Source organism: Stegodyphus dumicola, chromosome 3 (genome assembly GCF_044657685.1).
Source record: "Stegodyphus dumicola isolate Sdum_Otavi_A_Nest chromosome 3, ASM4465768v1".
In the NCBI taxonomy this organism is placed as follows: Eukaryota; Metazoa; Arthropoda; class Arachnida; order Araneae; family Eresidae; genus Stegodyphus; species Stegodyphus dumicola.
This window is the reverse complement of record NC_140770.1, coordinates 9,753,933-10,026,839: the sequence shown is the minus strand read 5'-3', so window position 1 is coordinate 10,026,839 and position 272,907 is coordinate 9,753,933. Positions and strand designations below refer to the sequence as shown.

Genomic DNA, 272,907 nt, shown 5'->3' with positions numbered 1-272,907 from the left:
AATAAATTTCAAGAACTTACCCCTTTGATGATTTTCTTGAGGTTGTATTATATTCCGGATGGCTACTAGAAAAAAACTAACGTCTTTAATAAATCATTCATCACATGACTTAGCTTTTCTTAGTTTTGTACTGACATATTATTTACATTTTTAGTTAAAAAGGATTATCATTTAAAAAAACAATATTCTATTACAGCCGATTCAAAAGTTCCCAAAAAATCGAGTTTAATAATGCTAGTTCTACAGTTATCGTCTGTTTTTTTTTTTTTTTTTTGTTGTTGTTGTTGTTGTTGCCAAGACAGTTCGAATCAAAAGCGGTTTTCTTTTTCTCCTTTTTCTTTTACCGGAGTAGTTGCCAACATGTTACTAATTTTATGTTTCTCTTCTGCTTTTAATATATTTGTTATTAAATTGTGAAGTCTGTCCGTCTACAAACTTAATGGCTTAGAATTTTGTTTAGCTTAAAAGTTGTGTGTATAACGAATTGATACATGCCATATTTAGCATATTATAAAAAATGCAGAGGCCTTCTATACCTTTTTCTTCCTCAATTCATATGGTGACACACTTGATCGAAAGCATCAATTGTTCCCTTTGATTTGTCATAGTTACATATAGTGACATACAACTTGAGGTGTCAAAGTTTTATCATCAATGTATGGTTGGTTCTTGATGTGCTGATGATAAAAGCAGTAGGAGTTTATCTATTTTTCATTTATATGATAGTGCGATTAAATCCTTATGGATTGAAAAAAAGTGAAGTTCCTATTGCTCTTTATTGAAATTTTACATCAACAAAATCTTTGGATATTTTCTTTTGCTCTTTTTATAGCACCTGCTACAGTCAACTGATCTTCATTTAGAAGTGACTGATAATGGTATATTTGTAAACGAGTTATCCATAGTTATATTTTGGTGTTAATTTCTTATGGTTTTATTTTTTACAAAATAATCAGCAGCTGGTTGCTTATTTAGAACAGTTCCTTTACTCAAATAAGGAATTGCATCAATCATATTTTGTGGTATTATCACACATCATCACTAATTCCATATTTATCTGGTTTGGAAGGGATATATATCCTAAATGGACGAGTCGTTCATCTATTGTTACATATGCTGAAGGTTTGTAATTTTTTTTTGGCAATTCATCAAAAATTTTTCCTGAACTTCAGAAATAAGAGCAAATTTACATCAAGCCCGGCGTTCTTACAATCAAATCAAATTTAATTTAAAATATCTTGACCAGGTACTTTTGAGACATTCATTGTAATTAATGCAGATATTTTGTGTATAGCTAAAAATTTAAGTCATCATATGAAAATCAAATGCCTATTTTTTTTGCTGTCCTTCTTAGTTTCACTTTCTTTTATATTTCTGGTTGCTTCTTGAATCATACCATCTTTTAAAGATTGTGTTTCTTCTTTTTTTGGAGGCAAATAAAGTGGATCATCAAAAATGTCATCACATTCCCACTCCATTATATCTTGTTCAGCTGAAGATAATTATCCTTCATCCTCAAAAATCATTTTTAATGCTTCATCTATATCTAATCCTTGCTTTCACGATATCTTTTACTAAAAATAGGGAAAAAAATACCACGAAAAGTACATAGATATTTATGACTTATTATTTAGAATTAAATGACGTTAATTATAATAAATTTTAATTAAAAAGTTCCTTTCTCTGTTTGTTAAATTAAAACAAATATCGTATACAAAATTAGTCTTAATACTAACTATGAGTAAATATTACTTAAAACATTCTATTAAAACTAACTATGAGTAAATTTGATTTACCATACAAAAGTAGAATTGAATTTCCTGAAACACAGAAAATATCCCACATTCAGTTACAAATGCATCTTAAAGACAACTTAGATAGCATATCTGAGTGATAATGGCACATGTGCACGATTTAGAAGTTACGCGTGCATTTCTTTGTTGTGCAAGTAACATTTATACAGGTTAGTATTCTACGAAGGGAAAGAATGCCCTCATGCAGGACATTCTAACGGAAATTGGCATTCCACATTACACATGGGCTAAACCATAAACATCTATGTGTCTGGAATTGAAGATAGGTAGTGTACCAGTGTTCAGTAACTTAATTGCTGTGCCACAATCACATAAAGTAAAAAAGCTGCAATCATCAAAACACTTAGTCTCCACAAGCAACCTAATCTGGCCATAATTTCCTACAGATTAGCATCACGGTACTATGATTCACTTGCTGTCAGGCCTTTCTTAATAATAAAAGCAATGCAAAATATTGAGATAATGCTCTTAGAAATCTCTGAAAGTCATTTGAGGCATTTTGTTCAGATTTGTTTGCAAAGTTGAGTCATTTTATTCTGAGGCATTTTGTTCAGATTTGTTTGTCTGATGAGGTTTGTCATCTGAGTTTCCAGTGTATATTTTTTTAAATATTTTCTCCTCTCACTTGTAAACATTTTTTAACAGCATGTAATTTTTGGCACAAAATGAAAATCCATACAGTGTAAAGTTAATTTCCAGCCACATCGGAGAAACCTCTAGCTGAAAGACAACCAAGGTATGCAGGTGAAATATATTCAAGATTTTAAAAAGATATCTTAAAATACAAAGTTCTTTAGCAGTCACACAAAGTAAACAGTCCTTTAAAAAAAAATCGGCCAGTACATTCAAGTGGGCACTATGAATTACGGTGTTACCAGTGAAAAAGAAAGGTCTTGCGATTGTATCACATGCAACACTAAAAAGGAATTAAAAAAATTAAATAAAAACAATTTGCACTTCTTTCCTATTTTAGAATTTTCCACTTGTCGTCCTGAAAGTGGTAACAGAAATCATGCCATTTCAGACTTTTCCGTTACCTTTGCAGGTATTTAAGGAGAAAACATCAAACCTCGTGCCTTTTCTTTCTATAGCCCGTATATATTTTATGATTGGCGGAGGGACCTTTTTCTGTGCGGGAGAGTGGCTTTCAACAAAGGACGGGACAGAACGATAACATATATACTCTACCACCTGTAATTATTACATGAAAAGTTTTCATAATATTAGATCATTCATGATCCCAGGTTCCACTGTATTTGGAATGACAGATTCTTTTCTAGTTACAATAGACACTGCTCAGGGCTGTAGCTAGAGTTTTCAGCGCCCAGGGACAGCTGAAGATTTTGTGCCGCCTTCTGTGTGCCAAGAATGGAAAACATTTCATTATAAAATTTCGCGATGCCCCCTGGATGCTGCGCCCGGATAGAGATGTCCCACCCTAGTTATGCCACTGATACTGCTGAATGTTATCATTCAGATATTTTTATCAAATTAATGATGCCTGGACCATTTTCACCCAAAAATGTGGAAAATATATCACTTATTGTGATCAACAAGTCGGTTAATGTAATCAAAATATTACACAGTGAATTTTTTAAATTAGAGTAATGACGTCAAATAAAGTTGCCAAATGGCAGAGTTATGCCATCAAGCAATTTAATTTTGATTTAAAGCAACATTAAACTGACATTGGAATCCTGTCTAAGAAAAAATGATACATAAACAAAGAACTGTTTTAAGCATGCCAGCCTTTTAATAAATGATAAAGAATTAAAAAATAAATAAAAGATGAAGAATTAAAAAAGCCTCCAACTAATATGAATTGTGAGGAATTTAATGCTTAGATGGATATTTATGAGAGCTGCAGATTCAATGACAGAAGGAGATAATTAAATAATAATAAATTAATTCTCAGAACCATTACATGCACAGTTCAGAAAATGAACTTTTATGTAAGAATTACAGACAATCAATAGTTAATAATTATTTCTCTGTAAAATGCTGTGAAAATAAATATTTAGTTATATTTATATTAAATTCCATTGATATTTCAACAAAAAACTTTTCTTATCCGATAATATCAAAGTAGTAATGGACAAGAGTGATCACATTTAGTGGTGCCTACTGTAAATTTTCTGATTTATATGAGAAAAAAAGACACCAGCGTAAAATATAAAATTAGGCAAGAACAACTTCATTTTAGCAAGGTAAAACCAGTTATTATTATTGTTATGTGTTACTGATAAATTTATGAAAATTGAATAAAGAGTTAAGTCAAAGTGATCATACCAAAATAAATAAATTTCTTTTTTTCAGTTGATGGATGCTATAATAAATAATTAATTAAACAAATTTTGTCTCAAAAAGACCACAAGGTCAGCAAAAGATTATTTCTTAGATTTATTATTAATCTCTTTCAATTATACAATATTCCACTATGGAATTACAGTTACGTAATTACTCATTACTTGGACAAATGAGAACATGTGGGATAATCTACCTGTTATCATTATTTTTTAGTCCTTTGAAAATATATTATCCCAGAGAATATGGTAGACAAGCAATCAAGACCACACAGTTGTAACACTGTCATAAAACTGCTTCAAAGTTTCCTTGCCCATGCTCCGTGATCTCTTGCATGAAGACTAGCTTTTCGTACCACTTCCCTGTCCATCGTTTAAACTTGGAATTACTGAACCATTATTATTTTACTTCAAATTCTTTCACATACCATAAGAATGCTCTCGTGAAGCAAAATAAAATATAGCACTTAATTTCACTATCAGTGCTATATTTAATTTCATTTGTAAGAATCACCAGAAAATTCAAATTTTTTACGACCTACCACCAGTAGTTTAACAATATATCTACAACAGCAGTGAGAGTAGTTGCAAGTGAGCTAGTCCTTCCTACCATAGAGCTAATACAATTCAAGCTCCTCCTTTTCACACAAAAATGCCACCACACTGGAATGGCAAACTGTTTCAAAAAGTAAAATGATTGCCTTGCCTTTTAATGTTTTTGATTATTAGGCAAAATATATTTTATATGTATTAATGCATAAAACATAAAATGTTAATGGACTAGGCTAATCCCTCTAGTTCAGTGGCACTATGCTCCAAAACAAAGTTCTCCTCCCCTGAGTGGCTAATTTTACAAGTTTCCTAACTTGAAAAACTATATTAAATTTATTATGGTAAATGTCTCTGTTCAGTCTTTAAGTCAATTGCTTTAAAATTAAATTCCATTATTTATACTAAATCATTCAAATTCCAATCACTGGCCATTATTGACATACTTTTGACACCCAAATAGAATCAATTTAAAAAAAAAAAAAAGAAAAGAAAATGTTTCAAGACAAAAGCAGTAATTAAAGCACGACTTGTGAAAATAATTAAAAAACTTTTAAGTGTCAGTTCTAGTAATATTTATTATTATATTTATTATTGCACTATTTTACTCAATATTTAATCATTATGGAATTATGTAGGTGCAATACTATTCAGACTGATTTTTTTTTTTTTTTTTAAATTTCAGTTTACAGTAGGCACTATTTTAAAACAAATGAAATTTGTAATGTATGTTTATTTTATAAAGTAAATATACTCTATTTTTAACTGTGAGTGATGAGTTCACAAGATTTTTAAGGGAAAAAATGCCCCCCCAGCATAAGCTTTGCTTGCGTGCTTTCATTGCTTCAGTATAAAATATATTTAAAATTGACTATGCTTCCTGGAAAATGACTGCTTAAACCAATGGTCTCAAACTCAAATTGCATATGAGCCAAATGCATGATCTAAAAGCAGCTAATGCTGCAATCCCCTTCCCCAAATGAGAAATTGTAAAAAAAACTAATTTTTTAAGTAAATTTCAAATTTTACTTATTAAATATTTATCAAAACATACATGAACAATAAAAATAATAACATAAAGGGAAAAGTTCCAATTTATTCTTTATTTCATCTGAAATCTAAGCCTGGTATTTGCAAGAAATTTCTGCTAGTTATAGCATGTAATTCAATTAAATTTATTGTTATTATTTAATAATTAATTTACTATTTAACACATTTAAAAATCTTTCCAAGTTGGACAAAATTTCAGAACACATAATGGGAATCTATTTTTCTTTTATTTACTAAATTTTTCTTCAACACATACAGAAAAACTACATGTATCTGTATGTGTATAAACTTCTTTATTTCTTACAACAGCTGATGACATTTTGATTTCCATGCAGTTTGTAACCTTGGAAAAAAATTACTTGAAATTATCTTTATCACGAACTGTAGATGCTCATTGGTCAGTCTGGTTAGACTTATCAGTCTTCACCTGCACAAAAAAATTGCTACACATACAAATGAATTTCTTAATACAGCAAACATTTCTTAATGCAAAAATTCATAACTGAGAGTATTTATCTTCTGAGTGTGAAAAAAGGTTAAACAAATCAGTATCTTCAAATCTTTGAATAAGATTTATATCACAGTGTAAATTAATTAGTTACAACTGTAGACTTTTTAGGGTATTGCTCACAATGTTTTAATGACATTAAAAATACTGTAACATTGGATTCGAAATTATTAAAATAATAAAAAATATTAATTTCCTTAAATTCTTGCCATAGTAATGAATATCATAACAATGCTAATTAAATTATGGGAAATGTATTCACAGGCCAAATAAAATTGCTTCAAAGGCCACATCTGGACTGCAAGCTATCACTTTGAGACCACTGGCTTAAACAATTACAAGCAGAGAATTTAACAACAAAATTCATTTTCACATAACTGCATTTTAAACATGAAAACATAGTGATCTGAATCACGAAAAGTATATATTTTTGCTTGTTTTTGCTTTCTTAATCAATTTTAAATCTTTCAGAATCTGGAATGCCTTAAAATTTGTTCACTTTGTTCCTTATATCTTGTTGAACAACATCATTAATTTATGGATTCTCAGTATGTTTATTTCAATATGGCAATTAATATAGGGCACTATTTTAATGCAAAACAAATTATATTCTTATAACTGCTAAAAAATGGTTTTGGACTGAACTATACTATTTAAATCTCCACTAATACAGTGGTTTTGAAATAACTTTTCTGTGTGTGATGATTAACAGTTAAAAACAACACAAAGCCAGAAATAAAACCTTTAATATATCAGAAAGTGCTTTGCAGTTGGCAAAGCATTCAGTGAATGATTTTTTTTTAATTCTATTCTGACTTAAAAAATAATGCAGATCCTAAAGCAGACAAATGACTTTCATTACCTAAATATTACATACAACACACATTATTTACATATTATGCATGAGCCTGTAATTATACAGCAAAAGAGTCTTTGAAAAGGCATCTTTAAACCAGTGCAAAGCTCTGACGAAAAAGTGCATAGTCAAAGTTCAAAATATACAAATTCATGCTAATATTTACAAAGTAATGAGTTATGTAAATGTGAGAAACACTTTAAGTACATATATAGAGGCAGTACCTCATTCATCAAAATATCATCACAGATGATATGGTTAATAACACTTTAAATATTAAATTACAAGATTTGATTGAGTTAAAAAAATCACAAAAATATGGAATGTTAGTATTTATACAAAATAATTCACACATAAAATACATGAATGGGGGAAAAAATCTGTATCCTGTTATAAAGAGGAATGTTTTTTTTAGCTCATGTTTTAAAAGAACAGGAATTCAAAACAATCATACAATAAAAACATACTGATCCTTTAAATTTAACAAATAAAAAATATCAACAAACCAATTTACGGAATCTGTATGATATCTTCGAATAAATGGGGGGGGGGGAAGATGAGCAAATAATCTATATAAGCAAATAAAAGAAAATATATTATTCATTATTAATGTGAATTTGTTAATTTTCTTTTTAATTATTTACTTATTTTCTGGCTTTTGCTTAATATATTTGCCATGTAGTTGGTGACTGCATAATATTAAAGGCTTTTTAATATGAAAGAAACATTTAAAAAATTAGTTTTGCTTTGAATAACTGATATGTTATGTCAATAAATAAATTTTTAAAAATTCAGCACTAATATTAACCAAATAAAATTTGACTGAATACGGATTTATACAAATTGAATTTTAAATTATGTTTAGTAATACTAAGATAATTTTAAATTCATTTTGAACTACTATTTTTAAATAAATGTTAATTACTCATAATTAAAAAAAAATTTGATGAACAACTAACACAATTATTTGCTATGCATTTCAATTTTCTACACTCAATAATTTTGGCTTTTTGCAAAAATTCATTAACACACACATAGTTTAAACTTCAGATGAGCTAAAATAATGCACAACACAATGTTAAAATTGGAAGTTCTTCTATGAAAATATATTATAATTGCACAACTATTTAATTTTATATATGTATCCAGAATACAATAAAACCCCAAAAATTATTTAAAACATTTAAAGGTTTTAGTTTCTAAAACCTATTACAGTACAAAGTCTCTAATCCGGACGTCCATTATCCGGAATGATCTATAACCAGACCTCAAAGCCACAAACTTTTTTTTTTTTTTTTGGTGTGCTTTATGCATGTGTGCTTAATGTGTGCATCGGATAGTGAAGAAACTGACAGAGAGGTTACTGAAAACAAAAAAATTTCGATTGACAAGTTACTCAGTATTCTCGACACAGCAGTTACAGGACCTGAACAGTGGAACTTTGTAACTGAACAAGAAATTATGTATGTTTATAGAATTAAACAGAAAGTATTAGCACAAAAAACAAAGCAACTTAAACAACTTACATTGAAAGAAATGTTTAATAAAGTAAACAAATAAATATTAAGCTTTTTTTTTTCTTTTATTTTGATACCCTTTAGATCATAATTGCTCTTTATTTCATAAATTACGGTTTCATATTTTTAATTGTATAATTTCTGCATACCATCTTACCAGATTTAAATTGATGATCTATAATCCGGAATTGACGAAGTCCCAACGAGTCCGGATTACGGACTTTATACTGTATTTGCAGATATTTCAGATATTTTACTAACTTTATAATACAGAAACATACACTTCCAATTTTTTTTTCTTCTCAATTTCACAAGAGAATTAAAAATCTAAATAGTAGTTACATACCCTATTCAATATTTATAGTAATTTATTTTAATCCACATAAATAAAATTTATTGCAATTAAAAATAAAGGTCTCCCATTTTCCTTACACAATACAGTTACTGGAAAAATTCTATAATACATACCCTTCTTATGAAAAATTTTTTGCATACTAAATTGTATGATTTTAAAAATGTAAAACATTTATCAAAATCATGAAAATGGATAACATTAGATTAAATGAAAAGTGTTTTTAAAAATAGAAAATACCAGATTCATGAACAACAGAATATAATTCACAAGAAATCAATTCTCACCATTACATTTATTTAATACAGAATTTCATTCAATATTTACTTATTTCCAAATGATTCCTTAAATCTATTTATATTCTTCTTTTATGTATTAAATGAAAAACGAAGACCTTTAGAATAAAAGAAGTTAATAACAATTTTATATTTATGCCAGAAAGTCTAAGATATAAAGCAATAATTTGTTTTGTTTTTTCAAATTCTTCATTTAAGCCAATGGCAATTTATAATAACTTCTCAGTAACATAGATTCGGCTAAACAAACCTACTTTATGACAAGTTTTACTAAGTGTGGCTAAAACTGTTTTTCTGACGAAAGTAGAATTTTCAGCAACTTATTAATATTTTTAACAAAGTTAAAAATTTAAAAGATAAACACTGATCTTGCATCATAATAAAATTATTGGTATATTATAAAAATTGTTAAACTGTACGTAATAAGATGTGGTTTCAACTCTTAAGAAATTAGGTAGCAGATTTAATAAAACAATCACAATTTTGAACTAAAACATACTAAATTTTGTATATCAGTAAGCATAAAATGGAATTCAAGACTTTGTACATATTTATGTAAAATTATTGAAACATATTACAGCAAAAAATTACATTTTCTTTTCAATAATAAAAAAGTTAAATTCTTAAAAAACTTTTAAAAAAATGCAAATGTAAATTACAAATTTTTTTTAATATCAAAATTCAATATAACACATTACAGTAAAATTTTTACATTTACATTTAGTTTCTGATGTAAAAATAGGTGAGACCAGTTCAATTTTAAATTACACTTCTGTAAAGACAATAGAATTTTATACATAAAAGCAGTAATTTTTAAAGAGATTCAAGGAAAAAAATTATGAAATACCTAACTTGCACAAAATGCATTTATGCAATAGGCAAATTTGCTAATTTTTCAAAAAAGAAAAAATATATATTTAATGGGGAATAAAAAATACATTACAGCAGGAATAAAAAACAAACTAACCATCAGATCATTTTTCAATTAGTTCAGTCAGTGTTTATAATATTTACGTCCAACTCAGTTATTTTCAGAACTCATATTTATCTCACACTATAAAATGGCTAATCACTAACTAAATACCCCCTCAAAGGAAGAAACAAATGTTGCAATGGGGGTGATTCTTAAACAATACATAAAAAGAAAATATCACATACTTTATAAATACCCTTACAATAAAAATACTACAAAAACAATTGATTTTAAGGAGGAAAACAAATACTGAACTGTTTATGAAAACTGGAATTATTAATAAAAGAAATTCTTTAATATCAAGAATGAAGACTGACATCAATCATTTGAGCTGTAAAGATACTGACCATGAAACATCACTTCAAATAAAAAATTTTTACTATATATATATATATATATATAGTAATAGTGTGTATTTATTGTGTATATATAATAGGCACTGAATTACATTAGGCTATAGAACTAGCAGCATTCTTTCCTTAAAAGAAGCCATACACTTATCTTTAGAAAAAGCAAGCCAAAACTACATGCAGCACATATTTGTACTTTATAATAAAAAAGCTCAGGAAAACTTTGTGAATGAGTATTACACTTGAAACATCATTTCAAGCTTTACAAAAAAAATTCAGGTAATTTCTATTTAAAAAATTAAACCGGTATCAGTTGATTGTTTTGGATGTGTCTCTCAAATAAAAAATAAAACTAGACTTCTTAAGTGTAGAAGGCCACTTCACAAAGTAATAAATAAAATGCACATCACAGGTTACTTACCTGGAATTCAGGAAAGGTTTTTATCAAATAGTTAAAACTCATGAAAATAATTTAATTACAAATGAAATAAGAAAACAAATAAATAAAAACTCGAACCAACTGTTCATAAATACAACACGAAAATAGTAAAATAACTTAAGGTAAATAGTATGGAAAATTCTGTATTTTCCCAAATTTAGTTCATGAAGGAATGTAGTTAGGATGCTCAATTCTATCAAATTAAGCACACATATGAACAACTTAAAAACTTTTCAAAGAGTAGACTATTTCAAACTTTTTCAAATACTTCCATAATTAATTACAATTCTGCAATTAAAAAATACTTCAAAAAGTTATTTTGTTTCTTAGCAACATTTTTGAATAATGGATTCAAATTAATTTTTTCATTCAAAAACTTCAAATATATATTAAATTACCAAAATTTTAAAAATAATTCAGTAACTGATTATATTGCATTTTAAAAATCTTAAATCTTCAAAAACAATTTACAATAAGTATTATGAATTTTTTAGTCTAAAATTTAAAATATCTTGAAAACACACAAAGCTACTAATTTTTTTTTATCAAAATTAATAATTCAGACTTGAAATAATAAAACAGTTATCCAACAAAAATGGTCTTCAAATAAAATAAAACTGAATATTATGCTTATGAAACACTTAAAAACTCGGTGCATGAACTAGTAAGGTAAAGAAGACTAAAATATTGCATTAAGACTGACCCAAATGTAAATTGCTTTTTTCTTAGCATGCCTTTCCGAAAAATGGGTGCTTTTGAATATCAAACTCACATCCCCTCTCCTTAGCCAAGAAATAAAACATATAAAGTAAGCACCAAAGCTGAAAATAAATAACAAAGTAGTTACAATTTTTTTAATTATAATTAAATGCACGGAGCAAAATTTTTCTGTATAGGTATAGAAGAAGAAAACAAGGATGATGACAAAAACTAAAAATAATTTATCATCTACACTCTAAATTGCATATTCAAAGAAAATACATTTGGCTATTAAACAAAGCACCTGGACATTTAAAAAAAAAAAAAAAAAAAAAAAAAAGATAATGATGAAAGAAAGGAAATACATTTACGTTCAGGTTATTTAAAAATGCCCTTAACATACCTAGGTCATGCAAGATACAGCCTTACTTACACAGATTTTTTTTTTCCATACACAATTAAGTTAAAAAATTTAAGATCAAATTTTAAACAAGGCCACTTTACATTTGGGTCAATACAGTGACCTACTCTTACAGAAAAACTCTCAAGTTGTTCACAATGGAAGTACATATTCCCCTCCCCCCCCCTCCAATACATGGACTGAAACCAGCATCTCACTGGCAAAACAGTCTTTACCTGTGAACTATCCTTTTTACTTCAATGGTTCATTTATTTATATATTTATGTATATGTATATATATATATTTTTACAAAAACTATCTTATTTTCTTAGGAAAAGTTATAATTCTACTGAAAATTGTACATTTACTTGCATTAAGGTTGCCAAAAATTTTTCACTACCTCACAGACGACTGCCGATGGTCATCGATATTGATCGTATCTGAAAGTGGAACCGTGCTGTCTTGAGATTGTCCGTCGGCTGGAATGTCTAGGAGGCTCTTGAGATCGTCTGTTCCAGAAGCTTTATTTACAGTTTTTATAATAGGCTCTTCAGTTTCATCTATACTGAAGCGAACTCGAGACGCACTTCCATTTTCTTCATTAGATGAACTTCTAGAGCTATTGAAAGGTGTTCCATTCGTAGGCGTACCATCGTTATTCGACGAGGTACTGAGGCACCCTTTTGTGGGAGAAGAAATATTGTCTAGACCAGATTTTATTTTGGCGTAGGCCAAAGAGCGATAGCTGCCAGAAGAATCCATCATTGCACTATCCTGACTATTCTTCCTTCGAGGTGTGTTGGGCAAAGAGGTAATCACTGTAACATAAGGAGCATGATAAGCCCCTACTGTTAAAGGCGGTAAAGAATGAGAGAGAACTTCTGATTCCTGTTCATTATTTTCCATTCGGAACATGGGATTGATATTAGAGGAAGCATTCGAAGTATCAGAAACATTAGAAGAAGTTCGTCTATGAGTGTATATTATTCGCTGTGGCGTACGAGGTTGTACTAGACCAACAGTCGATGAAGGAGTAGGAGAACTAGGATTTTCATATGAATGAAGACTTTCTTGATGACATACCTCGGGATACAAACGTTCAACATGATAAACGTCTGGCCTTGCCTGATCGGCATAAACTTTCTCTACGTAGCAAACGGATTCCACACCAGCACCTCTGTATTCTTGATAATAGTGATAAGAAATTTCAGGATGACGGGAATGATCTGGAAAATGCGGAGGGGGTGTGTGGTATCCTTCTTGGCGGTTGAAGTCATATGACATGCGTTCCAATACTGATGATATACCTGAAAGAAGAAGTAAGTGAATGCAAAAGAATAGGCATATTCTTTTTATCCAATAAAAACATTTAGACTTTTAGTATTGTATGTTTAAGCAGTTAAGTAGTATTGTATGTTTTAAAATGAATGGAAGGATTAAGATTTAAAATCAATTTTGTAGTTAAAAAATGAAGATTTATTTAAAGAGATGGGATGAAACTAAGTCTATATTAAACAACAATATACAAGCAAAATATATAAAGATTCAGTTTCTCATTAATAATATTTTGTGGGTGTGATCATAAAAACAGGTTTTATGTAATGGAATAAAATGTTAACATACAAACAGGGAGGCGGGAAATTGTATGTGTTTCAAAAAATTAACTACAACACTTTTAAGATTAATCAAATTATTTATAATAGCTGCTTGTATCATTATAAAAACATTTATTGCTGTTTAATTCATTCTGATTAAAAGTATCATTCTTTAAAACATATATGATTTCCAACTGTTTACAGAGATACTTAACTAGTTGAAGACATGCATTCATACAATAAAGAAATTAATAAATAATTTTAAACAAAATGTTTTAACCAGCTGATATTCATTTAAGAAAAGTAACAATTAATTACCGTATTTGACGGCATATAAGACGCATTTTTTCCCTAAATTTGATCTCAAAAAAGTTACCTGCATCTTATACATAAAGGACACAGGTTAACTTTCAATACTGAATGCTATTTTTAGCCCGGATAAAGGTCTAGACACACATAACTTTTACTACATCTACATGTGTGTGGCCTTCTAAATAAAGGGTGCGTCTTATATGCCGCCAACTACGGTAATAACTTTAGAAAAACTGAATTGATTATTAAGAATGTTTTTCTGAAAACGTTCTATACAAAATTTTTATTTTTATTTTTAATAATATGAATACTCTTTTTTTTGGGGGGGATGGGATAGAAACTCTCTTAATTAGCGGAAACTGATAATAAATTTTGAGGCAACTGAAAAAAATTAAAACTAAAAATATTATTTGGTTTTTATGTGATTCACCAATACTGCCTAAGTTCTAAACACTGTTTCAAAATCTGATGAATGATAATACTTTTCTAATCCTTAAATACTGTTTTAAAATAGTGTTCTTAAAAACTTTGAAACACTGAAATTAAAAAGCTATCAGTTTTAGACTATCTTGCAGCTTTCTTTTTCCAAGTTACATACAAGTGCAAATCTTGACCTACATTAGACATTAATAATAATTTTAAATTTACAGTAAGAGATCATTACAAACTGTTATAAAGTAGTATTGAGAATATTCAATGGCAGTTCCATCTAAAGAATATTTCCCTCAAAATAAACAAATTTTCTCTTTTTTGTTTCAGACATTACACAAATTATTAATAATATGAGTAGAATAATTTCCATTTATTTAATTCTTTTAGCTCCGTCACCTGATAAATATCCTTTTATTCTTTATTAAGAGATACGGAGATAATTCTGCAGCAAAAATCTACAAATAAAAGCATTTTTCTGACATTTCTACAGAATATTCATTCGGATTACATCAAATTCTGCAAAGAAAATATTTCTTAAGAATTACATCCTTTTAATAAAGATTCAAAATAAAAATAATCATTAATATTAAAATACTGAAGTGTGTAAAAGATTGGTACTGACTATTTTGTAAACTATGAAATTATGTACAACATACAAAAGTTACTATGTATGTATTATACAGTTTACTTCATTAATAACCACAAGCTGTGAAACCAAAATGGCCTTTTTTTTAATTACTCATATTCTTGTGATGAAACATTAAAAAGAAAACTCTTTTATGCATCACATTTAACCAATTTTGGCATCATAAAAATCTAACAGGTATATCAGAACATAGGATACTTATATTTTAAAAGTTAAACGTACTAAAGGATTATATTAATTTTATTTATATTCTATACCTGTTAACTTACCATACTCAAAAACCAGAATTTGTTCAGTGAAAGAAATAACATTCTAATGAAAAAAAAAAAAATATATATATATATATATATATATATATATATTTTTAATAATGAATTTAACACATTTACTGCCATAGGAGGTATACAAAAATTCACCAGACGGTGATTACCCTGAAATATACCTCAGTCTATGTTGGTATGTGTTGGCTATTAGACGATAACACAAATCACATGCCTGTGCACAATCAGCAGCAAAAGCATTACCATTTGATAATTTTCTAAAAGTACAAATGGTAATTTTTGAATACAAGTTGTATAAAAATAATCATATACAACCTTTGCTAGAAAATCTCCCCCCCCCAATAAATTTACATTGTGTTTCTATGCACAAATGTTTGCAAACATAAGTTCCTTCCCCCATGAAGAATCAAAAAAAGTCCGATGATAAACGGCATACACTCCAAAACACAATATACTTCTTTGATGAATACATGAATACAATACAAGAAACAATAATGCAATTTAATACAAGAAATGTCTGCATATGATTTTTGAAAAGTAAACGAAAGTTTTACTTTTTCATAGACATAACTAAGATAACAGATCTCAAAGCCTTAAAAACTTCTTAAAGCATGAAAAATCCATGCCATTTAGCAACAAACAGTAATACAAAGAATAGTGTCAATGTTGCTTTGTGCTCATTGGTAAATATTACTGTACAAGATAACTCATAGGTGTGCTTGATGCTCACTGGAGAACTGAAACACATTTTTCATCTATAATCTCATATACATTTTTTAAAAAAAATCTGAAAGGTTACAAATTTTAAATTACATCCAAAAGGGCTTTTTTTTTAACATTTTGTCTGTCACCTATATTTATTAAATATCACATTCGCCGCACTTAAACCATAAAATTCAGTTCAAAAGCAATATCACAAAACAGTTTTAAATTGAGCATATCCCCCTTTCGAATTTCCTATACAGAGTCTCATGCACTGAACGTTGCCATCACTTGGTTTGAAATCCTCAAGTTTGTTAAAAAAATTCGTTAAAGTTTTACAAAATGTAAAATCGATAATAAAACAAATTCCAAATTTGGGCTTCCAGATGCCCATATTCGCAGCAGGATTACGTCATTCAAAATTTGATGGCATTATGTACCGTTGTTTTATCACAATGCGAAAAATATACATACATTTATGCAGATTTTTCATTACTTAATTTCTCCAAATAAAATAGAGTACTCTAACGTTTGGTGGCAACAATTTGAAAAGTGAAACTGACATTTATAGTGAACTAACGCAAAATACCAAAATGAAAACAATAGTTCTTCAGGGACAAAAACCCTTTGAACTAAAGAAAAGAGGTGATTTCAAATGCTTAGTTAGTTACCTTAAATTTCTGTTTAATTTAAAATTTGAATTTGTAAAATTTTTAAATTCTTCAAATCTCAGTCACATTTTGGGGTATATAGATAAAAATTGTAAGAAATTTTAGGAACAGAGAAAGTACACTGAAATATGTGAATCAGTTGGTGAGAATACAGTGGAAAATCAGGAATCTCCCATCTGAATTGTGAGAGCTGGCATGTCAGCTTGTATAATCATAGGAAACAAATAATTACAATACAGTACAAAGTCTGTAATCCAGATTCGTCGGGACTTCGGCGATTCCGGATTAGGGGTTTTTTCCGGTGTAACATATTTTGCAGTAATTGACAAAACAGATAAACTTCTTAATAAAACATAAATTTTATTTTTAGTTTACGAAGATAGATAATTTGTATACAATTCTTAAGTGGCAAAATTTTCATACATCTGCTAGCTGGTCAAACTTCAGAATTCTAATCTTAAAACAATATCTTATGTTGCTGAGCAACAGTTACATAATACAAATATGGCGTTGCCTCTTCAACAATAAATATAGTTATTTGATAAATAACAATATATTACACTGGATTATAGATCATCGATTGAAATCTCGTAAGATGGCATGCAGAAATAATACAATTAAAAATATGAAACCATAATTTATAAAATAAAGAGCAATCATGATCTAAAGGGTATCTATCAAATGTACAAAAAAAAAAAAAAAAAAAAAAAAAAAAAAAGGCTTAATATTTATTTGTTTACTTTAGTAAACATTTCTATCAATGTAACTTGTTTAAGTTGCTTCTTTTTTGTGCTAATACTTTCTCTTTAATTCTATAAACAGACATAATTTCTTGTTCAGTTACAAAGTTCTACTGTTCAAGTCCTGTAATTGCTGTGTCAAGAATACCGACTAACTTGTCAATCGAAATTTTTTCATTTTCATAGCATAAGCTCCTAGCATAAGCTCTATAATATAATAACGTTCTCTGTTACTTTCTTCACTATCGGGAAGCGCGCATGAGTAAACGCTTTACTGGGTTTACGCGCATCAAACACGCATGCGTCAGTTTGTGGCTTTGAGGTCCGGATTATAGATCATTCTGGATAATGGACGTCCGGATTAGAGACTTTGTACTGTAATAACAAAATGATGTGTTTGCTATAAAATATGCAATGAAAAATTTTTTAATGAAAATGTAACATCCTTACCTAATGGAGAAGGTCCGAATCCAGAACTTGAACTCGTTGCAGCATGTTCACTTTCATTGCTAGCATTGGATGATTTGCGACAAGGACTCTGTGCATGTGGTGTGTAAGAACCACCAGAGCTTATGCTAGGATTATGTTGGGGAGAATCAGTGAAATGCAAGGGGATCCCAAAATCAAAATTTAGACCTGGTCTATAATGCCTTGTTGGACCATGGTATGTATTATGCGGGTACCCTGAAGCAGATGAGAATTCATATTCAGATCCAAGACATAATGGAGAACCTAAGGATGGAAAAATTATAAACATGATAAATACTACTGAAGTAATTATAAACACATAAATACTACTGAAGTGATTTTCAAATTCAAATAAAAGCTCACAACTGTGAATAAAAATCTGAAACTGTCATTTTTTAAAAGTATGTATACATTCTAGTTTTATAAACATTTGAATTTTAAACCATTTTTATGATGTATTGATATATAAAAAATTTTGGCACTCACGGATCTTTACATAACAAAGGCCAAAAGGATCTTGCCAAAGAGTGCCAATCTAAATGCAAGAATGGCCTTAATTTCGTTTAGTTGTAGGAAAACTTTTAATAAATGAGTACTTATACTTTTACCAAATAAATTTGGCAAGTTAGAACAAGTTTTTGCAAAAGTGGGAACATGTTGGGTTTTCCAACTAAGTCTTGCAGCGGCAGCGCCAAACAGGCGATACGGACTTAAAAACTGTACAGAAAAGCGCCAATTGGCGAAACAGTAAACCCGTTTGGCAAACCTACAGGCTGACGGAGAGAGAAGATTTTTCCCCGGCAGTCAAGTGGAACTACTTCAACAAATGTGTGCGTCTCTGTTTTCGCCGAGATATGTAATCTTGTGTACTCGCATCTGTACTGTGCTCTGAATTTCTTAAGCCGTTATAATGTACCCGGCAACTGATACTTTTCCTTATTAAATTTGATTATTAATTGTAACATGTCTATCTTAACTAAGATTTCAGCTTTCCTAGTTAATGTTAGGGATATTTTCGTATGCACGTGTTACTCACACGTACATCATTGGTGACCCTGTCCCTCGCTCCTTCTGTTTCGATCTCTAATGACTATCTGTCTCAATCTTTGTTTAAAAACTAAAAATATGCCTTATTTTGATGCCAATGCTCTTCCTTATGACTGATAAAGGCTCAACCCTATTTATTTCCTCCTCATTTTATCGTACGGATTACACGTGGTTTATCACACTTAAGGAGGATTTACAGTATGTGGTCAAATTTTTTTAATTATCTGTGATTGGTCTTAATTATGTTTTTGTGATATGTTTTGCTCTAAAATTATAGTTTTAATTTAATTATTGATTGTTTAAAATTGATCTTTGGGTAATATTCGTGCTCACACTTTTATTGAGATATTGAATGTCTTCATTATTTTATTCTAAATTGATACTGTTTTGATAAGGTATAGTGCAAAACATTAAGTTTACGATTTACGATATAATTATAATTGGCAACCATGCCAGGATCGGAAGGCCAAACCAACGAGGAATCGAATATGGCGGTTCAGGAGCCACAAATCTCACACGTGGCAGTTAAAATTCCCCCTTTATGGAAAAAAAATGTTAAACTTTGGTTTATTCAAGTTGAAAGTAACTTTGCTTTAGCGAAGATTAGTAGCGATAGTATAAAATACAACCACGTGGTTTCTTCGATAGACCCTGAAACTCTTTCCGCAGTATCAGATATTTTATTTAATCCCCCAGCGACGGCTAAATATGATGCCCTTAAAGCTAGGTTAATAGTAGAATTCTCAGATTCGGAAAGCGAGCAAATACGCAGACTTATTTCTGAATTGCATTTAGGGGACGACAAACCATCTCACTTATTGAGAAAAATGAGAGAATTAGGTGGAAACTGTATAACTGACGAATTTTTAAAATCATTATGGCTGCAAAGGTTACCTTCCGAGGTGCATGCCATTTTATCAATAAGTTCGGAATCCTTAGACAATTTAGCAAAAATGGCTGATAAGACAGCTGAAGTGCGCATGCCAACGAACAACAGCGTGTTCGTGGTCCAGGCAGCTTTGGCGAGTTCCCCCAGAAACCCTAACGATTCTGGTGCCCCCCTCGAGGAGCTTAAGGCCTTAAGGAGCGAAATCTCTGCCCTAAGTAAACAAGTCGAGCGACTCTCCCGCGGAAAAACGAGGAATAATTTCCCCCGGGATCAACATAACACAGCACGTAGTTTTTCGCGTGGGCATTCCCGAGAGCGTGTGAACAATTATTGTTATTTTCATTCGCGATTCGGTAATAATGCACGAAAATGTCGAGCACCTTGTTCCTTTTCTCAGAACACTACGGCCCAGGAAAACTAGTAGTAGCGGCTGTCGATCGAAATTCATCGGCAGTCGCGCATTCATGTCGTTTACATGTTTACGATAACAGATTAAATTTAAACTTTTTGATTGATTCGGGCTCGGATGTTTCATGTGTGACACCGACTTCTAAGTTTAAGAAAATGCATCCTGATTCTCTTAAATTATTTGCCGCGAATAATTCCAGAATTTCTACGTATGGAACAAAATTGTTAACTGTGAATTTAGGACTTAGACGAAACTTTTCTTGGAAGTTTTTAATCGCCGATGTACCAGTGCCTATAATAGGAGCCGACTTTTTAAGGCATTTTGATCTTTTAATCGATTTAAAACGAGGTAGGCTTATCGATAATACTACGAAATTAACTCGTATTGGTTCTCTTTCCGATTCTAAAAATTATTTTTCGGTAAAGTTAATATCTGGTGATTCACCATATCACAGAATCTTGAAAGACTTTCCGGAAGTACTGAAGTTAAAATCCGATTCGGGTAGAGTAAAGCATAGTAGGGTTCATTACATCAAAACAAACGGTCCTCCTGTGCACAGTAAACCGCGTAGGTTAAGCCCTAAGTTATACGAAGCAGTAAAAAAAGAATTTCAATTTATGATAGATCAAGGTATTTGTAGACCATCAAAATCAGCATGGTCATCACCTCTTCATGTAGTTTCTAAAAGTTCGGGCGACATACGGCCAGTAGGAGACTACCGAAAACTAAACGCGTGCACCGAACCCGACAGATACCCTATCCCGCATTTACAAGACTTTAATAATACGCTTAGCGGAAAGACAATTTTTTCAAAAATTGATATCGTTCGGGCATATCATCATATACCAGTCCATCCAGATCATATACCGAAAACTGCAGTTTGCACCCCATTTGGTCTTTTCGAATTTCCGTTTTTAAATTTCAGACTGTGCGGAGCAGCTCAAACCTTTCAAAGGTTTATGAACGAAATTCTTGGAGATCTAAAATTCGCCTACGTCTACTTAGATGATATTTTGATATTTAGTGATACGGAAGATGAGCATAAATCTCACCTACGTACTGTTTTTGAAAGATTAACTTCATATGGATTGACAATTAACACTTCGAAATGTGTTTTCGGCGTTCCGGAAACATCTTTTTTAGGCCATATAATCAATAAAAATGGTACCAAGCCTCTGACGAACAAAGTGGAACCGATACTTAACTACCCACTTCCTAAAACGGTAAAAGATTTGCAGAGATTTTTAGGATTTTTAAATTTTTACCATCGATTTTTACCCAACGTAGCCCAGAAACAAATACATTTAACTTCGTATTTAAAAGGGGCTAAGAAAAATGACAAGACAATCCTGAATTTGTCTGAGGAAGCGCGGAGTGAATTTCAAAAGTGCAAACAGCTAATCGCTAATGCTGTTCTTTTGGCACACCCGAAGAAAGATGCCCAGTTGGTTTTACAGGTTGATGCGTCAGACTTCGCGATCGGTGGAACGCTATCACAAATAGTTGATAGAAATTTACAGCCTCTCGCATTTTTCTCATAAAAGCTTTCGCAGGCGGAAAGGAACTATAGTGCGTATGATCGAGAGCTATTGGCAGCTTATGCTGCTATTAGGCATTTTAAGCATATGTTGGAAGCACGGAACTTTTCTTTAATCACCGATCACAAACCGCTCACGTATGCATTCCGACAGCGTTTGGATAAGTGTTCACCTCGTCAGGCTAGGCAGTTAGACTTTATCTCACAATTCACCACTGAAATTCGCCATATAAAAGGTTCGGAGAATATCGCTGCCGACGTACTTTCGCGTATAGAAGCAATAAGCATGCCTAACCCTATCGACTATGAGGAAATCGCTAAAATGCAAGAAATCGACCCAGAATTACAAACATTGCTCAAAGAGTCAAAAGTTCTACATCTCAAAAAAGTTACCTTACCGAATTGTAGCTTACCGATATATTGCGATGTGTCAACAGGTAACGCCCATCCTTACATTCCTCCGGCATTCCGTGAGAAAGTCTTTGCCACCTTGCACAATTTGTCTCAACCCGGCATTCGCGCATCAACAAAGTTAGTATGTTCACAGTTTGTTTGGTCTTCCATCCGCAAAGATTGCGCGAAATGGGCACGGCAGTGCATTCCGTGCCAGAAAGCAAAAGTAAGCAGGCATACTAGAACCCCGTTAATGAAGTTTCCAGACCAATCACAGAGGTTTGATCACGTCCACCTTGACCTTGTTGGTCCCCTACCTCCCTCTCAAAATAATTATTACTGTCTAACTATGATAGATAGATTTACTAGATGGCCCGAAGCAGTACCCATACCAGACATAACAGCACGCACAGTAGCACAGGCTTTCTATGACCACTGGATTACTCGATTTGGTTGTCCGGCTGTTATTACTACCGACCAAGGGCGACAGTTTGAAAGCGGCTTATTTCGAGCCCTTTCCCAATTATTGGGAATCAAGAGGATCAGGACGTCTCCGTACCACCCACAGGCGAATGGACTAATCGAGGAATTCCACCGTCCTTTGAAAGCTGCCTTAAAAGCGCACGATACCAGTGACTGGGTGGCTGCCCTTCCAACGCTGCTGATGGGTTTCCGCGCCGCTCTCAAAGAGGACATAGGAGCAACCACTTCTGAACTGGTGTATGGAAAGACTATCCATCTCCCAGGAGAATTTTTCAATCCGACACCTCCGGATGCGTCCCCCAAACAGTTTGTGGAGGATTTAAAATCTCACTTTGCCAGTGTCCGCCCGACCACGACTTCTAGCCACGGCCAGCGAACATGTTTCATTCGTCCACGCCTTCACAAGTCCACATATGTGTTTGTTCGACATGATGGAGTTAGAAAACCACTTCAAACTCCTTATGATGGACCATTTAAGGTGCTAGAAAGACGAGATAAAACGTTTGATCTCGAAATAAAAGGGACTAAGCAAACGATCTCCATAGATAGACTGAAACCCGCTTTTGTAACCATGGACTCTTCTCAAGTTGCTTCCAAGAGTGTGAAAAAAACTTCGGACAATTGTATCACTTGTTCTGGACGATTAATACGACCCCCGCATCGGTATGTCACATTTCGTTGACACTGCGGAGGGAGTATGCAGCGGCAGCGCCAAACAGGCGATACGGACTTAAAAACTGTACAGAAAAGCGCCAATTGGCGAAACAGTAAACCCGTTTGGCAAACCTACAGGCTGACGGAGAGAGAAGAATTTCCCCGGCAGTCAAGTGGAACTACTTCAACAAATGTGTGCGTCTCTGTTTTCGCCGAGATATGTAGACTGGTGTACTCGCATCTGTACTGTGCTCTGAATTTCTTAAGCCGTTATAATGTACCCGGCAACTGATACTTTTCCTTATTAAATTTGATTATTAATTGTAACATGTCTATCTTAACTAAGATTTCGGCTTTCCTAGTTAATGTTAGGGATATTTTCGTATGCACGTGTTACTCACACGTACATCAGTCTCAAGGAAAAATTGCAAAGCTTAGGTGCTGTTATATACACGCTTATGCACATAAATACATATGCATACATAAAAAATATTCTTACAAAAGAAAAAGGATTTCATAACTCCTATTATTTGCTTTAGGGATAGCTGTCAGTAAAAACAACAAGTATCTAAAACTGTCTAGCATGTCTTAATAACTTAACTGTAACTTGTACTCAGTTTCCTTATAACACACACTTCAAGGCTGTAATGATTCCTGCTGCTAGCAAGATGCTCACATAATGAGGAAAATAACTATACTTATCTTGGAAACTATCTATATAATTGCTCCTATGAATTCAAATATTGATTATCAATTTGTTAATGATATTGTTAGTAGCTGTTACGATGTTCAGCTTCTAAAATATTTATAAAAAATATTGTTATTAGTTTTGTATATATGTACATAAAATTTTAGTGAAATTATATTGTAGTATCACTTGTATAATACAACATGAAGAATCTCAAGAGTGTAAAACTCTGCAGGAAAAATAAGGTTACGGAAGGCAAGTCCATTTAATATTGAGGTAAATGGCAAAAAGGCAAGATAGCACCAAGATGGCGATGGTTTTGGTAACTACGTTTTGTTGCCAAATTTGGCAGGAAATCATCAAAAGTTACAAAACTTGGCAACCATTTGGCGACATTTTGGTTCAATCCCTGTTTAACTGTATTGGTCTGATACCTATATAATTGTAGTTGGTCTGATACCTCTGTAATTGTATTCAGACCTACATAACTGCACCTACATATGCCATTCAGCAATTTCAAAAATCAAAGGTACTGGAAATTACTCAAGACCAGAGAGAGAACCACTTTAGTTCAGTTCAGATTTAACTCAAAGCATTGAGGATATTGAGAGATCATCGTGCAAGCTTATGCATTTGTGGCTTTCTATATGGCATATTGTCTTCATCTGAAAAGACTGGCTCATGCTTGGAAGTATCGCCTGCGATCACATGGCATATATTATAGACCCTTGCATATTCAGATTAGAATTTCTATTGAAATATTGTTTTTTTAAAGAATTTAAAAATAATGAATTTCTTCATCCAAGAACATAACCCTCGGAATCAGAGAAAAAGAGAGTCAAATATGTCCAGCACCAGCAGGCTCAGAATTTTTACAACATAGATCCATACTTGAAACCAAAAATTTCCAGTATAGAATAACAGAATATCCTAAGAGCTGTAATAGTCCGAAATGAGTACTAGTAGCCTCAACACTCATCCTACAATGGCACATAATGAGGATCATCATTCCTGTGAGAGTGATTAAGGTGAAAGTCATTAGAAAAAGGTGAAATGACTGAAGCATGCACTCCAGTGATCTGCATTAAACGATCCAACAGTCTGGCAATCCCTATGTCTTTGGAGAGCCTAATATCAGAGTCAGTGCAGATATGCACAACTAAGTGCTGCAGAACATGTCATTTAAGTTTCAAGATGTCTTCTACCACACATCTTCTGATGTAGGTCGAACCAGTTTGGCAGAACATAGAATTGATAAGAGGGATCATCCAACAATCAAGCAACATTTAAGATATCTACTGATTGATCAATAGCAAGAGGTAGAAAACTTCTAAAGGATATGCAAGAAAACAACATTCTCAAGTCTCTAGGAACTCCTTGGACCTTTCCCATCACCCTGGTCAGAAAGTAAGATGGTTCAACTAGATTTTCCGTTAACTATTGTTAGTTGAACGACATCATAAAGAAAGACAGCTACCCTCTTCCTACAACTGAAAACATTCTTCTTGAAAGCAAGTGGTTCTCGATGCTTTATTTTAAAAATGGATATTGGCAGTTTGAGATACATCCTGACGACCAAGAAAAACAGCATTTACTACCAAACAAGGACTTTGGCAGTTCAAGTGATGCCATTCACATTATGCAGTGTGCTGACAACATTTGAAAGCCTCATAGAGACATACTGAGAGGTGTTCCCTTCAAAATCCACCTGATATATCTGGAAAACATCATCATTGGGAAAAGTTTTGAAGAGTATTCAGAAAATATAAGGAAGGTGCTTTAGAAATTGAAGGAAGCCACTCTAAAATTAAGTCCTGTCAAATGTAAGCTGGAAGGAAGACATGAAATGACATCTTGGACATGTCACCTCTGGTTCTGCCAAATATACATTGTTCAGACATGAAGCGAGTTACCTTGAACATATCATCTCTGCTGAAGGTGTGTTCATGGATCCAAGAAAACCCCATGACTGGGTGAAGGAAAATCTTAAGAATCATAAAGATCATACACAGTCGAAAGGAAGGATCTATGAGTCATTAGTCTTTCACTTGCTGTTCTATAGCAATTTAAAAAGTTTTCTTTTCTACTTAAGATTTTTTCAATAAAATTAACAGCACTCCTTTGGCACTTTTCACTTAAAGGCTCGAAATCTGTCTGTAATTCCACAGCAAGAGAAGGAATTGATTTCATGCTACCAGTTATCATTTGCAACATGCCGTTTTGGCAAATATCCAGCTTGTTTCTAACACAATCTGAGGCAGTAATAAAAATTTTCCTTACGTTATTCAACAACAGGATGCATTTAACTTTTATAGGCGGTACACAAGAAACCCAGGAAATACCAGCCAGATATCTCATTAGTTTAGATCTCAAATGTCCTCGATCAATGGCTGCATTTATTTGTTTTTCCCAGGATAACTTTGGGTCTAAATGAATTCTTAAGTAAACAGTATCATTATGTTCTATTTAGATCTTCACTATCATAATGAAGGTTAATGTCATGGTGTTTAGTAGTAAGGTAGAACAAGTGAAAGGTAGTTTCTTTAGTATTTACTTGAGTCCAGGTGTTAAGAACATTTAAGGCCTGTTGTAAGACATTCTCAAGGAAAAAAACAATCGGATCCAGTAGCACTTACCGCCATATCATCAGAATGAAAATCAGATCAAAATGATCAAGCTATTATTGGTTCTGTGTGCATTCAATCCATCATGAGCCCGTAGACACATAGCAATATTGTTACGTTATTTTTTCTTCCGACACCAGTTGTTATGTTATTTTCTTCCTTCACGTTCGTACGGGGCTCGTAGATTTGGAGTGAATAATGACGACTCTTGATGAAGTATCAAAACACACTTTATTTAGACAATTTTAATCAGGACAGATACAAAACATTTTTACAGTTGTCGAAGATCGAAAATAAACACACTGGAACAATCAGCGACACAGCTTTCAGGTTATCAGGCTATAACGGTGGAGACAGCTTCACTGAAAAAGCACCAGAGTACAGCTCCCAACTCTGCTCGGTTGTTCTCGGAACTCCACGTACTCTCAAGACTCTCCACGCTACAACTCACGATGCACTCGACGACTCACAGAGCACAGCTCCTGACTCTTCAGTTCAGTCGTTCCCGGAGCCCAACAATGCACTAGCCGCGATACACTAAGAGACTCTTCGATGCACTCGACGACCAACTCGGCACTAGACTTTGAGACGCTCGCTCTATGACTGACTATCAGCTCGCTAGATGAGGCACACTCTCGATACTAACTCTCAGCGTACCAGCAGGATTTATATAGCTTTTGGCTGGTTTCGAGAACATTCCGAGCTCCTTGTCATATAACCAACTTTGTCGCCAAATAGACGATTTCTCGTCAAATGTGGCAACCCTGCCTCGTCTGCCATTTTATGGCAACCCTAAAACTTCTTTGCGGGGAAGCTATCTCACTGCGCCTGGACATTTCGCAACTGTATGTTTGAGTTCAATGCTGCAGTTGCACACGTATTTGAATCACAATGAACCAAATTACCTCAACAGAGTTTCGCAAGGCTATTTAAAAAATTGCAACATTTTTTTTTTTCAGTGAAACATATCTTACCTTGCTCTCTATACCACCATCTTTTCTCTTCATCATCATCCTCCGACCAAACAGGTGTTAACTTTGGATGGACTGTGGTCTGTGTGGCAAGCCTTATATCAAAACCAGCAGCTACACTAGCAGCTATGGCAGCAATATTGTATAAGACCAGATTAATAATATGGCTTGTTCTTTTAAGGCTATCGCCACTTCCACTGGCACCATTATAAAGAGTATGATGTCTTGGCAAAGGCAAGCTTTCTAACTGCCATTCTTCTGTACCTTAAAAAAAGAGTGAGAATGAAAATTTAATGAATATACAAAGAAATTCGTAACCATAATTATATTTCAGATATTCATCATACAATAACATACATGGTCGTATGATCCTAAAATGATAGAAAAAGTAAAAATTCAGTAAATCAAAAACTATGGACAATATAATGATGTGGCTTTCATAGAAACAGACAGGAAAGACTCTTTTATTACTATTAAGAATGATAGATTTTTATTGCCAGAAGAAGTACACTTTTAACTAACAGGTTTTGCTTTAGTTGCATCAGAAGTTCATAGAATGGCAAAGAACATAACAAATGTTCAATATAACATTAAATTCTGCATGGCATTGAAGACAGTTTACTGTTATTATGTTAAATGACAAAAAAATAACTATTTTCAATACGACCAATAATACTGGCTAACCTCTCTATACTTCAAGTAAAAATATACCTATTCAGGCAATAAATTCTTTCATTATTAAAAACAATCCTGTGCATTTCTCTGAACAGCTAACTGTGCTAATGTCTATATAAATAGTTCTCAACCTATTTTATCCTATTCATCCCCACTGCTAGGCAATAATCATCCCTCCTTCCAAAAACTCAAAAAATACATACACATTTATTTAAATTTAGATTATTTCTTAATGTGTTTTATAAATTAAACAAGTACTGAAAATGTTGATAAATACCAAAACTTGAATAAAATTGATTTTTATGTCCGTAAACTAAATACTTAAGAAAGTAAATGAAAGGCTGACTGCATTCCCTCCCTCTGAAACAACGAAATACCCTTCTCGTTGAGAACCCCTGATGTCGTACTTTAGAACCTACATGTCCATAAAAACTTTCATGTGGCATTCTTTTTTTAAGTAACCTTGGTTATAGACATGAACTTCCAGTTAAAATAATATTTTAAATTGTACAAAACAGTCATGTTTTGGCATTTTTTTATATTGCTAAAATTCAATTTTGCAAAAGTTATGAAGATAAATTTTTAATAAATAATTTTAAATAATTAATAAAATTTTTTAAAATTATTTTAAAATAACCATTACATTTTACATCACAAACATGCAAATCAAATATGCTTGCCAACACCTATTCTTAAACATGCACATACACATAAAAATAGACATACACATGCTTACACATATAAATACTAATAATTAACATGCTAACAAACTCCTCAATAGATAACATGAAAAGTCAACATACATGAAACTCTACCCAAAATACAGAAAAAAAAAAGAAAAAAAAAAAAAATTTCTCACAAGAAACCTCACCTAAATGTAGCAACAGGAATTTAAAATATTACTCTCATGTTTCTCCAGCTCATATTAGTAAACAAGTGAATGCACTCCTAAACTAAGATTATGTTCTTTATGAGATAGGAAGAACAGTCTAAATCAACAGCAGTAAAGAAAATGTTTTAATGAAAGGTATCTTGAAAAATGATGTGGTTTTAATATAGAAGAAATGGAATGAAGAAAATTAAGAAATACTTTTCATCTAATATGTTTATGCAAACAAATAGAGGACAGATTTTAATGAGCATCTTTGCTGATGCCTGTAGTTCAAATCTTCAAAATTTTCTCTGAAAAATTCAAATGGGAAATTTTATTATTGATATTTTTAAGTGAAGGGATTGCATACAATCAAAATCTGAATACATCTCAATAAAAACTTTTAAATATTTTGACTATATAATATTATAATATGTATGTTATGTTAAATTATACAGTTTAAAGTTGTTTCTACCTTTACTTTTTGTAGTCACAAACAATATTTTAACTTTGGAATTTCTGAAGGCCTGCAAGAAACACATTAAAAGCAAGAAAGCGGTAACAATCGATTATAAAAACAAAAAAGTTTCAGTTCAGACACATTTCAGTTCGAGCAGGTTGTGACACTAAGTACTAACCACATTCAGGCAAGGCTCCAAAATTAGACAGTACACTAGAATAAGCACCTCTCTGTGATTTTTCCAAGTTTGGAGCACTTTTAGACCAGCGCTTATTTCCATCTATCAATAAGCGACGAGAATGGCAGCGTTCTTTCTGATGAACAGTACTAGGTCCCCAAGTTTTACCCTTCACTCCATCAACTGGTACTAAAAAATAATATAATATTCATAAAAATTTTAATGAAAAGCATAAAAATCATATTTCAATGAACATGTAAGAAATGTTAAAAAAATCATTAATTCACCCGATTACTTTGTTACCATGCAACACCAGTGACTTATATAACATTTACAATAATATGTAAAATAAGCTATACCACCAGTATTAACCCTTTGAGGTTCGGTGCATAAAAAAATTTTTTTTGAAAAAAATAACTTTACACATAGATAATTAGCCACTAATACAATGTTATTTATATATATTTGTAATAATAAAATTCCATAGTCAAACTAATAACTGTATGTTCTTTTAATTTTTAATGGCGACATTCTCTTATTTAAAAGTACGTGAAATTAAATCCACAGCCCCGTAGTCAAGTTGTTTTTCTACACGTACAGTTTTAGAATGTTCTGGAGATATTTAAAGCGAACTGGAATGGCTGACGAGGCTGACGTCATTTCTTGGAAGCTCCGCCTTTCCAGAGGCTATAAAAAGACTCGCAAAAGAAATATCGGGGCTTTTTTCTTAAATGTCACGATGCAGTAAACTTCATACAAAAAGTTATTAGTAATTTTGTTTATTTACTCCGAATATCTGATTTTTGTAACTGCTATTTCTCCTGAATAATAATAAATGGATCCTGTTTTTTAAAACTTATCGTCTGATTATTTAAGCTACGACTACATCTTCACAAATCTATTTATTCCGGGCAAAAGCTGATACATCACATATATATACATAAAAAGGTCAATCTTTATGGTAATTCATGACGTGGTGGGATACCACTTGTCCCATCGTGCATTTACAGCAAAAAAATGGCATCTTTCCCTCAACATAAATTCTCCTAACATGCTTATCTAAACTGCTAGTTTTAGCAACCAAATGAAAATGAAAGATATAAAAAACTTTTTTGAATAATTATATTGAAAATATTGATCATATTCGCAAAATAAAAAATAGTTTTTCAAAAAAATTACATAATTTAAAAAAAATTGCTCTCTGTACGACTTTTTAGATATTTTTTAAATGATTTCATAATAGATTTGAAACAAAGAAGATTTTTGCTTCAGTACTTTATTTGCTACAGGCTTGAAAAGGAAGATATTTAGAAGGCCATCATGTTTATTTACATTTCACCTCTCTTTCTTCTGGATATTTTTCTATGGTGAATCACACTTATATATCTATTCAGTATTCAATGACATTTCATGTTACATTGTTATATTTTCATTTTTTTGGAAAAAAATACTAAATATTTTTTAAGTTTTAACATTATTGCAATTTATTAAAAATATAAATTTGCATTATTGACATATAAAACGAACATGATACTTGAATTTAAAAATATTTGAATGGTGCTGCCATCTAGTAGCAGCAATTCCTACATGCACGGTGGGATGTATTTGGTCCCACCTTTTAATTTCAACCATTCTTAATTAATATCTATGAATTCAAATATTTATTTATTTATTTGAAAAGGGAACTTTCACATAAAAATATTCATTCTAGCACCAAATGTTGCTGTTCAGACAATTTAAATTGCATTAGAAGTAAATTTAAAAAAAAAAAAAAATTGCTTCAAAATTAGACTTGAAAAGAATTATTTTACATTATTTCCATGAATGAATACTAGTGCTGCCATCTGTTATACATTTAGAGAACTAAAACGCATATTTGTATGTATTTTAAATGGAATTTTGCAGCTTTCATCTGGGAGATAAAAACTGATAAAAAAGGTAGACGCCTGGTGTACCACCACCTGTCAAAAGGTTAAACAGCTTTACAAAAGGTATTTGTGAAAGCCAATATGGTACAAAATCTGAAATTCATACATGCAATAAATCTATAAAATGATCTAATACCTGAACCTCCACACAACCACCCAAAAAATAAATAAATAAATCTTCATCCCCTACTCTAGAAATGGAGAATATGACAGTCAATGCAAGCAGGTGTGCCATAAATGCAATTTTTTACCAGACGAATAGAGATTCCTGCATATCTCTTTCACACACCTACTGACAGAAGTCGAAATGTAGACAATAACAATGCATTGATTTCTGTTGTACTGATGTTGGCCAGGATCACACTTACTTGTGGGAGGGAGGGGAAGTTGATACTACACATTCTGCAGTTCGTGGATTTTTGCTTGGTGCTGATCTAAATTCCAAAACTTTTTTTGCTTCTAAATTCAGACCCCTCATGTGGACCTGTGAGGAAGGTTAACATTTTTCTATCTGACATAAATAATATAAGAAACTCCACTGCCATCATGCCTACATGTCATCTTACTAGATTTAAACCAATGATCCCAAATCTGGAATTGTCAAAGTCCCAACAATTTGGGGTGTAAGTGGTGTTATCACCAGCATGCACGGAAAATGATGTCCAATCATTTGATCATAACTGATCATTAAAAAACTTATTATTTAAGATTATTTTTAAGCACAAGGTATGATTGAAACATGAAAGTGAGGGATAGAGAACAACAATTATCAAATGGTGGTGCATAAATTTATCATGCATTTCCAAACACATGCTATAAACATGAAAAAAAGGCAACTTCATCAATAAAGTTTAGCACATAAAGATGGTGCTTGTGTAATCAATAGGCACTTGTAATCATATCACTGGCTACTCAGCTTTTCTCTAAGCATTGCAATAAACCTTGATGCTGTTTTGGATTTTCCAGAAAAAATGCAGTTTTCTGTCTGTTTGTTTTTGCTAATTTTCTTTCTTTTCAATTCTCTTTTTATATTTTGGTCCAAAAATACAAATATGAGTTTCCAGTGAATAAGCACAAATTAAGGTTTGTTTCACATATTTTTACAAAAAAGGCTGTTTGTTGAAAAATATTTTTGTAAAAGAGGTCATCTAAAGAGTCTTTTTAGCACCCAAGGCCTCTTTATAATGGGTAGATTTCCAGTTTTTATAAGCTTTTTATTATTTTCTTGGAATTGACAGATGGCCGCAAGTTTGACATGCCTGTCATACTGATACTGTCTGCTGATTAGCCCATACAGATATTAGTCATGCATCAGCAGGTTTTGGTTAATAAACGACCACAAAGAAGGCTTTTCTGAGGGTACACAACATGTTCAATTATAATAGTATCATGTCTATTATAGTAGTTACTACAATTAAAATTAACAAAATAATTAATTTTTAGCATACTTAACAGAATTTTACTTTTGCACGACTAAAATGAGGAAAATTATTTTGTAATAGCAAATTTGGCAAACTAATACTGAGCAAAGAATATTCAAAGTTTTTAAGTATTATTATTATTTATTTAACCAATTATTAGTACTTACATGCATAAGCTCTAAGCCGAGGTAGATTGGGAGATGCTGGGGGGCTCTCTGGACTAGCGGGCATACGTAATCCTACGATTTCTGGTCGCATGGTAGGGGACGGCTGAACCGTGATATTATGCCGAAAGTCTAAGAAACAAAATAGGCTATTTTAATAAATCATTTTATGTTTTAAATGTAAATGCTGTGTATTGACCAAGAAACCAATAATAATTGATGAGGATTTTATTTTAGCAGATGTGCTTTTAACACTGAACACTACTTAGTTGCAGGCAATTACAGTCACATGCAACTAAATAGAAGACAAGTATCACAAACAGACAGAGAAATTGATGGATTTCCCAGAATTTTCGAATACTTAACTACACTATTCTCTATAATAAAAGGAATTAAAAATAAAGAAACAAAGCAAGTGGTGCCATCTAGGGATTGAAAATGGAAGCAGAATAATCTGTGCTAAAGTTCCCTGCACTGGAAGAAAGTAAGAAAAACTGGAAGGGGATAAATTTACTAATAACAATTTAACTTATTTGAAAATAAGTGTTATATTATTTCTACAGTAAGATACAAGGTAATTAATTTTCCCTAAACAATACAGTGAAAATTATTGTAATATTCCTATTCATCTACAGTGTGTTACATTGTGTTAATGATGATATAAATTCAAATTTCTAATAATTAAATAACTTTCCTTTCCTGTTCCTCTTCCTTCTAATGCTGATTTTCTATTTTTGCTGTTGTTTTGAATTAAAATTTAATTTCGAAATTCACACAAATCATAGATTCTCTTAGCAAACATATAAACGTACATATACATATTATACACATACATGCATAATACCAAAGAAGGTTATTGCAGATGCACAAATGAAGTTAAACATTAAACTGATAAGCAATACGATAGTGTTAATAATGAAAATTTTAAAACTCTTTGGATTATGGCAGGGTTTGGATTTCTATGACCTACAAGTTAATTGAAAATGCCCTTAAAAGTAGCCAGAAAGTGCATTTAAAATGAGAAAAATGCCCTTAAAAATATAAAATAATAATGTAAAAAATGACACAATTGACAGACACATAAAAATGAATTCAAATTCAAACAATTACACACACTGTCACTTGAATTTTATTTTTCCTTCCAAATTTCCAACCTTACACATTATAATTGCATTGAATTATGAAGTGCTTCAGTACTTTTCCACCTGCCATGCATTTAGCAGGTATTTTAATGTCTTAACTGCCATGGAAAACATACAAGATTCATTTCCCAGTGCCACAGTTTTTCACACAGGCGAGTATTAGAGTTATGTGATGTATTAGGGGGAAAATAAGTGCAAGTTTTACTTTCTAAAAACTGTTTACTTTCACAAAATAAAGAATAAAAGAAAAAAAATGAATGCACAAAATTTAATGTTTTAAGTAAAAGTATAATAAAAAAATGTAAGTATAATAAAAATGATGTTTTTATAATAAAAAAGTTCCCTAAAATGGAGTTTTGATCAATTCATTTTTAGACTTTTAAAGTGTAATATCAGGTTTCTGTGTTATACCTTGTGAAATCAGTATGCCTAAAAAAAAAACATATATTTCTTCTGAACTGGTTGAATGCCACGATTCTGTTCTTGATTTTTTTGTTTGCAAGGTGTTGGTTCATATACTCGTCTACAAAATGGTTAGTTTCAGTAACAATATGAAGCATGAGCAGTTCATAAAAAAATAATTCATAAAAGATAAATGGGTTTGAAACATCCGTTATATCTTTCTTTATTCCTGGAACCTACTACAAAAAGTAAACAAAAATGGAAGACACAGAAATTTAAAAAATACGTTTTACTCAAACTAACACCCGCCAATACGATGCAGTCATTACTTTCACCGCTTTAGACACATCCTTCTCTCCAATTTCATTCCCACACTTCTTTGAAATAGTATCTTCCTTCGCATACTTTGTCAAGGTCATTGTGCAGTTGCATTCTAGAGCTTTGCGAATAATTTTACGGGTAGCAGCGCAAAGCAAATGAGAGTATTTTGGAAAAACGTGTATATACGCCCAGGGCAGTTAATGCATCGGCTGTGCAAGGCGTATATATACGTCCGCGGTAGTTAAGGGGTTAATTGTAAATAATTTTTAGTTATATAAATAGTTTATAGATAACAATTTATTAGTATGAACAGCATTTATTATTATAAAATATTTATTTCATTCTAAATTGGTAAAAAAAACAAACTGAAAGGAACGAGGACACTATAAACGGGAGATACAAATTTTAGCATATCCACTAGCATGGCAGAAATTACTTCGGTCTTCATATGTAGGTGGTGGTACACAAATTCTACAAAGTAGGAGTCCAAATATTGATGAATAAGGTCTCTTTGGAATTTGTTCCACCATTCAGTGCTGTCTCCAGTTAGTTTTAAATAGTTTGAAAACATTCGATAGAGTGAGTACGACAACTAGTGAATAGGACAATGAGATTAAACAAATGTTTCACAGTAGAATGATTATATCATTCAGTTTTCAACCTGGATGATTTGTAACCTATCTAGCAGTCAGAAAATATTGTTGATCCATCTGCTAAATTATTCTTTACTGTGTCCATTAAAGTCTTAGCACAGCAATCTAGAATAGGGACTATGAAGCATTTTTCTGCTTCTTAATACACACCTCCAGAAATCCACTGTAGAGGTTATGCATGAACTATGTAATATTTCTGTTTTCTAAGCAAACTTTTGTCAATTTTAATGATTTAGACAGTATCTTAATTTTAGAACGTTGACATCAAAAAATTGCAAGAAACCTTTTGGAGATAGCTGTTCCATCCACCACCACGTTGTGATTTAATTTAAGCTGATGTTCATAAAAATCAACATAGATTGGTGCAAAACATATACTGCTGAGAAATAGAATGCATGGTTTTTCAAACCACATTTCTTTTCAGATGACTTTTCCCTCTCTGCTTAACCAAAAATGGCAGAACTATTTAGCTTTTACCAAATATTTGACTTTCAACAGATGCTTATTTAAACAGATTCTTTTTTTATGGATAAGATAGAATGATCTTGATAGAATATAATTGCTGCTTGTTTGTTGACTGAAATATTTGACTTTCAACAGATGCTTATTTAGACATTCTTTTTTTATGGATAAGACTTATCTTGATAGAATGTAATTGCTGCTTGTTTGTTGACTGATAAATCCCAATTTTTCAAATCTACTGCAGTAAATTACAAAAATCGAAAACACAAACAAACGTATTCGAAAGAAATAAATTGTGTGGGAGACGCACATAGACAAATAGTTTGATTCCCAGATGTAAATGAATAGTTAAATAAATTTAAATTAATTAAAATTTTAAATGTTAAGCATAACGTTCTTTCCCAATATGCACCTGAATCGTTTACAACTTTAAAACCCACCAAAATGAGTGGCAGTATATTTGTTTTAATATTACGAGAAGCTTCTCTTGATATTTAATGCAGTTATTTGACCATAACTGAAAAAAACTGCTCACTTATCATTAACTCTTCTTCATTTTCAAAAGAGTCTACTTCTCCTGTCAAGATGAGAGATATTTACCTCATAGTTTGAAGGCCACAGTTTTTAGTAAAAACAGTGTTGAATTTAGCAAATACAGTGTTTGAAATTTTGACCTTTTTAAAGCACTGCCTAATTTACCAATTTAATTTATCACATTGACAAATTTACTTTTCTAAGGATTTAACAGCTGAAATTAGAATCCTGAATCTGGATTTAATGTTAGCAAGATCTTCTTAAATTTTGTCTGTGGGAAGAACATTTTCTGCGGTTTGAACTGAAACAGCATCAACTAAAGCTATTCACAATTGATTTCACAATTTGAAATTTTCATTATAGTACATGCATGCATTGAGCCTCAAAATTCTCTGAAATGCCTTAACATTCCAAAAACTAGAAAGTTCCCAAAACATTTTAAAAATTGATTTTCTGAATTTAAAAAATGCTTTAAAAGAGAAAATATAGGAAAAATAATGCATACGTCATCAAAATCCAGGTCTTAAAACAGCAGTGATATATATGAATAAAATATAACAATAACATGAAATACGAACAAAACAACTTCTTTCACCTACAGTCTTTAGCCTAATGTCATCTGCAATGGATTAAATCTCATATGGTAGAAAAATAAATGGCATTTCTGAAATTTCACATGAACTAATGCATTTATGACTACAGTTCCGCAGGATCAGAGCAAATCATCTTTTCTTTTGAATTAATCCATTTAAAATTACAAAACAAGTTACCACATACATTAGCAATAAAATTTCTGTTTTGTTACCCTATTCTATACACTCACTATATATATATATATATACTTAAGAACTCCATCTGTTGCTTTTAAACAACTCAATTTCTTAATCAGTAAGAAACAGATTAAATGTGAAAGCTAAATATCTTATATTTGCAAAATCATAACAGACTTAAAGAAAAAGTAAAACAATGCATTTACAGTGAATCAATGCAAAATCATGTTTCGAGACCAACAACCTTTTTGGGCTAGTAACAAGCAATCTTAAATTAATATTACCCTTTTAACATCTATAAATAATACTTAAATATAATATTTTATATGCTTAGAATTCTGCCCTAAAAAACACAACTTTTAAACAAAACATTAAAAGAGCAAAATACATTTTTCATACCACATGGCATACTGATTTGCCCTCCAGATTTCAGTAGCTTTAAACGACTCTTCTTAAACTTTCCTTTCCTCTTTTTTGGTGTTGGCCTACCTTGCTGTTGTTGGAGAATCATAATATTTAATTCTCGTTCAAGCAAATCGATTTCACGTTCAGCAAGTTCTTGTTCCCTTTTCCTCAAAAATTCTTCTTGAATTTTCTGTTGCAGCAAAGCTTTTGTCAGTTCCTCTTCCCGACATCTCAGTTCCTAAAATTTCAAAATTTTCATCTCTGCAGCAAAATCAAAGTTTCATTGATATTCAAGTTTTTATTTCCCAGATCAAGTATGATAAACTAACATTTCAAATATAAGTAATTAAATAATTTCATATGTTTATTATTAAATAACAGAATTCAATAATTAAGAACATAAGAAAACTTACATCATTTTATTTATTATTGTTAACAAAATGAAAGAAATGTGCGTAAAAAATATGCATCTAAACTAATCAACACGTTATGAAAAGAAAAAAAGTAGGCTTAAAAAATATTAAAATAAAACAGTACTTCCACCAAAAAGACATAAAAAAAATTTCAACGAGGCAATACAAAATGCCACCAAAAAGCATTTATGTGAAAACCCAGAATATGTCCAAAAAGTATTTATGCAGTGACTAAGGTATGCATATAACATTCCACTTCTCCAGACACTTTTAGCAGTGTCACTGCACATTATGATCCCTCCTGCAGAAATTTTAGTTTCCACATACTGCAGTTTTCAGTATCTCCAGCAAAACTGAAATTAGCTTTCTGCATGCATGCAGAGCAATGTGGCTAATTTGAAAACGAACTGTGCCTCTTCTTCCTTCCTCCTTTCAGAATTTTGTCATCAGGTTTGTGAAATGTTAGTGCTTTTTTTAATGAAAACAGATCACTCTGTACATAAGGAGTACAATAGCGCAAAATCTATGCAGGCCTTGTATGCAAGTATGAGAATGTAAAAAAATACATGGACTGGATGCATCAGCGGAATAAACATAATGACACCTAAACAAGCAGTTTTTCACTAGCCAAGTGGAACATGTGTTTAGATGTACCAGCAATATAGATAGAGCTTTGAAATGAAATTCAACTCATCCTGAAAACTATGAAGCTTGAAAAATTTTAAATGTTTTTACTGCTGTCCCCATGTATGAGCTATCAATAAAATATTTTAATGCTTTATAAGGTACCGTATTTTTCGCTGTATAAGACGCACTTTTTCTCCCCAAAATCAGGGGGGGAAGTGCCTGCGTCTTATACGGCAAATACAAAAGCCCACCATGGCCCTCTGCTGCCCCTCCACTTCTGCATACATACCTTACCGCAGGAATACTCGGCCACTCCGTTCCCTTCCACTTCTTGGCGCCGTCTGAGACCAGGAAGCCCCGCTCTGCCTCGCACTATATTTGGACGGTCTCTGCCTCGCGCTGCGATTGGCTGAGCGAAGAGGCGCGTGCCTTCACTCGCTCCTGCGCTGGCTTTGTGCACTTTTTAGAGTCTCGTAAGCCAGCGCGGGAGCGGGTGAAGGCACACGTCTCTTCGCTCAGCCAATCGCAGTGTGGGAGCAAGCGGAGGCGCGGATAGCTGTGAGCTGTGATATATGTAGTATGGTATATCTGAATGAAATATATCATATTTCATACCACCCCATCAAGATGTCGAAGCAGAAGAGACTGGCATATAAAGTTGCTTTCAAGCTGGAAGTAATAAAATTTGCTAAGGAGCATGGAAACAGAGCAGCGGAGAGACACTTTGGGCCACCTCCAACTGAGCAAATGATAAGAGAGTGGAGGAAACAGGAGGATCAGCTCCAAAAGTTGGATAAAACCAAGCACACCTTGCATGGACCAACTGCAAAGTGGCCAGAGTTAGAGGTAGAAGTAAAGGAGTGGATCACACGTCACCGGCAAAATGGACTTTCTGTCTCAACAAAAATGATAATCTATGAGGCCAAACGCATTGCTGTGGAGAAAGGCATTCAGGATTTCACCGGATCACCATCGTGGTGCTATAGATTTATGAAGAGATCTGGCCTTTCTATGCGCAACAAAACCAGAATTGCACAAAAAATGCCAAAGGAATACGAATCAAAGATTCTGTCTTTTCATAAGTTTGTTATTGATGCGAGGAAGAAGAATAACTTTGAAATGAGCCAGATTGGGAACATGGATGAAGTCCCGCTAACGTTTGATGTGCCATCTAACAGAACCGTAGATAACAAAGGAGCCAAAAGCATAACCTTAAATACCTCAGGGCATGAGAAAACCCACTACTCGGTTGTGCTGTCCTGCTGTGCAGATGGTACCAAACTGCCGCCAATGTTGATCTTTAAAAGGAAAACATTCCAAAAAAAAAAAAAAAACAATTCCACGGGGAGTCATCGTGCACGTTCATGATAAAGGGTGGATGGACGAAAATGGCATGAGGCTGTGGATTGACAAAGTGTGGTCCAAACGTCCTGGCGGGCTTCTGAAGAAATCTTCCTTGTTGGTGCTTGACCAGTTCAGAGCGCACATTACAGAAACTACTATAAAGAACTTTAAGGAAGTTAAGACCCAAATAGCTGTGATTCCTGGTGGTTTTACCAGCCAGCTGCAACCTCTGGACGTTTCTATTAACAAACCGTTCAAAGTTCTGATGCGAGAGGAGTGGAACACCTGGATGGCAGCTGGGAACCATGATCTGACTCCTACTGGATGGATGAAGAGGCCCACTATCACACAAGTGTGTGAATGGGTTAAAAGGTCATGGGACTCCGTAAAGAAAGACATTGTTGTAAAATCATTCAAGAAGTGTGGCATTAGTAATGCCTTGGATGGAACAGAAGACGACGTCTTATTTGACACCAGTGAGGAAGAAAGTGATGACAATGACTGCGTGGATCTGTCCTTCCTCATTTCTGATAGCAGCGAAGAAGAGGAATTCTTGGGGTTAGAATAAAAACATGACAGCCTTATTTTTGTTACTTTCACTGTTTGCTGACTGTTTATGAGAGTAAAGATAGCTCTTAGTATGTTACATGGTTGACATAAAATTTTTCTTAAACTGCTGTTAACTTTATACAGTTGATATAAAATATTTTACTACAGAATTTGGTTCATAATCTTTTTTTTCTAGATTTGCCTCCTTTAAAATTGGGTGCGTCTTATACGGCGAAAAATACGGTATTTCTCCAGTCTTTCTAGCATGCCTTCGTGGTGCAGTGGTTCTGCACACTGGAACGGTATTCCAGGTCTGTGGTTGGATTTCTGGAGAAGGCGTTCTTAATTTTTCATCTCTCCAGCTTTTCCAATAACCTAATGTCTCTACAGCTTAACAATGACAATCTATGTACAAAAACTTGAAACTTTTATTTATGAAAATTTGATATTATTCTTGTGCAAACAACATATTTTAATTGGTTTCATACCCCCACTATGAATCCAAATGTCTTGCTCATGCTTAATGCTCATGATAACCGAATAATGACAATTAAATTGTCATTTATGCCTCAAAATCCTTCGATCCCATTTTCAAATTCTTCACGCTTTAAGTAAAATGTTTTAGTACACTTGTAATATTTTCTGATATTTGATCGTATCAGAAGCTTTTGAATTAGAAAGTACGGCAAAATTTACGGCATGGTAAGATATTGCCAAATGTAAGCTAATTTACATCCTATATTAATACGCACAGTAGCGACACCTGATGAAGAATGAACAAGTACCCCATCAACATGCCTTAATGATTGATCAAGATTATTCATCACATAAAGTGTCATACCTAGCTGTACAAAGTCAAATAAGTTCATGATTTTTTGCTAAGGTGCTTCAAGAAAAATCAAAATTTATTACAGTACATAATTCATAGTAAAACATTCAGAATTTCAGAATAAAACTGGAGAATTCAGAATAACAATAGACCAAGAACATAATTAATACTATATTAATTATTTTTAAGACAGTTACACTTCTAAAGAGTTGCTAGTAGAATACATTTATGAAGAAAACATTTTATGAAGTTACATTTTTGAAGAAAAGAGTGAAGAGCAGCTGACTAACAGGTGAAAAGCAGAGGATATGGGTGGGGAAAACTGTATGCATACTTGCCAACCTATAACACTCAAAAATCAGGAGATTTTTTTAAGAAATCAAGAGATTTTTCGCAGTGTTAAAAAGACTTTTTAAATGATAAAAATATAGTTTTTAATAATGAATTAACTTTAAATAGTTACTAATTCTTACATGCAAGTAGCACAAAAATACCTTATATATAAAAAACATTAAAAAAAAAAAAAAGAAAAAGAAAAAGAAAAAGAAAAGAAAAGAAAGGGGGGGGAAGACGCTTTAATCAGTTTTCGTACAAATGTTATGAACAGTGGCAAATTTTGCTTTCGTTAAAAAAGAAACTTCATAATTTTGTTCATAGCAATTTCCCCATAGGCCTGCTTTCGCTAATAAAAGTTTTTCTAATGTGTCGTCACTAATAGTAAATCTAAATTTAGTCATCGTTTTCACAACAACACCGAAAATCCTCTCACACTCTGCATTACTATGGGGAACTGTCAAAATGGCCAACATAATTCTAGAATGTTCACTATATTTTAAAATTCCATCAGCAGCTTTAAGTTTTCCCATTAAACACCACTGGGTGTCAATCCTAGCTGAATTTATAACTCCATCAAGTTTTCTAATTGAAAACTGCAAAATTGTGACTGCGATATATCAATGGCAACATCAATACCATCATCTTTCATGACTAAATGAAGTAACACAGGAAATCTGTTCAAAAAGTACCTTATATCAGAAAAAGATGCATTTGCTAAAACAGAAACATCAGCAACTTTAACATGCAAAATCAATTCATCGTTGACTGGAAATTTATGTAGTATGTAATCACATACTCGACAGAAGTAACTTCTAACGTGAAGATAAAACTTATTTTTGTCTTCTTCTGAAAGTTCTTCCACTACTTTTGTAGTTGCAGCTCCTATTACCAAATCTTCATCTTTCTTCTGATTTTCTGTTTCGCCATAAATCACATCATATATAGAATTACATGACAAAACACAGACTGATTTTACAAACTTTGATAAAATGTCTTTAAACAGATCATAAATCATTGATTGCAGAACATGAATTAATGGAATTCTGCTTTGTAGAACTGTGTTAAGAACATCAAATGATGGCAAAATGAATTGTAAAAAAAAAAAAGCAAAAAGTTTTCTTAAGGTCCGAAGAAAAAAACATAAATATTCATTCTTCACAAGATAAACTTACAGTAATCAAAAAATGTTTTGTGTGTTGAGAAATTTTTTTTATTTTGAGAGAGATTTGTATCAGCTTTACGCTTACATTTTGCAGTATTATTTTGAGAACTGCCAGTTGAATTGCTGAATGGTGCAGAAATTACTTAATTTTTCTCAAACCTATTTTTAACAATGAAAGTAGTAACTACATCTCCATTTACTTAAGGTATTTCATAACTTTCAATAGAGACTTTTATCTTAACTCTCGAAGCATTTACCTCTTTAAAAAATGCAAGAAGTGAGTTCCATTGATCGAGGATTCTAGATAAGCATTTCTTTAAAGACAGACAGCGTGTACACACATTTCAAAATTTTTCTTATTTCAGTATTATGCAGCTGTTGGAACTGTTTTAATTTTTTCTTTCTTTTAGAACTCCTTTCAAGAAGATAATAATAAATATCACCACATTAATAATCATCCACATTTATTGGTAAAGAAGCTGCCCCTTTTTCAGCTGCTAAATTTCAGAAGTGACAGGTGCACCTCATAATCTGGAAATCTGAATTTTCCTTTCTTAAGATGCCTGCAACACCAGTCTTCAAGCCTACCATTACTGGTGCATTATCGGCACCAAGTGTTAAGCAATTATCCAGAGGGACTGCATTTTCTTTTAAAGTTTTAATAATTAGCTGTTCTATATTAAAGCCTGTCGAATGTCCTTTTAAAGTGGGGACAGAAAGTAAACTGCACTCAATTTCTGAAGACTCTGGATTAAAAAAAGATGCAACAATTGGATACAGTTTTGAATCAGTATTATTGCTTCCATCTGCAGAGAGGTAGAACTGAGCTGTTTTAATTCGATCAATAACTGAAGATTTATTTTTCAAACCCATTTATTTAACAATTGCACCTGTTTTGGTCCTTGCACTTGAGTATTTCTTAGCGATTTCACTATCGGGAAACATTTTTCTAAATAAAGCTGCAGCGTGATCCGATGCATTCAGTGGCAGGTTATGCTCCAGTAAAAAGGCAGAGAACAGACATTCCACATTAATAATTTTTGGTCCTTTGTTTCCAAAAAAAAATTTAATTTTTCATTTTTTTCAAAACAACTCATGTTGTCCTTGTGATGTGTATGCACATGCTTGAGAACATCTGCCCTTCCACCAAGCGAAATCGAAACGACAGATGGTACACCTCGCAAATTTATTACATTTCCTTGAAGAAATAATGGAAGGAAAGTGAACTGTGTATGATTTTTGAAACATACATGTATTTCACCTTTCTCGCAGACATAATAAAAGATGATAATTTCTAAAACTATTTCCCAAAGGCATGCGTACTCACACAACTCAGGATAAGATGAACGAAATAACTAAAGAACATCCAAATAACAGCCTTGAGCTTGCTTTATGCTCATTGGCTAATGCATGCCAGATGAAACGCAGTGGAGCTGGATGCCCATTGGAGAATTGGAGAACGACATTTCGGATACGTATGCTCTCACTCAAAAAGCAGAAATTCTCATCTGATTTGCAAGGTTTTGTTTTAGATATAATCTAGAGAAAATTCAATTGCTTTTCAGATGTAAAAAATCACTTTTTTTTTTTTTTTTTTTTTTTTTTTTTTTTTGGTTCACATATCGAAGTATTCAGTGAAGTTCCATAAAAATCATGAGAAATTTTAAGAATAAGAAAAAGTCGGGAGAAATATATTGTAAATCGGGTTGGCGGGAGAGTGGTCGAAAATCGGGAGTCTCCCACCTAAATCGGGAGAGTTGCCAACTCTGTGTATGAGATGTTTGGTGGGTAAAATACTTCCTTCAAGTAAAAGATTTCGCCAATTCTTTGCTTACGTTTTATGCCGGGCAATTTTTGCTTACTGTGCACTGTTTAAAACACTAACTTTTTGCTATTTGAAAGGACTGATAAGCATCTTTTTTATAATTCCCCAAATTAAAGGTGAGAAAGAACCCTAGAACTATGCACTGCAGATGAAGGTTATGCACTAATTTTCTTACCTCCTGGCAATCTATATAATGTTTTGAATATAAAAATTTGATAGTTAGTTTTCAATAAATAAACACAAATTAGGGTCTTCACAATATGTTTTGACTATTTTTACACTAATGTCTGTGTGCGATTTTTTAAAAATTTTATTTTATTTTTATTTTTGTCCATGATAATTCTTATAAAAACTACTAAAAATTATTGTTTTTTGTATTTAATCTTCCTACATTCATATGAACAGCTGATTAGATATTGGGTAAAACTGGACAACAGGATGTAGTACTTTTCTTGAAGACTATAACAGTTTTGCAGCAATCAACATAATATATTGTTGCACATATCAACTCTTAACATACTGATACAGGAACACTGTTCACTGATGCTTAACTATTGTGAGGATATACATGCAGATCTAAACGAATTTATATTTCTTGATATTATAGAGAGAACACAGAAGATTCGATCATGGTATTTGTTTCAAAGTATTTATGTTAAATACATTACAAACACTTCATTTTCTTTCATTAAAAACCAATCATATTACATTTTTAACTGTTAAATAAAATACAATTGTTAATAAAACTAAAATAAAGGGGCAATCATTTGATGATATTGGTATAAATTTAGGAAAAAAAATTCTAAATACATGGTCACAACCATGGTCTAAACACAAAATCTACACATGGTCAGTTATAACCAAGTAGATATCATCCAAAATTTTCATATTACAGACCTTTCCATTGATTGGAACAACAAATTAGATATTGTTTCGAAATGATTCACTGGAAGTGATAATTAAACGTCATTGCTATTTAAAATGTGGAACTGGCGAGAGGATATCAGAATTTTATTAACTCTTTATATATCAGATCTGATATCAGATTATTTATCTGAATATCAGATTTTTTAACTCTTTAGTTTTGATTTGCTTTGGTTTTTCAGGGACTATTTTCCTAAGCCTTCAAAGAGGACTTTCTAAAGCTTTGGAGTTTTATGAATGTCCTGAAATGCTAATGTTCCTACTAGAAATTTCCTTAACTACTAGAAGTTCATGTATTTTCAGAAAACATTACATGAACCATAAATCATTCAGTGACTGTCTGTACATTATAGTTACATTACAAACAACCTCATACCTTTTCCCTGCAACGTAGTTCAAGGAACATCTCTGCAATCTCATGCTTCCAATCCTCTTGCAAAGTATGGAAAGATTCTTGAGGTGTATTCATGAATGGTGACCGAGATATTTCTTCCAGCTCATGTAATATTTGCATAAAAGTTGGCCTCTGATGTGGATCAGGATGCCAGCATGCTGAAATTCAATACATTGAATGCTTATACATATGCTAAAACAGCTTTCTCGATACAGTTCAATAAAAACCAAATATTTTATTAAAAAAATAGACAAATGTATTAATTTTTTATTTAAGTATAAAAATTTAGGAGAGATTTACACTTAAAATATTGTTATGTTATTTTCTTTCTTCCTTTACGTTCGTTTGGATTTGGAGTGAATAACGACGACAGCACTTGATGGAATATCGAAACACACTTTATTGGCCGGTATTAATCAGGACAGCTCCAAAGTCACATTTTACAGTCATCGAAGATCTACTATAAACTCGCTGGAACAATCAGTGACACAGCCTTCAGGTTATCAGGCTATAAGAGTGGAGACAGCTTCACTGCAAAGCACCGACCATGCTTGGTCATTCTCGGAACTCCACGTACTCTCGAGATTCTCCATGCTATAACTCACGATGCACTCGACGACACACAGAACACAGCTCCCAATTCTTTGGTTCAGTCGTTCCCAGAGCTCAATCTCGATGGTGCACTAACCGCGATATACTAAGAGACACTTTTGATGCACTCAACGACCCACTCGGCACTCGCTGCCCGACTGTCAACTCGATCGACTCCGCATGAACTGCCTAACTCGAGACACACTAACTAACTCGACTCACTCTCCGCATACCAGCAGGGTATATATAGATTTTGGCTTGTATTTGAGAACATTCTGAGCTAAACCGGTAAGAATTTGTTCCAGAAGGTTCTCCATCTGTCCATGGCATATCGCCAATTTTGTCGCCAAAAGGACGATTTCTCGCCAAATGTGGCAACCCTGCCTTCCTTTTGCCATTTTAAGGCAACCCTAAACCTGCTTAGTGGGGAAGCTCTCTTACTGCACCTGTACATTTCGTAACAATATCAAACTCATTTATACTTTCAACACAGCTATACCTTAAATTTGTTAAAAATATTGGTACTTATGTATTATCGCAACCAGGTCGGCGCTATTTGTAAGTTTGAGTAAAAAAGTATGAATAGAAAGAAAATGTACATTTATTAATTACAGATAATTTTTAATACAGTTTTTTATATTATTTTGTTTTAAAATATAAAATAGCAATTAAACCCTTCCGTTTTCGAATTTGAATAAGTTGCAGAATTATTTTTTTGGCAGAAATCTTTTGGCTATTGCTTTTAGCACTGATTGAAAACCGTATTTGCCATAACCATGTACACGTTGACTTATTTTTACTTAAAAAAACATCCCAGAAATGCACAAAAATGGCATTGCGTACACTCTTGACTTTATCCATGTACACTGCTATTTTCTCATAAATTACAAAAATTTGCATGAAAATGCAGGAAAATTTTGTGAATCTCCACATGCTCTTTTTACAAAACTACATATAACACATAGGGTTGCCGTAAGTAGGGTCGCCATATTTCGCAATTTATGCAAATTTTGGCCTAGTTGCGTTAATACGCAAGTACCAAAATATTAGTAATAAATAACTACTAAAACTATTCAAGTGTCCAAATACTAAAACTATTCAAGTGTCCAAAAGGAAGTAATTAATTAGTTTAGACTCTTTTTACAAAGTTATCAGGGATTTCTTTCTATTTAAAACCTCCTCCACTACTTGTATAATGACGTAAATATGAACTTGTGGCTTTTAGAAAATCTAGATGCGACTCTTGAACATTCCTGAATTCAAATATACGGCTCTTACCGACATGAAGTTTGGCCAACCCTGATATATAGAATTAGAAGACAAAACAAAGATTGTTTTTACAAACTTTGATAAAATTTCTTCTCTACTGTTCTGCTTATCGGGACCGGATTAAAAAATGCATGAATGTATGCACATATGTATGTATGTACACATATATGTATATGTATACACACACCTACATCCATACTTACTTATATACATGCATACATACATTTCCGAATCCAGTCCTGATAACAGAAGAGTATCAATGTCTTTAAACAGATCATAAATCATTGATTGCAAAACATGAATTAATGGAATTATACTTACAACGAATGATGGCAAAATGAATTGTACAAAAATGCTTTGTTAAGCTCCAAATGCAAAAACATAAATATTTGTTCTTCACAAGATACACTTACAGTAACTGGAAATTGTTTCCCTTGTTGAGCAATTTTTTATTTTGAGAGAAATTTGTATTAGCTTTACGCCTATATTTTGTAGTATTATTTTGAAAACTAAAAATTAAATGGCTCACTGGTGCAGAAAAAACTTTATTTTCTCAAACCTATTTTTAACAGTGGAAGTAGTAACACCTCCATTTACCTTAGGTATTTCATAACTTTTAACAGATCCTTTTATCTTAACTCTTAGAAACATTTACTTTTTCTAAAAAATGCGAGTGAGTTTCATTGGTTGAGGATTCTAGACAAACATTTCTTTAAAGATAGCCAGCATGTGCATGCATGTTTCCAAATTTTTCTTATTTCTCTATTATCTGACTCTGTAGTATCTGACTGTTGGAATTGTTTCAATTTTTCCTTCCTTTTAGAACTCCTTTAAAGATAATAATAAACATCAACAATGTGTTTATCCACATTTATTGGTAAAAAAGCTGCCCCTTTTTCAGTTGCTAAATTTAAGAGGTGAAAGGTGCACCTCATAATTTGCAAATCTGAATTTTCCTTTTTTAAATTGCCTGCAAGACTACCATTACTGGTGCATTATGGGCACCAAGTGCTAAGCAATTGTCTAGAGGATCTGCATTTCCTTTTACTGTTTTAATAATTATCTGTACCATATTAAAGCCTACTGAATGTCCTTCTAAAGTTAGAAACTCACTTTCTGAAGACACTAGATTAAAAATAGTTGGATACAGTTTTGAATCTGTATTATTGCTTCCATCCGTGTTTCTTAGCGATTTTGCTGTTGAGAAATATTTTTCTAAATAAAGCTGCAATATGATCCGATGCATTCAGTGGCAGACTGTGCTTCAGTAAAAAGGCAGAGATTTCTCCCCTCCTCCCAGCTGAACTCAGTTCATCCTTGTGTTTTTGTGTTTGAGAGCATCGGCCCTTTCACCATGTGAAATCAAAAAATCACAATGCAAATGGTACACATCGCAAATGTATTACATTTCTTTGAGGAAATAATAAAAGAAAAGTCATCAGTATACGATTTTTAAAAAGTACAAGACTATTTTACCTTTCTCACAGACATAATTGAAAACAAAAATCATAATTCCTATTAAATAATTCTTGAAAGCACATGCACTCACAGCACTCAGTAACAAGATAAAGGAAATAACTACCATGATCTTACGTAGCATATTCGGAAACTAAGTACCGTTTCATTCTAGCGCTGTGGCAGGCGTCCCAAGCATGCGCACTAGTTCTTGTTCACTGACTTTCAATTGTCGCCATTTTGGTTGCTCTATGTTGTGTTTCAGTTGCTGTGCACATTCAAAATGTTTAAGACAATTAGTTCTCCCGCTGACTGTGAGATTTGTGTCGTGATTAAATTTTTGAACGCGAGGAATGTTAAACCGCCTGAAATTTATCGTCAAGTGACAGAAGTTTACGGTGAATACGCGATAAGTGATGGAATGGTGAGGAAGTGCGTAAGAATGTTTAATGCAGGTCGAACAAATGTCCACGCCGAGGCTCGGAGTGGTCGGCCTTCTGTTGTCACCGATGATTTGGTAAGGAAAGTTGATGAAGCAATTCATGAGAACAGACGCTTCACAATGACAACTCTTTCAGAGGCATTTCCACAAATTTCACGTACTGTTTTGTTCGAAATTGTGTCCGACCGCTTGAATTATCGCAAACTGTGTTCCCGATGGGTTCCAAAAATGCTCACTGATGTTCACAAAACAAAGCGACTTGGTAGTGCCCTGACATTTCTCACGCGGTACAGTGATGAAGGAGAAAACTTTTTAAACCAAATTGTGACAGGTGATGAAACTTGGGTGTGTCATTTCACACTAGAATCGAAACAACAATCCATGGAGTGGAGACACACTCATTCTCCGAAAAAACAAGTTCAAAGTGACAATGTCATCACAAAAAATCATGTGCACTGTCTTCTGGGATAGGAAAGGCGTTTTGCTTACTGAATTTCTTCCCAGAGGTGAAACCATTAATGCTGCACGATTAACAAAACTAAGGGGTGCCATTCAAAACAAACGAAGAGAAATGCTCAGTAAAGGAATTGTGTTGCTCCATGACAATGCTTGGCCCCATACTGCTGGTGTCACTCAATCGTTAATTCGACAGTTTCATTGGGAGCAGTTCGATCACCCGCCGTACAGCCCGGACTTGGAGCCGTCCGATTATCACTTGCTCCTGCACATGAAGCACGAGCTTGGTGGCAAGCGCTTTGGATCTGACGATGACACGAAAAATGCTGTGGAGTCGTGGTTATCGAAACTAGCGGGAAGTTTCTTTGACGATGGTATACAAAAACTGGTCACCCGCTATGACAAGCGTTTGATCATTGGCGGAAACTATGTTGAGAAATAGTTTAAAACATCTATTTTCATGTAAAAATAAAATTGGATTCAAAAAAATTGTTTTACTTTTTTTTTTTTTTTTTTTTTTTTTTTTCAAAACGGTACTTAGTTTCCGAACACGCCTTGTATTTTGTGCTCACTAACTAATATGTGCCAGATAACAAGCAGTGACACTTGATGCTCTTTGGAGAACTGGAACACGACACTTTCGGATGCGTCCTCTCACTCACAGAGCAGAAGCGTGGCATAATGTGTGGCACTGATGAAATGACTTTTGTTTTCTTTTATATGTAATACAGAGAGAAAACAAGTATTTTCAGAAGCCCCCCCCCATTTTTTTTTTTTTTTTTTTTTTTTTTTTTTTTTGTGTGTGTGTGTGTGTGTGTGTGTGTGTAGATAATGAAGTACTAAGCGAAGCTACATAAAAATCGTAAGAAATTTTAAGAATAAGAGGAAGTTGGGCGAAATATGTTGTAAATCAAGCAGGCGAGAGAACGGTCGGAATTCGGGAGAGTTGGCAACACATTCAGTGAAGCAATTCTTATTTAATAAATATTATGCAAAAATTTCTTTTTAATATTAAAATATCAATCAATACATTTTCATATACTTACCCTCCATTAGAGAAGAAAATGGTGAAGGGCAAGTTGATGGTATTGGCAACGTCAGTTTATTTACAGCTACACCATAAGCCACAGCCAAAGCATCAATGCCTTTGTAAGGTGTTTCTCCGGTCAGCAGTTCCCAAAGCAATACACCATAACTGAAATGCAAAAATTTTATTTATTTCCAATTCATTTAAAGTCTTTTGAAACTTGTCTTTAGGTGATAAAAGAAAGGGAAAAAAATATACATATAAAATTTAGGGTACTTACGTATTATCGCAACCAGGTTGGCGCGATTTGTAAGTTTGAGTAAAAAAGTATGAATAGAAAGAAAATGTACATTTATTAATTACAGATAATTTTAAATACAGTTTTTTACATTATTTTGTTTTAAAATATAAAATAGCAATTAAACCCTTCCGGTTTCGAATTTGAATAAGTTGCAGAATTATTTTTTCGGCGGAAATCTTTTCGCCATTGCTTTTAGCACTGATTGAAAACCGTCTTCGCCATTAACAGCTTGAGCTTGGCGCCATATAAATTCGATAAGGTATGAGTCAAGATGATGACAGGCTGTTCCTCTCTGTTTTTTGTTGTGCCATTTGGCTGAGCCCCACATGCGCTCTACATGTTATGCGTGAACGCCCATGTTGGGATCCACAAAGTTATATTTGTAATCAACAGTTCCATGCAGAAATCCAGCATTTTTGAACTCACTTGTATTGTATCCTTTCCGGCAATCCGAATAAATGACGCTTCCTTCCTTGATATTTTCGCAAATTTTTTCCATGAGGGTAACGGCGCTTCTGTTAGGTACAGTAACCAAAATAGTCTCTTTCTTTTCTCTGCAAATTCCGCCGAAAACCCATTGCTGTGGTAGTACATGCCCAGTGTTATTCTTTCTTTTTACAAATAAACTTTCAGCTAAACACGTAGGGTTGTCGTAAGTATGGTCGCCAAATTTGGCGATTTATGCAAATTTTGGCCTGGTTGTGTTAATATGTAAGTACCAAATTTAATGGCAGACCAGAAGGCATCCAAAAAGAATAAAGGATTAAAGTACCACGTATAAAATTTCATTCTATCACAAGCCTCCCCAAATCATTAGAAATCAACAAAGGAGAAAGCAGTACTAATCCAAGAGGCTGAAACTACAAAACACTTAGGGCACAGAAAATTCCAATCCTGCTGAAGTGGGAAGCTCAGCAGTTATGACTGTCAGTGCACTGTTACTGACTGCTCTGTTACTTCAATGCCTTGAGGGTAAGTTGGCAAGTTATCAAAACCTTGGCTATGGAGTTTCGTATGTGATGCTGAAGAACACAAATAAAAGAGCTTTTACTATGGTTTTCTATAATCCTATAAGCTGATGATGTTTTATCGTAAAAATTGAATACTTTGGTTTTAGTGGATACTTTGGCATCCTTCTTTGGATCTTTTAAGGTTGTTGTGGAGTTACTGCAGTGCGTTGAGGGTAAGTCAGCAAACCAAGATTCTTGCTGCGATATTTATAAATTTTTAATGGTCCTATTCCGTTTTGAGGACCGTCAAAAAATTGCAGAGAAAATGTATGTTAAGTGAGTGTATAACATGATTCACACTAATAACCAAATGCAGGGTAGATCACCTGTCATTATCCAAACAAGCCTGGTATGGCACATATGGCAAGAACATCAATTTTCTTGTGGGGTGCTCAAATTATTCAAAGCTTTATTTTTTTACGGAAGAACTCAGCCAGATTTTTTTTAAAAGTAACTTTCATAATAATTCTACATAAAAAGCCTTTTCATATAAATTTTGAGTAATGAAATTAACATAAAATTCTCACAAAAAAAAGCACATTAATAATTTCATTTGATTATTACCTCCATACATCACTAGCTTTTGAAAATGTTGATGATTTAATAACCTCGGGAGCCATCCATGCATAAGTACCAGCAGCAGACATTCTAGTTGTTTTATACACTTCTCTGGCAAGTCCAAAGTCTGTTATTTTTAAAGTCTTATTTCTTAAATCCCCATTTTCCAATGGTTCACTGAGCAAAACTGAAAGAAAAAAAATGGGAATATAATTTCAAAATTTATGGCATCTAGAAATTATGTGTATGCAAAGGAATCAAAATGAGAAAAAAAAAGTTTCTTATATTTTAGATTTATTAATTTTTATTTTTACATATTTTCTCAATGCTGCCATTCTATAAATGATGAAAAAATTATGCTGCTCAAAAGAAATATTTTTTTATTAAAGTATTTCGTATCTAAATTTCTCCATTGCAATACATAGCTAAATATAACATAGTACTACATAGTAATTTATATGCAATACTCCCAGACATTTAAATGCTAATGAATCGCATTATTTCATTTTAGAATGCCCGTTACTGATTGAACTTGGTTTAATAAAATATTGAAGATATTTTCAAATACTTTTATATCATGATATATATACAATAATCATTCAATAAAAATATTTCTTCCATTGGGTTCCGTGTTTCTCCCATAAAAACATTCCATTTTTTATGGGAGTATATTAAAATTCAATACATATATTTACAGGACTGGAATGATTTCATGTGGACTGACAACACAACAACAGGGTATTCAGTTTAATATTTCCTTATTGTAATGATATTTAGGTACTCTTCTATTATCGAGACCAGATTTAGAAATACATGTATATATGTACGTGTGAATGGATGTACGAGTTCATGTACGCATGTATATACGTGCATGTGTATGTATGTGCATATATTATGTGTATACACACACATATATTTGCACATACATTTATACATTTCTGAATCCTGTCCTGATAACAGAAGCGTTCCAATTTATGTTCATTCAAAGAGAAGAGAAAATACTGTTTCATTTAAGAAAACTTCAAAAGAAAGAAATTCAAAATCATAGCTTAATCAAAAATTAAAGAGCTTCAACTACCTGCATAATCATGATCTGAAAGCTTTAGCAACTTACATAAACTACAAGAATGATGAACATGACAGCTAGTTACAAGTACACATTATCACAGCATATAATCCTATTTCAGTGATTTGTTTGAATTTGCATTTCTCTCAAAAAAATATATAATTGTACAGACCTCGCCAAACGAAACTTTTTTTTAAGGAATTAATAATTTGGTTATCACTTCAAAGTTTATTAAGTATTAACGCAATCATCTTGGCACAATTTGGTAATTTTTTTATTGATGAAAAGTAAAAGTCACTTATCAGGTGCAAGCTGGTCGTTTTCGCACCTAGAAAGATTCCCAAATTATCGATATTAATCATAAATTGGTACATATTATAAACATGTGAAAAAAAGTTTAGCAATTTAAAAGGCAAATTTCAATTATTAATAAACATTACATGACACATCAAAATGATAAAACACTTACATTCTTCAAATATTTCTGTAATTTTTTTAGCACTGGTCTTCTCCTGAAGTACAAAGACATTTGTTTTTGCTTAAAAAAAGAAAAATCGGAAAATCATGGGGACTCGGCTTCATGCAATCTTCGACAACGGCGGCTATCTAGGAAACACATTTCCTTGTTGTTCCCTTTAGAAATTTTTCACCAAAATTCTGTGTAGAAATTTTACCTCAGTTTCTTCCATTGCTGGCAAATTTCACAAATTCGTATTTTAAAACTAAAGCAAAAAATATCACAATATGTTTATAAAACCATTATAATTTGAAATACAACAAAACTGAAGGATTGTTAGGAGGACAGTTGTCAGAAGAATGGTCACGCGCATGGTTGCCAATGTTTGACCCATTCTGAAAATTTTGGGACTTCTACTAAGGTGGTTGCGTTAATATGCAAGTACGATTTATTACAGACACCATTTAAACAATTTTATAATCAGATTTCTGACATAACTGGCATTTTATTTGTTTTGATGCTCATTTATGCAAAACACACAAGATTCACACAAGTAACTTTTAAAACAATCAAAACTGCGTCATAAATTATGTAAATAGTTATTGCTATGGTAACAAAAAGTTTGCATAAAAAACTGAAACTGTTTACAAATATTTTTTACTTTTAAGCATAAATTTTCTATAATTTTAAGCATTTTTGATGTTTTAACAAATAGTGTTATACAGTCAAAAGTCGTTAATTCGGACATCCATAACCCGGAATGATCTATAATCCGGACCTCAAAGCTAAAAACTTTCTGCGCATGCGCCGCATTGGAACATGCGCACAGGCGTTTTACGCGTGAGCGTAAGACCTTGACTACTGCGCATATGCGTGTGCGCAAGTGCAGAATACGTTTTCGCCTGCGCGTTTTATGTATAACGGACGGTGTAAGCTCTAATTATCTATTTCAGTTAATGTTGCAGGTTGCGTTGTTCCTTAATCTTGGAATTGGATCAGGCTTATTATTTTTTGCAGACTGTAAGAGCAATTTTATAAAAGTAAACTTGAACTTTCGATTATGTCAAATAGAATTTCCGATGCTGGAACTTCCAAAGGATCTACAAAACGAAAGTATGTTTCGATGTCCAACAAACAAAAAGTGGAATTGCTGCAAAAAATGGATAAAGACATGAAGAATGTGACAGAGAGGTTAGTGAAAACGAAAAAATTTCGATTGACAAGTTAGTCGGTATTTTCGGCACAGCAATTAACGGGACTTGAATAGCGGAACTTTGTAACTGAACAAGAAATTATGTCTTTTTATAGAATTAAAGAGAAAGTATTATCACATAAAATGAAGCAACTTAAAGAACTTACATGGAGAGAAATGTTTAATAAAGTAAACAAATAAATATTAAGCTTTTTTTTTTTTGTAAATTTTGATATCCTTTATATCATAATTGTTCTTTATTTCATAAATTACGGTTTCATATTTTTAATTTTAGAATTTCTGCATGCCATCTTATGAGATTTAAACTGATGATCTATAATCCGGAAAAATTGATAATCCGGAATCGCCAAAGTCCCGACGAGTCCGGATTAACGACTTTTCACTGTATTAATTTATAACGTTTGCAGAAAATATACCTAGTTTTAAGCATTTCTTTTTTGTATTATTTTGACATATATTACAAGCAATTTTTACATTTAAATAAGACTTTTTCAGTATAACGTTTGGATCCTTCCTTCCTTCACTGTAAGTGGTTAGCACATCCACCTAGCAACTGGAAAATTCAGATGAGAGCATAGCTGAATTTTGTGTTCCCCCTTTTGAAAAACATGTCGCTAAAGTGGTAACCAAACTAGAATGAGGTGGACTCACTATCATCTGGGTTTGATCACCTTGGTCTCATGTGATGCCAACTTAAGATGAAGAATTACCCCGTATACCTGTGCATTTATATTTCATTTCCGAGGTTACGGCCCTCTTTAACATCCTTTTTTTTTTTAGCATCATATGTCCCACCCTCGAGCGACGTCTTAAGTGGTACGCTTCTTGGCCAAGGAGATACGAGACTTTAGGTTGATAGAGTTTTATATCCAATACAACCAAATAGGACTAGCTAGAACTGGGAAGTCTGTGGTCCGAATCCCAGTGATCAGGCAACTGAGCTTTCATGCTTTCCTCTATAACGCATTTCTCCCGCCTTCATAGCGTGCCTTCATGGTGTAGCAGTCAGCACACTGAGCCAGTATTTCAGAGGTCCGTGGTTCAATTCCCGGTGAAGGCGATTATTCATTTTTCATCTTGCCTGCTTCCAAATTACCTAATGTCTCTACAGTGGCACCCAAACTAAAAAGGGTGTTGGATGATTATTCTCCACACCCAGGATTTGGTGATTGGGTCCCCTAAAGACCCAGTAGTCCTTTAAAAAAGGAGTATATTAAAAAGAGGAGTATATAACATATTTCTCCTGCCTTCGTGGTGTAGTGGTCAGCACACTGAGCTGGTATTTCAGAGGTCCATGGTTCGATTCCCCGCGAAGGCATTGCTCATTTTTCATATATCATGCATTCATTTTTCATATGCTCCAAAAAAAATCCTAATGTATCCACACTTCTTTAAAAAAAAATCTAACTGGGTCTAATTTTGGTACCCAAACTAGAATGTGCTGGCCTACCAACTGCATTTGGTACACATTATTCACCATCAACAGCATTTAGTAAACTGGGTCACTCATTTTAAATGGGTAAGAATAGAAAGAATAATCATATTCATTCATGTGTATTCTCATGCCGTAAGAAAGTCTTGAAAGCAACAAGAAGAGTCAATAATTAAAATCGAGGCATGGGCATACTTAATTTATAATGTTCCCCAGTTTCCAAAAAAAAAAAAAAAAAAAAAGAGAGAGAGAGAGAGAGAGAAAAGAAAAACTAAGTGGTTCTATAAAGGTAAATAAATCTCTAAATTAAGATTTAAATACTCCATACTGTATGGTGAATATTTGCCTTTACTGATGTCTATCATGCTTTTAAAAAAAAAACAAAAAGAACCATTTAAATAAATTTTCCTTGCATATTTAAACAGGAAACTACAGCACTTCTTTTTTATATTTATCCCTAGACGTGAGAAGAAACTCCTAGAAAAAGGTTCATTTAGGAAAAAAATTTCCATATAATTTTACAATGAATATTTCTCTAAATATATAAAGGGAACAAAATTTGAAACCACTAATTTCAAAGCATAAAACAATTCTACGATTTCTGTATAAACATGCAATCAAAAAGGTGAATTAAGATTTTGTACAAATAATTTGAATTTATGCACCGGCTCACAAACAGGCATTTACAGCATTGGAACAAAGTGCTAAAATAATTTATTTATTTGTAAATAAAAATAAAACTAAATATTTGCCTTGCTTAAAGTCTGACTTACAACTTAGTCACTCAGAAATGGGCAATTATAAATTTGAAAAAGTTAAGTTTCACTTATCTGGGAACAGAGATAAATAATAAAAATGTGTTGGCCCCAGAAATATATAAAAGAATAATTGCTGCGAATGAATGTTTTTATGCCCTGAAGAGTTATTTAAAATCCGGCTTTTTTAAATTAAGAACTAAATTTCTTCTTTACAAAAGTCTTGTAAGAACCATCTTGACTTATGCATCAGACTCGGGCATTGACTTTACGTGATAAGGAAGTTTTGGGAATTTTTGAGCGAAAGATCTTGCGTTGCATTCTTGGTGGGGTCCAAGTGAATGGATCATGGAGAAGATCTAATTTAGAACGCCATAAAATTTACAAACAACCTGATATTGTAATTCGTCAAATTACAGCGACTGAAATGGTCTGGCCATCTGGTTAGAATGAATGAAGATCACTGCTGCAAGAAAATCTTTCTGACAAAGCCCATGGGAAACAGACCTCGGGGCAGACACCTGCCAAGATGAATTTATTGTGCTGAAAAAGATCTTAATATTTTAAAGGTTAAAAACTGGAAAACCATTGATACAGGTAAAGATGCCTAAAGGCCAGGGCCCACCCACGGCTGTCGAGCCATTGAAGAAGAAGAAACTGAATTTATAAGTATGGTGTCAATTTCACATGCAAACTGTCTAGTTTAGGCAATCTAATATAAATATTTGGTTGTAATGAAAGTTTTACTCTTTCCTGTGGTGCCTTTTTACTGTTGAGGTGCGGTCTCAGGTACTGCTACAGGTGATCACCCCTATTTTATGATTAGCCTGATTGAGTGGATTGTCCTGCTAGCTTTCCCTTTTGTGACTTTGATAATTTTCACCCACTGGCTAACATTTTTTGCACCTGCTTCACTGTGAAATTCTAGTCCTTTGTCTAAGAGCAGTATGTCAGACCACACCTCCCTCTCAGTGTTACGATTTCTGTCTCGGGTGGAAACATGGTTCTGAGACTTATGGTTCCGAGAAATATCATATATCCTTCTGATTCGCATTATGCAGAAGAGCTGCAAAGAATTCTTGATGAAGTGGAAAATGAATTTAGCGATGAAGATTAATGAAAAGAAGATTTTGGAAATGAAAGTTTGCATGAAATGAAACAAGCCTTTACTTCTTGAAAACAAAATGGAGTCCGAACAAAAACTAGCAGGTTGCTGTAGCAGGGTTGGTCGCCAAATTTTCGCCAAGTTAGCATAATCCCAAGATTAACCATTTTACCCATTTATAACGTACATACAAGCCAGTTGCCTTAAAAAGGCATCCCTCTCCTTAGGCCACAAAGGCATCCCTCTCCTTAGGCAAATAGCACTAGTAGGCTTTGCTATAATCAACTAAACCAAAGCCAAAACTTTATAACAGAAAATTTTAAATAATCTACTTATGCCTCCTAACTTTACCTGACCATAAACCAGTTCTGGATCTAGCGGGGGGCAAGCTGGGGTTCCTGCCCTGGACAGCAACTCTTGTGGGCAGCAAATTCGAATATAACGCTAGATCGTATTTGGTATGTTGTTCGCTGAAACAGCTCTCTAATTTTAGTACAACGTTAATAGTTTTAAGTCCAAGTTTAAAAACCTCTTTTAAGAGGATTTAAAATTAAATACTAGGAACCTTTTTAAAGGAACATGAGTTAAAATACAGCCAATTACAACTATAAATATAAGATCAGAAAGAGGCTAATAGAGGAATCAAGGACATAGAGGGATTCCAAGCATCATGTTAGAATCAGACTGACCCTATCAGTAACGTCTGAAGTCCCTCTATCGTTTCCTGCCCGGGAAAGGTGTATTCAAATGAGAAATAGAACGATAGCTTATTGAAGAAGTCGTCTGGTTTCCATAGCAACGTCTGCTGGGAAATGGAGAAGCATTGTAACTATTTTCCAAGAACTAACCCCAAAAACTTTACCTTGGGCCTTCCTCGACAAATGAAATAGTTCAAATTATTATTCGGTAAATATATACAAGGCACCGTCATTATGTCTTCAAGATAAAGTAAGGCATTTAGATTTTTTTGCAGCCAGTTGGCAACTTAGGCTCGCCTTCGGTTTGACTTGGAACAGTGGATCGCATTTTGGATTTTAAAGCTGTATTTATTATTTTTATGGTTTCTTTTCGTTTTCAGGTCTCTTCTGTACTTTTTTTTTTTTTGGTCTTTTTTCCTTTTTTTAGATATGCTTGCTTTTAATAGCCTGTACTATACTTAGCAAGACGCGACCATTTATTTAGGACTGTTCAGTGCAATTACATCAATTCTTAGTTATTCTTATTAAGGCAATTCATACTGAATTTCATTTAGATTAAAAGAAAACATCTGCGCGCTGAGGGAGAGAAAAGCGGAATATAGAAAATGAGCCAAAGATAAGGCCAACAGAGAAAACAAATTTCAGCTAAGATGAAAAAATAACTCCACGGTGAAGAAGTAAACCATAAGACCCTGCCGCAATTTCGATTATGCTGAGATTCTAGAGGGTATTAATATTTCTTGAAATTTGAACGATCAAACATGACTCCATATATCATCCCCAAACAACCTACAAGTCAGCATTTAAAAGAACAACCTTCCTCGCCGACATCAAACAAATAGCTGGAGGACATGAAACCATGATATAAAGATCTCTTCATTTAGATGGAGACGGGTAGCAGAAAAATGAAAAGCTAAAAATTTTTGATTTGTTGGACCCATGCAGTTGGCTGGTCATAGAAAAAGATGAACGATTACCAACAATCTTTCTTAAGCAGTCAATCAGTATTATTAGCCAGTAAACATCCAGAAAACGTAAACCTCAGTCCCATTGAACGTGATGGCAGACATTTGACATGCGATACAGAACATTAGTAAATAATGAAAAACTTAAAAGATCTTGGTTTACATATTCTAAAGACAAGAATGCGATTTTTTGTACACTCTGCAAGATTTATCAGAAACATGGTGCTGCCGCTACACCATACTACAGGATTCATTAATTGGAAAAAAAATTTAGCAAGATTAACTGAGCATGAAGCGTCTGGAATCCACAGAAGTGCATGATTAAGTGGAAAATTCGAGTACAACAAATGAAATCGTGCCAAGGCATCGATCATGACACTGAGCGACTCATTCACACAAAGAAAGAAAAATGGAGAGAAATTCTATATAGTCATGGATGCGGGACTGTATCTTTCAACAAACTGTCATTCTTTCCTTGGATCTAATAAAATCCCAAGTAGCCTGTTCACAAAGTCTTCTCTCCCTAGCCAAGGAAATTTTCTGATTTTAATCTCTTTGCTTGCCAAACATAATTCAACTCTTAGGTACCAATCAAAGCACCTAACAAAAGGAAAGGAATCATATTTATCAAAGATAATTCAAATAAGTTATTAACATAAAAGCAAAACAGTCTGAAGTAGCATTTTAAACGATATTAAAGAAGCCAAATATTAGCACTCCATATGTGTCTCATACAGAAAAAAAATGAACCAGGTGATTCAATGCATAAAAACGCATGGTGATGTGTGAGAGATAAAGCGAAATTTAATTGATTTCATAGAAGTTGGTGGAAAGATAGGAGAATGTATGGCTAATCTTTGGAATATGGTAACAGGTAGTTTGGCGACATTTTGGTAAGGCGATAAAGGTTACTAGCTAGGACTTTAGCAGTGTACATGGATAAAGTCAAGAGTGTACGCAATGCCATTTTTGTGCAATTCTGGGATGTTTTTTTTAAGTGACGATTGATCGACGTGTACATGGATATTGTGTATGTGCAATTCTTAAAAATGCCGCAAGCAGTGGGCGATTCTGCACTTTCTCCCAATTTCGCACCTAATCTTCGTCATGATTAAGCACTTTTGTTCCATAAAAGTTCTAGCATAAGCGTAATTCGGCTAGCAGATTGTTGGAAAAAAATGTTGATTAAAAAAAAACACCCTTTATTTCACGAAAACAAAATGGCGCCCCCCCCAAAAAACTAGCAGGTTGCTGTAGCAGGGTTGGTCGCCAAATTTTCGCCAAGTTACCATAATCCAAAGATTAACCGAATGTATTTCTGAATGTGTTGTAAAAATATAGTGTTTTAATTGACACTTGATTGTTTAGATCAGTGGTGCGCAAACTAGGAGTCACGACCCCAATGGGGGTCGCCAAATTTTTATGAAATGCATTATGTCTGCATGCTGCATACCATACAGTGTACATATAAAGAGTGAAGCACCGTCACTCACTGTTTAATTGCAATTTCATGCTGTCCACTCTTTCTTTGACCGTAATGCGTAATTTATGTAAAGTGTGAAGAAGCAAGTTTTTCACTCCGGTAGATAGCGCCCTCTTCACGGTAATTCGCCAGTTTTACTGTAAAGCGCCTATTTGACTAGACGTTAACCGCAGGGAAAGGGGAAAAATTTGCTTCCGTGATCACCCAATCAGATGGCGAGGTACGCGGTGTATCTGATAGTCAGAGTGAAGACGTGAAGTGTTCGCATGAAGTTGTAGCATGTAGCCAGTTGGCCTGCAATTGTTTTAGTTTATCCCCCAGTTTTATCATGTGACGTTGTGTAATTATGATTTTTTATATTTTTATCGGGTATCATTAGAGAAAGATCTCTGTTAATTTTATTGAATTTCTCGAAAAAAAATTATAAAAGTTTATATATTATTTGTTTTAGTTTAAATAATTTAACCCCTATCTTCATAATGGATAAATGGGTAATACGTACACCAGGTACATCTTCAGCCAACAAACGAACAAATACTGATGAGAAGTCGCAAAATACTGAACTAAATGTGCGATCTAAAAAAATAAGAAAATACAATGAGGAATTTATTAAGTATGGTTTTACATTTTGTGTTGTTGAGATGAAGAATGCCCGATATGTGTCATTTGCAACGAAAAATTAGCAAATGAGAGCATGAAACCAGCTAAATTAAAAAGGCTCCTGGAAATTAAACATAAAGAACTTCAAAATAAACATGCCGATTTTTTTCAAAGACAAGCTGAAAATCTGAAAATTCAAAGTGCACATTTAAAGAAATTAACAACAATACCTCAGAAAGCATTACGAGCTTCTTTAGAAGTTTCTTATCTAATAGGAAAAACAATTAAACCCCATACAATTGGAGAATCCCTTATCCTTCCTGCAGCAACTAAGATGACATCAATTATGCATGGCGATAAATATGGAACTGAACTAAAAACAATACCATTATCAAGAGATACCGTGTCTCGGCGGATTTCCGAAATGTCACGAAATATCGAGTCAGAAGTCATAAAATGCATACAAAATTCATCTGTATTTGCTTTACAACTGGACAAGACTACCGATATTACTAAAATGTCACAATTAATTATTTACGTTAGGTTTATTTTTAATGAAGATATAACAGAAACGTTTTTATGTTGCAAAAGTTTGGAAGGAAAAACAACTGGAGAAAAATATTTGAAGTAATAAATGAATATTTTGAAACAAAGTCCCTTACCTGGACAAACTCTGTTGCGGTTTGTACTGATGGTGCTGCAGCATTAACAGGTTCAAATAAAGGACTCAGAGGCTTAATTCAAAAGGTGGTGCCTCATATGGTATTTAATCACTGTATGATTCATCGGCAAGCTCTTGTTGCAAAAGATATGGATGAAGAGTTGCACAACATATTATAAGACGCTGTTAGTTCAATTAACTACATTAAATGCAACAGCCACAACAGCCGTCTCTTTTCAATACTTTGCAATGAGATGGGCTCAACGTATGAGAGATTACTGTTACATACCGAAGTCAGATGGCTTTCACGTAGGAAAATACTACGACGGATATTTGATTTGAGAAATGAAGTGTACATGTTTTTAATCGAAAAGAAGCATAGATTGGCAAGTTATTATATCAATGAAGTTTGGCTAGGGAAGCTGAGCTATTTAGTTGATATTTTCTAAAAACGTAACGACTTAAATTTGAGTTTGCAGGGTGAGAATTCAACTATCATAACTTCAGTCAGTAAAATTCAAGCTTTTAAGAATAAGCTTAGTCTCTGGCAAACTGAACTGAATAAAAACAACACCGACATGTTCCCTTGCTTTAACGATTTTATCAAGGAAAATAATATAGATATATTTACATTTAAAAACATCATTTCCAATCACATTGAAAAGTTATAGGAAAATTTTTCGAGAAGATTCGAGGATTTTCCTGAAAACGATCTTCGTTGGATTCGTGATCCATTTTCCTTTGACATATACAGTTCAACTTTTCAAATTAGTGAGAAAGAGCAATTGATAGATCAAATTAGTGATTATACTCTTCGAAATCAATTTAAGACTCAGCCTTGCCACAAATTTTGGCCATCCGTGGAAAAACAATATCCCATTTTATGCAAGAATGCCATCCGAGTGTTAATACAATTTGCATCAACGTATTTATGTGAAATTGGATTTAGCAAACTAGTTTCAATAAAACCTAAATACCGCTCGCGTTTAAACATTGAAGACAATATGCGAATTGCAATTAGCAACGTACATCCAAACATTGATGAGATAATTAGAAACTTGCAGCCACATACGTCTCATTAAAAGGCAATTTACTGATGTTTGTGTTGTACAAAAAGTATTTTCTTAAAATTATAAACAAAATTAATATGAGTCAGATATGATGATGTTTTTATTCAATGAAACGAAAGAAATGCGCAAAATATACATCGTATTTGTGAACATTTATCTCTAGGGGTCGCCAAAAATTTTCTCTCTACAAAAGGGGTCGCAGTCGAAAAAAAGTTTGCGCACCACTGGTTTAGATATTGGACAATGTCGGTGTATGTCTTATGAAAATGGGTCTAATATGGATGGCATTTCTAAATCAGTACAAGCTAGGATTACAGAAATGAATAAGCTGTAGGAATTTGTGCCATGTTTGGCTCGCTCCTCGTATCTTGTTGGTGCGCATTCTGCTTCATGCACGGAAGCAGTTAATCTGTTTGGAATTACTCAGAAAATACTTCGCTTTTTTGTCGATGCATTACTCGATGGCATGATCTGAAACAATGTACAAAATACAACTTAAAAGGAAGCAGCCAGACGAGATGGTTGGCAAAATATGTGGCTGTGAAAGTCCTAATGAAGTTACCGGAAATATAAAATATTTAAAAGAAATTAATGCTATTTCTCTTGATGTGGAATCAAAGCATGAGGTAGGACATCTTGTACATGCTGTGAAAAAATCTGAATTTACTATCAATCTGAAAATTTGAGCTAATATTTTTCCAGAATTCAATCGAGTAAATATAGATACAGTAGACCCCGCTTAACGCTGTTTCGGTTTAGCGCTCTTTTATTTCAACCCGGGGATTCCACGAAATCGCTCGCAGCATACGGGGATTCCCCGAAATATTATGCAGCGATAGGTTTCAAATACATATCCGAAAGAGTGTACTTGTATTTCTCGTTTGGTGCGGTATTGTACAGACATATTTTGAAGGGGTAAATGTGGAAGATGTCGAAGAAATAATTCAAGAAGCAACGGCTAGTCTTTCTAATGATGAGCTCAAGGAATTAACTGAACAAGAAGAAAACAAAAATGTTGACAGCAGTGATTCAGAAGAAGAGCAAAAAGAACTTTCGATGGTGTTTGTAAAAAGGAGTTTGTCTACCATAACTGAAATAATGGATCAATTCATTGAAAATGATCCGAATTTTGACAGGAGCTCAAAAGTAAGGCGTGGTGTTAGAGATGCTCTATCCGTTTATGAAGAACTTTTAAGAGAACAACGCAAAAGAAAAAGGCAAACAACATTAGATGCTTTTGTCACAAAAAGGCAGAACACTGAAAACGCAGAAGGCTAACTAAATATGACTAACTGAGAATTTTATTTGTTTTTTTTTTTTAAGAATATTCGTTTTGTTATTTATATTTTGTTTTCATTTTTGCAAGAAATAATAATGTGGTATTAATTTGGGCTTTAAGAAATAAATGTTTGGTTTTATTTTTATTAAAAAAACATACTTTTTAAATTTAATACCTAACCAATTTCCTAGCCATCTTCCCCTAACCCCAATATTTACACGTAAAGATAGCCTCGTTTAGCGCTGTTTCGCATTATGCTCTACTTTGATGGAACGTATCCCCGCGTTAAGCGGGGTCTTACTGTATTCAAAAGGAATTCCTCTTCCGCATTCTGTGTAGTTAACGAAAGAACTGACCAAAACTGAGGATTTATAAAAAATGAGAGAAAAATCCTATGGAATATTGGATACAAGAGCCTAAAACAGTAGTCGAAAAAATTGCAGTCGAGTCTATTCTGAAAAAGAAAAAATTCCAAAGCAAAAAAAGCAATCTGATGAACTGTTTGAGGACGAATCACGAACACTTCAACCTGTTCAGATCGAAGTTTCAGCAAATTAAAACATATTAAAAAGTATCTACGATCATGGGTGAGCCAGGAGCGTTTATCAAGTATTGCGATTCTGGCAACCGAAAATCAAATCGCAGATCAAATTATGATGATTACATGCATTTATTTGAAGAACAAAAGACTTACAGAGTAAAATTTTAATTTTCGTTACCAATTCCGTGATATTTTAATAGCGTTAAGGATGGTAAGAATAAAAATAACTAATGAAATAAGAAGCATGAAAAACAAGACAGGAAGCATGAGTACTCTCAGTAATAACCCATATTCTGTATAATCTTTTCAGAATATTTCCTTTCGGCAATAGGCATTTCTCAGCAATTTTCCCATTAGTAGCTGAGCAGTAAAAGCTGCTGAGCACTAATAGTTCGGTCCGAGGGTCAAGTGTATGTGAATGTGCTGGCTGTATGAGCATTTCCATGATTTTCCTCGTGTGTAACATAGATACAAATACGAGCTAGTTTCCCTTTCAAATTTTTTCCACTGGGCATTCCTCCTTTCCCATGCAGTGCCTAATGGCGAAACACATAGTAAATAATCAGACAAATGTCCTCAGCAGTGGCCGAGTGATTAAGACCTATGAATACTGGTAGTTCGACCTTGTCTGGGTTCAAACCCAGGAGAACGGGCTGGCTGCATGGTTTGTTTTTGTGGATTTCCTCATGTGTAACGTGAATACAAGCCAGTTTCCTTTAAAAAGTTTCTCCACAAAAGCACCTCTCCGCTAAGCAGATAGCCCTCCTGTCTTTGTCATATTCATATAATCTAACCTAGTATGCAATAATATGGAAACTTAGGAGATGCCCGTTCCCCCTAGAGCAGAAGATCGAATGGTGGCGAGGACTGGAGGGTTAGAAGCATTCATTTCGAATGCTTCTAACCCTCGATTCGAATTTGGATTAGGATTGAATCCGAAAGTAAGCTGAACAGAAAGGCGATTCATCTAGGAGGGGTCGATTTTTTAATTATGTAGCTTTGGTACATATTTTTCCTTTATAACCAAAAAAAAAAAAAAAAAAAGACACGTAAAGAATTTAATATAAAATGAAGCTTAGGTTTTTACCTCAAACTCTATCTATTTCTCTATTTATTAAATTAAAATCTGTTACAGAAACACTTACAGAATGATGGGTGAGGGCGGCAGTTTTAGCTTTTGCCATACATCAGAAAAATCAAAGATCCGGCACTGCCATAAACATGTTATATTTATTAATTGAAGCAAAATATACTATTTCTTTTATGTTCATAGCCTTACAATATGTAAAACAGAGACCACAAATGTGTTAATATATTAGCTGAAGCAAAATTATACTGTTCATTTTCTTATAGCTGCCAACCTGAAAATAAGAAATACAGACACCATAAATGTGTTAATATAATTATTAGTTTAAGCAAAATTATTCTGTCTATTTTTATTATAAGCTGCAAATCTTAAAATATGAAAAACTGGGACCACTAAAGAGTCAATACATTTATTACTTGAAGAAAATTATAGTGTTTTTCTTATTATCACGGCTGAGAAACTTTAAATATGAAAAACTGGAAGCTTGTGGAATGTTTTCTATTATGCAGTGTATCACTTCAAAATAAGTCTGAGTGACTTAAATTTGTTTTATTAATGTATGATTTAGATTATTTAACTATTTATAATATGATTGTGATGTTAAATATATTAATAGATAATTTAATGTTTTTTAATAATTTCATTTATAATTTTCTTGCATTTTTTTAAACAAGAAAATCCCGAGAAGAGACCAGAAGTTTTAATTTATCAAAGGGCGTTTAAATACATTGAGATAAAATTAATTATTAGCGTACATACTATATTGTGCATAAATTCAGTAATCTCTCCTATACTGATGTAAAACATTAAATATAAATATTAATTGATTAAGCATTAATTAGATCTTCCTAAAATATTCTACAAATGTCTAAATATTTAGACAATAAGAATTTGTAGAACATTTGCACAAATGTTGAATTAAGCCAGTAAAAATTTTTAGAACTAAGATAATTTGGATCAAGTAAAATGTAGTATAAAGGAAAATCATGATGGTTGGAAGGATGAAATTTCTATAATTTAAATTTCATTTATTGATGAAAAACACTTTTGGCTAAAAATTAAAAACCAGGAGATTAGTGACCTAACAAGAAACTTGGTGGCCATGTATACATTATTATTTTCATTTCCCATTTTTGATATTTTGAGTACATTTATCAACTTTACTTCATTATTTGTTTTTGTGTTAATTAGATAAAATACTTGATTATGTATTTTATCTGACTCTTTTTTTGACACAAGATATTGTCGATGTTTTGAAAAAACACAATTTTAAAATATAATAAACACAATCTCAATAAAAAATGCCTCACCGTTGCTAGACTTTAAATCTCGGTGGATTAATGATACAGGTGCTTCATAATGAAGATAATTCATTCCTCTAGCTATCTGTATAGCCCAGTTCACAAGAACATCAGGAGGAATTTTTCTACCACTCAGTACGCGATTCAATGGTCCACCACGAGCGTATTCCATCACTAAGCATAAATTAGGTTCTTCCAAACACACGCCTTTCAAAGTTACAATATTTGGATGATTCAGCAACCAAAACAATTTTGCTTCTTGCCTCACATTTTCAGTTGTTACACTTATGTCTTCATCTGGATCTTGCCTAGCAGCTTTCACAGCGACTTCCTCCCCTCTCCAAAATCCTCTGTACACTTTACCAAAGCCTCCCACACCAATCACTTCTTCCAACTCCAACTCAGAAAATGGGATTTCAAAAGGTCTACTATTATTTCCTACTTGTTCTAAGCGATTTATATCTTGTTGAGTCACGAAATTGCTAGGGAAAATCCCAACTTTATCACCAATTTTACCCGTCCACCAGCCTTCATCACCAGATATCTTGGAATCTTTAGACAACACTTCCACTTGCTCTCCTCTACGTAATGATAATTCGTCGTCTCCCACAGCTTCATAATCGTAAACAGCTGTCCAAAATTGGATTTTGTCTTCACGGCCATTATCGCCTCCTGCAATCCCTTGATTAGGTTCCATGGACAGGGTAAATACGCAAAGCGATAGCTATATAAAGCTGCTAGGACCCGAACCCCTCATGTTTATCCACATTTAAATGAGAGGTAAAGCTCACATGTTCCATGAGAGCTTGCGGCTGAGCCATGGAATGAACACACAGACTACCGACAGGAGTACTCATTTACATAGGCTTCATATAAAATCATACACTAAAGCACCCAAAAAGAATGGTTAACGGTTCGGTGCTCGTAATAACTTATTGCAGCACTCATCACCGCATCTCAGCTGAATTCTCTCTTTAGAGAGAGACATATCAGCGATTATAAGTTCATCGTAAACAAATTTTCTTCGCCATGATACATCTCTGTTAGATGTGATCATTGTCTATAGAGATCCTCCAAACGCAATTATTCACTATTTCTTTTAGTTCCACCCATTGCCACATGCATTATTAAATCAAGTCACGCTTATTATTGAATTTTTCCTTGAAAAATTTCCTATTTAACTTACGTTATCATATATATTTCAAATTTAAATACATCAAATGTATTTCATATATACGAGAACTATCATGCATACAGCTATATCTGGAAGGTACTGAAAACTAAGAATATAACTTGAGAAGAAAAAAATTCAGATAACAATTTACGACCTATTATTATTTTTTAATTATAATTTAAAAAAATATATTTGCTTAAAAAATTGGGAAACTATTATATCAGCAGTGATATTATATCAGCCATCCAGTCCTCATGTTAATATATTTCAGATGAAATGGCAACATTTCCCAGTCACCTTTTATACTGTTTATATTCTAAAACGATTAGTTAGTGTTTTAATTGTATGTGATGAGTTAAAAAGGTCTACAACTTAGGGACAGGTTGTTTTTCTGTAGTAATATTTCTTTGTAATAGTAATAACTTAGTGGTGCAGTTTATGGTATAAACAATTGGGTGGTAAGGTGAAGATATGAACACAACGTTTTTAAATTTGCTTCCATACAGACTGCAATTGCGAAATGTGATATCTAGACAGTGTGGTGCATATTACAGCACTGTGAAGAATAAAGATGTATTCGTAAGTATTTAAATGTGATCGCTTGTGCACATTTTGAATTTTAGTTCCAAATGAATTGGAAACAATGCATTTGTGTACATATTTGTGTAGTGTATTTTGTACGTATTAGAAACGTATGCAACTGCCACTGTTACTGTACTTTCTTTGTTTTCTGTATTTTTACTTATATTGGTGTAAATTTATTCATTGATATACGTATTGGCTGAAATTTATGCTCGTAATAAGTTTGTTAGATCAGGATAACATATTCTCTCCAAAACAGGTATCTCATGCTCATGTTTTGTATATAGTTTTGGTACAGGTCAAATGGGAGAAGCCAGAAAATAAAACTTGTAAATGATACCAAAATTTTTATAAGATTCCACAAACCTTCCACCTTGTTTATGTGGTCTCTAGTGAATTGGGTCTTTGGTTGATCTTTACATTATGGTAACTTAGCGTTTTTTTGGCGAAAATTTGGCGACCAACTCTCCTACAGCAACCCTCTATTTTTTTTCCCCGCCGCCATTTTGTCTTCACGAAGTAAAGACATGTTTCTTTTCTTTTTATCTACTGAACACTTCTTCCAACAATCTACTAGCCGAATTACACTTATGCTAGAAATTTTATCAAACAAAACTGCTTAATCATGACAAATATTCACTGCAAAATTGGGAAAAAGTGCACAATACCATACTCCTTACGCGTTTTTCAAAATAACACATACACATAAACCATGTACACGGCGACTTATTTTTACTTAAAAAAACATCCCAGAATTGCACAAAAATGGCATTGCGTACACTCTTCACTATATCCATGTACACTGCTTTTTTCTCATAAATTAGAAAAATTTCACGAAAATACATGACAATTTTCTCAATCTTTAAACCCGGTAAAAAGAACATATATGAAATTACCTGATCGCAAAAAAAGTATTTACCCTTTACAAATATGAACATTTCCACATATAAAATAAATAAAATATCCAAAACCTTTTACCTCTAAATCATCTTATTACATTATACACGTCACCAACGAATTCATACCGCAAGCATTACAAATACTTAATATCAAATATTTAAATTATTTTCATGCACGTTTATTTCAACTTAAACGTATACCAAATTCCTACAAACATAAAATTCACAAAATAACTATCATTTCATTAAAATATAATTAAATTCAAAAACACTACTTAAAATATAAATGAGCACATACATTAAATTAATAAAAATTACCTTACAATCCTAATTACTTTAAACTAAATCATTGCTAATAACAATTTTCCCAATAATACAAAATTCCTTTCCACCTTACATTTAGAACAATGCATAAAAATAATATCCTCAAATAATTAAAAATACTAACTTACCTAATCTTCTTCAGAATCTTGATTACGTGTCCGATAAACTTTTCTTGAGTTACGGCCATGGGATCCAAAAATTCACGAACACTGTTTCACACAACACAGAATAAACCAAATACAAAATTTCTAGATTTGTTCCAGATTTCCCCCCTTTTCCGATTCAAGAACCGTAATTCGTCCATTAATATCACATGACATATCCCATGATCTCTCATTTCCCTCACACAAAATAATGCGTAATCGGAACTGAGTACTGCTCACATTATTACCAAAGTCCAGGTAGTAACCTTTATCGCCTCCAAAATGTCGCCAAACTACCTGTTACCGTATTGTAAAGATCAACCGGGTCTTTTTATGTCAAACTGTGATTTACAGTGATTTGTGTGAGGTTATTGAAATTGCCTTATGATTTATTCACCCTTTTTCAACGCCATCAAATACCCATTGCCTTTTTTTTTTTTTTTTTCATTTTATCAGTTTGTACCACTTTGTACAGTAGTGCTTGTTTAATCCCATTTTCAAAACTAGGAAAGAATCGAATTTGACCCTCGCCGTATAGATCTGCATATTTATTGTCTGCTTTTGGATAAGTTCTAGAGGATTTGATTAATGATAGGTTGTGAAAAACAATGATTTATTGAATGAAAACCAGTAGATTCACATCTGGAAAGGATGCTGTGCAAGCAGTTGCGAACTTATAAAGAGCCACCCATTTAAAAAAAAAAATTCTGCAGTAAAAATATATTTATGGGTACCCCTTGGTGATTTTTCGCGGTGCATGGATACTGAGTTTGTGCAATTCAGTTGAAGAAACTAAACATTGCGCACTACCTTGACTTTGACCATGTACACATCGAACTGTATTCACTTAAAAAGTCAAAGGAGCAGCCAACAAAAAAAATATATAATCTCAATAAACTGCATTTTAAATCAAATAATGAAATAACATAAAAAAGGAAATTCATCTTTGCATTACGCAAAGGAAATATCCACTTACCTTATTTACAAATTAACACGTCTTCAGTCAAACAAAATTCCTTAGCAGCATCCAAAAACTTCCTAAAATTATCTGAACTAGAATTGGGTAGAGTAGACTTTAAGGTACCCCTTGTATTATGGCAAAGTTGTTGTTTGATTTATCGCCAAGTTGTTGTTTCATTTATGGTAGACTGAGTAGTTGAATGTTATGGAAACCCTATTGTGACGTAATCGGCTGCACGATTCTGGGAAATTTTGAATCATGGGATGTTTTGTAAGCGTTTTTGTGGTGTGTGTTAAAACCGTTTAGATGGATTTGAATGGGTTTGTAGGAAGAAAGGCTCAGATGGTCGCTATGTGAAGCGTTCGATCAGAAAGAGTACCTGGTTTGAAAAACGTCATTTGAGTATGATTGATATTTTGATTTTTTTACGTGGCTCTGGGTGTACGAAGCGAATTCGAAAATCATGGTAAGTGAATATTTGCTTTTGGTAGTGCTTAAATGTATAACATGTTTTTCTTTTTTTATGTTATTTTATTGTTTGGTTTAAAATATATTTTATTGAGATTATGTATTTTTTGTGTGCCTATATTGTAGACTTTGGTGCTCCTTTGACTTTTTAAGTGAAAATATATAGATGTGTACATGGACAAAGTAAAGGGAGTGCACAATGCAAGTTTGTGCAATTCTGAGATTTTATTTAAGTGAAAATAGGTCGACGTGTACATGGATAAAGTTAAAAGAGTGCGCAATGCCATATTTGTGCAATTCGGGGATTTTTTTTTTTTAAATGAAAATAGGTCAACGTGTACATGGATAAAGTCAAAGGAGTGCGCAATGCCAGTGCAATTTGGGGGTGTTTTTTCAAGTGAAAGTAAGTCAATGTGTACATGGATACCGAGTTTGTGCAATTGTTTGTCTTGTTATTTTGGCTTTGTTTAGCCAAAAATCGCCTCTTCGCAAGTTAAAATACTGAGTCAAAGCATTGCACAAAATCGGTATCCATGTACTGCCAAAAATCGCCAAGGGGTACCCTAAACTATACTTTTACCCTAGAATCTGGATAGTGGCCTCACCACATAAATTCAGAAAATAAGAGTAAAAAATATCCTCCGTTCGACCATACACATTTCTAATGTTCGACTATATGCATTTCCTTCCTATAAACAGGACACCTAATAATGGCTACTAAGTAAACCTTCATTTACACACCAGTCAAGTAATGCTGTTTCTCCCTTTCTTTCTAAATCATACAGAAACTTCAAATTTATCTTACCACATACGTCCGCTTTACCATCTAAACCACAAAACAAGCAATATACTTCCTAACCAACATACACATAACCACAACCCCTTATGAATTTATTGCAATGATTATATCATAATAGGATTTCCATAACATTCAACTATGCAGGCTACCATAAATGAAACAACAATTTGGTTATAAATGAAACAACTTGGGGATAAATGAAACCGCAACTTCACGATAATACAAGTGGTACCCTAAAGTCAACCCTAACCACTTCAAGAAGCTGGTTACTGTCACTTCACTGTGAATCATAAGTACAGTTTCGTAAACCCAACAATGGGTATTCACATCTAAAACGTGAGTGTAGTATAATAAAAACAGTATAATAAAAAAACAACAGGACATGGCTTGACATCACCTCAAATAATATCTTTCAGAATTCACGAATTTGACGAATTTTTTAAAACAGTTTCGGAATTATGGTTTTGTCATAACAATTATTAAAAACATTTTTAGGAAAGAACATGTGAGTATTATTGTTATTATTATATATTATCTTTTATATTTACATTCAGTCTTCACAAGGTTGGCGAAATTGGAGCTGGGATCTTGCCATAATCCTAAGGTTTAAGGTTGCCAAATAAGAATAATTGCCACTTTTAATAAGGAAGTACCAATATTTTTATCTTCCACATGCTGGTGTATTGCTGTTTGGCAAAGTTAGGGTTAAAGTTTTCTTTCAAATTTATTCTGTTATTAATTAACAAATTATGCAGTTAAAAGCAATAAACAACAGGCTTACTTAAGTTGTTAATTACTAGCTGGACCTGTGAAAGTACATTTAGCTGGATGCATTAAAATTGGTATATATATATATATATATGTTACCGCTAAAGTGCAGAAATCAGTTATTCTGCAGATTAATTAGAGTAATCCATTAAAGTGCGGAAAATTGTTTCATTTCTGAGATTACCTATACAATTTGCACATTACCTTCTAGGACTTGTTAAAGAGAAAATAAGATCTTTGCTGGAACAACAGTAATGTTTCTGTGTGGTTAAATTAACATATAATTATTTATTTATTTTTCGATATCTAAAAATCAAGTTAATACAATCAACAAATTAGTTGATAGAACCAATCATCAATCATTAATCAATTAAAAAAACATAATACAAAGAATAAATTGGTTTAAAATATTATTACAATTAAAGAAATTAACATGATGTTTATTTATTTTTCGATATCTAAATATCATACATACATTTTCATTTACATACATCATCATACATTTTCGATTATCATAATACAATCAAGGAGGGAGAGGAAAAGGAAGTGAGAGAAGCAATGATACGGAAGAATGATGAAACAGTGATATGGAAGACGTTAATGTGCACATTAGGCAGATAAAGTGCAAAAAACTCTTGATTCTGCACTTCAACAGAGCAAATCAGTTAATCTGCAGATTAGTAGGTAATGTCCACATTAACGACTTTCGAGCTTTAGCGGTAACATATGTGTATGTTATAACTATTTTAAGGGGCTGGTCTAGGTAATGAGGGTGTGTTTTATGAATTTCTGTACAAAAACATTTCCTGTCCTCTACCTAATGAAGTTTTTCAAAAATATTATTGTATTTTTTCATATTTCATACTTTTCTAGACAGAAAAATATTTTAAAATTTACTGTTTCAATTTGCAGTAAATTATACATTATATTTTTATATCTGTGTAAGACCTGTCCTTGTGTATGACAGTGCGAACAACTTACAATTGGCCGAGGTAATACCAAATATGACATCCAGGGTTAACCCGTAACAGGGAAGTTCAAATATTGGGACATAATTGGGGACATGCAGTCACAGAGACCACGTCTCGTTATGATTTAAACAAAAAGTTCTAATCAAAATACTAAAATTTTATTTTACCCATACATTCTATAAACACTTACCTTCAAACAGGAAAAAAAAAAATATTTTACAAAGAAATCAATCAACACAAGGAACATTTCGGTGCTACTTTGGTAGACGGTTGCACGGATTTTGGCAATTTTTCTTTTGGCGAGTAATACGACTTATGGTAAACCCATTGCTGGATAAGTTATTTATGGTAACCGATACTTTGTTGACATTTTATTTAAAAAATAATGCGTGTTATTATACATAAATTCCGTGTTTTAAATATTATTTATGGCTTCTAAATATTAAAAATCAATTTAATTTTGCATTTTTATTTGAAATAAAAATTTTATTCTTTATCATATTTTATGAAATTTTATGCTGTGGATGATGTAATCAGTGATGTCACCTTACTTTAAAAGTAATTGGTTTTAATATCTATAAATTTAATCTAATGTTTTAAACATTATTTATGGCTGTTAAATATTAAAATACAATTTAATTTTGCATTTCTTTTTTAAAATGATTTTATTATGTATGATTATTTAAATAATTTTAATTCTAGGCGTGATGTAATCAGCTCTCTGATTGGTTATAGAATATTTGTGCATTAATGAGCTGTAATCAGCTCCCTGATAGGTTGCTGAAAATTTGTGTATTACCGCGCCATTTTAAAATTTAATTCATATCTTCGAATTCCTTCAAAAATGTCTCCTTCAAAGATGAATGATGTTTTTGATAAGTACCAAGAATTTTTGGTTTCAGAATCAAAAAATTGTCCTTTGAGACCTTATTTTCGCCAGCCTGGCTTTCCTAATCAAAGATTTATTTATAAATTCTTACAAGGGTCAGAGGAAATTTATTTTAAAGTTTTGGAGGAAACGTCGCTAATTGTTTCTTCAATGAAGTGCGAAAATGTAGATTACAGATGAAGACCGTTAGAAGAGCCTATTCTGAGACGGCCGTATATGATATTGTGGTCATGTTGGAAGAAATAACCGCTGTAATGGTAAGAAAATTATTAGACATTCCTCCTTTTTTACCAACAATAAACTAATTGCTGTCATTTTAGCTCTAGTGTACGAAGCGTTTTTATTTACTTATTTTAAAGTAATTAATTTAAGTAATATTTTAATTCTTTTAAATGTTGGTATGATGGTTTTTAATTCGATATTCAGTTTACGTAATATTTTAATCCAATTAAACGTTGGCGCAATGTTTTTATAGTGGTATTTTTATTCTATTTCTATGCTATATGAAAGTAATAATTTAACCTTTCTTTAGTATTTTATACTCGTAGTAAATGTATTTATTCTATATAATATATATATATATATATTGTATTCTATATAACGTATTTTAAAGTATTTAAATTTAATAATATTCTAATTCTTTTAAATGTTGGATGATGTTTTTTATTTCGATATTCAATTTCAGTAATATTTTAATCTAATTAAACGTTGGCACAATGTTTTTATAGCGGTGTTTTTATTCTCTTCTTTGCTATATGAAAGTAATAATAACCTTACTTTAGTATTTTATACTCATAGTAAATGTATTTATTTACACTTGCCTGCCATCTTAAAAAACGACATTTTCAATAAAAAAATGAATCCATTATTTCTAACTATATTTATATTTTTTAAGTTTCGAATACTTCACTATGCGTAAAAACAGCGTTTTTCAAGATGGCTGACGTTTGTAGAAATCGCGCCAACGTAAATAGCCAAAAATCCGTGCAACCATCTACCAAAGTAGCACCAACATCTCTTCCATCTAAAAAACAAAACAAACAATAAACTTTCTAACCAACACACATCCACATTACGAATTTACCACAATCATGCAACCTATTACGTCATAATAGGATTTCTATAACATTCAACTGCTCAGGCTACCATAAATGAAACAACAACTTTGCGATAATACAGGAGATACCCTTTTCTCTACTCTAACCAAATCTGCATATAGCATTGATATTAATGGACATTAGAAATGCTTTTAGTGCATTATGGTGGTCCAGTGTAAAGACAAGATTAAGACTTGGATATCCAGCAAATCTGTATAATAATATTTCTATTTCTTTAGAAAATTGAAAGATTATATATAATAGAAATGCAAAGGAAAGCTATAATAAAGGTTTTTATATGAAACTTAATAATAGAACAAAGAGCTTGATAAATGAAGATAATTATAGAAATAAAATTATGGCTGATCTTTAGAATATGGTAACTGGTAGTTTGGTGACATTTTGGAGGCGATAAAGGTTACTACCTGGGACTTTGGTAATAATGTGAGCAGTACTCAGTTTCGATTACGCATTATTTTGTGTGAGGGAAATGAGAGATCATGTGATATTAATGGACGAATTACGGTTCTTTAATCGAAAAGGGGGGAATTTGGAAAAATATCTGTGGCTGTATATTATTTTGTATTAAGCTTCATTGTGTGTTGTGTGAAGTAGGGTTGAATAATTTTGGGTTTGTATGGTGCTGTCTAAAGTGAATTCTAGATGTGATAAAGAGAATTTTGCTTTTTATTTAGCGGAGGAAGTGTGGAGGAAAAATTCGCAGAAAAAAATCGTTCAATAATTTTATTGAATCCATAATAAAAGTGTATCCACCATGTAAGCAAGATTCTGAACAAGATTAGGTAAGTTAGTATTTTTAATTATTTGAGGATATTATTTTTATGCATTGTTCTAAATGTAAGGTGGAAGTAAAGTAATTTGGTATTATTGGGAAAATTGTTATTAGCAATGATTTAGTTTAAAGTAATTAGGATTGTAAGCTAATTTTTATTAATTTAATGTATGTGCTTATTTATATTTTAAGTAGTGTTTTTGAATTTAATTATATTTTAATTAAATGATAGTTATTTTGTGAATTTTATGTTTGTAGGAATTTGGTATACGTTTTAGTTGAAGTAAACGTGCATGGAAATAATCTAAATATTTGACACTAAGTATTTGTAATGTTTGCGGTATGAATTCGTTGGTGACGTTTATAATATAATAGATAATTTAGAGGTAAAAGTTTTTGGATATTTTATTTATTTTATACGTGGAAATGTTCATATTTGGAAAGGGTATATACTTTTTCGTTATTAGGTAATTTCATATATGTTCTTTTTAACGGGTTAATGATTCAGAAAATTGTCATGCATTTTCGTGAAATTTTTCTAATTTATGAGAAAAAAGGAGTGTACATGGATATGGTGAAGAGTGTGCGCAATGCCATTTTTGTGCAATTCTGGGATTTTTTTTTTAAGTAAAAATAAGTCGACGTGTACATGGTTTAGTGCTATTTTAATTAAATGATAGTTATTTTGTGAATTTTATGTTTGTAGGAATTTGGTATACGTTTTCATTAAAGTAAACGTGCATGGAAATAATTTAAATATTTGACACTAAGTATTTGTAATGCTTGCGGTATGAATTCGTTGGTGATGTTTATAATATAATAGATGATTTAGAGGTAAAAGTTTTTGGATATTTTATTTATTTTATATGTGGAAATGTTCATATTTGTAAAGGGTAAATACTTTTTCGCGATCAGGTAATTTCATATATGTTCTTTTTACCGGGTTTAAAGATTCAGAAAATTGTCATGTATTTTGGTGAAATTTTTCTAATTTATGAGAAAAAAGCAGTGTACATGGATATGGTGAAGAGTGTGCGCAATGCCATTTTTGTGGAATTCTGGGATTTTTTTTAAGTAAAAATAAGTCGATGTGTACATGGTTTATGTGTAAGTGTTATTTTGAAAAACGCGTAAGGAGTATGGTATTGTGCACTATTTCCCAATTTTGCAGTGAATATTTGTCATGATTAAGCAGTTTTGTTAGATAAAATTTCTAGCATAAGTGTAATTCAGCTAGTAGATTGTTGGAAGAAGTGTTCAGTAGATAAAAAGAAAAGAAACATGTCTTTACTTCGTGAAGACAAAATGGCGGCGGGGAAAAAAAAATAGAGGGTTGCTGTAGGAGAGTTGGTCGCCAAATTTTCGCCAAAAAATCACCAAGTTACCATAATCTAAAGATCAACCGAAATTATAATTAAGGAGCTGTATAAAAGAGGAATAGAACAAATTATTTTGTATAGTGCTCCCGTGTGGTGGAACAAGGCAGGAATAAAAAGCTTCTGCAGATTCAAAGAATGGCTTTGCTATCAATCACTGTCTATTACAAGAGGGTGTCAACTTAAGTATACAAGTCTTGGCAAGAGTCATTCCTATATGTTTAACGGCAGATTTAGAAGCTGACTTATTATGAACAATTTGTGTTGCGTGAAAAGATATATTTTTTGAAGTTTAAAGTCATATGGGTATTGATGTAAAAGAAAATAAATATTGTCATCTTGCAAAAATAGAAATATTTAAATGAAATAAAAGTAATCCACTGGGATGGGACTTAGAAATGTTTACGGGTGGCTCATTGATTGGTGGGAGAACAGGAGCAGATTTTATTGCTTATAAAGATAAGGTCATTAGATTAACCCTCTGAGTGGATTGACCGGCTTTATCTGATCGTGAAATTTTTTGTCACTTGGTATAGACACTTTAATAATGCAAATGCAGACTGAAGTAAGATTCTAAATATAGTGGAACCTCGAGATACGAGTTGAATTGGTTTCAGCATTGAGCACGTATAGCGAATTTCTTGTATCTAGAAACAAACTTCCACATTGACAATAATGGAAATTCAGTTAATCCATTCTGCACCCCAAAAAATATCAATTGATTTTTATATCAATTTTCCTAATAAATAACACTGGCAAATAATGTAACTGTAGTTTACCTTTACGAGTCCTGACTGGTGATAAGAGTCTTCCTCTGATTCGGGAAGGCTCTCTCTTCTTGGGAATTTTACCCCACTGGAAGCAGGTTCTGGGTTAGAATCACTTAACTTTATTTTAGTTGCAGGCAAACTTGCCTGATAACACTTGTTTCTGTCTCCTTTTTAAGATGCCTCTAAATTGAGACACACCATTGTCATTGCAAAAGTTCATGGAACTCCCACATACTGCTTTATTAAGGTGATTTTCTTCAAAGAATGTTTTCTCTTCTCACTTTGCCAACACATTTTAATCATACTGGAAGAGAGGCCCTCATCTCCTGTCCAGAATAGTACAGATCATTGATGTCGAATGGTCGTAAGCCTTTGCCAATTACGTCACTCTTACAGCATGCTTATGATTTTTCTTAACCCTTTCAGTCCTAATGGGCACATACATCCCACAGATTAGATTTCATGGCCTATTGAGTAAAGCCCACTTTTAAATGGGTTTTTATATTTACAGTGTTTTTAAGCAGGGGGTTGGAGTCTGATGAATTAGATTTTAATCTGGGCAGATTTTGGGGTAAAAGGAGTCAGAGCTGAAGTCACTAAAAACAGGTCGACTCCGACTCCAGTTTTTGTTGGACAGTTTGAATTTGAAATGAAATTAAAATGAATTGAAAAAAAAAATTAATGACAAGCTGAATTATTATTTTTATTTACAGACTGTATACATTAATAAATAGTTATTTTCTATTTTATTGACATATTAATAAATAAATATAAGGATGGCTGTGATATTTGCCATTAGCAATTAAACTGATTCATTTAGTTACAAATCTCACTGGTAAATTTAGGTAAGCAGCAAGAACTCCTAAAATTGATGCCATTCTTAGGAAGCAATCAGGAAAAGGAGCAATTATTGATCAAGCTACGTGATAAGGAAGTACATATTTGATGATAAAGAGTTTCTAGAATTAAGAACGTTTTTAGAAGAAGTAGATAATCCTAATGTTTCACTAACAGAAAGACTGGAATGAGCTTGCAGAATTGGAAACTCTTCTTTCTACACTGTATATAGCCACAAAAAAGCTACAATCTGAAGAATTGACAGGAGGTGAGAATGGAAGAATGGGATGTTTGTTCTTTCTGAAATGGAGGGTTTATTGCAGAAGGAAACATTTCTTCAATAAAGAAAAGAGAAACTAGTTTGCTAGACAATGAGATCTTGCTGGGTTCAATATATGGAGATTAGAAAAAACAAATTTTCCTGGATGACGAACAAATTAAAAAGGCAAAGACAGTCATTTATAAACTTTAAGAATGAAATTATTCTCAGAACAATTTGAGAATTCGAATCAGGACAGTCAAACTGCAGACATTGCAATTGAATCTCTGTCATCTTCTTCTAGTGATGAATTAGAGTTTAAGAAATATTTTTGGGTAATATTAAAAAGGCTAAAGCAAAGCGAATGAAAATAAGGAACCAAGAGCCTTTAGATATAAAAATGAAAAAATACAAACAAGATTTCTACATAGCCTTTGAAGAAATAGAGAAATATGATTGTGTTTGCAAGACACCTCTTTTAGAACTTATAAAAATCTATCCTGAAAAGTTAAAAGAAGTAGCCCTAACAGAAACAGCTCTTCCTCCTACTCAACTTAGTGTGGAAAGACTGTTCTCAGCTCTGAAGCTTATCAAATCAGATCTATGGGCCTCCAACAAAGATCTTGCTGAAGCTATACTGTTTCTTAGAAATAACTAATGCCAGTTTTTCTATTTCATAATAAATGCTAATTAATATAAATAATTTGGTATGCCAAACATTTTTTTTTTTTTTTTTTTCTGTAGCATCTATTACTTCTTTTATATTAAAAAAATAAGCTGTAACCCATGCATATATGTTTACATATATATAAAATAATAGTAGTAGGTAGAAACATTGCAGCAATCTTGCTAAAAAGTTACCAGTAGCTCCACGAAATATTTCAACGCTGTATTACTAAAATATAAGCTAAGAAGAAATTTTTGTCTGGAAAAACTGAAAACGCGCGAAAAAAACTGCCAAAATTAATGTTAGAAGACATACTAATGCACGAAAAAATTAATCTGACCGTTGTGAAATGTGAAAAGTTAACACACACAAAAATAGATTGACGGGAAAAATATATATATATATAAGAAAAGTTGATACATATAATAAAATATATGGACTGAAAAAATGCCAATACATAAAATGCAAAAATTAAAATGAAAACATAAATTGCAACGATACAAAAATACTATAATTACATAGTGGAAAATGGTAAATTAACCCACTCGTACCCTCAATTGGCTTTTCAAGGGAAAAAAAACTGAGTGTCGAACTAGGTTAAATACCATTACGTGTTTCGCCGAAACAGACCATTGAAGCTCTTGTTGAATGCGAAAATTTTTTTTATAAAAAACATGAATATTCCCGAATAAATCTTTTTTGGAGCTGCACTGCTCTGTTCCTTTTTCCCGACGCGTCCGCTGAAAAACACATTAAGGTGTTAAAAATAATTGCAACTCCGAGCAATGTAAAATTAAAATCAAAATAAAATAAATAGCGGTCTGCTATTAGTCAAAAAATTACAACAACGTACGGGCTTTTCCTGTATAGCTTAAAGAAGATAGAACTTTTATAAAGAGAATGGTGCTGTAAACAAATAAAAATGCAATTAAATTTGCAAGAAAACAAACGTCGTAGGGTCTTATTAGGACCAAAAAAACACAGACAATAAAAACGAAAAAACTGACCTGAGTGTATATTGGAGTCATTAAAATTCCAGGAGTCGATCATTTTCTCTTCTGACTCCACAGCCCTGTTTTTAAGGAATTGGTGAAGAAATATATGACTAAAGAAACCTGGCAACACTTTTTTAAATTGCATATGGTGAACTTGTGTTTTTAAGCACGCCGATTACTTGACTTTCGATTGTCTATTTATCTATTTTTTTTTACAATTAATATTCTTATTGTTCATATTAAGTAGTAATTTAACTTTTTTAATGTCAGATTTAAGAAATTTTGAAACACGTAGATCAAAGAACGCTGAGTGATCTGACGATGGAATTCCCTAAGTCGAGCCGGGAAACTCGCCACGCATACCAACAGCCTGGCTTATTACTCGAGTCAGTGCTCGTATTTAGAGATAAATTTTTTGCTCGTACTTTCCTTGTATCTCAAATTTCTTGTATATATATATATCTTGTGATCATACATACGTATGATTTCTTCCTTACTTTGTTGCTGATGAATATGATATAGCTTTATATCGATAAGCAATTAACTTATCAATTTTATACTAGTGGGATCTTAATTATTTTGATCATTGCTGATGAATATTCGACTATCGACCCTTTGATCATCATTGACATCTGGGGATCATTGCTGATCATATTTGGAACACCTACTCTAGAACATTTATTAGTACTTTCTGATCTAAAATTTTTCACAAGACTAATACTGCAAAGGTAAAAGCCATTTTCAAAGTTGCAGTACACTAAAGATTTCATAAAAGATCCATCAATTAATAAAATTTAAAAAGTAAGATGAACGTGATCATGAAAAAAAAAATAGGTACTTATGTATGTATGTATGTTTCAGAATACACCAAACTATGGCAAACACGTGCACAACAGTTTTATAGGCAACCATACACACGACACTTCTTCAGCGTTAACAAACAGTGTCACCATTTTTTACACTGTTTTTCTCTCCTTGTACTGATAATAACTGATTAACTAATAACAGCATTTAAAAGTGAGGAAAAATATCCTTCAAAATATTAATGGAATTTAACTAACTTAATGTAACTAGAAATATATAGGCACTAAGTTTGTTTATGAATTGTTCATAATATCTTTTAATTCAAAAGTTTGCTGATGAACGTGATCATAACATTTGTGGAAATTATTTGACCAATGCTGTACCTCTAATCTAAATATTAAGGGTAGTATTTTAAATTTCACATTGCAAGAGAACTTGCTAATGTGAAATTTAAAATTGAGTAAAAAAAGCAACCTTAGTTTGATATAGATGTTTTCAGGAAATTATTTTCAAAGAATAAACTTCTTTCTGCTCCTAAAGAAGAGGGACCTGTATGTGTTTCTCAGAATCAAGAGTTAATGACAATTGACATCAAAATTGATAGAGTTATTGAAAATTTGCATTGTTTTTTCCCTAATTTAAATCATTGACCGAAATCAAAAAAGATGTTTGTTGACTTAATCCCTTATTTGGCGATATTTCTCTGTAATTCTTGGTTACTTTCATTTGATGACTGCATCAGTTTAAAAATATTATTTATATGTAAATCTTATTCTTTTCTGTTAACGGGAGTGATCATATAATTCAAATTTTTGATCACAATAAGGAATGTATTTTCTATATAAAAAAATCAGGACTTTGGCCGTTCATTAACAATATCCAAAGGTTAGAATTGACTTGAAGGTACCCCTTGTATTATCACGAAGTTGTTGTTTCATTTATCGCCAAGTTGTTGTTTCATTTATGGTAACCTGAGTAGTTGAATGTTATGGAAACCCTATTGTGACGTAATCGTTTGCATTATTCTGGGAAATTTTGAATCATGGGATGTTTTATAAGGGCTTCTGTGGTGCGTGTGGTTAGGAAGTACATTGCTTATTTCATTGTTTAGACGGTAGAATGGCTGAATGTAGTAAGATTAATTTAAAGTTTCGGTACAATTTGGAATGAAAGAGGAAAAGTGCATTAATTGACTAGTGTGTATAAAAAGCTTTACGTAATAGCCATTTTCCGGATAGTTCGGAACGATGTAGGATATTTTTGTGAATTAATGTGGTGACATCGATATACGGATTCTAGTTCAGATAATTTTAAGAAGTTTTTGGATGCTGTTAAGGAATTTTGTGTGCTACAGACTGAAGACGAAGGAATTTCTAAATATATGTTTATTTTATTGTTTGGTTTAAAATGTATTTTTTTGTTGTCTCTAGAATTGTGCGCTCCTTTGACTTTTTAAATGAAAATAGGTCGATGTGTACAGGGATAAAGTCAAGGGAGGCAAAAATTGACGCTACGTAAGCCAAAGTAACAAGTCAAAGAATTGCACAAACTTGCTATCCATTTACCACCAAAAATTGCTGAGGGGTACCATAAAATATACTTTTACCTTTCCAAATGATAGCATTAACCACAATCACAATAACCCTCTGAGCATTATGGTTTTCGCCCTGAAATTTCAAAATTCCCCAAAATGCCATGAATAAGCAGTATTTTCTTGGTCGTAATTCAAAATCACCCTTTGTACATGGATTTCTCTTCTTCTGATATGCATCCATCAGATTTATCAGAACCTGGCAGAAATTTTCATATGCAACAAATGAGAAAGCCATCGTTCGATATGGAAATTTACATCCTTAACCCTTGGAGGATTAAGCATCATCTACTGTAAAAATAAACATCAGAAAATTACATACATGTGGTATCATGCACAATCTCCGCATTGTACATTGACCATTATCGTGAGCTATGGAAGCAAAGTTTCCAGAATAAAATCTTATCTAACAATCAAATTTTCAAATTTAGCATGAACCTTTACTTCACTTTAACCCCGACTCTGCTGTTCTTCGCATGTATACAATATTTTTTTTTCCCTTAAAAACTGTCCGAAAATTGGTATCCGCATCACCATGACACGAATCACTAAACAATATGCAGTGTCGCCGAAATAGGCAACACAGAATTTTATAAAGATGTGTTTTTTGCCCCCTTCTCCTGTCAATACACTAAATGCATGCGGTTTTGGAATTTGAGGCTTATTTCTTAGTTTCTGCTTTTGATTAGTATCTTTTTTTTTTTTTTTTTTTTTTTGTGTGTGTGTGTTTGTTTCGTAATAAATTGTAATGCAGCTATGGAGTTTACTTGTTAATGAAAAAGAAAGTGGTGTATGTTTTCAGAAATATGGCATTTTACCTAGAAGTACATAGTGTAGGAATGTGCATCCCACAAAATCTATATTTATAAATGATCAAATTATCCAAGTTATCTTGGCGAATTCATTTGAAGAAGATATCTGGAAGAAAAGCAAAAAGACTGTTTTTAACAAATTTTTAAGCAGATGGCTAATGCTATCTGCTGGCTGTTAAAATGTAAATACAATCTAGATTGATTTTTCATTATTATTCTTAAAGTAATAAAATAATGCATTTGGCTAGTTTTATTTATCTTTCGTAATACATTATTATAGAAATTTTGCAGCTTGAACTGTTCTTATGTGATTGTGATAATAGTTTTCTCCTATGCAATTCTGATTTTTTTTTAAAAATTTAAATCAAGTTGATGTGTACATGGAGAAAGCTTAAACAGTTCACTGTTCACACAGACAGAGGACCGAGAAAACAATGTTTAAGTGTTTTATTATATGTGCTTACTACGTTTTTAATTTAATTAATTTGATATTTTATGATATTTTGAGTGTTTTGTTATCGATGTTAGCTTTATGTAATTGGCGACTTTGCAAGACAGTTAAGTGGATAATGTAATACAGTACAAAGTCTTTAATCCGGATTAGGGGTTTTGCCGGATTATAGATCATCAATTTAAATCTGGTAAGATGGCATGCAGAAATTATAAAATTAAAAATATGAAAACGTAATTTATGAAATAAAGAGCGATTATGATCTAAAGGGTATCAAAATTTACAAAAAAAAAAAAAAAAAAGAGCTTAATATTTATTTGTTTACTTTATTAAACATTTCTTTTAATGTAAGTTTTTTTATGTTGCTTCATTTTATGTGCTAATACTTTCTCTTTAATTCTATAAAAAGACATAATTTATTGTTCAGTTACAAAGTTCCACTGTTCAAGTCCTGTAATTGCTGTGCCGAGAATACCGACTAACTTGTCAATTGAATTTTTTTCATTTTCACTAACCTCTCTGTCACTTTCTTCATGCCTTTATCCATTTTTTGCAGTAGTTCCACTTTTTGTTTGATGGACATCGAAACATGCTTTCGCTTTGTAGATCCTTTGGCAGCTTCAGAATCGGAAACTCTTTTTGTCATAATTGAAAGTTCAAGCTTGCTTTCTATAAAACTGCTCTAACAGTTTGTAAAAAATAATAAGCCAAATCGAATTAAAAGATTAAGGAACAATGCTATCTGCACCATTAACTGAAATAGATAATTAGATTATTTTAGCCTAGCTTATACCGTCCATTACAAATAAAATGCACATGCGTAGACATATTATGTGCATGCGTAAATGCATGTGCGCACGCGTAAAGGTATTATGCACATGTGTAAACGCTATGCATGCGCAGAAAGTTTGTAGCTTTGAGGTCCGGATTAAAAACTTTGTACTGTAGTAATTGTTTCCTGCCCATCTGTACTATGTCTGGGTTGCTACATAATTATTTTAGCAGCATACTGCAGTACCTCTTGAATTCTTTCTCATGAGTTTTCAGTGGGAATGTGGATAAATAAAGTATCTCTTTATTATTCCTGAATTCGTATGGGAAAGATCACCTTGCATCATTGGTATCCCTTATATTTTTTTAACATCCACAGACAGTTTTGTTTTATGTTGACAGTTTGTGGTAGTAATTTTAGTACTTTTCTGTTACTAGGACACACCTTATCACCAAATACAATCGATGTAAAATCTAACCAGATGGTTGCAATACTAGTAATAAGTAAAGCTTCATAAAAAATGAACTTGTAATAGCAGTAATTTATCATGTAATATAATATGTATAGTGTTCAGTATGCTCTGTAATGTATATGTTCAATTTTTAGGGGTGTGGAGCATAAAAAAGGTTGGAAACCTCCCGAGTTAACACTTCTTTAAAACTTATGGTTGTATAAATAATCTTTTTTATCATGATAAAAGAATTGAGAAATTTAGGCACATCATAATTTTCTCATTTCATGTCTCTCCAGGTTAAATTTTATCAAATGGAAAAAATACCTGAAGATATATGGGATGATAAAAAGGACCCCAAATATACAGGTTATGAAGAAGTAAAAAATTGTTGGCATCATGTTGAAAGACTATTTCCAAAATTAAGAATTCCAGATCCTCCCAAGAAGGTTTCAAGTATGGGGTGGAAAGCACCTGCAGGTATGTATGTGCTTCTAAATCAATATTGCTTGCAATTTCTTTTCTTGCTCTGAAAGAAAGTAAAATTTTGGAATGCACTGAATTCTAGCATCTTTCTCAGTACTTACATGTTGGTTCTACCTCCTTGGCACACTTTGGTGGTTTTTTTTTTTTTTTTTTTTTTTTTTTTTTTTTTAACAGATGAAAAGGTAACTTATTACTATCTTACTTATTACTTAAGTATTACAAACTTATGCTGTATCTTCACGAATTTTTTTCAAAGTATTCCTAAACCATCTATATTTATCACAAGTCTGAAAATACCATCAATATGTAAAAGAAAACACTTTAAAAAGGTACTTGCATGTTATTGCAACAAACTTAGTAAAAGTCGCCAGATTTTCAAAATGTGCCAAATTCTGCCATTCATGTGCATCCACATTCGTTAGTCAACCATGCTCATAACAATCCTTCCTTCAAGCAATACCGTTATTTTTGCTTGCACTCTTTTTTAGTATTCAACATTCTAATAGTTTTTATAGATGGATCATGATATTTTTTTTTTCCCTTTCAACTCTATTTTAAAATATTACTTATGGAATTTGCCAGCAATTGAAAAATTTGTGGTAAAAATTCGACAGGAATGCAATATTTCCTGACAAAATCGTTACAAAAAAAGGGGTGAACAATGATTAGATGAGTTGGATGGATAGCCGATGCACAATGGTGAAGTTGTGCACTTCTGTGGTTCTTTTACAAAGAAAAGCAGGTTGCTGTGTATACAGGGAGAAGTACACATTAAAAAATTTTTAAATGAATTCAAAAAAAAAATTGTTTTAATTTTTACTGTATCACATAATCCTTATGCAATAATTAAAATTTGTATTTTAAATTGTTTCTTTCTTTTGATATATTGATAATGTTTGCCTATTTTAAAAGGAATTCACAAAATTTTTTTTAAAATTTTTAATGTAGTCCTTATGTAATAATTAAAATTTATGATTTATTATAAAAGTAAAACACTCTTTTTTTAGGCACAATTATTTTCTTATTTTTTAGTGCTGGTCACCAAGTACACAAAGATTTGTTTTCGCGTTCAAAACATCAGAGAATTGCAGAAACTCGACGTTGCACATTGGTTGTCTACCAAATGCATCACAGCATTGTTACCTTTAGCGATTTTGCCGCAAAACACCGTATTCCTGCTGAACTTTTACTGCAATTTCTTCAGTTCGCCCACTTATTTGGCGCGTTATGTTTCGCGCTTTTTACAAGAGTAAAAAGAATTGGATTTTTTCAATTTCCTTTGACTGTTTAAGTTAAAATACACTGATGTGTACATGGACAAAGGGAGTGTGCAATGGCGAATTTGTGCAATTCTCTGATGTTTTTCTAAGTAAAAATAAGTTGATGTGTACATGGATACCGAGCTTGTGCAGTTCTTAAAAACGTGCCAACCCGTGGGTGATTCTGCACTTCCCCGAAAATTGAACAAGAGATATTTTAAAATCGAGTTGAATGCAAAAGATATCATGATTTGTCTGTAAAAACGATTAAAAATTGGAACGCAACATAAAGAATGCATGGAAAGATGGCAACGTTACTTAACTAAAGGATTGTTAAGAACATCATTGCCTGAAGAATATTCGGTAAAAATATATTTATGGGTGCTCCTTGACAAAAATTGGCAAATTTTAGTGATACATGGATACCAAGTTTGTGCAATTCTTTGTCTTATTATTTTGTCTTTGTGTAGCGGCGATTTTTGTGCCAAAAATAGCTGCTACACAAAGACAAAGAATTGCACAAACTCGGTATCCATGTACACATCAACCTACTTTTCACTTAAAAAAAAATGGAGAATTGCACAAACTAGGCATTGCATACTCCCTTGACTTTTTCCATGTATACATCGAACTATATTCACTTAAAAAGTCAAAGCAGCAGCCAACAAAAAATATATAATCTCAATAAACTACATTTTAAATCAAACAGTGAAATAACATAAAAAATGAAATTCCTCTCTGCACTACACAAAGGAAATATTCACTTACCTTATTTACGAATTAATGTGTCATCTCTCTAACTAAATTCTGTAACAGCATCCAAAAACTTCCTAAAATTATCTTAATTAAAATCTGTATACTGGCGTTGTCACATTAATTCACAAAATAAGACTTGAAAATATTCTCTGTAGTTACGTTATTGTCTGTTTGTTCGACCATATGTATTTCCTTCCTACAAACAGGACACTTAATAATGGCTACTAAGTGAACCTTCATTTACACACCAGTCAATTAATGCTCTTTTCCCCTTTCTTTCCAAATCGTACCAAAACTTCAAATTGATCTTACCACATTCAGCTCATTTTACTGTCTAAACCACAAAGCAAGCTATGTACTTCTTAACCAACACACACCACAAGCCCTTACAAATCCTTTCCTATAATTCAAAATTTACTGCAATCATGCAACTGATTACATCATAGTAGGGTTTCCATAACATTCAACTATTCTGGTTATCATAAATGAAACAACAACTTCACGATAATATAAGGGGCACCTTTCAATCTACTCCAACCGAATATTCATGTGCATTGCTGCCAGAGTTTGGCACATTATGAAAATTAAACAGATTCTGCTATGGTGGTTCTGATAATATGCAAGTATTCCACTCTCATATCAGTTCTTCAGGCAAACATGCATGCGACATTTTTTCATTTTTGACAACAAACATCACCATTTTAATTTGCATTCTTTTTGTTTTATTCTAAGTATCAGCAGTTTATAGACAAATTAGTATACTTTTTGCATTCAACTCAATTTTAAAATATCACTTGTGGAATTTGCTAGCAATGGAAGAAACAGCAATAAACTTTCTGCAGGAATGCATCATTTTGACATAAAATCACTAAAACAATGCTCTTGAGCCACTTCTAAAAGTGATCATGGAATTTTCACAGAACTGAAAAAACAAAAACCTGCTTCTAAATACATTTGTTTTTTTGGGAAGGTATAACTAGCTAGCTAAAGCATAGAATATGTATACAAGTAATAAATCTTTTTTTACAATGAAAAGTCATCATTCTTTTTCTTCCGTAAAATTTGCCAAACTGTGTCAAAGTGATTCTCTTAATATGTAAGTTCTGGAATACTGAACTTTACTGTTGGTAACATCACTTTAAAAAGGCATTGTTGCCATATAAAAAGAAAAGTCATTTTGAATATTTGATATATATGAATTATTCCATCGACTGTTAAAGTGTCTACTACCACCGAACCATGAAAGCTGGTGGAGGTCGTGCCAAAGTTGTATCAATCATAATTGCATAATTCTGAAGGAACTGATGTCTCTTTATTTAATAGATAATTGGTACTCGATCCACTTCGTAAAACGGTTTTCGTCAATTTCTCATATTTTGTTAGGCTTTCCGATTTTACCTTATTTCCAGGATAAGGAGCTTAAAATGCTATGAGTACAAACTTCCTGCAGATAATTGCTCCAATCTATTACTGTTTTGTCAGTTTGAAAAAGAAAATCCTTTAACACCTTAGCATAATTTTCAAGAAAACGGGAAGAAAGTGCCAATTTTTTTATCCAAAATTGTTTACAAATAAGTGCATGAATAATGTATATATTCATCTTTAATTTTTGGTCTTTTGGGGGTGTTTCGAACACTACAGCCCAGAAATATCATGATCACGATAAGGAGAGGGCAAAACCTCACGCCATATTTTTGACAGGAGTGAGAAGGAAGAGGTTAATATCACTATTATAAGTCATTAGGACAAATGGAAAATTCATAAAAAGAATTGGAAGCTAATAGCAGAAATTCTGATTTCATATTGGAAATCAGCCCCATAAATATCTTACATTAGAAAAGTCAAATGTATGTGCCATGAGTGCAACATTGTTTTAGCCAAAACGTGTGTAGTGATGGTGTTTTTTTTTTTTTTTTTTTTTTTTTTACTATTAATTTTGTTGGTTGGTTTGTTTTGTTAACTTTACTGCTTTTTGAATTGATCCACCTTCATTTAATCTTTATTTAATATTAATTATTTAATTTAATGTAATTTTTATTTAATCTTATCACCAAGTCTCTAAATATAAGTTGGATTTATTCTCTTGTCGTCTATTCTTCCATTCTCATTGCATTCGTTTATTCATTTCGTTAGAGAATTGGGAGCTTAGTAATACATAAGGATGCTTTTCTGTAACAAAATCCTTCTTTTGCAGTGTAATTAATTCTAGAATTAGCTGAACTTAAAGCAATTCTACACGATTTAATCAGCATAAGTTTGCATGGCAAAGCAATGTGCCTTCTAATGTAAATTTAATAATTCAGTTTTATGAATTATTTTTATTATTTTGTAACCCCTGCATGTGGAAGATTTTTACTAAAATTCTTAAGAAGTATTTCTTTCTCTTTTGTTAAACTTTTCTATTGATTCTGTAAGAATAAAAACAAATTAAATTAATAAAAGCATTATTTTTAAAATAGGGAAGCATTTCTCACTTTTCTTTGGTAGCATTATGGTAAGAGAAATTTGTGAAATAAATGTAGATTCTCGTTGCTTCCTTGTTTAAAATTAAATCGGAAAAAATTAGAAAACACTGTCATAGTTTTTGAAAAATAAAAAACCACAATATGTTGAGAGGAACCGCATTTATTTTATGGAGCCCTTATATTGGCAATTGCTGCTATAATCGAATGAAATGTTGGTACTTTCTGATTTCTACCCATATTTAATTGTCTAATATATCAACTGATAGAAGTTATTTTTCAATTCAAAAATATATGAAGCACAAATCAGTAAGAAAAGGAATCCTACAGGGTTCGTAGCAGTCATTATAAGTCCTTATATTTGAAAATAAAATATAAAGGCCCTTATAGGTGCTTACTTTTTCTTTAAAGCCCTTATTTTTTTGTTTTTAGTGCTTATTTTTTGCTTTTAGTGCTTTATTTTAAATGAACACGCAATTTTTCCCCGTACCAAAGCCGAAACTAAATAAACAACTTTTCTTCCTAATATTTAATGTCAGATGGTGAATCATACTCCCGGAAATAGCTTTTCCCCCCTTTCTCTGCATTGACATAACCTCTGGTGTGTGCGGAGAGTACAGACAGGTGCCCGTTGTTCTGTTGGTCAAAGAATTGCGAAAGCAGTAGAAAATTCCGGTACATTCGGCATTCTTTTCCTCCCACCCAAATACTACACACGTTTGAATTTCTATTAAGATCTTATTAATTTGCATTCTCGTTCTGCTTGGTCAGTTCATATTCATGTTTATTATGATCGTTATGCTTATGAATGTTTATAATAACATAGTTGCAGTAACTGCTGAAGTATAGTAAACTTCCAAAAATGGTTGTGTTTTAACACAGATTGGCTTTCTAATTAATAATATTCGAAATGGCTTAAATAAAAGGAAAGTAATCAAATAGTCAAACTAATTTAATTTTTTTGGCCATACAGTACGAAGGTTGGGAGGTTCTCCCCTTTCTCCGCAAAATCTCGAATATTGAAACAGTTACACTTCGTTGCAAAAAAGGCAACGGACCTTTTTTTTTTTTTCACTTTCCAATCTGGATTGAAGAGGACTAAAAGTTCTGCGGTCTACCAACACAAGCAAAGAATGATTCTATTCCGGAAATTTAAGGCAGTCGTTAACGAAAATTAGAATGAAAAACACCCCAGATTGGTAATTCTCTTTCTTTTCCTTTATTTAGTTCTTTATTCTCCCAATATCGACAGCTGTTGAATACGATTGCGTAATATCATGTAGGGAAGAATTACAGGGCACTTATTGCGCAATAACGTTTGGGATATTTTGCAGAGATAATTAACTTTGATGTTCAGTCCGAGATTTGTTTATCATTTTTTAAAAGAGTTTTACTGTGCTTGCTAAGCAGAATATTTTTCTGTTCCATTGGTTTGTTTTTATATGATGCACATATCGAAATGTCAAAAGCATTTATTTAGCGGAAAAATCTAAAGAACGTCTATAGTCTATCCCCCCCCCCTCCGCTCCTCTTTTTCAAGTCATGCTCAACTGTCAGAATATTCGCCAATTTTCAAGTATGTGGGTAGTTAAGCTTTTACTGTTAAAGGATGACTGCATGAAACAAATTTCTGTTTTCTGATTTCAGAAATGTTCCTCTTTTTTACTTAAATTACTTTGCTTGCAGTATCTGTTAAGGGAAAACTGATATACGATGAAAATTTAGATCTAAATTAGTTAAATATCAATATGAGTGGGAAAAAAATTGCATTTATTATTAAGTTCCAAGCGAATAGAATAAATATGCCTTATTATTATTTATTTCCTCTATTTTGAACTAAAATTTCATCATTAAATCTTGTAATATAGTTTAATTCTGCATTTTTTTTTTTTTTTTTTTTTTTTTTTTTTTTTTTTTTTTTAAATTTTCTCATTGTAAACTAGTTCTGTAAATTGAACTGTTATTTAAAATTTAAAAAAAAAGTAATTATTTTCCATGGTTGAGGTAATGCTTATTCTCTCTTAATAAATACAGTCAAAAGTCGTTAATACGGTCTCGTCGGGACTTCGGCGATTCCGGATTATCGATTTTTCCGGACTATAGATCATCATTTAAATCTGGTAAGATGACATACAGAAATTATAAAATTAAAAATATGAAACTGTAATTTATGAAATAAAGAACAATTATGATCTAAAGGGTATCAAAATTTACAAAAAAAAGCTTAATATTTATTTGTTTACTTTATTAAACATTTCTTTTAATGTAAGTTGTTTTAGTTGCTTCGTTTTTTATGTGATAATACATTCTCTTTAATTCTATAAACAGACATAATTTCTTGTTCATTTACAAAGTTCTGCTGTTCCAGTCCTATAATTACTGTGTCGAGAATACTGACTAATTTGTCAATAGAAATTTTTTCGTTTTCAATAACCTCTGTTACTTTCTTCGCTATCGGAAGTGAATTATAATGATGAGGAATTTGATTTAAATCATATAAAAGACTGAGTACATCGAGATGAAATACTACATTTAGTAAGGAATTGTAAGCCAAATAAAATAAAAACATCTGCCCCGAAGATAAGGATAGTGCTGACAGATCAACTTCCACTTCATTGCACCCAGGGGTGTTAAACATAAACAAAGTTTAGATAAACAAAGGATATGCCTTTATCCATTTTTTGCAGCAATTCCACTTTTTGTTTAATGGACTTACATACTTTCGCTTTGTAGATCCTTTACATATTAGTAAATATATATCAGAAATTCTATTTGACATAATCGAAAGTTCAAGCTTACTTTTATAAAATTGCTCTAACAGTCTGCAAAAAATAATAAGCCGAATCCAATTCGAAGATTAAGTAACAACCTAATCTGCAACATTAACTGAATTAGATAATTTTAGCTTAGCTTATACCGTCCGTTATACATTAAATGCATATTCGTATTTTGCGCACGCACACACTCATATTCGCAGCTGTAAAGGTCTTACGCGCATGCGCAGAAAGTTTGTAGCTTTGAGGTCCGAATTAACGACTTTTGACTGTTCTGCATTTCTCATATTTTAAATTACGAGTCTAATTTTTGAAGTTATGCAGTTATGTCTAATGTAATTAGACAGGTGCTTATTTTTTTTTTTTTTTTCTTAAAATGAGCTTGAAAAGTGCTTATAGGTGCTTATTTTTTTAACTAAAATGTGGCTATGAACCCTGTACCTGGAATCAAGTAAATTATCAGCATGACTACCTCTCACCTATGCAATTTTCCATTTTCATCTCCAGATACTTTACCTTCCAATAAAATGGTGGCTATATTTTTGCACTTTTCTAGGTATGAGAAAATTCCATGTTCTTGAGGAAAACGCCTCTCCATTTTCATTTGATGGTGAATCAAATATTAATAACATTTTTTAGCAGAAAAAGTTATGAAGGATATTAAATAATGAATAATGCTATAAAGAAACTAGTGTTTATTTTCTGATTAAAAGAAAGTTAAAACTTGTATACATTTTGAAGAGAAAATAATGAATAAAAGAACAATATCATGTCTTCTAAGGAATGTGAAAATCAAATATAAATATTATAAAAAATTGACTGCTTCTTTTCTAATTGATTATAAGTTAAGGTTCTTTTTTGTTAGCAAGGCAGCATTTAATATGTATACACATAGTCACAAAATCTAAATAAAAGGTACTCTGCATGAAAAGAATTACTATTGTGTATATAACGAATGTAACATATACAGTCAAAAGTCTTTAATCCAGACTCGTCGGGACTTCGGCGATTCCGGATTATCGGTTTTTCCAGATTATAGATCATCAATTTAAATCTGGTAAGATGGCATGCAGAAATTATGAAATTAAAAAATGAATCCGTAATTTATGAAATAAAGAGCAATTATGATCTAAAGGGTATCAAAATTTACAAAAAAAAAAAAAAAAAAAAAAAAGCTTAATATTTGTTTGTTTACTTTGTTAAACATTTCTTTCAACGTGTGCATGCATCAAGCATACAATACGCATAGTTGAAATTAGAAAATTTCAACCATAAAACTATTTGATGTGTATTCGTGATATTTATAATGATGAGGAATTTGATTTAAATCATATCAAAGAGATGAAATACTACATTTAATAAGGAATTATAAGCCAAATAAAATAAAAACATCTGCCCTGAAAATAAGGATAGTGCTGGCAGATCAACTTCCAGTTCATTGCATGTCGCGATGCTTCCCCCCACCCCCGCAGAGCAGCGTGAAATTGATAAACAGATTTCGGAACGGTTAGAAAAACAAAGGATATGACTTTATCCATTTTTTGAAGCAATTCCACTTTTTGTTTGATGGACATCGAAACATGCTTTTGCTTTGCAGATCCTTTGGCAGCTCCAGAATCAGAAATTCTTTTTGACATAATCAAAAGTTCAAGCTTGCTTTCTATAAAATTGCTTTAACAGTCTGTAAAAAATAATAAGCCAGATTGAATTAGAAAATTAAGGAACAACGTAATCTGTAACATTAACTGAAACAGATAATTAAATAATTTTAGCTTAGCTTATACCGTTCGTTATACATTAAATGCTCACTTGTAAACGCATATGCGCATGCGTAAAGATATTATGCGTTTATGCATGTGCAGAAATTTTGTAGATTTTTAGGTCCAGATTATGGACGTCCGGATAAACGACTTTTGACTGTGTGCACAGTGCCAAATTATGCAATTCTTGCTTTTTGAATTGAAAACAGATTATTGTGTACATGGGGAAAGTGAAAGTTTTTGCCATATGTACAGCGATCTGTTTTCTCTTTAAAAAAAATCAGAGAATTACATAAGTTTAGTGTTGGGTACAAATTCAGTGAAGAATGATTTCCCCACTTCAGCACATAAGCAACTGAAAATTTAGGCTGAAAAATTACTGTATTAATATTAATTCTTGTTCTTAATGATGCTATTGCTTAATGATGAAAACAGGCTACCACAGTTGGCAACTTGACCCCATTAACCGAAGAGCACCTGACTTACATATGGTGAACATTTTAGAGGGGGGTTACTGAATCAGTGGTATCACACTGACTGCATTGGTCTGAAATCTGAGCAATCGGTTTGAAAATTAAATCCATTGAATAAATCTTGTGATTAAATTTACCAGGCTTGGCAAATTCAATCTCTCGATTTTAGTGAATAATAAAGATGACTGCTTTAATAAGGAAATATCATATTCTTTCATAAAAAATATGCTCTGTGCTCATTAGTTACATTACATAGTGGTCGGGGAACAGACTACAGCCTTGGGTGTGGAATCCAATTGGAGAAACCATCAACTTGAATATGTAAAGTACGTATTTTAATTTTCTATTAATATTGGGTAGGCAAATGTGCATTAGATGAAAATGTTGTTTGATTTTTCCTTCCTTTCAGTATGTATTGTTTTCATAATGCAAGATGAATAATACCAATAATATTTGAATACATATATTAATAATATTTAGTTATAATGCATTACCATCCTTTTTTTTTTTTTTAATCATTGAGGGATTAATTGGAGATGTGACATGTCACAGTTGAGCTATATAATTTAATAAAATTATGTGGATTTGTATCATTTCGAAAAAATATGAAGACTATTTGTTTGTAGTATTTAGGTTCAGAATTAAAGGAAACACAATGACTTAATTACTGAATTAATATACCTCATTAGAAATATAACTTTTTAGTGTAAAAAATACTAATAAAATATGCTAAAATTTCAATTTTGATTGCAGAAAATCTGCCAGATTTACCTTATTTTATTGAGAGGTCTAAAAATCATATGCTGCCTGTTTATCCTTCACGTGTATATAAGGACAGAGTACTTGTAACTCAAGTACGTAGAGTTCTTGGTGATATTTGGGTAAGTAACTATCTATACATTAGTTGATAATTTTGATTTCTTTTTCTATCCTTTCACTGCAGATTAAATTATTTTTGTAAATGTTCGTTGTAATCCTCTTAATGCAAGATTGCCTTGTGAAAAATTAAAGCTACCTAGAGCCACCAAATTTGTAACACACATAGTTCTCCCCCCTCCATCATATGCATCTTGAAACCTGAATTTTGTAATTTATTTTCTATATATCATTGACATATTTTGTGCAAATTTTAAATAAATTTCTGATTAACAGATTTAAAAGTAATTCCGAGGAAAACATTTTTATCACCAGCATGGTAGACTGTTACCATTTAGCAAAATGTGTTAGTTTCTTTAAAAACATTCTCATCTTTTTTGGGGGGGAGGGGGTACTTGTCTTCCGTAGCAGCCTGAGCAAGGGAAAATGACATTTGCACAATTTAGCTTTAAGTGCAATCTTTTGCTAAATGGTACATTAACAAAACTGACATTAGAGGATAAATCAGCAGTTCATTAAATATCTGTACAGCACAAGTTGATATGTACATACAAGAAAAAATTAATGTAAATTTGTATTTATTATAGTGTTTAATACAATTTATTTAAAATAACAAAATACCTGAACATTCTTTTTATTATTTTGTTAGCAATTTGCTAAATCTAGATAAAATAGATCTAATGAGAATTCATTTTTGGCAGACATTTTCTTGAAGGCTCAGTTTTACAGTTTCTGCTAGTAATGTCTTGGTAAAAATATATTTACGAGTGTCCCTTGGCTGTAATTTGCGATACACAGACACCAACTTTGTGCTGAATTTTTGTGCCAAAAATTGTCACTACACAAATCCAAAATAATAAGTCAAAGAATTGCTCAAACTCTGTATCCATGTACACATTGACCTATTTTCATTTAAAAAAAAAAAAAATCAGAGAATTGCACAGATTAGGCATTATGCACTCCCTCTGTCCATGTATACATCAAACTATATTCACTTTAAAAGTCAAAGGAGCAGCCAACAAAAAAGTATATAATCGCAATAAACTACATTTTTATTCAAACAATGAAATAACATAAAAGAGGAAATTCATCGTAGTACTACACAAAGAAAATATCCACTTACCTTATTTACAAATTTCCCTCTCTTCAGTCAAACAAAATTCCTTAACAGCATCCCAAAACTTCCTAAAATTATCTGAACTAGAATCTGTATACCATATAAATTCACAAAAATAAGTCGAAAATATCCTCCGACACTCGACTGTACGCATTTCTTTCCTACAAACAGGACGCTCACAATGGCAACTAAGTAAACCTTCATTTGCACACCAATCAATTAATCCTTTTTTCCATTTCATTCCAAAAATCGTACAGAAATTTCAAATATATCTTTACAACATTCAGCCATTTTACTGCGTAAACTACAAAATAACGATGCACTTCTTATCTAAAATTCGTTCCATCATTCAAATTCACTTCAATCACGCAACCAATTCCATCATAATAGGGTTTCCATAGCATTCAACTACTCGAGTTACCATAAATGAAACAACAACTTAGCGATAATCCAAGGGGCACCCTTCAATCTACTCTAACCAGTGCCTCAAATATCAACTATAGCTTCCTTTTCTATTGACAAAAAATTTAAAATAATAAGCATAATGAGTATTTTACAATGAAAAACCACTATATTGACACAATGCAATTACAAAAGATCAATTAGATCGTTAATGGTTTGTTTCTTGCATATGTGCATGAGTAACTGTTTCTGACACATGTAGATCAGTAACCATTTGTTTCTTACTAGAATACAATGCAGAAACCCATTAAGGCCACTACACAGTAAGCCAAAAGTACAGTATTTTCTCAAGTTCTGGTTATCCAGTGCAGACCTTGGCAATCATCTGGCACTGACATAATAATTCTCGAGGTACAGTGTGAATCCAGTATTGTTTACATTGCAGACAGGAATTTCTGATTGGACTAATTTTGTCTCAGATCTGCACTACACTTTCTGCTGCCTTTCAGCCAAAGAAATGAAAGCATGTGGCAAAGTAATTTGACTTGAGAACTATGAAAGCTGCACTGATGTTTGTGTGTGTAAAAAGGAGGGAAAATGTGCTGAGTTAAAAGATAATTCCCTTACTAAAAAGTGCAATAAGAATGCATTAAATTTGCTTTGATCAGTATCCTGATACACATACATACCTCAAATAATCTGTGTAAAAATTCTTATATTTTTGAAAATTTTCAGAACCATTAAATCTTTTTCCTATTTATTAATAAGGAGAGCAGAATTATTTCAATTTCAAAATTTGGGTAATGAGAATGTAGGAGCGAATTTTGTCTGAATTGAACAAATTATTTCTTCACATTACTATGTATGTAGTTTCTCCATCTCATTTTTACTTCCTTGTATAAAGTAAAGGAATTATTGTAATCATGAAAAATTTCGGATATCGCATTTCAACAAAAATATCCATTTGCGGCGCTTTCGAAACCATTTGAATGATGCGTTTACGTAACATATGTAAATACAGACAAAATAAAAGACTGTTTTTGCCAAAAAGAATTGTAAAATGGATTCGGAAGAGATTTTATTTTTACATCTGTACATACTAATGTATCTCGCAAAACTCGAGAACGAATAACCGTAGAACTCTGAAATTTTGTATATAGAACTGCCAGGGGTGTTTGTGCTCCGGAGAAACCTTGGAATTCCGGGGATTTTGAACTTCAATACCCGGAAATTCCGGGGATCGTCGTTCAAAAGGAAGTAGGAATAATAATGAATTATTTATTTTGATCTGGGTAATTTTGTTTGCTTTGAAAGCAGAAAACACAAGGTCAGTGTGTGTGGTGAAAACTTTTCCTTTCTTTCTCCAAAGGCAGTGATAATGCTTGAAAAGGGGGAAAAAACTTCTTTTTTGTTCTTTCCTTATTGTGAGTTATGACTCATTCCCCCGGTTCTCGGACATTCTCTTCTGGATTCTTTTCGGCAAGTAGGCGCGGCAGAAAAAAAAGGTCGAGGCTTTGTTCGACCAGATGTGTGACTCTGGGTTCAAAGGTGTTATCTCTCCTGGCATGGCGCCAATAAGTAGAGAAGGGGGATTTTTCGCCGTATTAGCTATTTGTCATTGATCGCTTCTCAACTTTTTTTTCTCTGCTGTGTAAAATTTTCATTTCATTTATTGATGCACGTGTAAATTTTTCATTTCGTTTATTGAAATATTTTTTTATTTATGTACACAAGAGAATTTCACTATTAAATTTCTTGTTATAAATAGTGATATTATACAATTAGAAGAAGGTGTCCGGAATGCATTTAGGTGGAATTGGATTGAACGGAGAGATGGTAATGGGGATACCATCGGCTCATGGTGCAAGAAAATAAATGTTGCTGGACAAGCATATTGTGTTTTTTGTAACTCACTGCTGAAGTATGGTGGGGAAGGATTCAAGGCTTTCACAAATCATTCTAAAACTGTGACGCATATAAAATATTCAAAGTGCATTAGACATTCAATGACTTTAAGTAATTATGCTAATTCAAAAAATACTGATGACTCATTGGAGACTGATGCTCGGCCATTGGATATAGTGACAAGAAAAGCACGCCAAGAGGTATTAATAACTTCGTTTATCGCCGAGAATTCTCTTTCTTTCAATGTAGCTCCCAATTTAATTGAACTCTGCAAACAGTTGAGCCGCGATCAGACGGCACTAAACTCATTGGAAATGTCCAGGACTACTGCATGTTATAAGATGAAATATGGGCTCGTAAAAACTATTAAGGAAAACATCATTAAAACTTTAAAGGAGACTCCATTTTCTCTAAATTTGGATGAAAGTACTAGCAATGCTCAAGAAAGTATACTGGCAATATTGGTGCAGTTTTATGATAACAATCAAAATGAACTTGTAGTTCATCATTTTGCATCTCTAAAGATGGAATCTTGCAATTCAGAAGCTGTTTTTAAAGCAGTTGTTAATACTATTGAAGATAATACTATTCCATGGGCAAACTTAATTAGTGTATTAATGGACTCATGTAACACCATGCGTGGAAAAAAAAAAGGATGTTGAAACCAGACTACGATCAAACAAAGCACCCCGCTTATTAGATATTGATGGTGACACTTGTCACACAGCTAATGACTGTGCAAAAATTTTGCTTCATGTTTTGATAGATACTTAGAAGATTTGTTTGATGACATCTATTTTGATATGAAAAGCTGCAGTAAAAGAGAAATTTTTTTCAAAATCTGTGAATCCCTTGCCATTAAAAAACTTAAGCCCTTGAAGAGACCAGACCATAGGTGGGTGTACATTTTATGTGTTTTAGAAAGAATCAAAGATCTGTGGGATGCTCTTATTGCATTTTATTTTCACTACTTGGATAAAACTGATAAAGGGGATTATTTTTCTTATGTTGAAACTATATACAATAAAAGAAATATTTCTGCAGCTCAGAAAAAAATTAAAGGGTAGTATTCTTGCTTGCATTCCCAACAACTCACAAAGGATGCTTTAGCTCGGAAAAAAAGAATACTAAATGGGTTATTTGTTATGCAAAACAAAACTTTATTGCATATGGCACTATATTCAGCAGTATTACCAGAGTTCAACACATATATTAAATTATTTGAAACAAAAAAACCAATACTTCATTTAATACATTCCAGTATTTATAAATTGATGGCAAAATTTTTCTCTTTTTTTATGAAGCCAGAAAACATAGTGTGCACATCTTATAATGATTTATTAAAGGTTGATGTCACAAATCCAGAATTCCATCTACCTAGCAAAGTAATATTTACTGGTGCAGAAGCTTCCACTCTCCTGAAGAAATTATCAAAAAATCATCCAATAGCAAAAGAATTCCAAATTTCTCCTCTGAAAGCTTATACTAATACAGCACAGCATATGAAACAGAAATTACCCCTTAAAAATTCATATCTAATTAGTTTTACAGCATTAGATCCAGAGCTAAGAGGTAAAACCAGTACAATATTAGCTTTTGAAAAATTATCATCTTTTATGTCCCATATTTTTAGTGATAATGAAAAGTCAAAAGTAGAAGCTGAAATAAGGTTATACCAGAGTGATATTGATATCACCAAAGAAATGCTCTACACATCTGATGAAAGTGGAAATCAAGTCAAGTGTACAATTGATAAATATTGGTGTAAAGTTTTTAATTTAAAAGCTGATTTCACAAATGATTATAAGTATCCTACATTGGCTAAATTGGTCAAAGCCTGCCTTAGCTGCTTCCATGGCCCATTAGTGGAAAGTGCATTCAACTTAAAGGATACACTTGTCACTGACTATAGAACCTCTCTTAAGATTGATTCCCTAGATGCAGTGCAGACTATTAAATGTGATTAAATGGCTTCTAAAGAAACCTCATGTGAAAAATATGGCTCAAAAAATCCAATGACTGATCCAATTCACAAAGATCTCTTACTGAATATGAACAGAAGTTGGAAAACATATCAAGAGGACTTAAAAACATGTATTTCAGATGAGTCACCTATAAAAGTCTCTGAAAAACCTTCTACATTAGCAGAAAAGCAAACTGCTTCTACCTCTGCATGTGCAGTTCTCGAGGAAATTTCTTCAACTGTAAATGAGGAAATAAAAGTCAACCTTCCTGCAATTATGAAATTCACCACAAAAGAAAGACAAGCCCACAAACATCAGAAAATTGAAAAAAAAAAGCAGCAGAAATTAGATAATTTTTTTTTAAAGAATTAATTCAGGTAATTCAAAATATTTACATAAACTGTAGTAGTTTATATGTTTGAAAATTTATGGTTATTAATTTTGCAAAAAAAGTAATTCATTGAACTTTTATAATTAGGTCATTCAATACTTCATAATTGTAATTTTTCATTTTTCTCCCCCCCCCCCTTCTCGAAACTCCAAAATGTCGGTAGTAAGTCCGTAAAAGTTTCAGGGGATTTTTGGGGGTCCCACAAACACCCCTGAACTGCTATAACATTTAGTTGTGTACTTCCCTTTTCTTTTAAATTGGCTGCATTCTGTATATATATATATATATATTTCCACTGTGTAATGTTGCATGGTAAGCTTAGAGTTTTTCAGTTTTTCTTCTTGTATATTGGTAAATTGTGCATTTTTTGCTTTAAAACTGATTGAATTATGTGGTTTTTATGTTCTGGGTAAGGTTTTCATGCTTTTAGTTAATCTGCATGCAACAGTGTTAGAATTATCAATAATTAAAAGTGTTGAGTTAAACATAACTGCCATTTAAAAACTCCTAGTAGAATAGTTAATTAGTTTCAGCATCAACTTCAGTGTCTTTTTGCTGAGTGGGACCAAAAGTAAGCTTTCAGTTTTGTGCACCAATAAATCTGCCCTCTTTCCTGCTGGCTGAATTGGTTGTTTTTAAGTAGAAACTCTTAACTTTATTTATTTATTTATTTATTTTAACTGTATTTTTTCCCCTGTACTTTGCAATTTTTAATGAGGTTAATTTGAGTTTTTAGATATTTTTGCTTTGCCACGAAGTGAGAACTGAATTAATTTATGAGAAATATATCTCGGATGAAATTCGAGAAATTAAGTTCCAATGAAATGCAGCAAAAACTTATATAATTTAATAGGCCGTAAAAGGAAGTTGTGATGTCCCCATCAGATTTTTTATTTTTTAATTCCCTGATAGATTTTCTCAACATACTTAATTCGAAACATTTATAAATGCAGTGTCATTTTGTTACGGAATGTCAAATATTCATTAATATATTATTAACGTTTTACTATAATAGAAATTAACTAAGTGGCGAAGATATTTTTACTGTTTTTATTTTTAGGGAGGGCAAAAACTTTTCTATCCTCTTTAATTTTTTTATATTTTAATTATTCTTGTGAATAAATCAATTAATTACTGTACTTACCATATGATATGAAGTTTTTTTTTTTTTTTTTTTTTTTCTTTTCTTTTTTTTAATCCTGCTCTACCTGCTGCTAAAGCATTTCTCAAAGTTATTTCTCCATGCCTTCATCAGCATTACAGGTTCATTTCAACAATTCATCTGATACAGTGTGTTTGTGCATTTTAGATTTTATTCACCATTCTTCTGATGCATAACCTTCAGGGTTTTGTGCCATTAAAAGTCAACCAACCAACCAATTACTGTACTTTATCTCCTTGTTTTTTCTAATATCTGCTAATTCTTTATATACTCACTTTTATTTAATAAATATGGTATTTATCTTTCATGCTATATTTATCATTCAAGTTTTTGATTATGATGAGAAAAATCATTTACTCTATATTTGTATTTCAGGTTTTTGAATATGATATGAAAAATTACCTTGAAGAGAAACTGAATGAAAAAGTTGAATCCCATGTAAATGAAATAGCATGTTATGTAAATTTTCGAGGAAATCATGTTGACTTAGTTAAAGAATGGCTGTATAATAAAGGTTTTTAATTTCTGATGAAATTGTACCAGTGTTAAATAGGCATTTAAGTTCATTTATTCTATTTAAATTCTGCCTAGTTACAAGAGTTCCTAAGAGTGGATCTGCCTAGTATGCAGTTCTGAGAAATAAGGAAAAACTTTGAGGTTAACTCTTTGAAAACCAAAGCCTTCACTAACATGTATGTTAAAATAAACCGCCCAAAATGGTTTTCGAGAGTCACAACAATTTCCTCCCCAGCCCATCCATTACCACATGAAGAAGAGTGAAGATTTCAAATGACATCCTTTCTGCTTCTAACAAATAATGATAAAAAACCACAAATAAATGTTTTTAGGGCACATTGTGTGCAATAAACTGATACAACGCATTTGAGGAAACTGCATGTGCCACTGCATATCTTAGGGGAGGGAAGAGAACAACATCAGAATTTCGGCAATTTGGGGCAGTTGTGGTTGTCTGAATGAAGGGTCGTTTTGGTTGTCAAAGATTTAAAATTTCATGAGGCTCCTGCATTTGCTACTACCCTAATTCCGGGGTGATTGTGTTCTGGATGTAGCCATAATCCCTTATTTTCAGCCATCTTGAATTCAGAATTTTGTGACATGTGTAATGCAGACCCACTATCTTTTTAAAATTTTCTTTTAGAATAAAGATTCATAGATTACATAAATTTAAAACTTTTTTAGATTACTGAGAGAAGTCAGACAGTAGTTGGGACTGTTGAGAACTTTTAAGTCACTGAAAGAAATCAGGCAGGAACTGAAGTATTCAGGCTTAATGCTGGAAAGGAGAAATACCAAGTATTGGTAAAATTGATTAAATTAATTTTAATTTGCTTCCATGTACTTGTTGTGAAAAGTTAATTTAATTATATAGGTCAGTAGTTAAAAACCTACAACCCTCTAACCCCCTTTCAGTATTCTCACAATATATCTTGCAGTCCTTTTATTTTAATACCATAAACTATATTGAATACATTGCTTTTAACCTATTCAGGATAGGTAGCTCAGTCATCGAACCACTCTGTCAAGACGGCACACTAACTGGATGCATATTGTCTTGTGGGGACAGGCATTTTGTGTTCTGCTACGCCTTACTTTGGAAGAAAATTCACATAAATTATATTTGTTGTCAAACTCCTCCAGTTTTTTGTACATTATGAAAGGAGCACTCAGGTAGTTTTCAGAATTAATTTGAAAACTTTACCGTTGTATGTTCCTTAAAAAAATTTTAAAATAATATAATTTCTAACTTTTGGATTCATTAACCCTCTGACTGTCCAATTTGTAAACCGAAATCACTTCAAATATTGTGGCGGTTTTTTTTTTTTTTTTTTTTTTTTTCCATATTTTAAATCTATATATATTGGAGAATTGAAAATTTACTTTTTCTTTCTAGAAAATATTTTTTATATAGATTTTTATCTTGAGAAACTAAGTTGCTAGAAAAACCAATTTCAGATATTATCACCAAAAAAAAAAAATCTTTTTTTAAATAAATTTCAGTCAAATTACTCTTAATTTCTATTTGTTGCATAATATAAAAAAGTAAAATGTATAAAATTTAAGAAATATAAAGCGCTGAGGGAAAAATACCTTATAAATGCAGTTTAGTATGATAGAGTTCAAGGCAAAGTCCAACTTCACAGTTTTTGCACCAGATTCAATAAATCTAATTAATTTAATTTAAAAAACACCGAACGTTTTTTAGCAGCCATTTCTGTAAGAAAAAGTGGCAAAAAGTGAAGTTTCAGCGCTAATACCATGTGCCTTCAAATGCTGCAATTTAGTGGACAACTAACAATATCTGTTTGCCAAAATGTAAACTAAGCTCCTAATACTGTACGTAATTTATTTCGATGCTTAAACGGTGGAAAAACGGGATGCACTCCTTAATAAAGGAAAAAAAAAACATATGCCTGCAGGATAAGCGAATTTTTGCTACATTTGAGTTGCCCGTGGAAATTGCGGGATGATCAGCCAGAGGGTTAAGAAAAATAAAAATTACTAAAAATCTGCTTCATAAAAAACCAGTATGTGTAATTTTTAACATACTTTAAATAAATATATATTAACAAATAAATATGTTGATGTTAGATTCGTTATATTTACCACTTTCCAAATCTGCAAAAATATCATCACTGTCATCAGTGTAAGAAAAAGACTGATTTATCACTCATGTGTACTCTTGTTCTCTTCTGTTAAAACACTATTTTTTTGTTGCCATTTAGACATAAAAATTTTTGCTAAACCATACAAAAAGTATAGGTCTTGTAATATTTTATTACTTAACAAATAATTACATTGGAGTGGCAACAGCATATTTGTATCCTGTAACCGTTGTCAGAAAATGTTTAAAGATATTACTCTGAAAATTTTACCAATAGTAGATGTATGAAAAATTTATAGAGAAAGAAACTGTAATAGTAAGCCAGAGTGTGAAACTGTAACAAATAGAATTGTAATTAAGACGCAATAACACGCCAAACAAATACTAATTCAGAAGTCAAACAACAAAAGTCAGCGTTATATTTTCAAAATTTTCACAGGACTAGTTTCGATGGTTTTACCAAAAACAAATAATTATATTGGAGTGGCAACAGCATATTTGTATCCTGTAACCGTTGTCAGAAAATGTTTAAAAATATTACTCTGAAAATTTTACCAGTAGTAGATGTATGAAAAATTTATAGAGAAAGAAACTGTAATAGTAAGCCTGAGTGTGAAACTGTAACAAATGGAATTGTAATTAAGAAACAATAACACGCCAAACAAATACTAATTCAGAAGTCAAACAACAAAAGTCAGCGTTATATTTTCAAAATTTTCACAGGACTAGTTTCGATGGTTTTACCGAACAACCATCCTCAGCTGCGAAACCGCAAATGAACAAGATAGGAAATAATGATTAGATAAGATAAGAAAGCCTGGACAAGACTAAGCAAGTAGTGTCATCTGTTGATGAAACCAGAACTAATAATATAAACATAGTTTCTTTAAAGGCCGAAGGCAAAGATGGAATGCAATTAGGATCGTTAACTAGAACAGAAAGATTTTTTTTAATGTGAAATGCCTCTAGAAAATCCAGTTCTCCAATGGAAGATGTTTCTTGAATAATTTTGGCAGCAGAAAAATTGAAAGTGTGATTTTCGGACCAACAATGTTGAGCGACAGAAGACTTCTGTGTTTCCTTTTTGCTAATATATGTGCCTCATGTTCCTTGACACGAAATTTTAAGGCTCTCTTAGTTTGGCCAGAAATCACGCTTTCAATTTTTCTGCTGCCAAAATTATTCAAAAAACATCTTCCATTGGAGAACTGGATTTTCTAGTGGCATTTCACATTCAAAAAAATCTTTCTGTTCTAGTTAGCGATCCTAATTCAAATCCGTCTTTGCCTTCGGCCTTTAAAGAAATTATGTTTTAGTTCTGGTTTCACCAACAGATGGCGCCACTTGCTTATTCTTGTCCATGCTTTCTTATCTTATCTAATCATTATTTCCTATCTTGTTCATTTGCGATTTTGCAGCTGAGGATGGTAGTTCGGTAAAACTATCGAAACTAGTCCTGTGAAAATTTTGAAAATATAACACTGATTTTTGTTGTTTGACTTCTGAAATAAAATTTTATTTAAATTATCCATCTTCGTGAATTGAGAATAAAATTTATGTTTTACTAAGAAGCTCATCAGTTATTTCTATAAAAACTGAATAATACATTAATCTTAATGCTAGAAGAAAAATCCAAGAGCAATAAAATAAAACCTCTAGAAAGAAAGAACATCAGCTCCACTATATCTGCAATATATATATATTCCGAAGTTTTGGTTAGAGCTTTTTTATCAGATGCCTCATGTTGAAATAATATACAATCAAATGCAATTCAGAGAAATTAGTGTGTTAAAAGTTAATGAATATATAACAAATTCCAAAACTGCTAGCTTAGAATTAAGAAACTCAAAGTACTGTGATAATTTATCAAAGCCACTGATGGCAGAAGCTAAGGAAATATGTGACTTTATACTCTGTATTGATATAATGCACAGATATTCTTCCACTAAACACTTAGCAGCTGCTAAATTGTTTAACAAGAAATGCTTAGTTTTAGGAAGGAACATTCTACAGAAGAAATAGTATTGACCATTGAAGCATATCCAATGATTGACAAAGAAAAGCTTGAACCTGAACTAAAAGTATTCTATTGCAGGTCTGATATCCATGAATACTGCAAATTAATTGAGCTACTGAAATTTATCTTCAAAAGTAATCCAGATGATGTTCTTAGTGAAATTACGAAACTGATAAAAATTCTATTGAGAGTTTTCATGACTACATCAGAGGCAGAACGCTGCTTTTCAACGTTGAAAAGAATGAAAACTTTTCTAAGAAGCACTGGGAACTCCGAAAGACTAAATGCGCTTCCATTGCTTTCAATAAAGAAAAATTTTCTCAGTTGTAATCCAGAGAACAAGGAGAAAATTATTGATCTTTTCGCGCAAATTAAAACAAGAAGAATGGATTTCATTTTTAAATGAATGGACAACCATAACAATTTTGGTTAAAGTAATTAAGAAATGTTTAATTTTTTTCTTGTTTCAAAATAATTTTTTTTTATACATGTTTGTTTTCTTTTACACAATTTTAAAACAAAGGTTAAATTTTTTTGGAACAGCACTCCCACTAATTTTAGCCACTGGTAGGAACATTATAAGGATTAAGAATTGCATAGCAACACATGCCCGAAAATGTCGGGATAAATGGTAGAAGATGGGAAAAGAAATGAGTGATTAACCCCTTAAGGACCAGCGTCGTGAGAACGAAGCTCAGTAACGGGATCGTCGCCACCAGCCTACGCATTTTCAGCAGTTAAGCTTAGTTTTACAAAAAAGAAAAAAAATCGTATAAAATCAGCATTTTGATATTATGACTTCAATTTTTGAAATTGCGTATTTAATGTACTTGTTTTAATGTGTATTAATATAAAGAATATTACATTAATAGAAATAAATTGAACAGGTAAAATACTAAAATCGTTACTATACACACAGAAATAAGTAAATGTAAAAAAGATAAATAAATAAACAAGAATTACCTGTAGGTAATTAAATTTCAATTTAAAAATTCTGCTGTGTGTGAAATAATTCAAAATAAGGATGGACGCACAGTCCTACATTGCATATTTCACACTCAAAATACGTTGTTTGCTTTCGCTTTTCCTTGGTTTTAGCGCACACAAAGCATCTTCTCCTACTTTTATTACCTTTTCCGTCAACGTAAATTTTCGTAAACTGTCTTCCAGTTAGACGGAAAGGTGATTTTGGACAAATTTTTAAGTTTTTAAGGTCTCAGTCATAACTGAAAGAAACTGAATATAACCCCAACATATGTCTCAAAACTTCTTCAAAACACACTCTGAATATTTCATCCTCAAACCCTGTGTAACATCAGGTTTATATTAGAAAACTTGCTGTTTTTCTAAATCGAGAACAGCGTCTACGATGACCAGAAAGTGATCAAGGAAAGACCCCCACTGGCGGGATATCCGTTACTGATCACGTCAATCTATACATTATATATAATTACATTTTAAGTAAAGTAAATGCATTATATACCAAATTATAATGCCTGTTTCATTATATATAATGACCTATTAAATCGAGTAAGAAAAGCAAAAACGCTGGCTCTTTCCTGAGAAATGTGAGCAAGACGCATTACGCGTCGAGAAAGCTGATAGTCTTTCCCCTTCTGTAATAATGTTATAATGTTACTTTTTAACTAATCAAGAAAGCTTATGTTGAAGCACAAAACAGAAACTAATGCCAGTACATGAAGGTCAAATGCCGTATGAATCAACCTATGTGAAAACAATTACCACTTAGTTCCATTTACTGGCTTTTAAAAATTCAAATAAATCGTTCCGTTTTAATGTCGCGTGCACGCGACGCTGGGCTCGTAGGAGTAGAATCGTTGCGTCGCGTATACGGGACGCTGGGCTTGAAGGAGTGGAATCGTTGCGTCGCGTATACGCGACGCTGGTCCTGAATGGGTTAATTTGAAACATTATTGGACATCAATAAAAATGGTCTACAACAGCTTGAATGTTACAACAGATGCTCGAAGTTTGCACTATCAGACGCTAAACATGCCTGACAACGACGGACCATTTATTGCCGGACATGTTATACACACCGGAAGTGTCTTTGATTGTAGCAGCTGCGCAGGCGAGTCTTGCCATGAGATCCATTTCAAACACAACAGGATCGTGATACACGACACTTTTGATGGCTTCCCACAAAACGAAATCAGGGCTCGATAAATCCGGTGAGCGTGGGGGGCCAGGGAACTGGTCCACCACGTTCAATCCAGTGATGCGGGAATGATCTATTCAAATGGCTACGAACATCCAATCCAAAATGAAATGAACAGGGACGACCCGTCATGTTGGAATCGCATGTTGCGCCTCATATTTGGCGGAACACCATTCAAGCAAAATGGGAAGAACCTGCTCCAGAAAGTTCAAATAATTCGTGGCATTCAGATGGTCGTTCGGTGTTAGGCATGTTTAACGTCTGATGGTGCAATCTTCGAGCATCTGTTGTAACATTTAAACTGTCGTACACCATTTGTACCAGAAAATATGAGTAGACGATATCAACAGATGATATGATCAGACTGATATCAGCAGACAATGTGTGCAGATGATACTAGTAGACGATGAAAAGGATGATATCAGCAGACTACATTAGTAGATATAGTATGAGCAGACGGTTTAGTTTAGTTTAGTTTACGATTATGCTGCAACCCTCCTGGCCGATAATAATCGGCCTCATGTTTAACGCAGCACATCCGACGCAGACAAACAAAAACACAGTTAAATGATAAAAACAAAAGATTAAAACACAGATTAAACGGATTAAAACAGATTGTGCATCTTTAAGATACACTTACACAATACAAAATGAGGAAATCATAAGCATAAATCGGTTAGAAAACAAAAAATAGTAAGACGACACATAACTCACTCACCCAACACATAAACTCGTAAACAAGAGAGCAGACGATATCCTGAGACGTTATGAGCAGGCCATATGGGCCCACAATATGAGCAGACGATATCAGATGATATTTGCAGACAATATCAGCAGACGATATGAGCAAACGATATATGCAGACAATATGAGCATAAAGATGGGAGCAGATAATATCAGCAAACGATATCAACAGACGATTTCACCAGACGATATTTGAAGACAATACGAACAGATGATATGAGCAATCATACGATATGAGTAGGCCATATGATCAGACGGTAAGAAAGAGGAGAGAAGTCCACCCGCCTGGCATTGCTGCCATATGGTTATCGGAGCTTCTTCCATCAAACCACAAACGACGGCGACCAGCGGCCCGGCCGTGCTCACCGAGCAAAAGATAGATTAACATGCCACGAGAAACCAAGGAATTAGTCCCGGTAACTAAAACGTTAGAATAAAGAAACAAAAACAAACGTAAAAATACAAACCTGATCAGACGGTGTGGGCAAACCATATCAGCAGACGATATGAGCAAACGAACTGAAGAGACGGGATGAGCAAAGATCTGAGCAGACGATATGAGCTGACAATAAGAGCAGACGGGATGAGCGAACGATTTCATCAGATAATATCAGCACACGATATTAGCAGAAGATATCAGCAGACGATATCAGTGGGCCATATGTGCAATAGGATATCAGTAGACGATATGACAGGACGATATGAGCAGCCGATAGGAGTAGACGATATGAGCAGATGATATCAGCAGCCGATACGAACAGACGATATGAGCAGACGGTGTTAGCGGACGATATATGGAAACGACATGAGCAGACGATACGAGCAGGCGATATGGCCAGACCATATGAGCAAGCGATATCAGCACGCCATATCAGCAGACGATATCAGCATACGATATGAACAGTCTATACGAGCAGACGACACGAGCAAACGATGTGAAAAGCGATATCAAAAGACGATATCAGCAAACGATATGAGCAGAGGATATCAGCAGACGATATGAACAGACAGGGCAGGAAAAAGTGCGGGGGCACCACAATATCTTCATAGACAAAAGTGGTATTGCCCCACTGCACTAATCTTTCCTGGTATTTATTGAGTATAAAGACAAAAGATTACATATCAAGTCAATACATTACACTGTTGACAAAATAAATTTCATTAAAGTAACAAGTTATTTACATGGGAGAACAGATAAACTGGGCTATATGTTACCTCGGTACAGATATGCCTCGATTACATTTACCCCAGTTTATCTGTATGTTTTCCTGATTTGAGCAGACAATACCAACAAACAATATTAGCAGACGATATGAGCAACCGATGTATTGAGACGATATGAGTAAACAATACGAGCAGACGATGTCAACAGACGATATAAACACGTGATATGAGCAGAGGATATTCGTAGACGATACGAGCAAACGATATGAGCATCTGATATGAGCAGACGATATGACCAGTTGATATGTTCGGAGGATATCAGCAGACAATATGCGGAGACGATTTCAGCAGACGATATCAGCAGATGATATGAGCAGACGATGTACAGACAATTTGAGCAGACGGTATGTGCAGGCGATTTCAGCAGACAATGCGAGCAAACGTATGTGCAGACGTTATCAAAAGACTATATCAGCAGAGGATATCAGCAAACAATATCCGTAGACGATATGAGCAGGCGATACCAGGAGGCAATAGGCGGAGGCGATATGGGCATACCATATCAGCAGACGATATCAGTAGATGATATGAGGAGAAGATATGAGCAGACGATATGTGCAGACGATATCAGCAGACAATTTGGTCAGATGATACCGAGGATGATATGAGCAGACGATATCAATAGACGATATGAGCAGACGTTATCAGCGGACGGTACCTGCAGACAATATCAGCTGAGCAGGGGCGTAGCTAGAGGGGGGAAAGGGCGGCATCTGTCCCCGGGCGCAGAATCCAAGGGGCGCCAAACTGATGTTACGACATTTTAGAATTAAATGTTTTCCATCCTTGGCAAGCAGTTGGGGGCGCGAAATCTTCAGTTGTCCCTGGGCGCTGAAAACCCTAGCTACGACTCTGCAGCTGAGTATATGAGCAAACAATTTGAGCAGACGTTATGAGTGGCCGATATCAGCAGACCATATGAGCAGGTGATATGAGCAGACGATATCAGCAAACGATGTGAGGAAAGGATATCAGCGGACGATATCTCCCGAAAGTACGTGCAGACGATATTATGAGCAGACAATATGAGCAGACGATATCAGGAGAAGATATGATTAGACGATATCAGGAGAAGATATGATTAGACGATATCGGCAGGCATTATGGCAGACGATAAGTGCAGATAATGCGAACAGACGATATGAGCAGACGATATCAGTCTTCGATGTGAGCAGACGATATGAGCATACCTCATGAGGAGATCATATGAGGAGACGATATTAGTAGATGATATGAGCAGACGATATCATTATTCATATGTTATTTGTACTTATGAAATAACATATTAATAATACAGTCTACAAGTTCTGATAAAGTTATCCGTAATTCAGATATAAATTGTTCTTGTTCTGATACAACATAGGAAAATTAATATATTTCATAATCAAACATAAGTAGTGCAAATAATGTAATAGTACAAGATAATTTAATGGAAGATGATCTGTTGGGTTAATGATATCGTTAATATTAAGCCTTACATGTAGGGAATAAACATTGCTTGCTTTTTTTATTTGCATTGGTTGCATTGGGTAGCACGAGCTCATAATGATGTTAATCGCTGTCTCTAGTTTCATTCCTTATCTCTTCGGAAAGTAAATATGATAATAAATTAATCTTCACATTTAAAGTGAAATGTGAAATTCGTGTAACATGTGAATTTATAGCCTTTGTATGATTCAAGTTTTTCAACTTAGTTAAAGTACCTGAGTACCCAGAGCCCTCTATCTGATAGGAGACTAGATTATGCAAATTTTTACCGGTTTAATTTAAGGTAAATTCGAAGAAATTGAATGCATCATGTGAGTTTGAGAACGTAAACAGTGGTGATAATGGGTTCGGTAAGTTTCTGTTTTTCAGTTTAGGAAAGAAACGCGGCATGAAATTTATTGTGTTCGCGCAATTTAAGTGTAAACACTTCAGCCTTTGTACATCAGAGTCGATTCAATCTTAATTTTCTTATCACTTTATTTGTGGTCCTGTTTAAACATGCCGCTAGTTCTGATCAACGGAACGAACTTTGTTCTTCGTTCCTATGTGATAAGAATTTGAAAATATGCCTTTTCAGTCTTGCTGGCAAGCGGTATAGTCACATTTTTTTTTTTTTTTTGTAAGTTTCCATATGTGATAATTCATTGGTATTTGGAGATTAATCTTTTTCTTTTCTCTTTTTTGCCATCGTTTTGCCATAAATTTCGATTTCTATCATATAATTTTTTTAATTATTTATTTCACATAATTAACATATTTGTCAGTTAAAGGAACATAGTAAAAAACAATTGAGTTTGCATATCTTATTGAGGAAATTACTAAAAATGTTCTGAACGTTTAGTTTTGTGACATTTAACATTTTACAGATCATGTAAGGGAAATAAATAAAAAAACTGTTTAAATAAGGATAACCTTTAGCCATATCTTCAGCTTTATATGCTGCAAATCACTTACTTCCAGCATATTAATTATTAGCCTTTGTTTTTTAAATATATCTTTATTTAATTTATAGTTGTGTCAGAAATTTGTATTTTTTACAACTCATGACCGAATTTAAAATTATTTGGATTGAATACCATCTAATTTTTTTGTAATAAGTAGATGCTAGAAATGTGTGGCAATTTAAACTTTTCTAAGTGGCGAAAAGCAGCCTTTTTTTTTTTAACTGATTAAGTTAGATTCTTTATTTTCAGAATGGCATAATTAACTTTTAGTATTCTTTTATTTAAGTGTATTTAATTTTTTTGTTGCATATAACTTTCACTGTAATGTGTTATGATGATTTAAGATGGTATTTTAAGTAACTTCTTATTAATCCATGCAAGTTTATATTTTATCTTTGGATTTTTCTTTATATTCCTAAGACTGGAGAAGAAACTGTAGCTTTTTATTTTAGCATTGACTATTTTTCTTATTTCAGCTCGTGCAGGAGGATACCATTGAAAAGTTTGGTGAGTGCATTTAAACTAAGCATTTGTTTTCAAATTTAAAAGTGCATATTATCTCTGCTTATGATACGTTATCTCTGCTTATTACTTTTTGAAGGAATTTAAGTAAAGAAGTTTACAATAATAATAATAAAAAAAGGGGAAGATTAATGTATGTTTTCCTTGCCCCGAGATTCATTTATATACATTTTTTGTTGATTTGTAATAGAAGTAAATCTTATTAAGTGTAGCTTAGTAGCCTAGATTTTTGAACTGAATTTTTAATTATTTGTTTATTAATGTTATGTAACTATTATCTTTCATAGCATACATAATAAAATATTAATACCTTAAAATGGTGGTTTCAAACTAGTGGCCCATATGCAGCCCCTGAATGATTTTATGCAGATACATTTCAGTTATGCATTTGTTGCAAATACCATGTTGTAAAGATTTCAGTATTTTAATTCTTTGAAGTCCTACTTTATGTTCTTGTCATTATCGTTAAAAATGAGCAAATTAATTTACAATCTGATATAAATCATATTCAAATTTGAATAGCTTTTATTTGTAGTTGTCAAAAATTAAGCATGCTCAGGTATGAATTTTTGCTCTGAGGATAATTCCTTTATTCAGGAGAATTTATATGTGAATAGCTGTGTTTTTGGTCGAGAATTAGCATGAAAAGAACTCTATTAACCAATAAAGATCTATAATCTGTGATTAAGATAATTTCTAGTAATTTTTCTCCAAGGCTTACGTACAAACACATGTATTTTTTCCTGCATGTGTCAAAGAAAAAGAGCTGTCATTATTTATTCTCAAGTTTTGTCCTATTTGGATAGTTTAACTTGTTTATTTTTAATTTAAAGTAAGCTATTTAATGATTAGTTAAATGTGCTAGAATTGTTTGAAATAAATGTCACTGAAATATTATTGTTTAGCTGTCAATATGCTAGACTTAAAAAGTTGTAACTGAGAAATATGTCGAGCTATCAGACTTTAGACATTATATTGAAAATAAATATGAATTTGAATCTTTTGCATTATTATTACTGTTTATGTATGTTTTAATAAATAAATAATAAATGAAATTTAATATTCAGTTAAAAATTTTTAATGAATTTTGAAAAAAAAAAAAAAAAAGCTGGCCCATTAGCTGTGTTTAGGTTATGCGTTTGACCCGCATGCAATTTGAGTTTGAGACCACCATCTTGAAATATATTGAGAGATGCAGTTATTAATTTTCTGTAAATAAAGTTGTGGGTTTATTTCAGATTGCAAGCCAAGTCAGTAATATGTAGTAGGTGAGTTTATGTAGTCAGCCTCAGCATGCTATTAACTTCGCTAGTCTTTGCATGTAACTGGCATGTATGTTATGCTTTGTAGCTGTTACTGGCATGTATATTTGCATTTCAAAAAAATATTTGAAATATTTATATTGAGGGTTTTCCTTTTTCTTGCTTATTCTAAAAAGCTATTCTTTTTTTTACTTGAAATATTCTGATTAGGCAATCAGGACTGTCTTTTTCAGAATTTTAATAGATTCTATTTTTTATTGTTTTACATTTTTAAAAAATAACTTTATTGCATAAAAATACATTTTAAAATTATTCATTTTTCAGCCATAAAATTGAATTTATAATAATTAGGAAAGCTGATTTGAGTGTTTTAAAATGTGTATAAATTGCCACTTTTAGGGATGGGTAAAGTGTTTTTTAGCAACCTTCCTTTTTTTTTTTTTTTTTTTTTTTTTTTTTTTGTTGTTGTTGTTGTTGTTGTTGTTGTTGTTGTTGTTGTTGTCTATAATTGAAGACTTTCTAAATGAAACTTTTGTATATTTTTACAAGAGAAGGTGGAAGTAACAAAATCCATCCATTGGCCCATTCTTTTGCTTGAAGTACTTAAAATTAGCTAAACAAATATTCTTTGTGAAACTTAAGAACATTACAGTTCATATTTAAAGAAAACTCTCTTTATAATTAGTGGATGTGATTGACAACTGAATATCCAAATTTAGTAAGCACAACAAAGAATGTAATCTTGCTATTTGGTTCTACAGATCCATATGAAGTAGCATTTTCTGCAATGACAATTAAAACTAAATATAAAAATTGATTAGAGATCTTCGAGCTACATTAACAGAGGGCATTAGATTTTCCCAATATCACTAAGCAAATACAATTGTTTTGCTGTTATTAAATTATAATTCAAAACATAAAATTGTAATTTAAATTAAATTTATGTGCGTTTTTAAAAATAAACAAATAACAAATTTGTTTTTTACAGTACACGCAAATATAATGCAGATAAATACTATATTACATGAGGTACAGCTTTATATTGATTTTTATTTTGGGGATATGTAATAAAAAAAAGTTTAGAGATCCCCGATTTTGGGAAATGATTCGGTTTCTGATTAATTTATTGTATTAGATAAACAAAATATAGTATGAAGTAAAAATTCTTCATATTGCCAGTAAATAAATATCAACATAAAATATTCTTTCGGTATACTTTTTAATGAAAACTGATCAAGATTGATAGTTGAATATTTTATATCAATAATTCTTCAATAATTAATGCTTTCTTATAGATTCAAAAGCAGTAACATATTTAATAGTCTCTCAGCTAGTTAGTAAAAGGTTATAGATTTTTATGTATTTTCTGGTGTATTGAAATATATCATTTAGATTTATTCACTACTGTTATAATTTCTGCATAATTCATGCTAATAATGTGCATAATTCATAATGCGCATAATTCATGCCCACTTGTCATCAGACTTACTGTTTGCTAATTTTAACACTGATGAAGATATTGCAATGAAATTTTAACAAAAATACCTCTAATTTCTCACATAATGAAGTTATAAAAGTATGGCATTTAGTTGTGACGTATAGTAACTGGCTGTTTGTGCTGTGGAATCCTGATTACTCAACATCCTGTGTAATTTGATGATTAATTTTTGAAGAATTGATTTTTGTTGGTCAATCGGAAGATTACATCTGAAATAATGTTGTGGTTTATTAATAGCTAGACTTAGTGATTCTTAAGATCTGTGGTGTAAACTGTATAAAAAATTTTTTACTACTTTGATATTGTAGTTACAATATATATTTATACATATAAATGTTTACATATTTCCTTGTTTGTTCAAAAATTTATTATAGTATTCTAATTTAAAAGTTGTCTTTTTCTCTTTGTGGCACTGTTTCTTGGAATATAGGTATAACAAATTTGTCATGAGTTTTGTTCTTTTTGTGGAATTCCCAGTCTATCCCATTTCTTCTCTCTGTGACTAAATGGCCAAAAAAAGTAAGGCAGCAGCAGTCGATTATCACTCGCATTTCAGTTACTAGCAGACTTGCCTCGATGTTTATAGGGTATGCTGTTCGGGGCTAGACTTCTTACTGCCTGTTGTGAATTCTGCCTCTCACTTCTGTACTAAATTCTGAAAATTATGTCACCTAGTGCAGGTGCATCGATAGTACATGCTCTGGCAGTGGCCGTGACAGTACTGTAAGCTAAACTTTCAGGTCGTTCTGAGTAACTGCTCTGTTCCATAAATTTTGACATCTTCGGTAATTAATCATTCATTTGGTTCACATTACATTGAATTTGCAGGATTCTGTTGTAACTAGTTAGTGTTCTTCTGGTCTCTTGTTTCTGTTATTTAACTATAGATGTTTACATAATATTTTTGTTATTTGTCAGTGTTATTGCATAAGTGTTTATAGACAGATAGGTATTTATATATTTTCTCTTTGGCCATGAAAGTGGACTCTGGTTAATTCTGAAAGTTGGCAGAGATACTACCAAACTTGTCAGAAATATATAAGAACAGACAGCTTTTTATTTACTTAAAATATTCTGAAATGTTTATTTAATTACATGATCAACAGGTATAAATTGTGGATATAATATACTGTAGGTGTGGCTTAATGTTATCATTCTGATACTGTAATCGAATTGTCAAAGTCCAACCTGTTTGTATATGGAAATATGAAGAACTCGTAATTTGTTGTAATCAACAATTTGGTTAATGTTATCAAAATGCCGCAGAATGAATTATTTGAACTGAAGCAAAATTGCCAAATGGCAGAGATATAGTCACCAAAAATTGGTTTTTATTTAAGACTACCATGTGGGCAGCCCGTTTATTAAGTGTTAGGAAGATTCAACTGGATTAATCAGAATTAGAAAATCACAAAGTGAAATTGTAGACAACCTTAGAGTAAGAGTTAAGCTACTGGTGCCATCTTCAATAGATGGCACCAGTAGCTTAAGTCCTGTTCAACCATTCTTAGCTAATCTAATCACAATATTTTATCTCGTTCATTTGTGCTTTGGCAGCTGAGGATGATGGTTTGGTAAAACCATCAAAACTAGGCATTTGAAAATTTGTGAACATAACGCTGATTTTTGTTGTTTGACTTCTAAATTAATGTTTGGAATTATTGGAATAATTGGAGAACAAATTTAATTTATATGAATTTTTCCGAAGTTCTTAGAGCACAAATTGTCCATCCTGCTTTATGCACCATCCCGAAAACCTGGTTTAGTGACTGTGGCACTCATTGCGTAAGGGTTGCTTTTGGTATGTGTGCCTGTGTCGGGAATTTCAAAATTATATCTACAATTGACTTTAAAATGTTCAAATATTACAATTCTTAATTCATCATTATTTTATGCCTTTCTACAATTCAAAGCAACTGTAGCAAAGCAGATCAAATACTTTCAATTTTGGCTTATTCAAAATCTATTTGTTGCATAAAACGAAAGCAAAGGCATTAAAAGTGTGTTGCAGTGTCACACTTATTCAAAATCTGTGCTTTTCTTCACTGTTTAGACACAGTTTTTATTTGTTGAAATTGTTAATAGAGAAATATCTAAGTTAACTGAAAGAAATGTCATTTAAAACAAGGGTTATTTATTTATTTATTTTAATTAGCATGTAGAAGATAGTTTAAAAATATCAGTGAAGGGTTGAGCCTCAACTTTACTGATTTGTGTAAATGTGTGTCTTTGTAGAATTGGGCGACACCTAGTTTACCATACTTTTGGAATTTGTTTTTTATGATTAGGAAGAAGAGATACGAGAATTAGGAATCTTCTTTAGAATGTAAATTGTTCTTTGAAATTAGAATGAAGCTGAAAAACTTGTATCGTGGGACATTCAAGCATACCATTTTCTTTTATTCAGACGAGGACAATTTAAAAAAAGTACTCGGAATAGAGAGTGCAACCAACCTATTAGGATAAATACCTATTGATTGAAAAAATCTAAAGAAGTTAACATAAAACAGCAGCAAGCTAAAAGAAATTTTTAATAACTCCTTATGAAGAAGTTATTAGCATTTATCATTAGTATGAATTTTCATTAAAAACTCTTCGTTATTTTTAATTGCATTGAAAAAATTATTGTAATTTAGTTTACAGCATTGTAGAGCTTTTACAGTTGATTTAGCTGTTCTTTCTTTAGACTTAATATAATTATTATTAAGAATACCTTCTCGACTGGTGTTGATGTTCTTGGCATGCTGAAAATGTATTTTACTCGTATTATTTGAACGAGATTGGGTGATCAATTTTTCTTTTAAAAGCATTCATTTTCCTTTACAACTTTTATTTTTCCAAATTTTATAATTAGTTACTTATTTCATCAAAAATTTGATCCATGTTTAATGTAACTGTGATATTTTCATTAATTTTTTTTCATCTGAAGCTTCTATTTCGGACCATGTTAATTTGCTTTTTATTCAAATACGATTCTGCTACATCAAAGCTATTTTCCCACAGCTCAATGTAAGAAAGATACCTACTGTCATTTTGGGAGAAAACTTCTACTCAGCGTAAAAGTACTTTTATCTGAATATCAATTATTTAGACTGGCAGCAGTGAATGTAATAGGGTATTTTGATAGCCAAATTGCTGTTTTACCCGAGGTTGCACTATTTTTACTTCTTGTATATTTGGTACATTTAAAATTTTATGAAATAATCTTGCCAAAATGACAAACTGGCTGGGATACAGGAATACTGCCTTCAAACTAGGACAGTCCCGGTGGGAGGATTAATACATACCTTTTGCTCAGTTTCAAAATTTGAATTTTTCATATAGAACAATTTTTCCTAAAGAATAGCATCTCAAAGTAAAGACAGTTCTGAATGCAAAATTGTTAAACTGCACATTTTCAGTTATATTTTTGTAACTGCTTTTTTACTATTTTCTGTCTTGTAAGTTTTGATATTTTGTATTTTGAAAAAGTTTTGATAATGTTACTGTTACATATTAATATATTTTATGTATTTTCATTTTGTAATTTATGTCTAACACATCTATTTATAGCAGATGACTGAGAAAATATAAATATCTAAAATAAATGCTTATAATAATGAGAAGCTTAGTACATTCTAAGTAATACATTACATTCTAAGTAATTATTCATGTTTTTATAAATGCTACTTTTATATATTCTTTACGAAACAGTAAAAGATAACTGGGCTTTTGAAAACTGAAGTTTTTTTTTTTGTTTCTAAGGTTAATCGTATAACAAACCTAGCATTTATGATTTGGAGACAGAAATTGTTTCAATAATACATGGTAAAGAATTTGTTAACAGTCGCTCACAAGATTGTTTCAGTTTTCATTTTGTTTCTTTTAGAAAGCTTCAGTAGTTATTAGTATTTTTAAATAATAAGATCTAACAAGTCTTATAAGATAATGTTTATCTTCCATGAAGGTATTCACCTTAAAGAGGTGATACTGAGTATTGATGTTTGTTTCTAAGAAACACTAGTCACTTTTAGAGGGGATTGTCTTTGACTAATTATTATCAGCAATTTCATTGTATGTAATTTATTTCTAATACAGTTCATCTTTTCTAAAACTGAGTGTATGACCAATGGTGAAATTTTTGCTTCATCTACTTCTGTACCTAGTAATTAATAACAGAGATAAAGAACTTCTTTCATTGGGTTTAGATCACTTAATTTTTTAATTGATAATGGAGAGATTGAATTAAAGAAAAATTAAATATATTATGCTTGCCTGAGCTGCAACACACTTGCGCATGAAAGATAAAAATATTTTATTTCGGTCAGTGACATGTTTCTTTTAAATATCTGAGATTTTAATTAGCTACCTAAAATGGTCCTTATAGAAAAGGAAATATATAAAATTTTAATGAATTCAGCTGATTTAATTCTATGGATCCAGCTAGTAATTAATAATTAAAATTAATCTATATGTATTGGTTTTGAAATACTTAGTTTGTTAATAAAGATATAAATTTGAAAGAAAAATGAATTATTATCTAAAACTTTTCCGAACAACAATGCACTTCCTCGTGGAAGATCTAAGTATTTTATTTTGTGTTGTGGCAACACATTTCCCATACACATGGGACACGTACCGTCCCATGAAAGGACACCCCATATATTGATAATTTTTTAATGCCATGAAAAATTAAGAATTATATCCTTCTTTGCAAAAATTAAACTAAATAAAAAATATCGAGAATTGATTAGATCTACATGAAACAGAGGCGAAATTCTTATGATTGGGTTGCGATGTCATGTATAATGTCAAGTATATTCTATAATGGTCATGTATATTCTTTAATGGTCTTATAAATATCATTAACTTAATTTTGGGGGAGATTGTTTTTCCAAAATATTCCGGTTGGTTGAATGTCAGATAGTCGGGTTTTTACTGCAATTTATAATAAACAAAAATGTATAACCATTGAATAATTGAAATGGAGATTTCATTAAAAAAATAATACAGGTAATCCCAAATCATTTAGGATTAGTTAATGGCTTTATCTCATTAAGAACATAGTTTTCTAACAGTTAGGATACAAAAGAAAGAAATCTTATTATATTAGCTGATGTTGATTTTTCTCTTCTGAAAGAAGATTGCAGGTACAATGGTTATTATATTATGTTGTGGCTGCAATAATCTAGATTCAAATCCTGGTCATGGTAGAATATATTTTTACGTTTTATGCTTATAGTATAAAACTTGTAATTGAATTAATAAAAATTACTTTCGCTTATTTCCATTAAGATAAATAGTTATCTATATGTTAATTATATGTTATCTGCATATAGATTATTTTTCTAATTCCTGCATCATATCATCAAAGTGTTAAAGAAGCTGTAAGTAGACAAGATTGACGATAATCACATTTAATGAAATGATTCTATTAGCATTGATTTTTGTAATTAACACATTGATTGCTATAGAATTTTATATAAATCAGTTGAAAAATGATTATTGGTTTTGAGGTTTATTCTTTGTTTTTTTAGTCTTCCACATACCATTACCAAAAAGGTTATTGGCAATTCCTTTTATTGTTTACAGTTATTCACAATTTATTTTATGCAGATTCTTCTGTATTATGTTTCTTTCAAATAATATTCTTGGGCCAAATTACAGCAATATGCAGAAGGACTACATTGATCATTTTATATAGTGAAATATGCAAAGAGTATGATCAGCAGCTCTGAACAGTAACTCAAAGGTCAGTCTACTTTGCCAGTCACCCATGTCCTTCCACCCCCTACGGCATTACTGAAATAACCGGTTGTTAGTCACCGGTGAACACCACAACAATACTGTAATAAACAGATGTCTCTCGTCAGTAACCCTCATGGCAACCAATGTGTTAACTAATTTAGTTTCTTACTTCTAAAATCTCTACCATTTTTAATGGTGTTCTGATGAAGAAATAAAAGGAAAAGGTATAAATATTAGTTCTGGAAAGTCTAAAAAACCATCAGGTAAAAATAGTTTTTGCGAATCGTAGAAATGTTCAAGAACACCAAAAGCTGAGCTGAAAAATACAAATTTTTTGTATCAGATCTTGTGTATTTAATGTAGATCAGCAACCATTGTGATTATGTTAAAGATCATTAGCTTAACTCCAGTGTTAAATTTTACAAAAATACATGAGTGAAAGATAGTTTAATCATGTTTGTCCTGTCATATTTCTTCTTTAATCTTAATTATATTTAGCTTTGAAAATGATATTTTTACTGTAGTAAGTTACAGGAATTGTGAAAGTAAGAAAACTAGCTGCATTTCGAAGTCACTTTCCAGTGAATAATAGTTTTAAACATTAAGTTTCCAAATTCGTGAATGGACGTGCTTTCATCAACCTTTTCTTTCCACCACTGCGGTGTGTTTATAAATTGGAAATTCTTGTGATAATATTTCAGAATAATTATAGACTAAATAGTCATATTTTTTGCAAGGAGGTTCTAAAAACCAAATTGATCTCTTGCATTTGTCTGCTGAAATGTCGTTAATTTGTGCTAAACTGTCTTGAAATGCAGTAAAATATTCACTTTAAGAATATTCTTTGTAGGATTGAAATTGATGTGTCAAAATGACATTTTATCGCATTTTATATCTTTGTTAGAAATTCTGAAGTAACATCCCATTTTTTGACCATTTGTTTCAGCTCTTCTGAAATAAGTTTGAATTTGTTATGTAGTTTCTTTTATTTATCCAGCTGTTATTTAAACATTGTGTAGCATTGTAAAACATTGTTTAAACATAATTTATTTTATTTAATACTTTGTCCATAAATATTCAAATAAATTCAAAATTTGCTGTTTTATTTTTTATCAGCAGTACTTCTTCCCATTACTCTTTTATTACTTTTACAGTGAATTTCAGTCAAAACTTTTAGAATATCACCATAATGTAATTTTACTCCATTTAACACGGTAGTTTGACCAACAAGTTGGGTTCAGTTTTTTAAAGATATTTCTGATTCAGTTGTAACAAATCTCGCTATTTTATATTTTTCCGACAAAATATATTTTTGTAATATGACAAAAAATGATGAAAATTTCTTTACAAGCATTTGCAACCTCATTAATGAGGTGGTTTAAGTTGCAAGTCTAATAATATATGTATTTTGCATTTGGGTGAATTTTTTTAATCTTTTGCTGGAGGCCATTATAAACTCCAATCGAAATGCAAGTGCCATATTCTTGTTTATAGCACTTTTAAATTTAAATTTCTTTTTTATTCAAAAAATTGAGAATGTCTTCAGTCCTTGAAGAAGGATGATTTTTTATAAAACAAAATCCGAGAAATGTTTGTTTGTTATAAAATCTGTGGCTTTGAATTATCTCTTACAGCATGAGCATGTCTTAAAAGGGCACTCATTTGATCAGTCTTCGATATATCTATAATAATTCTAACAATATTCTAATAATAAAGAATAAAAGGGAGATGCATGTATTCCGGTTCATTGAATTATTTCATTTTGTATTGTAGGACTCTAATATTTTAACACTGGTATTACAAAAACTTGTCATAACATTTTCATGTTATTTAACCTGCAATAAAAACTTACCAATGCAACTAGTATTTACATCTTCACTATGGGAACAAAAAGCTAACTCATTTTTTCATAGTATACATGTACTGTTAAATTACTGTTCTAAAACCATTTTCCAAAACATTGCCTCTTATTGAATTTATTTTCGAGGTTTATAGCAATAGTCAGTCCTCCTCTCCTCAAGTGTCATATGTAGTGCTTCCTTCTGTATGCAATTTGGAAGAATTGTGGATTTTTTATTCCATTAAATTTTCTTGTCTGTAATATGTGAACACTAATGAGTGAAAACAACCAATAAGTTTGGCCACACTTCCTCATGATGCTCATATGCTGCACTAAAATGCATATTTCCTTTTTTAGTATCTTTTGGAAAAAAGCCTGTAGATTTTCCTTCATTTTCATCACAATTCATTAGAAATACTCTCATATTATGAGTAATACTTTTACCTACGTAATTACCTATATCTCCTGATGGGCCATGCATCTATTTCTTCTGTATGTTTGCCAGCCTTACTAGAAGAGGTGTCGGATAATATGAGTTTTTCTGTTTAGGCTATTCAACCTTACTAGGAGAGATAATATCATTAAAGAATCTTTTTCTGGCTATAATGTTTTAAAACAAAGTTGTCTAATTTTGGAAGCTTTTCTTTTTTGTGGTTTTGCTGCCTGCTGCTTGGATGCCTGCAGCTGGTTTGCTGCTCGGATGGTATAGTGGTTAGGGAAGCCTACTACAGCACCGAAAGGCTGAGGTTCAAATCCCGGAGAAGACATGGTTGTAACTGTCAATCCCTTCATAGGAGGCAATGGTGACCATCTATTAGATGCCTCCACAATAAAATGGCCACCACTTCTGGCCTTAATAGTGGCCACTGCTGAATAGACAAATGCTTGCCATTACTTTTTTTTTTTTAAAAGGCTCTCTTTATTTTCCCTTATCCATTTTAACTAATAAGATATGTATCGGTTTCTTATTATTATAATATTTTTTACCTTCAAACTTTATTCTTACCAGTAACTATTAAAGCAGATCTTAAGAGTTTACAGAACTATACAGCAAAGAGACTATTGTAAGATCTGTACACTTAGCTGTTTTGGTTGTCTCTTTAGTAAAATGTGCATCTACAATCTAATAAGTCTGGACATATATCAAATTTTTCTAATAAGAAATAAAGGCTAAATAATTAATCTGTTTTTATTAAAAAATTCTGTTATTGTGATGATGTTTAATACTAAATTACAAATGCAGTGGATGAAAGACATTGTTTATAAGTGAAGCACTGCACATAATTGTTTTTTTTTTTCCCCCTGCTATCCAGATCAAAAGCAATTTTTCAACATGCTCTGATCTTTGTTTGGTAATTTGGCTTTACTCCCTTTTTTTTAACATTAGCCAGTTAACCCCTTAACTGCCGCGGGCGTATATATACGCCTTGCTCAGCCGATGCGTTAACTGCCCCAGATGCGCAGCCGATGCGTTAACTTTGCGAATAATTTTAGGTGTAGCAGCGCAAAGCAAATAATAGCAGTTTGGAAGGACGTATACATACGCCTGGGGCAGTTAACGCATCGGCTGAGCAAGGCGTATATATACGCCCGCGGCAGTTAAGGGGTTAAATAGTGTCTTTATTTTGGATTCGGCATGTGGTATGCAATAGCCACACCCTGGATACACATGCCATCTGCAAATTTTTCATTAGTCTTTTTTAACTTTTATAGTGATCCTAACTATTTTCTTTATTGCTCAACTCTTCTCGTGAACTTTTGTACAATCATTGTGAAGGGGTTTCTAAATAATAATAATAATTACATGGAAAAAACACGAAATTACTTGAAAAATTAGTTATAGTGCAGGTTACTTACTAAAAGTATACTGATGCTTGTGGGCAGTTATAGCACTGTTTTGAAAGAGTTAAATTTGGAGTTGACTCGGTGTATTTCAGACAAATGCACAGTGCAGGGGAAAAAAAAGTTCTATATCTTCCGTTGTACTGGACCAATTGATGAAATTCAAATTGTGTTTTTCATGTCTTGAAAGCAGGATTTTTGATATATATTAGATTTATGTATAGCATTATTCTAACCTAGGTATTTTGCTACAAAATTGGACTTTTTCTGAAATGACGTGCCAATTGTTTTCCATATTTTGAGTCTAACACTCAAATTGTGCCTAAATATTAAACTTTGTAAAATTTGGTGCGTCATTTACAGAGAAATTTAAAAAAATTTATCTTGCTGTATTTTTTTCAGCTTGTGCCAAGAATAATTTACTTGGCAAACTTCTTAATGTATAGCTATCTAATTTTTTCTTTTCTTGCATTGCAGACAAGTGGGGGAAAATGTAATCATTCATACTTTAACATAATTTTAAGAAAGTATGTTAACCACATTTGATGTTAATATCGCTTAAAAAAGATGCTCAATTTCAAAATGCACCAATATGCAATTTCATGTATATCTTAGAAAATTTTGAATAAAAGACTAATTTTTTGCAGGAGTGCCTAGAAATACATGTACTTTAAGAGGTACTTTATAGGTTATTATACAAAAATGTTTTTGAAAAATTTATAAAAAATATTTAAAAATACAAATTTAAAAAATAAGTCATAAAAATGTGGAAATTATATTTGGAGTAAACCTAAATTTTGAATTCTGGAAGAAGGAATCAAGTAAGTTTAATAGAAAGAGATATTAATAATATATATCAAATTCAATTAACATTGAGGAGCTAAAATTTGAAGAGCTAATTTTTAAAATATTACTCGTGCGATTTTTTTTACAAACTTTGGCAGTTTGCGATAATTTCAGTCGTAGAATCGAAATATAGAAAAAAATTGGCATGTTATTTCAGAAAAAGTCCAATTTGGTGTAAAAACACCTATGTTAAATTAATGCTATATATCCTAAGTCCCGCTTTTGAAGCATGAAAAACACAAGTTGAATTTCATCAATCAGCCAAGTAGAACGGCAGATATAGAATTGTCCTTTTTTTGCGCAGTGCACATATACCAAACAAAAATTTCAATTTGGTATAACCAACTTACATATTTCAAAGCAATGTATGTTTGAATTAATAGAAAATGCACGAGTAATTTTTAAGTAATTTTTGTATTTATTGTATATTTTCTCTCTCAGGTATGGATGCTTTTAAGAAAGGTTGGTTCACAGAAACAGGAACTTTAAATGAAGATCAAGCACTGTCAGTGGAAGTTGAAAATGTCTTATATCAGAAGAAGTCAAAATATCAAGATATTTTAGTATTTGACAGGTGAAATTTTACTTTTATATCAAATCGTGTTTAATTTTCCTCTATTTTAATGAAAAGGAATTTTTTAAATGCTGTTAATATCATTTGTAAATGTTGTGTAAATTTGTCATATATATCATGTAGAAACATTTTCACTGAAATACATATTTTAGCAGCTGGAACTTTTTGTTTCAAATATCATATCGCTAGACTTGCTCTCAAAATTTTTAACTGGTAAAAAAAATTACAATGTTTTTCTATCACTGAAGAATATTATTTTGAATTTATAAAATGTTTAAGATTTTTTTAATTTAATGCCTTATTTAAAATTAATCTAATGCTTGCAAAAGGAAAAAAAAGTAATTATTTTAAAATTAAATTCATTTATCTACTTTTTATAAATTTTTCTGCACTTGGATTATTTAAAAATATTTAGATATGCGTTAAATTCACTTTTTTCTAAATTCTTTTAAAAAATCTTCCAATTTTTAATCTTATGATGTTAATAAGTGTAAGGGTGGATGTTGAGACTATTTTTGTGTCATGCGTTTTACGTCGAAGGTTGAGATAATTTTTGTGTCATGCTTTATACTTCAAAGATTATGACAAGATTAAAAGCTAAAAATTGAGAAAATGCCATGAGAAAACAAACAAACAAAAAAAAAAAAAAAAAAAAAAAAAAAATCTATTCTTAGTATTAACATATAATGACTCATTTTACTGGAAGGTTCTGATGAATATCTGTTATTTGGTGAAATTCGAAATCTGAACGTCCAGTATCCAGACCTCCAGACAGCAAGCCAAAAAATTTATAAATAAAACAGTGAAAAATTTGCCTTTGATATAAAATCTAAGAATAGAGAATATAATGCTTAATAAAAAGGAGAAGCTATGTCATATATGCAATTAACCTTCTGATTGTGATTCCTATATGTTACTTGCCATTGATGTATTGGTTATTGGTTGATGTATTGATGTACAGTCAAAAGTCGTTAATTCGGACACCCATAATTATCAAAACTAAAAACTTTCTGCGCATGCGTCGCGTTGACACATGCGCATAGGCGTTTACGCGTGCGCGTAAGACCTTTTACGACTGCGCATATGAGTGTGCGCAAGTGCAGAATACGTTTTCACGTGCGTGTTTTATGTATAATGGACGTATAAGCTAAAATTATCTAATTATCTATTTCAGTTAATGTTGATGATTGCGTTGTTCCTTAATTTTCGAATTGGATCCGGCTTATTATTTTTTGCAGACTGTAAGAGCAGTTTTATAAAAGTAAGCTTAAACTTTCGATTATATCAAATAGAATTTCCGATATATATTTGTTAATATGTAAAGGATCTAAAGCGAAAGTATGTTTTGAAATCCAAAATCTGTTTATCAATTTCACGCTGCTCGGCGCGTAATGAATTGGAAGTTGATTTGTCAGCACTATCCTTATCTTCAGTGCAGATGTTTTTATTTTATTTGGCTTATAATTCCTTACCAAATGTAGTATTTCATCTCGATATGCTCCGTCTTTGATATGATTTAAAACAAGTTCCTCGTCATTATAATTCGCTTCCGATAGCGAAGAAAGTGACAGAGGTTATTGAAAACGAAAAAATTTCGATTGACAAATTAGTCTGTGTTCTCGACACAGCAATTATAGGACTTGAACAGCGGAACTTTGTAACTGAACAAGAAATTATGTCTGTTTAATAGAATTAAAGAGAAAGTATTATCACATGAAACGAAGCAAAACTTAAACAACTTACATTGAAAGAAATGTTTAATAAAGTAAACAAATAAATATTAAGCTTTTTCTTTTTGAAAATTTTGATACCCTTTAGATCATAATTGTTCTTTATTTCATAAATTACGGTTTCATATTTTTAATTTTAGAATTTCTGCATGCCATCTTAAGAGATTTAAACTGATGATCGATAATCCGGAATCGCCGAAGTCCCGACGAGTCCGGATTAATGACTTTTGACTGTATATGTTACTTGCCATGATGTATTGGTTGACATTGTAGTGATGTTGGCTGGATCACAATTTCGCAATTGCACTTTTGGCACACTCTATGCAATTGCTGCAGGTAATAAATTCTGCTCACCAGTACCTCCCTAAATTCTAAAATATTTGCCACCTCAAAATTCTGCTGTCCAATGTATCTTTTGCATCTAATGGTTCTGTGTTCTAAAGGTGCACCAAAGAGGTTTTCAAAAATACTAATAAAATGTATTTACAAGAATATGTAAGAAATTGAAATAATTGAAGATGCAGATACACTATTAGGCATCTCTGCCTTCCACGTACTACACCCTTAGAATCCAGCCTGCCACTAACTATTGGAACATACACATATCTTCCTGCCACTGGCTATTGGAACGTCCCAGCGCCTTCTAGCTGAATGGCGTGGGAAATATGCAACACTCTCCACCTTAACTCGTTTGAGTTCACTTACCGTTGATTTGTAACAAAATTTACATTCAAGAACCATTTGATATTATATATTTAAAAAAACCCACAAATAGAATATTACATCATTTACAAAGCATCAAAACTGTTCACAATAACTTGATATACAAAACAAATTATATGTTTAACTTCTGAATAAACTTATTCAAATATCCAGTTTACATACAAGTACAATTAAACTATCATTAATACACAGATTGAACATTAACAGGTTGCAACTCAAACTAACACAATTAAGGATTAATTTCCAAATTATACACAAGTTGTACGTTTTATTTTTCCTGTAAGAGTTTGAATAAGAAGAGCATGAATTTTTCCGTCTTTTCCTGGATATAGCTCTAGAATTTTCCCCATCATCCACACATTTCTGGGATAACACATATCAGTAATCAAAACAATATCATTCACTTTAAATGAATTTATTTTACCTGATTGTGGAGAAATATAAGCTGATCTCAGATTAAGTAAATACTCCTTTCTTCACCTGTTCCAAAAATGATTTAAAAGTGTTTGTTGATATTTATATTTCTTTACCAAAGAACTTCTATTAACATTTAAATCTTCATTTTTATGTTTAATTACAGGTAAAGACACTAATCTTTGACCAATGAGAAAATGAGATGGGGTGAGTGGAGAGGGTTCTGAGGGTTGGTTGTATAAATACATGATAGGCCTGGAATTAACCATGGCTTCAATTTCTGAAAAAACAGTTTCCAAGTCTTTCAAAGAAAGAGAGGATTGTCAAACAATTTTCTTTAAGCAAGTTTTAACCATTTGTATCAGTCTTTCCCAGAAACCTCCCCATCATGGACTTTTTTCAACTATAAAATTCCAAATTATACCTTTAGAAGCAAACAAATTTTTAACTTGATCATTATCTATCTGATTCCACCATTTTTCACAATTTGCCATTTTAAAAGCTTTGGCGTTATCAGAATATATAATGGAACATAATCCTCGATAAGAAATAAATCATTGGAATCCTAACAAAAAAGAATCAGCACTTATATTAAGAACTACTTCTAAGTATTTCTTGTCACTGCACAGCTGAATATAAGTAAATAACACTTTGAATTAAATTCAGAACAAAAAATGGTCGGGCAAAATCCAGACTGCATATATGAAATGGTGGATGCTCTTGAATTCTATCAGGTGGTAAAAGGGCAACCACCTGAATTCCAGGTTTCACTTTGAATCGTCTACAAATCAGACAGTTATTTAACACTTTTTTCCACAAATTGATGACCTTTTACAATCCAGAATTGTTCTCTTAATCTCTTAATGTTGCATCAACACCCAAATGGCCCATTTTAGCATGAGAATCACAGATGAGTAGCTCAACAAATTTATCATTAGATGGAAGAAGCGAAGGATGTTTGGCTCTCATATCGTTACTTGAGAACTGCAAACGTCCCTTTAAACAAAGTAAGTTATCATCATCATGTTCAGGATTCAAATTAAATATATGTGAACTCTTATTGACAGTTCCTTTAGAAAGAAGTTGGGAAAACCTCTGTACCGTAATGTTTGAATTGAGTAGCTTTGATCCAAAAATGCAAAGCTTGCTTGACTTCTGAAACGCATATAGGTCCATGTAATTTTGTAGAATTAGGTTTAGAATTGTACACAAATCTTTTAATCCATGCAGTAATATGCCATAGTCTACCTAGTTCGCTGAAGAACATCCAGTAACGGCAGAGATAAGTTTCCACCACCTAAATTGGTTATCATGGAATTGACCAGTGCAGTCCGTTGTTCTTTCACTATGATGCCTTCGTCACAGATGCTTTGAATAGTTTTTGTGATAAGTTTGACCACTTTGATAATTTTGGGAAAATGATCGTTTCGTAACTTTTGGGGGGACTCATCACAGTTTGGGCAATTTCCCTAGATTCCACTTCATTCCTCAAAAATGTAATAATTTCTGAAACCTCACAATTCACTTCCCTGTTTCATTTCTGGTGAAAATCTAACACCAAATCTTGTGGTAGCAACGTCAATAATATTGGATTCAAAAAACGCCCATATGAAACCTCAGTTACATTTAATGAATGCAAATTTCTTATATTAACTTCTATTTCATCATATAATTTTTGCAAACCTTTTAACATTACATGAAATTCTCACAGGTTCCAAGCTTAATAATTTAGTCATGTAAGAATTTATAATAGAATCAGTTCTACCATTTCTTTTTTTTAAAAGCTCAAGGCATGAGTCAGTTTTTCTCATTTAATTCAAAACCCGCAACAACAGTATATGCAGGACCAGAAAGAAGGGATTTTAAATACTAAAATTTTTCAGTTTTTGCAAGTGAATTATTTGAACCGATTGCACTATCAAAACAGTTTAAGAATTCCAAAAATTTGCTAGAATCATGAAATTTCTAACTTTGGTAAAATTAAAGCCCTGATGGTATTTTCTGAAATACTAGATATGAACTGAAGAAGTTCGTTGAACATTTTCTGGTGCTAATTCTTTAATTTTGTTCTTTAGTTTAATCTTAGCAGACAATATTTTGTCATCGTATTCTTCCAAACCTTTTAATTCACTTTAAAATTTTTCCGGCTCGTCTATTAGTGCTTCCACCTGTAAATCATGGCTTTTTAAAATCTGCTCCTTCGTCTGTAATAGTTCCAGTAATTCTGATAATGAACTTGAGTTTTCGGCAGCTTCATCGAGCTTCTGTACTTGATTAACTAATTTAGTAACACTAGCACGAACATGACTTCTTTTTTCAATTATTTTCGAAAGCTTATCCATATTAACTCGGAACTTAGTTGAAGATGTTGAGTTAATATGGATTAACCGAGTTAATCCATATTAACTCAGAAGTTCAAAAGATCTTACCTTTGCAGTATTCAGAAATGTTACATATCCAAAAGCGTACCTAAAGTATCCAAGCTTCTCAGAATTATTATAATCCAGTAATGCAAAACTACTTCAGATATTACACATTCCCGGACAAGATACACTAATTTTGCATCTAATGGTTCTGTGTGTCTAAAGGTGTATCAAAGAGGCTTTTGAAAATACTAATAAAATTTATTTACAAGAATATGTAAGAAATTGAAATGACTGAAGATACAGGTACATTATTAAGCATCTCTGCCTTCCACGTACTACACCCTTAGATTCCAACCTGCCACTAACTATTGGAACATACATGTATCTGCCTGCCACTGGCTATTGGAACATCACAGCACCCTCTAGGAAATGGCGAGGGGAATAGGCAACAGTATCTCCTAAATACTAAAAAATTTCCTAACCTTTCTCCCTCCCTGCTCGGTGCTCCTCTAAATTCTAAAATTCTAAAGGCAAAGCACCACTGTTGCCATATCTACATGTCATCTTAATAGATGTAAACTGATATTTGAATTCCATAAATTTTTTGAATCCATAATCGTTAGAAACCTGATGATTCCGGATCGTAGATTTTGTACTGTATTTCAGTGTTTTATGGATAATAGCAGAAAAGATTCTGATCTTGTTGGCATGTATGTACAAGCACATTTGTAAAAAAAAAAAAAAAAAACTTTTTTTAATAGTTATGGAGAATTTAAAATACATCTTGGTGTGTTATGCATTTCATAAAGCTTATAGCAATTACACAGAATACTGATAAGAATTTTCTAAAATTAGAGTTAACAGCTTCTTCTGCACAGTCTAAATATATCCAAAGCAACAAAAGTTACCTTAATCTGAAGATTCAGAGATGAAGGGGAAAATCAATTACCTAATGCAAAAGAAAACTGTTTTTTTGAAAGGGATGTTGAGGATATAAACAAATTAAAAATGATGCAGAGACTAGAAGGGGTACTAATTTGTTTAAAGCAAATTAACTTGGCAAAGGTGTTAAAATGAAAGCAGTTTATATGAACTGGATATAATAGGTGGAAATTTTTAATGTAATTTATCTTTTTAGTATCTTCTTAAAATGATTGTAATAAATTCTATGTGTAATTTTCTTATTTTGAATTGCTAAATTCTTTCTACACTGTGATTTTAGATCCCTTGCATGGTTTCCTCTTTCAGTGGATATTTTTAAATAGTAAAAGCATTTTTTATGTAATCCCATAAATCATGGTTTCTTAAACTTTTTTTAGTCTATCACTTGAGATTTCTTTGCGACCCCCAGGGTTCCATAACTATTGGCAAATCCGACACACGCGTGAGTGAAACTGTCAATTTTTTCCACTTGTACTGTAATATACTACTGCAGTTTTAGGTCATTAACTTTATTTTCTAATTTTAAGATATAGAACAATGCAGTTTTAGGTCATTAACTTTGTTCTACATATTAAAATTAGAAATTAATGTGAAAATTTTAAATAAGTAACAGACAAAATGACAGCGTCACATGCAAAGCAAAGAAAATGAACATTTATATTATAAAAAGAATGCGTTGAAACGTTTTCATTTTTTTTCTTTGTCTGTATTGTCTTATCTTTATCTATTTCCAGATACATTGTATAAAAATATTTGGTAATTGTAAAATTATTGTAATTTTTGTAATTTTTTAAAATTGTAAAATTTTTGGCGACTCCCTGCTGCAGGTCTCGCGACCCACAGGTTAAGAAACCCTCCCGTAAATCTTTAAAGCATGAGACTATACGGGTAAAATGTTAATGTTTCAAGAAATTTCCCTTTTTCAATGTTAATTAGTTGATAACTTTTAGGCAATTGGTTTTATTTTCGCAGTTATGTTAGATATTAAAATGTGTTTAATGACAATTCATGGTAAATCATTAGAATATTACAAAACTGAAGTCAGTTGCATAGACAATTATTTTTATTCATTTTTCATTTACTGATAGGTCGTTAATTTTTATTCTTTATTGAACATTAAAAGTTATGTATAGAAAAATGCACAAACCTCTTCATAAAAATTGAACTATGGAAAATAACTTATAAAAGCTAAGAACAAAAAATAATTTCACATTCTGTTAATTAGGAGCCTATGTAATTAAAATTTCAAACCTTTTAAGAATATAATTATTATGTTTAAAGAAACTTGGTATTTCATTTAAGAAACATTGAAGTCTTCTAAATATTCTCATGGCAGACTAATTTTAAACTTGGTAAATTTTTTAATTGCTTGTTTATAAAGATTATGACAGCTGTTATATTCATATGTTTTCTAGCAAAAGATTTGGAAGGACATTGGTTCTGGACAATGCTATACAGTGTACTGAAACAGACGAGTGCTCATACCAGGAGATGATAACTTTCTTGCCTCTAAATTGTCATCCAGATCCAAAGAAGGTAATATTTACTGTGCCGTAGAAATTTTTTTAAAATTATGCAAAATTTAGAATTTGAAGTACATTTTCTGTGTTTGAATCCAAGAGCTGTGATATTGGCACAGTTAAAAAATATGACTTGAGTTGTGACTGTTCCTAACATTGTCAAATCATTGTCTTGCATTAGCAGTGTTGGAACATAGTTTAGTTCCGTACTGCACTAACAAATGGCAGTAGTGTCTGTGTTGCAGTTGATATAGAGAGGGTAACACCGCAATTTCCATGATATTGGATTAAAAAAAAATTTGCTCACCGAACTGAAAGTTCTTTTACTCGCAGCTTAATGAAAATAACCTTGATGAAAGTGATTGGGAATGAGGAGTGAATCAAGAGCAGCTAGGAAGGATGGAGCACAAAACAAAATGAATCAAAAAACAGTGGAATTGGGACCAGTTAACGAGATTGCAGCAAAGAACAAAAAGAACTGAACAGTGGAATTGTGGCCGATAAGTTGAGGTGGATAAAGTGAGGTTGGAGCAAAAGAGAATTGAATGATTAGTGGAATTTTGACTGGCTAGTAAGTTTGGAGCAAAAAGAATCTAATAAGCAGTGGAATTGGAAGTGAAGACTGAAAAGAACCGAATGAGCTCTGAATCAGAAGAATCAGCTTGAAATGCTAACTCCTGCTAGTGATTTTTTCAACTGTAGTTTTCAGATTTCCTAAAATCTCCTTTCTACAATAAAATTCTAGAATAAAAATTTTTAAATGTTGGGAAATGGTAAAAATTAAGCTCTCATTTTACCCATGGGAGGATAAACATTCTTTCCTTAAATGGAGAATCTAATTTTTCTGACATATTTCCAATAAGAGTTCTCAGTGAACTCTGAAACAGCTCCTTTTTTTTTCATGAACTGAGCATTTGCTTGCTCGATAAAGTGAATCAGTTGGTGAATAAATAGCAAATCTCTATTCCTGGTAGATTTGTAGCAAAAGCTGTCTGTGAACTGTAAAAGAGTTATCATTCTGCTTTCTGAAGAAAGTAGAATGAATTGGTTCTAGAGCGAATCACCTAATTCTTATTTTTTGGTTTCTGTTGGTCACAGGTAACAATGCTGGCACATCTTAGTTTGTGCCAGGTGTGCAGTTGATCCACACTAATATATTAAAAGTATAATATGTAAATTCTTGTTACCTATGATGTGCATAAGGGAAAGATTGTGCTTACTCTTTAGTTGAAAACAAAATTGTGAAATGAGCATTGAAATTGGATCCCATTGTGTACCCTCTTAATATACCTACTTGATAGAAGTTGGGGGGGGGGACAAGGGAACCTTTTCAAAATTTTAGAAGTGAAACATCACAACTTAATCTAATGAATTACCATGTCGGAATTTTATTTTTATCCACAGTGGAACTGTTGGTATTTACAATATTTTTTTTTTATTAATGGATAATATACAGAGAATTTTGAAGATCTATGGATCTTACCTGATAGCCAAAGCTCACTGTAACATCTTGGTAATTGGATTTACATATTTTAAGACTTACAAAAACTACACCTAATTTCTCAGCATCATGGTATCTATTTTCAGTGGATCCCATCCCATCCAGATCTTTATAGTAACTAAATAGCAGACAAATTATCTGTGGCCTTTTAACTCCTTCCTCTTCCATCCTTACCTCTCTGGAACTGTATTCCCTGAAAAAATAATCACAAATCATTTGGACTAATTTTTGTACAAATCATTGTGGAATGGTGGTGCCTCCCACTCATCTCTGGTACCTGGGTAGTAAGCCTGGTTGGACTCTTAACCCTTCAGTGCGACGAGCTCCCGAACTACACTCTCGTGAATAGCCAGCGGTCATATTATGATCCTCTCTTTCAAGGAGGGCATGAAAATCTTCATCACATGCACCAAGTGCCGAAAACATCAGGCATCTGTTAAGCATATATTAGGATACTTAGGCCTCTCTAAGGGAGGATATCTACTCCAATCCCCTCCTTTGTGCTCAACTTTCTTAGGGTCGACGATCTTCTGGACCTTGTAAGTAGGAAAATAATCGTTACTTTTATAAAACTTTTAAAGAAACAGATTTTAAAACTATCATTAGTCTCTATATGCAGGAAGAGTTTATAGGCCTTCCAGGAAGCAAAATTATATCATATTGCAATATCTGAGAAGAAATTTGACAAAGTTGAATTGCCAGCTGAGCTATTATTCAGAATTTTACAGCAATCTAAAATTTGAATCCTAAAACTAGGTTCTGTTTTGAAACTGATATGCTGTACTTTGGGGAAATTATTCACTTCTTTCATATTTTGTTTAATGATGAGTATCAAAACATTAAGAATGCCATTTTATAATTTTGTTTTACATTAGTCAGTAGTATGACCAGCTACCTTTAATAAACCCAGCTAATGTAATTTTTGTGGATTCATCTACTAATTAATAATTGAAATGAATCTCATTTCATTACTTTTAAATTGCTTAACCCTTTGCGACTCAATGTTCCACTACATGCAACACCCAAATTAAATCGCTTCTGAAACCTTTAAATTCAACCATAAATAGATAAAAATGCCTTTATAATATACTTTGAACTTTTCTTTTTAAACAGTAGATAGCAGCATATCTCAAGGAGACACAGAATTTTTATTTATTAAAAATCCACTTTTTTTCAAGTAATTTTCTCTAATTTTTTAATGATATAAAAATTTTTATTTGGGAAAAAATTAGGCATAATTTTGCTGGCTGTACTCCAAATTATTTGTTCTATATTTTGTTAAATCTTTCATACAAAAACCATACGCAGAATCATTGAATAAACCCGCCAGTTCCATTAGCGGGAACACTGCACGCTTTAGCGATCTCGTGCTGTTACGAATCAGAACATCTGTGCTTAGGAGAGAACATCCGTTGTTTACGTTTTCTGTTTTTTTTTCGGGGGGGGGGAATGAATTGAAAAAAAAAAAAAAAAAAAAGCAGTATTGAGAGGTGAGGTGTGTTTTGTGTTATGAAAGCCTTAATATTGGCATCTCGAATTTTTTGGGAGTAGTTTTTAGGCGGGAATTTGATTAGTAGCTTGACTCATCTTTACTTAGACCTGCGCGAATTTTTTGCTGTCGCTTTTTTAGTCTCATTCCAGTTTCTTTTCAGTAATTGTGTAGATATTTTTCGTGTATGTATATATTATGGGCTTATTTTTCTTTATTGTTAATATTAATCTTAGTTAATTATTTTAATCGTAGTTGGTTTGTGCTTCCATCAAAAAGGTGCGACTTGCTTTGAACAATTTCACAAAGCTAAGAAATAGGAAAATTTGTAAATATTTTTGTATATAGGACTTTTGTATATAGATATTTATCTCATTTATCTGTATATATTCAAAAATATTGTGTATATCCAGGAAACCATATATACAGCCATAATACAGAGTTTTTTCATTCTTATACAAACGCTTCTACTCATTTTCGTGCTTCACTGCAATGCTTGCTTAGTCGCACTTTTAAAAGCTCTCGCGGCGCAGTGTTCCACCTCATGGAACACCCACAGAATTAAAACGGTAAGTGCAATTTTTACAAAATTTTACTCGAATACTCCTTTAGGACTAAATAAACTGCGTACAACTTTTTTTGTTCAAATTCCGACGTTAACGTATAGTGTGCCGCAAAGAGTTAAACAGCAATGGATTTTATACCATCATTATATACTTGCTACCATGTCCCTTGTATGTACGTATTTGTAATCATTAACATGCATAAGTTGTAGCCCTAATTTTCATTCGTGCTTTTACAAAAAATATGGGGCTTGGATGTGAGAGAATACAGTATTTAATTACACAAAACAAACTTTACCTTTTTATTTTGTAGGTATTGATTATTGGAGGAGGTGACGGAGGTGTAGTGAGAGAAACCGTAAAGCATCCATCTGTTGAACATGTAACACTTTGTGAAATTGATGAGGTAAAACATTTTAAAACTCGGAATTTACAAGTGTAAAAATTAGTATTAATGTTTTCATGTTTGTGATCTTTTTCAAATGCTTATATACATGTTTAATGTGGAGTAGTTATCTATTCTGGTTTTTGTTTTAAATATTGTGATAGAATTATGAATTTACTTTAATCTACTAATCGCATGCTGTATTCTTCTTTAGCAAGTGATTGAAGTTTCTAAGCAGTATTTACCTTTTATGGCTAAGGGATTTGAAAGTCCCAAACTTTCGTTGCATATTGGTGATGGAGCTGAGTTTGTCAAAAACCACCAAGGGCAGTTTGATGTTATTATTACCGATTCGTCCGATCCAAAAGGTAATGTTACTTATTTTAAATTAGAATTTTTTATTAATTTATAATCTTACGCAATATTGTAGTATAATATTCAGTTTTTAAACTTCATTTTAACATCAGAGACAGCTAGTCTGTGGAAATAATGTGGATCATGGGCAGATGTTTTAAATATAATAGCACCGCTTAATGTGATCGCATCTGTCCATGGATATTTTTGCTAAATGATAACAATGAGAGAAATATCCTTCAAAACAGTAATGAAACAATCTAATTTTATGTAAAAGTGTAAAACATTTAAATAGGTATTTTCACATAATTTTAATTAGGAAAATAAAAAAATTATGAACATTCATTACATTTTTAGTGCAAAAGTTAATTTATTAACTATTTGTAATGTGTGTATAAAGTATGTGACTGATGCTGTGTCCTAATCTTAATATTCGGAAGGTAACCCTCATTAGAAGAAAACATGCTAAGTTTTAAATGGGGCACCCAAAAGTATGTAAAATATGAATTATCCAACATGTATATATATATATATATATGTATATATATATATATATATATATATATGCAATGCCGCCCAACCAGTATAGTGCTTAGCAACGCTGACTGCCATGCCGAAGGGCTTTGGTTCGATTCTCAGAGAAGGCGTGGATGTTTATAAATGTATGGTATCTGTGTGGCATAGGGGCACTTTAAATATGCAACAAGCAAAAAGCCCTCAAGGGGTTGGTGGTAGGGGAGGTGGAAGACCCTCGGACACATTCCTCCCATCTGCTGTCTATCAAAATTGGGGGTGAAATCTTGCAATTTATGATCTTTTTTCTTATTTGTATTTTCTCATTCTTATTTTTTACATTTAACGACATTTGATAAGGATATTTTTTTTCTTACCTTCCTTGATGAAAATCCACAGGAATGCTTGGAATTCTTTTCCATTTTTATCACACAGAAACTTTATTTACAGCTATGTACAACAATTGTATGCTTACATTAGAACGTTCATCATTTTTCTCTGGTTACCACTACATCTATATCAAAAATCTGCAATGCGTTAAGAAAAATATAACACGCTAAAAGTAGAGAAAACTGTGCCCTCTCGTGGCCAGCTTCCGTGTTACAGTCAACTGTCACCTGTAATGTCCTTAATGCTGTTGCCAACGACAGGCATAAACTTGTGCTCCTTGCAAAGAGGAATTTGTGACATGCTTTTATGTCTTTGTTTTAAATAAATTCCATACATAATTGTATTAAATATGATCATACGTATATTAAATTTTTTAATTACGTTTCTTTAAATGAACTGTTGACAAAATTATATAAAATATTATAAATACATATGTATATTAAATAACTTGTATTGTGTAGGTATTAAATGAATTGCCATGTACCGTTGTCAGTTTCGCTTTTGCTCTTGCTTAAACAGTTATATTAATTTGGAAAGTGTTACACATTTTTAAAAGTAAATGAAAAATCAGGCTTTTGGAAGTTGAAACTTAAAAATTCTTCTTTTCAAGATAAAAAGATAATTTTATATACACGCTTTTGTTATTTTTAAGAAACAATGAGTACTCTCTTATTTTGCTCTTTGAATTTGGCGGGACAGTAAGCTTGCAAGTTCCCAGGGGGATAATATAAGTGCACCTCTCGGGCACTTCTTACACTGCACCTCCCAGGGAATATGAATTAAAATTTCAGCTACTTGCGTATTAATGAAAACATCTTGGTGCAAGTGGTAGTTTTTTGTGCCCTTTTTTAAAAAGACTCCAGCACTATCAATATTTCTTCAACATATGAAGAGAAAAACTTGCATTCTTCTTCTAGTTTTTTAACTTTTTTTTGCTATTCTTCTCTTGAAGTACACAGAGATCTGTTTTTGCTGCCCCCCACCCCCCCCCAAAAAAAAAAATTGCAGAGATTCTGCTTTGTCATGCAATCCTCGACAGTGGTGGCTATCTACGAAATGCATTTCCTCGTTGTTTCCCTTTAGAAAATTTTAAGCAAAATTCAATATTCTTGCAGAAATTTTAGCACAGTTTCTTCTACTTAGCAAATCCACAAGCTCGTGTTTTAAAACTAGTTTAAGGCAAAATATATCATGATTTGTTTATAAAAACCATTTGAACTTAAAATAGAACCAAAAAGAACACGTACGGAAATAACGGTGTTGCTTGTCTGAAGGATTGTTTTCAGCATGGTTGCCAGAGTTTGGCACATCCAAAAATTTTGTCGACTTCTACTCGGGTGGTTGCATTAATACAGAAGTACCAAATTTCACTATAGAACCAGTCAAATTCCTCAGTGCTAGGACTTATGTCTGACATACCATAAAGAGTGTGGAACTTATGAAACCAATGAACAAACTGGTAATCGTGCTACCCACACAGATGGCTGGTGCTATTACTTTCCAGAAAACCATAACCTACCATTTTGTATATTTAAGAACTAGGCTTGTGTATTTTATGCCTTTGGAGTTGAGACTCTCAGAGTATGCATTGTTTAGAGAAATCTGTGGGGTTGAGACTTTGTAAAAAGCACAATGTTCTGGGGTTGTGAAGCACTTATTGAAGAAACAAAGCATAGAGGACTAAAAATATTCTGTGTGCTAGAATATCCAAGACTCCTGAAAATGCAGTGTAAGTGAAGTTTGTGTTGAATGCTGAGTAACATTTGAATGCAAGATTAGTCAGAAGTGCAATGGTTGCTTTTCCAAAATTGGACATAACATTGTATCATTCTTGAGTGATGAATATAATATATATAATGCTTTAATGTGCACAATGTCAAGGCTATGTATGATGCATTATAGTGTAGGTTTTTGATGTTTTTGCTTAAAAAAATTCAAAGAATTGCATAAATTTGCTGGTAAAGAACGACTTTAAAAGCAACTGAAAATCTAATCTAAAAAATTAGTGGATTGAAGTTTACTCTTCCCATTTGTTCCCAATGATGATATTGCTGATGCGATTTAAATAGGCAAAAATAAATATAGATAACAGAAATAGGCATTTCTATTTGGCAGAAAAGTACCACGTAATTTAATACAACTTTGATAAAATTTTTATTAATGTAGTTATATTAATAAAAACTACATCAATTAAATTTAAATTATCTTTTTAAGAAAATAAGATGAAAGATGTTTTTGTAAAAAAAAAAAAAAGCTTTTATTTAAAACTCAAAATTATTAATGTACTAGAAGAAATAATTTGTCATACAGTTTCATGGGAACGAAAAGATTAAATAATTCTCTTTGTAAAATTCATCTATAATTTTACATGATGACTAGCAAAAATATGGGCCATCCTTAATAAATTTATGAAGATAATGACTTATACTTCTGACAGTGCAATTCAATTAATGTGTGTTATTTGGGAGCCCATGCTTTTACTATTCGTGATGCAAAATTGTAGATTTTCTAACTAGAATTAATCTCTTGTCTTCATGAAATCATATAAATTATCTTTCTTTTATTATTTTAAGAATTTTAAATTAAAGTTTATTTTTTAATTTTTTAACCTTATTTTAATTTTACCCGAAAATAGTTTTATAGACTAAAAATAATCTTAATAGCACTCTATCAATTAAATTGAGTTGAAAAATCACTTTTTTTTTACTTCTAGCAATTGTTACATAAAATGATCAATAAAATAAGAGTGATTTTTGAAAATCAGCCAAAAATTCAGAAATTAAGTTAGTTTTCATGGAGATTTAAGATTCTTTTTTGATCTAATCAGTGACATCAAAAGTAAAATTCTGATATTTTAAGTTTGTTCATTAAATGAAGATATGTGCAAAATAATCATCTGAACATTAAAAAAAAATGAACATTTTGAAAAAAAATTGCTCTACAACATTGCAATCATTGTGAAAGTTTGAGCAGTAAGGCAAAAATGCCTGTTCATCACAAGGTTTGACATAGAAGTGATTATCTCAAGACTACAGTAGGTAATATTTGTGTTGAATATGGTATTCTGATCATTCATGATATCATAGCGAAAACTGTTCCTTTTAATCGAGCAGACTGTGTCTCGGTGGGTAGGATTTGAAAACTGAAGGTCAGAGTTCGAAACCCATCAAATGCAAGTTACCTAAAACTTAATTTTGGTAATATGAATTGTTACATCTTATATTTTTTCTCACTGTAATTTCTGTATGTCCTGTAATCCATTATATGCTTGCAAAAGAATTCTCATTGTGTGCAAATGGGCTATAATTGTTTATTTTCTAATTTTTCTTTAACGATTTAAAATTCCTTTTTCCATTTCAGGGCCAGCAGAATGCCTTTTTAAAAAGCCTTATTATGAATCTTTAAAACAAGCTCTTAGGCCTGGAGGAATCATATGCTCTCAAGGTACATTGTTGTTTTTCATATTAACAAAAGCAGATTTATTTTTATATTGCTCCAAATTGCACTGTCTTCTACCGAAATTGCTATTCTTGTAAAGTAAAAATATTAGGAATGATTGAACAATATTATTTGAAAAAATATTACATAGAAAATGTATCGTAAAGTAATCGCTCATGATGACCACCTGTGGTGGTCGTCATGAGCGACACTGAGAACATAAATAATGGAACATGTTTTTTAAGGCAACCATTTCCACCAAATTGCAGATTTATAAAGTGGATGGTCCATCATCTCACTTGAACTTTTGATTCCTCATTATCTTAAGGTATAGGGCATATTTATTGTTTTTAAAAACATAATTAATGATTTGGAAACACCTTGAATGTAGTTCCTACTGCAGTTGTAACCACATAATTCTGCCTTAATATACAAAACTAAAATCTTGCAGAACTGTGGACGATAAAGAAGTTTTAATGCCCTGTGAGTTCATAACATTATTCAACTAGTGTGAACTATTACATTGTAACAATTTTTCATAATTTAATGGGGAAAAGATGTAAATGTTTAGAATCACATAATGCAATAGATGAATGCTTCTCAAACTTTTTTCAGTTGGTGACCACGCTTAAAAATTAAAAATATTTTATGGATTATTTTATTGTCCTCTTTAAAGTTAATAAGAGAGCTGTATTTGTTTTTAAGAATTCCATTTATTAAGGCTTAGGGTAATCTTGATCTTATTAACTAAAAATTAAGTGTTGATACTTGCATTCATGAGAAGCATCGGCCTACCAGTTCTTGTACTACTGTTCTATGCTTGGATGCATGCTGATAAGCTTAAGTTTGAGATTGGCACACACATGAATGTGATTTCAGTGTTTAGTTTTCATTTGATATTTCATATGAAAACCTATATTCAGTTCAGTGCATTCCGTTTTCACTGGTAATGAGGTCCTGTTGCATTACAGAGTTCAATTAACCATTCTTTTATTCAACAAGTTTTTTCAGTATTGTATTGCAAGGAATCACAAACCCTTGAAAAATAATTGTGATCACTTTTGACATACAAAATATGTCATTGCGTGATTTTTCTTCAGCAAGAATGTCATTTTTTACTAAAAAGGATTCTAAGATTGGAAATAACAAATTTCTGTTTTTTTTTTTTAACTAACCCACAAACCAAGTTTCCCGTCAGACCTTTTTTATTTCTCATGGGAAGTGAGAACAGTCAGATAATTACTTTGTAGACTGATATTAAGTTCATTTAGTTTTGAGAATAGTACATCTGAAAGCTTAGACAGTGTACGTAGCCACATGCCATCAGCAAGAAATGACTTAAAATCTTGTTACTTAAATAACGGGACATTCTTGCAAACCTAAGAGAACCAGAATTTGAGAACCGATTCAAAAACCACAGTTTGAGAAACTTTGTATTAGATCGTCCACCAAATAACATTCAGTCAAAGCAATATGTTGGACAAGTCTGATTTAGTGCTCAACAATTGTTTAATAATGCGACATACTATTCAGCAGGTTCTTATGTTATTTGACCTGTCAATTACCTAAATTTTTTTGAATAATCATTTGGACTTGGAGCACATTGCTTCTCAGTTTTAAAATGTTAAATTTTTACAAAATTGTATTCAGATAGCTCAGAGAATGCTTTCTCAATTGAAATCCCTCTTGAAACACGCGTCTATACTTTTGACAATAAACAGCATTGTCAAGCAGTTGAATGTGTGACATTTAAAAGGAGAAGAAAAAAAGACAATTTGAAAAAGCTTTAGTTGTGCATTATGAATTTCTGTTAACTGATTAGTGGCTGCCCAGCTGGCATAGGGATTAGTGATACTGATTTCAATACCAGTGGGCCCAGATTTAAATCTCTGGGAAGATTTTAAGCGTACAATGATTGTGTGGCAAAGAAGACATCCAAAATAAATGAGCTGAAATCATCTTCAGAGTTTAGGGGTGAGGGAGACTAGGACCATAACCCGAGGTGTTGTTCCTCGGAATTCCAGCTTGGGCAGCGGCTTACCAGTTAGCAAGGCCAATCTGTACCTGATATACCTAGATGTTGGCCTTGTTTCAGTCTGTATTTTTCAACTGCCCAAACAACCAATAAAAAATGTTGTGTTTTGTAACATTTGTGACATAACTGAATTGTGGTGTGATAATGCATAAGTTTTGCATCATGATAATGCACCTATTTGTGAATTTTTCCCAAAGTTCAACAAGTATGGATTTGTAATCTCTGTTCATCTGATATAGACTAAACTCTGTTATTTCTAGGGCTAAAACTGCTGCTTCTCAGTCACTTTTGTGTCTGTTAATGCAATAAAAGAAAATACAGGATGAATCCTGAAGTGATTTCATTAAAATGACTTTAAATTAGGTTTTCAGAATTAGGAAAAAAATCATTACGATTTGAGGGGATGTAATAAGTACTGAATAGTAAGATTGAAATCTTTTAATTGCAGTAGTAGGAACTTTTATGCTAACTTTTTTTTTGGGAGGAGGGACTAGCTGCCTAAAATAGTTATTTATAAAAGAAAGGAAAAATATATAATTTTTAATGAGTCCAGCTAGTGTAATTTCACGTGTGTATCTGGTACTTATAAACAGAGATGAACTACATTTTTTGCTTTTAAATCGCTTTATTTGTTAATTTGTGGCAAAGATTTAATTTAAAAGAAAAATATCTTGCATTTTGACAAATGGCAACACATTTCTATTGAATTGCTGAGTTTGTTTATTAAATTTGAAACATGGGTATTTTATGCTTTACTTAGTTACATTGCTTTTAAATCAGTGATTTTTAATGAAAATACATTAAGTAAGCATGAAATGCAGAATAAAATAAATAAATAAATAAAAAATTCAAAAGATGTACACATGTTTAAGTAAAAGATTGTGTATTTAAAATTTGGTAACTCTACATGTCACTATTTTGTACAATGTGAAGAATATACAACATACATATTCAATAAGATATTAAGTCATTGATTACTATAAAATATGAGATCATGCAGTAGAGATTGGATATATACAAATAACCAATATACCTAATGTTACAAATTATAAAGACACTGGTAATCACCAAAGAATATCATTGAGTGGCATTTACCAGAGCAAAAAAACTAGTTTAATAATTATCCGATTCCTCAATGCAAATTCAGAATATCTGGTACGCAGTTTTAATATTAAATATCTTGGCCATTTTTATTACAATTTTCCTATTCAAGAATATTGTTAATTTTAATGTATAGCACTGTATTTAAGAAGTGTTTACAGTTCCTTTAACTTTAGTTTTGTTTTTTATTAGGTGAATCTTTCTGGTTTGATCTTGAACTCATGTCAGGTATGGTGAAAATATGTAAAACACTATTTCCAGTTGTAGATTATGGTTCATCTTACGTCGCTAGTTACCCTGGAGGGCAGATAGGCTATTTGCTTTGTAGTACATCTCCGGTAACTCATGTTGTTATTTTCTAGATGTATTAAGCTTTTTATTGGTATCAAATAAAAATGGGAATATTTGATTTTAATAACATATTTACACAAAATTTGTTTGTTTTAGGAAACAAATTTTAGGGAACCTCTTCACAAATTTTCCTCCGAAATGCTAAGAGAGTTAAAACTGAGGTATTATACTCCTGATGTACACCGTGCTGCCTTTGCTTTGCCCTTATTTGTAGCTGAAGTAAGTATGTCACATCTGTGCATATGGGTTTTTTGACAAATGAATTTGCTAAGCAAATGACATTTCTTGTATATACCATTAAATTTAAGATTATTCATGGAGCATATGCAAGGTTTTTTAGGTACAACTTAATTTTCAAAGGTGGTTTAGATTCCATATACTGTTTCTTTATAAAAAAGTGCTTTTCCTAAGCTTTGTACTTTAGATTGAAAAAAATCTGCATTTGAATGCTTAAAATTGAGGTAGAAACAATGACATTTCAGGGTCCTAAAAAAAAGGCGGTCAAAAATTTATGTAAATAATCCCTAAATATTTCAGAAATTAATAACTTACTTTCGTAAGTGCTGTTTGTATTTAGCAACATATATCATATGTGTGACAATATACAACTTGGAGATTATGTAATGCTGGGGGAAAAAAAAAAAAGCTTGCACTGCATTAGCATCAAATAAGATTTACAAAATCAAAGTTGCCCACCAAAATATTTCTGTATTTTATTGTTGAACAGTATTATAAAGGTTATTTGGCAGAATAGTTTCAAAATTTTGTAGTGGCATCAATGCAATTCAGATTTTAAAAATTGTGATTTGTTGCCATACATCTGAAATTGGCAATAGTAAATATGATTAATAATATTAATTATAATTTAATACAATTTTATCAACATTTCAACAGAACTTATTTAATATATTGATTGTATTTAATAAACTTAACATAAGCAATTTATTTAAAATAACTGTGTATATATAAACATGCTGGAAAATTCTGTTTTACCTAACATCATTTTGCTAGAAATTTATGAAATACATTTCAAAGTAAATTGGAAAATTATGTAATGAGGATGTAAAAAAACATATCCTGTGAAAATTGCTGCTAGGATTTTATATGTAAATATTAAATTAAAATTAAAACTAATCAAGCAAACTTGATTTAGGAAAACTGTGTCGTTAAATATCAACTAATTATTTTCTGGTAAAAGTAAGGAAAAATTAAAAGAATCAATAATTTGTTAATAAAGGAAATAGTGTTCATGCTAATTGGTTTACAGTAGCAACTTTAGAAAATAAATGGCCAATTTGTTAATCAAACAGCTAGAAAAATGTATACAAACTTGAGACACTGACATTTATACACTGACTTTTTTCTCGGACATCTGTCTCATTCCTTTGAGACAAAGTTTGAGAGTGAATTTTATGCCTTTGGAAAATCTTCATAGGTCATAGACTATTCCAGCTTTTAATAACTATTTAAATGAAAGCCAGTGGAATTGATTATCTTTTAAAGTTAGTATACATTGTAGAGTTCAGGCTCACTTCTGTGTAAAAACTGGGATAGTAGTAACTGCACAAGAGAAGGGTTAAAAGTACCCTTTCTTTAAAATTTACAATGAGTCAACTCGACGCTAAGAAACTATGCCTCTGCTTGGGCGGTAACTAAAAATCAGATAACGAAACTAAAAGTTTGAAGATATTAACAAGTGATAGAACTTAACTACAGGGTTCAGCGAGATCCTGTTTGTTAAACCCCCTTTGAAACTAGTGGCAGCAAGTAAATGCAATTAAGTCACGTGAACCAGCTATAAGCAAACTTTTAAACAGCAGAGGTGGCGGCTGTAGCCTTCTTCTTTCCTACTGAAAACTTTTCTTCAAAGTTTTCAGTTTTTAAACTGTTTCTTCAAAGTGGAAACTTGCATTCTTTCACGAGTACTATAAAATTTGGTTAATCTTTGGATTATGGTAGCGAAAATTTGGCGACCAACCCTGCTAGTTTTTGTTTGGATGTCATTTTGTTCTCACGAAGTAAAGGCATGTTTTGTTTTTTTACTCAACATTTTTTTCCAACAATTTGCTAGCCGAATTACACTTATGCTAGAACTTTTATGGAACAAAAGTACTTAATCATGACGAAGATTAGGTGTGAAAGTTGGACATTGTGCAGAATCACCCACTGCTTGCCGTGTTTTTAAGAATTGCACATACACGGTATCATCCATGTACACGTCCACCTATTTTCACTTAAAAAAAAATCCCAGAATTGCACAAAAATGGCATTGCGCACACTCTTGACTTTATCCGTGTACACTGTTAAAGTCTTAGCTAGTAACCTTTATCGCCAAACTACCTGTTACCATATTCCAAAGATTATCCCAAAATTTAAATATTCTGGCAGTGACAATTAGGAGAAGGCTGATAGGAAAGCTTAAAATTAAACTTGTTAGTTAAACCAAATCCCTACAATGTAATACTTCTTTTTGGTGCTGTTCTATTTCGTGCAAATATTTTTGATTCATTATAAATCGTAAAGTCTTAATCCTGGAGATTTACAATGCATAGATCTAGATAATCCACAAACTTTCACTGTAAACAGATATAAATTTTGCATGATGTACTTGCTTTTTTTTTTCCTTTCAGCAAATGGGACTGAAGTGGCAAGTTGGTAATACAGAGTCTGACTGAAGATCTACAGACTGACTACTCCATTCGCTGCATTTCAAATAATTTTGTTTTTGTATGATGGATAAGTCTTAGTTTACTTACTACTTATAATGCAGTTATGATTAGTAATATGTATTTACAATTTTTCAAAGTAAAAAATATATTATATTTATTTAATTGTTAATACTATTTTTCGATTCCAGTATAATGCCTAAAAACTACACAACAAACAAAATTTTGCTTGGTACGTCAATGAATTACCTTACTTGTATAAATATAAAACTGCATGTTGTTTAGTGACAATGAAATTCCACTAGACAGTGGTTAATTTCTAACGTGGAATAAAATCTGTTATTTACTGTATCGCAGAAAAAAAGGCAACAATTTATATTCTGTATAAAGTTAGTAACATGTGAGGACCATATCTTAACATGTAATTTTGATATCATACTGATTATATAATCCAAATATGGACCAAATTTTTTGCTAGATATAGAAAAAGATTATAGAAGTCCAATAATTTTCTTTACATTGATGAAAATTTTATAGCTTTTATCCATTCAGCTGTTCATTATTATTAAATTTTCTACCATTAAAAGGAATTTGATATCAATTTAGATGGTTTGCTAAATAGTATTATACCAAAATTAACATTTTCTACCAATTTGTGAAGTATATTTTATATGCTTTGTCCAGTATTCAGGGATATATATTTTTATAATTCAGTGCATTTGATATTCAGACTTATGTAATATAATTTTTTATATTTCTAATGTCACTAATATGAAATTATTTTTAAGGCTGCTGATTGTAAAGTAAGAATAGCATGCATTGTAATTTTGTGTTCAGCTCAGTTTCTGGTTTGAATAAAATTTACTGTTTTATAAAATATCCTCTTATTCTGAATTGGAAATTTTTGGCAAAATTGTTGAATGCACGAACACTACCTCTTTACAAACTCTTAATTACACGAAAGTAACAATATTATTTGTCTGTTATATTAACACTTTTAATGCCGAACGATAATATATTATCTGATGCCACTTTGCTATTTGTATTACAATATATATATATAAAATGGTCTATTTGCATTGCAAATGAATTAAATTGTTTTGGTGAATTGGATTTTCTTGAAGATTTTTACATTCAAAGATTTAGCTTGTTTAGTTAATGAAGTCCAATCCAGTCCTTCCTAATCCTTTTAAGATTAATTTCTATTACTGCCAACAGATGGCACTACCTTCTTGTAGCTCCAAATTTTAGAGTCTAAGTCTTGCTGCTTTCCAGAAAGACCTTGGACCATTCACCATAATGTGTGATGTAACAGATTGTACATTTTATTCTATACTTATAGTAATCGTGACATAAGATATGGAAGTAAAGGCCTCCGGGTCGAATATTTTTCCATGAATGAAGATCTCTACTTCTTTCTTGGAGATTTCTTTGCTTCTGATGAAGAGGGACATGTACCAGAAGCAAGAGTGTTCTTGACTAAATCGGCATTAAGTCACCAAGGTTTAGCCAATCATTTAAAATTTGTGGGGGTGTGGGGAGGGAGACTCATATAGATGTAATTTTTTTTTAATGATTGATTTTCAGCGTAATCAACAGATTCAATTTATTCTGGGCGGGGGATTTTTTTTTTTGCCTGTTTACATTAGCAAATTCTCTTCCAATGAGGAATATTCTTAGAATATTAAGAACTGAAGGTACAGCATCTAATAATTCCCAGAAACTTTTATGTTATGGTTTTCACCAAGAATAATTCACTTGGTGGAATTTTTAATTTATACTAAATTACTTTTCCTTCATTCTCTCAAATAATTCTAAAGTGTGTAAACAATATTTGGCATTCTCACTTATGCCAAATTTCAAGACATGCCAATATAAAAAGTCTCATATATTTTATCTTACAAAATTTTGAATAAAAAAAATTGAATTTTTAAGCTAAAATAGTTCAAATCTAGCCATTTCTCCTGCCACTTAATTCTGTGCGTATCTCAAATTTCAGAGTGACCTATGTAGCATTATCTAGGGTGTCACCTACTCTTGCATTACATTACAAACTAGTATTTCTGGACACATCCATACTTTTAGAGATGATTAGAGGGTCACGGATTGAAGAAACATTTTACAGGGTTCCCACTCAAACAGGAGAATAAAATTCCCCGACTTTTCCAGGTATGTTTCGAGAAAATTCCAGTCTATCCGCGTAATGTACATTGGCTGTGCTAAGAGGTAAATTAATTATGGTATTACTTGTATTGTGTAGCAAATTCACTTAATTATTCCATAAATCCCAGCGGACATTTATTCTTAATTATTCTTGGTATACTTGTTTGATAATTTTATTTACTTTTCCACTTAAGAAACTAAATAAAATTTAAGATATATACATTGGATAACAAATGTACGTTTTATTTAATTATTACTCATGATCATGACTAGTTCAACACAAGGCTAATCCAGTTTTTATAAATCACAATGCAATAGTTAGGTTAGATTTTAGGTAAATTTAATTTGTGTGAGGTGTCTTTTTAAAAGGCACCTTAACACTTGAAAACACAAATATAATTACAATAGTTGTTTTCTCCACTAAAGATCGAGATTAGAATCTGCCCGATCTGGAATAAAATAAGGCTTTTTTTTCTGCAGCTAAACGAAAGAAAGAAATCTATTTAATGATATTTTTTTAATAAATTGAGGTATTTATATTTATTTCGCAGCATACATAAGGAAAAATAAGTGCATTAAATTTCGTGATGGTATGTCATCATACTGCTAGAATTAATTTCAGGATTGTGCCAGAGAAAATTTCCTAAAATTTGGAAATATTATTTACTAATGATAAATAAATTTAGAGGGAAGAAGCAATGATATGAATAACATAAAAATTGAATTAGAATAATCAACGATATTTTACTGCAAAATGACAAGGTATTTATTAAAAAGAAGAAGAAAAGAAAAAAAAAAAAAAAGGTTTAAAAAGATTTTGCGGTAAAATCCTACTATACGTTATTACGGCCTTCGCACAATTTTGAAAATTGTCGCCAAGAACAAAATGAGCCGTTTACTGCTCATCATCATGTCGCCAAATCCCGCTGTACCATACACTTTTGTCATAACTGCCCTCTTGTTCAAGGTTTTCTCCCGAGCTACCAACCCTCTCTTCAGTATGCATTTTCTGCATGAAGTTGTTCTGCTGAAGTTAACCAATAAGTAAATTTTAAGAATCAAAATTAATAAATGAAAATGAATTATAATTCTCCAGCTATTGCCCTGATCCAAGACTCTATTACACATGCTTCTATATTTTTGTTGCCACATATATTGAGAAATTTTTCACCTAAATACATTGTTCCAAATGGCATAAAAACATAATATGCAAGAAGCATTTTTGTATACATAACTGAAAAATTGAAGCTATTCTCACACATGTACGTCACTCGTGGCTCATATTGCAGATGTTAGAAAGCCTGTGCATGAACGAGGCTTCGGATTAACTTTCATACATAACTGAATGGATCTTTGCCCTTTTTTAGTTAATAAACACTATTCAGCTATTGTGATTTTCATTTTGACTCGTATTCTAGAAGTTCTGTAGAACAGTTAAGACCACTGTTCTATTATATTCAGTATTATTTTGTGCTAAAGAAAACATTCTCCAATTGTTACATGAATAACATATTAAGAGGTCATCTTTGTCATTAACCACTTACTAAATACTCAAATTGATATACTATGTGGACTACAATATTTTCATTTGCACAATTTTGGGAAGGCATAAAAGCACAGTAAAGGGCCATTCCCACTGGGGTTTATCTGAGCTGAGCCAGTTCCATGTGTCGACTAACTCCGCTATGCCTGCAGTTCAGATTTTTCAACTTGCTGCCCTATGGGAAAAACTGGTTTTGGAAATTGGTAACGGAGCTACATCCGTTGTCTCCATTAGCTGAGATAAACCCCAGTGGGAATGGTGAACTCTTTATGATTCAACTTGAAGAAACCAAACTCAAGCGACTCACCATTTGTCCATCAACACAGTTGTGCCACAAGAAAGCTCTAATCCTGGACATGCGATGAGAAAGGTGTTGCACAAGGGTTCCAGTTGCATTGTGTCAGAAACAGCCAGAACTAGTTCACAGGAAGAGACTGATCATTCATCAAGACACCACCAGACCTCGTATGGTGAAGAAAACCAAGCAGATGTTTAACACTCAGATGGAAAATATTACCTCACTTCCATAATAATTTACACGAGCGATACTTCCAAAACCAAGATAAGCCAGAAGAGTTTTACTTTGGTTTATTACAGCATTTCTTCCCGATAAAAAAACTGTTCTGTAGCAACAACAAAGAAAACACTTGTGGATATTTTTAATTTGAAAAATTTCTAGATATTATAGCTAATTTACATCAATATCCTTCTCTTTAACATCTTATCTAGATTTGTTTCAATAAACAAATCAATATTCCCAATTAATAGTCATTGCATCATTTCTTAATATTTCAACAATGTACCTTTGAACATTTTTTTAAAATCAATTTCTTTTCAATGAATTTCCTTTTTAATTTAATAACATTTGTTATTTGAAGAACTACTTGTATTTAGAAAGTATAGAAGAAAATTTTATTTCATATGAAAATTTAAAGCAATTTATGACAGGTAATTAGGTATGGCATGGTGGACTGAGATATGGATTATGAATCTTTTGATAAATCATCAGTTTTCAATTTCTTTGATTGCTTCAATGCTTATGTCTAGTTGAGAGATAGTAAAATAAAAAGATATAAATATGTTAAGAGAAAGACTTCTGGGATTAAAATGAAAAAATTCAAATAATTTTGTTTCCAATGGTTTTCCAAAAGATAACATAAATTCATCACAAATTTCCTATAAAGCACATTCATTGTATGTTCAATTTAAAAGATCTTTCAAGGTATAAATTCAAAATAAAAATTACCCCTCTCAACTTTGTAAAAACAGCCAGATTTTTTGTGGAAAAGAAGTGTAAAGTGATTTTTCAAGAGAAAACTGATATACATTTAAATATTCTAAAGCAATTACATGGGGGGGGGACTCCTATGAAAAAATATATAAGACAATGAAATAATTGCAGTAGCATTTAAGTGTTTCAGAAACTGTCCTTTACAGCATTTATTATACTGTTTATTTTTCAGAATTAAAATATTCCAATGTCACCAAAATGGAAAAGTAATGTCACTTTAAATTAAGGCAGGAGAAAATGTCTAATTTTAATGTTACTTCTTAAATGTAATTTTAATGTATTATCATTATGTTTATAACATATAATATGACTATGTTAAGTAAAATGTAATAAAATCAAAATTCTGCATACAAACTGAACTTTAAATTGCCGAAATGTTAGTAACTCACTAAACTCAGTGCCACCTAACAAAAGACCTCATATCCCCAAAAGGGAAAAGTTGCTCCTGATGCAATATTTTAAGAATTCTATTTGCAAAAAAGAAATTATTTTAAAAAGAGCCTCTTACCTAAAACTTGAGTATCCACCATTTATATTGAGAAGTAGGATAGAATTCAAACATTAACCCATCAATACACATTTATGAATGCATCGCTAAAGATTCCTCTGAAATGTTAAATCGCACTCGAAATAATAGCATGAAAAAACAAACTTTAATGTCCAACAAAATAAGGACCTTTCATTTTTATCGAAATTAAGGATCAAAACGCATTTAAAAAAAAAACTTAAGGACCATACAAACCCTGAATTTCAATAAAAAATATATAGCCACAATGGTAATAGAAAGATCTAAAACAATCATGTTAAACTCAGTCAACACAAAACAGTTACATATAATATTTATTTAAAAGATGAAAACAAAAAAAATTATTCATTGTCTTCTTCATCTTCCTCGTCTTCATTATTAATCTGGAAATATCTCAGCTCATATGAATCTTTAGCATTTGCCACCACTCTTAACCAGTCTCTTAAATTATGCTTCTTCAAGTATTTTTTTGTAAGATATTTCAGATACCTACGGAGAGGGAAAAAAAAGTCTATACCAATATTATAATTTTTACAGGAATGCCATTCAAGGATAATTTCACTTGAATGTAAATGTCAGCAAGTTATCAACAAAGACTATACGAATCGGACATTACAAATATGTCTTACAGAATTCCACAAAATATTAGATTTAGTTTTTATGTCCATATGTTGCGCATGAACCAGCCATTACAGTTTTCAATCTTCCTTGCCCCATGTACCCCTCCCACATTCCCCTCACCTTGCTTTCTAAAATTAAAAAATAAATACACATTTATTTTTTACACATGCTTTTTAAATGTAATTTACAAATTAAGCAACAAAAAGTATAGAAAATACTGAGAAATACCAAAACATGCACAAAAGTAACCTTTTATGTTCATAAATTAAAACTACACACTGAAGAGACAAAATATCATTGTACCAAATGTCTACCCAGCCATCACACAAAGTTGTGATATTCCGACATGGTGGCAAAGAATATGTATTGTTAAGAATGAAAGCTTCGCAGCCGCAGGAGTGGCTCTCTCCGAACAAAAAAGGACACAACTGAGCATGCATGAAATATCTGTCACCAAAAAGTGCCAAAGCTCGAAGCTGATGTCGAAGTTCGACGGTCACGTTTATCAAGAGTTTAAAGCTGTGTGACTCCATTTTTTCCCCCTACATATTGACAGATATAAAATCAGACATCAAACTGCGATATGGATAATACAAGTTCAACTAGTAAAGTAGTAAAGCAAAAAAGCATGGAAATTCGAGTTTAAATTATCACGAAAAGTCAAAGAACGATTCATCTTAACCCTTGTTCCTCAATTTCCTGTACACGTGGCGGAGGTGGAAAATCCTTGGCCAGGTACATCACAAAGGGGGAAATTCTCACCAACAGGCTCCGTTGGCGAACTGTCCCTCTTTCTAGCGGGGTCGAAGACAAACTGGTTTACATATTGCATATCCATCACATCCCCAATGTGCTCTATCGCGTTAAAATCCAGAGTTAGAAGGCCAGGACTTATGCTCCTCGAATCACTACAACACAACCTGAGCCATGTGACACAGGGCGGAAGATTTCATTTCCAGTTGGGAAGACAGACACCATGTATGGATGCAAATGTTCTCCAGCTTTACCACAACTAAGGGTCCAGAGCCGCCTATGAAAATGTCCCCCACTGCATAATACTGCTGTATAGATTCTTTACCAGCTGCCAGTTAAATAACAATTCCCACTTAATCACTTGCCTTCCACGTCACCAGACGAGTTCACTGGAAAAAATGTCGGGATGGTCATAATATTTTGGTTCATCAGTGTATAACTTAACAGCCAAATAAAAGGCTGACTCAGGGTTCATAGCCACATTTTAGTTAAAAAATAAGCACCTGTTTAATTACATATATATATAACTGCATAACCTTAAAATAAAAATGAGATTTAACCATAATTCAAAATCCAAGAAATTCAGTATTTAACCTTCCAGCACGTGCACATCGTATTTTTTACATCCGTTATTTTAGTTTTTGGCGAAAGTGATGAGTGAATATTGATAACAAATTTCTTAAAAAATAAAATATTAATCTTATTATTGCAAAATACAAATGACATCACATTCATATATAAGTAAATTATTTTTAAGTTCTTATGTTAGTGAGATGGAAATGCAATGATGTATTTCATTATAGAAAATTTTAAATTTATTATTTAATAATTATATTTTAAAATCGAAGCTAATTTTAATATTCATCAGAGACAAGTATAGACAATAAAAAAGGAAAACACTTTGGTAGGGGTAAGCTTAGCATTACTTACTTCTACAAGGAAATTTACTTCTTACTGGTTACAAAAGCACACTTTAAACTAACTTTAATGTTTTTATTTCTAAGAAATAGAAGAAAGTATGGGATGGAAATTGCTATTGTTCTCGCATCCAAAGGTTTCCTCATCTTCCTTTTCTTCATCAGATAATTCTTAAAAGATCCGAGCAAAATCAGCTGGTTGCACTTTTTTTTTTGGGCCACATGAAAGCTGATATAACATTTACAGAGCCAAATGTATTCAAATTAAAATAATACATGGGAATTAATAACACAAAATTATAAAATATTTGAGAAAAAAAAACATTTTCTGAATTTTAAAACAAGACCACTTACGTGTCGTAACTTTTATGAAAAAGATGTTGCACAAAAGCCCAGTATATATATATATATATATGTATATATATATAAAGACGAAAGATTTCCTGTTGGCACATTCCACGATGTGAGGAAGGGCAGAAAGGAGCTATTGAAATGACATTCAGACGTCTCAGATTCGATATGTGAAAAATGCGCATTAAAAACTGAATTTGTCGCAAATTTTGTGCAATACGCATGTGCTGGAAGGTTAAAGAGAGAACCAGCATTACTCAACCATGGGAAACAATTACAATTATTTTTTAATTGCAAATAACAGTTCAATTTATAGAACTAGTTTAGAATGAGGAGGGGAAGAACCCTATGCAAAACTAGATTATATTACAAGATTTAATGATGAAATATCAGTTTAAAGAAAATAAATAATAATAAATTTTATTTATTATATTCATACAAAGTACTTTACAACATAAAAAAGAAACAAGTTTTATGTTCATTAATTAAATTTAAAGATTTATGCTTATTAATTAGTAATATTACTTTTATTTTTGATTTTTCTTTTCATTAATGTCTGAATCCAAATCTCTTAAGAGAGTTTTTCACAAATATTTTTTAACATTTCATTAGATTTATTTAAAAGATTAAAGTCTTTTCTAACTTCAGCCTTTTCAGCAAGTTCATCTGCTTTATTTTCAAGCACTTCTCTTTCTAAGAGAGTTTTTCTTTCTTTTAAGAGAAATCAATTCATCTGTTGATTCTGCTGCTTTTCTTTTTATCTTTTCAATAATTTCTTTCTTTTTTCCCCCTGCTCTTCTATAACTCAATATAACTGATACTGTGAATGTGCCACTCTTCTCTCTTTCGTAATTGTGTATTCCACCAGCATGTTTCACATAATCACAAACTATGCACTAGGCAATATACGAATCCCCCCATTTCCTGTTTCTATATTTTTATTGATACTAAATCCTCGTTCAACAGAAGCTTGCCCATGGGAATGAATAAGATCATTTTAAATGTTTCCCATACCTTGAAGTATTTTCCATTGTACTGTAAGGTATGGCTGGACAACAATTTCGATGAAATCGGAATATTCCAAAAGAATGTTATCGCATTCTTCTGCAATATTACCTTTTTGGGAAAAATGCATCGATACACTTCATTTTCTCGTATGCTTTTATGCTGTTTTGCGGCATATACTTCAGATTTAAAGAAACAGTATTTCTAATTAGTGAATAATTAACTGGACATTTCTCCATCAGCTTTTCAAGTAGTTATAAAATAAAAGTTTGTGAGTCACGTTTAAGAGAAAGGTAATCTTTATCCATGATTTCTTTTTTAGTGTATAGTTCTTGCAAACACATCAGCCATTATCAGCCACACTTACCCATTTTTAAAGTTTAGTTATACTTCAGCATTTACTGCAAATATATTATGAATATTCATACGATCGTAATAAACACGAATATGAACTGACGTGGAATTTGGTACATCTATAGACTGTGGGTGGGAGGAAAAGCATGTGAAATATACTGGAATTTTGTACCCCTTTCACAACTCTTTGACCAACAGAACGATGTACATCTGTCTCTACTCGCGCGAATCAAAGATTACGTTATTGCGAAGAAAGCTATTTCCGGAAGTATAACTCACAATCTGGCACTCCAGATAAGAAAGAAAAAGTTGTTTATTTAGTTGCGGCTTTGATGTGGGGGAAAAAACTTAAAAAAAAAAAAAAAAAAAAAAAAACTTTAGAGAAAAAGTAAGCACCTATAGGGTTTTTATAATTTATTTTCAAATATAAATACTTGTAAAGACTGCTATGAACCCGGTGACTACATTTCTCCCAAGTAGAGAATTCCATGGTGGTTGAGAAACCAGTCTTTAAAAATGCCATTCAAGGATATTTTCAGTTGCATGTAAATAAACATTGGGATTTATGGCCCAATTTTCTATCAACTAAGCCAGGTCTATACAATTCTATAAATTGAGATTTAGATTCTATAGAAATTTGCACAGTTTCTAAAAGTCCCATGTACAGAATCCACAAATAAAATTCTACTGATGATATTAGGTTCAATTTATAGAAAATTACATCATAATTCTAACAAGTTTCATTGTTTTAATTTTCTATAAAATATTCTATGGAAAATTTAGGGTAAGTATTCTAAAATAAAATTTTTTATTAAATATATAAAAAAAATTAAGTTTCCACTTTAAGCTAGATTTTGAAATGATCTATAATATGGAATAAAAACTTTTCAAAAGTGATGTTTTCCTAATAAAAATTTTTAATACTGTCAATTCTCAAAAATATTTAACTAAAAAATAAATATCTTTTAAATAATAGTTAGGTTTCGTTAAAACTGAGAAACCTTTGCTCGGGGGTACATATACAAAAATTAAAAGAATAAATTTCTAGGATTAACATTTTATAATAACACCATAAATTCAACCTTTTAATTTTATGATTTAAATTCATTGTATGAGATTTAATTTTATACAAGCAACACTGTACAAAATATCACACAAAATGCTATATTAATTAAGAAGCTAGAGGATAAAGCAAAAATTACCATTTAAAAGTGGTTTAACACACATGAATAAAAAGTGTTGGCATTGGTGACCTACTCTATTTGCTTTTAGTTACGAGTATGACAGTAAATCACGAGACAAATTTTGTTGACCCCGCTACGGTGAGAATACTCAGAGAGAATGTCTATGACAACATGTCTATATCTAAAACAACTGCACAGAACATGAGATTCAATTCAGAAAGGTGACCGGGCAACAACCACGATGCTGCCCGGTCATCTTCCTGAATTGCCATGGCAAACTGTCAACAACAAGGGGACAAATTTCAGGTCATAACGAGACACATTAGGGCTACATGGGCAGATGGGATCAGATCAGTTCACCCACTGAAATGAATCGTCTTTTTAGGTCAATCAAGAGCAGTTAGCAAGGAAATAGCAAACAGCGGCAAGAATCGAGCAAGTGGGATTGGAAGAATCGGCCCAATCAAACTGATTTCTTTAAACTTCAGTTTTGAGATTCCAGAAAACATTCCTTCAACAAAACTAACAATAAAATTTAAAATTCTAGAATAATTTTTAAAAAAAGTTGGGAAATGATAAAAATTAAACTCACTTTTAACATAGGAGAATAAACATTTTTATCTTTCCTAAAATGGAAATGATACAGTACTATTCGGTTTTGAGGGCCGTAAAAAAAATCGTCAAACTATTTGATGCCAATGCTGCCAAAAATAATCGCGGCAACCCTAATAATTGCAGCAAGAAAGGAAGTATAATAGTAAATAACTATCTAAGATAGATGTTTTAATTTAGATGAAAGGTTAATTTCATATAATACTTTTTTATTATTATAATTTATATGAAAAAGGCTAAACATGACTGAATGGAAGCATAAGAGTCAATAACTATTTCAGATCATTACAGTCAAAAGACGTTAATTCGGACACCCATAATCCGGACCTCAAAGCTACAAACTTTCTGCGCATGCGTCTCGTTGACGTAAGACCTTTACGGCTGCGAATATGCTTGTGCGCGTTCGCAAAATATGTTTACGAGTGCGCGTTTAACGTATAACGGACGGTATAAGCTAAGCTAAAATTATCGATTTCAGTTAATGTTGCAGATTGCGTTGTTCCTTAATCTTCGAATTGGATTCGGCTTATTATTTTTTGCAGACTGTTAGAGCAATTTTATAAAAGTAAGCTTGAACTTTAGATTATGTCAAATAGAATTTCTGATATATATTTATTAATGTGTAAAGGATCTACAAAGCGAAAGTATATTTCGAAGTTCATTAAACAAAAAGTGGAATTGTTGCAAAAAATGGATAAAGGCAATCCTTTGTTTATCTAAACTTTACCATTTGTTTAACGCCGCAGCACACAATGAATTGGAAGTTGATCTGTCAACACCATCCTTATCTTCAGGGCAGATGTTTTTATTTTATTTGGCTTAAAATTTCTTACTAAATGTAGTATTTCATCTCGATGTACTCCGTCTTTGATATGATTTAAATAAAATTTTTTGTCATTATAATTCGCTTTCGATAGCGAAGAAAGTGACAGAGGTTATAGAAAAAGAAAAAATTTCAATTGACAAATTAGTCGGTAAACACAGCAATTATAGGACTTGAACAGCAAAACTTTGTAACTGAACAGGAAATTATGTCTGTTTAGAGAATTAAAGAGAATGTATTACCACATAAAAAACGAAGCAACTTAAACAACTTACATTGAAAGAAATGTTTAATAAAGTAAACAAATAAATATTAAGCTTTTTTTTTTGTAAATTTCGATACCCTTTAGATCACAATTGTTCTTTATTTCATAAATTACGGTTTCATATTTTTAATTTTATAATTTCTGCATGCCATCTTACCAGATTTAAAATGATGATCTATAATACGGAATCGCCGAAGTCCCGACGAGTCCAGATTAACGACTTTTGACTGTATTATAATTTATATAAAAATTGCTAAACATAACTGAATGGATGCCTGCATCGCTATCTTGCTACCGACTTATCGCTAAAGCATGAAAACATTGGTTGTTGAAACGTAATTTTCTATAATGAATGATGCCTTTTCTTTGAAAACATTCAGAATCAGAATTCAGGAGTGCAGAATCACTCACTTACTATTTGCTTGCCGCTTTTTACAAGGGTAAAAACAATTAGATTTTTGTCAATTTTATTTTACCTTTTAAACGAAAATAGGTCGATGTGTACATAGGTAACGTCAAGGGGGTGAGCAGTGCCATTTTTGTGCAATTCTAGGATTTTTTTTAAAGTGAAAATAGGTTGATGTGCACATGGATACCAAGTACGTGCAATTCTTAAAAATGCGTCAAGCAGTGAGTGATTCTGCACTTTACCCAAAATTCTATTGCCGTCTTTTCATCATGGGCAATTCCCAAATTGTTAAATCCATAGGATATCAAAAAAGGATTTAAAATTAAACTAGCATTTCAATGACGTCTTAAGATATAAAGAACTATCTAAACTTACGCAATCTGAAACCAGCGTGCACGCTAGATTTGGCGCTTTTGTGCATACATTTTCGCTGCAATTTTCTTACGGCCCTCAAAACAGAAGAGTACCCATCACACTTTCCTGGTACACTTCTAACAAGAGATTTTTTTTTTTTTTTTATAAATTAAGTGTTTGCTTGCTCACTGTAGTCAACCGGTTAGCGAACTTCCCTCTTCCTGGCATACTTCTTAACAGTAGTTTTCTCTCGAATGTAAAAGAGCTACAATTCTTTATTGGAAAAGGGATAAATCACTCAGTTAAGTAAATCAGTTCTGGAATGGATTGTCCAACTCTAATCAGGACAATGTTTATGTGAATAATAATAATAAAAAAAATGTTGGGCATCAGTTTTGTTTCATACCTGATTACAATAGGAAAAATCTTTTGGTAATGTAGTGATAGTATGTACAGTAGAAAGTTCGAAATTTGAATGTCCAATATCCAGAATTATCTAATATCCACAGGATCACTTGAATTGTTTTTTAATGTCTTTAAAATATAGTGATGATAATCAAGATACGATAAGGATCATATCAGGGCACTCACCTGACAGTGTTGTGTAATTTAATATACAATCTGGCTAAGTATTAACACAAGTACATATACTTTTTTTATTTACTTACACACAGCTGTTTTCATGAGGTTTAATTAGGAAATGCATTCAGTTCCTTTGTTTTGATCGAGATTCACAGGCAACAGACCACATGTTGCAAGGATACCAAAGTCTTTGTGCTTTTCTATATCCCTAATATGCAATTACATGCGTGCCAAATGTATGATTGGCTGACATGTCAGAATTTTTTTACCAAAAAATATTTTAAATTTAGGTTACATAATAATAACAACACAAAGAGGAAAAAAATTCAAATTTATATTTTCTATCTAAAAGATTAGTACTCGCAAGACAATTTGTTAGTTTGTCTGGTTTATGATTCAAGCATAGTGACAGCTAAATATTAAAACTGGTTAGTATTCTGATAAAATTTGTAGACTTTGAGAGAAATTACTACAAATGTTAGATAGGTTGAGATGCTCATCTGCCAATTGGGTTCCCATTTTTATTAATTTTCAACTCGGAATTAAAGCTGTTAGAAAGGCATTTCTAAACATAGTGATTATTCGTAGTGCGAAAATTCGTAACTGATTGCATTTTTTAGGTGGGGGGACGAGGGCAAGTACAAATAAATGTTAATCAAATCTGTATCACTCTGCAAATTAATTAGCTTCACCCATACATTTTACAGTCCATTATCATGTTTGTTTTTAATGGTAATGAAAATAATATAAACTCACATTTCAAATAATAAAATCTCTGTAACAATGTATTTGAAAAGTATTCATGGAATACATAAAATTGCTTACAGAGAGATGAGTAGCCTAGCAGTTTGAGACTTTGATAACAAGCCTGAAAACTCAGCAGATTTCTACAGATTATTATTCTACAAAGGCAAATTTTACGGAAAAGCATTTCTACAGAGAACTGATTATCTGAAAGTTCTATAAGAATTTATAAGAGCTCTATTGGTGTCCAAAAAAAATTTTTTTATGACTTTTAATTAAGCAAGTTTCCACGGGTTACATACTGTTACAACAAAATGACAGTCTAATTAACAAAACATAACATGATCTTACCTTTTGGAAAATCTGCAATCAGCAGTCACAGTTATTTTAGACTTGCTCCTTTCAATGACAACAGCATTTCCCAAATTATTTATCTTTCCATTAACCTTAATGTGTTCGTGAAGGAATTTTTCCTAAAAATAAAAGTATTCTTATTTATACAAATTCAGAAAATGTCTTACAATTATCCATGATAATCAATGTAGTTAAAACAAAATTATCGCTAAAATTTTATTAACTGCATTTGAAGTGGAAAAAATTTCTCTTCTAAACAAATTAGGCCAGTTAACTTCATGAACAGCCACTTATTTATCAAAAAGTATCACAAAAAGATGTCTTTAATTAGAAAAATTGTTAGTTTCTGATTACCCATACCCCTTACATAGAAATCACAAACATGCCACTGACTTCAGAACACAGTCGCAAAATCGTTGGTAATTAATTTTTTCACCATAGTGCATAAAAGCTAAAACTTCACACAAAAGCAATCAATCAATAAAATTTAAAGAATGGAACTATGGTAATAAAACTCATCTGGTAAAAGTTTAGAACTGGGTGCCCCTTGTTTTTTGTTGCCAAGATCAGCGCCAGGAAGGCACAATTTCAAGATGGCCGCTACACAAAAACAAAATAAGAAGCCAAAGAATTGCACAAACTCTGTTCATGTACACATTGATCTATTTTCATTAAAAAAATAATGAAGCTAAAACAAAGTTAAAACTATTATCGTAACCAAAAGTGAGGTTTCATCGCTAAAATTTCTTTAAAATTGTCACTAATAAAAGGGGCACCCAGTGCCATTATTTACATTATTTAAGTGAAATGCCTTTATTTTATGTAAACAAAATAATAAAATACTAGATGAGTAAAAAACAAAGTCCATCAGCTTTGCAAGTAAAACCACAATCCTATTTATGTAATTCATGATAAAATAATAAATTGTACAACACTTCCCTCAGACTCCGAAATTGTCAACCAAGTAAATATATTCAAATTCACAAACAACGGATGCACCATAAACTCACTAAAATACACAAGTTACTATCGACATGGAATTCAACACACTAAACAATTTTCATTGTTACAACCACATGTTGTATCCGAAACCTTTCGAAAAGTGAACCGATATTTATAGTGAATCAGCGCAAATGCCAAAACAAAATTAATAGCCCTTTCGTTAAAAAAGAAACAATCGTATACAGTTTTACACTGTATTGGGAGAGGTTAGCACTCCCCTTGACAAGGACGGAATGGCCTCTTGGCCTAAGCATAGTTTTGCATCATTATTATTGTTTCCATATAGAGGCAGAATGGAATTGTTTTAATACTGTCAATAACCGAGGATTTATTTTTCATACCAATTTCTAGAACCCATTCCTTTTACAATTGCAGCCATTTTTGTCCTTGCACTAGAGTATTTCTTAGTGATTTTACTGGCGGAAACATTTTTAAAAAAATGCCACAGCATGATCTGATGCATTCAGTGGTAGGTTATACTCCAGTACAAAGGCAGAGAACTGGCATTTTGCATTAATAACTTCTTGGTCCTTTGTTTCTACAAAAAACAATTCCCCAATACAACTTACATTATCTTTACACACTATAATATAATTATGGGTGTCATTCTTCCAGTTTCATTTCCCCATGCTAAGAATGCTACATCATTAACAACTTACTTAAATAAAGTGATTACTTGCCTGTTGGGGATCCTTATGCAGTTTCCCCTTAGAACCCGACTGCACTGTAGTGTTAATAGCTAAAATTATTAAAGTTTAATTAAAAAAAAATTCCCATTTTTTAACACCTATTTTGACCCTTGCCTATTTACGTCAATTCTGAAAACAATATATGTAATTAATGTGTTTATTAAAGCAAATGCACTTAGTTGATGATCCTCACACATAAAGATAGGAAATAAAGTATGTATGAAAAGAATTTGTATTAAGAATTATACTCGAAATTCAGAATACTTACAAAATCTGAAGCATTCATAATTCCATCTTCTACTGGATGACTGCTATCAATTGAGAATTTTTTGGGTTGTAATTTCTTCTTTTTACCTTTCCCTTTAACACCAACTTTGGGTGGTTTCTTCTTGATAACCTGCAAAAATCAAAATATAATTGATAAATATAAAAAAATTAAATGTCATATTTACACAAAAATGAGACGGCATAGATGCCAATCCCAAAATCTTAAAATCTGAAAGGTTTTTCACATATCACCATTCCAAAGGTCTTTTACTGTATCCAAATGGTCTTTAATTTGCTGTATAATATATGCAGATTACTGAACTTTTTGTATTTTAGTTATGAAGTATAATCTATTAACATTTAATTGCATATCCAGATTATATTGTCTTTAGGATAATTTAATTTTTAAAATTTTTCTTACACTTTTATACCAAGAAAATCCAGAGTAATGAAAGAAACCTTTTTTTTTTAAAAAATCACAAGGTTTCTTTTAAATATGATGAAATTAAAATTAATATACACAGTATTTGTGTGAATAAACTGAACTAAACAAAAATACAAATTAAATTAAACATTCCTCTAATCTTCATATAAAAATTTACAAATGCTTGATGTGGATTAATATAACTCAGAACAAATGGAATTTAATACAACAGATTGGTAAACTATAATAAAAAATACAGTTCCGATGAAAAAGGTTTTAAATAAGGAAAAAATATTCTGAAAATCATTAGAGATGGGAGAATGAAATCTCGCAAATTTTAAGTTTCATTACTTCAATAAATTTCATTTATTGCTGGGAAACATTTTTTTTTAGCATCATCATCATAGGTGGCCAGACAGCCTATTATGAGCCAAATGCCTTCATTTGAAGATTCCCCAAGATGACTTTGAGATCTCTGACCTCCACTTTTCATTAACTAATCCAACTCTACTGAATCAGTCTATCGCAGCCACAGCTTTCAGTGGATTTAAAAAGGAATACTTTTTTTATGACCATCATTTTGCATTCAATCACGTGAACCACCCAAACTGTTAATATTTATATATTATAAGATATCTTGGAGTTCAAAATATTTCTTCCTCCATATATTCTTAAGATGCCATCTTCATATTTTTCCTGACTTCTAAGGTCCAATTTGCGCCATAAATTTTCATTTGTATTTATGTCAGGTGATTGGTGTCTTTAACTGGCATTATGCAATAACTACTCCTGGGTGAGGTTTGCTGTATCCTTAGGGTGGGGATACTCAGATAACCGGCACTTGGCGAACTTCCAGAAATCGCGTTCACCTACTTGAGCGATAGGCGCCAAACAGTGGGAGGACAGTTCAGGTTGCAAGTTTAAACCTTCACTAAGCTAGGGAGAAAGGGAAAAGGGAAGGGATATTTTCTTACGCCTTACTTCGGATGTCATGCGACTCTGCAGATGAATCTTCGTGTTGATCACATGACTTTGTCAGTAGACGTGGTGAATACGCTCATAAGCTGTTTGTTGTATTTTTAGATTACTATTAAAATTATTAATGACTTAAAAATTAAATAATCAATCAAATTAAAAATGTTAATAATTATCAAATTAAAATGATTATTTAATTATATTTCATTAATAATTAAGAAATTAAATATGATTAATTAATTATATTTCATTAATTATTATTATTATTATTATTTTAAGAACTTGATTCTTTTTCTAAAATGCATCATAAAAAGTAAACAATAAGATATAGCATTTTTATTATTATCTGCTTACATTTAGCAATAAATATGACAGCTTTAAAGGCTGATAAACCATGGCCAAAAAAGACAGTTTGCATAAAACAATGCAATGTAAATGCAGAAGTCAAACAGCTTTTTAAAAGCAGATAATTACTAAAAATAGCATTTGGTATTAACAACAGCTGTTCAAAAGTACAAGTAGCAACTGCACGGTGATACATGCACCACAACTATGACGGATTTCTTTTAAGAGACATATATTGATTCTCTTGAAAAATGTATCAGCACAATTGGTGTTAATTCAAGAGTACTTGATGTGGGCATCTTTTAAAGTCTATGCCTTGGTTCTTCAGTGTTGTGATTTATATATTGCAGTTGACCATTTTTAATTTTAACAATTCTTGTAAATAACCATCAATAAGAAAATCTTTCATCCTCCATACTATTGTGTTCCTGTGATGACATTTGACAATGTATACTGAAAATTATTAAGTTTGCCATGTTCTGTCATCCCTTAAACTTGTGATATAAATTCTGTTACGCCCTGTATATATATATAGAAAGAGCTTTGCAAAAAAAGTAATAAGTGCATGTTTTTTAATTGCATTTCAGGGTATGGAAATTAAAAATCCTGCAGCCCTTTCATAAATAAATACAGCAGAATTACAGGTTCGAAAATGTAATTTATTTCCTAAGTATTTTTGGTAAGTTCTAAATGTAAATATATACAAAAGAAGGCATTTACACATTTTTAGAACAATTTGGGGGCCATTTAATTATGTTTAAAATGTAAAGAGTATTTTTTTATATGTTCAATATGATAGCTTTTTTTCCGGCAAGCCTTACCAGAAAACGCCCATGATTTCTCCGAAAGAAGGGCTTTTCATAATATTTCCATGGGTATTGATTTTTATTCCTCGTCCATAACTTTCCAGATTCCATCTGTTGTGATGGCTTTGCACTTAGGAAGCTTAGCTCTTTATGAGATTAAAGGCACAACAGTCCACCTGTGATTTTTTTTAAAATTCTGATCAAAATTATTCTAAAAATATGTAAACACCCTATTTGTATATTATTTCTTTATTATGTATCTTATTTTTCTTGTAACAGTGATTTCATTTTTATAATATCTTGACTGTTATACTTAAAAAAACATTTTTTGCCTCCCTTGGTTTCTGAATTTTTCAGGTTCGAAGGATTATGGCTCTTGGCGACACCTCGGTAAAAAAAAAAACGCATCACGATTCCTACCTCCTGATGTAGGTTTGCACTTGATGTACAGACATAATTACTTTCAAAATTTTTAAATATTTAACGTATCATATTGCTTAATTTGTTATGCATGTCATGCTTCGCAATAACCAATTTCTTCATGATTATAATTCAACTTTCATTTCCTTAAAACTGAAATTAATACTTAAAAGTAACAATTGAAATATTTAGCATGCTTCTTTGAGTATTTTACAGTTTCTGTTTTTTTAAAGCAAGTGCAAACCTACTTCTAAGGTGATGTGGAAATGGAATCTATTTATCCCCACCTTTTTAATTATGGAATATTTTAAACAGATGCTGAAGCCAGTCAGTTTTTAAGAACGTTAAGTAGGACTCTGAGTGTGTGACCTGATATGAGGAGGATAGTCAAGCTACTAGATTTGTGTTGCATGCAGTGTGAACATTTCATAAGTGTACAACAAAGTGATTTGGATTAATTATTTCAAAACACGAACCTCAGATGTTAATATTTCAAGAAACTGTTTTTTAGAAGAACTGCAAATATCAACAAGAATATAATAAAAGGATATATACAACACGTTATGCACAACTGCAATGGGGTAAGTTAAAATTCTTGTACCTATTTTTGCATTCATTCATTCATATATTTTATTATAAATTTGTTGGTAATATAATATGAATGGATAATTTTATATAAGATATTTATTCTATATAAAATGCTAACATAAGTTTATTTTAATATAGAGAGTAAAAGTAAATCTATAATGAACGGTTTAGTTCATCAAAATAAAATGTCATCCGAGTTATCTGAGTATCTCCAAATAATATACTCACGTATATTTTATCTTTTAAAATGTTTAACGTTACTTACGTGATAAATATTCCATTTGCATAATCTTTACTGCATTTATATGAAGAACATGTTTTCAAACATATTTAACTATTATTATAGATAAGTGTAGAAATTAATGGTCAGAATTAAAAAAGAAAAGTATTAAGTTGGTAAGGTAATAATGTTGGAGTTATATATATCTTCATCTAAAATACTAAGGTGAAAACATGTATGTAGATTAACTTTAACATATCAACAACTAAATTAATTTTATGTACATTGTTTACCTTTTTAACGTAAACGCATTATTGTATTTAGCCTCAGGCGATTTTCGCCTAGCACCGGTTTCTCCCCTATGTCCGGCTCAGGAGGGAAATTTTGGAAAGCGTCTTTTGACGTCAAAAAAATCCTTCCGAGGATTTGGCGATTTTCGCCGATTCAAGATGGTGGAAAAAATTGCGCCAAGTGCCGGTTATCTGAGTCTTCCCCTTAGGGTCATTGTTCTGTTGAAACACGAATGACGTTTTTAAGCCAAGTTTTTGGGCACTTGAATTTCAAGTTGTAGCACAATATATCAATGTACATACATGCTGTCATAATACCATCAACGAAGCACAGGTTACCAAATCTTTAGGATGAACAACGCAATCTGTTAACTGAAATAGATAATTTTAGCTTATACCGTCTGTTATACATTAAACGCGCATGCGTAAACGTATTATGTGCTTGCGCACATGCATATGGGCTGCTGTAAAGGTCTTACGTGCATGCGTAAACGCCTATGTGCATGGGCAGAAAGTTTGTAGCTTTGAGGTCCGGATTAACGACTTTTGACTGTACTGGTATTCCAGTTCAGTGTTTGGCCTTTTCCACACATATTGTTGTCTATCACTTCTGAAAATGTTAAACTTTGATTCATCGGAAAAAATAACTGTGTTCGAAAGCTCGTACGAGAAATTAACATGACATTTTGCAAAGTCTAATCTTTTTCTCCTGTTTATTTCTGAAATGAAAGGTTTCTTTTTAGCTTTCCTTCTATAATAACATTATTCATGTAAAACATACATTATTGTCTCTACAGTAAAAAGTTTTATGCGAAGTTAACATCTTTGCCTAACTGGGGTGCACTTATAGGTTTTTTTAAACCTCTTTGATAATGCCATGTTTTCCCTTGCAGAAAATATTCGAGGTCATCCACTTGTAATCTTATTTTCCATTGATCCTGTCTTGAAACTTCTGACAGTTTTTAACATTAACATCCAACTCCTCTAAAGCCATTTTATCACAATATTAGCAAAACAATGTTTTAAAAGCGCACTGCAGACATTATACTAGCAGGATTTCTTATATCAGTATAAACACGTGCCCTCAACAAAACAAAATTTCCAGAGCAGTTAGAACTTTGCCAATACTTTTTTCGACATGCAAATTTATGTTTGTGTTTCAATTTTGGAAAAAAAAAAAAAAAAATTTCGCTAGATTTGTGGGGTTTTCATCCGCAGAGAACCCGTTGTATTTTTACTCGCCAAGCTTGCATTTCATCGACGATGATCCGAGCCGTAAACAGATTCTTTGCCGTAGACGTGATATTTTGTTAACATGATTTTTAGTGCATGTAAATTCAAGTTAGCAGACAAAACAATATATTAAGCATGTGGTAGTAGAAATTCACAGATAATAAGCATGTAGATGTAAAACTAACCGGTTAAACGTTATATATTCATTTAAAAATATAAATTAGTATTAATGTACTGAAATTAACCGGTTAAACGCGATAAACGAAAAAAAGGAAGCACTTCCGCAGAGAACCCGGTAAATGTAAACATCGCCAACTTTGGCGATAATAGTTCAAACCTGGTAACCCCGCGGATTTATCCTATTCGCTTGTTCGAAGTTTGCAACCATTCCTCTTGCGTTCACTTTGTTGAATTATCACTGTCGTTGTTCGCATTTGCAGATTTATATTATTCTTCTCTTATTTATTATTATTTTTTCTGAATTTTTTTAACAACGAATAGATAGAAATATTTTGGTAGATAAATGCCAGTTCTCGGTTCCGGATGAAAGGAAAATACGGCGGGAGAGGTGAATGCTAATTTGTAACACGGTTGTTGACGTTGTATTCTTAATTATTAACAGGCGTAAGCATGCAGAACTATGAGGTTTTTAACCCGTAAAATAATTTGTTTTCGTAGGCCGCAAAAATATGCATGTGCATTTTAAGTAATGCTTTTATTTTTATTATTGGTTATTGTCATCTAAAATTATGAGAATAAATCAATTTTTATGACATAAAATTTTAACAAGATAATATCTTGTTAATGCTTTTCTAACAATAGCCTTTCAGAGGATTGCAGGTGTGACATAAATAGATCATTAAATTGAAATAAATATGATTGATTATCTAAGATGACAGAATAGTTTGATGCATCACCATGGTCATCAAAATTAGCAAACCACTGCTGATGTAAGGATTATATTGTTTCCCGTGTTAACTGGAATTTAAGACATATTTCGGTTTAATCCTAGTATCCGGTGCACACCGGATTTGGCTACTTTTGGATGAGCAATAAAAACGGGACATATACAATTAGTAAACGGGTCATTCAAAGAATATATATAGTTATACATAGTATATACTTATAAACATAGACATTGTTTGGGTATGTATATAGTGTATAGTACATAGATGTTGTTTGGGTCATTTTTAGTGTTGGCGATAATTTTCAAAATCGTGCCAAGGCTGCACCGTATACTAGGATTTTACCCATATTTCTATCTATTCATTGTTAAAAAATTCAGAAAAAATAATAATAAATAAGAGAAGAATAATATAAATCTGCAAATGCGAACAACAACAGTGATAATTCAACAAAATGAACGCAAGAGGAATGGTTGCAAACTTTGAACAAGCAAATAGGATAAATTAAGGTATGAATCGAGTAGAATTTACGTGTATATACACATTATAACTAACACCTAATTTTGCATACAAAGCTTTAATTACTCCTAAGGAAACTGAGTATTTTCTGATTATCTGCTGCATGTCAAAGCAAATAAAATTAATGGCTATTTTACTTGTTTTGAGCATGCATCCCAAATGATATACTTAATGAAATTTGGCATCAAAACCAATGACATCTCAACTTTTGAATGAAAAGCTTTTCTACTTGCTTACAGGATCAACATTCAAAAGTACCAAATGGAACAATTAAATTGCGACAAAATGCTTACTGCTAACTATTAATTTATTACAAAATTACACACTGTCTAACACCCTGGTTTAAAATATACCCTATGTTTTCTATTTCGGTACGTTACATGAACTAATTTTCATTACAACTTCATATCACTTTTCCTCCAACTGTAATAATTTACGATAGAATAATACATCGAACTGTGTTTAAATCCTCATTGTTAAGACTTTTTATTTCCCCAAAAATGGCGGATCTGCTACTATGCACGTGTCCAAGATCTCAATACCGAAAAGACATTATCTTCCAAAATCGAGTTAAAATTTTTCCTGAATTGATAAAAATACGTCTGATTTTACAAACTTAAAACACTATGAATAAGCAATAAAATATTACTTACAACAGCCATTGCAGACCGAAATTTCGAACACACTACTCGCTCTTACACCAAATGATAAACAGTTGCCAATCTCTTTGATAAAAACACTTAGCGGTTACACATTGCTAAGGAATTTTTTTACATTAGAATTTAAAGTTCACGATGGTTTAAATTACAATAGTTAAAGACTTAATGCGGAAAAATTGGTAAACATTAAATCTTTATTCTTTTTAAAATTTAGGTAAGCCAATCTATAATCACTTAACAATGTAAGCGACTTAAAAGACCAAATGCGTTTCAAAACAATTAAAAAAATTTTTTTTGATAGAATAGGCATGACTGATATAGTTTAAATTATATTTAACTTAGAATATATCCAATCTGTAATTTTTATGAGTATTTTATGAAAAATAGTGTAGTTTTGCACATAATAGATAAAGGAAATGTAAACGACAACCATCTTAGCCAAATTTGGCGTCGTTTGAATTAAGGAGGTTAGAATCTTGGTTTGAATCAATTGGTTATCTGTCACGTTTATTGTGATTATAATTATTATTTGCGCGTGAGTTGGTTTGCGGAAACTGTATTGTAAATAGGAATTTTTGTATCCATTTTGTGAATGTATTTGATTATGTTTTTTATTTTTCATTGGATATAAAACCATTGCAACTGAAAATCATATTGATATGATTTCCTGTTCCATTCTATTTTGCTTTATGAAATATTTGCTTTATATTTTTTAAATTTTCTATCCATTTGATTTATACATTTGTTTTCATCATATCTGTAGGTAATTTATTCAGTTAAAGTTCGTTGAATTAATTGAATTTTTCCTTTTCGTGGTGAGCTGTTATTTCATTCAAATATAGCTGTATTGGATTGACTCTTTTTTCCGTTATTTGTATCTCGTTTCGAATTTTTATTTACTTCGTTTTATGAAAGACCTTATCATAATTTTTAATCATTTTATCTCTCTGTAATTGTTCATTGATGTAATAGGTTAACCTAACGTGTGAAAATTTATACTGAATATTTTATCTTCTTCCAATCATTTATATGGATTTCAGCAACATCTAGTACCCATCTAAATTTTGCACTACTTTCTTCACTGTCTTATCTTGCTTATGAGAAATTTAAATGAGTTATTTTTGTGCCTGTTTTATGATCTGTCATCTCTTCTATAGCATTTGATTTGGAGTTTTATTGATGGAAAAACCAGCTTTCTTTCCATTGTTTTAAACAGCCAGCTGGGATGTCCTGTAGAGCAGGATTAAAATTCTTTTCTGTTCCTAGGGCAGACTTGCTAGTTACAGTGATTTCACATCATTTGATATGCTCATCAATGAAATAAGCCGTGTAGAGAAATATACAATTGTATGTTATATAAATTCATCTGGGTAAAATCTTAGTATACAGTGCAGGCTTGGCGTGATTTTGAAAATTATCGCCAACACCAAAAATGACCCAAAGAACATCTATGTATATACTATACATTATATACTATCACTATATATATCACTATATAACTATATATATTCTTTGAATGACCCGTTTTTACTGCTCATCATAAAGTGGCCAAAAGTAGGCAAATCTCGTGTGCACCGGATACTAGGATTAAACCTTCATCTGTTTAGATAAAACATAAATATTCTTATTCCATAATTCTAGCTATAGTTGAAGTAGCATGTTAATAAGAACTGAAGGCTAAAAAAAAAAAAAAAAAAAAGGGAACAGTTAAATTTACATGTGGATTGAATTATTATAAATTTGTGTATATTTTCTTATATGAGAAAAATATTTACAAATTCATCCATTAATATTATGCAGAAATAAGATTATAATTTGGCATAAAAAATGTTTGGTAAAAATATTTTTACTTCTGTGTATGAATATTTTTACTCAAAATCTGTGCTAAACTGAGGTTGTATTGTTGCATGATGTTAAATTTTTCATTGGCATGCTTTTGTTTCATTCAATCATCTGTTATTAAAATTATCTAGAAAAGGGTATATTTACATAGGATTTATTTTCTCAAATCCAGAACCTCTAAATTTGAGAAATTGCTAGTATTTGTATACATAATCATCGTTATGAAAACATGCTAAGTCGTATTTATTACACACGGGTAATTTTGAAAGCAAATGTCCATGATTAATTTTTATTGATGCAGAAATCGCAATATATAAGATGGGTTGGTCATGTACCAAAAAAAAAAAAAAAAAAAGAGCTTTCCTTAAAGAACTCTGTCTTTATCAAATTTAACCGTTTGAATCTCAAGCAGTGCGATCACACTGTTGAGATTTTATGTCGAGGAAACCCAGTATATTTCGAACATTGGGGACAAAATGAGAAACACTTATGCAAGAGTACGTCTTATCTCTTTGCAAACGTCAATAAATGTGACTGAGTGTCGAGAATCGCCGAAATACAAGAAGCCTCGATTAGGATTGCACCGCTTGGTATTTCTCGACATAAAATAAAACAAGTGCTATTGCGCTGCTTGGATCTTTTCGTACTCATTTAGAGAGAGCGTGGTTGCACAGTTTGGGATTCTTCAGTAGTGTTTTTTCAATAACCCGTGGGACTCAAACGTTTAATGGCATCAGTCTCACTCTGCCTTGTAAAACAACTGCTTTTGTTGGTTTGATGAAATAAACAGATAATTTGTTAAATGTCATTTTAGCAGATGAAAATATTTCTGTCACACTAGAATGTCAAAAACTATCAAATAAATAATAACTTTCCTTATACAGAAATACAGTTATGAAAAAAAATATATACTCTAAACTTTTGGTCTGCTGAAGTATTGAGGCTAAAACAAAGTGGAAAACAGAACCACCCAGTATTGCCGTGTTAATTAAATTTGCATAAACTTCTTTCCTTGAGCCCAATGCAGTGGTATAGCTAGAGGGATGGGGTTGTCCCAGGCAATAATTTTGGCATAGATGATCGAGGCATATAAAGAATAATAAGATTCTGAATTGCATACTGAGTTAAATTGAGAAAATAAATAGTTTTCACTCAAGGTAAAGTATTCAAAGCAACCAACACAAGATTTCAATTACGACGTACCTTTGTTATACTTTTTTTTCTTGCATCAAAATCTTTGAATGAAAATGATGAATATTAACTAAATTATCACAGGGACAATAATAAAACAAAATATTTTAAGAGTTTCATTTCTATTATTGCTAGAGAAATCAAAAGAAGAATGTGGGAGGGCGGTCCTTTTGAATTTTTGCAGTTTATTCTAAATTAGAATCTCCAGAATAAAGTTTCAAACATCGTAATGCTATTGTGAACTTTCCTTACTCTTCTCATAACTGCTAGTTATGAGAAGAGTTTTCTAAATGAAAATCATTTAGAAAGTATATTAGAACTATAAATGTTTATTTTGCATTTGAGAAATTAAGAAATATTTGTATACTTCCTGCATTGCAGTAACTGCAGCAATCAAGTAGACCTCTGTGATGTTAAGGGTTGTAAAAAAAAAGAAAGAAAAACAAGCAAAATGATAATATAATTTTGCAATGTTGGAAATTTTCTTCAGATTAAAATTTTTCTCCAAAAATAAACAAAGAGTTTGAATTTATTTCCCTGTATGTCATTTTGACACTTTTTTTATTTGTTTGTATTTCAAGAGGAGTGGTTAAAAGTTCTAGCTGTGCCACTAACCCACCGTTAAAATTTAATTTCATTGGTAATATTGCATTAGAATGTAGATCATCCTTAAACAGTGATAGTTTAAATGCTTTAAAAACAGAAATATTATTTATTTTCATTAAACCAAAATAAATGTCAAATTTTTGGATTAGGAAATCCATCTCAAGGCCATATTAGTAAAAACCCGAGGTTTAATTTACTGAATTACAGGACAGATTACCAAAATTTTTTACCTTTAATGAACTATTCTCTTCCTATTAGCTTCCACACCTGTTAACATGCATACTTTAGGCTCTACTCATAGTAATTGAAGGATTAAGTGAAAAGTCATTATCTGCATCAAAATGTTTGTTGATCATGTAGAACTTTCAGTTGTCAGGGGGGAATAATGCAGCTCTTTCCAAAATCTCCCCCCTCCCTTGAAAAGCAAGCTAAACTTAACAATTATTTTAAGAATATTCAGAAACTAAAAAGATGTAGTAAAATATAATTTAACATTTTATAAATTAAAAAGCATTCTTCATTACCCTTTGGTAATGAAATAGGTTGAAAATTTTTTATATTGTAATGTATTTTGCAGTATTTAACAAAATAACAGATGATTTTCTTAGTCAAACATAAATTTTATTTTTAGTTCATGTAGATAGACAATTTAAAATACAATGGTACTTTGGTAAAACTTTTAGAATAATAAATTTTTTTAAACATTTTCCGACGTTGCCTAGCAACGGTTACAAAATACAGATGATATCAAATGTGGCATTACCACTTCAATATCAAGGATAATAACTATAATTATTTGTTAAATAATGAAATATTACAGTATGCATATATATATCACATTAATAGTGTGAATTATGTGAAACTATGTCGCATTTTTTACAAGGTAGTTTTCAGGATTTTTTATATGGGGTCGCAGTCACCAATGATAAGAGCCTAATTAAATAATGGAAAGATTAAATAAACGAAGTAGGTCAATGGAAATTTAATACACTAATATTTGTGCAAAATGCAACACCATGAAGGATTTGTTGGAAATGATTGAAATTTATTCCAGGTATTATTCCATATATTTATTTTATTCCATATATTCCATATTATTTTATTCCATATATTTATTCTACACCGATAGTGGTAGGAATAAATGATCAAATTTATAATAGAAAAATACAAAACGAATGTCGAAAATCAGTACTTTTGTGTGTCTGGAACACTGAGCGACGAGAGCCTGTACGCGTTGTGGCATTGAATCATGCAGGTTCTGAATGTAATCCTGGGAAATGGCATTCCACATGGCTTCGACTTGATGCCAAAGTTCAGTCTTAGTGTGTGCTCCACTAACTGTACGAGCAAATCGCCGACCGATGAAATTCCACACATGCTCAATGGGTGACATATTCAGGGAATAGCAGGCCATGGAAGAAGCGAAACCTGTTGTGCCCTAAAGAAGGCTTGGAGTCTGGGAAACATGGACGGGCATTATCATGCAGAAATACAGTGCCTGGAATGCGTCGAAGAATGGAGAGGATCTTTGTTTCCACAGCTTCAATTATGTAATGATTACTGTTGAGATTGTTCGCAATCTGTACTAGATGGTATCAACAATTATATGGAATAGCTTTCCACACCATGATGCCAGGCATATGTGCAGTGTGAAGTTGGATAACGCACTGTGGGAGCAGACGTTTGCTACTGTAATGTCAGACATATAATTTACCATCATCGTAGTCTAAATTGTACAAGATTTATTAGAGAAAACAACTTGTTTCCACATACTGTGTTGTCCTCCCTATTCAAGTCAGAGACATAGGATTGAATCAAAGATCCTGGGGAATCCTGTGTAGAGTAACCCTTGCATGCAGTTCATGCTGTAGCAGATGGCGACGAACACTGAAGCTAGAGAATACATCTGTAGTGTACTCCAACATTGTGCTATCACACAAAATGATGCTGTACAATCCTTCACAACCATGCAGATGAGGTCTCTGTTGTCACGTGCGATTGTGCTATTACTTGCCTCACTGCCAGGATTTCACCTTGTTTGGTTCTCCTCTGTCCATTTCTTCCTATCACGCATCACTGATGTGGCATTACGCTGCATGCAGGTTGCGATTGCATGATATGAAAATCCACCCTCTTGCATACCGACGATGCGACCTCGTTTGAATTTCGTTATTTGTTGGTGTGGCATCCTCCGCTGTTGATGAGGCATATTGACCACTTATTAAATGTTCACCGCAGACAGAGGACAATAAACAGATTTCAATGCAACTTTACAGTAAACAGTGGAACAAGAGGCAGGATCTCATTCCATGCATAACGTGGACAAAGATAGTTTCAAAAGTATAAACAAAGTGAAAGAAGAAACTGAAACGCATGAGAAATCAAAGAAGCACGTTGATAATGTTGATAATTACTCATTCCACGCATAACATGGACAGTAACTGATTTAAATATTTTCATTTTGTATATTTACTGTGAGATCTCTTTCCCATCTGCCAATTGAAACTGAATTTGAAATTTAATTTAATTTCTTATCAGTAACAAAATTAATAAAACATAAGTGCATGATATCAAGATAAATAAAAAGTGCATTATGTCAAAATAATATTAATCTGTAAAATTTCCAGAATTTATATTAATGTACTTCTATGCATTTGATTTCTAAGCATTATTTTCTTATCAACCTTATATTGTACATAACTGTGCTTCTGATTTAGTACTGTTTAATGATGTAAAAATGCATGCACTGAGATTTTTTATGCATTAAAACTATGGATTTAATTTTAAATGCAATATGATTAAAAATGGCCATGGAAGTTGGTAGATTTTTTGCCTCAGTTTTTTTTAATTGCTTAAAGCAAATTCTGATGCATAATTTGTAATGTTCACTGCTTTCAGGATACTGGCAAAAATTTCTCTTAGGACAATTAGATGATGATTTTATAGCTCTCAACATAGATTTTAAAGCTGTGTTTTTAAAATTTTTAAATGAATTTTAATTCATTTAAATTGAACAATTAAAATTCATTTAAATTGAACAATTTCAATTAAATTTTAATTCATTTAAATTAATCCATACAAAATTCAAAATTGGATATTCATATTCATATAGAATTTGAGTTTACAGTTATGATTTTTATCACTGTTTTCTTAATCATATACCATAACTTCCTCTTTTTAAAAAAATATTTTTATATCTTTTGGTAAATTCAAGTGCAGAACTAAAAATCCAATAGGTATAAATATAGTAAGTATGAAAAATTAATATTAGTGTATCTTTAAGAGAAAAAAAGTGCAAAAAAATTATTCTTATAGAAATTTTCATAACATTTTTTTATACTTTGTACTTCAATAAAAATAAGAATTGTTGATCTCAAACAGTGCATAATGGCTTTTCCAGGGGGGCTGGGACATATATGTCCCGCACTTTCACACTTTAAATGTTTCACACTTTAAATGTCTCACACTTTCACACTTTAAATGTGTCTCAAGAAATTTCAGTAAACTATGGAGATTTAAAATTTATTCCTTAATATGGATTAGGAAGTGCAAGACCCTGTAGATTTGTTTTTCTGTTCTTTTCATTTAAAATAAGTGATTAAATGGCCATAATACGTTCGAAATTGGCCCCTATAGGCCACGGGAAAAGGTTAAGGAATCTCAAAATATGCTTAATTATGCTAACATTAATTCTACTATTATATCTTACATTAATTCTACTGTTTTAAAATGGATTCTGGTAATCGTAAAGTGAAATGAAAATAAAACACACAAAAATCAAGCATTTTTAATTTGGCCTCAGCCAGATTAAAGGCTTCTTCTTACATTAATTCGTATCATTAATTTTCGTTCCTTTTACAGAAAAACGATACATTTCTTGAAATGTATATTCAGCCAAGTGAGCGATAAATGCTCATCGTGGCAACTAAGATCTTTCACATTGGCGATGGCTTTAGTCTATTTTGTAACAGATTCCAGCCAAAGACACAGACGTTCTTTGTTCCATCCTCCTTGTTTCTTGTGTTTTCGCTTTTGCTGATGTTCTTTCTGCGGGCAGAAAGATTCTGTCTGTTGTTTGATGTTTTGGAATATGGCCTTTTGTGAATGAATTTGTCTGTCGTTTTAAAGTATGCCATTCTGTAAGTGTGATTATACCTCATTTTTGGAATGTCTGTGTATGGCCACCTAATTTAAATACAAGCTTTTGTTTTCCTTAAATGTACCTGATTATGCGGTAACAATTTTTCTTTCTTGTCCAATAATTAATCGAAGTCTCCACAGAAACTGCAAATTGCATCTATGAAGGGCGTTTTTTTTTCTTATTTCTGGATATCTGGAGAATGACTGAAATGAATACTATGATTTATATTCTTATAGTTTCTTGTTTTAAAAGGAGTAGTGAGTTTTCGGTAGAGTATGGTAACCTGGTGTAAGCGACTTACATTAGATATCTCTGCAGTAGACTTGAATTATGATAGAGGAAGTGTTTTTCACCAATATTTGTTTTGTGTGTTTGCATATAAATATTATTTCAGTGTAATATTTCTAGGTATTTCTGATATTCAACATGTAGGCACCTGTAACGTAGGATCGTCTCATGGCTGCTGTAAACTTTAGAATATTGCTATAATTAAAAAAATGTAAGGTAATAGGGAACTGAAGATTCAAAATTTCATTCTTGCAATTATATTAAAGATTATATAGTATGATTCGTTCATCGGTTATATCAGTATTACTGTTTTAGAAGTAAAAGAAAGTCATGCTAACATTAGAGTTCTAATAGTGCTGAATCCTTGGAAAGTGTTTATTTTTAATTTGTTTTTAAAGCTTCATTTTCAGCATTTGATTATTATTTTTTGGATGAAACTGAAATTATCCTTTTTTCTTCCCACTTCTGATCATTTTCAGAAATCTTAAGTCTGAAATTAGTGTTCTTTCCTACTCATTCTTTTCTCTCTGAAGTACATACAGTGGCTCCCAAAATGTTCGTACACTTATGATTTTCATTGAAATAAGGCTCTATCCATTAATTAAAAGTAAACTTTCTGAATGAGATTTTAATAATAAGATTAGATTTTAATATTTGTAACAAAATTACATGAAATATTTTTAAAATATAGCAAAACTTTATTTTTAAGAAATTAATAATCAACAAATGACAAACATTTTATGTCACAAAAGTCTTCGTACACTGAGATTTTTTTTGGATAAAATCAAAATTAGAATCATCGTTTGCTGCTTTTTTAAATTTTTGCATTGTGATGGCATTTAAAATATTGTTTGCTTTAATTTTTTATTGTTTACTTCATAATAATATTGAAAAGTGGGTCGCAATTGTAAAAAAATTACAAACAGCATTCGAAAATTGATATTTTTTCACCATAGTAGTGGTAAATGAATTCGAAATATTGCTAAATTAGTTAATTTATCCCATTCGACAGTGCAGTATGTGATAAAACGCTTTAAAGAAGAAAATCGGATTGAAAACAAGGTAAGAAAAGGTCGACTGAGAAAGTTAACTAGACATAAGAAGAGATTTATTAGTAGAAAATTTGTGAAAAACCCACATTTGACTGCTGTAAAAGTTTCTGCAGAATTTAATGCAAAATTTTCTTCTTCAATTTCACCTGAAACTGTTCGACGAGTTCTCAGAGAAGCTGGATTACATGGGCGTTCTGCCCATAAAAAATTTTTTGTTAGGGAGAAAAATAGAAAGCTTGGGCTTTCATTCGCAAAATCGATGATAAATACACCCGAAACGTTCTGGAATAATGTTCTATTTGTTGACAAAAGCAGATTTAATATTTTTGGTTCCGATGGTCGAATAACTGTATGGAGAAAAAAAATGAGGAACTTCATTCTAAGAACTTAGTTAGAACAGTTAAGTATTGTGGTGGAGGTGTTCTTGTGTTGGGTTGCATGGCAGCATCAGGACGAGGTAATTTGGTATTTATTGATGGCATAGTGAATCATTCTCTTTATTTAAATATTTTAAGAGACAATTTAAAATTATCAGTCCAAAATTTGGGTATTGGAAACAACTTTATTTTTAATCATGATAACAATCCTAAGCATACAGCTCTCAACGTTCGCCTGTGGTGTCTCTATAATTGTCCACAGGTTTTGAAAACACCACCTCAGTTGCCAGATTTAAATTCCATAGAACACATTTGGAAAAAACTGGAGGTTAGAGTACGGAAACACGACATCAAAAAGAAAAGTGAACTCAAAGCAGTCATGATGGAAGAATGGATGAACATTAATATAGAAATTACCAAAAATCTAGCAAAATCTATTCCCAGACGTTTAAAAGCTGTTGTGGATGATAAAGAATATCCTACTAAATATAAATTTAACAAAAAATGAAAATATTTGCTATTATGTCAAGATTTTTTTTGAAGTGTACAAAGACTTGTATGAGATAAAATGTTTGTCATGTTTTGATTATTAATTTTTTAAAAATAAAGTTTCGCTATATTTTACAAATATTTCATGTAATTTTGTTACGAATAGATTATAGATCTTATTATTAAAATCGCTGTATGTATGTTGTAATTAGTTGGCAAGTTCTCTTAATTTGCAAAAATCGAATTTGTTGTTTTAATTTTAATCCTCTGAGCAGCACATTTATTTCAATCTGCTAATGAGGACTTGTATTTAAGCAGCTTTTTTATTAGCTTTTTATAATTAACATTGTTTCTTCTTAAACTTGCTTTAATAAGATGTTATTTTACATGATTAAAAAAAGTTTTTTTTTTTTTTTTTTTTTTTTTTAAAGGTTGCAAATTATAAACTGAGTGACCAAAAGAAGTCCCTGAGTATTGAAAGCAAGGACATTATAAAGCCAAATAATTTTTAAAAGAAATAGAAACATGAGAAAAATAAGAAAACACATTTTAGAATATTTTAGAATAAGAAAACTAATACTGTTATGCATTATTTAAATTTCGTAACTTGTCAGCAATATTTGAGAAATTTGCCTTTTTTTTTTTCCCATTATAGATACATTTATTACGTCTGATGACTAATTATCTATATCCCTTTCAAATAAACTTTTTGTAATCCTGCGTTCTGCAAAATGATAGTAGTTTGTGTTGACTAATTAATAGGGGATACTTTGATAATCAGTACTTTGCTAACTTTCTGAAATGGTATTTAGCACTTGACTTAGGTTTCTAATTTGGATACCAGCTGTAATAGAAAGATAAAAAAATATATGTAGATATTTTTCAATGAAAGTTGTGTGACTTTCATAATGTTACGCTATGTGCTGATTATCGTGTAATTTTACAAGTAGATGCTTTGAATAAATGTGTGCACTGTTTATTTTTCTATTTATTTATATTAACGCTATTTATCAAATTTCTAAATGAATTTTATAAATAAATGCTTTGCAATCATCACAGTATTTCATTTCTCAATTTTTATCGGTTATGCAGTCTAAAGTCTTTAATCCGGACTCGTCGGGCGATTCCGTATTGTTGCGTGCGTACGGGTTCGTTATGAAATGAATGCACAAGTCCGATGAAAAATGAACAAAAATTTATTATTATCACAACAAAAATGCTTAAATTTTCTCAAATTATCATGCAGTATTACAATATCTCACAGTAGTTATCTTTTAACTACTCAAATGTCCAATAGAACGTAATTCAAAACAGCTAAAGAACGCGAATTCGCTACAATCAACAAGAGCAGTTTTCTAAACAACAAACTAAGCAACTGCTACAAACTGAGATGTTTTCCTCCTTTTATAAGATTTTAAAATCACGCGCTAGAATTTTCCAGTACTTTCTCGAAATCAAAAAGAGATATTTATTTATTTAATGCACACGCTCTTGTATTTTCAATTTTCCTGCTTAGCTTTCTTTTAATATTCGTCACGCGCTGCACTGCGCGAGAAATAAAACCATTTAATTTATAATTGAACTAACATTAGCTTTTTAAATACCAAATTCGTAACACTGCCCCCTTCCCAAGGACTGCACGTCCTGGGCAATACAATCCCTGGACAGGAAGCTAAACTTACAACTAAAGCATGAATGCAATAATAAGCATTACATTACAATAATAAACAACATGAACAATAAATGCAATAAATAAAACAAATCAAATACAAAATACAAATCAAATGCAAAATACAAATCAATTACTAAATACACATCTAGAAGCAAAAAGGACCATGGTCTTACACTATTTACAATTATTTACATTACGTACTATGGCCATAGTAATAAGCTAACCTGTCGTAAGAGTTCGAAGACTTACGGATCCGAACCACGACGTCATTCGTGTTCAGCACTGTATATGGACCATCCGAAGGTGACTGTAATTTAGGACTCGGTCCTTTTCGTTGAATTGGGTTCCACAACCACACCTTGTCTCCTTTGTTGGATCTATGTCTAGTAGCTCTTGTGTCGCATCTGGTCTTCATTTTCTCCGTCGCCAAGTTGACTCGCTTTCGTGCAGAACTATGCATCCTCTCAAACCGGGGCTGGGCATCTTGGATGTGTTCCTCAGGCGATGAAGGCGCATCCGCAGGGCGACTAAACAGGCGGTCACAAGGCAGACGAAGGTCTTGACCGAAGAGCTTCTGAGATGGAGAATAGCTGGTAGTCTTGCGTTTCTTTTCGACCCTGGTATGATTTCGGCAGCTTCCCGAGCTCGATCTTTCGGACAAGGCGTCGACATTTCCAGGCGAGGATCCCTTTTGAGGATGGATAGTCATGCCATCAGATGCTGAAAGCAGCTTATTGTTTTGGAAATCTAAAGAAAAATTGTATTTCCTTAAAAAGTCCAATCCGAGTATGCATGGATCTGTAATATCCGCCACATATGCCGTGTGATGGTAGGTGACACTTCCAAACGTGATGTTTACGTTTAACTTCCCAGTTATGTCGATCTTGTCACCAGACGCAGTCTGAAGGGTAACACAGGATGGCGTCCAAATAAGTTTATCTTTAAAATGCTCAGCTAAATCTTTCCTAATGATGGTAACATTAGCTCCTGTGTCAATGATCATATTGCAAGGAACTCCATCGATATTCCCATTGATGGACAGTCCGTTATTGTTGCCACTCACTATAGAGATCTTAAGCGCTTTAAAACAGGGTTTTTCATTATCTGGCAACCTCCGTTCCTCGATATGGTCATTAATTTGTTTCCTGCGTCGTTGCTCAGAAATTGTCTCAATTTTCGTACCCTGGGGTGTTCTGCAATTCTTTCGTACGTGGCCTTCAGCTCCACAGTTCCAGCACTTTGGTTTCTTGTCAGTCCTTTTCCTTCCCGTGGCATTTAATTGTCTGCTTAAATCGTATGCCTTATTTTCCGTGCTCTGGGGAGTTCTGCAGTTCCTTCGTAGGTGGCCTTCAACACCGCAATTCCAGCACTTTAGGGTCGGTTTTGTTTCACCACTATTCCGTCTTAAAGCATTCACTGGTCTTGTCAACTCATCCGTTTCATTATCCGTGCCCTGGGGTGTTCTGCAATGCCGTCGTAGGTGACCTTCAGAACCACATCTCCAACATCTTACAGCCACTTTGTTCTCACTGCTACTCCGTATCAAAGCATCGACTTGTCTGGATAAATCATCTAAACGAGCCATCAGTTGGTCCCCTGGGTCGTGGACTCGCACAGCTCTGACTGGGTAGCGATCTCTAAGAGTTGCCTGCTGGGCTGCCTCCAATTTCACGGCGTACAACAGAGCGCTTTTTACATCCTTTACATCTGCCATTCGTAGGGCCTTCTGTATTTCGGGATCCCGGATCCCATCGATGAAATATTGCAGGGACAGGATTTCCCTTGTTTCTGTCGGGCACTCCGAAAAGGCGTGATGTGACAGCCTTTCAACATCCGTGGCGAGCTCCTGAAGTGATTCGGTGGGCTTCTGTTGACGGGATTTTAATTGAAGCCTGCTGTAGTCTTTTAAACATTTCTCGCCAAAGTGCAGCTCCAAGGCGCCTGACAGAGCTTCGAAATCTAACCTTTTGTTTTCGGGAAGAGTCTGTAGAATATCCGCTGCGTCAGCTCTTAAAGAAGCGGCGAGATGACAGGCCTTAGCTTGGGAATCCTATCCATTTGCATCCGCAACGATAGAAAACTGGGTCTTGTACACTTGCCAGGATGTCTTCCCATCATATGTGGATAGCTTCAGAAATGGACGAGCAGGCATCGGTAAGAATTTAAAATCATCACTCTTGCTCCCTGCCGTCGCTACGAATTTCTTTAGAGTTTCCATTTCTTTGGCAACTGCAGAAACTCTCGTCAATTTGTTGTTCGATTTGGTGTTGGACGGCACAAACTCTTCCTTCAATTCGTTCCTCCACAGCCGAAACTCTCCCTTCTATATGTTCTTTTACAGAAGAAACTTTTTTTTCTATTTCTTCTTTCACCGAAGAAACTCTTTCTTCAATTTGATCTTTTACGAAAGAAACTTTTTCTTCAATTTGTCCAACTTTATTTTCAACTGTGTCAATTCTGCCTTCCATAGCTTCAAATTTATTTTCTATTATGCAGGTAATTTCTCTTTTCATTTCTTCTTGACATGCTTCAATCTTTTCTTGACCAGCTTGAACGGCTTTCATTTCGTCCTTAACGGATTCCTGGCCCAATTTCATTTCTTCTTTAAATGAGGCAAAGGCTGATATTAACTGCCTTAATTGCTCTTCCATCGCTCTTGTTATTGGCATTCAAATCCCACTTCTGAAACCAAAAATTGTTGCGTGCGTACGGGTTCGTTATGAAATGAATGCACAAGTCCGATGAAAAATGAACAAAAATTTATTATTATCACAACAAAAATGCTTAAATTTTCTCAAATTATCATGCAGTATTACAATATCTCACAGTAGTTATCTTTTAACTACTCAAATGTCCAATAGAACGTAATTCAAAACAGCTAAAGAACGCGAATTCGCTACAATCAACAAGAGCAGTTTTCTAAACAACAACAAGCTAAGCAACTGCTACAAACTGAGATGTTTTCCTCCTTTTATAAGATTTTAAAATCACGCACTAGAATTTTCCAGTACTTTCTCGAAATCAAAAAGAGATATTTATTTATTTAATGCACGCGCTCTTGTATTTTCAATTTTCCTGCTTAGCTTTCTTTTAATATTCGTCACGTGCTGCACTGCGCGAGAAATAAAACCATTTAATTTATAATTGAACTAACATTAGCTTTTTAAATACCAAATTCGTAACAGTATTATAGATCATCAGTTTAAATCTGGTAAGATGGCATGCAGAAATTATGAAATTAAAATTATGAAACCGTAATTTATGAAATAAAGAGCAGTTATGATCTAAAGGGTATCAAAATTTACAAAAAAAAAAAAAAAGCTTTTGTTTACATTATTAAACATTTCTTTCAACACGTGCATGCGTAAAGCATACATTACGCATAGTCGAAATTAGAAAATTGCAACCAGAAAACTATTTGATGTGTACTCGTGATATTTATAATGACGAGGAATTTGATTTAAATCATATCAAAGATGGAATACATCAAGATGAAATACTACATTTAGTAAGGAATTATAAGCGGAATAAAATAAAAACATCTGCCTTGAAGATGAGGATAGTGCTGACAGATCAGCTTCCAGTTCATTGCGCGCCGCGACTTCCCTCCCGCCACAGAGCAGCGTGAAATTGATAAACAGATTTCGGAATGGTTAGAGAAACAAAGGATATGCCTTTATCCATTTTTTGCAGCAATTCCACTTTTTGTTTGATGGACATCGAAACATGCTTTCGCTTTGTAGATCCTTTGGCAGCTCCAGAATCGGAAATTCTTTGTGACATAATCGAAAGTTCAAGCTTACTTTCTATAAAATTACTCTAACAGTCTGTAAAAAATAATAAGCCAGATCGAATTAGAAAATTAAGGAACAACGCAATCTGCAACATTAACTGAAACAGATAATTAAATAATTTTAGCTTAGCTTATATCATTTGTTACACATTAAATGCTCACTTGTAAACACATATGCGCATGCGTAAAGATATTATGTGTTTATGCATGCGCAGAAAGTTTGTAGATTTTTAGGTCCGGATTATGGACGTCCGGGTTAATGACTTTTGACTGTGTGCACAGTGCCAAATTATGCAATTCTTCCTTTTTGAAGTGAAAACTGATCATTGTGTACATGGGGAAATTGAAAGTTTTTGTCATATGTACAGCGATCTGTTTTCTCTTTAAAAAAAAATTCAGAGAATTACATAAGTTTAGTGTTGAGTACAAATTCAGTGAAGAATGATTTCCACACTTCAGCACATAAGCAACTGAAAATCTAGGCTGAAAAATTACTGTATTAATATTAATTCTTCTCACTTGTTCTTAATGATGCTATTGGAAGTTGATCTGTCAGCACTATTGTTATCTTCAGGGCAGATGTTTTTATTTTATTCGTCTTATAATTCCTTACTAAATGTAGTATTTCATCTCGATGTACTCCGTCTTTGATATGATTTAAATCAAATTCCTCATCATTATAAATATCACGAATACAAATCAAATAGTTTTCTGGTTGCAATTTTCTAATTTCGGCTATGCGTAATGTATGCTTTACGCATGCGCGCGTTGAAAGAAATGTTTAATAAAGTAAACAAATAAATATTAAGCTTCTTTTTTTTTTTTGTAAATTTTGATACCCTTTAGATCATAATTGCTCATTATTTTATAAATTATGGTTTCATATTTTTAATTTTATAATTTCTGCACACCATCTTACCAGATTTAAACTGATGATGTATAATCCGGAAAAATCGATAATCAGAATCGCCGAAGTCCAGACGAGTCCGGATTAAAGACTTTTGACTGTATAAATAGTTTATGATATACAGTACAAAGTCTTTAATCCGGACTGGTCGGGACGTCGGCGATTCCAGATTATAGATCATCAATTTAAATCTGGTAAGATGGCGTGGAGAAATTATACAATTAAAAATATGAAACTGTAATTTATGAAATAAAGAGTAGTTCTGATCTAAAGGGTATTAAATAAAATTTAAAAAAAAAACCACTTAATATTTATTTGTTTATTTTATTAAACATTTCTTTCAATGTAAGTTGTTTAAGTTGCTTCGTTTTTTGTTCTAATGCTTTCTCTTTAATTCTGTAAACAGACATAATTTCTTGTTCAATTACAAAGTTCCACTGTTCAAGTCCTGTAATTGCTGTGTCGAGAATACCGACTAACTTGTCAATTGAAATTTTTTCATTTTCAATAACACCTCTGTCACTTTCTTCACTATCGGAAGTGATACATTGAAACATGCTTTTACTTTGTAGATCCTTTGTGAGTTCCAGAATTGGAAAATCTTTTTGACATAATCAAAAGTTCAAGCTTAATTTTTATAAAATTGCTCTAACAATCTGCAAAAAATAATAAGCTGGATCCAATTAGAAGATTAAGGAAAAGCGCAATCTGCAATATTAACTGAAATGCCTTAGAATCAGTAAAGATAATTTTAGCCTAGCTTATACCGTCCGTTATACATTAAACGCACATGTGTAAACACATTACGCGCCTGCATAAAGCATACAGAAAAAAAAAAGGGGTTGTGGCTTTGAGGCCCGGATTATAGATCATTCCGGATAATAAACGTCCGGATTACGGACTTTGTACTGTATTAAAATACTGTAGAATTATGTATTATAAAATAGCCATTGAATTTGTGAACCATGTGCTGTGCACATGTGGGCTGCCACGTAAATACATGCGTTTTTGTGAAGTTGTAGGTTGCCTATTTTGTCTACATAGTGCATTGGCTGCTGAAATTGTTTTCAAGGTCGGCCAGATAATTGGTAAAAATCTCATAGAGTCTTGTCTAGCAACATTTATGTTGATCAGCGATATTATTCAAGCTATCATTTCCCCTTTTCATTTCCACATAGAATTTCAAATTTATGGGGCTAAATTTATGAAGATAAAAATTAACTGGCACATACAGTTAAAAATTTTAAAATAAGATACAATACATAAGGTTGACTCGCTAAAACCACACATAAATAAAAGTAGAAATGCTTTCGCTGTTGGTCTGTCTGCTATATCAGCTAGAGATGAAATGGATAGTTTGATTTCTTTATTGTTGTCTGATGGGTTGCTGTACTTAAACCTGATGACCAGATGTGTGGAAGGTTAAAGGGACGATTTCTTTTGCAGAATGGTTCAGTGGTGATATGAAGCACTCCTCTAATTTGATTTTTTGCTTATTTAGTAGTAATTACGTTTTATTCATACATAACACTATTATGTTATTAATAAATTTAAATATTTCCATCATATGTGTGTTTAACTTATTTAGTAGTTTTGCTTATAGTAGTAATTACATTTTATTCATATATAACAATATTATGTTATTAATAAATTTAAATATTTCCATCATATGTGTGTTTAACTTAATTTTTAAGCTTATAGTAATTTTTCTGGTTAGAGATGCCTGGAGAAGAATTCTGGAGAAGGCCAGGACCCATCCAGGGCTGTCTACCCATTGAAGAAGAATCATTTTTTGGTAATATGTATGTGTATTTTTATATTTGCTATGGGATCTGCTTTTATATTTGAGTTTGAATGAACACTGAAATTTAAATTGTAAAATTAACTATTCAAAAGGAGCAGAAACCAAAATTGAATTGCTTATTAAAATGTAGTACAACATATTGTAGAATATTAAGAATTCTACCATACTTTTTGCTTGATTTTCTGGGAAAGTTATTTAGTTACTAACTGCAGGAAATTTTTATTGCAAAACTTCTAAGATATTTATTTTCAAATAATTAAACTGCTAGTAAAGTTAGCTGTGTCAGCAGCTCTGTGGGTGTTCATTTCAGTTCTATCATTGTTCATTCTACTTCTTCCCTTTTCTGCTGGTTATTTCTTCAAGAAAGAAGCCAAGTGCTGGATTATTTTACAATATTCTTGCTCTTGTAGAAGACCTAATGGGAGAATGCTTTGTCATTCTGAAAAATTTTATCTTTATTGGGATACACAAACTGTGCTGTTGAGCATATAATGTGCAGTCTACATAACTTTTTTAGTGTTAGTGCACCCACCTGTAGTGTGATATTGTAGCTGAGAAAATACCAAACACCCAGTATGTAAAACTTCATGGCTTTAAACATTTGTGAGTCTCCAGTTTTCATTCCTCATTCAGTCTGATAATTGACATGGGTAACCACAATTACATTAGAAGCTGCTTTGTAAAAATCGAAGCGTTTATATTTGAGAGCTGATAATGTTCGTCTAATTTTTGATATATTTTACTTAATGTAAAAATTGGTATGCTGCTATAATATTATTTTTTGACAACTGATTGTAATTGTAAGAAGTACTTATAATAATAAATATTCACTATTTAAAATTTAAATTTATTCTAGCCTATTATAGGAGATGATGATGTTTCAGCTTTCTCGTTCTCGTGTCTCCCAAGACTGTAGAGAGGGGCACATTATTCTAGAAAGAAAAAAGTTTGCATAAAACTTCTGTTTTTAAGATTTGGTTCTTTTTTATGTCAATTGGTACTAGTTGCATCCTCCCCTTAACCTCGTTTTAATCATTGTTACATGTTCAGCATTTTTGTGACCATATGGTCAGCTTTACATGTCTTCCGATAAAGAAAAATTGCATCTTTGAAAGTGAATTCGTTACTGCTTGTATATTTTGTTATATTTTCCAATTATTATGTTTCTGAATATTATTAAGAGGTGGTACAACTGGTTCTACTTTCTATATATTTTTTATAGTGAGATTTTCCTACCTTGAATATGGAAAACATAATCATTTTGTATTTTCTGGAATTTTGTTTTGATTCAGAGGGCAGTGAATAACATATCAAAGATTTTTTTTTTTTTTTTTTTTACAGTAGAGCTTTAAAGGAGTGCTCCGCAACCTTTTCTCACCTCAACATACCAAAGTTCTTCCTGGAATTCCACGGCATATCAAAAGTTAAAATATATAGCAGTGGCATAGCTAGGGCAGAGTGCGGTGCGTCCGAGCTCCAGCAATTTAGTGGCATTGAAACTACGGTAGTTTCCTTTTTTTTTTTTTTTTTTTTGTTCCTCAAGGAGGTTTAAAAAAAAAAAAAAAAAAAAAAAAAAAAAAAAAAAAAAAAAACAACTTTAGTGTGTCAAATTTTCACTGCCTCGAGCAACATGATCTCCAGCTATGCTGCCACTGATATATAGATACAGTCAAAGGTCGTTAATCCAGGCTCGTCGGGACTTCGGTGATTCCGGATTATAGATCATCAGTTTAAATCTGGTAAGATGGCATGTAGAAATTATAAAATTAAGAATATGAAACCGTAATTAATGAAATAAAGAACAATTATGATCTAAAGGGTATCAAAATTTACAAAAAGAAAAAGCTTAATATTTATTTGTTTACTTTATTAAACATTTCTTTCAATGCAAGTTGTTTAAGATGCTTCGTTTCACGTGATAATACTTTCTCTTTAATTCTATTAAACAGACATAATTTCTTGTTTAGTTACAAAGTTCCGCTGTTCAAGTCCTATAATTGCCGAGTCGAGAATACCGACTAATTTGTGAATCGAAATTTTTTCGTTTTCAATAACCTCTGCATCACTTTCTTCACTATCGGAAGCAAATTATAATGACGAGGAACTTGATTTTAATCATATCAAAGACAGAGTACATCGAGATGAAATAGTACATTTAGTAAGGAATTATAGGCCAAATAAAATAAAAACATCTGCCCTGAAGATAAGGATAGTGCTGACAGATCAACTTCCAATTCATTCCGCGCCGCGTCGGTTTCCTCCCACCGCAGAGCAGCGTGAAATTGATAAACATATTTCAGAATGATTAGATAATCAAAGGATATGCCTTTATCCATTTTTTGCAGCAATTCCACTTTCTGTTTAATTGACTTAATATACTTACAGTAATATTATACTTATACTGACAGAAATATACTTTCGCTTTGTAGATCTTTTACGTATTAGTAAATATATATCGGAAATTCTATTTGACATAATCGAAAGTTCAAGCTTACTTTTATAAATTTGCTCTAACAGTCTGCAAAAAATAATAAGCCGGATCCAATTTGAAGATTATACGTTAAACGCGCATGCGTAAACATATTATGAGCATGCACACACTCATATTCGCAGCCGTAAAGGTCTTACGCGCACGCGTAAACGCCTATGCGCATGACGCATGCGCAGAAAGTTTGTAGCTTTGAGGTCCGGATTATGGGTGTCTGAATTAACGACTTTTGACTGTATTAATTTTATTTTAATACACAAATTTTACAATAAATTTTCATTTTTTGTGATAAGTATACATACATAAAAACTATACTATATTTATGGTACTTACGATTTATCGCAACCAGGTTAGCGCAATTTGTAAGCTTGAATAAAAAAGTATGAATAGAAAGAAAATGTACATTTATTAATTACAGATAATTTTTAATACAGTTTTTTATATTATTTTGTTTTAAAATATAAAATAGCAATTAAACCCTTCCGGTTTCGAATTTGAATAAGTTGCAGAATTATTTTTTCGGCGAAATCTTTTCGCTATTGCTTTTAGCACTGATTGAAAACCGTATTCGCCATAACCATGTACACGTCGACTTATTTTTACTTAAAAAAACATCCCAGAATTGCACAAAAATGGTATTGCGTGTACTCTTGACTTTATCCATGTACACTGCTATTTTCTCATAAATTACAAAAATTTGCACGAAAATGCTGGAAAATTTTGTGAATCTCCACATGCAAAATACGGTTTTCAATCAGTGCTAAAAGCAATAGCGAAAAGATTTCCGCCGGAAAAATAATTCTGCAAATTATTCAAATTCGAAACTGGAAGGGTTTAATTGCTAATAAATTACAAAAATTTGCACGAAAATGCAGGAAAATTTCGTGAATCTCCACATGCTCTTTTTACAAAACTACGTACAACACGTAGGGTTGCCGTAAGTAGGGTCGCCAAATTTGGCAATTTATGCGAATTTTGGCCTGGTTGCGTTAATACGCAAGTACCATATTTACTTTTACACAATTTTAATTATTATAACATGACTAATTAATGTAATACCTGCGCTTTTTTCAATGAACACAAAAGTTTTATATTTGGCTCAGTATTTGACAACACAACTCAAAGTTCTTGGTCAAGATCTTTTAAGCATGACCGCTTATAATTTTTAATTTCCAGAAAAACTTTGCTCTCGTAAATATGTTGTCAAAAATGGAAGTAGTATTGCGACGGCCTTGTTGGAAATGCTAGGATGTTTTTATTAATGGAAATCCAGAAAACGTATAATGGAACTTGGGCAAAATGAAGTTTTAACATCCCATCATTACTTAATTCTATAAGTTCCTGTTAGATTTGCAGTGACAGTGCTTCCATAGAATTTATTGCATTGGTTGGAAAAGGATTTTGAATCCAAGCGTGTTGTTCCATGTTAATAGAATAAAATTTGTGGTCAAATTTCTGCTGAAGCATACTTAAATGTTGTTGGGCAAATCCATGATTAATTGCTTGTTTTCAGTTGTATTATGGTTTGTCTTTTAGTACATTTCTAAACATCCTTTTCCTGTCAAAGTTTGAGCTTTTTTTTTTTTTTTTTTTTTTGAATCTCTGTAATAATGAGGGCACGGAGCACTCTGCCAAACAAAGCATACTATGAAATTGTCTGGCAACTACGTAGGGCGCCAGGTGATGGGATTTATTACAGAGAAATGACTTATAAAATTATGAAACCTTTAAAAGGTTATTTATGTGAATATTTCATTGCACATATTCTTGTTATGTTTTTAAGGAGGACCACTGAAATATTATTTAATTAGAAAATTACCTCATTGCATCGCACGCGTATCGGCTCAAGTCACACCGGTTGTGGAGCCCTGCTTTAAAGTAATCTGCAGTAAATGATTTAAATATAGTTTTAAGAAAGATTCAAAATTTCATTTGTCCTTATATATAAACTAATCCTAATTTAAAGCAAAATCACACTATTGTTTTATTTTAAGGGGTATTTACATATTATCACAGCCACCTTAGTGCAGTTTGGTGAATTTTATGCAAGAGAGGGAACAGTTACTTTTCTTGTAAAAATTATACAAATTATATATTACATACATACATTTAATACAAACATATTTATGTTACAATTGCATATATATTCCAAAAGATAGTAAACCTAGGTACAAACTGTTTTTTGTTTTGTGTGGTGATGTAAATTTTGTAATGATCATTTTGAGAACACGCTCTGAATAACGCTCTCAATAATGAATTTGAAGCATTGTTTTGTTCCTTTAACAATTCTGGTTACCAAAACAATATATTCCTGCAGAAATTTCACCTCTGTTTTTTCTATTGTATAAAAATTGTTAAGTATGTTGTTCCAGAGTTTTGTGTATTCTGAAGTTTTGGCAATATCTACGGAGGTGGTTGGCATAATACTTTACCATTTAAAGTAGCTTTGATAAATAATGCCATTTACAGAATCACTTTTACTTAAAGGTCAAATGCATTTACTTTCTGTAAGTATATCCACTTGTATTAGTTCATTATAATTACATTATATATTACTCTGCCATTTCCTTAACTCAGAATATACTTACTCATTTCAGCAATTTAAATTTAAAAAAAAATACAAGTTACTTTCAAAAATTTTATTTGTGTATGATCTTTTTGTATTAATACGTTTGCTTAGTAATTCTTTTCCTGTTGAAAGGGACTTGCTCTTGACTATTGGAATAATTTCCTTTACTGTTGCCCTTAGTTCAGTTAACCAATTATTCAAATTTTTGTTATCTTTCCTGAACTCCTCAACGTCCCCTCACATTTGCTCGGCTGGATATAAATTTAAAGTTAAGTGAAATGAATATATAAATGGGTAAATCTGGAAGTTTATTCAGAGCGTGTTTTTGCTAGCCAGTCCACTTTACGTTTCTGACTTTGCTGTTATGCGGAGTTGTGAATATGCCTTTTGGCCATTTGAACAGTTATCACGCTGGGTAGGTTGTTGAATAAACTAAGTTAGTCATAACTTAAAGTTACTTCTCTACTCTTTTAGACTTGAATTTATCGTGTTACAGTTCTTAAGTTCCACCACAAATTGTCAGTGTTAGCACAAAGTATGTGCCTTTCTGTTCATAGTTGAGAATAATAAAAAGGGTCATTTCCGCCTTACCTCTATGCTGGTATTATTTCACACCTGTGTGAGAAGTCCCCAGGTTCTTTAGTAGGATGTAGTAGAGTTTATGTGGCCAAAGATAATAAGAGTCTATACTGTACTCAGCATGGGCATGCAATTTCCAATTTTTTAAATTAAAAAGCATATAAGGAAATACACTTATATAGTAAGAAATAGCTTTAAAAACTGAAAATACAATAGATCATCTACTGTTCTGTTGAATGTTTAACAATGCAGGAAGTTATCCCAGCAAATTTCCGAGTAAAGGGATAAAGTGAAGTCTTACCCCTACTAACAATGATGTCACAATTTCTCCAAGAAAACATGCTATTGCCTTCATAGATTCAGGGGATTATGGGGTACCATGTGTCATAGTGGCTTGCTTACTAGTCTTCTTCAAATGATCATACTTTCATTCAAATACTTTTTATGATATTTATTGTTTCTGATAATTCCTGAACTGTATAACTTAGATTTTTCAGGTATAGCTTCTTTGACTATGTCTTTGTTTACAGAGATTTTTTAGAGTGGCATCATCTTTGAGGCTGAAATTTCTGTACTTAAATTTGTCAAACTATGGAATTGTGTTGTCAGAAACAGCACTTTGCCCACGTATAAGCTGACTAGCCTGTTTTTTTTTCATTTCTTTTTCATTCTTTCTCTTTTTAAATAAAAGGCATAATTTGATAATAATGGTCTTTTGGGTTCTGCATTCTTTACACTGCACTAAGACAAAATTATGGCACAACAGAATGTAGCATTATACAACGTGAGCAGAAAAAACTGCATTTAAATATCTGCTTCAATCAATGTCACTTCATATCAGCAGTAAGCAAATAATTGGAAGGAAACTCGCATCAGTTTGAAAAGCAGCAAACTTCTTAGCTGTTATATTTAGTAGAGCTGCCTGTCATACCATTGGGCCTGAGTTTGAATTTTGGAAGAGTCATAGTTATTTGTTAATGCCTAATGAGGGCACTTGAAATTCATCCAGTCAAAAGTCCTCTGAGAGGTTGGTGATAATATGAAATATATAATGGAACTTTGGATTATGCCTTTGGGTGTAAATTTTGGAATATTATACTTACATTGCTTCATTTATAAAATTTAACAATTTTATATTATTGTTATATTAATATTTATATGTTAGTATTCTATTAATTTTTAGAAATTATGTCTATTTATGTGTGGAAGTTTTGCATTTTGCTTTTGCAAACGATAATGCAAACTGAAATTTTTTGGCATTTGTAAAATCTCTGGAAACTCCCCACAATTTTTACAAATTTGCTTTCAATAAAATTACTCTTCTACTTACAAAAAATGTGATCAAACCTAGAGCAAACTGATTCATTAATAAAAACAAGCTGTACTTTTTAATAATAGTATTTTTGATGCTTTCCTGTTTTAATGAACCTTAATACAGTTTTAACATTAGTGGATATTTTCAATATTCATTATATTCCTTCTGCATAATATCCCTCTGTCTTATCCATATATTATGCACTACGAAATTCTTATGTTAATTAAATTCTGCAATGACTTATAAATTGTAATTATATAAATAGTTATCTGTGAGTGCTTCTTTCTTTATTACTTCTCAAAACAGATAATTTTATTACTGAAATTTTGTGTCTAGGCAAAACATTTGCCTCTATGCTTGTTGTGAGTTTCATATATAAAGTGAAAAAAAATACCCAACTGCATTAGTAGATACTTCTAAAGTCATACATTATGTTCCTCTGCATAATATTCGTCAGTCTTATCTATATATTATCATATTTACTAAAAAATTTTGATACCAATAAAATTTTAGAACAGTGTATGAATTTTAAACATTTATAGTGCTTCTTTCTGTATTAACATCTCAAAAATATTTTTATTCTCTCACATTGTTTCTATTACTGAAATTTTGTGTAAAACAGAAACTGATGCCATTTTGATTACAAGTTTTTGTAAGTCTGGTAAGTGAAAAACTGTCCCCCCTCTCCCAAATTTTAAGACTTTTCTCTTTGAAATACACCCAAAAAGTGTGACATCAGTTCAGGATTAACTTTTGTCATATTTCATGATGTCAGAAATCACTTTTGAACATTTTTCATCAAATTTTCAAACATTCACCATTTTATTCAAGCCTATTCAGTACCCTGTTGGGTTCATTAGGAATGTGGTGACTGAAAATACTGAAGGCCTCTAGTGACATCCAAATCACTTTGATACTTTAAACTGATTTAAAGTTTTTATAATAATCTAAAATACTATATATACAGAGAGTGTTCACACATTTTTGTAATGATTTTCTTCTTGCATTTAAGTATTAAATTTAAGTACAAAAGTGACTGGCATCAAACTGGAATAAGGTTTAATTATTGTCTACAGCATTAAAAATATTCTTTTCTTTAAAATAATGTGGAAAAATAAGCATTGGATTGAAGGCTATATTTTTGTGCTGTACGAAGAGAAATATTCTTATTCAGTTATTAAAAAAATGTGTGAAAAGCATGGTTTTAATATTCTACTCATAAGGTAAGTGACATAATTAATATGAAAGGAAATAAATGTCAAAGTTTACATCTGACTAAGAAAAGGGCAAAAAATGTCTACCCAACAAAGGTACGTACAGCTATTATTAAATCTAAAATCGCATCTCGTGCTTTAAAAGAAAATCCAAGCCCCCAAAGAGCTATTGCAAAATCTTTAAATATCTCTGTGAGAACTTTTAACAAAATTACAAAATCTGATTTAAAGCTAATCAAAACAAACAAACAAAAAAAGCATGATGTTCATCATGTTCACCTAATGTTGAAGCATGTTTCTCGGTATAAGGCTATGGGCAGATTGCTGTAGGAATATTATTTGGTAGGTGAAAAATGGAAATATATAGTTACAATTGATGGGGCTTGGATATATGTATCTGACTGGAATAGAAAAATGTCGATTTACTACCAAAAAAGAGGACAAAAAGACTTAAGTGTGTTGGTTCAGAGAAAACAAGGAAAGTTTTTCTAAAGGTTTTATGGTTATTACTGGATTCTCTTATAATGGAAAACTTGAAAGTAGAAAAAAATGTCAAAATTAATTCTGATTACTATCAGAAATATGTTTTAACACCTGTTTTTAAAGAAGAAATTCTCTCTCTTTATCCAAGCAATCTTCATTGTGTTAAGTTCCACCAGGATAAGGCTCCGAGCCATACAAATCTACTGCTTCATTTTTTGAAAAAATGAGAAATGAAACCGGAATTGAAGTTATTCCCTTTAAATGCATCCCATTCAAGTCCCCTGATGTGTCAGCTGTGGATTACTGTGCATTTATACTTAAGTTCTTTATAAGCAGCATCTCAAAACATTGGATGGATTCTGGAAGATTGTGAAGGAGGAGTGGAATAAAATCAACCGTGATGTTTTAAGAAAAGGACTTTAATCTTGGAAATCAAGATGTAATATAGTTCAACAAAAGGGCTATCAGATAGAAGAACATGTTAGAAAATAAAATTCTAAGATTTGTTTGTATATAAATCTTTGCAAAATGAATAAAAAAATATGTGAACACCCACTGTATGTATTGCTTTATATATTAATCAATCGTAGAGAAAAATAAGAAATTTAGAACCATTTCCACAAAGACCCGAAAAAATAGAGATCAAAATCAGTAAATCTAAAATTCTGTATAAATATGTAAATAGTTATACTGGATACAAAATAACAGTTGGTTATAGATGTAGTAACAGTAAATAGTAAATAAGAATACAGTCAAAAGTCGTTAATTCAGACACCCATAATCCGGAATGATCTATAATCCGGACCTCAAAAGCTACAAACTTTCTGCGCATGCGTCACGTTCACGCATGCGCACAGGCATTTACGAGAGCGCGTAAGACCCTTACGGCTGTGAATATGTTTGTGCGCATGCGCGTTTAATGTGTAACGGAGTTATACGCTAAGCTAAAGTTATCTAATTCAGTTAATGTTGCAGATTGCGTTGTTCCTTAATCTTCGAATTGGATCCGGCTTATTATTTTTTGCAGACTGTTAGAGCAATTTTATAAAAGTAAGCTTGAAATTTCGATTATGTCAAATAGAATTTCCGATATATATTTACTACAAAGCGAACGTATGTTTTGAAATCCGAAATCTGTTTATCAATTTCACGCTGCTCTGCGGCAGAGGGGGGGGGCAGAAACGTAATTATTAGATTATGATAGATTAGAAAGATTATGTCAAATAGAATTTCCAATATATATTTACTAATATGTAATTTGTATCTACAAAGCGAAAGTATGTTTTGAAATCCGAAATCTGTTTATCAATTTCACGCCGCGGATTGGAAGTTGATCTATCAACACTATCCTTATCTTCAGAGCAGATGTTTTTATTTTATTTGGATTATAATTCCGTACTAAGTTTAGTATTTCATCTCGATGTACTCCGTCTTTGATATGATTTAAATCAAGTTCCTCGTCATTATAATTCGCTTCCGATAGTGAAGAAAGTGACCCAGAGGTTATTGAAAACGAAAACATTTCGATTGACAAATTAGTCGGCATTCTCAACACAGCAATTATAGGACTTGAACAGCGGAACTTTGTAACTAAACAAGAAATTATGTCTGTTTAATAGAATTAAAGAGAAAGTATTATCACATGAAACGAAGCAACTTACATTGAAGGAAATGTTTAATAAAGTAAACAAATAAATATTAAGTTTTTTCTTTTTGTAAATTTTGATACCCTTTAGATCATAATTGTTCTTTATTTCATAAATGACGGTTTCATATTTTTAATTTTGTAATTTTTGCATGCCATCTTACCAGATTTAAACTGATGATCTATAATCCGGAAAAATCGATAATCCGGAATCGCCGAAGTCCCGACGAGTCCGGATTAACGACTTTTGACTGTATAACTTTATAGGGTTATTCTGTTCTTGTGTAACATATGTGAATATGATTTTATGTAATTTTTAAATTATGCATAAAGTATAATAAGCTTATATAAAGTGATAGTTTGCTTACATTTAAAAAAATCTATCTTGTATATCATTGAAAGTTTTCATGACCTGTATTTTCATTATTATATTTTTATGACTCATAAGTGCTCATTAAAATTAAATATGCAAAGGATTTTATCATTAAAATTCCGTATAAATATGTAAATAGTTATACTGGATACAAAATAACAGTTGGTTATAGATGTAGTAACAGTAAATAGTAAATAAGAATATAACTTTATAGGGTTATTCTGTCCTTGTGTAACATATGTGAATAGGATTTTATGTAATTTTTAAATTAGGCATAAAGTATAATAAACTTAAATAAAGTGATAGTTTGCTTACATTTAAAAAAATCTATCTTGTATATCATTGAAAGTTTTCATGACCTGTATTTTCATTATTATATTTTTATGACTCATAAGTGCTCATTAAAATTAAATATGCAAAGGATTTTATCATAAAAATATTTAAAATATAAATTATTATTTATTCAATATACCTAATAATAATATTTTACATTTTAAATGTTTTTACAATAAACATTGCCTATCCACTTATAAGTGAATTTGTAAAATAATTCCATAAGTTAGAACAAGGTTGATTACAAACTTATGTGCATTGCAACTTTTTTTTTTTTTTGCTTTTAAATAAAGTGCCGAGAGAATTCATTAATATGGATTCGACTTTACTGAAAGGGGACAAGGCTTCAAGGAGCTTTAGACCAATCACAGTACAGATGAGTAACGAAATTTATAGTGCGCGCTGTCTGAAATTCTAGTAATATTTTCCCATTATTTCACTAACTCACATGCTGTAGTATATTTAAAAAAACATGGCACAAAACAGTATTATGACCAAACATGCAGCAGAATATGCTGCTGTGTGATGTGAAGGAAAATCCTGTTTTTTAAGAGGAAAGTTAATGCAGGAATTTAGAGCTAAGAAATAAAGAGAGACGGATACCATGAAAGCAACGGTAAATAGATATGAGTAAATGAATTGAGCTTACTTCAAATCTTTTTAGAAATAAACAATTTTAATCATTTAAATTTATAATATGATTAATTTGCATTACAATCTAATAGCAAACTAAGTTTTATTTATTTATTTTTTCATGCTTACATGAAAACGTAGTTTTCACGCATTTTATTTTACAGTTAAAATTAGAAAAAATATTTCTTTCTTAATGCTTCTTCCCCCCTTTTTTTTATTATTATTTTCTGTTTCTATGAAAATTATTTCGTTCAGGAAAAGAAATAAAATTCATTCGTTATTACAGTATGGCCAATTGCTGCTGCATTCAGCTATCACACATGCATCAAAATGTTTTATTTTAAATAATTTATTTTATAATTAACATAAAAGAAAATAATTTTTCACTATAAAATATATAACCAAAATTATACTAATCTGTTCTGTATGTGTGATTAATTCGTATTGCAATTTTTGTCACGCATATTTTAGTAATACTTTTTTTTAAATATTACATTGCTGTTATTTTAATTTCTTTAAGAACTGTTTATTTTAGATATTCTTCCTTCTCAAAAGATTTTATTCTGTGAAAATAGTTAAAAGATAGTAATATTATTTTCACAATGGAAGTACTAAAGTAAAAATAATCAGTGTAGGTCTCCTGCAGTTGAAGATGTCCGTGTCAAAGCAGCATTTTGACACATTAAATAGAAAACTAATAATAATCAATATATCTTTTACAATATAAAAATGAGAACTCTACTATGAACAGGCTTTTTTATATATTTTTCTTAAAGTTTGCAAAGAAACAATGATTTTTTAATACTAATAGATTACAAAAGTACAATTTCATGAGCAAACCCTCAGTCTTATAGAATTGTCACTTGGTAGCATAATACAATAATAAGGCACTATAATTCTGCTAATAAGCCCACCAGCAGATGAGCGGTACAGTCGCTGAATGCAGGTAGTTCGGTCTGAGGTTCGAATCCCGCGAACTGGCAGACCACATCGGCGTTTTAGTGGCTTTCTCCATGTGTAATGTGTACAGGAGCCAGTTTCCCTCAGAAAGTTCTCCCTGAGAAATCACTTAGTTTTAAATCATAATAAAATTACACACACTCAGAAAAAAAATTTGAAGGCCTTCAAATTTTATATTACGCTCAAAGAGCAATTTTTTTTTAGCACTTTGTGTGTTACCTTTATTTATTAAATATCACGTTCTTCGCACTTAAACCATAAAATTCAATTCAACAGCAATATCATATAGTTTAAAAAAAGCATATCTTCAGAATTTCCGATACACAGTCTTGCGCGCTAGAGACGAAATTTTTTTTTTTTTTTTCCAATTTTTTATTTCCTCCATACTTTTGCTCGTTTTGAAATCGTTGAGTTTCTTAATCAAACACTCATAAATGCTTTACAAAATATGAAATAAATAATGAAACAAATTCCCAGTTCCAAATTTTGGGCCTCCAGATTGCTACATTAGGGTGGAGGATTATGTTATTCAAAATGTGATGGTTCTAGGTATCGTTGTTTTATCACAGCGTGAGAAACATTCATACATTTATGCAGATTCTTCATTATTTAATTTATTTAAATATAATATATTGCGATAATATTTGGTGGCAACAATTTGAAAAGTGAAACGCCATTTATCGTAAAACGCCGCAAAAGGGCAGAATGAAATTAATAGCCCTTCTGAGCTAAGACCCTTTGGGCTAAAAATTATTTTTAAAAGTATCCACACTAGTAGTAGTACTACTACTGAAAAGTTGTTATAAACTACAAAATAGTTTTATTATTATTATTTTTTCATTTTTATTTTACGTTTGAATTTCGCGTAATAATGAGCGACATTCCTTATTGTGTTCACAGTATTGTTTGTGAGGTATTCCACTGTTATATTTTAAAATAAACCTAATTCTTGCTGTACATAAATCGAGTAGACGCTTCTCGGATATCTATATTTTTATTAACTAAAGAAGGATTATATGCTAGATAAATACTTATTATCTTCTACATTTTTTAAACTATATAATTACAATACATTTCTGTAATTTCAGAATCTCTCTCTCTCTCTCTCTCTCTCTTTTTTTTTTTTTTTTGCTAGAATTTCTTTTTTTAAAACTTCTTTCTGTTTTTCTGAATGGTTTTGAATGCATTTCTTCATTCACTTCACTGGGATAAATTTTTATAACTCTGTTTGTTATTGTGCTGTATTTTATATGAAATGCATAAATTGAGGTTTTATTAATTGTTAAGAACCTGAATTACAATTAATAAAACTTGAATTTTTAACAAAATTCTGATAATTTAATAATTTGGGGCAGAGAAAATTTACAGTAATATTTTGAATAATATTAAGTTTTAATATAATAAGAGTAAACCCACTTTTCAAATATTAATAAATATTTTTGCTAGAAGCAAAATATTACTAATGTGTTATTTTATTAATAATACCTAGATCTATTGACATCCTACAAATTTTGTTGTTAAATAATATTAAATTAGTAATTTTGTAATAAATGCTATTTTAGAAATTACTTCTTTCAAATAATAATGTGAAAAGAAAGCATCAGTTATAGTGTTAGCTTGTTGATTAGTATTCAGTCATAAGCAGTGTAATATTGTGCAAGTTATTCTTTGAGAAATATTAATATACTATTTTAAAGTAAAAAGGTTCTAATATCTTAGATATTCTTTGAAAAAAATTATTAAATTAAGAATAAGCATATGAATAATATAATATTGTTCGTGGTCCTGAAATTAACATTAACTTGAAAAAAGGAAAAATTATTATTGCGGGGTTTCCCATTTAAGTGGAATGTTAAGGAAATTTAAAGTAGTCTGGGTAAATGTGAACGTCTTTTTCAAAAAGGAAAGAAAAATTGGAACATTCTTCTCAAAATGTCAAAGAATTTTTATAAAATGTATAAATCAGTCCTCTCAAATTATAAAATATTTATGTTTTAACTATTCCATAGCATATAAAAACTGTTCCTTATCAAAGTGCAAAAGCAGAATTACTGTTATTTTGCACTAAATGTTTTACTCAATTTATACCTGAATAGGGTCACCAGATGTCTGAGAATAAATAGAATCTGTCCAGAATAAATAATCACCAGATGTCTGAGAATAAATAGAGTCTGTCCAGAATAAATAGAATCTGTCCAGGTAGTGATGTACCTAGAATTTAATTTTGGGTCAAATAACCACGGTCATAATGTTAAAACTATCATTTTGCAGTTTTTCTTATTTATAACTGCAAAAATATATTTTGCAGTTAAAAATTGAGTGTAATCTATAAATCATATATCTGCAATTATGCTATGTTACTTTTAATTTGCCAAAGTATGTTTTCTTTTCCTATGTTCAACATACAAAAATAATTTAGCTGTACTTATGTTATTAGTGATGAAAGTTTAATAAAATAACATTCAACAATAAAGATACTTTCTTTGACCTGATGCAGTATTTTATCAGATCGATGATATTCTTACAAGTAGTTTATTAATATACATCAAATCATAAACTAATTTTATTTTTTAAGAATGTTTAAAGCTTTTTCAAGTATATATATATATATATATACACATACACACTGCCGTCCAAGAGTTAAAGAACAGCATGTTTTTTTAAAGCTCATCATTACAAAATTGTCAGTAACAACTAAATTCACAATTTAAATGCATGACAGTAACAAAGTTTAAGAAAATATATGCAAAAATTGTAAGTTTTGTTCATAAGTGTTGATAATAAATTGTTATTAGCAATTTTGTTGGCAATATCCAGAGAGTCTATCAATGTCCACAAAAAGTTGTTTGACCAATTTGTTGAGGTAGCGTGCAATCGGATGGATGGAAATAGGGATGTCACAAGCTGATGCTCCTAGACGTCTCAGTGTCTCTAACAGTTGAGTCCAGCAACTATGAAATCAGTTTGAATTGGAGGATTCTATGTCTAGAATACATGTTCCAGGCAGATCAAGAGTTACAACACTTGTGGGAGACCGTTATTTAGCTCTTTTGGCCTGAAGGTGGAGCGACTTTTCTGTGCTCATGGCAGATCATTTAGTCTTCACAGGAACAAGAATCTTAGCTACTGCAGTGTGTAGACACATGCACAATACAGGCCTGGATATTAGAAAACCAGTTGTTTATGTCCCCTTTTCGGACAAAAGGAAGTTTCTTAAAATGCTTTATGCAAAAGATGTACTTTTGGAATTTTTCAACTTTCTCAACTTTACTTAGGTGCTTTTGAAATTTTTCAACTTTCAGTTCTGTTCATGTAAAATTCGTGAAATTTTCAACTCGCGAAATCACCGATATATTCATTTTCGTGAAAATTACGGCCCGCGAAAATAAGGACCTTTACAGTAAATATCATGTTCTTTGCACTTAAACCATAAATTTCAGTTCAACAGCAACATCACAAAATAGTTTTAAAATGTTTCTAAATAGTTTATCTTTAGAATTTCCAATACAGAGACTCCTGCGCTGGAGATAAAAGTGTTTTTTCTGTACAACGTCGCCATTGCTCGCTTTGAAATCCTTAAGTTTGTTAATCAAAAATTCATTAAAGTTTTACAAAATAGGAAATCTATAATAAAACAAATTCCAAATTTGATCTTTCGTATGTCCATATTCGTAGGAGGATTACGTCATTCAAAATTCGATGGCTCTATGTACCATTGTTTTATCACAATGCAAGAAATATACATACATTTATGCAGATTTTCATTATTTAATTTCTTTAAATATAACACAGGGAGATAATACTTTGTGGTAACAGTTTGAAAAGTGATTCGCCACGTATAGTGAATTGATGCAAAATAAAAACAATAGTCCTTCAGGGACAAAGCCTCTTTGGACTAAAAAGAAATATTACAGAAAGATTTGATGAAGAATGTGAGTGTTTTATTTTTTAAAGCATGACATAATCCTTATTTAATAATTCGAATTTGTATTTTAATTTGCCAAAGTATTTTTTCTTTTCCTATGTTGATATTGTTTACCAAACTTACTATAAATATCAATGGTTTGGAAATCTTTCTAAAATAGAAGGCACGAAAACCACCAACTTGCATATGCTAAGTAACTTTTACATTTCCTTCTGTAAAAAATAGCCAAATTCCATCAAATGATTACGGTTGAGAGTCCTTTATCTGCATTTTATTTCATTGTCTCAGCTAAGAACCAAAAATGTTTATTTATTTATTACAAATGCTCAGAAGATTGGCTATGACGCCATTAGATCTCTAGCCTTCCGATATTTCTGAACTTTACAGTTTGGAAACACAAGTGCAGAGCACGAGTCAAAATGAATAGCATCAAAAATTTAATGTTGTCCGCACAGAGAACATAAAGGAGAGTCACAAAGCCCAAGCTATATGAATATGCGGGCAAACAGTCATGGCTTGTGGTAAGGCGGAAATGTGCCACAGCTGCACTTCTAGGAAAATCTGGGATTAACAGTGTATTTTCAAGCAGTGATGCCCATGGCAAGTATTCAGAATTCAGACCAATGCAGAATTCACACCACACCATAGGAGGGACTGTTTTCAGTGGGCATGACAACATGTCCACTGGATGCCTGATCAATGGAGGGTGGTTCTCTTTACGGATGAGTCCAGGTTTAGTCTAGAAAGCGATAGTGGGCATTATTTGATATGGAGAGAACCTAGAACCCGTTATCATTCGTGAAAGAGATGCATACGGAAGGGGCAGTGTCTGTGTTTGGGGTGGCATCTGTTTGGATAGACGCACAGACATCCATGTCTTTCCAAGGGGAACCGTGAATGCTCAGATTTATAGAGATGACATCCTTGATGTTTATGTGTGCCCATATGCCAGGGCAATAGGTGATGCTTTCCTGTTACAGGACGACAATGCAAGACCAAATGGGGCTCGCATCGTAGATGATTATCTTCAGCAGGAAACAATTATGCGCATGGAGTGGCCAGCTCGATCCCCGGATTTGAATCCTATCTAGCACGTTTCGGATGCTTTAGGGAGACGTCTAGCGGCTCTCAATCCGTCCCCTCAGACCCTTGTTGCACTTGCAACTGCTTTGCAAGAGCAGTGGCTCTCGCTTCCTATGGAACTGATAGACCACATAATTGAATGCATCACACATCGCTGTATGTGCTGTTTTGCTTCTAGAGGCGATCATATTCTGTACTGAAGGTACTTTTCTTATAGCAAACCGACACCTTTGATTTGTTCATTTTATACATGTGATAATTTCTATACTACCATATTTATCTGGTAATTTCTTTTTATGTCATTTGATACCTTACTATGTATTGTATATTGTGGGTAAGTTTCATTAAATTCTACATGTAACTTTTTCAGTTTTCGTGATTTTTCCTTAATTTATGATAACCAGTGTAGTTGGACATATTTGAAAGAAGATTAGGGACATTTTATTTATGTTTTACTAAACTTTTGATTTTTTTCTTTTATGTCTCATTTTGCCAAGTACTTACTCAGTGTAAGGATTTAGTAAAAACCAGGTAGATTTTATGTCAAATGGCATAGGTTAAAATAAGAAATAAAATAATAATCAGCATGATTTTTAACAGAAGGTTGGCTTTTGCCAGTGCTGCTGCTTGCCTAGAGAGAGACTTGTTGATGAGAACAAACCTGATGTAGGCATGGTTAGCAAGTTTTGAAAGTTAGTTATGTTCCGTCTGTCTGATGCAATTAGTGTTGTAGTTTCTGGGATTGTAACCCAGTTAACATATTTAAAGCTCCAATAAGGCACTCCAATATGCACCAGAAATGATACTTTTTTTTTTTTTTTTTTTTGTATTATTTTAATTCTGACTAGATGCAAAGAATAAGTTTTACAATAATTTTTACATTTCTGTGCTGTATCTTGTGGCCACAGTAATGATTAGTGACAGGCAATAACTTGCTTTAATATGCAGAGATAACTTTTAAAGATGGAGCAGTTAGTTACAAATAATTAAATTAGGCAGTTAAATACCCTTAGTCGTTATAGATTTGCATGACCACTATTAAATTTCATTTATTTGTTAAAAACATTTGTTTAAAAAGCACTATTAAAAATCACAATCTAATAAGATTTGACACTTTTAAATACATGTAATTTATGATATAGATTCTTAAACAGTATTATGATAATTACACATTAAAATCTACAAAACATTTATGTTTTGTAGCGACAGCACACAACAAAATATTTATGCATCTTTTTAATTTGAAGCCTTCCTTCTCAGACATTTTGGCTCATTTATATCAATTTTCTTCTATTTAAGCATCTTTTCTAACAATTAAAAATCTGTTTCAATACACAAACTAATGTCCTCACTAGTTTCTGCGTGTTTTATCTCCTAACTTGCCAAAAGAACTTTTAAATAAGAGGAAAAGAAAATTTAAAAATACAGGCACGTTCTTATGTTGACAAAATCAACTACTGCTTGTGGTGATGCAATTAAACAGGAACAATGAAATTCAAACTAAAAATGTGGAATAGCAGTCAAAGACTACACATTTTAATTTTAATCCTGGCTCAGTAACTATATCGTAGTAACAAATTCAAATGTTAGCAACAATAATGCAAAGATGAATAAATACAAATTAATAAAAAAATAAATATCTGATTTGCATTATGGTGAGGAAACAGAAAGGGTAAGTTATAGCAAAAGCTAAAATTATAAACAACTGGTTAATTTGCATAATAATAACTGTACATATCTTTGAAGAATAATTTTATTCCTCTTTATGTATTCAGTTTGTTTCTTCAATACGTTTCCTCTTTAGAATTTTTGTAATTAAAGATTTCTGTTGCTCCAAAAAACCAAATTCATTTAGAATGTAAAGAAAAAGCTGCTAATTTTATTTTTTTTTTTAGTAATATGAACATTCAGAATAAATATGAAACTGAAACTGGTTTCAGAACTGATGAGGCAGGATTTTTAGAATTTAGTGACACACCAAGCAACAAATTCTAGAAATGGCAAAACTTTTAACATTTAGGACAGGGACTGGGAGAATTTGGGACAGCACTAGGCAGCATAATTTAGGAAGCCACTAGGTGGCAGAATTTAGGATCCACAGAGATTGCATCAGGTGGGCTAGTGCCTAAACTGTGAATGATCGATCCATTGAGACATATAAGATGAATCTTTTAAATTGTAAATTTTCAATTTCTTTATTAATAGAAACATTTTTTTATTAATGGCTGTCCGTGCGAAAAGATTAGAAATATTTTTGATATTTTCTATGCTTGTGTCTAGTGAAAAATTGAGAAAATATAGAGAAGATAAACATGTTAAGAAAAAGACTTCTAGTATCAGAAGTACAACATTCAAACATTATGTTTTTATTGTCCTTCCAAACATTCTCCAAAATGTAAGAAATTCATCACAGGCTTTCTGTAAAATACATCCATTATCCATATTTTTGTTGTTTGACTTCCAAACGCGTTAATACAATAAAGACATTTTTCTGACTTCTAAATGTGTAATAAAGACATTTTTCATTTTGTCACATTTTTTTTTTTTTTTTTTTTTTTTTTAGGCTTCTAGAATTGTGGGTCTGTAATTCTTGCCTTCAAATCCTTCTAAACTTTCCAAGTTGCAATGTCTAAAATCCTAAATTAAAATTAGCCTTACCAATTCTGTAACAGAGAGAGAGAGAGAAAAAAGCCAGAAATATTTTTTTTGGGGGGGGGGGGAACAGTGGAAAAAAGTGTAAAAATAATTTAATAGAGAAAACTGATGCTTATTCTGACAATTCTGAGGCTACATGGGGGAAAATTCTTACCATGAAAAAATTAAAACTATGAAATGTTTAATTAATTATATAGATATTTTGTTTTTGGAATTAACTGTTTTGTAAACTCTGCTTTATAGCATTTATTACCTCGTTTATTTTTCAGATTCAAAATACTGTATAATAAGTCGCCAAAATGGAAAGTAATGTCACTTTATAATATGACAGCAAAAAAGTATAAATGATTTATTTTAATGTTATTCCTTAAATATAATTTCAATATATTATCATTATTTTAGGTAAATCTATCAATGTTATAAGGAAATGTTATCAAAGTTAAAAAAAAAAAAAAAAAAAAATTCCCAGATCTACGAATTAAAAATTTTCTATAAAAACTGATCTTAAAATCGACAAATTTCGAGCCGCTTAATAAAAAAATTCACACCCCCAAAAATGGAAAGTTGTTTGAAAGCTTTTCATTACAAATAAATGAAATAATTTTGAAATGCTTATGTTTGACTCCTTGCTCAGAAACTCCAGTATCCCACCCTTTATATTAGAAGTACGAACAAATTATAACCCATGAACTCGTTCAAAAGATAATCATATTTGTCAGTGAATCGCTAAAAATATTCCTCCAAAATAATTCACACTCAAAAAAGCAGTCGTAAAAACAAAACAGATATTTCAGATGAATAAAGTTAAAGACCTTCTAACAATTTTGGCCGAAATTAAAGACTTTTAAGGACCGTACGAACCTTGTTGTACAAACACTTTTAGGAGGCACTGTATATGATTTTATTTTGCAGACAATTGCAGATGTCGACAGAGCCTTATGTGATGTTCTCTACAGTAGAACTGGTGTCATTTCCAAAGATTCAAGTGTGCCACAAAAGTATGTATTTTGACTTTTGATAATCTTATATTATCCAATCTCTTAGTGCCATAAAGATTGGTTGTTGTGTTAATTATTTCCTTTTCCTGCCATTTTGTTGCTTGTTCAAATTTAAAAATAGGGTTTTAGTGCAGCCATGTAAGATAGAAATAACTAACTAAAAGCATCATATAATATACTATACAATTACCCTACTTTTTGTTATTTTAGTTAATGAAAAGTTTTATTATTATTATTTAAACTTTTGTGTTCGAAGTAAAGGAAGTATTGTAATCCTGAAAAATTTTTAATTATCCATTTTGACTGCTCTCGAATGCAATTTAACGATCTTATGGATTTAGAAGATTATTTTTCATGGCATATATCGCATAACTCGAAAATGAGTAGCCTCAGAATGTTGAAATTTTGTATATGGAACTGCTAATATTGGTTTTGATGCAAAAAAACTTGAAAGTTCATTGTGTACATCCTGTTAAGAATTTAATTTTTTTTCCCAGTAAAAAAATTTGTAAGGCATGAAATAAGTGAAAATCGCTTGGGGCAATATCTAGGGAGCAAGCAGGATGTGGCAAAAGCGCCCAATTAAATTCACTCATTTTGTGCAGCGTTGTTCGAGCCGTATGCGGTCTAGCGTTATCATGATGAAACAACACATTCTTGATATTCACCCATCGTGGGCATTTTTTGATCAATTCTGATTTTAGACGACAAAGTTGTTCACTATAAACTTTTGAAATAATCGTTAGATTTGGTTCTAACAGTTCAAAATGTCCTCAACGAGGTTCATCATCCATGCTGTTTTTTCAAACTTTAAAATTTTTAAACAATTTCTGAGCAGTCCTTACACTAATAGTGTGTTTACCATGTACACCAAGGATGTCAAACTCGCGGGCCGCATGTGGCCCGGCCAATATATCAGCAAATAATAATATATAATAATAAAATAACATATCGACGAAGAAAAAAATTAAATGTTTACTGCTAAGTAATTAACGATAATTTATTCAGTGTTGTTAGATTACTCACACAGTACTTAAATTACAAATGCGTGTGAGTAGCTTGCGTTACCACTTATATCATATATAAGTTATCACTGCTAACAATATATAAGTTATCACTGCAAACAAAATTTCTCCCGAAACAGGAAAGATAATAGCAGAGAAGAGATGTCAAGTATCAGGACGTAAGCATTAAATTTTTCTTGTTCTTTTCTATATAAATATATATATATGTTTATTGTTGTATTATTCAAAATAAATCTACATTTCTATGAATATTGATTTTTTTTTTTTTTTTTTTTTTTTTTTTTTTGCGGCCCGCCTAAAGTTAAACCTTGTTTGTTTGGCCCAAGTGTACCTATGAGTTTGACATCCCTGATGTACACTATTAATTTTTATTGCTGCAAACCTGGCAGATTCACCACACAAAAATAAAAAAATGTAGCACAGCACGTTTGTACTGATTATCTATATATTCATCTTCTATGGGTACTAAAATGTGTTCGATATTTACCAGGACTGTGGAGTCGGTAGGGAAAATGACAGACTCCGACTCCCGGAATTTTAATGACTCTGACGCCTTCGTATATATGTAAACATATACACATAGGTACAGCTTATTTTTTTAATATAAAAGAATAGCTGCTACAGAAAAAATTTGATGCATAGCAAATTTTTTATATTTATTAGCATTTACTATGAAATGGAAAAACTGGCATTAGTAATTTCTAAAAAACAGTAAAACTTCAGTAAGATCTTTGTTAGAGGACCATAGATCCGATTTGATAAACTTCACACCTAAGAAGAGTCTTTCCACACTGACTTGAGTAGAAAGAAGAGCTGTTACTGTTAGGGCTACTTCCTTTAACTTTTCATGTTTGTATTTTTTCATTTTTATATCTAAAAGCTCTTGGTTTTTTTATTTTCATTCGCTTTGCCTTTTCAATATTATCCAAATATTTCTCAAAATCTAATTCATCAGTGGAAGAGGATGATAGAGACTCAGTTGCAATATCTGCAGTTTGACCGTCCTGATTTGAATACTCCAGTTTTTCTGAGAATAATTTCATTCTTAATGAAAGTTGATAGATAGCTTTTTTTTTCCTCTTTTAATTTGTTTATCGTCCAAAAAAATTCGGCGTTTTAGATCTACATATGTTGAACCCAGCACGAACTTATTGTCTAGCAAACTAGTTTCTCTTTTCTTCATTGAAGAAATGATTCCTTCTGCAATAAACCCTCCATTTCAGAAAGAACAAACATTGCATTCTTCCAGTCTTTTTAAGTCTTCAGATTTTAGCTTTTTGGTGATTATATACAGTATAGAAAGAAGAGTTTCAAATTCTGCAAGATCATTCCACAGTCTTTCTGTTGGTGAAACATTACGGTTAATATACATCTTCTAACAATCTCATCTCCTGTTAATTCTTCAGATTGTAGGTTTTTTGTGGCTATATATGGTGTTGAAAGAAGGGTTTCCAGTTCTGCAAGATCATTCTGCAGTCTTTCTGTTAGTGAAATATTAGGGTTATTTACATCTTCTGAGAAAGTTCTTAATCCTAACAACCACTGTATCATCAAATATGTACTTCTCCATCGCATTGCTCATTTTCCTGCTCGCTTCCTAAGAATGGTATCAATTTTGTAAGTTCTTGCTGCTTACCTAAATTCACCAATGAGATTAATAACTAAATGAATCAGTTTAATCAATAATGGCAAATATCACGCCCATCCTGGTCCCTTATATTTATTTACTAATATGCCAATAAAATAGAAAATAACTATTTATTAATGTATATAGTCCATAAATAAAAATATTAACTCAGTTTATTAATTTTTTTTTTCAATTCACTATAATTTCATTTTAAATTCAAACTGTTCAGCAAAAACTGGAGTCTGAGTCGACGTGTTTTTTAGCGACCTCCAACTCCGACTCCTTTTACCCAAAAATCTACCCGACTCCACAGCCCTGATATTTGCGAAACTTGGTGATGAACTGAATAAATTGTCAGTCAAACGATGACAAGTTTCAACAGGTTCAAAATTGTATTGTTTTAGTAAATGCGTCAGTGAATTCCACGCATACTTTTAATGCGCATGAACTTATGGACTGACGCGATATTTGTGCACCGGCCTTTTTGATTGCGATCGGCTGTGCCAAAAGTATATACAGTGAAAATCATTCAACATGAAACTGAGGAGACTGAAATATTTTTTTGTGTTAAAGAATATTGAATATATATACAACAAAATTAAGTTTATTACAGTACATTTTATTTACATAGATACAAATAATAAAAATCAATGAAACAAAATCATCCACAAGAACTTGATGAAATTTAATACAAAATTTTCAAGTTTTTTGAAAATTAGAACATTTATTGAGTTTTTGGAAAATAATCTGATATTTTTCTTTGCACTGCCTTTTTTAGCATCAAATTGTTCAATGTCGTCCTTTTGATATTCATTGGAATGTGCGCCTAAATAACTGCGCATATTTTTTATGATGTTCCTCATTTCGGATGAGGGAGCTGCATTATTCATTTCATTTTCATCATCGGAATCTGCATCAATGATACTTTTTTAGCTTTGAACAAACACGAAAATGTCTTTGTCTGCAAAATTTGGAGCTGTACACACATTATCATCAACTACTGTAACAAATTCTTCCGATAATACAATAGGACAGTCCATTAATACATAAACTTTCTCAAATATTTCATTAAGTGTCAGCTCAGTTTGAATATCCTCCTGCTCCATTTCTTTTGGGTGCCAAAGAATCTAAGACTTTTGAGAATTGTACACGATGAAAACAATTTTCATTCGTACTTGGAATCACTGAATTCCATGCAGAGTGCAACATATGAACCAAACTCACTAATTTTTACTCACATTGAGATATACTCGTCATCGAACTCCAAAGCCACATGATGAGAAATGAGTTATTTGTGTGGTATTTGTAGGGGTGAAAGTAGCTTTAATAAACAAAACTGGCTCTTGTCACAGACTATTCCAAGGGTATTTCAAAGCCAAGTTAGCCTCCTTTCTACGAAATAGGTGAGACCACCTAACTTTAATTTCACACCCCTCTTAAATCTCACCTGCGGGCCGGTGTTTTCCGTATTTTGTTCATTCTTAGAAAGGATATCTTTTCATGTTAAGAAATTTTTATTTCGTGTTAAGAGAAACAAAATGCATGGAAATATCATACGTAGTAGTTTGTCGCGACCATTGTATTATTTCGTGTTAACCGATATTTTGTCTTGAGCGTTTTCGTGTTAAAACGTATTTCACTGAACATATATACCCACTCTATTACTGGCTTAGTGAGCTATTTCTTTTTATTATTCTTACATGTTAGTAAATTGTTCATTTTTTTAAATGATTAAATTATGGTGTTCGTATGTTCCGGTTAAGAACCAGCTTCTCTCTAATGTTTTTTAAGTGGACCAAATATTTTCAAATCACTGTGTAGCAGATTGGAGCTGTAGGTATGATACAGTCTTAACTAATCTGCATGCAGTAGTTGCAGAATTATCAACAATTTGAGAGTTGTTTAAGTGTGGCTCAGCCTAAATTAACAGCCATATTTGTTTACATTTGAAACTTAGCAGAACAGCGAATTAAGTCAGTTTCTTCACCTTCAGTGCCTTTTTGCTGAGTGGGACCAAAAGCAAACTTTCAGTTTTTTGAACCAAAGTCTATGCCTTCTTGCCCACTGGCTGAATGCTTGTTTTACCTAGAAACTCCAATTTTAATTGCAAAAAATGTTTTCTTAACTGTGCTTATGTTTTTATTTTATAATTTTTAATAGAAATGTTTTGAGTTATGTATTTTTTGCCTTGCCGTAAATTAATTGAATGAGAAATAAATCTCTGAAATTCCTGGAAAGAAGTTTAACACGTTCCCTGCCACGTGGGGCATATACGCCCCACGTTAAACGTTTCGTTCAAGCCATTTGGTATTATCATTGTAAAATGAATTTTTTAAAAATACGCCCCATGCGGCCTGGAAGTCTTCAAAAAACGGTCTGTCAGGGAACGTGTTAAATGAAATGCAGCAAAAAATGTGTATAATTTAACAGGCTGCACAGGGAATGCATCAGATTTTTTTTAAAACTGAAGAACATGTCAGAAGTCTTACGGAACTTAAATGAATTCTGGAATCATAAGAATTCTTTTTTAAATAGTGCAAAATGTCAAAGTTTAGTTTGTTTTTATATGTTAATTGAAGTGTCCTCAGTTTTCGGATTATTTGATAGTACATGCATTGGTCTTTAAATGTTTATATTTAAAAATCAGATTCTCAGTTTGAGGTTAGAATTATGAGAGTTGTGGCAATTATTTATTTGCAGCTGCTCTGTGAAACTTTAGACTGTTCTTTGATATACAGTGGGCAGTGTTGTGCCATTGCCAATAATGAGGAAGATTGTGTGTTCTATGATTTAAATTAAATGAACTGATGCTGTTGCTTAAATCCCAGGAAATGAGATTATCTTAGGAATTGAGTCTTTCTCACATGGACAATAAAATCTATGTCTAGGGAACATTTGAAGTGCAGATTGTGCCCAAGCATCATTCTGCAAAATAATAATCGTGTAGTTTTACAAACACAGACAAACATTTAAATAAAAAATTTATTTTCATTAATAATTAAAATTCTGAATCTATGCATTTGTAACTTTGAAAATAAACTAGTCTCGAAAATGAATATATTTCTTAATTCAATAATAAATAAATCTTCTTGCAAAATGCTTGATAAATCTCCTGGATGATCTGCAGTATTTCTTGCCACATTTGCTCTTCTTGTCGAGTTAGGTCACTAACATTGCCTGGGCGAGATCTGGCAGGCCAAGGAAGTGTTTGGGCAAAATGTAAGACAGTTCATAGCAACATGTACCATATGTGGTAAAAGCTTCTTACCTATCCTTGTTTACATACCTGTAAATAAATGTAAAAGATTTAATGTCATTGACAGTAATTAGCTTTGCTATATTCTGATTTTTACAAAATATGTTACATCTAAAACTATTTACCTTTTATAGATCCAGTTAGCATATGAAAGTTATTTATTTAAAAAAAAACTGTACATTCATTTTGGCAATAAGATATGAATTGAAATTGGTGTCATGTTATTTTGTGCTCATGTTTTTATTTCTTGTACAGAACTGTACAGCTTTTAATTCCAATACCATCGACTTTTTCAGTTAATAGCAGGTTGAAAGAGTTCTCTGGATATGTCCCTAAGGATGTCCAAAACTTGGTGGGGATGCCATGATCAAACTTCATCTCTTTTTGAGAGCAAATAGAAGCAAACAGGTAATTTCTAAATTTGCTTATGGAGTCTCTAGATACTTCTTAACACGTTGGTCCTCGGGGGACTGGCAGTGAACGTTCCGTGTGGTCGACTTCGGTCACTGGGGACCAGCAGTGAACTTTCCGGCACTGAAATTTTCGTTTGGCTGGCGTCGGTCCACTGGACCAACAGTATTAAAGTTAAAATCATAGTTTCAATGAAATGTGATCAGATGTAGTTTTAATGAAATTTATTGAAACATTCTAAACAAAAATATGGCTTAGCTTTATGCATATTACAATATGTAGCAACTTTTTTTGGTAACATTTGTTATGAATCTGGATTAAGCTGATTTTGTTATCAAGATAATCGGATGAACAGAAAGGACAGCAAATTTGGTGCCAAGCTCAACATGTTAAGCAAAGAAGGCATGTCCCTTCTGAAATGCAGGTGACTTGGCGGAGAGAGATTACCATCAGAAACCATGAATGTTAGAGAAAATCAAATGCTCTCATGAATGGCACTTCTATATGCTAGCAGCAGTAATGTCAATTTTTAGTTCTAGTTCTTCTGTTTCTGGGACACATATAGAGAGAGATGGTTCAAGATTGCTGAATTGTACAAGGGGCGATCAAATGCAACAGTTAAATACTTGCATATTCCGACATGAGAGAACATAGCGAGACATCTCGGGATGCGATTGGAGTCTCTGACTGGGATCGGAGCATGCGCGAGCGCCACGTGCACAGGAGAGAGCAGAAGCTGTTATCAAAAGCGGCGTCCAAATGATGCGGCAGTTCATATGAGTACAGGATGGAGTTCGCGTTGCAAAATTCGACGACTGAGGAGCAGCAAGATGTTATCCGATTTCTGACAACGGAAGGTGAGAAACCGGCAGCCATTCATCGCCGGATGGTGACAGTTTACGGGGAGAAATGTGTCTCTGACAAGTCTGTCAGAAAATGGAGTGCCCTTTTTCGTGCAGGCCATGAGAGTGTGGGTGATGACCCCAGACCAGGCCAGGCAAACACTGTCATCACGAGCGATCTCATTGACAAAGTTGACGACCTAGTGAGAAGTGATCGGCGTGTCACATTGCGATTGTTGGCGGTGAAGGTGGATGTCAGCTATGGAACCATGTGGACAGGTTGCGATATCAGAAGGTGTGTGCGCCGCTTGGGTTCCGAAGCAACTCGCCGACCAGCAAAAGGAACTGGGGCCAGCACTGCAAGATCTGTTTCGGTATCAGGAAGACCCCACTTTCATGGAGCGGATTGTCACAGGTGATGAGACCTGGTGCCATCACTACAAGCCAGAGACAAAGCGGGACAGCATGCAGTAGAAGCATACGTCGTCACCCCCCAAAAAAGTTCAAAGCCATGCCGTCAGCAGGCAAGGTGTTGCTCACCATCCTTTTGGATGTTAAAGGTCTGCTACTTGTGGAATTCCTCGAGCACAGAAAAAACATTAACTCCGATGTGTACTGTGAGACACTCCGACACCTACATAGGTCCATGAAGAACAAAAGACAGGGGCTGCTCATGGAGGGTGTGGTTCTGCTCCATGATAACGTGCGTCCACAAGTCTCCAGAGTCACACACATGGAACTGGCCAAGTTCAAGCGGGAGACATTGGACCACCCACCCAACATTCTGGACATGTCGCCCTGTGATTTTCATGTGTTTGATCCACTGAAGAAATACCTGAAAGGGAAGCGCTTCAACTCGGACGGCGTACTCAAGGACGGTGTGAAGGACTGGGTCTCATCACGACCACAAGAATTCTGGGAACAAGGAATCCTGCGGCTTGTTCATCAGTGGGATCATTGTGCTCAGGCCTATGGTGTATATTTTGAATAAAGTCTACATTTGTACCCACCGTGTCGTTTTGTACCTTTTCATTTGATCACCCCTTGTATTTCTCTGCCATGAAGGAGCCTTTTAAATATGGGAGATACAAAGTTGTTCCTTGGGGATCTTGCAAAGATTTCCTTAAAGCTTCAGATTACCGGAAATCACTTTGGCATAATGAAATTAAATAATAAATTAATTACTTCATTAAGTTTATAAAATGCTTCTTCCTGACCAAAGCAGATGTCTGAAAATGATACCATTCCTGTAGTGCTCCAAAAAGACCCATAAACATGTACAGGATGAAGATACAGCATCATTCCAAAGGACTATTTGGGACATTCCATACAGCTAAGAATACTAAGGACTGAAGATTTCAGTAAGATGACCCAAGGAGTTCATATAGTTAAAAGTTAATTAGCAAAGTTTAAGAAAGGACTTTGTGGAATTCTGAGTATGGAAAAGACTGAAACCACTCCTTTACATTCACAGATGGACAGATTCATTTGAACTATAAAACTGTCATTATTCCTGCTCGCGTATAGAATTGCTATTACGAAAGCACTGGGTTTATAGCATCGCAAATGATTTTGGCTGTGATCTTTACCTGCTAGGTGACCTCCTTTTTGGGCACAGCTGAGCGTTTCCTCTTCGCCTGAGAAAGGATCAACACGACGACTGAGAGGATGAAGAGGAGAGGGAATTTAAGGAACTTGAACCAGACGTGTCCCTCCTTGAATTCTCTCTTTGGTTGACTTAGCATCATCATCCTCTTGAAGGGCTGTGTTGACACTTACCCTCCTCCAGGCATTGCAGCAGGAATAAACGGTATTTCTGGGGGTTAGCCTAACAGAAATCATTTCCATACCAAGAATTATTACATAGTCCTTTACATATGGCAGCCATGAAGCTTGCTCTTTTATCAGATTGAATATGAGGAGGCACTCAAAATTGGGAAATCCAGTTGTCTACCAGAACTTTTAAAAAAGCTGAAGTGGGATGGCATATGCTTCTGGACATTTACCAAAGATTATGAACTACTAAAATTTTACTCCACATCACAGGGATTTGCACCACTGACTTTATCATCCCCAGGAAGCTGCGTGTGACCCCGTTGAGAGTCGACATGCTGAAGAAAGCTGACCGAATGATAAGGCAAGCCATTAGATGATTTTGCATTTATCTTATACTGTTGTAGAGTGCCTAAAGAGATAGTAGACTCGCCGTTTTTTGGTTATTGATGGTGGTTGCTACAGCGAAGGTTTGCGACCTGTTGAACCTGCAGAACTTGTGGCGACTTGGGATAGCATTACCAAATGCCTGCTTTGCTGTTACTTCCGAGACTGTAAACGCTCAACAGAGAAATTGGAGGCGGCAGGAAGTGAGAGGTGGACAAGACTACCCCAACAGGAGGTTGCTGTGATATACTTCATTTACGACCTGAGGTAGTAACAGCTGAATCCAATGCCCAGTCAGAGTGCACCTTCACCATCTTCTAGGAGCATCCCCCCCCCGCGCAGACACAGTCAAGCTGCTCCAAACCTGTTGTGGATTTGTTGTGCTTGGCCTTCCGATATCAACAAGCCAGTGATGGCTGGATCAACTCTTGGCACTTTGAAACGATGCATATGTCCTAGTTGTTGAAGATTACTTAAAACTTATGAAATTTCAGTCGTTGCAGAAGTTCATGTAGAAAACTGGATTTCACGATTTGGTGTGCCTCTTTCTTATTCACTCTGACAAGGAACAAATTTCACAGCTGCCATATTTAAAAAAGATTATGTAGTACAGTCAAAAGTCTTTAACCCAGACCTCAAAGCTACAAACTTTCTGCGCATGCATATAATACATTTACACATGCGAATAATACGTTTATGCATGCGCATTTAATGTATAACGGACGGTATAAGCTAAGCTAAAATTATCTATTTCAGTTAATGTTGCAAATTTCATTGTTCCTTAATTTTCTAATCGGATCCAGCTTATTATTTTTTGCAGACTGTTTAAGCAAGTAAGCTTAAACTTTCGATTATGTCAAAAAGAATTTCCGATTCTGGAGCTGCCAAAGGATCTACAAAGCGAAAGTATGTTTCGATGTCCATCAAACAAAAAGTGGAATTGCTGCAAAAAATAGATAAAGGCATCCTTTGTTTCTCTAACCATTCCGAAATCTGTTTATCAATTTCACGCTGCTCTGTGGAGGGGTGGGGGTGGGGGGTAGTCGCGGCACGCAATGAACTGGAATTTGATCTGTCAGCACTCTATTAATTATCAGATAATTCCTTACTAAATGTAGTATTTCATCTCCATGTACTTCATCTTTGATATGATTTAAATCAAAATCCTCGTCATTTATAAATATCACGAATACACATCGAATAGTTTTCTGGTTGGAATTTTCTAATTTCGACTGCGCACGTTATAAGAAATGTTTAATAAAGTAAACAAATAAATATTAAGCTTTTTTGTAAATTTTGATACTTTATTTCATAAATTATGGTTTCATATTTTTAATTTTATAATTTCTGCCTGCCATCTTACCAGATTTAAATTGATGATCTATAATGCCAAATCGCCGAAGTCCCGATGAGTCCAGATTAATGACTTCTGACTGTATAATACTCAGTACAGAAAAGAGTTGAATCACTTTTCACATTCACAGTCTGATAGCACAGTAGAAAGATTTAATCGGACAATAGAGGCCCATCTCCGTTTGTATACTGTCTGTATTATTTTAATCAACTTCTACCTTTTTTTTCCACATAAAATAGCTGTAATTATTGCAAATAGCCAGCTGGTATGTCTCTTGGAGCAGGATTCTTAATTTTATTTCCTGTTTCTAGGGCAGACTTGCTAGTTCTTGTGAATAATTCAAATAAAATGCTCAAATGTTACACACTATTAATCAAATGCTTAAAACTACTATAAGACAAATTGCCAGAAACTACCATTATTCCGGCTAGCAGATAGGACATTTTCTCCATCACAAATCTTTGTCTGCAACGTTGTATAAGTCTTGTTGTGGAAACTCAAGTGTTACTGAGGGATCTCATACAAGTTACAGACACCGTTGGAGGGAAGCTTTTGGATCATCAAGAAAATGACGACATAGTGAACTTCTGAAGTACTCTCTTTACTTTGGTAATGAGAGTTAGTTGACCCTAGTCTTGGTGGCTTCCACTGCCTGGAACATGCAGTCCTTATAAAGGAGCTGTAAATTTCTGTAAATATTTAAATTCATTTGCTTGCATTGCTGTTTTTGTGCATTATTTTATTTGTTGCTTTTAGGGTGATAATTTTAGAGTCTATCTGTAGTTTCATGTTTTATATACAAGTGTTTATTTCCTTAAAGACCTTCAAATCTGAATATAACATTTAAGATGTTAAAACCAGGTACACTGTGCAAAAAAAAAAGGGGGGAACAGTTCTGTATCTCTCGTTCTACTGGACTGATTGACAAAATTCAAATTGCCTTTTTCATCTCTCGAAAGCACGACTTAGGATATATGTTAGATTTATATATAGCATTGTTCTAATATAGGTATTTTGACACAAAATCGTTCATTTTCTGGAACAACATACCAATTTCTCTCCATATTTCGATTATATGACTCAAATTATGCCTAGATATTAAATTTTGTAAAATTTGGTGCGAAATTTACAGAGAAAATCAAAAATTTATCTCTGTGCATTTTATTCAGTTTGCGCCAAGAATAATTCACTTGGCCAACTTCTTAATATATGGCAAGCAATTTTTTTCCCCTTCTATTATGCCGGAGCAAAAAAAAAGGCACCTCGTTTCTACCTTTTTACATTGTGCATGAATGGGGAAAAAAGTCACATCGTTCCTACTTTCAAATAATTTTAGCAAAGTGTCTAAACTACATTTGAGGTTTTATCACTTTAAACAAACATGCCAATATATAAATTCACGTACATCTTTGGAAATTTTGAATAAAAAACTAATTTTTTGCAGGTGTGCTTAGAAATACATCTACTTTAAAATGATGGTAAAAATGTTAGTGTTTATAATTCAATTTTTTTGAAAAATTTATAAAAATTATTTAAATTTAAATTTATTTAAATTAAATTAAAAGGGGTGAATTTTCTTTGGAATGAACCTGAATTTCCAAATGTGAAAGGAAAAACCAAATAAATTTAATAAAAAAAAGTGAGATTAATAAATATATACCAAACTCAATTAACAATTAATTGAGGAGCTAGAATTTTTAAAGCTAATTTTTTAAAAACTACTCGTGTGATGTTACAAAACTTGGTAGTTTGGTGTAATTTGAATCGTAGAATTAAAATATGGGAAAAAAATTGGTATGTCATTTCAGAAAAAGTCAGACTTTGTGTCAAAATACCCATATTAGAACAATGCTATATGTAAATTTAATACATATCCCATGTCAAGCTTTCGAGACACAAAAAACGCAATTTGAATTTCGTCAATCGGCCCAATAGGACGAGAGATAAAGAACTGTCCCCCCTTTTTTTTCACTATACAAGTCTATTTGTACTACTTGAAGTTTAAATGAAGTTTGTTAGATACAAACTACTATATTATTTAACTTCCAGATGACATCTTGAGATGTCTGTAACTTGGGTCTGTAGTTTGAATTAAAAATAAAGTACTTACCCTAAAAAAAATCAAAGCCGAGTGCGAAACGAGCAGATGCATAGCGCCCAAATCTTCCAGAAAGATAAACAGCTCAAAAAGTTCTAAAAATGATATACACACAATTAAGTAGAAAAATTAACACACAATACATACACACAATTAAGTAGAATTGTTCTGCCAAACAGCTCTAAAGAAAGAACATTTTATTAACATTTACATCCAAACTTCTAAAATTAATCACCAAGTAATACTATTTTAATGCATTAATCTTTATTAATCAATTATAATGTATGCATTATTTTATGACATTCTATTTCAAGATTATACTATTCAAGTGCATTGCTATTTAATAAATATTAGAAGATAATTTCTAAAAAAAAAAAAAAAAAAAAAAAAAAAAAAGAAGAAGAAGAAGTCAGATAAAACAGTAAGATTCAAGATTAAGAATTGATAAATAACAAGGTATCTATATAATTAATAACATTTTTTAGTATTAACATATTACAACTAGCTTACAATACTTGTACCTGCCAAACTTTCAGAATGTTCCAAATTCTGACAACAATGGGTATACATATTCTTGGGCAAGCCTGCTCATAATAATCCTTAAATCAAGGAATGTCACAAATTTTGTATGTGTTCTTTCTGTTGCATTCCACGTTCCGTTGGTTTTTATAGACAAATTGTGATATTGTTTGCTTTAAATGCAATTTTTAAATATGCACTTGTGGAATTTGGCAGTAATGAAAGAAACAACAGTAAAATACAAGAATACAGTATTTTGTTGCAAAATCACTATAAAGGGAAATAATGCTGAGAAATGTTTGGCAGACAGCCAACATACAATGCAGCAATTTTCTGACAATTTTTAAATGAAAGAAGATAGTTGTTTAAATCACAAGATGAACATTAAGTAGTTAAAGTACTTAGCTTAATGAGACTGACTCTTTTGTTATACTGATAATGTTTGACAACTTACAATAAATATCAACAGTTAGAGAATCTTTCATAAAAAAAAAATCACAAGCCTGTTTCCAAATAAATAATTTGTACTTTTTTTCATCAGAGATAACAAACTGCAGCAAGATGGTTCTTCTAACCCGCGGGAAAGCTCGTGGGGTGTATCATACCCCAACCCTACATAAAAGTGGAATATTCCTAACTTGTGAAACTGAAATTCTGTGCTGCTTTTAGTAGCTGAGTTTCTAGTTGTGGTTGACGTTCAGAATTGCTTTTTCTTTGCCTGTGTGTTTCAGAAAAGGATTTATCGGTATTTTGTTGGAATTGGGGTATGACACCCCCCACATGCCTGTCTGCATAAGTGTTTTTCTGACTGAATATTTAGCTCAGAAATTTATTTCTAGAGTGTAACAGTAAATATTTCTACTCGCAAGTGATTTTAAACTACTTGACATTAAATTCTTAAAATTTTCTAACTGCATTATGGTAAAAAGAATGACTCCCTATAAATTGGAGATGCAACGCCTGTGAAATTTATTAGAAATATTTGAAAGAGATGAAGATTGCATTTCGGAAACTAAAGATGAAACTAGGAATATTTTCTACACTGTTTTGGTTTCGAAAAAGATAAAACATTAATTCCTAATGTTCCTAAAAAAGGAAAAACTGTTCTTATGCTTTTCAACATTATATAAAGGTCATACTATAAATGATACTATTGGAGAAAATAAAATGTCCGGAATTATATGTTCTTATAATATGACTAAAGGAGCAGTGGATATGGGGGATGAAATGTCAGCCAATTACTCAATTGCCAGAATAACAAGGAGGTAGCCAATGTAATTTTCTTTCCTGCACTGAATGTTGCTGTAATAAATACTTGAGTTATATTACATTCAACTGCTAATCCACCAAACAGAAACAGAAGTCTGTTTTTGAAGGACTTAGCATTGCAATTAATGAAAAAAAGTATGGAACAAAGATCAGATATTAATACCTTACCAAGAAACTGATGTACTGCATGCAAAACAAAAGCAGAAGTTTCGACAAAGAATTAAAACGAATACATGGAATTCAAAACAACTAAGTATGAAAGATGTGATAAATTTTTTACCCTCGTGCCAAGGACAGAAAAATGTGAATGCAATATTTAAAATGTGAAAACATTCTGTGCCAAGAACACTTGAATGTATTTTGTTCAAAGTGTGAAGAAATAAAATAAGCATTGTGTATTAGAGATGAAATGAAACTTAGAGGCATGATGTTTATTTTTTTATTATTTCCATTTATCTTAATTTTAACTCTAAGATTATTTTGGAAATTAATTTTTTGAAACCTAATTATTATTCACGTATTTATAATACACGAGCACAAGAAAAACAGCTTTAAAACTAAATAAAACTATTTTTATCGTATTTTAAATATTGGGGTATGTGATACCCCACGCGCCCACTCTAGTAACTTTTCTTGATGCGACTTCTGCCGGGTTTAAAGTTATAAGATTTATGTTAGGAAAGACTGTAAAATTCATAAATAAGAGGCAAACCGAATTAACAGAACAAGTAGTTGCCAATTTGATTTTGGTTAGGAGATGTTTTACCATATGTGGCAAACACAAACTGCTCAGCGTCAAAAGGATGCACTGCAAGGAGTTGGAAGACATACCAAACAAATGTCTATGCCTTATCTAGGGTTCGAAACTTGGCCTGCCGAAACCAGCTGTGCCATCACATTGACCAACCCTAAGTCAATTTTGAAGCTTCTTACAGGGAGAATTATAAAATTCTATGAAGTCTCAAGCAAATTTGCCTCATAACCACAAACTGACCAAAATGTGATAATGATATATTAGAAAATCTAAACAGGAATGCAAAATTTGTTAACTCCACTAGTATGTTAATGTTGGCAATGTAACCAACCAGTTATTTATTGAAATTCATTTTAGATATGATATTCTGTACTTATGACAGGTACTTTTAGGATATGCACTAAACAGAGCTTTTGTTTGTTTATCCCTTCCCAGTAAATTGATGGCAAGGTTTTTTTTTATTGTAAAAAACACTTTCTGAATTTAAGTACGAGGGCTATCCAGAAAGTAGATTACGTTTTGGAATAAAAAAATAAACAAAGTATAGGAAACAAATTTTATTATATACAGATGAAAGCCACACTCAAATACTACTTTTCTACATAGTCACCATACAAATTAAGGCATTTATCGTAGCGATGTACGAGCTTGGAAATTCCTTCGTCGAAAAATTCGGCCGCCTGCGCCTTCAACCACTTCGTTACCTCTTCTTGCAGCTGTGCGTCGTCATCAAAACGCTGCATAGCCAGCCACTTCTTCATTGCTGGGAATAGGTGGAAGTCGCTCGGTGCCAGGTCGGGACTGTACGGCGGATGAGGAAACAACTCCCACTTAAAAGATTCAAGAACTTTACGAGTGACATTTGCCGTGTGGGGCCGGGCGTTGTCGTGAATCAACAAGATCTTAGAGCTCAACATTCCTCTGCACTTGTTTTGAATTGCTCTTCTGAGTTTTTGGAGAGTTTGGCAATACCTTTGAGAGTTTATTGTAGTGCCTCTTTCCAGGAAGTCCACCAAAATTACACCTTTTCTGTCCCAAAAAACAGTCGCCATCATCTTCCTTGCCGACATTGTTTGCATGCATTTCTTGGGTTTTTGGGGAGAACTTGTGTGCCCCCACTGCATTGATTGCAATTTCGTTTCACAGTTCACATGTTTCACCCATGTTTCGTCACCAGTAACGATGCGATCGAGTAAAGAGTCACCATCCTTATGGTAAGCGTCCAAAAAGTTCAACGCTGCAGCCATTCGCTGATTTTTGTGGTCCTCTGTCAAGATTTTTGGAATCCATCTTGCACAAAACTTGTGGTAACCAAGCTTTTCGCTGATGATTTCGTGCAACAAACTTCGCGAAATTTGTGGAAAACTCAAAGAAAGTTCCGTTATTGTGAAATTTCGATTTTCACGGACTTTAGCATCGACTTTTTCGAGAAGTTCGGCGGTCACTATGCTGGGTCTCCCACTTCGATCTTCGTCGTGAACATTGGTTCGGCCATTTTGAAATCTTATGACCCACTGACGCACTCCACCTTCAGTGATAATGTTGTCCCCATACACTTCACAAAGCTGCCGATAGATTTCTATCGGTTTACAGTTTTTTGCAGTCAGAAACCTTATTACTGAGCGCACCTCGCAGGATTTTCAATTAACGCAGACATTTCAAACCGTCACAGTATCTGAACAGAGCACAGCACGAACCTCTCACTAGCACGGCTAGATGCAGACTGAGCTGCGCAACGCTCTGACCCCAAGATGGCCGCGCTAGCCCCGCCCCTAGCGGACACAGACGGAAACGTAATCTACTTCCTGGATGGCCCTCGTATATTTAATCCATAGATACAAGCAAATATGATTACAAAGCATAGCAAGCAAAGCATTAGTACAAGCAAGTACAAAGCATTTGTAATTAATATTTAAAAAAAAGTTTGATTATATACATTTTATACACCAAATCAAGATATGATCATCATGTTTGATGAAGAAGAACCAGTTCGTACAAAGATAAATACTTGTGTTTGTACAAAGCTGATACTTATCTTGTTTTGAACTTCATGAATACTGAAATTGCTTCTAAATTGAATATTATGCTTACAATGAATGTGTGCTCCATTAACCAAAATCGTAACAGAGCTGGTGTGGTAGAATTTTTAGAATTTAGTGATGCACCGAGCAACAAAATCTAGAAATGACAAAACTTTCAGATTTTAGGGCAGGTGTTGGAAGCAGAATTTAGGGAGGCACTAGACAGCAGAATTTAGGACCCATAGAGATTGCAACAGGTGGGAAAATGTCTAATGCCAGCCTTATGTATCATGCATCGAGACATACAAGATGAATCTTTAAATTGTTAGTTTTCAATTTCTTTATTAAAATAAAAATTCCTTTCTACAGATACCTGTCCTTGTGACAAGATTAGAAGCATTTTTTTTTTTTTTTTTTTTTTTACATTTTCATGCTTGTGTCTAGTGAAAGATGCTTACGTGTATTTTTCTGCAGAGTTTGAAAATAAACCACTACACTAACTAACATCATATATAAATACAGCAATATTCATAGCATTATAAGCGAAACTTACAAATTATCTTCATTCACTCTATCAGTATCATCTTCAACTGCATCAGCAGAATGATCATTTTCTATATTGAGAAGAAATAATAATTATATTAAAGTAGTCACATAAGAGATTAAGTGCATTTAGCATATTACCTATGGAGAAAGGGCTCCTTCTGAGTGTAAGCATTGCTCCTTTTTATGATGTTATACAGGAATTCACATTCATATAAATTTAATTCTGATGAATGTAAATCTAAGCGTTGTTTCTAGACTTTTGATTGCTGTATTTGAGGCCTCAGGTATATATTGTTAGTCCCATAAATCAAATAATATGTGCATCTTCAATGCAAATTTCCTATATCAATAGTGTTAGATTTTATAATACTCATATGAATCCATAAATGCGGAGTTTTAAATTTTTATTATTCATACTTTACAATTTTATTTATATGTTAATATATAAATACATAACTAAATATTACATATGCATAGTGCTAATCCCCATTCATTAGATAATTTTTTTATACTTTATAATTTTATTTATTTACTATGACTGAAGGAAGAAAAAAATTATAAAAAATTTTTGTTATCTTATTTTGTAGAGACATCTGGTATTTTTCACATGCGGGAAACATGAAAAATGAGCAATGACCTCGCTGGGACTCAAACACGTGCCGAGTGTGCTACCGTTACACCATGAGGGCATGCAGAAAAGGAGGGAGAAAATACCTGTTAATTTTTATTCCTACTAATTTTACTGTAGCTTTTAGCACATTATCGAGTTCATCCATTTATATTAGCTAAAATCATTTACTAATAATTTAAACACACACACATACATAAATACATATACGCATAACTTTGTTTATAGTACTTACTGTGATATAATGGAGTACCATTTTGGTGTCTGGACCCTCTGAGTAAAAATTTGTAGCACTGCCTGTGAAGGCACAATATAATGGGCACAAAATCTGACGTCCTTTGCATGTTCTGAGCTTCTAAATCTGCCCAATGAAAAGTTAACTTTTCCCCCATTACACTTGAACTAAGATGGCACCATCCAATCGTCTTTCAAATATAACATCATGAGATGACTAGTTATTCCATATTTGGAAAGCTATTGTAGAAATACAGATTATTAACATACTATAGTATACAATTATCAAAGACATTTTTAATAAATACACATCTATTGCAGCTTTTTAATATTTTGTTATATTAAGATATTACAAGCTATTTAAATAGACACTTAAGATAGTCTACAGAAATTTTATAATGTGATATGCATTGAAAGATGAATGCAGTGCGCACCTAGTAAACTAAGACTGATGGGCAGAGTCTGCTGCACACTTTTGCACAGTCCATGTGCTATAATCACATTTCTTAAATAATAGCTCACTTTTTCTGCCTTTTGTTACTTCTTCAAGTATAACAAATTTAAATGTGTAATGTATTTTGAATCTGTACTCTATTTTATAATTTCTAGATTTGAATTTTATGCTTTCTTAATTCAGACATATTGATAAACTTGAGCTTTTTTTTTTTTTTTTTTTTTTGCTTGTAAAACTTTTGATTGCTTTAGGATCAACCTACATATATGGTATAGAAATGTTTGTACTCTATCATAAATGTCAATAAAAATGTTTTACAATCAAGCATAATGGACTGTAAAATTAATCTTTAAAAAAAAATCAGTGTTTAAAAGAAAATGGTAAAAGATGTAAAAGAGAATTATTCATTTCATTAATTTGCAAATTGTTGGAAAGTTACTTATTTTTACATTAGAATTAAATTTTCCAAATAATAAAAATTTATATCCATAAGTACTATTTTATTTATGGCTCACTATTATTATTTTATTCCTAATGTGGTCTTTTGCCTGTAAAATTGATCTAGGCTAGATGTAATGTTTAGTTAGGCTGATTAAAAAGAAAAAAATTAAATGCTAATTTATTATTACAGACTGAAGCAGTTTGGTCATACTATACAGTAATACAGTAATAACAAAACTTAGGTCTCTTGCATAATGCAAATCACCTTCTACAGATCATCAAAAGTTTGAACTCTAAAATAAGAAAATTTTTAGATTCTTTTAACATTAAATAATAATTAATAGTAATAATTTTAATGAAAAAATTCTTTTCCTTTCTTTTTTAATATTATAGTAAAAGCCCGACTATATGACACTGAATTAACATCAAAGCTCAAGCAACCAGAATATTTATACAGTACAAAGTCCGTAATTAGGACTTGTCGGGACTTCAGCGATTTCGAATTAGGGGTTTTTCCCGATTATAGATCAACAATTTAAATCTGGTAAGATGGCATGCAAAAATTATACAATTAAAAATATGAAACCGTAATTTATGAAATAAAGAGCAATTATGATCTAAAGGGTATAAAAATTTACAAAAAAAAAAAAAAAAAAAAAAAAAAAAGCTTAATATTTGTTTACTTTATTTAACATTTCTTTCAATGTAAGTTGTTTAAGTTGCTTCGTATTTTCTGCTAATACTTTCTCTTTAATTCTATAAAGAGACATAATTTATTGTTCATTTACAAAGTTCCACTGTTCAAGTCCTGTAATTGCTGTGCCGAGAATACTGACTAACTTGTCAATCGAAATTTTTTCGTTTTCGCTTCATCTCTGTCACTTTCTTAACTATCGGAAGTGCGCATGGGTAAATGCTTTAAGCGCATGCGTAGCAGACGCGTGCATTAAATGCACATGTGTAAGTTTGTCGCTTTGAGGTCCGGATTATAGATCATTCCAGATAATGGATGTCCGGATTACAAACTTTGTACTGTATATACTTACTTAACTCAGAAAATTAATGATGGTTATCATTTAATATTGATATTTAGTACTCACATTTTGATAATTATCTTAATATTTTAAATCAACTGCTTTGAACTAAGTTGTAAAACCTATATCTAATTGTGTTCCATGTTAATGAAATGTGCCACTTAAAATGTTGCTTAATATCATTTTGTAAACAGTTTGGAAGAACACCTTTGAAATTTTATAAATATTCAGTTACTACAGTTGACGAGTTTATGCACAGGTGGCAGAATCTAAGGAAAATGTATTCTAGAGAAGGGGGAAAAAAAAAAAACAGCCAAGAAAGGTGATGGACTAACTCCATTCAAGAACCCTGGCCTCTTGCTATACTCAGATGTACTTGTTAGCTTCTGTCGCATTTTCTAGAAAGTAAGATGTATTTTTATGTCTCCTAAAACACTGTATACCTTTTCTTTTAAGGGACTTCTTTAACAGTACAGTCAAAAGTCTTTAATTCGGACACCCATAATCCGGACCTCAAAGCTAAAAACTTTCTGCACATGCGCATAGGCATTTACGCGTGCGCGTAAGACCTTTTACGACTGCGCATATGCATGTGAGCAAAAAGAATGCGAAATGCTTTTGTTTTTGATTTTTCTGTATTGCCTTATCTTTTGATAATTATCTTAATAATTACCTATTATTTTCAGATGCATTGTGTAAAAATATTTGGTAATTGTAAAATTATTATAATATAATATAAGTTAAAAAATATCAAAATTGCTAAAATTTTGGCAACCCCAGCTGCAGGTTCCGCGACCCCCCCCCAACCAGTTTAAGAAACTCTGGTTTAATGTAATACTAAAAGTGTACAGGTTATTATTTGAAAATAGCCTTGTTTCTAATGTCAATAATTAAACCCTTATAATACTGTAAAATAAATAACTGACAAAGCCTCTTTGCTTTATATATATGTTTTTATATATTATATATTATGGTATGTATAGTTATTTAATATGGATAATAAATAAAATTGGCAGGACAGTTAAGATCATTATTGACATACAGTAGAGCACTTATAATCATAAAAATTTGGTTTGGATCTATAAAATTTCATGCGTTCAGGTTTTCGTGCAAACAAGGAAAACTCAAGTTGCATCGGTTCTATGCGAGGAACAACTAGCTTGCTTTCACACATCCCGTAGCTACTGTAGACATGCTATCAATTATTGTTGGTAGACAATAAGAAATTTTATTTATTATTTTTTTGTGATTCTTATAAACAAAAGTAATTCAACTTTTATATTTTAATTCACCTTCATGAAAACACATTTATAGAACATGAAAAAATTCAAAGTAAATAAATTGCTTTAACTATGGAGAGGCACACAGTACGAAAAGCTAGACCTCATACGAGATCATTACGGAAACGTGCAAGCAACTTTGAAGCTGTTTTATGATTACAAAGCTTATCAGCTGCGAGTATCACAACCTTGTGCATCGATTGTGCAACATTACGCGTCGATCATATTTTCTGAGACAATACACTTTCATAGGATGCAAAAATGTTTGCAAAAGATAGATCTACTCTGCATGTTCTCATATGTATCAGAAGGAAACATTACACCTATTATTCCAAAGTGGAATATTAAATAATTTTAAAATGATTAGTGATATACAAATTAAGGGATAATCTGGCCTTGTGTTTTTGAGATGAAATGTTTTTTTATTAATTATTTCCTTTTATGACATCCATTAGTTCTTATTTATTATAGAATAACTCTTCATCCAATTTTGAAAAATTATCACAGCATATTAACTATTGTTATACTCATTACTTTTCATAATACAATAACCCCTGCCATAATGACCATCTTCCTAGGGTGGCCACTTCTGAAAGTGATCAGTATTCCTGAAAACATATATAAATAATGAATGGGTATTAGCTCATGTATAATGTGAAAGAGCCCCTTTTCAATAGAAAGTCGCCGTCTTTTGTTGGGCAGACAGGCCTCATGTGCCTTCCCACACTTAAATAACATATAAAAAAGAATTTTTCTGTTTCTCTTTGTTTGTTAGGAGTCTCTGAGTAGGGAACTTAATATACTTACCTCTTATTAAGGGGCGCTGAAAAAAAGTTTAAAAAAATATTCAGGCTGAGAAATAAATGATCACAGAAATAGTCTTTGTTAATAAGCTACTTTTTAAGACAGCTGATCAGACTTTTGATTTTTTACCACTCCCAAAAAAGTCAGAACACAGATTTAACTAACAGTCAAATTGGATTAATTAAAAACTAAATGAAACATTATTTTAAATTCAGAAATAATTTATACAGGGTTCATACACATTTCTGCACACAGAAATTAAGTACTCTTAAGAACCATTAATGACAAAATTTAAGGACCTATGAGCAAATGGGAACTGAATAAATTCAATTAAAAATATCATCTATGCCTGAATTTCACTTTTGTAATACCATCCTAAAAATAAAATAGATCCCTAAGTAGTATGCATTATTACTAAACATGAATTAATTAGCAAAATTAGAGTTTGAGAATAAAATAAACTTTATGCAGTTTATCAAGTAGTAATAAATATTTTACACTTATAATAGTTGAACATATTTGAAAGAAGATAAGTGACATTTACGTTTTACTAACAGCTTTATGTTGATTTTGTTTATGTCTGATTTTGTCACATACTTGGTCAGTCTAGAAGTTTAGTAAATAGCAGGTAGATTTTATATCAAACAGCATAAGTTAAAATGAGAAGTAAGATCATAATCAGCATGATTCATAACAAAAGACTGAATGTTGTCATCGCTGCTGCTTGTCTAGAGAGAGACCTGCTGATTAGAACAAACCTGAAAGGTCTGATGTAGGCACGGTTGGCAAGTGTTGAAAGTTAGTCAGGCTCTGTTTGATGCAGTTACTGTCATAGCATTGTGTAGAGTTCCAGGGGCCGGATTGTAACACAGTTAATATACTTTAAGGCTGCAATAAGCCATTAAAGCACCAGAGGTGATAAGTTGTTTTGTATTATTTGAAGTTTCACTAGATGCAAAGGATAAGTTTTATTTGAATTTTACATTTTTGTGTTTTATCTTGTGAGTATTAACGGAAGGCAATAACTCGCTTTAATAAGTAGAGATAATTTTTAAGGGTAAGTAGTTTTCCTTCTCTTGAAGCATCTTTTCTAACAATTAGAGATTTGTCTCAATATGCAAACCAATGCTTTCGTTAGTTTCTGCGTGCTTTATCTCCACTTGTCAACCTTTCCACAATGTACCTATGAGGATTTACTTGATCTGGTAAAAGTTAAATAGTCCAAAACCCTCTGACAAGTGTGAAGCAAATTATTGCTATGTATAAAAGTAACTACAATATTAGATAAGGTTTAAATAAGCCTCTTTTTATTTAAAAAGAACTTCGAATATAAAGGCATGTTCTGAAGCTAACAAAATCAATTTCAGCTCACGGTGACATAATTAAACAAGAACAGTCAAATTCAAACTAAAAATGTGGACTAGCGGTCAAAGATTATACAACTTAATTTTAATTTAAGCAACTCTATCATATGAGGTAATAGAAATGGGAAATTATAGTAAAGGCTGAAATCATAAACAATTGGATAATTTACATAATAATAACTGCACATATCTTTGAAGAATAATTTTTTTTATGTATTCTGTTTCTTTCTTCAATACGTTTCCTTTTTTAGAATTTAATTAAGGATTTCTTTTACTTTAAAAAAAAACTATATGCATTTAGAATGTATAAAAAAATAGCTAATTTTATTTCTTTATTAATATGAACATTCAGAAGAAATATGAAATAAATATGGTAAAGGCTGGTTACAGAGCTGGTGTGGCAGAATTTTTAGAATTTAGTGACACACTGAACAACAAAATCTAGAAATGGCAAAACTTTAGAATTTAGAGCAGAATTTGAAGCACAATTTAGATAGGCACTAAGCAGAGAATTTAGGATCCACACAGAGATTTCATCATGTGGGAAAATGCCTAGTGCCAGCTTTGTGTATGATGCATTAAGACATATTAGATGAATCTTTTAAATTGTAAGTTTTCAATATCTTTATTAATAAAAAAATCTCTTTATATAATGCCTGCCCACGTGATAAGATTTGATATTTTCAATGCTTGTGTCTAGTGAAAAGTAGAAAAAATAAATGGAAGCTAAATATGTTAAGAAAAAAGTTCTAGTATCAGAAGTAAAACATTCAAAAATTATGTTTCCAGTGTTCTTCCAGACGTTCTCTGAAAAGTAAGAAATTCATCGCAGACTTTCTGTAAAATGCATCCATTACATGTTGATACCATGAAGACATTTTTCAGTTTGTCACATAGTTCTCAAATCGTCTAGAATCGTGGGTCTATAAATCTTGCTTTCAAATCCTTCTAAACTATCCAAGCTGCAATGTCTAATATCCTAAAGAAAAATTATCTGTACCAATTCTGGAACAGCAAAAAGCCAAAAATATTTTGGAAAGAAAAAAAAAGAGGGAGGGAAAAAGTGTAAAATTAATTTTATAGAAAAAACTGATGTATATTCTGAGAATTTTGAATATTCTGAGACAATTACATGGGAAAAACTCTTACTATGAAAAAATTAAAAAGAAGACAATTAATTACATAGCTAATTTTGCTTTTGCTAAGAGCTGTTTCGTATATTGTGCTTTATAGCATTATACCTTGTTTATTTTTCAGATTCAAAATATTGTATAAGTTGCCAAAATGAAACTTTATAATATGACAGCGAAAAATAAAAATGTTTCATTTCAATGTCATTTTTTAAATATAATTTCAATATATTACCATTATTTTAATTAAATTTATCAATGTTACGACATTTTAAAACAAATCGTCAAAAAATTCTCTGTTCTGAGAATTTAAAATTTTCTACAGAAACTGATCTTAAAATCGCCAAACTGTTGATAAGCTGCCAAATTTAGAACTGTTTAATAAAAGAATTCACATCCCGAAAGTGAAAAGTTGTTTAAAAGCTCTTTATTAGAAAAAATTGATTTCGAAATGCTTATGTTTCACTTCTTGCTTAGAAACTTGAGTATCCCGTAATTTATACTATAAAAACAAATTATAAACCATAAACCCATTCAAAAGATAACCATATATGACAGTGAATTGCCAAAAATATTCCTCCAAAGTGCTAATTCACATACAAAATGGCAGTCATAAAAACGGTCAGAAATTTCAGATGATTAAAATTAAGGATCTTCTGCTGACTTTGGCCAAAATTCAGGACTGTCAAGAACCAAAAATCGATTCCAAAAAAAAAATCTAAGGACTTTTAAGACCTAAAAGTCCTTAGATTTTTTTGGAACCCTGTTACCATATAAACCCTGTTATATGAAATGTACTAAATAAGTATGAACAAACATATAATTTAAATAAGTGAATAACAATCACTGAAAAGAATGAACATACTTTGAAATCTTGGAATGAAAGTTTGCATACTTATCTCATATCCTGTTCTACAGTGATGTTTCTCAAGAAACTTCCTCTTTTATCAGTGACCACTGATATATCAGTTTCACATAACTATATCATTTATTTTTCTTCTAATTATATTCAAAACTCAATTAGTTACAAAATGTCAAAGTTTGTCTCCTAGGCTTTTTGTGACAAGCTCAATATGATTTCCATCTACAGAAGTAAATTCAGATTAAGCTTTGGCTCTGCACACTTGTAAATATTACCATCATGAAAACAATTTTCAAGCCAGTTTTATCAAATGGATAAGTTGATGAGCAGTTTTGGAAATCACTAGTGTTTGTTACCTGATCTACCTATCACAGCACCAACACATCGATAGTTCTACTCTAAAACCACAAGGATGAAGTATCATTTCTAAGAATGTATTACAATATAAAGATTACTCTGAAATTTTTTAGATGCGCAGACCATAAATTGCAGAAAAAAATTAATGATTACACATAAAAATATGAACTATTTTAGCCTAGCAGATATTTTTTATTGGCCAACTATAAGTAGTTTAACGTAGAATCAATTTAGGCAAAAGGAAAAAGGAGTTCACACAACAGCATTATTACACTATGATTTTAAAGAGGATTTAAATCAAGAAGAAACCATTCAGTGCCTACAATCAGCAATTGGTAATGAAGATCCATCACGTGCTACTGTATTCAGATGGTTTACAGAGTTTCAGAGATGTTGCAATACTCTTCAGAAAGCAGAATATATAGGAAGGCTGTTGTCAGCAGTGATTCTGGATAATGTGTCATATGGAACATGTTAATCATTGAACTAACCTACCAAAAAATACAGAAAGAACTTAACATTGGATCTACCATAAAATGATTCATGAAGAATTGCATATGAAAAATCTAGTTTACCATTGGGTTTTCCATAATTTTACAAAGCCCCAAAAAGAGGAGTTTGCCACAAATAGTAAAGAAACCTTGAGACTATTTTAAAATGTTGATCACAGCATTATTTCTAAAGTTGTAACTGTTGAAACTAACTTGTACATACCATTTTTTGATGTTCCAACACATCAAGAAATAAAGTATGGGTTTTGGAAGATGATCCCATGCCCACAAAGGCGAAAAGAAAACGTGCCATGAAAAAAGTAATGTATGCCATTTTCTTTAATACCGGATTGGTCAAAGCCATCAAGCTCAAAGGACAGAACATAAACCCTATTCAACTGATCTAGCTATGTGCAAATTTTGGTTATTTTTTAATCTAAAAAAGATGGGGTTTTCATTTCAAAGATGAGACTGAAGATGCTACAAAAGCATTTTTTTCCTTAAGATTCCAAGAAATTCAAGCTTAAAAAAAAAATGATGCTTGAGGGGTTACTTCTTTAGAAATTTGCCTACAGAAGTGCACTGATTAAAACCCAGTTCAAACACCCAACTAAATTTGAACACACCTAAATTTTTGTAAGTATAAATTTAAAAATTTAAAAAACCTATGCGTACCTCAAAATTTTCAGAGTGACCATCTATTTCATGCTTGCTTGAAGCACAAAGACACACAGTTTGGGTAAAATTAAAATAATGTTATTCAATGACATTTTTGTGAAACTAGATCTTAAAAATCAGTTCTGATTTCTTCAGCTTTGATTCTTTCACAACTCGTACTTTAATTAAACATTTAACATAATTGAGCTGGTGACTGAGTTTTGAATAATATTGAATCTCCCTTTGACAACAACAAAACAACATATTACAAACTCGGATTTCTGTAATTTGGGTTTTGAGAAATTTTCTAGATTTAAGACAATCAGTTTTAAATCTAAAAAGATGATATGCAGACATTTTGCTTTTTAGATGTACACATCTAATAAGCTGAAAAGATGACATGTTGGGGTTTCACTTATTTTTTGGTCAGATGAAAATATGCTAACCCTCAAAATCACTCAACATCAATCAGTCTAGTGTCACCGGCCATTGCCCAATTCCTTAGTCAGCAGGTATTTGAAACTGACATGCAGCCATCTAAGTAAAACTGTATTTACAGAACACTTTCTTCTCTTTGTTAAGTATTGTAGTCACAATTCCTAGATACTTTCGGGACAAAGCATACTTTTCAAGCACTGCACTGTATAGCAATTTAAAACAGCTTAAAATTTAAGCATATTTTTTTTCACATTAAATTTTATATTTTAGCTCATTAATTAGGAGAATAAGTGAAAGCAATGCAATTTACCAATAAAATTTTGTAAGGAAAAAAAATATATTCATGCACAATAATTTAACGAAACTGATCAGAACAATATTTTATTAAATGGTGACTTCTATTGCAAATACAAAACCAATAATAATCCAGTTTCATATACAAGTGGGATTCAGAGATAAACGTAATTGCTTTTTCAGTATTTTGTATTTGGCATTTTCTTTAAGTTAATCATAATGAATATTTGCATCCTCTAGTATGATTATTCCAAACAAATTTAAGACATCGGTTGATTCACTGTATTATTAATGTGTTAAAAATATAGAACATGCTGATCATCCTTCTATTTACTACTTTTAATATCATCAAACATTTTTATTTCACAGTAATCCCTGCTTATAAAACAATACTGGGTACTTTTCCGTTTTGCCGGCGCAAGCAATAAAGTCGCCAATAATGGTACAACCGATGCCAAACGGAATATTCTCGCTGGTAACCTTTTAAGCCTCATTTTCAAAACAAGTCACAGCTTTTTCTTATCAGATTGATTGTTTCTTTCAATACTGGCATATAATTACATAGAATTTTTATCAGATAGTTCAGTTTTATGTCTAAGGCCATTTTCGGTAATTAAGTCAATTAGGATGCAATCACAGCGCTTACCCGAAGCCGAAAATATAGAAAAGGTAAAGTCAAGGTTTAAATTCATCAATTCTAACGAGAATGAATTAGCGAAGTAAAGCACTGCAGTTTTAAATAATTTCTGAGTAAGCTATTCGTACGAATTGAAATATTTCTTGCATTTAAACTTGTGTTCTAAATTAAGATTTAACTTGAAATTAATGTAGATAATTACTGAGAGCATTAGATTTTTGTAGAGTAGTTTACGTGAGATGAGATCGCTTGGGGTCACGTGATATAAACCGGCGAATCAGGATGTTGAACCATGAAAGCGTAGTAAATTCTTAAATTAATGTCTTTTTACAAATTTATTGTCTTTATTTATTGGCTTTTTATAAAATTTTAAGCGATATTAAAATGTTTACGCCTTCAAAAAAAGAATTCTTAGAACTAACATTTTTTTAATATTTTTTATGTGTATACTGTATGTTGTCGCCAATAAAGTCTGCTTGGTGAGATTTGCGCCGGCGAAACGGAAAAGTACCCAATACTGATATTCAAATGCAAAAAAATTATCATTTATGCATTTATTTAAAAACTGCTAATCCTAGAACTTTTATGTTAAATTTCCATCAAAAGAACCATCCCTCGTAAGCAACTGACAAAGAACTGATTTTAAGAATAAATATTAAAATTTTTAACCATCACTTTCTACATTAAGGGCGAAGGCCCAGTTATAACAGGGTTCATAGCCACATTTTAGTTAAAAAAATAAGCACCTATAAGCCCTTTTCAAGCACATTTTAAGAAAAAAATAAGCACCTGTCTAATTACATTATACATAACTGCATAAACCTTAAAAGAAAAATTAGACTTGCAATTTAAAATATGAGCAATGCAATATTTATTAAGAGAATGAGCATTACCTCAACCATGGAAAACAATTAACTTTTTTTTAAAATTTTAAATGACAGTTCAATTTACAGAATTAGTTTACAATGAGAGAAAAAAAACTATGCAGAACTAACTATATTAGAACTATATTAGGAGAGTTAATGATGAAATTTCAGTTCAAAATATAGAAAATAAATAATAATAAGCCATATTAATTGTATTCACTTGGCACCTAATAATAAATACAATTTATTTTTCCACTCATATTAATATTTAAATAATTTAACTTAAATAAAAATTCTGAACACTTTCTAAATTTTCATTGCATAACAGTTTTCTCTTAACATATATTCCAAGCAAAGTAATTTAAGTAAAAAAGAGGAACATTTCTGAAATCAGGAGACGGGAAATTGCTTCATGTAGTCATCCTTTAATAGTAAAAGCTTAACTAACCCGCATACTTGGAACTTGTCGAATATTCCGTATAGTCGAGCGTAACTGGAAAAAGAGTAGGGGGGGGGAGATTGTAGCCGTTCTTTAGATTTCTCGGCTAAATAAATGATTTTGACATTTCGATATGTGCATCATATAAAAATTGACCAACGGAACTGAGAAATATTCTGCTTAGAAAGAACAGTAAAACTTTTTTAAGTGTTCATAAATAAATCTCAGACTGAAAATCAAAATTAATTATCTCTGCAAAATACCGCAAACGTTATTGCGCAATACGTGCGGCGTAATTCTTCCATATGTGATATTATGATATTACGCAATCGGATTCGGAATCAACAGCTGCCAGTATTCGGAGAATAAAGAACTAAATAAAGGAAAAGAAAGAGACTTACTAATCTGGGGTGTTTTTGATTCTAATTTTGAACAGAATGTTAAATTTCCGGAATAGAATCATTCTTCGCTTGAGTTGGGTAGACGGCAAAACTTTTAGTCCTATTCAATCCAGATTGGACAGTGACAAAAAAAAAAAAAAAGTCCGCTGCTTCAATATTAGAGATTTTTCAGAGAAAGGGGAGAACCTCCCAACCTCCGTACTGTATAATGTATTGGCAAAAAAAAAAAAAAAAAAAAAAAAAAAATTATGACTATTCGATTACTTTCCTTTTATTTAAGCCATTCGGAATATTATTCCTTAGAAAGCTAATTTGTGTAAAAATACACCCATTTTTGGAAGTTTATCTAAACTTCAGCAGCTACTGCAACTATATTATTATAAATATTCATACATATGCTCATAATATAAGCATAACGATCATAATAAACACAAATATGAACTGACCATGCGGAACGAGAATGTAAATTATTAAAATCTTGATAGAAATTTAAAAGTGTGTAGTATTTGGGTGGGAGGAAAAGAATACCGAATGCACCGGAATTTTCTATGGTTTTCGCAATTCTTTGACCAATAGAACGACGTAACCATAGGTTACATTAATGCAGAGAAAGGGGGAAAAGCTATTTCCGAGATTCACCATCTGACTTTCCATACAAGGAAGAAAAGTTGTTTATATAGTTTCGGCTTTGGTACGGAGGGGAAAATGCACGTTCATTAAAAAAAGCACTAAAAGCAAAAAATAAGCACTAAAAACAAAAAAAACAAAAAAAAAAAAATTAAATAAGGGCTTTAAAGAAAAAGTAAGCACCTATAAGGGCCCTTATATTTTATTTTCAAATATAAGGACTTATAAGCACTTGTAAAAACCGCTACGAACCCTGTATAAAAGTTTACTGAACTGCCCTTACCATCACTATTGTGAAAGTTTGCAGTAAATGATCAGTTGTGTTGAATTACAGAAATCCTAGATTTATTTAGCTAGCCTTCTTGTAATTCTGTAACTTATATTCATCAGTATATAGAAATAGTTTTCTCAATGTAATTGTTTTCACATTTACCTAATAGCATCTGTTTAATGTTCATTAAAAATATTTTTATAAACACATTTTATTTATCAGCAGTAAAAGAAGAACAATGAGCATGAGATGAAGGAATTAATTTCATCTATTTCACACACTGTGTTAAACAGAATATAAAGCCAACACTTTTAAACTATGAGAAATTTGGAATAATTCTATAAAATATTGGTAAATCATGTTAAAGTTAAGATTACAAAGAACCCTATTAGCATATTGAGAGCAATACCAAATATCCTACCAAACAACTGGATTCCTCAGTAACATGAATTTATGTCCCTGTTAGTTTCATAGCCAAAAGCACAGCTGAAAGGAACTAAACACCATGCCTGTAATAGCAAATAGAGCAGGATAAAATTTCTTTTAAGATATTGCTTTGATCTGCACAAGAAGTGTAATAAATCAATTCCATGGCACTGAGATATTATTGAACCCACTACGATACTGCATGCTACAGAAGTTTGTCCAATATTTAACCCTGTGGACAATTACGCTTGTCCTCATAAACCAAAACTTCTGAATGAGTACTTTAAACATAAAAATATTGCTCACAGGAAGTGGGCATCAAATACACCTAACTTGAATCCTCACGAAAAATCTTTATCATGTGTTAGATGCACTGCTTCTATCCATGGTCCCCATCCACTATGGTCAACAATCTGAAACTTAAGCCATTAAAAAAGTGATATATATTTATTGCCTTATGATTCACTTGACAGCTTTGATACGGAATACCATTTCAAAGCTTAAATGAAGTTCAGAAGTGATTACACGCTTCATTATGATAAGTTTTGCCTCTTTGCACTCTTTATAATTTTTTATTTAATAATTTAATATACAAATATACACTGGTGAAATAAATTAAGAGAATTTGCATATTTTATCAAATAACATGAAAAGAACTGAACTGAAGGAAAAACCACAGCTTCTAGATAAAAATGCAAATCTTGTATGGCAAATATGTAAGCATACACGTGTGTGTAGGCAGAGCCAGCAGAAAAACAGGCTTCATAAGCGTGTGGAGGGTAAAACGAATTGCGTTTGCTAGCACATCTCGACGAATTTCTTGGTGTTATCTTGCAGCAATCGGTTAAATTCACACCAGAACAGTAAAAATGAGTAACTACCAATGTTTAGATGATGGAATTAAGTGGCGAATTGTGGGGAGGCTAGAGGCAGGCCAATTGTAAGTCCAGATATGCAGAGAGTTTAATTTAACGCCCAATGTCGTGTGTAACCTATGGAATCAGTTCTGGGATACTGGATCCATCGAGAGAAAAGTTGAGCAAGGTTATCCGAGAGCCATGACAGCCAGAGAAGATTGCTATTTGTCCATTTTAGCGAGGTGTAACAGAGGGGCTACAGCTTCTCAGCTCTCTCAGGACCTGTATGAAGCCACAAGAACCCATTTAACAAGGGTGATTATATCCAAAAGACTGAATGAGAGAGGGTTGTTTGCCAGAAGGCCGACTGTTTGCGTCCCACTCACATCTACGGACAGGAGAGTCCGATTAGCATGGTGCACACAGCATAGTGATTGGAGTAGAGCAATAGGCAACAGTTCTGTTCATTGACGAGTCCCATTTTAGCCTAAACACCGATTCTCTCCATACTTTTATATGGAGAGAGCCAGGAACACGCTACCTACCCTCCAGTGTCCACGAAATCAACAATTATTGTGGTGTAATGGTCTGGGCAGGCGTAATGTTGGATGGCTGCTCACTTCTCCACATCTCAGATGTTCCACAACAGAGTGTCTGTGACTGGTGTGAGGTATAGGGATGAGGTCTTAGAGTTCTATGTTCGCCTTTTCCGTGGTGCAGTAGGCCCCAAGTTCATCTTACAGGATGATAACGTGAGGCCACATAAGCTCTTATGGTTGATGAATTTCTCGAGAGTGAGGATATTCGCCAGATGGGTTGGCCAGCCAGGTCTCCAGACCTCAAGCCTACACAGCATGTCTGGGACGCTCTGGGGAGGGCAATTGCAACTCGCAACCTCCTCCGAGAACCACCCAGGAACTGAAAACTGCATTGCTGAATGAGTGGGACCAATTGCCACAGGCACTGATAAACTGCCTTATTTCCAATATGACATTACGCTGCGAGGCCTGTATGACTGTAAGAGGGGATCATACCCCCTATTAACTAATTTCCTTTGTGTCTTCTGCAACTGCTGTTTCAGACATTCAGACTCCCATGAGTGTTACACACGGACATATGTGTCTATTATAATTTATATTATTTTGTTTGTATTATATTAGCCTATGTTCACACCAAATTTTATTAAAAACTGTCCAGTAGTTCTGGAGATCGTAGATCATGTATGAAAATTCTCTTAATTTCTTTCACCAGTGTACTTAATTATTCATCATTATTACAACAGTTTAGTGATGGATGAAAAACGGCATAAACTAAAATGCATAAATTAAATGAAGCTTACGTGAGATAAAGATCCTTCAAGTGTTAATCCCAGGGAACTGATGTTTTGTTTGTGATTTAGTCCCTGCACTGTGGCACCTCATCATGGATCTCTGACGTGACTATGGTAGATAAATATTTTAAAATTAGAAAATTTTTTTTTATCTTGGATGTTGAAGCAAAATGTTTTATTCAGAAACAATCACACATTTAACACAATTCAGAAGCAATCACATATTTAACACAATGTAAATACATAGATACAAATATAGAGAACAACTTATGAACTGATTTAACATCACAAAATTTTGACAGTACAAAATAAATAAAACTATGCATAGTGTTTCAAATGCAGGACAGTTGTCTAGTTATCCAGAGTGCCAATCCTTCCCATGGCATGAAAAGTTAAATTAGATGACAATTCATTCACAAACTGGTAATTTTTTCCACTATTTAATGACAGATTTTTCTATTATTAATATACAGATTATTATTATATGTCAACAAAGAAGTAACTTGGCCTAGGTTACGCAGCACAATTTACCACCAATTATGGATAAGAATGGCATCATAACATCTGTGTTTTCGTTTTATGTAAACGTGATTCTCGATGAGCCACCTTTTGTTTTTATGAAAAAGTATATAAATTATACTATTATTACTGTATTTTTCCTTCCATTTGGGGGGGGGGGAAATGAGCTGTAGACATACATTTGAGACTGCATTCAGTTTCTTATACAGATGAGTTACAAAAAGCTTATGAACTGACACACTTCCTTGCAGGAAGTCTGTACACAAAATTTGCAGTAAAAATCAGAGATCATCTGACAAAATAGTAGATATTCATGCAAAAACAAAGAGAATCAAACAGTCTCACAGCAGTGACTATTTGTTGGCATTTGCAGAGAGTATTACATATGTTTTATTGTAAGAATTGGAAATAGGAGTGCAGCTGAGAATTCTGCAAGAACGATTGGTGCTACTTTGACAGAATATCCTGAAACCTGGAAATTACTTAAAGACCATGATCACTTCATTATTTCTAAAATCATAAACTGTTGATTATAAATGGCACATGCCATTTTTTCACGTTCCAACAAATCAAGAAAATCAAGAAAAAGTATGAGTTTTTGATGATGAACCCATGCTCACAATGGTGAAAAGACAATGTGCTGTGAAAAAAAGCAATGTATGTCATTTCTTTCAGAAGCACAAGACTGGTCCAAGCCATCAAAACTGGAAGGACAGTAGAAAGTCACAGCTAACTGGTATAACACTAAGTGTCTCCCAGAACTTCTTCAAGAAGTTAATGTTAGAGTACTCATGCTCCACCATGGCAATGCAACAAAAACACATCAAAGTGATAGAGTATTTACCCTATTCACTCTATCTATGTGTGACTTTCGGTTATTTTTTAAACTAAAAAAAAGAATTTGCATGGACGTAGTTTTCATTCATAAAATGAGATCGATGATGCTATAAATGCACTTTTTTCATAGATTCCAAAAAATGAATGTCTTGAGGCATTAATTCTTTGAAAAAATTGCCAACAGGACTGTACTAATACCGGAGGAGACAAATTTGAAAACTTTTAAAATTCGCTATGTATGACTTGAAAAATCTATGTGTACCTGAAAAATTTCAGAGCACAAAGGCATACAGTTTGGGTACCATTTGTATAATGTTATTCAATAGTATTTATTATCCCAGTTCTTAAAAAAAGGTTCTGATTTCTTCAGTTCTGATTCTTTCACAACTCGTACTTTAATTTAATTAAGCATTTAACATATTCAAGACTGAGATTTGAATAATATTTGAATCCCACTTTGACAACAACAAAACTACACATTACAAAGTCAGAGACCCAGTATCTTTGGGAATTTGGTAATTTCGATCTTTGGAAATTTTCTAGATTTCAGATAATCAGTTTTAAATCTAGGCAGATGACATGTAGCCATGACAATGTTGGGATTTCACTTATTTTTTGGTCAAATAGAAAAATGCTAAACCTCAAAATCACTCAACAGTAATTAATATAGTGCACAATTCCTTTGTCAGCTGATGCTTGAAACCGAAATACAGGAATCTCAGTTAATCAAAAGTAAAACTGTATTTAAAGTAAACTTGTTTCTTTTTGTTGAGTATTCTATTAACAATGCCTAGATACTATAGGGACTAAGCATAATTTTCAAGCATTGTACTGTACAGCAATTTATAACTGCTTAAATTTAAGTATAAGAGTTATTTTTCCCACATTAATTAAAAGTTTTAGTGTAACTGAACTACACTCATTATCACCCTTATGACAAAACTGAACATTTAACAGTGTACAGAAACAGTTTTCTCAATGCAACTGTTTTCACATTTATCTAACAGCATTTGATTAAAAGTAAGTTTACAAATACATTCTACGTATGAGCATTAAAATGAACATGAGATGGGTTAATTATTTTCATCTATTTCACATATAGTGTTAAACAGAAAATAAAGCCAACTCTTTGAACTATGAAAAATTTGGAATAATTCTATACAACTCTGGTCATTCCTATTAAAATTAAAGGCACTTTTCCATTTCGCCGGTGAAAATCTCGCCAAGCAGACTTTGTTGGCGACAGCATACAATATACACATAAAAAATTTTAACAAATGTTAGTTCTAAGAATTTTTTTATTTTGAAGGCATAAACATTTTAATTTGGTTTAAAATTTTGTAAAAAGCCAATAAATAAAGACAATAAATTTGTAAAAAGATATTAATTTAAGAATTTACTATGCTATCATGGCTCAACATCCAGATCACCGGTTCATATCACGTGACCCCAAGTGATCTCATCTCACGTAAACTACGCTACAAAAATCTAATTCTCTCAGTAATTATCTACATTAATTTCAAGTTAGATATTAATTTGGAATACAGGTTTAAATGCAAGAATTATTTCAATTCGTACGAATAGCTTACTCAGAAAAAACCGCAGTGCATTCTCGTTAGAATTGATGAATTTAACCCTTAATTTTGCCTTCGGGTGAGTGGTGTGATTGCATCCTAATTGACTTAATTACCGCAAATGGTCTCAGGGCATCAAATTTAACTATCTTGTAAAATTCTATGTAATTTTATGCCAGTATTGAAAGAAACAATCAATCTGATAAGAAAAGGCTGCGACTTGTTTTGAAAATGAAGCATAAAAGATTACCAGAGAAGATATTCCATTTGGCATCAGTTGTACCATTATTGGCGACTGTATCGTTTGCACCGCAAAATGGAAAAGTATCAAATTAAAATTTAAAAGAACCTCTGTTAATAACATTGACAGTAATATAAAATGTCCAACGAAAATAACTGGATTCCTCAGTAACATTAGTTTTTGTCCTTGTTAATGTCATAACCAAAAGCACAGATGAATGGAACTTAATTGTAATAGCAATGTAAATACTGCAGGATGTAATTTCTTTAAGATATTGCACTGATCTGCAGAAGAAGTGTAGTATATCAATCCAAGGCACTGAGATATTATTGGAACCAGTGCGTGACTCCACACACAGCAAATTTCCCAATATTTCTACATATGGACAATTATAAATGTCCACATAAACCAAAACTTCTGAACGTGTACCTCAAGCATAAAAATACTGCTCACAGGAAGTGGCCATGAAATTCACTTAACGTGAATCCCCACTAAAAATTCCTACAATGTGTCAGATTCGCTGCTTCTATTCATGGTCCCATCCAACCATGCTCAATAAGCTGAAAATGGAACTATTACAAAAATAGCAGTTATAGCCTTATGATTTGCCTGACAGCTGGATATGGAATACCATTTCACAGCTTAAACGAAGGTCAGAAATGACATCCTTCATTATAAGCAGTTTTGCTTCTTTGCATTCCTTATAATTTTTTTTTTTTTTTTTACTTAAAAACATGATACACAAACATAAAGAAATAGTTACAAATGTACCTAATTATTTATCATTTATTGTAACAGTTTAGTGATGAATGAAAAACTGCAAAAAGTAAAATGCATAAATTAAATGAAGCTTACGTGAGACAAAGATACTTCACGCTCTATGCCTAAGGAACTGAAGTTTTAATTTGGGATCTTGTCCTTCTACCCTGGTACCTCATCAAGGATCTTGAGATGGAACTATGATATAACAAAATTCTAAATTTAGAAATAAATTTTTTTTACCTCGGACATTGAAGCAAAAAGTTTTATTCAGAAACAATCAAACATTTAACACAATGTTAATACATAGACACAAATACAAAGAATAAGTTGTGAATTGATTAACATTACAAAAATTTGACAGTATACAATAAATAAAATTATGCATAGTTTTTCAAATGCAGGACACCTCAGCAATTATCCACAATTCACTTAAAAGCTGGTAATTGTTTTTACTATTTAATGACACTTTATTAATACTTTTTATTATATGTGAACAAAGAAATAACTTGGTTTAACTTTAGGAAAAAAAAAAAAAAAAAAAAGGACTAATTTAATACCTTATCAATCATGATCCTGTTGCCAATCAGCACAATTTTTTACCAATTATGGATAAGAATTGCATTAGAACACTTGTGTTTTCATTTGATGTAAACGTGCTTTCTCGATGAGCCCTCTTTTGTTTCTATTAACAAGTATAGAAATTAAACTATTACTACTGTACTTTTTACTGTATTTTGGAAAAAACAAATGAACTATAGATGTCCATTTGAGACTGCATTCTGGTTCTTATACAGATGAGTGAAAAAGCTTATAAACTGACATACTTTCCTGCAGGCAGTTAGTACTAATCATTCTATACAAAATTTCCAGTAAAAATCAGAGGGGCTGACAAAATAGTAGAAATTCCAGCAAGCAAATCAAACACTCTCATAGTGGTGGTTATTTGTTGGCATTTGCAGAGAGATTTACACGTTTTATTGTAAGAGTTGCAAATAAGAGTGCAGCTGAGAATTCTGCAAGAACGATTGGTGATACTTTGGCAGAATATCCTGAAACCCTGAAATTACTTAAAGACCATGATCACTCTATTATTTCCAAGTTCATAACTGTTTATTATAGTACATGCCAATTTTTGATGTTCCAACACATCAAGAAAATAAAAGTATGAGTTTTTGATGAACCTATGGCCACAATGGTGAAAAGACAACATGAAAAAACGTAATGTATGGCATTTCTTTTAAAAGTACAAGACTGGTCCAAGCCATCAAAACTAGAAGGGCAGTAGAAAGTCACAACTAACTGGTATAACACTGTCTCCCAGAACTTCTTCAAGAAGTAAATGTTAGAGTACTTATGCTCCACCATGGCAATACAATTTCTGATTCAGCATGCTTCACAGCCTAACTTTCTTGAACAAAAACACATCAAAGTTATAGAACATTTACCCTATTCACTTGATCTATCTACGTGTGAATTTCGGTTATTTTTTAATCTAAAAAATCTGACGTGTACACCACATGACTTCTTTGTATGGAATATTAAATTATACGCATTTTTTTCTTGAATTTCATTTAAATTAATTGGATTGAATTAAATCTACTTCGTTGACAGCGCATAAACCACAATAGAATAAATGCACTCTTTAAAATTCACTATATTTGTTTACTATAACGACACTCTGAATGCACAAAATTTATATCATTTGAAGAATTATCGTTGTCACATGTTCTATCAAATACTATAATAAAGCTAAAACGATGTATGAAAGAAATTAAGCAAACAAAACAGAAAAGAAACAGTTTTTTTACAGACGATTTAGATTTCTCATTCCATTAATTCAGTTCTCACTTCGCGACAAGGCAAAAATACATAAAAACTCAAAATATCTGCATTAAAAATTACGAAGTAAATCTTAAACACTTATTTTCTCGAAGAAATTCCAGAAAGGATTAAGCATGATTTAATTCGCAATAATAAATGAAGGCGTTATTTTTGTGTTGCAAAGTTTAGTCTCTTCTAGATTGGCAACAAATCTACAATTCTGCTGTTTCAAATGCAAACAAATATGTCCGCCATGTTATTTAAAACTTAACAGCACTTAAACAGCTTTTAAATTGTTGATAATTGTACAAATATTGCTTCCAGAATTACGAAAGGCATAAAAAAACCTTAACCGGAAGATAAAAACGACATAATTCAATCATTTTTAAAGCAAAAAACGTACAATTTACAAACATATAAGAGTAAAGAAACTGAGATCACTGAGCCGGGTAACAGAGTGGATATATATCTAAATATATTTATATACGTTTGGTGCAGCCGATTGCAACCAAAATATGAGGTGCACATCAACATGTTATAACAGTCACAAAATTTCAACGTTCTGAGGCTACTCGTTTTTGAGTTATGCGAGATACGTACGTACGCATGTAAGTACATACGTTCATACAGACGCCACGAAAATTCTCTTCAGAATTCATTTTAAAGCAGTTTTTTAGTTTTTTTTGGAGGAAAAGAGTCTTTTATTCTGTCCTTATGTACAGATATCACGCAAAAACATCGTTAAATCGCTTTCGAAAGCGGTCAAAGTGAATATTTTCGTTGAAATATGCTGCCTGAAACTTTTCGCGATTACAATACTTCCTTTTTACTTCGTACAAGGAAGTAAAAAGAACTTATGTGGATGCTGTTTTCATTTTGAAGATGATATTCAGGATACTATAAATGCATTTTTTCACAGATTGCAAAAAATGAATGGCTTGAGGAATTAAACCTTTCGAAAGTTTGCCAACAGAAGTGCACTGATACTGAAAGAGACTCTTAAATTTTCATAATTATACCTTGAAAAAAAAAAAATCTATGTGTACCTTAAAAATTTAAGAGTGACCGCTGTATTTCAGGCTTCCACTAAGAACAAAGGCAGACAGTTTGGGTACCATTTGTATAATGTTATTCAATATCATTTATGATCCCAGATCTTAAAAATCAATTCTGATTCTTTCAGAACTTACTTTAATTAAAATTTTACATTAAGATTTTAACACATTTGAGCTGATGACTGAGATCTGAATACTTCAATCCCACTTTGACAACCAACAACACATTACAAAGTCTGAGTGCCAAAATATCTGGGATTTCTGTAATTCCGGTTTACGGAAATTTTCTAGATTTAAGGTAATCAGTTATCAATCTAAAGATGACATGTAGACATGGCAATGTTGGAGTTTCACTTATTTTTTGGTCAAATAGAAAAATGCTAACCCCAAAAATCATTCAACATCAATCAATCTAATGTCATTGGCCATAGCACAATTTCTTAGTCAGCAAGTATTTGAAACTGACATGCAGGAATTTCAGTTAATTGGAAGTAAAACTGTATTTGCAGCACACTTGCTTCTTTTTACTGAGTATTCCATTCTTAATTTCTAGATACTGCAGAGACCAAGCAGAGTTTTCAAGCATTGTACTGTACTGCATTTTATAACTGCTTTTATTCAAGTATAAGAAGCTTTATACTTCAAACAATTTTATGTATTACCTGATTAATCAGGAGAATGAGTGAAAGCAAAGTAATTTGTCTATAAAACTTTATAAGGGAAAAAATATACTCATAAGACCGAAATTGGAGAATGTCGACATTCACCGATGAATGTCAACACATACCAGATGCGTCGGTAAAAGACTGAATATTTGGTTATATTCTTGTACATTCTGACCACCACCGATGTATGTCGACAATCACAGATATACTGTGGTGGAAGAAAAGTTCAACAGAGATGCAACTGTCTGTCGCCAAATTCTTTGTTCCGCTGCGATTTTTACTATACTCTGGAATACTGTTTGTCAGTCTTATGCTAGGTTTGATGGTAGGCGGAACATTTTCCTATTTTATTTATTTTTTTTTCCCTATCCAATACCCTAATTTATGTTGAATGGATACTGCAATGAATCGTGAACTTTTCCTTGAAAAGTTAAATGCATTAATTGCAAATAAACGAGAAGACAATTGTTTTCATTTTTCAAACAGATCTCTCCTCATCGGGATTGATTACTCCTTATGAAGTTACGTTTGGCATTAAACCAAGAATTGTCTTTTTTGCCTGGCAAACAAATCGCAAATATTGAAACCGAAGAACAGCTTGAAGAAACTGTTAATACTTTTTGAAGAAAATCTGAGCAGTGGCCATACCAAAAACTATATTCCAAAGAAAAATATTGAGGAGGATCTGCAACCTACCACGTCTTTGTATCAAGCCTGGACTGAACAACACAAGTTAATTTCTATAAAAAGATCGGCACAAAAGAGAATCTTTTACTGCAAGCAACAAAAATGTTACAAACCTCGGAAAAAATTTTCCCTGCTCAAATTGGTGATACCGTACGAATACAAGTCCCTGATGTCGACCGTGATCGTACAAATGGTTGAAATGTGTTGGCAGTTGTTGTTGGAATAAGACTCCGGCTTTTATAAACTAGCAATAAAAATGATAACTTCAAGCAGCTTTATACCCATAATTAGTTCGTAATTTGTAAAGAAAAGTTACTTTTCATAGATGAGATTCCTTCTCAAGTAATGTTGCTGAGAGAAACAGCTGCAGCTAATTCGAGAAGTAGAGGGCAAGACGATACACGCTATCACTGCAAAAAGAAGTGTTCCACAACTAAATACAGTTGTAAAAGCAAGGGACACTTGTGCAATTCACACGATAAAAGTTTATGTTGTTGCAATAAATAAGGTTTCAATCACATAATTAAGTTTTTTTTGTGTTATTTCCTTTTCTCATTTAGAATGTATTGTTTAACTTCAAAAGTTTATTTACATGTGCTGTTACTTAAGTTTTTTTATATTTTGACATATACGGTATAAATGCAAAAGTAAAAAAAAGTTTTTTATTGACTAAATTTAAAACTAAATGCTTATCATCTATCCAAGCACTACTGCTGTCATTATTAAGAAGTAATATCGAGTAGCCCTTCTCATGTTAGAATCTTCTCACCCGGGATTGGTTACTCCTCTCAGCTAGACAGATGTTACGTCACCCTTGAAGTTTTATGGAGCCTGAAATACGGAGAACAAAATGCCAATCTCCGAGATATTCAACATTCACCATTAGTGCATGGTGAATGTCGACATTTGACAGTGTATGTCAGAAATAAGGATATATGGCATATATTTTGGACATGCACCAAACAACTATGTGAATGCCGACATTCTCCAAATCTCGGTCTTTCACATATATACAGAACCAGTAATGTTCCAGTTTCATATACATGTGGAATTCATAGATATGTGCAATAATGTTTTTCAGTATTTTGCATTTGAAATTTTCTTTAACAAATTAAGCATTATGATTATTATTCCAAACAAATTTCAGACATTAATCGATATACTGTGTTACTAATGTGTTAAAAAATGCATGTTGATTGTTTTCTATTCACTTTTAATATCACAAAAAAATTTTAGTTCACAATAATCCTTCCCCCTATAAACCAATACTGATAGGCCCACCAGCAGCCGAGCAGTAAAGTCGCTGAACACTGGTAGTTCGGTCCGAGGTTCGAATCCCGCGAACGGGCTGGCTGCATGGGTGTTTTCGTGGTTTTCCCCATGTGTAACGTGTATACGAGCCAGTTTCCCTTAGAAAGTCCTCCACGAAGGCATCCCTCCCCTTAGGCAGATAGCCCTAGTGTGCTTTGCCATAATTAAATACACCACACACCAATACTGATATCCAAATGTAAAAGTCATTTATGCATTTATTTAAAAACAGCTAATGCTACAACTTATACATTAAGTTTCCATCAATAGAAGCCTCCCTCATAAGGAACTGACTAAGAACTAACTTTTAGAAGAAATATTAAAATTTTGAACCATCATCTTTTATATTAAGGCGAAAAGCCCAGTTATAAAAGTTTTGGTGTAACTGAACTGCACTCATCATCACTACTGCGACAGTTTGCAATCATCATCACCATACTGACGATTTGCAGTAGAGTCAGTTGTGCTTGCTTACAGTAATCCTAGATACTTGCATCTTTATGTAACCACTTTTGTTGTACTTCTCTAACTTACATTTATCAGCGCACAAAAATAGTTTTCTCAGTGTAACTGTTTTCACATTTTTCTAACAGCATTTGCTTCATGTCATTATAAATACATTTTATCTACAAATGTTTATAAATACATTTTATCTACAAATGTTTATAAATACATTTTATCTACAAATGTTTATAACTACATTTTATCTACAAATGTTTATAAATACATTTTATCTATAAGCAGTAAAATGAACATGAGATTAATGAAACATTTCCATCTACTGTTCAACAGAAAATAAAGAAAACAGTTTAAACTATGACAAATTTGGAATAATTCTATACAACACTGGTATTGACAAATTTGGAATAATTCTATACGACTGCTGTCATTATTAAGAAGTAATATAGAGTAGCCCTTCTCGCATTAGAATCAAAAGCTAACAGTAAATCATGTTAAAGTTAAAATCCTCAAAAGCTAAATCATGTTAAAGTTAAAATTTGAAAGAACCTCTATTAGTAATATAGAGGATGCACTGATCTGCACAAGAAGTGTAGCATATCAATTCATGGCACTGAGATATTATTGAACTCGCTGTGTGACTGCATGCTGCAGCAGCTTGTCCAATATTTATACTTATGGACAATTATAATGCCCCCATTAAAACTTCTGAATGAGTACAAGCATAAAAACATTGCTCATGGAAATTGGCCATTGAATTCATCTACCTTGAATCACTATTAGAAATTATTATGATGTCTTAGTTATGCTGCTTCTATGCATGGTCCCCTCCAACTATGCTCAACAAGCTGAAAATTGCACAATTAGAAAAATGGCAGCTATAGCCTTATGATTCGCTTGACAGCTCAATATACAAAACTGCAGTTCCATAGCTTAAATGAAGGTCAGAAGTGATTACATCCTTCATTATGATGAGGTTTTGCTTCTTTGCATCTTTTATAATTCTTTTTTTGCTTACAAAACATTATATACAAATATTAAAAAATACTTATACATATACCTAATTATTTTGTTTATTGTAACTGTTTAATGATGAATGAAAAACTGCATAAAATAAAATGCATAAATTAAATGAAGCTTACATGAGACAAAGATCCTTCAAACTTGGAACTCTGACATTTTGTCTGTGACCTAGTCCTAGGACCTGGCACTTCATTATGCATCTGGTGACTGGGCTATGGTACAACAAAATTTTAAAATTAAGAAATAAAATCTTTTACCTTGGAAGTTGGAGCGAACAGTTTTATTCAGAAACAATCAAACATTTAACACTCACCACACAAAATACACAGACACAAATATAAAGAAGAACTTGTGAATTGATTTAAAACCACGAGCATTTGACAATATACAATAAATAGAACCCTCCAGTTATCTAGAGTGCTAATCTTTTCCATGGAGCGGAAAATTAAAAGATGATGGCAATTCACTTAGAAACTGGTAATTTTTTTCACAATTTATAGACATTTTATTATTTACATGCAAATAATTATTACATGTTAACAAAGTACTTCCCTTCAACAATGATACTGTTTGTCAAGCAGCACAATTTAACACCAAGTAAGGAAAAATGGCGTAGTAACATCTGTGCTTCCGTATGACATAAACATGCTTCTCGATGAGCCACCTTTTCTTTTTATGATCAAGTATAAAAAACTGTTACTACTATATTTTTCCCTGCATTTTGGAAAAAAAAAAAAAAAAAAAAAGTGCTGTAAAAGTATATTTGTAACTGCATTCTGGTTCTTATACAGATGGTTGACAAAATGGTCTGTAATTAACCATTCATAATAAATTGAGACACTTGCCTGCAGGAAATCTGTACACAAAGTTTCCAGCAACATCAGAGAGCCTCACAAAATAGTAGAAATTGAACAAAGCCTACTTATAAAGTGTAAAAACAAAGCAGGCCAAATACTCTCTCAGCAGTGATTATTTGATGGATTGTGCAGACATACTTGCATATGTTTTATTACAAGAGTTGCAGATAGAAGTGCAGGTGAGAATTCTGCAAGAATGGTGGAACTTTAGCAGAATATATGCCAACTTTCAAAATTAGATGATAGCCAAATATTTTCGTTGACAGGATAATATGTAACTACATTGCTTAAAATGATTAGAGGATATTATAATATTAGATATAAAGGGTGGATGGGAAATTTTTTTGCATCTGATACAGTCAAAAGTCGTTAATTCGGATACCCATAATCCGGACCTCAAAGCTAGAAACTTTCTGCGCATGCGCTGCGTTGAAACATGCGCATAGGCGTTTACGCGTGCACGCAAGACCTTTTACGTCTGCGCGTATGCGTGGGCGCAAGTGCAGAATACGTTTTCGCGTGCACATTTAACGTATAACGAACGGTATAAGCTAAAATTATATAATTATCTATTTCAGTTAATGTTGATGCTTGCGTTATTCCTTAATCTTCGAATTGGATGCAGCTTATTATTTTTCGCAGACTGTAAGAGCAATTTTATAAAAGTAAACTTGAACTTTCGATTATGTCAATTTCCGATTCTGGAGCTCCCAAAGGATCTACAAAACGAAAGTATGTATTGATGTCCGTCAAACAAAAAGTGGAATTGCTGCAAAAAATGGATAAAGACATGAAGAAGGTGACAGAGAGGTTAGTGAAAACGAAAAAATTTTGATTGACAAGTTAGTCGGTATTCTCGGCACAGCAATTACGGGACTTGAACAGCGGAGCTTTTTAACTGAACAAGAAATTATGTCTGTTTATAGAATTAAAGAGAAAGTATTATCACATAAAATGAAACAACTTACATTGAAAGAAATGTTTAATAAAGTAAACAAATAAATATTAAGCTTCTTTTTTTTGTAAATTTTGATACCCTTTAGATCATAATTGTTCTTTATTTCCTAAAATACGGTTTCATATTTTTAATTTTAGAATTTGTGTATACCATCTTACGAGATTTAAACTGATGATCTATAATCCGGAATCGCCGAAGTCCCGACGAGTCCGGATTAACGACTTTTGACTGTATATGAAATATAGGTGCTGTAAGATGTGAGAAAAGAAAGAAAAGTACTGAACAAGGAATAATTAAATATTATTGATGATATTTTTTGGAAAAGGATTAATGCATTTTTAAATATAAAACATGGATAACTACCTAAATATATGTAGAGATATTCAGTGTAAGAGAAAATAAAAAATAATTAAATTATACATATTGAGAATTATTATTGAAATTATCAACATGATTGAAACTTTCAAAATTGCACCTCTGGGAGTAAAAAATTTTGTATCTTTTAAGTGCTTGAAAATAAACACATTAACCATTGTTTAGTGTGCATTCAGAATATAATTTTTTAAAATCCATCTCTATGCACAACGATACAGAGATTATTTCATACCTTCAAAACAAAAGATGTATTTTTAGGAAAAGAGCATTAGTTATTCACTTATACATTGAAAAGACATGGAAATTACGTTTCAAATCTCCAATTACGTTTATCAAATGACAGACAGCCATGAACATTTCTGCACTGAAATATTCCCAAATGATAAGCTACTGAAAATGCCTCGCCTTAAGACAAAGTTTTCATGAGGTTTTAATTCTTTTTATACAGTTCTGAGAAAGACTTATTCCAGCCTTTCCACCGGATGCTGATGAAGTGAAACTGAAGATCACAGTTTACCAAGCTAAGAAAGTGACAAAAGCGTGTTGTGGAAAATACAAGAGGTATGAGATTAGAGACTGGATGCTTGTTACACTGTGAAAACAGGCCTTGCTGAACATTTCTAAAGTGAAAACACTTAAACCTATAAAGTAACTGAATAAAAGTAAAATAGGTCTATGATAATAATGCACACAAATTCTGAATTGCATATTTAAAAGCTAGTATTAATCTGCTGACATATAATGTAATTTCAGTTTTCTATTCACGGACATCTACAGCAAACCAATAAACATACCTGAAATAAATTTTAGGTACTTTTCCGTTTTGCCGGCGCAAGCAATAAAGTCGCCAATAATGGTACAACTGCTCCCAAACAGAATATCCTCGCTGGTAACCTTTTATGCCTCATTTTCAAAGCAAGTATGAACTGTTTCTTATCAGATTGATTGTTTCTTTCAATACTGGAATACAATTACATAGAATTTTTACCTGATAGTTCAATTTTATGCCTTAAGGCCATTCGTGGTAATTAAATCAATTAGAATGCAATCTCATCTGAAGGCAAAAATATAGAAAAGGCAAAGTCAATGGTTAAATTCATCAATTCTAATGAGAAAACACTAGAGAAGTAAAGCACTGCGGTTTTACATAATACCTGAGTAAGTTATTCGTACGAATTGAAATAATTCTCGCATTTAAACTTGCAATTAAATTAAGATTTAACTTGAAATTAATGTAGATAATTACTGAGAGAATTAGATTTTTGTAGCGTGATGAGATCACTTGGGGTCACGTGATATAAATCGGCGAATCAGGATGTTGAACCATGAAAGTGTACCAAGTTCTAAAATTAATATCTGTTTACAAATTTATTGTCTTTATTTATTGGCTTTTTACAAAAAAATTTTTTAAACAATATTAAAATTTTTATGCCCTTCAAAAAAAATTCTTAGAACTAACATTTGTTAACATTTTTTATGTTTATACTGTATGTAGTCGCCAATAATGTCTGCTTGGCGAGATTTGCGCCAGCGAAATGGAAAAGTACCAAATTTTACTTTTCACATTCTCAATGTGTAGCAAAATTCTTCTTTCTCGACAATCATTATAATAGAAAGCAGACATTTTCTTTCATGAGAATGGTAATGTATACAGTCAAAAGTCGTTAATTTGGACTCCCATAATCCGGACCTCAAAGCTACAAACTTTCTGTGCATGCATCGCGTTGACACAGGCGCATAAGACCTTTAGGGCTGCGAATATGCGTGTGCGCATGCGCAAAATACGCTTACGAATGCGCGTTTAATGTATAACGGACGGTATAAGCTAAGCTCAAATTATCTAATTCAGTTAATGTTGCAGATTGCGTTGTTCCTTAATCTTCGAATTGGATCCGGCCTATTATTTTTTGCAGACTGTTAGAGCAATTTTATAAAAGTAAGCTTGAACTTTCGATTGTCAAATAGAATTTCTAATATATACTTACTAATATGTAAAGGATCTACAAAGCGAAAGTATGTTTCGAAGTCCATGAAACAAAAAGTAGAATTGCTGCAAAAAATGGATAAAGGCATATCCTTTGTTTATCTAAACTTTAAAGTTTGTTTATCTTTAACGCCGCGGCACACAATGAATTGGAAGTTGATCTGTCAGCACTATCCTTATCTTCAGGGCAGATGTTTTTATTTTATTTGGCTAATAATTCCTTACTAAATGTAGTATTTCATCTCGATGTAATCCGCCTTTGATATGATTTAAATCAAATTCCTTGTCATTATATTATAATACGTTCCGATAGCGAAGAAAGTGACAGAGGTTATTGAAAACGAAAAAATTTTGATTGACAAATTAGTCGGTATTCTCGACACAGCAATTATAGGACTTGAACAGCGGAACTTTGTAAATGAACAAGAAATTATGTCTGTTTATAGAATTAAAGAGAATGTATTATCACATAAAAAACGAAGCAACTTAAACAACTTACATTGAAAGAAATGTTTAATAAAGTAAACAAGTAAATATTAAGCTTATTTTTTTTTTGTAAATTTTTATACCCTTTAGATCATAATTGTTCTTTATTTCATAAATTACGGTTTCATATTTTTAATTTTATAATTTCTGCATGCCATCTTACCAGATTTAAACTGACGATCTATAATCCGGAATCGCCGAAGTCCTGACGAGTCCGGATTAATGACTTTTGACAGTATATGTATTTATCAATAATGTATTTTCTGAACATATATTTAAAAAAAATTAAAGAAAAACTACGAAAACAAATACATTGAACATTTTATATGTCATCTATGAATATAAAATTTTCCTTATAACATATGCAAAGCAGACATTTGTTTCAAGTGCCTTTTATGTCAGTATATTTATTTATAAGCTAAAAGTATCCTTTATTAAAAAATATTGCAAACTTTAGGAACTTTTTATTCTATGATACAAATTATTTTACTCTACTAAAGCACTTATAAAAGCTTTTCAGCACAAATCTTTTAAGGACATTAAAAATGATAGATTATTTTTATACGACTGTGACCTATATACAAAAGTCAAACCACAAAGCAAACAGTGCATTTATAGTAAACACATATTCATTCATATATATTTTTAATATCACTTATTCCTTGCTATCAATTATAACTAAAAAATTTAATATATTTTTCAATATATCTAGTTAGGAATACAAAATACTTTTTTTTAATAAACGAAAATATAATACATCTCAGAGTTTATCTTTTAAATCAGGTATCACAAAATACTATTTAAATTTCATAGATTCATGGAAAGAGGCACAACTAATATAAACTTCAATCATAAAAAGCATTTTAAAAATATTATGAAATCCGATTATTTGTTGCAATAACGAAATGTCACAGCATAGATACTATCCCAAAACTCACGAAGAGTTTAAATGAAACTAAAAATTAAAAGTATTAAAATTAAGTGAAAAGAGTTTAGTAAAATGTGTAAATAAATGACAGCTGATCATTCAGTTGAATCTTATCACTGCACTCAAAGTCAGAATATAGGTCTAACTAACAGTCAGTTGGTGTAGTTAGCTTGGATTAATTAAAAACTAAATGAATCATCACTTTCTGTTCAAAAATAATTTATAGGAAATGTACTAAATAAGTGTGAACAAATTCATCTAACTTGAATCCCTACTAAAAATCTTTATGATGCATTAGATCCAGCTATGTTCAACAAGCTGAAAATTGACCCATTAGCAAAATGGCAGTTATTGCCCTATGAATTGTTTGACAGCTCGACATGGAGTACGACTTCAAAACTTAAATGAAGGTCAGACGTGATTACATCCTTCATTAAGATCAGTTTTGCTTCTTTGCATTATTTATATTTTTTAATTTACTAAATATGTTATACAAATATAAATAAAAAAATTACAAGTGTACCTAATTTCATTGTTTATTTTAACTGTTTAGTAACGAATGAAAAAACTATATAAAACAAAACGAATAAATTACATGAAACTTACGTGAAACAAAGATGCAACATATATTCTTGTCAATCGTAGTTCCTTTGGGGATGTTTCCGTAACCTATTCACTGGAACGTGGCATCGTGACTAGCCGATGCTATAACAAAATTTTTTAATCAAAAATAAAATCTTTTAACATAGAAGTTCAAGCAAAAAGGTTTGTTCAGAAACAATCCAAAATTTAACACTGTCACACTGAACACATAAATACAAACATAATGAACCACTTGTGAACTGACTTAACAAGACAAAATTTGGCAATACAGTATACTGTAAACAAAACTGGGCATAGTTTTCAAATACAGGACCAGCCCTCCAGTTACCTACAGTGCCAATCCCTTCCATGGCATAGAAAATTAAAACAAGATTGCAATTCTTTTACAAGCTGGAAATTTTTTCAGTATTTAACGATAGTTTATTAACATACATTATTTACATACAATTATGTCCACAAAGAAGTAATGGCTTCTCCTACCTTTTACAATGAAAAGGTAAATCCTTTTAACAATGCTACTATCGCCAAACAGTTTCAACATCTATTTTCCGTAACATAGCGTTATAACATCTGTTTCCCCCGTTTGAATAAAGTTTCTTTTCACCCTCTCCCACACCTCCGTTCCGTTTACCTTTGCCGTCGCGTCTAGGTTGCAAAGTTTCAAGCTGTATACCAGCTGTCTTCATTTGGTTGCTTCATGTAGCGATGCAGGGACAGAAATGCCTAAGTGAGTCCTAGAACAAGATTTAATACATAAAATACACATTTTTTTCTTAAACTGGAAGATTATATACAAAATATTTACAATCATTTACTTAGCATTAAATGAGTGATGAGGATGAAGTGAAAATAATGCTATAAACATGTATTCAGCTGAGATTTTGGACAGAGCAGATGTGAATACACATTTAAGCTTTATGTAGGAAAAGTTTGGTTATCGCTAAGCATAAAAGCCGCAAAAGAACGAAGATGGCGGTCCTCAGGAAGAATATCGTAGCCGAAAAGTTCAAAGTGGTTCATTATATTACATTTTGTGCTTCCTGATAGAAGCGTTCATTGAGTTTTCTGAGAAACTTCGCCAACGGTTCGATGTTAAGGTTCGAATACTGCGAAGACAGCTACTTTATAGCACTTGAAGCTTCTTAAGTTCCTTATCGGAGATAGTTGGTTGTCCATGCCGGCGAAGCGTAACATTTGCTCAAGGAGAAGGTTTTCTGTGGTGCAGCGAACACCAGAATCGGATAGACAATTTATGGGGTCGAGTACTCTTTACGAAAGAGAGCAGATTTAGTCTGAGTTGCGATTCGAGACGCATACACATCTGGAGAGAGAGGGGGAACACGTAATAACCCATTCAACATCATCAAAAGGAACTGGTTTGGAGGTCTCGGAGTTCTTGTTTGGGGAAACATCATGCTTGGTAGCCATACCGAACTTCAGATCTTCCAAGGAGGTTCAGTCGCCAGGGATTGCTATTGTAACGAGTTTCTCCTTCTTGCATGCGTCATTTTTTCACAGGTGCTATGGGTCCTCAAATCCTCTTCATGGATGACAATGCTCCACTTCATCGCAATGTTGCTGTCGAAGAGCTGTTGGAGAGTGAGGATACTGAACACATGGATTGACCAGCAAGGTCTCTGGATCTGAATCCCATCGAGCATGTATGGAACTTTCTAGGAAGACGGGTGGCAGCACATAACTTATCGCCAGTAACGATTCCGGAGCTGCGTTTGGTACAACAAGAGGAATGAGCAGAATGCTTCATCAACTCATTGACAACCTCATATTCACAAAGACAAATGATATTAAACCTGCACAGAAGCTAGGGAAGATCATATCCCCTACTAAAGGCTGTATGTTTCTTGGTGAACACTTGTCACATGGATGTTTCGGCCTTTTGTTGCATTGTGCTCTATGCTGCTTTTTAAATAAAGTTCCTTTCTATCATTCTGATTTCTCTTTTGGTTTTGCTTACATTACCCATGTTCTTACATCTTGGGGATTTTATGGTATTATTTTTGATGATTTTGAAAACTTTTGCAGAATGGAATGTTATATTGAAAAACCCGTTTCGTCTTTAATTTTTGAACACAAGGCCGCCGCGTGGGTATTAGGCGCCCTTGTTCAAATTGAAATTTGGCGCCCCTTGATGGAGTTCTGTTGCATTCATATAAAGTGCTGCAAATTATATGTGAAACATTCTTTTATAATATTCAAAATTTGACTTTCGAACTGAAAAGCTTAAAAATTATAATATTAAAATAGGTGTTATTGTTTTTTTTTAATATTTCAAAAATAAAAACAAAACAATGATAAAACATTTTCTAATATAAAAATTAAAAAATACAATAAAATATTGATTCTCCTAGCTTTAGCAGTTACAAACGCGCATATCAATTCCTTTATATTTAATTTATAAAAAAATTCGCTCTCTAGGGATATAATTGACAAGTCCGATAATCTCTCCTGCACCATGGTATATCGCATGTAGTTTTTTTATAATTTTAAGCTTTGAAAAACTTCGAAGTAGCCACCGAAACTGGCAGGGTTAAAGAAATGCGTAAAGCTATTGCAATATTTGGAAATGCATCGGTAAGATTGTTTTCATAAATATAATTTGAAACATCAATAGGTGACATATCCTCTTTGGTAAAACATCGCAAAGATTTTATTTCTTCGAACAAATTTAATCCATCAATATCCTTTCCATTAACATTTTTAGTATCCATTAATTTTTGTTCTCATTCTTTACAATGTTAAAAATTTCATTGTCCCTCCAGTTTTTTAAATTAGCTTTATAGTTCTTTGAAGTAATTGTAATGTTCTTTTAATTGACTGAATATTTCAGTAATTGAAGAAATAGTAGCGTCTAATATTATATTGACAACTTCAACCTTAAATTTTTGTCTCAGATTGCTGATTGGTTTATTCATCTTGAAATAGTTTCTTTTTAAACCTCTTTCGATTTTGTAGAAAATCAGTATCCACCCCCAAATCATCAGCAACGACCCTTGCATTGGCATTTGCATATTCATACGCTTCATCTGATCGACGATTATTGAGTTCTGATATAAGATTTTGTAAATTGTCAGTCACGATTTGTAAATCCCATTTAGAGTTTTAATTGATTTCATTTACCCCAGTTACAAAATTTAAAATATCGTTCCAGATGTTAATGGAACAAATGAATTTAATCGACGAAACCATCTGAATTAACGTTTTTACTTGAGTTCTTGATTCCATGTCTCTTGTTTCATCTTCTTGAATATTTATTAACGCTCTCAAATTTCCCTTCAAATCGCTTTCTTCGACCGTTGGGTCTTAAATTCTACTTTCCCATCTGGGGTTGAAGAGTGGCTTTAAAGTAATATTTTCAACATACTGTTGCAAAATAGACCAACGCTTAACGGATGAAGAACAGTAGTTGTAAAGCTCCTGC

At 32.1% G+C, this 272,907-nt stretch overlaps 4 protein-coding genes, 2 long non-coding RNA genes and 1 pseudogene across 13 annotated transcripts; 4 read left to right on the top strand and 3 right to left on the bottom strand.

Moving 5' to 3' along the window:
• Positions 1-6,952: 6,952 nt before the first annotated feature.
• Positions 6,953-70,344, bottom strand: LOC118187243 (mitogen-activated protein kinase kinase kinase 11-like). Of its 3 annotated transcripts, none has more exons than XM_035357427.2 (10): positions 69,270-70,343; positions 53,554-53,734; positions 51,698-51,846; positions 46,421-46,596; positions 38,030-38,273; positions 33,350-33,478; positions 29,834-30,022; positions 27,653-27,913; positions 17,937-18,218; positions 6,953-13,414 (listed from the first exon to the last, which is right to left on the bottom strand). In XM_035357427.2, exons 1-10 carry the CDS (start codon positions 69,955-69,957, stop codon positions 12,504-12,506), a joined length of 3,210 nt encoding a protein of 1,069 aa, XP_035213318.1. In that variant the 5' UTR covers positions 69,958-70,343; the 3' UTR covers positions 6,953-12,503. The 3 variants fall into 3 exon arrangements, with proteins under 3 accessions (XP_035213318.1, XP_035213319.1, XP_035213320.1); XM_035357428.2 differs by having other exon boundaries at positions 29,882-30,022; XM_035357429.2 differs by lacking the exon at positions 33,350-33,478 and having other exon boundaries at positions 69,270-70,344.
• A 371-nt stretch (positions 70,345-70,715) lies between these two features.
• On the top strand, positions 70,716-107,234 carry mRpL49 (mitochondrial ribosomal protein L49). Its single transcript, XM_035357424.2, has 4 exons — positions 70,716-71,013; positions 89,213-89,393; positions 99,637-99,764; positions 107,076-107,234. Exons 1-4 carry the CDS (start codon positions 70,906-70,908, stop codon positions 107,220-107,222), a joined length of 564 nt encoding a protein of 187 aa, XP_035213315.1. The 5' UTR covers positions 70,716-70,905; the 3' UTR covers positions 107,223-107,234.
• A 9,971-nt stretch (positions 107,235-117,205) lies between these two features.
• On the top strand, positions 117,206-155,390 carry SpdS (Spermidine Synthase). Of its 3 annotated transcripts, XM_035357423.2 has the most exons (11): positions 117,238-117,325; positions 118,396-118,426; positions 119,680-119,709; positions 131,898-132,030; positions 139,621-139,741; positions 143,592-143,684; positions 143,878-144,031; positions 148,281-148,364; positions 151,687-151,832; positions 151,942-152,064; positions 154,476-155,390. In XM_035357423.2, the coding sequence occupies exons 4-11, from the start codon at positions 131,900-131,902 to the stop codon at positions 154,518-154,520; spliced, it is 897 nt and encodes a 298-aa protein (XP_035213314.1). In that variant the 5' UTR covers positions 117,238-117,325; positions 118,396-118,426; positions 119,680-119,709; positions 131,898-131,899; the 3' UTR covers positions 154,521-155,390. The 3 variants fall into 3 exon arrangements, with proteins under 3 accessions (XP_035213312.1, XP_035213314.1, XP_035213311.2); XM_035357421.2 differs by lacking the exon at positions 119,680-119,709 and having other exon boundaries at positions 117,206-117,325; XM_035357420.2 differs by lacking the exons at positions 117,238-117,325; positions 119,680-119,709 and adding an exon at positions 117,544-117,567.
• A 4,940-nt stretch (positions 155,391-160,330) lies between these two features.
• On the bottom strand, positions 160,331-178,849 carry LOC118187240 (large ribosomal subunit protein eL22-like). Its single transcript, XM_035357419.1, has 4 exons — positions 178,699-178,849; positions 171,322-171,450; positions 169,360-169,481; positions 160,331-160,523 (listed from the first exon to the last, which is right to left on the bottom strand). The coding sequence occupies exons 1-4, from the start codon at positions 178,705-178,707 to the stop codon at positions 160,376-160,378; spliced, it is 408 nt and encodes a 135-aa protein (XP_035213310.1). The 5' UTR covers positions 178,708-178,849; the 3' UTR covers positions 160,331-160,375.
• Positions 170,559-170,670, top strand: LOC118187246 (U6atac minor spliceosomal RNA; annotated as a pseudogene).
• Positions 178,850-186,182: 7,333 nt separating the features above from the next.
• On the top strand, positions 186,183-229,051 carry LOC146997914 (uncharacterized). Its single transcript, XR_015040130.1, has 5 exons — positions 186,183-186,482; positions 196,780-196,864; positions 218,034-218,119; positions 224,324-224,435; positions 228,807-229,051. It is a non-coding gene; the product is annotated as an uncharacterized LOC146997914 (long non-coding RNA).
• Positions 223,736-270,107, bottom strand: LOC118200223 (uncharacterized). 4 transcript variants are annotated; one of them, XR_015040131.1, is made up of 9 exons: positions 269,949-270,107; positions 269,472-269,570; positions 263,397-263,489; positions 256,350-256,451; positions 252,333-252,432; positions 236,865-237,103; positions 236,009-236,069; positions 230,905-230,987; positions 223,736-224,057 (listed from the first exon to the last, which is right to left on the bottom strand). It is a non-coding gene; the product is annotated as an uncharacterized LOC118200223 (long non-coding RNA). The 4 variants fall into 4 exon arrangements; XR_015040132.1 differs by lacking the exons at positions 269,472-269,570; positions 269,949-270,107 and adding an exon at positions 269,141-269,359; XR_015040133.1 differs by lacking the exons at positions 269,472-269,570; positions 269,949-270,107 and adding an exon at positions 265,776-268,575.
• Between the last annotated feature and the right edge of the window lie 2,800 nt (positions 270,108-272,907).

What these genes read in the sequence shown, in the direction of transcription:
- LOC118187243 (XM_035357427.2), bottom strand. Translation starts at nt 69,957, where the DNA reads ATGGAACCTAATCAAGGGATTGCAGGAGGCGATAATGGCCGTGAAGAC. An exon ending in AGATTTAAAGTCTAGCAACG is followed by an intron (nt 53,735 to 69,269) that starts GTGAGGCATTTT and finishes TTTTTCTTTCAG; the next exon opens with TTTTGCTCAGTGAACCATTG. An exon ending in TGGAGCCTTGCCTGAATGTG is followed by an intron (nt 27,914 to 29,833) that starts GTTAGTACTTAG and finishes TCTTTTTTTAAG; the next exon opens with GTACAGAAGAATGGCAGTTA.
- mRpL49 (XM_035357424.2), top strand. Translation starts at nt 70,906, where the DNA reads ATGAACACAACGTTTTTAAATTTGCTTCCATACAGACTGCAATTGCGA. An exon ending in GGGGTGGAAAGCACCTGCAG is followed by an intron (nt 89,394 to 99,636) that starts GTATGTATGTGC and finishes TTTTGATTGCAG; the next exon opens with AAAATCTGCCAGATTTACCT. An exon ending in GAGTTCTTGGTGATATTTGG is followed by an intron (nt 99,765 to 107,075) that starts GTAAGTAACTAT and finishes TTTGTATTTCAG; the next exon opens with GTTTTTGAATATGATATGAA.
- SpdS (XM_035357421.2), top strand. An exon ending in GGATACCATTGAAAAGTTTG is followed by an intron (nt 118,427 to 131,897) that starts GTGAGTGCATTT and finishes TTTCTCTCTCAG; the next exon opens with GTATGGATGCTTTTAAGAAA. An exon ending in GTCATCCAGATCCAAAGAAG is followed by an intron (nt 139,742 to 143,591) that starts GTAATATTTACT and finishes TTTATTTTGTAG; the next exon opens with GTATTGATTATTGGAGGAGG.
- LOC118187240 (XM_035357419.1), bottom strand. An exon ending in TTATGAATGCTTCAGATTTT is followed by an intron (nt 169,482 to 171,321) that starts GTAAGTATTCTG and finishes TTTTATTTTTAG; the next exon opens with GAAAAATTCCTTCACGAACA. An exon ending in GATTGCAGATTTTCCAAAAG is followed by an intron (nt 160,524 to 169,359) that starts GTAAGATCATGT and finishes CCCTCTCCGTAG; the next exon opens with GTATCTGAAATATCTTACAA.